The sequence below is a fragment of the Accipiter gentilis genome, chromosome 3, assembly GCF_929443795.1.
Source record: "Accipiter gentilis chromosome 3, bAccGen1.1, whole genome shotgun sequence".
In the NCBI taxonomy this organism is placed as follows: Eukaryota; Metazoa; Chordata; class Aves; order Accipitriformes; family Accipitridae; genus Astur; species Astur gentilis.
The window spans coordinates 7,506,641-7,794,998 of record NC_064882.1 but is presented as its reverse complement, the minus strand read 5'-3'; the positions used below and the strand labels follow the sequence as shown (position 1 = coordinate 7,794,998).

Below are 288,358 nucleotides of genomic sequence, written 5' to 3'. Positions count from 1 at the left end.
ATTAAGCAGTTTACTTTCCAATTAGCATGTATTTATTACTTACATGGGCCAAAATATTTGCAGAAACATGTTGAAACTCTTATTCTTTTTCTAACTTGTCTTAAAATCATATCTCAGCACAATCTTATTCATGGCTTCTTTTTTTAATAGTATTTTTTTCAGTTCATTTAAACCAGAAGCTATTATATCTTTTCTGATGGTGGGAAAGATTTCTATGGTAGAATACAGCTAAAAACAGAAACTGAAACTGTTGAATGTTCACCAAGATGGAACAAATTATTGGTGTCTTTTTCTTTTGTAATTAGAATGTAAATATCGAACCCTGTGAGAGATGAGAGTGTAAGAAAATTAAAAAAGCAGATTTCTTTTGTCTACTTCCTTGTGATCAGGTCAGAAAATGGCGTAAGCTATTCGTTGTTTGGCAGAGTAGGACAAAATCAGTGAATGAACCTGAAAAATTATTGATGATGTCTGAAACATTGTATAGTTAATGCAGGCCTATCATGATGTTGTTCAAGAAGAGGGCAAGCAGTTATCTTATTCAGCACTGCCAAACAGGGCCAAAACCTGTAAACTCTGCCACTTGAAAGCAGATTTTAGTTTTTGACATAACGGAAGCAGTGTTTTGTGACTCTCGTAACTCTTTCTTTATATTGCTGCAAAAACAAAATTTAAAACTACAGAGGAATTAAAATAACCTCTCCATTCTCTCTCCATATCCTGAAGTACTCATATCCCTGGACCTGAAAGGGTGAGCAGCACAGGATTCTGCCTGCACTGTGCAGTGCCCCCAGGTTACAAATATTCAGTAAGAACCACGCCTATTTCATACTTTACTGCTTTCTCAATGAAAAAGATAAAATTCTATGAGCATAACTATAGCAGTGTGATAAGGAGAGTACTATGGCTACCAAGTTCCTACTGTACAATAAACACTCAATATTTCCTGCTAATTTCAGAGTTTCCCTCTTGCTTAGAAATACACACAAGCCTTATCTTGCTCAGCTGTTTGCTGACTGTTTCATTGAACAGGAAAGTGAAACAGTTAAAATATGCCCTTAATGTGGGATTTCATGCTTAGGCCATTATTCCAAAAAGTCACTGGCAAATTTTTCTTCGAAGACCGATCTGCCCCTCAGTGACTGAAACCAAACAAAAGTCAGTCAAAGATCCTGTAGTAAGCTATGTGCATTAATCTTGTTCATAAGCTCATATAAAATATGATTCAGTATGTATGGTCCCATGAAATAGATGATTAATTGTGTGGAAAGCCTTCACCCTGAAATTTGAACACTGCTGTGTGATGCCGGAAAGACCATTTTATCTCACTGTGGGCTAATGATTTATTTAGAGCTTAGTGAAACATCTGTTTGAGGATAGCAGATGACCATGGCTCATATAACCATGGGATATTAGCATTTCTAAGGAGGTAGAAGCAGTTTATATTGCAGAGAAGAATTCAAACATTTTGTGTTTTGTGAGTAAATAACTGGTACCACTTTTAGGTAGATATCCCTCTTTCCTAATGGAGACCCATGGGATAACTTGGGCTTCTGAAAAGGAGGACAAAACAAAAGAAGTGGGGAGGTTGGGAGGGAGAGGTATTTGTGCCTAAACTGGGATTCTGCTTGCTGATAGCAAACTTGAAGACAAAGATCTTACGATACAGGGGATTGAATTACGTGATTGAAAAACACCATAGCAGCTTTACAGCTCAGTACCACAATGTGAGAGAAGTCCCTGGGATATGATCCAAAAATCTTAGGATGGTGTTTTGTTTGTGTTTTTTTTTTTTTTTTTTAATACCCTTGGTTTACCTGCCTTTGTAATACATTGTGTATGTTTGGGATTGCTAATGAATAGTTTATTCTTTACCCAATCCTTTTATGTAAGGTCTCTTCAGAGTGACCCTAGCACAGGCAATTCTGTTCTACTAGATGAGGCAATCAAAAACCCAGGATAGTTGGATAACACTTATAGAAATCTGAGAAAATTCTCCTTGTTATCCAGAAGAGACCCTTTTGTGAAGCTGAACGTACAGGTATGGATATTCATAAATACATCCATGTACGAGACATTTGTGGTAACCAAAAACACCCTTGGCATAAAACAGGCCAATGGGGAGAACAACAAAATGTTTTTCACATCTGATTTGCAAAAACTAAGAAAGATTCTTTTTGTCTGTGTTTGTTTTCAACTTCAGTTTGATACCACAAATGAGAAATACTGCTTCAGCCAGACTATTATTTTTCTAGACTCTTCCCTTACAGCTAATCCATAAGTGTGAGTCCCAGAAGGGACAATTATGATTTATTTCTTCTTGGCTCAGATGTTAGACTGTCATGCAAGCCTCCTAGAGACTGCAGCTGATCACTTCTTTAAGGTTTATAGCACTTCTAGCCTGTATTTATTAAGGTCCGAAGAGAGTAAGGCACTCAGCTGCAAGCTACTTCTATAACATGTACCTCCTCTAGACTACCTTGACAACCTGAATTTCAACTCTATCTTTATAGCCCACCATTATAATTGGGTGCTTCATCTCTCAAAGTGAGATGATGAATATCCCAGTTTTAATGTTATAGCACTTCTGATTGTCCTGCTTATCAGTAGCTTGTTCAATTCCAGCTGAGAGAGGAATAGGGGAAAAAACAACTTTGAACAGCTATGTTTGCAGTCCAGTCCTATCATGTTAAGTAAATCCTGGTTTGAAGATTATTTAATTGTCATCATCACTGGTGACCCTAGAAATGCAAAAAAGTGCTCTGGGAAAGCTGATGAATGAGTCATGATTAGAGAAGTTTATTAGTTTGGGATTTTTTTTCGTTCTGTGTGCCTTACGTTAAACTGATTGTACGTTTTTGTAATTACACAAAATACTTTTTTTGTTTGAATTCTGTGTGAATATCAAGTATTTTTACTACCAGGACATTGTATTAATATCTATATGCAGTCTGAATAACTGGTAAACTGTCAGACTGAATATTCAAAATATGTATTATAAAAGAACAAAGTGGACCTGCATATTGGAATTTTATGCACCTGTATCTCAACCTCTCTCAGTTCGCTGTTCCCATGTAACTATCATTATATATACTCCTCGCAGCATCGCATGGTATGTGCACACTGTATATTTTCTCAGGAAAACATCTAAAAATAATTCTGCAATTGCAAGCTGAGAATGTGCCATCCACCCCCTGCCTTCTCCGTGTGTGCATTACATTTCAGTTTTCCCTTGATTGCCAGAGTCCTCTCTTGTCACTATGAGCAATGCATTGATTTCTCCTTCTAGATCAATTATTGTACCACTCCTACAGTAAAAAGGGGAGGGTATGAGTCTGTGCACCCACTAGGAGTTGGGCCTCCAAGATTTATATCAATATAAGACAGAAGAAGGTATATTTCTGTGAGAGGGCAGAGCAGCAGGAGCTGCTATAACAGTTAAAAAGAAGTAAGTTATGTACTCCTACCAGTGCTAGCTGCAAGAGGCAAGCCAAAAAAAAGCTGAGCCCTGGCTCTGGACACAGAAGACATGCACCTGACACAGGAATTTCTGCCAGCAGCACAATTTGCTTTTCCTATGTAGTCAGGAAGTTCAAGCAGCTGCGTTATGATTACCTTGAGCACACACTCTCTAAGGTAGCAGCTACTGTTGGCTCTTTCTTTCGGGTGTGTCCAAGTAGGAAAAGTCAGTATTTGGGCCTCTGTGTAGCCAAATTGTAGATTTGCCACGACTTACTGTACGTTTTCTGCTTTTAAGATAAATGCTGAACCCCAGTGTACATACTTTGAAAAATACTTGTGTAAATAAGGTTAGTACTCCCTAGAGAATCTTTTGTAGGCCTGTGCAGTAGAGTATTTATTCTTGATTTTCCTTTTTTTCAGATTTGTGGTGGATTGTTTAGTGTTGTTTAGTTTTTACATTCAAGAAATTATCCAGGCTAGTGGTTGCTGCAGCTGCTGGCCCACTCTGCCCTGATAGAGATGAATGCAGAGCTCTTGAACTTTACAGATTCAACTGCATCAAAGGAGTTCTCACTGTGCCAAGTTGTGCAAGACATGGGTTGTTTATGTATAATGTATTTTAAAAAGTATAGTACTAACATTCTTTCTTCTCTCCATTATTAATTTTATCTGGTTTTATCAAGGATTAGCTAAGTATGGACCTGGAAAGTATTGAATACTGGCTACTGTTCAGTTTTGAAAAGATTCCTTCTCAAGAGAATACCTTAGAATTTCTCCACAGCCTATAAAACCCACAGAAAAATCATAAATTTTCTTTGCCAATCTTTTCTTTTATCTGAAGGAAAGTAAAATAAAGATAATTTAAATTTAAAAACAGAAAAGAAAATGGTGGTCTGATGGGGTTTAATGGAGAAAGCAGACTATAAAGCTTGCTTTGGATCAGCTAAAATAGATTTCCTGACTGTTCCTAAACAGTTGTCTACTTGTGTTTTTGAGAAATTTTTGCCTGGTTCCAATTGGATATTGCATATTCATAGGACTATTTTAAAAAGTGGAGCTGATTTAGAAATTCTTGCCTTGAAAAAACAGTCATAATTGATTCCTTTCTCCCTCGGTTACTTACCAGCTTTTTTTTCTTGTTTTAACTCTTAAATGGCTAAACTGCCAAGAGTATGTGCATTACGCATCCTGATTCTGTTTTTTGACAGTTAAATTATACACAACTAATATTTTGGCAAATGTTAGGCTTTGAAAATTCTGCATGTGTTACCCAAGTCTAATTTGTGAGTTAATTGTACAAATGAAGAGAAATGGGAAGCGTGGAGTAAATCTTTTTTTCTTTTCTAACAACATTTCATGTGTAAAAGCAACACACAACTATCCGGACTTGTGACCTAGAAATTAAGCCACATCTTTTTTTTCAGCTTATGCTAGTTTTTTAGTACTTAAGCACATTAGCATTTATACTACATTTTGACTTGTATACCTTCCTAGCTCGCAATTTGCTTCTTCAAGGCATGCTTTGGGCATCAGTTACATTTTGGGCTAAGAATACTCTTTTATTATAAGCATTGCTTTCATAATTATGCTCAGCAATGGAGCTATTAAAAAAAAGACAACACTCATGGTAAACAATTTGAGGTAAACAGATGAGTGTTAAAAACAATGCATGCCCATCTCTTCAGGGTGACCCTAAATGATTCATTAGATTAGGAAGATGACTTTAGAACAGTGTCTAACATATTTTTCTTATCAAAACAGCTCTTCAAGCACAGTACACAACTACAAATTTCAGTAAAAACTTAGTTTAAATGCATGAGGTCAGTGGAAAGAAATGTTTACATTCATTTGTATTGATGCTAAATACACAGACAGCTAAGTTTTGCATCTTCCTTTGTTATTACACCACTACAGAAAGTAGACCTCACGGTATCGGGACAAATAGAAAAAAACTTCTGGTTTTATTTCCTAGGTGGAAGGGAATCAGCGGAAAGAAACTGGGTTTCTGGTAGAAGATGATGTAGCTGTGCTGACCTGTTGCTGGCAAAGAACCAAGGAGCACAGAGGTGGTGGCCATAGTAAATGTTTTTTGCTTTATAAATTGGCTTAAAATGAGGGTTATCTGGGGAGATACTACACCATTAGAAAAGTGAAACCTTTTGCCCGGAGGAGTTCTGACCAGCTGGGTGGTTAAGTTTCTAGGAAACTGGAAAAGGCTTAGAGACCAGCTGTTTTAAGCAACCCAACTAAAAAGCTCCCCTCACTTCTCAGAGGGAAGGAAAATATTTTTATGGTGAGAAATTTTTTAGCTTGAAAGTTTCAGATTCCAGTTTTGTAGAAATATGGAGGTGGCTCAAATTTTGTGTTCGTGTACAAGTGTCCTGATTTTGCTGCAGATATGTTCTTTCTATATAAATGCTTTTGTATAGAATGACAATGTGAGACTCCACAGTTCAATCTCATATGTACAGAATTGCATCAACAGGATTTGGCAAATAGGTGGATACATCCAAGTATATGATCTAGCTATTGATCTATGCTTCCTTTAGTCTGATAACTCTACACTGATAAAAGTGAGACAGTTTTGCTGGTGGTATAGGCAAGTGCTGCACTGAAATCCATAGAGCCATACTGCTGCGGCATTAAATAAGGATCACATCCCATAGGAACAATGTTTGAAATACTAACTTGATAGCTCATCCTTCATCCTCAAGGTACTGGAGCATTATTTTGTAGGCAGTGTAAAGAATTGCTCTGTAAGGTTTTATGGGAATGCAGGATTCTTCTGCCTAAAGTAGCCTGTGGAACCAAGGTCATATACACAAAAAATTATATTAATGCCAGGTCTTTGGGGTGTCAGGCACTCAGTATTAAGAAATGCCAAAATTAAGGCGGGGTAGGGGGGCAGGGAGAGGAACAAGATTTTACAGCTACATTTGTATATAAAAGGATATTGTGTACAGTTACATGAGAACATAGTACTAGAGGGAGTCTTAAAGCCATGCATCTGGTGAAAGAGAGATCACTTTCCTTTGCGTATTCCCATGGCTCTCCTGTTTCCATGTCTCTGAACATAGCATTGTCATTATGCCAGTTTGTATGTTAAAAAAAAAAATTATTTTTCTAACTTGGTAAATCTGTTCTCTACAGTGAGAATCTAGATCTATATGGAACAGGGTATTGAGCCTAGGCTTATCATGTTCCAGGTAGTGTCTTAAGTGCCAGGCTGTATACATTCTTTTTTACCTGTCTCTTTGAGGAGACTCTAGCCAGCTTTGATATGTCTGGGTATGAGGAATATCCCCAGTAAGATGGGCAAAGGAACATCTCACTTGTGAATCTCATCCGAAACTTCAGAGATGCAGCCTGAAGGGGGTTCAGGGTAGCCTGAACTGTGGGGCACTAGCAGTACCTGATCAGGTCCTCTGTGGTTAGATGGCATCTTGGAAGGGTCCTGGTATTTCTGAAGGTCTATGATGCCTGCATGGTAGATCCCCTGAGACAGAAGTAGGTGCCTAGCATCTGCTGAGGACTTGAGTGTTGACATCTATTTGAGAATAGTACTTGCAGCAGGGAAAACTGTATGTGCAGTCTGATACAGATTAAGTGTTAAAATTTATTGAAGGCTTCTGACAGACATGTTAGGATGTATTCATTGTGTACTTCAATTCTATTGGAAAATGTTAATGGCTCTTGTCAAGATGTGCATCTAGTCGGTTCCCTCCCTCTTTGGAAGTTTTGAATTATTCATGTTACTGCAATCTGGATTTCCACTGATGTTGCCTAGTAAGCAAGTAATTCCCAAAAGGTAAACTGCAAGGGTGGATGAATATTGAAAGACTGAATTTATATAAATGTAAACTTTTCAGAAAGTGACTGACACAGGAAAATTCAAGCCTAGCTCTTGACCTGAATTGAGACCTCTTTCTGTTGAAGCTGATGGGGGACTGCTCCCATGTTCTCTGTTGCTAAATTTGAGAAGAATCACCAGCATGAGTGAAAATAAGGGTTTCGAGGATCTTCAGTTAAGATATTGCTATACGTCAGGACACTAGAGTTCAATTAGTATTTATCATATGGGATTTGGTATGTTGGGTTTTGAACTGCTCTGATTAGGTAGTCTGTTTTTCACCAGAAAGACAGTACAGAGAAGTCTGTACATCTTGGTGTGGGTTCCTGGCACAAAAGCTTTGAGGGACTTCCTCAGGTGAGAGGTGCTGCCAGGAGCAGGCTTTGCATTTCTGACCAGTTTTGAAACTGATGGTGGTCAGTACTATAGTGCTGCTTGCTGCATCTGCTGCGCCATCTAGCTTTTCTAATGACTGATGTTGTAGAGCTATCCTCTTAGCCCCTTATCTGTTCCTAGTGCTCTGTTGGCATACAGTTTTCTTTTAAAACTGGTGTTGATCTGCTGGTACTGCACTAAGTCTGTTAGTACTGTAGGAATTATAGGCTGTGCTAAGTCTGTCAGTACTGTTTAAAGTCAGGACTTCAGACTCTGTAGTCTCAAACAGTTCAGTCCTTCCCTTTTTATCTCCATATAGTCCTCTGCTTCTTTTCTGGTGTGTTTTTTAATAAGTGGAGTCCTCACCTTGACTATGTGGGAACTGAACCAGGCGCTGGAGAACATGCACTAAAATCAGTTTTTAGACAGAAACATCATGAAGCGAAAGGATGGTGGAGGCTCTGCACAGTAGAAGAAAGCTGAAGGCACCTTTTACATTCAGCAAACTTAGTAGTGAAGTTGGAGGAAATCCAACAGAATAGTGGAAGAAGCTGGTAGGAGAGGCTGGAAGTCTCCTGAATCAAAAAGAGTTAGTATTAAAAAAAAAAAAAAAAAAAAGGCATGGACTGCAAGTAATAAGGGGGAATTTGTTGTCAGTTTGCCATGTAATTCTGGGCTTATTTGTGTTCTTCACTTGATGAATCTGCTCAGTTCCACTTTATCAAGTTGAAAATCTGGGGGATTTTTCATTTAATTTCCCAGAAAGTGAAATTTTATTGGAGATATCACAACAGTTCTGAAGTTGTTAAAATGGTTTTCAGAATGGAAAACAAGGTAGATTTTGTTTCAAAAAGGAGCATAGGAAAAGAGAGACCCTTTTAAATGGTCTCTGCTACAAGCACTTCATACAGCTGTGAAGAGCTAGATAGACCCTGGCACTGAGAAAGGAAAAGGGCAAGTTTGAAAGGTGGAAGATTCCTGTTCTCCACCTCTCAAGTGGATGGGACACATTTCACAGTTCTTGGAGCCACTGTAATAGGAAGCCTGTTTTTTTAAAGAAGTATGAGATATAGAAGAGTAGGGCATGCAAATTGGCCTCTTGGAAAAGAAATCTCAGCAGTGAAGGGAGAACAATTGACATAAACATTGCACTTTGAAAAAGCCAACAAGCTTGGACTCTGTTGTGTAAAAACTTCCAGGATTATGCTAAAAATGTGTTGCCTTTCACCTGACATCTCACTAAAGGCTAAAAATGTCTAATCCCTGAAGAATGATTGGCAATATCAGCTCATTGTCTCTCCTCTTCTAGCCCTGGGAAGTATATTCCAAAATGCTGTGTATCAACCTCCTAAAGCACCAACTGAAAATGGTGGGAAAGGGAGGGATTACTTTTTGTTTATATGTTCCTAAGGCAATTTTCAGTGAACAAAGATTATTCTTGAAAATACCCTCTATTGTTATAACAGCCTCATGCTTGCTTTGCGAAAAAAACCCCAACAACAAAAAACCCCAAACACGTGCCTAGTGCAAGGAAACTTCCCTGTGGGATGAGGGAGTGGAAAGTACTTAAGCAATATTTCAGGTCCCGTATAACCTTTTAAAGTAAAGCAAAGCACAAAATGTTAGTGATAATGAGAGCTAACAAAATCCTTGCTTTGGATCACAGACCACATTCTGTGTTACTGAATATACTTGCATAGGGCTATCTAAATCATCAACCCATCTTGCTAAGACCCACGTTATTAAGTAGTAGATGCAGTACTAGGAATGAAAGAAAGAGTAATTAAGGTTATGTAAGGAAGAGAAATGCAGGCTCCATGTGTGCAGCAGCTGCTAATTGTTGCAGTCATGTAGGACAGTGGTCTGAGGGATGGCTGTGTAGCCATTTATGCATTAGGTTACCCTTCAGAGAGGATGTTTTGGATGGATTTGAGTGTGCTATAACCTATCTTTGGATTTGCGGCATGACAAGTTCTAAAGGGAAGATGTACTATAGAAGAAGTAATATTTTTTATGTATCTTCATAACGTACTTCTAAGATTCTGATCTTTTATCAGCAAAGATAACCCTGTTAGTGCTCAAGATTATGAGCATGAGCAAGGAAAATTGATTTACCAGACATTTTGAAAACAGGAGAAAATGGTGGTGATGATACATATTGCTGCATCATGCTACAGCGTAAGTTCTCACGGATCCTTCAAAAACCCAACACAGACCATTTCTTTGGTATCCCTAACGTTAAAAGATTTAAAGTAAGATTAAAACTGGTAGGTTGCAGTACTAGTGCATAGTTAGCTCTGAGCATAAGCTACAACTTCCTCAAGCCAATACACAAACCCAGCGTTTTTAATCTCATGCCTTTAGGCCTTGTATCAGAACAGGAGCTGGCTGTTGCACTAGATTTCTGCACTTACACTTAGCGATTCAGTCACACCTGAATTCTGCTTAATGTGGCTCAATCATGGTGACCTAATATTTAGTATTTCTAAGTCACTAAGCACATTGCAGATCTGTAGAGGAACAGTTGTTTAGCAAAAAGAAATATGTAGATAACACAGGTCTAGAAAAGTGTTTTTATCTGTTCTTAATATATGAGTGATCATCAGATAAAAGGCTTTTTAGTCAGAAATGTTACAGATTGTAGTACTTCTATTTAAAAAAAAACAGGAAACAAATAATAGAATAACCTGTTGCTATGCAATATCATGTAAGTAAGTATGTTAAATGTTGGCAAAAATAATTACTACAAAAGATGTGACTAAGCATGTTATGTATGAGGCCTGTCCTGAGCTGCTTTAGCTGACTCTCATAGAACACAAATTTAACTGTGGAATTGATTATTTAGTGCACATTTGTGCAACACTTACAGGATAATTGGTCCGGAAAATTCCTTTTGCTAATGAGCTTTATGTCACTTGGTCTAGTTGTGTCTGTATTTTAGTATCTCACATGCTTTAGGACATCCTGGATGTACCAAAGTAATGCTGACAAATCAGATTATTCAATTGTTAAGTTCTCCTTGTGATCCCTACTTCTCCATTATGGCTTACATTATCACAATACTTCTAATTTAAGCTCTCACATTTGTTTAGAGGGGAATAAGTTTGGAGAAATATTGCTGTCTTTAATTATATAGCCCAGAGGTAAGGAAAATAAGCATGGGATAAAGCAGGATCCAAAGCGCACAACCACTACTGCTAATTGTTTCTATATAAATAGCAGAAGATGGGCATGGGTTAATGGAAACATCACAAGGTAACTGTGAAGATAGCTGCTTAATTGTTGTTAAATGCATTGAAGATTTTTAAGGTAAAGAAAGTTTGAAAATGTTCAACGGTTTGGGGTTTGGGGTTTTTTGTTTGTTTGTTTTCAGGAAAGAGGAGAAAGAAGGATATCATCCAAGTAAAATAGTCCCACCATATGTGAAAAAAAAAAAAAAAAAAAAAAAAGAATGAAAAGGGGATTTTTATAGTTTCCCATTGTAAAGCAGTATTACAGATTAGACTACCAGGTTCTTGTACTGACTGTATAAGTGTTTGGCACAAAACACAGCTAACCAAATAGCTATCAGAACATAATTTCAATGTCTGCTATTAAATGTGAATAAGTATGCTTAGGGTAGCTCAAAACTCATTTTCACTAGTATTACTAAGAGGTCACAGAATATACTAACAGAAACAACGCTAGAAAAAAGGGACATTTTCCTAGGATGAGAAGGGTTATAAGGAGTCAGTGCTGGAAATGCAGTGCTTTCCTCTTCTCCCTTTGTCCCTGTGTTTGGCTGGAGGATTTTGCCAAAACAATTAGGATAGAAACATGATAGTAACCACTATGAGGGTGGTGAGGCACTGGAACAGGCTGCCCAGAGAAGTTGTGGATGCCCCATCCCTGGAAGTGTTCAAGGCCAGGCTGGATGGGGCTTTGAGCAACCTGGTCTAGTGGAAGGTGTCCCTGCCTATGGCAGGGGGGTTGGGACTAGATGATCTTTAAAGCCCCTTCCAACCTGAACCATTCTATGATTCTGTGATTCTATGAAGTTACAGGGAACTTTTTACTAGCCCAGCAAAAAGTTTATCTTATGAGTTTTGCAGTCAGCTAAAGTGGTAATTGAGCTTAGGGTCTCTATCAAGCTCATATTCCTATGATTATTCTGCCTGGTAGCCACATACTGTCTCAGCTTACAAGCTAAACCATTGCAGCCAGTGAAAATGGCTAAAATGTGTAAAAGAAAAAAACCAAAACCAAGACCAACCCTTTTTGTAAAGCCTGACTAAAAATGACTTGCAGTGAAAGTAGCAGAGGATCCCATGCAGGGCCAGCACTAGCTGGTGTATTAGTGCAAGGTTGTACTGGTACATAAGCTAGAGCAACTGGAGAGGCCGATTGCTGATATTGATCCTACCAAACTTCAGGTGAGTTCAGCATTAGTTTCTCTTCCTTTACCATTACTTCTAGCCCCACAGGTGCTCTTTTCACATCATGAAATTACTGAATTCAGAAGGAGAAAGTAAGGCTACTTCTATGTGCCATATAATTACAAGATTTCTATACAGGATAAGAGGTGCAAGAGAGCTTCTTATTTTGGGGACATTTCTGAGTGATAGTGAATGCCTACTGAGAAACAGACTCAGAAAAAAAGGCCACTGCTAAGTGTTTTAGTAAAGCTGAGGGGTGACCTCGTTGCTCTCTACAGCTTCCTGAGGAGGGGATGTGGAGAGGAAGGTGCTGATCTCTTCTCCCTGGTATCCAGTGACAGGACACGTGGGAATGGTTCACAGCTGCACCAGGGGAGGTTTAGACTGGCTGTTAGGAAGCATTTCTTTACCGAGAAGGTGGTCAAACAATGGAACAGGCTTCCTTGAGAGGTGGTCGATGCCCCAAGCCTGTCAGTGTTCAAGAGGCATTTGGGCAATGCCCTCAACAACATGCTGTAACTTGATCAGCCTTGAATTGGTCAGGCAGTTGCACTAGGTGATCGTTGTAGGTCCCTTCCAACTGAAATAGTCTATCTACTCTCTTCTAAACTGAATAAGGAAAAAAGGCTGTGGCTATGCAATGCTGTAGATGACATTGTCACAAGCAGTGACAATCAGGACGAATGGAAGGGTACCTGGCCCAGACAGCCAGGTCAGCAAAAGATCCTCACTAAGTAGCCTAGGCCAACTAGCTTTCCCACCAACAGACTGTTGTTTCTGCATGATGCAGGAAGCAGAATTCCAGAGTCTTAGTGCAGGTTGGATGCAAACTATTGAAAAATTCCAAGGGAACAATTTTGTCAAGACCTTTATCAAGGCAGATATGCAGAGGCTGATATTTTGCAAGCTTTCATTGACCTGACAAACACATTGGATGTGGTAAGTTGCTGTGGTCTTTGCAGCCTCACAGGAAGTCCTTGTCTGTTTAAGACAATTACAGTAGACTTTAGAACTGCTTCATATGAGTACAAAACCAAGTTCAACAGAATGATACTTTCCATAGGACAACTCAAAGAGTACATCTTATACCTAGTATTGTTCATGCTGTTCAGTAAAGAAGTGATGTATATGATCTCTGTGACCTTAAAATGAGTATTTGGATTTTTGAAATTCAGGAGTGTCACTTATTCTCTCTAGATAGTCTAGTGGGTCGAAAAAGGCTAAATGGACCAGATAAGAAGTCTTGATCATAGCTACACATGGGTTATCCACTCCAATTTCTGATTTACAGCTGCTGGGACAGAAATTTATTCTTCTATAGAAAGCTTTTGATTTGGCTGTCACATGAAAAATTAGGACTGCTTGAGGGAACAACAAAAAAGAGTGTCTGTGGCCCGTCTGAACTAAACTGCTTGTTTGAGAGCTGCTTATTTTGGGGATATTTCTGAGTGATAGTGAATGCCTACTGAGAAACGGGCTCAGAAAAAAAGGCTACCGCTGACAGGCACGTTCGAGAAAAGAGTAGTCTGGCATCAGGCTCTCCACCAGGTGTATTAAGGTTTCATGCTGCTTTTGTCATGCAGGGTAAGTCTTTGGGAGCTCGACAGAAGATAGGTCTTTGGACTGGAGGAGTTCTGCTATGGAGACACCAGCTTTCCCTGCTCTGGAGGATGCTGTGTGATGAGCTGATCAGTGGCAATGTTATGACTGTATGTTCACGAAGGTATTACTGACTAAAGTCCAGCTGTGACAGACGAGGGACATTATCCAGTTGAACTAAATACGAGCACCCAGTTCCTGTGCAGTGAGGCAGAATGGGGTTACAGGAAGCACAATTCCTGCCTGAGGGGCTTCTGAGACTGTAAACACCGTCCTGACTGCTTGCAACGTAGTGCTTGACTCTTCAAGATCTCAGCCATCAGTAACACTGCAAGTAGGCCACCATTTTGAGGGAAGACACAGGTCTATCCACACTCTTTGACTGGAAAACATTCAAGTCAAAAGATGCACCTGGCAGCAACAGTGCATTGGCACGCGTATTGAATGGCAGTGTAGATTATTTGCTACCTGTGGGCCTGTGTGCTAACCTACCCTTATTCGCCTATGTCTCGTAATGCTGCCATCCTCAACTTTGAGGAATTTCCTCTAGTGACGTCAAGAATGATGTTAAATATTATATTGCCTCTAATTTTAAACTTAAATCTTACTGCAAATAATAAGCTTCTGACTACCTGAGTCAGAGGTGAACCTACCAAAACCACATTTGCTTACAAACTAAACAGGACTAAAATTTTGTGCTCCCACATGCACCTACAGAAATTTCAGAGATTGAAAAGAAATGTGAAAGTGAGATGAAATTACACAAGATTCTCTGGTGGATGTGGGTGTGGCTGTTTTGAGAGTTTAGTAACCTGAATTTTTTTTCCTCAGATCAGGACAACAGAACAACACACATGCTCATTTTAATATGGTAATTGGCAGCATGAATAATTGAGTTAAACTGACACTGAATGTAAATGTGTGCTAAGTTTATACCATGTAAGGCAGACCTTTGCTGTTCATTTTATGTGGGCTATTGTCTGCAGCAAAGGGGCAGTATGAGGTGAATCAATAGCATCAGTGTTTTGAAGTGTCGCAGCCAAGTCTGCCAAAGCTCGTCTGTCTGAGACATAGGTCTCATAAAAATTACTTTGCCTCCCCTGCTGCATTTCTTTATAGCAGTATAAGTACTGAGAAAGTCCTTTTATACCTTAGACTTTTTTTCCCTCTACTTACAGATAAAAGCAGCTTAAGTTTTGCATAGCACTTTCTAATAGAATGAGATTAAAGTCCTCCTACTAATTCTAATATTAATGGTTTTATGCATACATTAATATCTTGTAATATGAAAGAGAGAAGATGCATGCCATTGTTCAGACAGGAGAAAAAGTTACGGTCGTACCTTCAGGCACTTACAAACTTTGGGCCTCTTCCCTCCTGAACAAAGATGAGTTCTACAGTTGTCTGTAAAAGATGCAGGACTAGATTCTAAATTATCCTGCAAAGCATTAAGGCTCTATTAAAGAAACGTAATTTCACTAAGGAGCTGAAGAAAAAGTTGCCAGTCTAACTTATTCCATATAACCAAGGGGGTGATTAAATGTTCCAAATATGCAGAAGTCAAATGTCCCATTTCTGCTTTAAATCTTTTCCTTTTATAGGCTGTGGGTTATACTCCCTGCTTTGAAAACCTGTGCTGTTTAGGAACAAGAATTTATTTACAGTTTTAAAAACTTGCAACTAATCTTGGATGAATAGTCTAAATTAACCTTTGGCAGAGAAGTTGTAATTTCTAAGCCAACACATAACTGCATTTTGCATTAGTTCAGGAATATTATTGGGTACTTTGAGGGGTTAAGAATGAAATATTTTCCATGATTCATATCTCTTTTAGCTTGAAAAGTCAACAACTCGATTTCAATGTAGCCAAAAGCGGTTTTCAGTCCAAAATGTCTCATTGCTTGCAATTAATTTGGGTTCTTGCAGTTAGGGGTTTGTATCACAATGCATTAATGCATGAAAGCAGCTGCACAATGAGTAGTGCCACATGTTTGAACTAAAAATAACCTGTGTATATTGTTGCTGCACAAACAGTTGTACATTTTGGTCACTGAAGATAAGATAATCTCCGTGTCAGAACAGTGGAGATGCATATGCCAGAATCAGATACATATTGTAGAATTGTGAGGGGATGCTTGTGTGTGCCTGCTTGTGCCACTTAACCACACCCCATCCTTTTCTGTTTTAGCAAGGATGCTGGGATCTATTATTTAAACCTATGAAAAAGTACAACAAAACTTTTAGTGATAAATATACTTAGGCAAATGGAAACAACTTCTGTTTTCCCTGAAATAAGGATTTTGGAACTTAGACAACTGACATGGTGCTTTAAGGAAGGGGAAAAAGGCTATGCTAGTTTAGAATTAATTCTGTCTTGCAGATATATCTATTTGTGGGGGATGGGGGGTGGGGAAACAAACAAAAAAACCAACCAACTGAAAATGGTATGCTTTCCGACTTGCTGAGCTCAATCCTTCTTCCACTTACAGATCAGTGTTTTGTGCCTCCACTGAAGAGTCTGTGCCTTTCAAGAAACTCCAGAAAATTAACTGTGGTCCCCATCCTGCTCAGGTACATAACGTGGCTTGCCAATGGATTACTCCTTCATCCAAACACAGAGTAACCTTTGGGTCTCAAAAGCACTTGCTTCTACTTCCAGCCTTGCACCTTAATCTCTGCTCTCCATTCTGCAGTAAATTGTACAGAAGAAGAGTTAAAGATTATGTCTAAGTTTTTCTTTTTGTTCCTTGTGTGAATCCAGTTCTGTGGCCTGCCTCTCCTACTGTGCACAATAGTAGCTCTCCAGTGCCATACTGCACTACACTAGGGCCTGGGTCTTCGCAGGTGCTGGGAACTGCTGGTGAAGCACAACATAATGGAGGAGATAATACCAATTTCCATTAGAAGATAGCAGAACTGCCAACTATCACAGGTCAATAGGCACTAATGTCTTAGGCAAGTTGTTTATTTTCTAAGCTTCAGTACAGTTCAATGTGCTTAGCTGTCAACAGCCACACCTGACAAGCTTTGATTGCTGCCCCTTGCTGCCTTTCAGTTGGGACCGATGTCTCCAGTCAACCAGTTTGGATTATAAATTACCAGTGGAAATGATGAAGCTCCATTCCTGCAAGGAAGTCTTGATCTCATCTGACAGGATGCAGTTGCAGGTGGTTATTGATTACCAAGTGAAACCTGTACAGTATGTGCCCTGTCTGAACATACTAACAGAATGGTAATACGCTTGAAAAACCATACCCAGTTATAATACTAGCAGATAATTTATACTAAAGCATATTATAATTATGGTTTATAAACTAGGTCCTTATAACCATTTACCTGTCATTAGGTAAATGTCTAATGTTTACAACAGTTCTCTTATGTCTGTTAAGTTATATAGGTTAATGATAATATATTATCAAGCTGATATGTGTACTTGCTGGTTGTCTGTCTTCCAAAATGAAGTAGCAATTGCATACTGACAGTGGAGAAAGAGGGGCTGGGATCCTGCAGCTGAGCATGCAGGAAAGAGTCAGAGAAGTGTTTAGTTCCCCATTAGGAAGAAGCCAAGAAAGCAAGTTTTTAAGTCCAGAGTATTAGCTATAAAGCTACTTTGATATGTGATTAAAGAAACTGACTGCTGTTGCATCTGTTCCTGAGAAAATGGAAAATAAAAAGGGATATATTTTAATTAGAATTACACCTAAACTTGCTTATTAACTACTTCTAAAGGTGAAGAACTCAACTATTGGCTATTTGAGCAAAAAAGAGTGATAGTATTCGAGTACTACTTTTTCTTATTTCAAACATCATCTCTGCTTTTAAGTGTGTGTGCCTTTGTCACTTTTTTTTTTTTTCCTTTTCGTTTTGAGAGCGAGACAATAGTAGTATGCGCCCATGGAAGAACTTGCAATGTACAAGGACTTCCATTCTATATTGGCGGATGAGTAGCTGTAGTTCGGGCATCTCATTTGTGCTCACTAGACCTATACTGACAGTAAACAAACAAAGAAAAGCTGTGTGCTAGCAATTTTTTATTCATACTTTTGCCAAGATGTACTTGTTTATGCACTTTCTCTGTGCCAGGATTTTCAGTAACAATGGCGTTAAAATGTAACCTCTTCTCCCTTCTTTTATAACTAGTAAGCTCATTTATTTTTCTTTAAATTGGATATTTTAGAACTGCTGTTATCAGTTAAAAGAGCTTCTCTTTTCTAGAATAATAGCATAGTTGTGTGTGTAAACCAAAAGTTCAGACTGCAAAAAACTATTGTAATGTGGAGCTAGAGAAAAAGATATGCTAATTTCACATTATATTAAAGATTTCTGTGTTTCTCCCTCTCTTTACCATAGTAAATTGTTTCAACTAGTTTTAATGTGCCTAGAAATTTCAAGGCTCTGAATTCTGGATTTTTTTTTGGCGAGGCTTAAGGACTGCCTATAGCCACCATCCCTGTACCTAAGATTTCATTCTTAAACTTTCTTTTATAGCACAGGAACAAAGGAACTAAAATATTTGTAAATACAGAAAAAGGATTAGGATTCAGATTCTTCAAGAACACCTAGGACTGCATGTTATGTGCCTTCCAACAAAATAAGTGGTATTAATCCATGAAAACTTTGCTATTGATTTAGATAGAAAATTTGATAACTAACCCATGTACACCGTGGGGAGTACTTAGGAGGGTTTGGTGACCAACATGGAACCCAAACATTTAGGTTTCAAAACAGGCACCTAAATGCAGCTGTCATCACTTCTTCCCACCCCCCCATTTAATCCTTCCTTTCTCTTAGGTTTAGGCATCTCTTTTTCACTCAGAATCCACAGTCTAGAACCCTCTCTTTGTAGATTATGGAAAGAATGGAAATCTGTTTTGTATATAAAAGCCTTCTTGACTAGGCTGTCTGTCTGGCAGGTGGGGGAACTTCTTCCTAAGCCTGAAGAATGACTGAACCAGCAGGCCTCAGACTATCTTGGAAAGTGGGCCCTGCCCCTTTTTTTGGAAGCTCCACCAGCCTGCAAGGTGGAAAAAAAATGCATTGTTCAATAAACCCAAGGGTAAGTGCCAGAAGGTATGTGGTGACTTATTAGCTTATTGGTTGTCACCTGTCTGGGATGGAGAATACCCTAACTATGGCAACATTTCATATTAAATAGTAGCTAAAGTAATATGTTTAGTGTTGGGAGCAGGAACTGAAGACTAGTGCTCACACTGTTACCAGTCCTGGATGACAATTTATCACTCTGTTTCCATTGCTTACTGTTCCTCAGGCTGTAGGCATCTAATGCTCACTGTCACAAAGACACTCTATCTCTACAGCAGAAACAGAATATCCACCCCCTACCCTCATTTTTGCACAACACTGTGGTCTGAGCACAGACACCAAATCAAACTTTCAGGGGCTTGGATTCAGGGAAAACTTGTTTGTGAATCCCAAGCCACTTCATATGTGGAATAATTAAGAGGATCTGCACCTCAGTATATCAATGCTTTAGGCTACGCTCAGTTATGGTATATTTCTAGTAATCATTTTAGCTTTGCTAATAAAAAAAATAAAGGTGTATGTTGACTCCTAGTTGCTTAGACATATTAGTTACTGTTTTCACATTGCTACTGTTTTTACTGCCTTGGACTTGACAATGTCTGTATGCTATTGTCTAATTTGCTCTTTTTCTTCTTCTTTTCCCCTATCCTTGGGAAACTCAGCCCCTAGGAAAAATAAGATGCATCTGGAAACATTCAAAAGCCAAGATCCAGAGAAAAACTTTGAAGGGGAGGGCTAAGTACTAAGGCGTTTTGGGTTCCAGGATAAAGCAGAGTAATACAGGGTTTTGAAAAATGACAGGTTTGGATTCAAACACCTAAATACCATTTCACAGTCACATTAAACACCTCAGTCAGTTTTGCTTTTTCCAAACCCCTTATGTGTTTTTTTAAAAGTAGTTTTATATATACTCAAGTTCCTACTATTGCAATTCTCTATAAAACTGAACACATTTAATAATAGTGTAAATAATCTTTTAGGAAATTAAATATCCTGTTTTAGACAAAGCATCAGAATGCAATAACCATGGATAGAGCCCCCCAAAATCATAATATCTATCATTCCTGGTGCATGAGGAAATTGTATCTTCAAAGCTTTGCTCACGTGCTATCTTTGTAGACTTTTAAGGTCCCACAGTGAAGGCTACTGTACAGAAGGAGAAAATAGATCTTCCTCATTAATTTGTGTGTCCAGGACATCAGACTAGTGGCTTCAGTGGTGGGGTTAGAGTACTGCCAATTTTCCTTGCTGAGGTTTTCCTTATAAAATACTGAGCTGACCTCAATTATTTTTTTCATTGGGGCTGGAGAAGAAACAAAACAGAAAAAAAAAAAAAATCACCTTTCCCCATTAAGAAGAATTAAGTGCATTTTCTTCTGAAAGTGAGAATTTAACCCCTGGCTATGTTGGGTGTTTTACCTCCTTAACCTGATGATTTTTGAAGTTCCCATTTTAACCAGCTTGCTGTCTTGGATAAGCATGATCTGAGTCAGGGATGAAGAATTTATTAGGCAGCAGAACATGGAAAATACATGTGCTGCAGTGTGGAACATGGCTCTCTAAATCCTGTTCTCTATTTAACCTCAAATGTTTAGTCCCTGAAAATTGAGGATTACAGGGCACAAGTAATATCTAGTCTGGAGCTTTGGAAATACATAATATATTACATATAAGTTTCTGGGTTTTATTGAAAAGAAAGAAAAAGGTGCTTTTCTTACATAGAGCAAGAAGTGTTTTTTTAATTTTAAATTGGTATTAAATTTGAAAACATGACAGGAAAACATGTTTTCTTATTGGTATGTTAATACTGGACCTATTGAATCCACACATTGTAATGCTCATGATTTTGTGTGAACTTGAGAATTGTTTAGGGATAGTTATCTTGCCCAGTTGAGATAAGGCTGAAATGCATTCCCACACAACTGGATGTGTTGTCCTGTAGATGCGCTCTGTAAAGTAGCATAAGGAGCAAGAATGAAAAAGATGGGAAACATGGGGCAGAAAAAGTTATGAAAAAGGGACTTAGGGCCTTTACCTTCTCTGTTTAAGGTGTCAGAAACAGCATATGCCATTTACTCATCAAGATTAGGTTTGGTTTTTTCAGTTTTACAAATATTGTCTATGGAAGTGCTCCTTGTAAAGACAACCATTCCTTTTATTAGTGCTTGTGAAAAAAAAAATCACTATGACCACTGTGAAATGTGGAAGATAATTAATAGCCTATCAATAAACACAAAACAAACAAAAAACTGGAGCTTTGAACTTCTAGTTCATTTACACTTTCAGAAAGCTGTAGCTTTAAATAAAAATATGCATACTGTTCATACTGATTTGCAGTAAAATGATGTTTATGTAGCCCAGCTGCTGTGTCAGACATTTCTCTCCCATAAGAATATGTAGATACCCTAAATCCAGGACTGAGGCTGTAGCTTGGCTGCTACAGGCTAGCACTTATCCCTCCTCATGAAATGGGGTAATGTGTCTGGGGAAGTATTCACTAATTTAGAGCTTTCTGGAAAAGAAGCTGTCAGAAGAAGCAGAAGTATGAGAAATCACAACACAGCAATGGAAGTCATTGGCCAAAACCCACAAGGAGAGAGGAGACTGAGTGATAGAAGAGGAGCTCCCAGAAAGCTGTGAGTATAGTCCTGCATCCTGTGCTGGTCAGGAACCCCTGGGCAGTGCACTGCAAACTCCTGGTGAATTAGAACAAGTGGTACTGGAACAAGAGAGGCAAATAATACAGATATCAGAGTAATCAATTCTGCCTACTGGAACTATTCAAACCAGTGTGTCAGGGCCAGAACTACCAGCTTGTATCCCACTTCAGGAACCTAGGAGAAAAAAGAATGGAAAGCAGCATATGTAAGGAAAGATTAAAATGCATGGGTTTAAAAGGCATAGAACTATTTAATTATTTTTTTTTACATTGAAAAAGTTAAACAATGGGGCACTATGTGATCAACGTGTGAATAAGAGCCGAAGCTCCTATCTGCATTTAGACGAGGCATGCTAAGAAAAAATGTGGGTATGCTGTGTCTGAACCACCTAGAAATGCTGCTTAGAAGTATGAATTTGACCAAGAAGTAGGAAAACTAGTCTTCTAAAATAGGAACAAGTCTAAAACAGGTGAAGTAGGGCACTAAAGATCAGTATTGATTTCACAATTGCAAGTAACTGTTTAATCAATAGTATGGAAGGCTGTTGATTCTATTTTTTAAAATTTTTTTCTTTGTTCAAGTGAAATAAGTTATTTGCAGGCAGTGCATTTGCAGTAAACAAGTTTGTTTCCATGCACAAACAAGAACATTCTTTGCAGCAGCTCTTCACAGAGGATAGTTTTGGGGGGCTTTTGTTCATTTTTTTTTTAACTAGTAATCCCAAAGGAATCTAAATATAGATAGTGTGGATCTGAATCAAAAATGGTTTCCTCTCAGTTTGTTGAGCTGACAAGCTGCAAATTTAAAAAAAAAAAAAAAAAAGGCAATTTAAATCTAACTGTAAAATGTAAACTATAGTCAATCTAGTGAAACCTGGTTCATGAAAAAGGGATGAAAACAAGCATGGAGTTCCATTAGGAACAGTAACACATATTTATATAGGGAAGAATAGAATACTGTTAAGCTGTTTAGAAAAGTTATGCAAATGCATTATAGTAGTATTAGAGCGTTAATGGGTTGTTTACTTTAAAACTTGCAAAGTTTAGTGTTTTGTACAAAAGCACTAGTGGCTTTCTCTTGAGATACCTTGTTGCCTGAGCATGGTTTCAGTTAGCCTAGATTGTGGCAGCTCTGCAATCCCTTCCTGGGGGCTGGCAGCATGTACTGCTCTCTTTCCCTTCCTCACGTTCTCTACAAATTGCACTTCTGAACTCTAGATCGCTAGGTTCAAATGCTGTGTCACAAAGGGTCTGTTTGTTCCTTTTTTGTATTTGGAAGAGCAGAATGAGGAAAATAGTAGTATTAAAAAGGCAAAAATAAATCACCCTTCCCCAGGCAAAGCAAAGTAATGATATCAAGTTCGAATCAACAACGGGAGCTGGAAAGGAATCTTTTCCCTGTTCAGCCAGCCTTCTCACGTGAGTGCTTTCCGTAAAGAAACATCACTGAATTTCTCCCTTTTTTACATTCCTAGAGAATCTGTTTTAGAGAGAGGGGTCCTACTCACTATGCATTATAATGGCAGGACTCAAGCGCACTTGTAGCTTATGGTTCAGGGTGTTATAGTGCTACAAGATAATGATGGAGAAAACCCTACATAAATCCTATCCAGTACTTGGGAGACTTATTACTAGCTTTCTTGTCAAATCCAGACTCAGTAACAGGCCACACAAGAACAGTAACCTCTGTGATCGTTATGCAGTAGAAGCTAAGCTAGCCCGTTTACAAAAATGAAGCATCATTTTTGAGGCAATCTTTGCTCAGACTTGCTTATGTTTGAGCAAGTAGTAGGTTAAGGCAGCTATATACTATTTCAACTCTATGTTATTTTAGCTTTTTTTTCTTTTTAATCTCTGACCAGAAGAACAAGTGATAACTTATCGTCTGCAGAAAATATCTGGATGTGAACAGTGCCATATAAGCCTACAAAAACCTATTGACCATTCAAACAGTAATAAACAGCAAATATTTCTAAATTTTCCTGGGGGTTGGGTGGGGGCAGGGCAGAAAATAAGGGTTTAGATGCAGTGCTGGGACATCAGCCTTCTAGATTTTAACAATTTTGTTATGAATTGGTATACAGGCTGTTGCCAACACTTGTTCTTCAAGTTTTTCAGTGAACATTTGTTGTTCTTCAGTATTGGGTTTCTTCCCCCAGATTTGTTAACCTCACTTCTGTCTTACCTTTGCTGCTGCTCTTCGCTTACAGTTTCTTTCAGCCATGGACTGAGAAGTGTGATAATATGAGTATTTACTCGTGGCACAAAATATTCAGTGGTGTGCCAGCATTTTTTACTGTACTAGCTCTAGAGATAAGAACAAGGTATATGCTGAGTAAACCCACTTGTTTTTGAAAGGAAGACTTGTACCATCTGAAAAGGAAGAACAAGGAAATCAGATCCTCTGTTCAGTTGGTAGCTGTCCTTAAAGTGAGCACTGCATCACATAGCTAATTCTCAGGGTTAAATACATTTGGCAAGTCACTGTTGGTGGGATTGTTATCTAGGGCTTATCCATACAGCTGCATTACACAGTTGATCATTGATCCTCAAGATCATATTAGCATCAATGGCATGACTATTTTGAATGATAAACGGGCACACAGGAAATGTGGCACAAATTTAGAGGTAACAATTGGGAATGGAGCAGAACTTACCTAGAGAAGAACCTAAGCGTTCTTCCCAGGGAAACTTTTTTGTCCTGCGTTTTTATGACTGTAGGTATAGTAAATAAGCTTATGCCATTTCTGATCCTTCTTCTACCATCTTATTTCTTAACAAGGACTTCTCTTTTGAATCACATTGGAAATGAGCCACAACTTATTATAATATGTTTTAAATTTGAAAAAGTTATGACACATTAGAGAGCCTGGAGTTGTTTTTTCAAACAAAATTATTCTTCTTCCTCTTTTCTATTTCAATAGTATGTAATAAAAAAAGAAAACAAGAAAGTCAAATTTAACCGTGCTGCTATAATTACTACTGACCCAATTTCCTAGAAGACTCATCACATAATGGAAAAAAATCTGGAAAGCCTATTTTGTGTTTAATATGGCTTCTGTCATTCCTGGAGGATAAGTAGTCATCTCTGATAAGAATATTGTACTTACATTTTAAGTAAGTTTATCCCACTTCTGGAGTTCTGTTTCCACTTAGTGTGTTCTGCAAAGCTAAGAAAAAATAAATAGGACCAAATTAACATAAAAAAAAGTTACTTAGCTGACAGAAATGAAGACTTTTGTAGCAGGTCAGGTCACCATTGCTTTAAGCCACTGGCAGGAACTGGTGTTTTCAAAGATGATATAAATTAGTCCTTCTCCATGTTTAGAAATCAGTATAATGTAGGTCAGGTGCAGATTTCTTTTGCCTGTTTCCTCACCAATCTGCAAAAAGTGCAGTGGTTTGAATAAGTCTGTAAAGGCAGTGTTCTGTTGGCCAGAACACCTCATATGATACTATGCCTTCCTTCAGGTAAGTATACCGGACAAATTAGTTAGTTCTGAATGCTAAAGTCAACATCTGTGCTTTTTGGGATATGCAGCTATGGTGAAAATGCTGCTACAAGTTTTTAAATTAATTTCTATTTTGCTTAGGAAAAAGTATATGGCTCAGAAGTGCAGTTTCAGTGTCAAAAAGCTAGGTGAGCACAGAATAATTGTTCTTCATCATAGGTATAGTCTTTCTATGTATTACTGTGTACTAAATTCTTAGTAAAATTAGTGGTAATTAAACGTTTATATTCCAAATGCTAGTTGGCTTACAAGTTTAAGTCTGGCAAACAGATTTGGAAGTGACAAGGCAGCACGCACATAAAAAAGCCTGGACACTGAATTTAGTGGTAGACACTGTTGCATCCCAGGCTTCACTGCAGTACCCTGTGGCATGGTAGGCTTAGCCCTGTACGTACTTTTAATATTCTGATTTGCCATCCACAAAAGTATAAAGAAAAAGTTCTAACATTTTATTCTTAAGTCCTTTTTATAAATATAGCTAATCAATTCTTAGTATTAATGATAGGTACATAAATATACTGTAAATATACATATTATTTCATATTAACTCCATCCTCAATATTGTACTGAACAATGTGGTAACTGTGTAGTAAAAGCCAAGATGAAGGTAGGTCTCCCGCAGGTCATCTTTCAGCAGAAGTATTCTTCAACACCTGGAGCTATTTTACATAGGATTTGAACAGCACTAAACAAAGACAGACTAAAGATGCTCTTCAAGCCTTATCCACAACAGGATCTCAGTTTAGCACCAGTTTTATGATCTGTCTGCCACTGTCTAAGCTTTCAGAACACCAGAAGGGGCAGGATTTTTGGACTGAGAAGCTGGATGACTGCAATGCTTGGAGAGTCTGAATATTTCACGGTCACTGGGAAGTATAATCCTTAATACTTCTAGAAATCCTGTCCCCAAAATCATTTGAATTGAATACAGCTATGAGGTCCCCTGACTTGGAAATAGGGTCTCCTCTTCTTCCCCCTCCAAAGATGCCTGAGCTACCTCCTTCTTGTAAGCTTTGTTCGCAGGGTAACATAAACCACCTGCACACAAGTAATTACAAAAGAGTTTAAGTCACACAGAGCTAAGGTATCCACTAGAAACAGAACAGGACCCACATACTAGTCTCAGGCCCCTGCTGCCACATGGATTTGGCCGGAGAAATACACACCTCTGCTGGTGGGTGGTGGAGGGCAGCTGAGCAGGTTGGTGATGGACACAGGCAGGAACTTTGGCCCTCTGACACTACAAAGTAGCTAAGTATAATTTCAGGCCCTGAACATATGTACCAATACATCTAAATTGCTTTGTGTATATAACTTCATTCTGCAGCCTGCAAACACAGTAAGTTGCACATCAACATCCACTCAAATGATTTCTCAGATTTGTTTGCTTCACTGCAATTGAAATGTCAGCATTCTACTAGTACAATATGAAAATCAAGTCTCATTTTCAAGTTTAAACATTATAAATCCTCTCATGTTTTTCCTAGTCAGAGAAAACTGTTAAATGCATTTCTTACTCAAGCAATATTTTGAGAAACTGCATTCATTCACATGCCCCATTTCATTTTATTAAACATCTGAGCATTATGGCTTAGAACAATTAGCAGTAGAAAAAAGAGAAGTCAGGATAAAGGCATTTACAGTGGTTATTATAACATTTTGTTAATGGAAAGCTCCTGTATGCAGGTGAGAAGCTTAAAACATTTTTAATATAAATAAGCAGTGGAACTGCACAATTAAGTATAAAATTACTTTTAAAAGAAAAATCTAACTGACCCAGTGTTATGAGCCTCTAAGAAGAGAGCCTGCAGAAATATGTACTGTAGCCTTTGCATAATAACCAACTACAACACATCAACTAACGCTGCATGCAGCATTTCCTTCATCATTTAATTACGGTTATTAGTTACATACAGACAACACAACTCTGGGAAATAACAAAAAACACAAATCTGATTTTTTTTTTTTAAATAAAACCCACTTAAGACCACTTAGCCAGCAGAACCTATAAATAGTATTTCACACATTGAAATACAGGCAAATTATGGACTTTGGCTTATGTATGCTTCTCTTCAAAAAGGATGGGACAAACAAGGAAAGAGAGAGGATGAACAACTTTGTGAGTGACATAATCATTCATTTGGGGGAATATTTTATCCAATATCAATTTAACAGGAGGAGCCCAGACTAGCATCCATAATATCTTAATTCCCACTTGCATCTTTCCTGGGGCTATACATTTGTGTGTGTTTACCATTGAATGCTCTGGCCCCATATGCCGTAACATCAACCTGGGGTCTACTCCTTTCTTTGCCTTGCCACTTAAATGAGCTTTGCTCATCCAGTCTCTGAAGTGGGAGAAATGAAAAAGCTCCAGCCTTACTTTATTCAATGAAAGGATAAAACTGAAGCAGTTGGAAGTGTGTAATTATTATAACTAACAATAATTGCTTTTTTTCTTTTAGAAGGAAGTACCAAAAGAAATTATTGCATAAAAATTTGATTTATAAGTCTTGCTACAGACTGATATTTCGGTCCTTTGCGAGTTCCATCCTCTCAAAGGATACTTGTATTGGCACTTCATTGTCCTTTCCCACTCAGCCTCACTAGAGTTGCTGGGAACTGATGTTATTTGGGAGGGTTTATTTCTTAAAATATCTCCCTCTGTAACGAAGCTCGTAACGTAAGGGAAGGCCAAGCCAAGAAAACTAATATAGCTAGAAAAGAAAGCAGAGTAGAGGAAGTTACAGCCAGTAATTGTGTACATACTGGCTGTGGTAAGCAGGACACTTTTCCCTTTGAGATGTTTTGTGGCTTTGAGCAAGTGGAACACCTCTCTGGTATGGGACTATGAAAAAAAATGTAGAAATCCATTCTGGTGCATCTTTCTTGAACACTAGGTGCTCTACAGTCAAAGAGCAAGTATAAACAAGAGTTTTGAGTACACACATTACACAGGCAGGAGAATATTAGGTTAAACAAAAACTTGACCCCATGGAAACCACTAAATAAATGTTTCCTTTGAGGGGAAATGTATTCTACTTCCTGCTTTCAACACTAGATTTTTTTTCCAACTCAAATCTTTTTTCCTTTGCATCCAAAAAAAATGAAAGAATAAATTAATATGGGAAGGTTTCTCCATCAAAACAGTGCCAGTGACGTCATCCTCAACAGAATTATTTTCATTATATTCTTTGCAAGCATGGAGAACAAATTCATGAGAAGACCATCTGTTACTGTGTAGTACTGCACCTGCTTAGCTGTCTTAATTTTTTTATATTGTACAGCAGAAATGTCATAATTGGTATGGCAACTGACACAGTAAACATGGCAGAAAGACTGAAATGAAAGTTTGTACTGAAGCTTTAATCTACACGTAAAATGAAGTTTTTGTCTGGAAACTGATGGGGAATGTTTCCCTCAGCTAAAGACCTCAGACCTTGCTTTAAAGCCTCTGGCCATTCAAGTAACTGTTGCTCTGGTGACCTGTGGCTTCTTTCTTTGTAATGCTACAGAGTAAACGGTCATGATTTCATTTTTGAAGTAATGTGTTATTAAAAACAGCATTTATCTGGAAGAGAAAATGAAACAGTAGTATTATTGAACATCTGCTGTACCACAGCATATTACATAAGGTGTGCAAACTAACTTGCATCACCTGTAGCTTCCCTCCACCCCAAACTTTATTACAAATGGCTGAAAAGAGTCACTGTTCCTTCTAAGTTCAGTCAGAAAGTCACACAATGAGAAAGGGCTGCTCCTTGTCAAGCTAAGAACCTCCTACATTGCATTAGCATGCCCCTTGACAAGTGAAGACCAAGATCATGCACATAGGAAAATAATTAGACTATGGGAAAAGAATTACTTCCCTGAGGGGGTATGCAAATATAGTAAAAGTGTCTATAATCTCTCAGAAATCAACAACATAATAAATGAGGCATATGCTACATTTACAGTTGGTTTTAATTTACCTTTTAGCACCCCCCCCCCCAAAATAATGTTAAGATGCAATGTATAAGAGAACAGAATTTCACCATGGGCATTTGTTTTCTAATATTGAGATATATATAGATAATGCTTCTCATTAGAATACACACACAGAACTCTTTACATGCTAGCAGATAGATAGATTAAAAAAATTGCACCTACTGATATACTTTTTACAAGTGTTACTCATTTCTGTCTCTCACTTTAAAGAGAAACATACCTTCCCTCTATATGAACATGTGTCAGATAGGATTATAAATGTTTCATCATTATTCTCATAGTGAAAGAGTGCATTCAAATACACTAGCTTTTAACAAAAGCAATGTTCTCTTTTCCCTATTCTTCTTTCCTTGGCCATTTCCTATCTCATTTCTGGTTTTGGCTACAAATGCAAACCATGAACTTTACTTCACATGTAATAGGACAGATTCTAGTGATAGAAGCCTGAACACCCAAACTGAAACGACAAACTGCATTTGAAGACTAGTATGAAACTGTTAAGTCCTTGTTGTAGAGCTGGCTAAAGCTACAATGCCCAAGGAAGGGTATCAGTTTAGTATCTTCCTTCCCAGTCCTCCTAACTGTCAGAAAAGGTGGCAAGATTTGCTACCCCACAACCTTAGGGGCTTTCTCTTACACAGCAACCACTGGTCAGGCAGGCATGAGCAGGCAAGTAACAGTGACTTTCAGGGCTGGAAAGAGAGATTGAATTGTGGCACAGAAAGCGTATTCAGTGCCAGACACATCCAGGCAGGGAAGATGGAAACACATCAAACGAAGCCTCATACCTCACCCACACAACCAGCTTCTGCTCAGATCCTTATGATTTTGAATTACTGGATTCTTACTCAGTCTTTGAATTCACAGTTAATTTTCTGAAAGGCTAAATTAGTTCCATGGGAAGTCATACTTTTCCAGGTTGTATGAGCATAGGCTAGAACAGACCAGTTCACTGCTCCCGAGGCACTAAGAATGCACTGGATTAATAGTTACCACACACATACAAATACCAAGTTCCATTTCCCTCATCACTGGAGAAAAAATAAAAAAAAAGAAAAAGAAAAAAAAGGAGATACCGGAAAAAAAAAATCTGAAAAAAGATACTGAAAAAAGCTTAGTCTCTAACAGCAGAAACATTAAGCTGTTTCCCTGATGTGAAAGACCCTGGGAAGAAGAGCATGTGAAGCTGCATCTACCACATCTTACAGAAGGTCTTAAACATTGCCCCTTGGTATAAGCAGAGGAGGAAGAACAAGCATCCCATTCAATACACACAAGATCCATTGCCATCTGCGTTTTCTAAAACCTAGAACGGCAAGTTAGAAAAATCCATTGGCATTTTATTCTGGTGCTTCTGAAAGTCTTCATCAGCTCTCAGTTGAGCTTCTGCACTCATTTGTGGCTCCAGCCAAAAAGAAAACTAAGTCAATCTACTGTGTGTTGATGAGACCCTCACAATAGATTTTTGAACCCTGTTAAACTGTAATTTCAGATCACAATTAAGTAATTCTGGGAAGCCAGTGAAGTGCATCTGATATACTGATACAGTATGAGTGCGCTACAGTCCCTTGCTCCATAGCCATGAAGGGCCTTTACACCATGAATGGAAAACAAAGTCACAGAACCCTTTCGTATCATTCCAATAAAGCCTCACCACATTCAAAGACTCATAAATTCTGTTACTTGAAAAGCAACAGAACATACTCACATTGCTTTCAGTAGAGGAGGTGCTGGAAAGGGCTTTCTTGTTTCAAGAACTTTTGTAGAGGGAGTTACAAAAACAATGGTAAATCTTCCCTTCACCTCCATTAAATATCAGAGTACAAAACACTATTATCTGATTTCTGTCCATGCAACGGCATTGCATTTCCAGCAAAGATGGTGAAAGCAACAAAGTGGCAGAGAAAAAAAAATATTAAAATTCACTCTCTTGAACAGCTCTGAATGCAGAAACAAGCAGGAATTGAGGTTTTATCTCCTAGATTTAGTGAAATAAGAAATCAAAACTGTTGCAGAGATTTGATTCTGAACAAAATACAATATGGAAGGCAAGAGATGGTTGCATTTAACGTGCTGCTCGCATCTCATTCCCCACTTTAGCAGAGAATTTGGTTCTCATTCACTGTACTAGAGTCCTTTTTTCACTTAGTTTTCTGAGACATTGGTATCTCTCTGCTACTACCTGAAAGTCTGTTGTTACCTGTGGATAACGGGAAGCATATTACAATTGTGTTTTCCACTGTCTTTTATATTTACTGGAAAACTGCTACATCTTGTGGGGTCTAGAACACTTGTAAAAGTAGAGACAACTCCCCTAACTAATGATAATAACATTTGAAAAACAACAGTCAACCAACCAAAAATTTTCACAAACCTAGAAGCATTTGAATTTCCTTACATAATTTTACTGGTATATCTTTTGATACAGCCAATGCACAAGGCTACTTCAATGGTACTTATAATAGGTTCTGAATATCAATATTCTTATCATTTATTAGATGCTTTTTTCTAACTGTCATTTTCAGAGGCTTTTATAGCTAGATGCATGATATGAAAAGCAATTCAGAAAATGTCTTTTGCAGCTTTAAATATAAAACACACTATTAGGGAGATAGATTCACCTTCTGAACCAGCCAGCAAAACAAACAGATATGACACAGAACTGAGAGCAGAAGGATCTTCAAGAAGTCATAGACAGAAATTATTATTTTCTCTACATCTTTCACAGCTTGCTTTTCTGAACAGCCAGGCTCCCAGACTTGGGGGATTGCTGGTATACCATCCCTATACTCAAGGCAGATTGAAAGCTTTCATTCAAGAAGAAATTAACACATGGCAACACACATCAACTTCTGCTAATGAACCCTATAAATCAAGGTTCATTTATATTCAGAAATAAATATCTTTCTAACATTAAAGACATTATCTATACCTTAATACATACATGTGCACAAGACAAAATGAAGTCTAGTGCTTTTAGCAATTTTTAGTTTTGAATAAACACCAAGAAGTCTGGTCCCATAATTTATTTTTTAAAACATGTTATAAAACAGTAGCCACTTAAGTATTTTCAGAGGAAAAATGAAACTTTTCTGAGATTTAACTATATATCTACTCAGCTTAAGTTGAGGAAATATTTAATGATTTTTTCATGTGCAGGCAGTCTGCCTTTATACAAAAGTACATAGTAATACATCACACTTACAGCTGAGCACATCACCTACGGCTCAACAGCAGCACCTCCATGATCAGAATATCTATTTACAACCTACTGCTCATTTAATTTATACCACTTGAAATCTAAGACAAGCCTTTAAAAAACACATTTAAAAAAAAAAAAAAAGGAAGTTCAGGATTAAAAAAAGGGGGAAGGGAGCTTAATGCAGCTTTTCTTGCTGTTTGGGATGACTTGACTTGATTGCAATATTCATAAGTGACACAGTAACATTTGTAAGATGGCAAAGACTATATAACACCATTTGAGTTTTCTGAGCCTGACCACTGTTTGGGGCTACAGTGTACCAGAAACACAGACAGAATCCAAAGCTCTACTTCTGACATGGCATTTCACCTGACTGATAGCACCCCAACTGCTAACTTGATGCTTGTCTGAGGTATAAATCACTTTTCAGGCGTGCCCTGCTCTTTGGCTTTGCATATTTTACATGTCCCTATACAGCATATTTTATACAGTGGGCCTTTATGTAGTTTTGTGTAAGGACATGGTTGTATTTTTTTTTCTTTTTAAATTTAGTTTGGTCAGGTTAATCTTTAAAGTTTACTTTGTTCCAAAGAGTCTGAATGGATGAATGTTTGATTACAATGTTTGAAAGCTCTTACCCATTTCCTTATTTGTGCGGGGGGTGGGGTGGGGGGGGAGATTCTTTTAATAAGACATTCCCTGCAATGAGAATATTTTGAAGAGTTGCATACATTGTAATGTAACAGTGGCATAAGTCAAACCATAAACCAAATGTTTCACTATTTGTAGTTTCCTTTGCTAAGCATAAGTATCATCTTTGAGCATAATACCTTATTCTGTTTGGAGTTCAAAACACTTTTCTAATACGTTAAGCCACTTCCCACAAACTTCACTCTCAGGAAGTTTGAACTGGCTGCTTTTCCAAAGAGGTTTGAAGGATGCCAGTGTTCTCAGCTTTGTAAACTCAAAATGAACTTGTATTCATGTTTCAGATCAAATGAAGGGCTCGAGTTTTGTATTTTATTTTTTAATCACTGCGGTAGCACTTTGGAATCCAAATATCCAGTTCTGATTTTTTTACTTTTTAAGCGCTGACTCTCATATTTTTGCCTAGTCCATCTGCCAGAACCATTGGCTTCAGACTTTTCACAGCAGAAATAGGCGAACACAGATATTGCATTTCTAAATCAGAGGCTGGGGGAGAACTCAGAGAGGCTCCATAACAATAAATAAAACAAATATTAATGGTAGCTGAAATAGCTGATAGAGTGGTATTTCCAAACACCTCAACAGATCCACTGAAATAGGTCTCAAATTTGTTTTTCCTTTTAGATGACGTTTATTAAATATACAAGCCTTAAACATTTTGAGTTGAATAGTATACTAAATAGCAGTAATAACAGCACTAGTAGCAGCAATGTACTGTTCTTTCCTCTGTTCCTCTGGAGGAAAACAAACTAAATGAACCAACCAAAGAAAAGAAATAAAACAAACAAAAAAATCCCAACCCACTTGTTATTCCAAGGATTTCTAGAGCAGTATCAGTTCAAAAGTAGATTTTGAAGCACAGCCACTCACAGATATAACAAAACAATTTTTACAAGTACCCTATGCAAACAGTGAGCAAAAAAACCCCTAATAATACAAAAGAAAACACATTTGATTAGTAACTAAAAGTCTTAGGCCCAAATTCTAGTATAGTCCTACAGACCACTGCTTGGGCTGTAGATTTGAGAGAGGATAGTCTCAGGCCCAAGCAAGGAGAGTCTACTATCATCTGCAAGTGGCTTTTTCTGGAGGATAATATTGACATTTGCCTCCAATCTTTAATCTGTGCTCATCACTGTCATATTAGATGCGTATCAGGCTATTTCCAGGAAAAGATCTTTTCAGTAGTCATTCAGAAAACCATAGGAGTCCACTGATATCAAACAAGGGTCACATCCTGTAGATACATAGGCTTGCCAGCCAAGGGGGCCAGCGTCTGCACAGAGATACCATGAAACAGCCATCGTTCCTATTTTTAGCTGTGAACCAACTGAAGACAAGGGTGGCTAACATCTATAACCACTTACTGAATTGCATTACATCAGTTTACTCTTCCACAAGAGCAGAGTCTCCTAAATTTCACCCTCCTTGCAGATGATCTCCTCTCCTACTTATGGCTGTTTTCACCTTCTGAAACAAAAGTCAGTATGACCCAATTGCCAGATATGGATTTAAGAGAATACAGGATTTCCATTCAGTCGCTAGATAAGATTCATTAAAATAGGGGATGGAAAAATGTTCCGAATGAAAAAAGCACACAGAGCCAATGCTGCTGCCTACTGATTGTCAGTCAGCTGGTGTACACAGCCCACTGCGCTGTTGGAGACAGCATAACAAACTCCTCTCAGTGACTGGAAAGATGAGCAGCTAAGCTGAATATATCGCTTTTGCCTTCATACCTCACATGCACCAGACACCACCCTGACATATCCAATATGTTCTGAAACATATTTAGATGTAGCAAATTAGTTACAGCATATAGCAACAAATGTCTATACCTAGAAATCAGATAGAAAGCCTTTCAGAAGCTTGAAGTGTCTCCCAAATTATTACATTATTGAAAGAACTGTAGGGGATAATGTTTTACACATTTTCTGTGTTTATTCATTTGAAGGGTTGGATGTTCGGGTGCTTTAAAAGAAATGCTTTAGAAGAAATGAAAAGGAAACCTTAGCAGTCTTCAAAGAAACACTGCTACTACCAAATATAAAACAGCGCTATAAAACAGTCACAGTCACATCATTTAAAAGTTGTTTTTCACGTAACTGAGCTGCACTACAATAAATATTCTGGACAGTAGATGTCCTAATTGTAATTTGGCAACACCCTTTGGCTGCATCAACCTAGTTAAATAAAGTAAGTGTCAGACAGTTATTGAGTAAAATCTACTTTATAAGGCAAAGAAAATACCTTGAGATAGGCAGTAAGCAACAAATATATGCTATTAGATTTTGCTTTTGAGATTAAACAAACATAATAACAGTGATTCTGCTAAAAGTTCCACAGTTGTTTGTTGTTTTGGTGGTTTTTTTTAAATAAAATTTGTGAGGTTTTGCTTGGCTTAATGACATGGACAGTTAAAACAATCCCTGAACTGTGTTAATGTGATGTTCCCAGTCAGGGAATTCATCAATAAAACTGGTGAATTCATTCACAAGATAAAAATAACAATACAGTTTGGGAGATCAAAGATAACCTCCATCACTGATCAGTGCTTGAAAGGCAAATCCATTATAACACAAACGTCAGGCAAGCTTTTTTTTTTTTTTATACAAACAATAGGCAAAGGTGCTCTAAAAAACTGAGAGCCTATAAATTTGAGACAATATATATAAATGGATTCAGACTGTTTCCATGTACATCCAGTCAGTCAATCCTACCCTCCAGACTCAAGCTTTGCTGGCCAAATAAATGCAACCCATCATTTTATTTACTCTAATGCAAGGGAGAAAAAGGTAAAGTGGGAGCAAATGCTACAATTTAGAGTCCAAACTATAAATAGCTTTAGGTTTATAGAAAATATAAACCAGGGAACTGAGCATTTCTGGACAGCAAACACAAGGACTGGTTTTAGACAAAGGTATGCAGTATGTCTTAAAATAACTGACAGTTTTACTTTGTAGTTTTACTTCACTGTTTTTCCAAGCTATTTTGGAAACTTTTGAAATATGTATTCTCTACAGAGAATAAGTTTCAGTCACTGAAACTTTGAATAAGAAAAAACTTATTCCACCACTGCATAGGTCTTTTCAATAACAAGAGACAAGCTGCAGCATATGCAGAGTATCAGCTTATTGTCTAAAATTATCTAATATAACCAAGAAAATTTAAGTGGGTTAAAAGTGTCATGGAAATAAACAATCACTCAAAGTTTGAGAACTCCTTGCTCCTAGAAAGCGCCAGAGATGCCAAAACAGCTTACACAGGTCAGAAGCAAGAATTCAGTGAATTTATTCTTGATACAGAAACACTACAGCAAAGGAAGAGTCAGATTTCTTGTCTGGCAGATCCTGGAAATACACAGAGCCAAAGGTATTCAAATCAGACCATCAAATTATTTTTTTAAAAAATCAATTAAAATATACGTCAGAGTGGGTACTAGATTTCAGACAAAGATTTGGGGGTCAGGAAAGTAGCGAGAACAAGACATATCTGAACCAACTGTTTGGAACGGATTCACATCTGAGTAGTTGTCTCCAGCTACTAATATAACTTCAGTCTAAAGCTCACACGAAATGTGCAGTAGTCAGCATGTGTTAAATGAAAGTTTCTGCTCTGTACCATCAAAACCGTTTGACTACATCCCTCCACACAAATACCTGTAAGCATTGTTAACTAAAGCAAAACATGGTCTGAAAGAGGAATTACTGTTATTAGATCTGAACCAGGTCACTAGGATGTTTTGTTTTGAATCCAGCCTAAATGAAACCATCCAAGTGGGCCATGTTAAGATGTCTGCTTTGAAACCCTACAGATTCTGGATGTTAATTCAGAAGACAACACATTATAAAAGAAAATAGCAAAACATAGGCTGCAGCTTTTAGACTGCAGATGCTTTGCTTGTCAGGTTATACTCAGTATTTCGGGTCAGTAAACCTTATCAGGTGAGATGAACAGATTCAGAGGGACTTGGGGTGGTGGAAAAGGGAAACACTACTATGAGCTTTTCCCTTACTGTCCCTTCCAGTCACATCCTCGTAGCTAAACAGTTCCCTCTTTCAGTAAGTCACATGACAGATGTTAGCTGTTAACCCAATTTAAGCTATTTTTGTTTCTTTTTCAGTATGATCCGATCAGCAGCATGAACGACAAATAGTGCCCAGCAACTGGCAAGTGGCAGATGCCTGAATACGTTTTTCATCACCTTTCAATATCCTTGACTCATGCATCCTGTCTGAGCTAATGTTAGTTTCCTGATTGCAGCATGTCTGCACCCTTGGACTCTCAACAAGGGCCTGAGCCATTCCAGAAAGCTCACTCCTCCTCTCTGGACTTCAGATTCACTATGCTTTCAGCGACTGTCTCTCAAAGCTACCTTGTTATGCCAGTTCACATCTGGAATCTCTGGATTTACACTGGTATAGCAGTCCACTGCTTTTCCTCTAATTTTAAAATAAATCTAACCCATCACATAAAAATACCATTCAGTTCTGACTTTATTTGACCTCTAAGAAGAAAATGAGCTACCACCACCACCACCAGTTCTGCTCATCATACTACCATTATTACATTATCACATTCTCCTGCTTGAATGAATGCCCCTAAACCAGATCTGAACCAGAATAGACCCATTCCTTGTGAGGTACTTGTGTCTTTATTTCCCTGATACTCTGAAATTCTTCTCTCCAAATTGCTGTCATGTTCTAGATACTGTAGCAGTGATTTCACATTGCTTAAGACCATTTATATTTCTACAAGTACAAAGATGAAGTGCAATGAGGGTTAGTCCAAGGTGCTGAGCTTTGAAAGTAAAAGGATGCCTGTTAGAACAGAAGGAAAAATGAAAAAAAAAAAAAAAAAAAAAAAAAAGAAAAAAAGTAGATTTATTTTTAGCTCTAATTCAGGAATATCAGCCAGGATCAGAAAGAAAAGAACAGGGTTGCCAGGTAGCAAGTTTTCATGAGCAAGTGCCTATCCATGATTAAAAGTGCAAAGAGTTGCAGTTCAGTTGCAAACTCATTAATAGCATCAACTAGGGATGCAAAACAGTTGTCTTTTTCCCTCTTTTTAAGCCACACAATTAATACAAAATTCAAATTAGGGTCATTGCCTTTATTTTTACATGCCACAGCAACAGGCCAAGTAAAAATACATGACAGAGTTCAACAAACATGTTATTAAATTACTGATTTCAAGCTTCAGTTGTGTTCAATTCCATGTTCAGTTACTTACCATAGAGCCCTTTTTCCATACCATTAAAACCACTATTTCCTTACCATCAAAAATATTTCCCCCTCAATCTTGTGACAGGATAATATTCTTACCTCTATTTTACAGAAGAAGGAACTAAGATACGAGGGCCATACAGGAAGTCTGTGGCCCAGCCAAGACTCCAGGTCTCCTGAGACTCAGTCCAACACTTTGACCACAAAGTCAAGCACTTTCGCCTCTGTAGTCTTTTGATGACTAAGCTATGAGGAATCTTTGTCTAAAGAGCAGGCTTTAAGAACAAATACACACTTAAGATTATTTGCAAAAACTAATCAAACAAGCTTTTTAAGCAAGAATTGAGTCTTACCCAATTCCAACTAGGTATTAAAAGCGTGCAAGCTTAGATAGAACTATAGACACCTAATATTGTAAACATGTTCAGAAGTTTTAACAAATATGAACTCGAGGCCAATGAACTGTGCTCAAACAGCCCACAAAGAAACATACCACATAGCTGTCTTTAGTTTTCAAAGGATCAATGCATGTACAATACTTCGGCAATGAGGCAACCCACAAGGTCAGAAGTCTACCGGGTCCCAATTCAAATTTATTTGCTTAAGTAATGGACTATTCATCTAAGCAATAATTACCTCAATAATTCACTGGGGGGAGGACAGTGTCTCACCTTAAACCATGACAGCAGGGGAAGAAATAGTAATGATAGCAGCAGTTGCATGCTCTCAAACTTTGAGTAGGAAATTCACTTAACTTGAGGCAAAGATACAGGTTTGGTTGGTCAGTTGTTGTTTGTTTGGTTTTTTTTTTTAGTCAAGAATAATGCTATTATCCCAAGGTAGTGTCTACCCAAAAGAAACAAGCTTGAAAATGAGGAGCCTGAAGGTAAATGTGAAAGCAGGAAGTAGTGAAGCAGGAAAAGGGATTCAAATATCAAAGATCATGTTTAGTGAGATATAATGCATACCTTACTATATCATAAACTTCCGTCCTTGCTGGGAAAGTTATCACATTTTCCTTCTTCTATGGGCTATTTCTGCTCATTACTCACAGTGTTTATTCTACCTACCAATGGGCTGTGATGGCATTAGCCACTCTACCACCAGGCAGAGTGGTCATACACAGAGCACAGTCCTGCTGCAGAGTTCTGGTTGAACAAGACTTTGTCTTGTGCACCAAAGAAATCCAGTAGTAATGCTACTGTTGAGACATTTGAAACTAGTACTAGCCATCTTCTAGTGACGCTGTGATGACCATGATATGTAGCTCTACTCAGGTCTGTTTTTAAGCACTGGGTGCTCTTCTTATTTGTGAAACAATAAAATCAACTTTCAAATAATACCATTGGTTTCCAATTGCACTCCTTTTATAAAATAATACAAAATTACTGATGAAGCGTTTCAGTTTACTATAATATGGTTCAACACTGAAGAAATGTTGAGCAAAGTAAGGTGATGGGTATCACAACCCTGTTCACGCCAAGAAATTGCATAGGGTGTGCAATGCACAGCTGATTTCTATTGCGATTGTCACACTCTACAGTTGAAGAGTTACAGTGAAAAAAATAAATTGGTGGTTTTTGTTCTGATTTGAAATTGTTCAGAAAAGTCTATACTGGAACCCATGCTGTGCATCTGAATTATTCAGATGGAGTTTAATTGCCCACTTACTTTATGAAAGGAAAGGATAGCTCATAGCTCCTTTGTTAGCTGAAATGAAGCTGTCAAAGATGTAGGAGAAAGAATTCATTATATTCCTCCCAGTATTTTTAAACTTCCCTATTCTTGAACCAAAGCACAGACTGCACTTATCTGTTCAGACCATTTATAATGAATGCGTGCAGATTGAGACAAGAAATCTCTTCTTCCCGGCTGTGCAAGCACTGATCACAATAGCAGTTCCTAAGACCCATAATTTTCAGCTTCATTCCTAAGGTTTTGCAAAGCTGTATTTAACAGATCTAATAGTTATACACAAAAGCTGATCCTCTCTCCTCTGAAGCGAGCACAGGATGAAGGGGGAGAAGTCTTCCCCAAAATAAACCCTTTTAAAAAAATAAATCTGATTTCTTAGCTTAAGTGAGAAGTAACTATAAACTGCTTTAACATAGGTGTGACTACTTATCTTATTGTATAGGTTTAATGTGATAGGTGTGATACCAAACTTGATATGAAATCCATAGAAATGAAATATCTTGCCTATGATTTGTTGGGGTTTGGGTTTTTTTTTTTGCCTCTATTGACTGTAGTCTTTGAAAACCACTGCTACACAATTGATAATTATTAGCCAAATCTTTGCTGAAGGATCTGTTCAAAAAATGCCCTTTGGATGTAGAAGGGTTTTGAATTAAATGTTTTGTGATTAAGAACAATTTTAGTTCTTGGACATATTAAACGTTCAATCACATTGCATCTAATCAAGGGTCAATAGTTTCTCCTTTGAAACTATTCATTGTAGAGTTTTCCAGGAATTGAGTTGTGATGTTGTTATATGGATATTTCTCCATGTAAAATATGGTTAAAATATTCAAACTAGCTAAGAACCCGATTCAAATCTTCTGCTGTTGCAAAAGATCACAGAAAGTGACAGAAGTGTGACATTTTACATCAGCTAAACTCACAACTGAGTATAGATCACATCTGAAATTATTCTGAAACAGTCTGAATATTAGAACTGACTGTAGTTATTGGTATTACCACTAACATTTATAGGTATATTTTCTATTGCACTTAGAGAACACAACCGTACAAAGATGCAGAATGCCCACATTCATCGTGTTCAAAGAGCTTACAGTATCTATTTTTGTGGGTTGTTATGAAATACTTTATTGCTGCACACAGCTGATCTGATTGTTGTTAGCGAGTCATATTGATAAAGTTATTACAGGAAACTGCTGGCAGTAGCTTATATAAGACTGAGAAACTTACTGGTTTACGTATTCACATGATACTGTATGCAACACTTGTTTAATCAGTAAAAGCCAAAACGAATACAAACTGTTGTTTTCAACTTAGTCGCAAGAATGTAAAGAATTTAATTTTTAAGATTTATACATCTTTCTTGTCCACAGGGAGCAGGAGCCCTAGCAGTCTATTGCTCTGAATTCCAAGATTGCTCTTATATCATCTTATTAATAAAACAGTCACTCAAAACACTGATGTTGCATTTTGTTATAGATTTCTTCTTTATTTTTCTATGGCAAGAAGCTCTGAAAGACTTTTAATTCATGACCTACTGTATTAAGAATGAAACAACATCTAAGAAAAAAGTGCTTTTAAAATCAAGTTATATTTTAAAATATTGCAAGGGAAAAAACGCCATGAACTGCTTTGAGGCAGTGAAAGTTACTAGCACATCACAAAGACTAATCTATGGTTGGTATCTGATACACGTTCTCCATTGTTTATCACCAAGTTCAGAGGGTCTTCCTATAAAAACAAAGGTCTACATGTGAATGTCGGTAGAGCCATACCAATAATTATCTTCTGGAAGAACAAAATAAAAAGTATGTTCACCATTCTATAACAAATGGAACTTCCCTGGCTAAGGGAGTCAGGCAAATTAAAAAAAAAAAAAAAAAAAAGGCAGGGGGGATACTATTTGCTATTGTATCTACATTTCAACCTAGACAAGGGAGGACTGCTAATTCAAGTGCCCTAGTCGCATCACATTTTACTGAAGCTATTTCCTGGTTGAGCATGTATGAACACTTTGCAGCAGTACTTAAAAGCCTGAACTGAACATCTCACCACTGTGCCTGGAATTTTATTCACAGCAGCAGAATTTGGATCTTCACTAACTCTCTGCACATTACGCTGCAGGACAATTATGATCTCTTCTGACCTGCTGGACGGTTTTGTAACTCTGGTGGTAAACTCAGTTCAGGCTTATTCTTACCAGCATCATTCAGGGCAGAGTATTTTCTGGTGGAGTCAAGTTAGCTTTCCAGTAGTCTTGTTTTGAGCAGTCTTCCCACTAGTCTTGAGCATCTACTCCAGTAGAGCCCCAATTCTGTACAGATACTTCCTTTTTTATGTTCTGCATAGTCTTACTGAATTTGAAGAAACGTAAATTTCTGCAGTTATTGCCATATCCTTTTACCTCAGGTATTTTACAACTGATTCACCTGTGATTTTATTTCTTTCAAAGCAACAGTCATAAACTTTTAATTAGGCTAAGTAAAATCAATTGGTATAGACAACAGCATAGAAAGCCTAAGATGTTTTCTATGGCAGGAAAAGTATTACAGAAAGCAGTAGTATATATCAATATTTAAGATAGTCCAAGTACCTCAACTAGGCCAAATCAGCAAGGTATCCAAAATTTAATATAGGAACAAATTTATAGGCAAAAATAGATGAACGTTTGTTACACATGTCCTCCCTCTTGCATATAGACTTAAAAAATGCAACAGCAGATTTGAATCTAAATAGGACACCATTTGGTCTACTCTCAATGCTCTGAGCTATCTGGTCTTCCAAGTTCTCTTCTCCCCACAAGATTTACAAATCACTCCATCAGAACCTCCCTTATTTGGGGTATGGGGGTGAGAAATAGGGGAGAGATGTTTAGGAAGTTGTCACTGTGCAAGTTAGCTGTATTTCACACGATTTGACCATGAATGTGGCTTGTGAAACTGAAGACATTCCAGCTACCCCTTCCCCACATAGTAATGACAGCCTACTTTCCTTGGCATGTGTATATATCTAAAGTTTCACAGCTCAAGCCCCAACTGTTCTTTGTACAGAGCCAAGCCAAGGTTCATGATTTCAAGGGTTCAGTGAGATCTACTGAATAGCCCAAAAGGCAGAAGTAAGTGCAGTTATCTTTCAGTTACTGTGAGGAAGAGACAGAAGACTCAATTCACTACAGTCTATGAGTTTTTCAAGACAGCATGATGAAGTTACATAAACAACTTGGGTTATTTTCAGTGGGGATGAATGCAGAACTTCCTTAGAAAGGGGTAGCAAAGTTTTAGGGATTGGGAATTACCTGCTATATTAGCCCTATGCCTACTCTTTAAAGGAGAGAAGCATTAGTTTTGTTTTGTACAGGTGGACAAGGACAAAAACCTAAGCACATTTAGAAGCTTACCCACAATAATCAAAGTAATACTGAGGATCTGAGCTCTGCTTATCTACTGTTTCTGTATGAGAAGAAATAGCATCATTACACAGGATGGGGAAAGGAAATCTACCTCCCTTAGAAACAGTTCTTAAACAAATATGTATGTGAAAATACTCTGTAGATATGATTAGGAAACTTATGTTCTGACTTGTTATTTATCACCGCTGGAATTAAGTCATGCTTTTTCCTTTCAAGCCTCAAAGACACTGTCAACACCAAAATGTTTTTGTTGCTTAAGAAAGAATTAAACCATTTATTCACTAATTCATTACTACTATTCTGAAGAAATTGCATTTTAATTTGAAGCCAAGTGTGGAAGCTTTTTTTTGTTTGTTTGTTTGGGGTTGGGTTTTTTTTCAGTCTAGTGCTGACACAAGCAATTAATCCATTTCTGTTCTTTCTTATTTCCATTCTCATCAAACCTCCCTAGCTCCTGGCTGTAGACTAAGAAGAATTTCTTATTGAAAGACTGTTCCTTGTGCTACATTGTGACTTCCATGAGGAAGCCACATTAACAGTTTTTGGGCAAGAACTGACCCTAAACACAGTGCCTATTCTCATTCTTGAAGTCACTGCACCGGGCTGCATTATCAGAATCTGTCGAAAAACAAAGTCTAAACACACTTTCAAGTGAATAATATAATTATACCAAAAACGTCTACAATTTTTTGTGGACCTAGCTGAATTACAATCCGAGTATGACATTACACAGCTTGCTAAATCTTCCAAATATTATCATATTAGGGATTTGTTTTGTTTTTTTGATTTTTGTTTTTTTGGTTTTTTTTCTGCAACCATACTATTTTTATTTGCAGGTGAAACTGTAAGGTCATTTACATATAAAGTGCAGAATATCAGCAAATAATAGAAACCACATATTTCAATGAAGCAATATCCATTAAAAAGCACCCTGTCCCTGTCCCCTTGCTTCAGTGTACCTACTGTAAATGAACTGAGTGTGACACATTTTAAAGCAATGGAAGTTTTATATGCTATCTTCTCTTACAATGTTGCCAGCTTCAAATATTCCTTACGACAAATATAACAATTCCTATGCCATTCTCAGAAACCTTTGTAAGTTTGACTTTGAGCCATTCTTAGCAAGGTCCTTGCTGTTCTATTTGCTGCACACAACATGCATCTTTAAAGCCTCAAGCCTTCAGTCGCAACACATCAAACCTGGCAAGACTACTGGTGATTCCACACATCTGGAAACCATAGCTTCAGGAAAAAGGAAAAAAAAAAACCCCAAACAAAAAAAACAACAAACCAAACAAACAAACAAAAAAAAAACCAAACCCCAAAACAAACCAACCAAAAAAATCCCCTCAAACAAGAAAACCCACAACAACAACAACAAAAAACAAACACCAAAACAACCAGAAATTCTCACTGCTAATTTTATTTGTTCATAGGTACCATATATGTAAAAGTAGTTTTATATATAAAGATTACACTGCTAACTTTGCAGTTCATTCCTGTTTTTTATATACTATGCAAAATACTGATTCAAAACTGTGTCTTTAAACAGTCTGAAAAAAACCCTGAGTTTTCCATCAGAAAGAGTGTGTTTTCTGCAAGTAATACTGACTTTAAAATTATAATAATTTGGGGTTTTAGTGATTCTTTATGAAATAATTGTTCATAAAAATAGCTGAAATTGAAACCAGTGAAGATCTTTATTTTCATCTAACTTATAAAGGACAGAGAAGAAAAATCCAGACAGTTCCCATATTCTTTTTCAGTACTGTTTCATAATATGTTTTATTTCTAGACCGTAGGATCAGAATGGCAAGAACATTTTAATTTCCACTAGAAAATGCTATCACTGAGGAGGAAGAACACTGATCACCCCATTAAAGATGTGCTTGTACTGCTGTAGCTTTCTGCATCACAGATCCACACGTAACTGGTCAAATGACTGTAGCAGTATGGATTTGATTAAATAAGTTTCTGTGGAATATTTTGATTGCTCCCTCTCACCACAGTGAGAGGGATGCTTGTGAAGGGCCTAACAAGTGCCATGCTGCTCCATAAGCTACCTGACTAACTAAACACCCTAAAACTGAGTTCTGATAGATGCTGTAGCCTAGTCTTTTCAGAAAATACACACAAGCAGATATTTCCATATTCTGCACTAAATAAACTAGCAGTTGATTAGCATCTGACACCCCAATGGCTGGTAGAAATACATGCAGTAGGTGTCTCTGCTACCAAAAGCCATATAAAAGTCCATATATCCAAGACATAAGACAACAGGTGGATGCATATAGATACATTCCCTGCTGGCTGTCATCCAGGTTTATTATGCGGTGCAGGAACAACCTCCACAGTTAGCCAGCTTCCCTTCACTGTTTTTTTTCAGTAACACCAGCCCCGTATTTGAGCTAGGAGCCTTTACTGTGGCAGCAACTGTGTCTTTGTTAAATAAGTCAGGCAAGGTTAATTACCAGTGTGTTGATGTATAAAGATGATCTGCAGTGAGGAAGATAACTCAGAGTACAGTGTGATTAAATGCAGATAAAACACCAGGTTGGTTGTTTAAGCTTTCCGCTGCTGTAGAAGTGATTTTCTATCTCATGAACACAGCTTTTTCTTTTAGTTGAGAAGCCTATTCACTCAATGTTACTTTATTTAATCAAAAATCAGCATCCCTACAGCACATATTTTTCCCTTCATAGGCTATCTATGTTGCTAGGTTGGGCAGTAACTGAATAGCTCTCACATGCAGATGTATTACAGACCTATAAAACATTACCACAATTTACGGAGCCTGGTGAGGATGCTTTTGTTACAGCTTTTATTTTAAATCCAGTACTGTGTCTGCCTCCTAGGGCCATGAAGTAAGTCTCTTTAAAAAGAGCTACAGATTTATTCTCCCACTTTGAATAAGTGAAAATGTGTTTTGTTGAAACCTCCTGAGAGTAAATGGATTTCCTATAGAATCCCCTTTTGTTTATGGGTTTGATGAAAGCATTTGGCACTTAATGGTTCCCAGGCTATCCCCAGTTTCAAAAAGAAGAAATCATGTGTGCTGAGTGTTAAAATGTTTTCCACTAGCCTCAAAGCAAACTTTTATATAAAGACTTACTTCAGGTGTCAAATTAGTATGTAATGCTTACTGTCTTGCCTTTTCAACATTTAGACTCAGTATAATGTCACATTTTGTTCTTAAAACAGAGCTAAGGGGTGAACCCATCCAGGTGGTCACCTGAAATCCGAACCTTTTCCTCTCAGTTTTATCATCTACTACTCCCATTTCAATTTCTTCACAAAATGCTGCAAAAATTATTGAGATTAAAGGCAGGTGCTAACTCCCCACAGCCAGCCCTGTAACAGAAAGAACTGCAGGTTAAAATTTATTTAAACATAATTAATTTCATTAGATTATTAAACTCCTCATAAGAGATTGTTTTATGTTCCACTACCAAAGTTGTTCAATGAACAAAATTTCTAACAGAGCACTACGGACACTATAAATACACAGAGGACACAATAAATTGACACTGCTAAAAGGCTGTATGTAGGGTTGGTTAACAGCAATGACAGCTATTGGCGAGCAAACATTACACCAAGGCAGAGAAATATTAAACAAATCTACATCAACTTTTAGGCTAATACTAATTATTCATAATAAATTACCAGGAATTAGCAAGCTCTTTAACACATAATACATCATCTACAGATCTCAGAACTACTTATTCCCATTTGGAATACTCAGGACTTTTCCTACATAAATATTTTAAATGTAAACCACTTAAACTTTATCAGAAACTACCAGCTATGTGCTATCTCAGACAATCAGTTTCTCTTTAAGGAAAGCTCAGCTATAACTTGCTCATCTTATCCTATTCTCTAGCCAACATATTTCTCCCTTTCAGCATTTGCTCCTTCTTGACAGCCTCTTAGAGTTCCGTTCTTAATATCAGTCAGATTGTTCACATTCATCAAATTCAAAGCATTTAGTTACAGAAACTGCAAGAGATATCCATATCCGTGCAGAGTACAATGTGCAATGCGCTAGTTCTTAATATATTAGTTATTCTCAGTCTATGAGGTCATCTATAGAAAAAAAATCTCTAAGGCCATTCAGCAGTTTATATTCTTTTTACAAAGGTAGATCAAAGTGCCTTCACTTAGGTCCCTTCCCCACAAGAAAGCTGCTTTATATTTTTCCTTTCAGAGGAACAAACTTTGTACTGAAGATGTCTATATAATTCGTTATTTGTATGGATCCTTCAGCAGAAAGACAACAGACACCATATAGCATGACTAGGCATGCAGAATCACTCTGCCAAAGAAGTTATTCTGTCTCTAAAAATATCAGTGGGGAAAAAAAAAAAAGGAATAAGGGTGATCATCACGCTTGAAGGTTCCTTCTACTCTGGATAGCTTTAGTCTATTCCCTGTAATGAATTGTTGACAACAGACTGCTAATAGAAACTGTGAGGAATAAACAGATACGTACTTATATAGTCCTATGATTTCATCACAGCTTTCTGCAGTCACTACACACCTCTAAAATCCAAGCGCTACTGAATATTGAAGTTGCAGCAGATTTGGCTATTCAAACACACTTCTCCAGCCTGGCAAAATGTTCCCCAGGTCTGAAGGCAAAAACTGCTACATTAAACTCCCAAGGTAATCATCCTCTGAAACCTAAAATTTTTGCAATCTTGGCCTTTTTGCTTCTGTTCCACACAAAAAAGGGTGTTTATAATGAGAAACTTTTGAATTACCTCAGGATATTTCTTACATGCAATCCATTAACTGAGAAAGCCAATCATCTTAATTCTAACATTGAACTTTTCTCTTGCTTCACTACATTTATTATTATTGTTCTTTTAAAAAGATATGATGCAGTCATGGCAAATCTATCCTAACTAGCAGACATCCACCTGATGGAATCACCTGTCACTGACCAGTCAAAATAGTCTTGTACAAACTCATCAGTTGTAGAGCCATTTGCAAAAACACCACAGTCCTATGATCTCTTTGTTATCCCCTGCTCTGTGTCTAAAAATAACTTTTACTTTCATGTACTGTCAAACACAGCAGCATAACTGAGGTCAGAATAATTCCAAACTACAAGAAATAAGCAAAATAAGCATCATTTTTGCTCTGTGTAACATCATTTCACCTTTGTAACTGCCTCCTTTGTTACAGTTTAAACCTGCTGCCTAGAGACCACTGACAGTCCCCAACTTCGGGGTAAGAGACATGCAAAAGATGATAATGGCTGCAGCTTTATGTGCATGAGCCATTAGGCTGGCCCAGTTTACAATCAAAAGGTCTTGCTCCTTCCCTTCAGACAGCTTGGGTTCCCATAGCTCCTCTCCGTGAATCACTAAGGCAGATATTGTGTAAAATAACTTCTCTATTTCTTCAGCTTAGTTTCCTATCCTACTAGCAAGTAAAAGCAGCTCACAGTAAGGGTCTATGTCGCAGTCCTGACACAGGCAAGTGACTAGAGTAGCACTTCTTATTTACAGTGGCAATGAAATTAATTCATGGTATAATTCTGTAAAATGCAGTAAGAGAAGAAAAGCAAGTCGGTATCTTAATGGTACAGTAAATAATTCTATGAATACATCAGCCAAGTATAAAACAAGCCTACATTTTCGTTTTGAAGTAGGAGTACAAGGGAAGAACAACAGTTCTGAAGGGACTAGTAGAATCTGTAAGAGATAAAGTGAACAACAAGGATTATCAGAATTTGTTTCCACACAAGAAACAACTAAATCAATTGTTTTCATCCTGGCAAGGATAGGATTGAAGGGTAATGTGAGAGAGGTTCATAAAATCCCCTGTACTGTGAAGAAGTGAGTGGGACAACCATTCACTGGCTTTTTTTAAAATAAGAGTTAGAGACATCAGATGAGGCTACTAGTGTCAGAGTAGTCAGAACTAACCAAATTGGGGCTCTTCATAAAATGCAGTATAGTTAAGCTCAATGCCACCAAACACTGCAACTACTCACATACTCACATGTGTGTTTCTTATTTTGGTTTGTTTGGTTTAGGGTTTTTTTTTTTGTTTGGTGGTTTTGTTTTGTTTACACTCAGTTGGACAAATCTGTGCAAGAAAATGGATTAAATACAAAAACATTCCCTCTGCTTCAGGTAGTTCCTGAGCCATGTTGTTTTCCAAATCTGAGAGAGCATTCAGAGAGAAATACCTCAACCACCACTGTGCTCTGCCCTGATACTTCCCCATAGTGATATTATTAGGGAGAGAATAACAAGCTTAGCACAGCTCTGATTCACTCTGGAAATGTTGCTCTTCTGTAAACTCACTGTCAGCAGACCTATGCAAACAAAAGTGCACTTTCACTGGAGGACATTTCCAAATCTGAAAAATCAACAAGCTGAAAGCTACTGACTGAAGCAAAGCTCTTAAGCTGATGCAAGTAATTAATGTTCCTTAACAACTCAGGGTTTTTTTTCCTCAGATTTTCTTACCATTTGCTCTTAACTGCCAAAAAAAGATGGCTCATGCTACTGACAGTTGGATAATGGGCAACCACCACCCTTTCTCTTCCCCAGTGAAACACCAGAATCCCAGCAATTTTTCTTCTTTCCTGTCAGTTTCTGCATCTCAGTTAACCAAGACACCATCCAAATTACTAAAACAGTTATAAAATTTAGGATAACATACATCTTGGCAAATTGCGTTCCAGGAAACCTTAAATCACAGGAGATTTCCTGAAGCTTTATCATGGCCTGATGGTGTCCACTGAAGCATAAAAGCATCTATGCCACAGAAGATATATTCTCTTGCACTTAAAAATTTATCTGGAATATAATTCCTTGTAAGTAGCTGTCTCAAAATCAGTAACATTTTCCTGTAAATGACACTGTGTTCACCACTATACCTGAATAAGCACAATACTTTGCTGGAACTCCAAATCTGTTCCAGATCCTGAACCTCTGTATGGTTCTCTGGGTTACAAAAGGATTGCATATTTTACATTACGATCATGTTAAATAAGAGAACAAACTCTCTTTTGTTCTGTATGTTAGTCACCATCTGTGGCAACTGGAAAAAGGTCAATAAAGTTTTTTAAAAATAAAAATGCTGCCATTGGTCAACAAGCATTTAACAGATCTCCATGTAATACAGGGAAGGAAAAGGCAAGACACCTTATTGTACGTTACATAACAGAAGTCACTTTCAATTCTCCCCAAAGTAAGGCAGGATATAGGGGATGTCATTATAACAGTTCCCCTTCCTTTTCCCACTACCAGATACGTGCTTCCACAAGATACCTGTGCTGGCTGCAGTACTTACTGAATTCAACGCCAGGAGTTGGTTTAACTCACTAATCTTGTAGAAAAAAAAAAGTCATTTCCAGTAATTATAATCCAGATTATAATTTGTTGCATTTTATGAGCCAATTCAATTCACCAAGGTTACATAAGGAAATACTGCAAACGAACAGTATAGTTCAGAACAGCTAGTACTGAAAACCTGACAACCATACAATATGTGTGTCAACATTTTACTTCACATCTACTTTAGTGCAAGTCTGGTCCCAGGAACTAATTTGCCATCAACATTTCAACATAAATTAATGTGCCCTTCTAGATGGCATTCATTTCTCGCTTCACTTTAATCTGATGGGAACCTATTTTGTGTGCTTGCAGACCCCTCCCATAATACAGTCCAAAGCAAACAGGGACAATCCAGAGAACTGCTTCAAAAGCACATCCCTGACTTAACCTAAAATGCTAATGCAAAAGCAGTCCAATAGGGCCCATCAGCATCAGGGCCATTACAAGACAGGACTGTAAGAAAATAAGGAAAGGGGTTAGAGGGCTCAAAATCGTAGTCTTTAAATAACAGGGAACCAGGTCAGATACCCAAGGAACCACAGCCACCACTATTCCGTTACCTAGTTCTTACATCTTATGTTCAAATTGCCATGAAGCAAAACTAGCAGCAGGCATATTCTGTGGTATACATGAAAATATCTCAGCAAACAAAGGCAAGCATACAAGCACTGCCCTTTTAGAAATACTCTTACCTCTGGCAGCAAAGGAGTGTGAGTAGGTCACTGGCGCTCACTCACTCACTTGTCCCAATGTCACAGAGGAGAAATACAAGCAAAACCAGAAGGTCAACACTTTAGTTCTTCTAGTCTTTCATGTTTTGCATTAAGGCTAATGTTTAAAAAAAATTGGAGGTTTTTTCCCTGCACTTTAAACCAGTACTGAATAGTATTTTAACCTCTGTACCTGCTTAACCATGTTCTGAAAGTATCTGGCAGTATAACTTCAGACAATATTTGACAAACATTACCTTCATGACTCATGTTAGTAGTCAGCATATTTTATCTACTGATGACTAAAATGGGATGTTTCTGAAGAAGGCACAAACTGGATACTTACAGAATAGCATGTTCACAAGAGAAGACTTTCCCTGGGCCCTATTAACATTTCAGCACTTAAAATCTAAATAATTTCTGTTCTATGACCCTTTGCCAAGTACCTCTGGCACTTTCATACCTGAGTATGAGCTAAAGCAAAGCTACTGGCTACCTTCCAGATTAATGAGTTTCCAGTCTCTAATGAAAAGACTGGAGAGAAACTGCAAGAAATTATTGTAAACAACTAGTTTGTTGCACTAGTACAGCATCTACCTGGGAAGCAGCAGCCATCAGACCACATTTTGTCTTTTTTGACATCCCATCTCTCCTGCCTCCTTTTTTGCCATCACTTTTTCCCACCTAAGGGGAGTGCCGATATCTTAAAACTTAACTTAAAAAAATTAACTTCCATAACATCTTCTTGCCCTTCATACTGTTCATGTTTCCCCTTTCTCCATTTGGTTCTGGAGATCAACATGACAACAGCAGCAGCTGCAGCTGCATATGTTATCTGAAAACATTTCAGCTGTAACTGATCTGAGACATCATAACTATACTAATGTTCTTATTGTTAATTTTTAGTGCTGTCATCGGTGCTTCAGAGGCAAAAAGAATTTTTTTCAATTTTACAGAAGAATTCACTCCAATCTTGGTGTAACTTTCCAAGTGGTTTCTGAGAGGTCAGTCTGTACGTTCACTGCGGTAAATCCTAGTACACAGCATTAGTCATAAGGAAAGAACCACCATTGAAGCAAACACAGGAACAAAGGGAACACAAATATCCCATAAAGCAGGAATTCTCCTTTCCAGTACAGTCACAGAAACTGCAAGATAACCACAAGTTTTAACAGTCCCAAGATATAAATTGCTACTTGCAATCATCTTCCTGCTCACTGATAATAAGGCTTTCCAGGCAGTTCTTATTTTTTGACTGTCATCCTGGGCCTACTGCATATGTAAGGCATATTAAAGCAATGTTTTCCTAAAATCACTCCAGTGACTTTAAATTTAATACATTCTCTATTTTGTTACAATTACTAAGTGCAGCTGCTGCTCATCCTGTATTGGTACCTTTCTTCTTAAAACAATATAACCACAGACTGATTACTGGACTATTTCTGGATTGCTCAAGTCTGCTGTCACTACAAACAGTTGTCATGGCAGAACAAGTTCTAGGTATAATACCACAACAGAACATGCCATGAAGGTGAGAAATTCAGAGTGCTATGAAAAAAAGAATTTCTAGGAATGCTAGAAGTTGATCACCAATATGAAAGCATGATCACTTTAGTCTTTAGAGGAGGAAAAACCCCAACAACCCTTTTATACAGCATGCAGGAACTGTTCTTGGAATAAGTGGGAAGACAGAATACAATCCTATATTGTACAGTTCCTAACTCTCCTATGTAATTGCCAAAAACCAGCAGTTACTTCTTCACATGCTTCACAACAGTTCCAGGAGTTCTGGGTACGAGCTCTGCTGACCTGTCAAGCTCGCTCAAAATTTCATAGAGGCAGTGGGGAAAGGGCATTCAGACTATCTCCTTCTACAACTAGCAGCTGCAATAACATAAGCTACCCAAGACTCATTTTACGGGTCTGCGTCAATTCACTGAACAAGACTTGCTGCATTCTCTAGGCATATACATATATGCCAGCAAGCTCATATGCTTGTTTTGAACTGCAGGAAACGGTAAGCTACTTCTCTCTCTTAAATTGATTTAAAAAAGGAAAAAACTCAAGCAGCTTTATTGCCTTTTACTTGTGTGTGCCTGTCTGCAAGTTTCAATGGATCCTAGGGTGGAACATGTATGATTTTTATCACAAAGAATGCGTGATGGTATTCATGTTCACCTCTACTGGCGTACAGAGTCCAGCGAACAGGAATGCCTACAATTTTGAGAAAACATAAGAAGCGAGTAGGAAAGTCTCCCCTCTTGCTCCAGAGGGGCAGCAGAAACCCTATTTTTGCTAGTTTAGAGGACTCCCCTCTCTCCCTCTGCCTGAGTGCGTCAGAATCCTACCTGCACCCAACAGCCGGGCAGCCAGGGAGAGCCCTGTTGATGAAGACATTTACTTCAGCAAAACTGAATCAGTTCCACTGCCAGGGAAAATGGACCGCTTTCACTCTCAGAAAACCTACACCAGTGCCTAGGCCTCCTTGTCCAGACATGAAAGAGAAGTGCCACAGCTGGTTAAATAATTCTGCTCAGAAGATTAAGTATGTAACACAGGCTGTCATGCTTTCCGTTGTCCTGATAGCCGTGCACTTTATGAAAGATGCCAAGTGCTATTGCAAAAACAGTTTGTACTTCCATGACAGTAAGTGCTTCTCTGCTCCTTTTCATTGCCACAGACCAGTGCTTTTGATCCATCAGCAGTGCTCGGCACACATTCCCAAGGGAAATTCTTTGAAATGTACCTTCATCTTGATCACCGACCTCAAGCTGGTCCATACCGTAAGCACTAGTGCAAAGAGCTGCAGTTGCTTTGTGCAGAACTTTATCTGATTACCAGATTTCAAAGCAGCTAAACCCAGGCTAATCCACCACATAAAAGAGTCAAACTATTTTTAAAGCAGGTTCTTTCTTTTAAAACCTAACAAGGGGCCTAAAATTCAGAGCAAAACTTAGCATAGGCTTTTTTCTCTCCCTGAGCCAGCCCGTTACAGTTTATCATGGAAGATTATATTGTATTAAGAGTATAATTCTAGAAATAATAAAGCGTTAGCAATACTTACAACAACTAAACATACATACAGATCCAAGAAAATGTTATGAATACAAACACACACACCCCCAAACACATGCGGAAGATGAAAACGTAACAGCTTGATCTATTCATAAGCAACTAGCAATTATTACTTTATTCTGATACTACTAATATATCCTACAAGGCTATCAATGTTTTATATTTTGCTGAAACTAAAGACTAACAAAGACTGCACATAAAGACTAATTCATTTATCTACTCCATTTGACACAGAAGTCGCTTCATAGTAAGCTGTGTCAATTCTTTTTAAAAACACATAACATCTGCAACACTTAAAGAAATACATACAATAAATGCTTAGGGATTGGGAGCTCCAGCTGCTGAGAGAATGAAGGAATCCTCATGACATCAGAAAGCAGGAATTACATTTCATTCACCCTTTTTGCCATGGTGAAAAAAGTCAACATGATCCAGATGTTTGTTCTGGGTGTTAAAGAGTGACTACTTGGTAATTATTGTCCGAAACACAAGCTTTTGCTTTATAGTGCTGAAATAATTGATTTAATCCAGAAGTAAAGAACTCAGAAATACAGCAGCCTTCTTCCATTACTCTTCAGGGTGGAGGACATTGTTTAACATTTTTTCACATTTTGATACTTAACATAAAGTCATCCAATGGCCAAACAAATCAAATGAACATTATAATCCAATGAGTATGTAAGTATAATAATGATATAAGTAAATAATGAAGTATTAGAATGGCAAGTTATGTTTCCTACCAAGTCACATGAAATTCTGGTTTTTGGTAATACGTGCCATTTAGAAAAGAAGTTACAACAATTTGTTTGTAATTATTTTCTGTTCTATATGAAAATGATTCCGCTTTTCTTTTTAATGGGTGGAAAACCTGAAGTTGAGTGCAAGGCATATTGCAACTACCCATAATAATTTTTTTCTTTTAAACCCTGTGCACTTACTTGCATCAAAACCACTATCTCTGAGCTCATAAAACTCCTGCACTCCGAGAAGTATTTACAAATACAGAGGAGCCAAGCATCCAGGGAGAAGAGAGCTGCCTCACCACACGCCCAGCACAACTCCACTGAAGTGACAAGCTGCACAAGCATCCTGCTCCTCTAGACCAGCTCAGGGTTTTGGAAATACACCAAGCAGAGTCAGAGATTTAAATCAGTCATCAGCATAGACACTTAGGCCGACATTACAACAGAGCATTAACACCACTACTCTCAGAAGCATCAAGTGAAATGACAAGTATTCCTGTGTAACAGAGAAGAGAGGAGCAGTAAATAGCTATAAAAGCTTACACACAACTTCCCATCATTACATTATAGGAGAATGATATAGTATATATTTACATGATATAATATATATTTACAGCACATACCCTTTCTTAATCTGTTTTACAATACCAGCTGGGGGGGGGGGGGGGGGGGGTAGGAATCACATACCAGTTTTTATTGATTTCCCTAACTGACAGTCAGTGCTTCTCTGACACCGACCACCATCATGTTGCACAACCTATGCAAATTCAACAGCAGCATAAAAACAGTTACACTTGCAAAATGATTAGAGCTCTTGAAGCAAGAGAAAATACAGTACTTTTGCAACAGGACTGCTTCCTCTTGAGCGGGCTTAGAATAAAATCGAAATTATTCAGGTGCAGGACCCAGACAGATCCAGTAACAGAAGCACACAGGAAATGCTCTGGCCTTGCTTTTTTTTTGCTTTAGTCTCCTTGCTATTACCTTAACAACACAGGGATCACAAGTATAAATTAAAAGCCTCACTGGTAACAATAACTGCACAATTCTCATCCCTGTAGTGGACAATCCACTGCAATGTCTGTACAGTCTTCTAAACTCCAGCGTGCTGACAATACAGTGCAAATAATTCACAGAACCCATCAGGCTGATGCCAATCTTGCTTGTGACATATGACTTCAAAGACTCCATCAGCTGGAAAAAAATGTCAGCCATACAATGAAGAAATTTACAGCTCCAGTTGACTGAGTCTTTATAGACAAATGGTATACACTCCTTGTGCACCTGCATTATGCACCAAATAGAAATTAGTCAGAAAAACTGGTCTTCAGCTACTGCTTAAGTGAACACACTTGCAATGGGCATTTATTTTACAAAGCATAATTTATTACCAAACGCTGCAGATCCATACATGCTATGACAGTGTTTGCCCACATCCAACTTGCAGTATTGGAATTAATCACATCTTGCTGCAAAGTCTGAAATATATCTGGATTCCTCTGTAAAGAGGTAGAGCACACATGGCACAAAATTTAAAAGCCCCTGGCACAGGTCCTACTGAAACTTCCCTGAGGTGATCAGGAAACCGTGAACTACAGCAAGGATTTAATCTCTATCGCCCACCAGGTTTGTGAATTAGCAATGAGAGGAGCCCTTCTAGGAAGACAGACACTGACTGACCTCTCTATTTTGGTACACAATGGCTGTAACAGCACACTGAAGTTTGACTGGGGGCAGGGAAGGAATGAATCCAAAATACTGGTACCAGGTTTAGGAAGCTGGCTGGAGGTTCACAACCCAGCTATGATACATGACATTTCAGGAAAAGTAGCTAAAGCACAGATGAAACTCAAGTCATAATGTTCATGAAGATGTTGAGACAAAGATGTCCTCTGCAAAAAAGTTAGGATTTCAAGAAAATTCTTGAATAAACTTCCACAAAGAAAAACCAACCAAAACACATTTAAGTGAAATTCTATTTTTAAGTGTTTCAAGAATGTTTTGAACGGTTTTGTTGACCAATGATTTCTTCAGAGCTTTGTAGATGAGGAAAACTTTGGTTAATTCTCTTGTAATTCCCATTTAAAAAAAAAAAAAAAAAAGAAAGAAATTAAAATCCAGTCTGTAACAGCCTGTGCATATGTATAGGATAAAGAATGGAGGGGGGCGGCGGGGAAACCAACCAAAAAAACCCCAAACCAAACAAAACCCAACACCTACCATGATTTAACAAACTACTTAATTGCCCAGATCATTCTAACCATTTCTAACATTTTTATGGAGAGTGGGGTGAGGAAACAACAAAATCACTCCAGTTGGTTAGAATACTGAAGCTTCTAATTAAACTACTTATGTAAGCACCCCACTTGCAGGGGTAGCAGCTAACATGTCAAACCAAACTTTTTTTTAAAATGTGATTGGCTGTGTAAGGAACTTCGATTCACATTACCAATGTTATCCACTACCAATGCTATGGATGAGTAGCATGTTTAGAAATTACTTGAAAATGGAAGTCCCATTTCTTTCAGTAGTCCCTCAATATTTGTAGCTGCATTTGATGACATCTTTAGACACTGAAACACCTTAAAAATCAGCAAAGGTTTTGGTCTTAATCTTTCTGCATCTTCAATCTCCTCTTGCAGCTAAGAGACCATAATGATACTGTTGCTTTGACTATTAGTGTAATGAATTAAAATAGAGCTAGTTTGCAACACGGGGTTGTTTTTTGGTTTTTTTTAATGAAGTGTTGAAGTGGCAGTGAAGGACCCTGCGTGGCTCCAATTATGTCACTAAATGTACCTGTCTAGATTTGAAATAATGTCCCTTCGTAGACAATAGGAAGCAATACTTCTAGCTAATAAATTAATTTTCCCATGAAGAAGGCATCTGAAACAAGTCAGAAGAATTGCACCCTGAAGTTTTCTTTCTCTCCAAAGACTAAAAGGAACTAAGCAGCTAAGGAGCAGGCACCTACATCAGGAAAGTCCCATGCCCAGTTCCTGGCAAAGCCTCTAGGGCTGGTGTCACCTGAACGCTTAGGTGCAAGAATCAAACCATTGTAATTTCAGGATTTTTTTTTTTTTTTTAAATATGCATACAAGCCATTTTAGTGCCACTACAAACACTTCATATCCTGTTTTTCTCCCCAGAAGTGAAAAAAAAAAAAAAGCTCAACAAGAAGTGTGTTCAGAGCACATTGCAACAGAATAAAAACATCTCAAAAAAAAATAGGACTCCCTTCTCTTTTTTCCTTCCCTGTTAACCGATTAGAAGCAACACCCGATTATTATGTCACAGAAGTTACATGGTGGTTTAGAGGACTGTATGTGTTGCAAAATAGAGATTCTGCTTCAACATACAAAATCTCCTCTGGAATGAAAGAGGTTAAAACCTATGCTTATGTTAATGAAATTCCCAAAATGAATATTTACACAAGTGAAGATACATCTTCATACATGTTTAGCTTTGCAACAGCCTGGGGAAAAAGAGAAGCATATTTTGTGCCAAACTAAAGACATTTCATTGTGTTTTTGTGGAAATCATCACCCATATTCCCCATGCTGACTGTTAATATGGGGCCTACATATCTTGGCAGGAAGAAAGATAAGTCAAGGAAAGAAAGTGACATTTAGGCTCAATGAAAACAAGGTGCAGCAAGTTCCCTGTTCACTTAAATGGGCCTGAAATTCATCAGGATCATTATTCTTGTGTCTCACGTTCCTGAAGCTCCCAACAAACTAGCCACGTTTTCCTTATTTAGCCTAATTGCTCAGCACCTCCTATAGACCAGGAGGCACATGAGCCACCAGGGAAACCACATGGTCACACTAAGCTCAAGCCTTGTGAATTCATAACTGTTGTTTTGTTTAACATAGCTGCAAAGGCCACACACCACAACTTCACAGTCCAGAGCTCGGAAACCGCCATCCTAGCCCTTCATATATAAATACATAGTTATCAAATATAGCCAGTGTTGAAGTTCACAATGGACTACAAAATTATACTTGCTGCAAAAGCCAGAGTGCTCCTCCATTTCCACTCACACCTGGTTTTGATCAGTATATTTACATGGAGTTTTGGATACTTGAGTCATGTACTAGAGATGCTACTACATGCAGCACACAGTCCTGGAATCGGGGACCACAGAAGCAGCAGCCCAGAGCACCAGCACTGCACTCCCCACCTACTTTCCCACACTGGTAGCTTTGTGCTGAAGCACAGGAGATTTTTTTCCTCCCCTCATTCACATAGGTAAAGAACAGGCATTCTGTATTTAAAAGTCTAAGGAAAACATGGCCATAGTAACTAGTTAACTATCAAGGACAGGATCATGCATTTTATTATTAAAAAGCAAGCATCCAATAACAAAGGAAATATTGTAGGCAGGGAAGAAATACTAAACAATAAGTGAAATAAGCCAGGGACAAAGAAGTCAACTCACTAAAATCTAATCACATTTGCTGCAAATATATTTCAAAATCACTTCTGCACCTTTATATTACCATGCACAGACAGATTCTTCAGGGAGTTTCATTCAAAAAAGGCACATCTTGGTTCTTACGAAACGTGGACGTAACATACATGGCAGCAGGGGTGGTATGAGAAAAGAAGGAGGAGGAGGAGAAGGAGGAAGGCAAAGCTCCCAGTTGTTTCTAAACAGTCAGAAGATATGTTGCAGTCTTCACTACCAGCATAACTTTGGGGTTTGGCATCAGTTGCCGACACAGGAGAAGCCTGAGACCAAAGTGATAGAAATGTCAAGGTTGCTGCAGTCCTGCAAGCACCTTCTCTTGGCCGTTGAGTATTTCAGGACTTTTAGCCTCTGTCCTACCAGGGCACAGGTTATTTTCCCATCTAACATCCTGGTTGGCCTAGAGCTTTATGAGTGACCTTAGGTCTTGCTGTGACTTGGTCACAAAAGAAATCTTTTTTGTATTTTCAGCCAAATTAATCCACTGTTTCTCTGTTCTTTTGAGTTGCCCTGGCCTTTGGCACTGCCAAATGCTTGCATTCAGAAGAGACCAGCATTAGGCATATCAGTTGACCTCAACGCTATTTTAAAAGTTAGAAGGCTAGTAGTGTTTTTTCTCTTCTCATGCATTTTGATACTTTCTAATTAAAGCAAGGTAAAAATAAATAAAAAGGAATTCAAACTACTTCTGGCGGTTTTCAAATTGCACATTATTCTATTGTTGCAAAAGCATCTAAAGTTAGATTGTAAATAACATACATCACTGAATGGATACACTGTACTTGCACAAGATTTTGTAAAAGGTGGCAATAAATTTCCCTTTTCCATCCTAATAAATATTGTAAGCATCACACAAGATGGCAGAAAACTTTTCATACATGTTATTGTAATGCTGATGTTGGCTCCAAACAATATATAGCCATAAAATTATGATGTACTAGAGCATGGGGGGTGGAGGGCAAATCATACCCCACTTCATCACCCTGCTGTTTCAAGGAGCTAAATAGATGATTTTTTTTTTATCCACCACCCCCCCCCCCCAAAAAAAAAAAAAAAAAAAAAACATCTTTGGTGGGAAGAGCAATAGAAGGCAAATATAAAAGCATATATATAACATAGGAGAGATACTTGCTTAGGAAGCAAATTGAACCAGCACTGTCCTTATATTCTTTTTTAGTAAAATACAGATTTATGCACCTACTTTGCAGCTGATGCTAATACTGAAAAAAAAATTAATTCTATAGCTTTGCACCTATTTTGACCATATTAAAAGGGAATAACATCCCAGGCAATTACAATCATACTAAAGTACAGAGGGGTTGAAATGATTGCAAGAAGATCTAATTCAGCAAAACTAATTTTTCTTTGCATTTACTTGGAAATAGGAATTATCCTAATTATCCACCATTAAAGAAAGCATGCCTTATGAATTTACTTTTAGTAATTTGATTCTAGATTTGAAGTGCTGCCTTTAAATATTTAAAATGAAGTATTTTTCCAGATTTTGGTATTAGAGAATCAAAACATTTTCTTCTTTAGCAAAACAATTTTTGCCAAGTTATTTTGTCTCATTTAAATAGTATTAAAGTAATGCTTGTAAATAGTTTTTCTTGGCATCCTTGTCGTATTGCTATGGTGTTCAAAATATAATGACATTTTGCACATTTAAAAGATGGGGGGTTATTATGCCTAATGTAACATATGAATCTGTAGATAAATCTGAAGACAGGGACTGAAATTACTAAACTTGAACAAGCACCCATTTGCAGTTTCAACTGGTGATTGATTACTTTCTTCAGAAATACTGTCAGACAAATCATTCTGAATACTTGATGCTGTACACAATATGGCACATCAAATCCGTGGAGATAGAAGTACTTTGCTTGTAGAACAGGAGCAGCTTAGAAATAGCCATGCATTTATAGGCTTCAAACCACTACATTTGTTCCTCTGCTTAACCAGTAACTAATAGGAAAAAAATCCCTATTGAGCTGTAAAAGGCTCCTGGCAGTAGTATAGGAGTAAATGTTTGCAGAAACAGCATTTTACTCATCCACATTTATCTATTTGCCTTATTTTAGAAAACCGGAGTTAGCAATGACAGTTTAGAGCTAGCATAAAGGCATTCAGGCAATTTGAACACATTAGCCTGAAAGCTTCATTCTCAGAAATCCTGTTTGGCTCCCACCTACCCTCCGAGTTACCTATATTTCTTGAAGGGGTTAGGCAGGTGGATGAGACTTTTTCTGCACAAAGGGAAAGATTTGCTTCTGGGCTTGCCCATAACTGCCCAAACCTTGGCAGTGTTAAGCAAAGGGCGTAGACCCAAGCCCTACCAGGATCTGCCGAAGAGGTGATCCCCTTCCTTGCCAGGCTTTCTAAGCCTATGAAGTGTTCTATTTTTCTTATCATTCTTATTTGTGTTCTTCAAAAAAACCCACCCATTCCCCACTTTAAATCCCACCTATCTGGGAGAGAAGGGAGGGGTCTCCTCTACCCCAGCAGCACCAGTAGTGGAGCACCTGGCCAAGAAATAAAACACAGCTTTAAATTCCTATCTCTGCTGAAGGTGATAAAACAGGAAAAGTAAACTCTACAGGTTTACAGGGTGCCCTGGCATCTTTATCCATAGAATTAGTACTGCTTGTGTAGAAAAATTACTTCCCAGGTCAGCGAGAGTGAGAAAGAAAGAGATCATTGAGCCATCTTACAGTCAATGTCAGAAAATTGGGTCCAGAGAGTGCAAATGTAACTGCATAACCTAAGAGTCAGAGCATTTATTCAGAATAGGAACAACTGGCCAAACACACTTTGTATTTTACATTAAACATGCCATCATTTAAATGGCTAACTGAACAATTCCACAAGCAAATCTGAAAGAATTTCATCACAGAATACTTTTCCACTCCATGGCTTAAAGCATTCCCACTGGAGATAGTTAAATAGGGTTCAAACTTTTCCATCAGAGAAGGGACTTCAGCCTTAGTTTTCTAAAACCTGAGCAAATAGTCTAACCTCTAACTAGATTTTTATTTTCTTTTTAAGAGATTATTGTTCCAATGTTTTCTTTCTGAGAAGCTTATGAGGGGTACAAGCTACTGATGGGATGGATATACTGCAGCCACATTTTGTGGGAACAATTAGTTTGTTCATTTAAAACAAGCTCCTATGGTTTGTGTCTTGGGAAAAGAGCTGTATTTAAACACAGCTCAGTATCCGATTAAGTATCTGATTAGCTGTACTTGCCAGATTATCACATTCACTGACATTGGATTTATTAAACTTGATGAAACCAAATAAAGGAGATGGGAAAAGGAGTGCCAGAAAACAGTACCTGTCTGTGTCTTACAGTGCTTCTTCCTTAAGGGCAACCGGAGGCTGCTGCAGTTTCAAAATTGCCATTTCAAAACTTTCTGGATCTTGGCCACAGAACATTCTTTTCAAAATTGCCATAGACACAGATCACATAGATATGGGACACACAGAGACAAAACAAAGAGCCAGAGAGATACATAGCTGCACACAAGCAGCTGCTGACTTTTGATACAGGTCACAAGTGGACCATCCATAGGTGTAGCAATAATATTCTTTGTCCCTCAGCCCCCATTAGACATAACAACCACAAAAACATTAAACCATCTCTTAATTTTCTCAGAGGCTACATAAATACCTTAAAACATTTGTAGCCTACTGTGTTTTTTCCTAGCCTTCCACACACTGCAAATTTTCTTACTTTAAAGTATACTCTTACCCTTTCTGACAAAGAAGATCACAGTTCAGCAACTTGCTTCTTTAAAACAAGAACATCTTACTGCCACAGGAATGTCAAAGGAAAAGAGGAATGCGAAGTTCACAACTCTGCATGCACTAGAAGACCTCTGTGCTAGCGCAAGCATGCTAAAAAGCACACCGAGAGCTCAGCTTGCAGAAATTGCGTGAGCAGAAAGCACAACAGGTGTTTGCAATTGTTATCAGCTGAAGAGCAGCAGCAAAATGTAATCAGACCCAGCTGCTGAATAACTACTCCAGAACTCCCACCTGCCTCTGTCTGGCTGCCTTTAGAAGAGCAGGCCTCCGAAAAATATACTCCTGCAAAGAAGTAGGGGAGAGGATAGCATAGGGAGTGGGTATCAATGCCTTTCCTTTCTAGATTAGCACATTAATTACTGTTACAGCAAGTGGGTGCCAGTTCTGGCACCACCTTTGTTTTAAAAAAAAAATCCCCAACCAACAAAAAATGACACACACATCCACCCTGCAGTAATATGAGTAATTTCATAAGAAACTTTGCCTTTTTGAGATTTTCTTAGTACCTGCAGGCACTCCGCATGTGTGTGCAACAGGTCAGCAGGACTGCCAGGAGCTGTATAGCCAATGCCCAGATTCCAGAGAAGCTGAACACGCCAGCTACTCTCATCCCCCAGACAAGGAGAACCCAGCATGGAAAAAGACCTGGAGGGCCCTAAGAAACACCTGGGGGGAGCAGGCAGGTGTTGCAAATTCAAGTTAAGGTGCCACAGAAAGAGGATTTTTTTACTTTTTGATAAATAATTTGAACACCTTAATTCCTTCTAAGGTCTCCTCTGGAGTGGGCTACAGTTACAAAACTTGGTGTTATTTAATTTGTTTACAATTAATATGGGTAAGGGGAAATATGAACAGCAGAAAAGAGATATACAAACATTCTTACCTATCAGAGATGTGATAAGATTGATCCATGACATTTTTTTACTACACAGACAATTAAATTATTTACATAATAGTCACACTTTTTCATATCTTGCAAATACTGAAAATATGTAACAAGCAAGTGTTAAAACAAGAATTGGGGAAAGAGGGTTTATGTTTCATAAATAAATTATTGACAGAAAGACTAATATTTCATATAATGCTGTTACATTGTGTTTTGTAAACTGCTTTAGCAAACAGTATTACTATATCTCCATTTGCAGTTCACTTACATGTTCCTCGTGTCTTTGTGTATGGCTGCTGGGTATGCCTGTTTTAAGAGTTTAAAGCAATCTTGAGCCATTTACATAGTAGAAAATCCCAATACCAACCTGCCAACTTTTCATGAAATTAGTGTATCTATGGCTTAATATTCCAGTACTTAAATAGAGATGAGTTTCAGATCCATTAACATTTGTACCATATATTAACCAGTAATTGTAATGCAAATAGGTGGGTTTTCAGCGTAGAACTGGTGGAATTAATAACTATTAGTTTCATAGGTGCTGAGAAGTGCAGAAGATGCATATTTTTGTGACATTTTTGGCATTGATTAATGGTTCAGTTTTCGGTTTGAAAAATATAGTTGCTGAAATATAGTTAAAATGACATTATTCTGCATCTTCTGACTTTGGTAAATTAACCTGCTTTGTTATTCTGATGAAAGCTGTGCTGTAAGGTCATGCAATTTTTCAGAGTGAAACATTTGATACAGGAAAATTTCTGCTTCATCAGGAGAAAATAGTAAACCAAAACAATAAAGTTGATTTTCAAGAAAAAAAAAATTAGTTTGTATAAACATCAATGGTAATAACTTAAAAAAGAACTGATGCAAGAAACAAAATTAAAAACCAGAACTGTTATTGCATTGTATATGTACATTGTAACTGTACTTCACATTGTTACTATATGTTGACAGAAAGAACAAGCAGATAGTCTGGGTTTTTTTCTTACAATCATTGCTATGATTTTAAGAACATGGGAATCTTTTAACTTTTACTTCAGATTTTCAATCATTTTAAAAATCTTATTCTAGCAATGAATTTCTGCCTAGCACAAATAAGCAGCAGAGTTTCATTTTGATCACAGGGTCTTGACATTTTCTGAAGTCTTAGTCAATGAGCCAAACTGGACATACAGAAAATCATGCGCAGAACACAGTTATGAAACCTTTCTCCTATAACCCAGTGGAATAAAGCCATCCAGGTGAGTACCTATTTTCAAAGATGACAGGAAAAAATCTGGCGTCACTGAGCCAGCGGAAATTGTTTCACCTTTTCAATATGCCAGTAACTAAATCGAAACAGACAATTGAAAGCCTTCTGAAAACAATACAAAATCTTGCAGAACCACATAGAAGATCTGACTAATCTGTAAGACACAGCAATGGCAGTGACAAGCTTTATCAAGAAAAAATGCTGAGATCAACACTTGATCCACAGCTTAGGGAGTGCTATATTTTGGCTTAGGGAGTGCTATTTTGAGGAAAACATTATTTTAAAAATCTCTGTTGTCATCATACCTCTTTGTGAGCCATTGAATTAACAATGAATCTTGCTGGTTGGGGTCAGACTGTAGTATGTGCCATCTCTGAATGGATCAACATGCAACATATGACCACAAGTGGCTTTTTTTGCGTTCCCTGCTGCAAGAACAAGATATTAGTGTTATTTTGAGTGTGTACACCTTGCCAACCAGTATCCTTAGCAAAAAGAACACAAACTTATTTTAAAAGCAATCTTAAAATCATACTACCTCTCAGATGAATAATCACAGTTTGCTAAAAAACAGCGCAAACAAGTCTATTCTTAGCTTTGTAATTTTTCATTTTTAAGTTTGTGTGATGTTCCATTTAATTTTGATCATGCAAACATTAGGAAGTTGGATAAAAAGTTTCATTCCAGTTGCTCTATCTGATAAAGAGTTTGTCTGGGGTTTTTTGAATTGCATTTTGTTTATTCTGGAAGAGAAAACTTACACTTCTAAAACATGCACAGAAAGCTACGCACCATCCTTGAAAGCCATGTGTAAAGCTTAGAGGCCTCTAAAAATGCTTAACTCGTTTCCTGAAGAATTAAAAATATTATTCATTGAAATATTAGTTCACCACGTTTCTTGTAGGAGCCAGAAAAAAAACCATGAAGCAGCATAAAAATATAAACTACAGTTTATGTGTTGATTCAAGAAAAAATGAAAAAGTTAAAAACAGAATGACTATTTACATGTAAAGAGTGGCAGTATCTTACTCCCAGAGATGGCAAGTGGCAATGGATGGTACCTCTCCAGAGAGTAAAACTGCTGGTAAAGCAAATAAAGATCATTTTGAGTGACAGACAGGCAAACAAATCCTGCAGGTCAGGGTAGCAGAGGTAGAAACATGGCCTGCCATGGTGGCAAGGGACGCAGTGTGCCACGTGTACCTTTACCCATTTGCTCTCATCTATCCTCCAGCTCCCTGTTGCAGTCAGTGAGTGATAAGAAAGGGCTAGTAAATTCACTCTTGCTGGCTCCTGTGTCAGCACACACACAACATTGCTTGTGTACAACACGGTTGCAACGGCACAGGCAGCATGTGAGGAGATACCTCTTTCTCTGCAGGGATCACGTAGCCTAAAGCCTGAAGTTCAGTTTCCCTTATCCAGCCACATATTTTCTCTGCTAGATACTTTGTATTAATGAGGACAAAGAAGTAAACAGTGAAATATCCCTCCATGCTACCATGAAAAATTTGAACAAGTTCTCCTAACAAGGACATCTGTTACCTGACATACCTTGCACTGCACCTGATTAAAATCAAGCCATTTGTGGGCAGATTCTTAGTTGCGATATGGCTGCTTTTTGCCATCCTGCACTGCTGCACTTCTGGCCAATTACTGCAGTCAAGGCGAATTTTTAAAAAAGCCTGAACCAGGGCAGTTCTCAAGTTGTTTTATGGCTTGTGGAAGGCAGCCCAGTCTGCAGGGGACCACACAGCTGCAGGAATACAGGAAGTGAAAAAATAGGCAATTGTTAATACTTGGTGATTCTGAGCATGCATGAGAGTAGCTGCAAACTGGCTTAACATGGAACCATCTATCTTCACTTATCCATTTGAAGAATCAAGGAATTTAAGGTATCTTTGGAAGTAAGAAAGAACTTGACTTTTTTCTCCCAGGAGCTTCATAGTGAGTAGCTCTGATGATGGGACTAATATTATTTCAAATGTATGGCGGTGCAAGTAAGAAAGCAATGGAGGCTGGCTTCCTGCCCCTTTTTATTTGCATTCCAGAAACCATTTTTGCACCATCTGTGATCCTGTTGCAATATCTATGTAGGAATAAATATTACCTTCAGACTTTATCATAGATAAGACCACACATGGCAGAAGGCATGAAGAATGAGCTCCCTGGGGCCCTATTCCCAGATGTGGCTGAGTCTCCTCTCACAGGTAACCAGCTGATCAGCTGCTGCAAGGGCAGCTCCCCCAATTCCTGCTTCCCACATAACTGGGGGCCACAGGGATGCAGTCATTCTCCCTACTGAGAGAGGAGCTGAAAGGGAGATTTTTATGGTCAGCTTTCTGTAATACATGAATATCCTTCCACACTCCCAGAAGAGAGATAAACTGGCTGTACAGCCACTTTGCACCAGACCAGAACAACACAATAAATCAGCAATGCTTTGTCAGGGCTGGGGATGTGAACTGTGGTGCCTGGTTCAGGTGTTTCTCAGTAGCTTTTGATATCACGTGTAAAGAAAATGCCTGCCTGAAGATGCATCTACAAAGCCAGCCAGTTCATTGCCCATGGGAAGCAAACACCTCTCATATTACCCTTCTTTGCCTCACATTGCTTTGATTTTAGTAGTGTGCCAAAACATCAGATCTATCTATATTCAGGCACAGCTTTTGCATGGAAATCTTGGTGTAGTGGGCAGTTTTCTGGCATGTTTTTCATCACAAATCTTACAGGAGAGGAGCAGCAGTTTCAAAGACTTTTACAAGGAAGCCTCAGGGCTTGTTTGCCAGACTTCAATGGATACGTTTGGAGCATGGTATATGGAGGTTGAACTGCCTGACTCCCATTAAAATTAATAGAGTCAGGAGGCTAAATGCCTGCAAACCATTCTGATGACATACCCACAGCATCTGGCAAGTAGCATGCTGCCATTTCTAAGTCCTTTTGGATATGATGCTTCCCTCATTTAGGTCAGGGTGGCAAAATAAAACAAAGAGGGACAGCCTAGTTTCCTTCAGCTAAGACATTCTGCAAAGTGCAATAACTGTGGGGGCTTTGCCTCAATTTTAATAAAGAGCTCTCTGCTTGCATATAAACTTCCTTGCATACAAGCCACCTAACAGCATTACAAAAAACTAACTAAAAAAAACTATAGCAAACACAGACAACAAACTTCTAGCAACCTATTGGTTTAATATGAAAGAGGAGGCTAGCAGTTACACAGGATTCATAGTCGCACCAAAATTCTGGGATATTTGGATTATATGTGTTCCTTGAAAATTATAGATAAAGGAGGTACTTTTCTAGGATCAAACATGAGGCTGTTGCACAGCTGAAGCAAATAGCTAATTTAAAATTTAACCTTTATTAAAAAAAAAAATCCTTTATTCTCTGTTTATGAACACCTGCAGTTTATATCACACACATTTTCATTGGAAACAATCTGCTAAATCTGTAAAATTATTATAGTGTAGTCCCATAGTATGTCACACTGTGGCAGTACCTTTGATCTCAGCCCCTGGGAAACATTTTTTCATGTGGGCAGCAGCAGCAGCTGTAAATACAATGTTAATACTATTGGGGTATTAAATTTCCCTTTTATTTTGCTGGTTGAAATCTGAGGGCTTATGCAGTACTATACTTCCCATATAACACACTTTCAAGTTTCTGAAGTTTCAAGATAAACTAGTAAATGGACTGTCTTAGATACTTTTACAGTGGTGTTACAAGTGAAAAAAAGGACCTCTCTGTTCCTTTCAAATCTGGGAAAATATACTTTGGTGATAAATCTTAATCTCTCAACATCTTGATCCTCCCCTCAGTTGCCTCACAATTCACAGCTTTTCTGCTTTAACCTGATTAGAAACAACCTGTTGGCTAAATTACTCTGTTAGAACTTACAGATATCCTGTATGTTTGAGTCTTCCACATGTGTAGTCCTACCTTAATGAAAAAAAGTCTCTTTTTAAAATGTTATCTCTGTCCCTGATGGTTGTCTCATCACGACACTAAAATTCTAGATCATATACTGACTTTGCTGTGCACAAACAGCACAAAAATCTGCCCTTAGCTTGCCACCGTGCTATGTAGCCTATCAACCACCACACACCCATCCCAACTATACCTGAAATCAATGTTATAAAGATTAGATAATGTTCTGAGCAGTGTAAACAATAACTTGAGCTAGCCCTTATTCAGAGAGCTAGATTAATGCTACTCTAATCCTTCCAATTTTATTCTGAGGTAGTTGCTTTGCAGTAATATCTTGTTGAAGTTTTGTGTTGGAAAAGTTAAAAAGATTAGGCACTTCTTTTATCTTCCATGTACTTAGTGTACACCTTTAGTAAAAACATTTATTAAACATTTTAAAAAAACAAACAGCACACACATTCTGTTAAGCAAAAATTCACATTTATACACATACCAGTAATTTAAGTGCCTTTTGCCTTTCAAGAACACTCACATTAAAAACTCTTAAGAAAAGGGATTCTACGAAATGGCATGCAAACACTCTGAAGTGTCCAAATTATCTTGATTTAGCCTCTCCTATTCACTGCTTTGCATTCTGAATGAGACACGCAAGCCACAAGACCTGTTCTTTGCATGCTCTGTACACACTGCTGTCAAATGTGCATAATGACATCCATTTTTGCTCATTTTCAAATACCACTGTAATAGCCAGCTGTGTGCACACAAAGCTTTTTAAATGCATATGCTGGGTTCTGTGCCTTAGGGCAAATCTCATTTTATGCTCTTTGGTATCAGCATAGTTTGGGAATGCAAGGACTGAAGCCTAAATTTGGGGTCTAAATCCAGAAAAAGACATAAAAGATCTGTTAGAGGGAGGGTGGTTGGGAGAAAGAGAGGCAAGTACACTTCCTACCAAGGCAGGTACATCCCTTTTCCTCTTCCACCTGTGAGTGGCATTAGGCATCCAGCTGAGATTTACAACAGCCAGGAGGCTAACGTTCATGAATTTTTTGTTTATCAGTCATCAGGTAAAGCTTTTAAATAACCACTAGCAAGGCCTAGAAGTCTTCGCTCTTCTTTTACCAGGCAAGAGCTCTAACTGCCCCAGGGACACCAAAATAACATGACTATCCTGGCACAAATTCTGTGCACGCTCCTCCCCACCTCCTCCCATTTACTTATGGAAATAAGTACATATTCCTTTAAAATGCAGAGCTGTTTCACAGAGGAAAGCCATATTAGAATAGCTTTTAAGTGGAAGATTGAGGTGAAAAGTGGGCATAAACCCCTTCTTCCAGGCAGAGATTGAGCCCAGGCTGCCCACATTGCCGACTCATACTCCTGTTGGAGGAATGAATGAGGACTCCCATCACCTCCTGCTGCTGCTGTACTTCACGCACAGCCTGCACCATTAGTCATGCTAAGAGCATGCCAGCTGGATAGAGACCCTCAGGTGAAACAGACTGAGGAATGCCTTGCTTGTGAATCCAAATTAGGCTTAAATGTAAATTACAGCTGGGCCACTCCACGCTAAGCTAGTTCTGGGATGCCCAGGAAAAAATAATTTAAAGCCTTCAGGAAATACTGGGGTTTTTACATGTATGGGTGGCTAAAGACAGCTACAGGTTCAGTCTGCTCTCCCTCCAACCCAGCACCACCTAAGTCTGCTCCATTTGATATCAGCTGGACAGCCATACCAGTGTGGCAACATGCTGAGGGTTCAGAAAAATGCACAACAGCTAAAGAATTCAGGTGGCTCCAATGTTACGCAGCCACTTAGGGGAGTTATAAAGAAAGGCTGCAGATAGGGACACAGAGCCCTAAAGCAAGTATTAGGTTCCTTTGCTCTTTCAGATTTGTCCTCTCTTTACTTTCTTCAGATTATTTACATGTTGGAAAATCCTGGTAAAAGATATTAAAAATTTTAGGGAGAAAAACTTCACATGACTTCAAATGACTCAGAGGAAAGAATTACACAATCACACTGCAAAAAGATGGTGGTGCAGAAGAAATCAACCTGTCAAAAGTGAGCAAAGAATAGAAAAGGAGAAACACATGCTTCTGCAATGAAGAGACAGTCTACAGTCTAAACAGACTCTGTCTAACAATTTACAGGAAAAGTCCTGACACACTACAGAAGGCACAGTGAAAGTATTTACATGGAATCCACTGTGAAAATGGTCAGTCCCAACATTTGGAAAGCTTTTTAAGCAAGTAAAATATAAGATTGGTAGTGCTGTTAAGGGAGAATAATGAAGTGATTCTCTACATTAAAAAAGAAACAAACACACACATAAATATTTGTGTGGTATGTAAATGCTATAATGAGATTTTTCTTTTGATACAATTCTTAAGCTTCCAGTGAGACATTTTGCTTAGAGCTTTTCATATAGAGAAAATTTTACCTCAAACTGAGGATTTTTTTAATTGATATACCTATATTTCTTATGTAATTTTGCATTCCTTCATATTGATATAATCTTTGCCAGGTTCAATACACTATGCTCCCCCAGCTGAAGTGTTTGGTTAGAAAAGAAAAGCCATTTCAGGTAGCACCACATATCATGTGAAAAGAAAGAAAAGCTTTAAGAGGGAAACAGTGGTGCAAATGTAGAAAAAAAAGGAGAATAAGAGACAAATTAAAGAAAGCATGGCCAATGTTCAGAAATCCTTCTCCTGGGGATTTCACTGTGGCTTGCTGCAGCCAAATATTTGGGGTGATTGAAATCTGAGACTGCTGAGCTTGGACTTCTGATGAGTAGGCAGCAGCACTTCTAGTGCTTCTCAGTTGTGTTTGGGATGCTGCTGAACCTTCATGACTCTGCTATGCAGGTACCAGCTCTTTTCTGAGGGGGAAGGTGGGAAAGAGAGGATATTTTCCAAGTTTCCAGTCACCTGCTCTGAAACAAGCACATTACACAAGGGGCTCTGTATGAACATATGACAGCCTCCAGTGGCCCAAATCTATTTGTCTGCACTGAGGAAGTTGGCTCTTGGGCCACTCACTGCTCCAGGAGTCTGGGTCTGGGTCACAACGGCAAGTGCCTTTAACTGTGGTGGTGAAGAAAATTGTATAAGGATGGAGATGATCCCTGAAATCTAATAGGAACACACTTCTGTGCATCCTTGACTTCAAATCAGTTAGTGATGCCACCCATCAAGAAGGCAAGGAGGAGAGATGTCTCTTTATAACTTGGAAAATCCATCCTGCCTATTGTATCAAATACTCTAGGGCTCTCGCCTCAAAAACTGCTCAGGTTATCTCCCAGCCCAAAACTCCCATTCCCTAACCTCTTCTGTTCTACACACCTATACAGTTTCGCAGACTATGATAGGAACAAAATAAACAGATTTTAATAGAAATGATTCTTGAAACAGCTATGATCAATGACAAGATGATGCATTTGTTATGGTGGTTTTAAACTATGATAATGACATGTTATTTGAGTACAGTTCTGCTATTTGTCACTCTTGTTGCTATACAAGATAGAAAGAGAAGAAACACTATGCTATTTACTGTATAGAAATCAACAAACTGCATTATATACAATGTGCAAAAAAATGAATAGACTTTTGTCAGAGTAAATATTTATAGATCTGTGACCTTAAAATATTGCAGTATCATTTAGTAAAGAGCTTTTTCTGTAGTACAGAAATATGGATTCTGGTCATAAAAGTATCTAGAAGTACTATTTCCTTTCCCACAGCATCCTGGTATCCAAGTTGGAGCATTATGGGTGGTGGGTCTGGATGGGTGGTCTATTAGACGGGTGAAAACCTGTCTGGGCCCTGAGGCCCAAAGGGTGGGTGGTTAATGGTGCGTGCTCTACCTGGAGGCCAGTTATGAATTTTTCAGGGGTTTACCCTAGGACCTCCCTTGTCTAATATCTTTTTCAGTGACCTAGAGGAGAAGTCAGAGTTCACCTTTACTGAACTTTCAGATGACACCTAATTGGTGCATGCAGCCAATCTGCTTGAAGGCATGGCCACCATCCAGAAGCACCTAGGCAGGCTGGAGGGGTGGGCTCACAGGAACCGTAAGAAACAAAACAAGGACAAATGTAAAGTTGTGCATCTTGAATGGATGAAACTCTTGCATTGGTCCAGGCTGGGGACTGGCTGGCTGTGGACCACCTCTGTATGGAAGACCCTAGTGGACCATAAGCTAAAGATCAACACGCTCTGGCAGTAATGAAGGGTAGCAGTGTTTGGGGCTGTATCATCAGAAACATACACGGTGGCAAGTGAGCTGTCTCTTCCCTTTACTTAGCGCTGTTAGATCATATCTAGGATATGGTGTCCAGTTTTGGGCCTCTTGAACAGGAAAGGAAGACATTGTTAAACTGGAGCAAGTTCAGAGGAGGGCTGCCAAGATGGTTGGGAGCTGGAGCAGCTGTGCAGGTCTCCTGGGAGGAGAGGCTGAGGCTTGTTTGGCTGGGAGAAGGGATGGCTTCAGGGGGACCGAACAGCAGTCCCCCACTGCCTATGGAAACTTTAGCAAGAAAACACAGCTACCACAGTCCATGGCAGGAGGGTGAGAGACAACAGACATAAACTGAAACAGGGGAGGTCCCACTGGAAATAGGAAAATGCTCTTTTACTATGGTGGCAGTCAAGCAGTGGAACAGGCTGCCCAAAGAGGCTGTGCAGCCTCCAGCCTTGGAGGCTTTCAAGACCCAACTGGATCAAGCCCTGAGCAGCCTGGGCTGCCCTCAGGACTGACTCTGCTTTGAGCAGCGGGTTGGACTGGAGATGTCCTGGGCCATTTCCACCCTGAATTAGTCTATGATTCATCATATGTTTTAAGACCTTTCCTGGAGCTTTCTAATCACTACCTTCTTTAACTTTTTTTTGCTTTAGCATGAAAATCTTTTAAACTATTTCTAAAAGTACATCCCTCAAAATAACTATGCTATTCTAGGTGAGCACTTTCATTATGCATATATATTTAAATTCTGAATGGTGCAGCTTATTTTGAAGGCCTCTTCATAAAATAATGAAAGTAAAAGCAAGCCTTTTAAAATGAAATCTAGATGAGCTACGTAGGAATGAATTAATACCTAAGGATATTCTGTCATATTTAAATGTAGGAAAGTATGATTACAAGTGCTACAAGTAGAAAACAGAGGTTCTTAGATAGAGAAATTGAGACTTATTTAAGAAAAATAAAAGGAACTGCAAATGCCTGGGTGACTTAAGTTTCCTTCTTTTGTTACTATGACTACAATAAAGAATTACCAAAGGAGAGAATTGGATTGGTACGGTATTAAAGATTTGGCATGCTAATTCGTATTGTCCTTTTATTACCCTGATAGCCACATAATCCAGGGCCATTTCTTCTACATCATTTAACTTGGAATACTTTTTAGCATTGTTGTGCAAGTAAATGCCAACTCTATTTCTTACATGTTTGTCTGTATTTTAAAAAAAAAAAAAATCTATTTCAATTAACATATTTTTGAAGTCTAGACTTTGCCATTTTTTAAACACTCCAGACAACCATTTATTATCAGCTTTCTAGTGATAGTATTTTTTTTTTGCACAACTATATTATATAGTGTGTTTCCTTTGATATATAACCATTTATGTGGTGCTGCTACACTTTTGGCCACACAAAAATATATGTGTATTTGAACATAAGTTTCCCTATCCAAAAACTAGCCCTTTTAAACTGAAACACATCCAGGTTTTATACCATTTTAATTATGTATTTTTACCGTATTTTTCTAACATTACAAAAATACCTTTAAAGCCAAGCTGTCTATTGTGTACCTGAAAACTGACACACTGCATTCTTCATCTAAACACTTATATTCCTGTCTTATTTTGTAATCTAAGTTTGTAAAATATACATACACAAATAAAAACAAAAGCATGCAAAGTTGTTTACAAATAAAAACAAGAGACAGAAAGAAATAAGATACTTTTCTTGGGCACATTTATATATTCAAGGGTCAAACCAGTTAGTGAAAAAGAACACTAAATGGCAAAATCAAGAGGAGAGTTATTTCTATGTGTTAGGCACTGAGCTTGGACTCAATTTTGATTCATTCTTGGCTCTGTTGCAGACTTGATAAAGGACAAGCTATCTAATCTGCTTTCTGCCTGAGGCAGTAGTTCCTAAAGCTGATCTGCCTGCTGGCTGCCTCAGTTCTGCCATCCTCCCTGTCTCAGCTCTGACCCTGGCTGAGCCATTTCAGTATGAAAAGCTATATGAAAGGGTTTTGTTCTCCCCTCCCTGCTTTTCAGGTTAGTTTTCTATAGCTTTGAGGCACTGAAACTGCCCAGAGCAAGGCTGGACAAACATTAAAGCTAGTGTGAAGAGAGGATTGCTGGTTTGCTAGCAAAGACAAATACGAATGGCAACAGCCCTAAGTGAGACTTCGTTACGCTGCATGGGACAGCAGCTTCAGTTTCTCTGTCTGTAACATTGGCTTAGTGTTGGTTCCCTCTTTCTTTCCTCCTTACTTATCCTGATTTGTTACCTTTACCTTTTATGTTTTTTTAGCAGTGAGCCATCTTAGGTTAGGCCTGAAAATATTTGTGGACACTTATTAGCTGTACATAATGACCAAATGCATAAAAGCACTAAAGGAATGATGTTAGAGACAGCAAAAGGAGGCAACAAATGGATTTCTGCCAATAATGTGTTAAAATTAAAGGCTTCTGGGAATGTGTTTCAGCAGATGTGTAAGAGTATGATAAATATTTGAAAGCACTGGAGGACAGTTATACTCTTGCTCTTCATCATTACTATTAATAGATGTTTTTATAGATGCATTAACAGCACAATCTGCAATAGTGAGACCAACCAAACCACAGGGGCTTCCTTGAAAACCTTACTGACCCGAAGACAGAACTAGAGGTCACCAATGCTTGGCAACATTTTCATCACAAAGTGATTTGTTTGCTGTTATGTCTGGTCTGGAAAGAATAGTCTGCTCCAGAAATGGTAAATTGGACAAGTTTATCCAATCCATTCTGCTTACTATTTGAGCAGACAATTATATTTGGCCGTGCCTAGGTGACATTAACATTTTTTTCCAAAACAAAAGGAACAATTGAGGATTTGACTGGAAGAAGGGCCAAACTATCTTTGAATAAGTTAAGGGTTATGAAACTTCTGTAGGGGAAAGAATTGGAAAAGATTTCTGAATCTGAAAGAAAACCCACTGGTTCCCAAGAAATAATGTGACAGAAGATACTCATATTTTTCCTTCTGAAAACTCTTTGGGGACACCAGGAATGAGGTAGGACAGTGTTACTGATCATGTATGTTAGCAGAATGCTAGTTTTTTTAACACAGGGTGTATAGGTGCAATTGCCTATAAATCCCCCAAACCTGTGGGCATGGAGGTCCATACTATGTGTGACCTGAGGATAGTTCTTAACAATGCTCATCCACCTTGCAGAGCTCACTGAAATATCTGAACAGTGAGGAGGCACACCTCACTTATCTGCATGGGTGGACAAGACAAAGATCTGTGTAAAAGAGCAGACAGATAACACAGAAGTCTGGGTACCTTCCAGTAAGCCACATGAGCCAGATGAGCTACCTCACAGCAGCAGTCCTTCAAAAGACAAATGCCATGTATAAAAACATGTATATTCAGATAATTTTTTAAGTAACCTCCTTCAAAAGCTTATACAAGGCACTTCATGTACATAAGAGATCTCATTGACTATAATAGGACTACTCATGTACATTAAACTGATCCCATCTGTAAGCCTTTGCAGAAGAAAGCTCTTGGCACATAGGTGAAACGTGCCAGTGACGATGAGCTACTGACAGTGAAGTTCTTTAAGAAACTCAGATCAGAACTGAGCATCAGGAGAAATTCACTGGGGAAAGGACTAGTGATCAAATGCCATACTACCCAGCTGCTACTAACAGATGGGTAGCAGTCCTGGCACAGCAAGGAGCTTTTACAATGCTACAGTGAGAACTGTGGGCAGGAAAGGGCACACAGGTAGCAAAAACATGGAAGCAAAGTGGCAGGGGAAGTTGCCATGAATTTTGGCATGAATGACCTCATATGAGAGATTTTTTTTCATTCCTTCACAATTTGCTAGTAACTAACAAACACAGAAAAAGCCAACACTTGGTACAAAAGACAGGTATTTGGCAGCTACTGTTGTAGTGTCAATCACTTGGCACGCAGACTGAAATATCAGACGGACACAGAGTAGACAGCCTTGAAAGCATATTCTTCCATTGATAGTGGCTTTATAGAGCTAACAGAGCTGTAAAAATTCTGCAATATAAAGAGGTTCACCAAAACCCATACATAATCCTTACGAGGAACTTAAAACTGACCTGGGAAGTTTGCTGTCAGTGGCTACTTTGAATCTCCTTCATCTCAGGATAGGCAGCTACAGAATCTTCGAAGAAAACCAATAAATATACTAGTAAAGCACTAGAACTGTGATCCTTAGGGAGACTGTACAACAAATCAAGGTGGATTCGTTGTTGTTAGCACCATTATCAATACCCTTGTGTGCAGGGGACAAAGCAAAGCCTCTGTCAGAGGACAGAAGGCAGATCTAGACCTGACCATCTTTAGAAAACATTGCACAGCCTTTTTAGAAAAAGCCTTGCCAGCATCACTGACACTCATGATTCAAGTACTACATTTGTTACCATCATGTAACAACCCTATCTCCCTGCCCTATGAAAACAAAGCAAACAATAACAAGTAGAGTTCTGGAACTGTCAAAAGTAGTTGAATTATTTTAAGATTTTCCTATTAATTTTGTGTGCAAGACACTCAGGTGTTAGAGGGATGAGCTACAATAAAAAACTCGACAAACAGTCACAGATAAACTTAATTTCAGTGACTTACAAAATAACAATACCACTACCACCCTGACACAAAAATTTCTAATAAATTTCAATGTAGAAAATAGATGTAAAAACACAAGGATTTTATGACTCACCCAATGACACATCACATCTTAAATGGTTGTGAATAACTTACTTCGACAATCAAACGTTCAGTCTTAATTTAGTGCTATTGTTGGGCATGAAATGGCACACAGACACAAACATGATAATTGCTATGTGGCACTAATTACTTATACCACGTATTGATGTTCTCAAGAACAGAAATTCAAGAACCTGCAGTACAGAACCTGTGCTTTCCATCCAATTACCTTAAACCTATGTAAATCTGTAAATAGAGCTGTGGGGGAAGTATTCGCATCTAATGCCTGCTGTTCGTGATTATGAACGAGTCAGATATTCTATTAAGTCTTTGGTGTAGGCGGGATTTTCAATGTCTGGGTTGCATATTGAAATACTGCAGTCAGAAGAAATCAGTTGTCTCTGGTATAATCACTTTGTTAGGAAAAAGGCATTGGCATGGCACTAATGTATCATGTAGGTGCAGCAGAATCTAATTGTAACTCAAAATGGTTAAAACATTTTTCACTCCTGAAGTTAGAAGCTCTTATAATTAAGTTTTTCTCTTCTCTAAATGTATTTCTCCTAAGGAGTGATAAAAATAAGTGCAAGAAGAAAGGAAAAAATCCATCATTAATTCTTATCAAATTCTAATTCCAATCTCTTCACAACATAATTGAATGAGTATTGACTCATTTTAGAAAAAAAATTAAAAAATTTCCTCCATTTCTCTTGACTTGTCCCGTATCTTATTTCTGAGTAACTTTTCCATTTTAAATAGAGATAAACATATTAGATATAGTAATAGGTAAATAAATGTTAAATGTAAATAAATAAAATATAAATACTAAACCCTTTATTTCATTATCACAATTACAACATAAATTATGTGCAAGATTTTCAGTACTGGCCTATTCTGATTCCTTACAAAAGTAATTTCACTTCTTTGGACATAAACTTATGCATGATAAAAATTTCTGCAAACCACATTCACATGCGTGGTTACCTAAATAATCTATTTAGCTATTAACTTAGTGAATGTCTCTTAAAAATTCCTAAGTGTTCATTGATCATATTGATTATTAATATGTAATATACATGCATAAAATTTGTCCTATATTTCACCATCATTTAAGCTTTCTCTCAGTTGCCTTAAAGTATCAATCAATCTTCCCTGTCCCCCTAAACTCATGATTTTTTCTTTTCAAAAAAGACAAACAAGTAAACAGAAAGAAAATCTGACATATGCATTATTCAGTTAGCTTCCTATGTTATTTTTCCCTTTAAGTGGTTCACTGAAATGTGCAGCACAGTGCATATCAAGGTTATAGCACCTAGTCAAAGAAGATATATTTCTTAAGAACTACTGTTTATTTCCTGAACTTTCCACTGAGATCTTTCTTCACCTGAAATAGTCTGCATTTTTAGATTTTATCTTTTTAGTTTGATTACCTATAAATTTCCTAAAATATAATCAGATGAGCAATCAATCTTAAGAAATCTGAATACTCTAACACTCAGACACAACAATGACAAAATACATCAAAGACTGTCTCTGAAGAGACCTGGTCTTTAGTAGCTTGAAGGATACCGTTATGATGTCCTTGTATTTATTAATAAACTGAATGCATTTATTGAAAATACTGTGAGACCTTCAAGCTTTAGCACATGCTAAACCAAGAATCCACATATTTAAGTTCTGTTCCCTGAAATTTCAGGACTATAATATTAGCAGTTGATAAAAAAGGAACATGCAGAAATGTCCATGGAAATACACTTGCTAGATGTTCTGCTGGTTATTATTTCTTTACAGTGCAATCAAGTCATGCATATTACTTACGGTGTACTTTCATTGTTCAGTTAATGTGTCTGTGCACGTAAATGGGCAAGGGATGTGTATTACGGAATGGTGAAAGGAATACTGTATTTGCCAAATAGAACAAATAAGAATGCTATTCAGTGAGCTAAAGATGGCCTGCATGTACAACTCACAAAATGTCAGCTGTCTGTCCCTAATTAAACTCAGCCAACTCTCACAGCTTGGAAATGAAGGCTTGAACAGCTCCAGCATCAGGCCAATCATCTAAACTTCTAGTCTCTCTTCCCTCTTGTCATACCCTAAGTGTAAAAGAACTTTATTTATAGCCCAGTACTCCCTGAGTCATTTCTTGGAATAACTGCTGAACGGAACTCTGGGAATTAAAAGCAGCAGGAAAGGACACTTCACCCATCTCCCCACTTTGTACAAACTTAACCCTCCCACTTGTTTAACAGCCATAAAAAGCAGAATTCCCACTGAAGAGAGAAGCTTGCCATGGACTTCCTTAGGACAACAACTTGCTGCACTGTCACCCAATGTTGTGTTTAGCATCAGTACCTTCCCCTTGTCTTCTGATAGGGTTGTCACCATAGCCACAACATACTTTTAGATCCATTAAAGAGCATCCTCTGTCCTAATATCTTGTCTTGTCCACCTGTTCCAGGTGGATACTTGAATTACTTGAAGGACAACCAATACTTCCAGAAGAAGAGTTAGAGCTAGAGTTTTTGTGAAGTATGCATCTTAAATGCACAGTTTCTTAACATAAATGTCATATATAAATATATACCCATACAAGAACAATAAAACGTGTCCACCTTGATCTTCCTGCTAGTATTTGTGAGATGCCTGAGGGTTTTTTCACATTTTCTTTGAGGATTTAGGCTTTCTATTCCTTACAATATAAATTCTCCTCTAGTCTGCTCAGGTCTGGCAACTGAAAAGAACCTACAGAAAAATATGGGAGAATCAAATTATTCAGTTCAGCCTTTTTCCTGTAATGACAAATAAAAGACATGTTAAGGAATGTCTTCTATGATTTTCTGCAGCTGCTTTCAGGCAAGGTAAGAAAGAGTTACTTCTAGCACGTGACTGATTCAAAACACGACCAGTTAAAGGTGTACACAGGGCTAATACGTGGGAGTTGCTTTTACACATAGTGGAATTCTTTGTGGGTGAAAATGCATATAGCTCCTTCAAGAAAGTGGTACACATGATTTACACAAGAAAGAGGGCTCACAGATTGCACCTATTGGAATCAGAAAATAATAAAATATTAGAAACGTGGTTCGGGTCTCACACATTTGTGAGACAGATGAAAAGGTGCCGTTCAGAGAAGGCTTTTGTACCTTTTTCCCCAAAAAACTAACAATAGTATTATATCAAATTGATTTTCTTTTCCAAAACAAAGACAACTTCAAACAAATCAAGTTATACCGAAGTCCCACCCTGAATTTGACTTAAAGTTAATAGACTTCAGGACATGTCTAAGACTTGATAGTTTCCAGAGACTTACACAACAAATCTGTACAGCACCACACAGATTTACTAGCTGAGGCTTGGATGCAATATAAGCAAGGCCACACCACCTTGTTTCTGAGCCAGCCACTTGAGAGATGGCACTCATTACCTTCCACGTAGCACTATGCAAATACGCTCAAACTACATCTCCCATCAGCTACAGTGTCTTCTCAGAGCTTTCCCTAGCACTTTCATTTCCAGGTTCAAAGTGGCTTGATGGGATCAAAACTTTCTACCCCTGCTGACTCAGGCATGTCCTTAGACTTTGACATACTGAAGGCTCAGGTGTACAAAAGCGTTTGGGTTCCCAAATGCATGGGCTAGGCAGAATTTCAGTACCTAATTACAATAGAACAATCCACACAAAAGAATCTTGCCTCCTACTTGGGCGGGGGAGAGCCTGGAGAACCTGAATTTTCCAGCATCCCCACTGGGTGCAAAGACCCTAGGCTTAGCTTACACAGGAGTCCATGGGACACACAGAGTGCGAGAGCCTCAGGTGTCCCTCTCACACAGGGCACACCAGAGTCACAAACAGGGGCTCTGGCTCCTCTGCTCTTCATGAGGCTCAGCCTAGCAGAGCTGTGAGGTGCACAGCCTGCTTTAAGGCGAGAGTGGTTTCACAAAAGGCTAACAGCAAAGATCCAAATCCAGGACTCCCATCTTCCTAGCTAAGTGTCACCAGCATTGCTCTTGTGTTTAGCTTTGCCCTGTAGCCCATGAGGTTTTTTTCTTTAATTGAATGGCAATATAGATTCAGCTGAAATAGCAGAGTGCCACTTCACCCTGCTTTTGCCATTAGCCTGGGGATTTAGGGCAACATCAGAGAAGCAGGTAGATAAGGAAGCTGAAACCGTTCATGTTTCAGAAGGCGTGGGATTTAGGCTTTTATGATTTGGTTGAATGCCCTGCCTTTAGCCAAAAATAATATAGCCATATCAGCATGGCCCTGTTCCTAGTTAATAAGCCCTACCTCTGGCCATATAAGTTCAGATGTAGTGTCACATTAATGTAGTTACACTGTTTTGAGACCCAAACCAGTGACTGTCCTGACACAGCATGGTCAGTTAGGTGCTAAATCAGACCTAACTGGCCTTTTTCCACCATGCCCCATCACAAAACGGATGGATAACATCAGGTAACTAACACTGGGCACCTGATGCTGAATCCTCTTGTGGATATGGCCTTATACAACTTCTGAAAGTGGTCTGGTTCACTTCAGTCTTTGGAATTTACCTTTCATCAGTTTCCTAGTACAAATGTGAGCCTCATCAGTCAAATAATGGATAAAAAATATATGACTGGTACCATATTAACTTAGCAGACCACTTGAATGTTCTTGAAATTTCTACTTTTCTTGTGACTTAGTGAAATCACCTAGAAAATTTCTTTATATATGTCTCTTTGACAATGAATTCAAAGCAGAACAGGGAAGGAGGGAAAAAAAGAATGTCTCCTGAGAAAAGGAGAAGTCTGGAAACAAAAGTAACACTCTCAAAACATATGCCACTTTTAAGAAGTAATTACTGTGAGGAGTTTGTGTGATAGCCTAGTTATTCTTTACTTCATTTGCTTTCCAGAGACTCCATAGTCTATAAAAGGACTGGAAATTCCTACAATGAATACTATAATGGAATTTATTATGCCAGCAGAATTAAGCTTGTGTCAACACTTCCATTATAAAATCTTGTTTTTAAGAATTCGTAACTTGTCTCTATAAATACTGCATGCCCCACTTTATTTCTGAATAAGTCAAAAAATTGTCTCACAGCATAACATTGTTGCAGTGATATTACTGATTTTAAATGAACAAAGGTCTTGATTAACAAAGATGAAAGAGGGAAAATGACCTTCTTTCTTCATCAGTAAACTTTTTATTTTTGCAACAGTGCGTTTGAATTTTAAAACATATAACACTGGTTTGGTTTTTTTTGGTTTGGGTCGTCCCCCGTGTCCCCCCCGCCCCTTTATAATTTAATGCACCACCATTCAGATTCTTTCTGTGAAGACTAGGTTGGGGTTTTTTTGTTTGTTTTTTTTCTTTCCCAAACCCCTGTCTGTTACAAAATCGTGTTTTGGTCCCAATTTGAAAAATGAGACTCTACAATTAGTGTGGGAGATGAAGGAGAAAACAGTCCTCGTACATCTGCAGAAGCAGTTTAAATGGCATAAATGGTATGAGAGCAGATGCACCATCCATTCTCTGTTCTACCTTACATGCCTTCTATTCACTGCAACAACTGCAAATCTGATGTTGTACAGGAACAAAGCAATGTTCAAAGCTTTTGAGTTAATACTTGCTGGATTTATGGATTTACTTCAGAAATCCTAACTTTGAAAGGAGAGAAGAAACCAGGTGCTGTAAGAGCTATAAAGCCCATGGTAATTAGACTGGGGGAGTAGGGAGCGGCTTTCCTGTTGTCGCTGACTTTAAGTGTAAAATATACAGCACTGAAGGCTTCTATGTTTTAGACATTACTTTCTGTGTAATTTGCACTCTTTACCACTCATTCTTTTGTTAATATTTATATGCTTTTTGTTTTCACGAAACTACCAACATGATAGGAATGACAGCATAGCAAATTAATACAAATATGTATATGACACGCAAGAATATATGGTAGGAATACAGAGCTACTTTCATATAAAAGGTAACAGCTGAAACAGATGCACATGTAAACAGGGATGTTTTTACATTAAATGAACAAAGTTTAGCCTGTGAATGCACAAATAAGGAAATGCACATATACATATAAAGAAGTAGCAATTTTAATTTTGAAACATCAATACTAGACCCCAGAGATTTTCAATAACCCAGTGCCAATCTGGAGACATGCTACTAATTCATGTTATATTTAAACTTGGTGTAGTTTTAGGCCTTTTTCAAATTACACCAATTTAGACAATCAGCCTCAAACTTTGTGTTCTTACTGATAAGTTTTTACAACTGTAGCTGCCAAAAGGACTATAAATTGGGATTTATTGCAATATGAGGAGAGAGAAAGAAGACAAAGATATTCAGAAAAGCTTTTGAACACTATAAGATATTTTAGGCTAGAAAGAAGCATTTGTCATGTCTGTAAAGAAGACTAAGAAGTATAAAATTCTCCCAGATACTTCAGAAACAGTTCTTAAAAACAGAAAAGAATACCATTAGCAAATTTAGCCAAAAATTAAAAAGGCTGTTAGTGAAATATTGAACATGGATTTCTAATATATCAAATACATGGTAAAGTGGAGTAGAAAGACATCTGACATGGCTTCTTTCGGGATTACGAGCAATAACCAGATGAAAAAAACCCCACTCATTTCAATCCCATTAACCCTCACATGTCCAAATAATCCATAGACAGTTAGATGATTTCCTTATTATCCTTCAAGCTATAGGTGGCAAGAAACAACTGCAAGAAAGACACAACCACTGAAAGAACATATTCCTGAAGTCCTGGCTTTTCAGGTAATTCATACTGTAAAACCCAGTCTTTGCTGGGATATATTGTCTCTAAAGCAGTGCAGACAAACAGAAACACAAATTGTGGAATTCAATGCAATCTTTAAATGGCACAACACTAGTCCTGCTGAATTGGGAAAGAAGTTGTACCAATGAAGCAGTGTTAAAAAAACCCAACCCAAACAATAAAGTATTACATTGCTGTTTTAATGCATGCCTGGGTTACTCTGAGAAAGCAGAAGTTTCAATATTATGAATGCTGCATGCATCATCCCAGCACTTTGTGGAATAATTACCTGGGTGAACCACAGTTCCCCCCTTATGTGGGAATGCAACTACATACCCCAAACTTCTGCAATTCCGTTTCTTTTTCATTCTGTATACCCCTGGGTTCATCTACATGGTATTATTCCAAACCGTCTTAAAACAAAAAAAATTGTATTTAAAATTGCATTTTGTGTTCCATATTTAGAATTCAAAGTGCCTTGTAAAAAGAAGGTATCATCACCTACATCCAATGGGGTAAATTAAAAAAGGGAGTGACTTGCTCAGCATTACATCAGGCATCAGTGGCTGTCGGGGGATGCAACAAGTCTACGGAATTCCTGACAGTTCGAGAACAGCGCGACCTTGAGCAGCTTGTAGTATATCCTTGAGAAGTCTGGAAAGATCCGAGAAGACCAGTACGAAAACAAGATAGTGATAAGAAGAACCGTCCTGACAAACTCACCAATCATGAATTGTTAGTTACTAACTAAGCCAATCATATACTAACACATACTCTGAAGAAGGGGATAAAAAGGTGTGTTAGAACAATAAAGTAGCCATTTTGTGTGATCTATTACTTGTCGTGTCCGTCTCTACCGCGACAAATGGTGACCCCGATGCGCCTGAGCGAACAGATCATCTAACGGTGATAAATCCAGCACTAGAGAGAAGTATACCAGCGGCGACGAGAGCTGCGAAAGAGTATACCGGCAGCGAGAAAAGCTGCGGAGACGGAGCCCGGTGAAGCTGAGAGCAGTGGAATCTGCCTGGTCCAGACCTGAGCCTAGACACCTAATAAGGTGAGCCACCGGGGACTAAACTGTTAGAATGGGGCAGAAATTAACAAAAGAAAAGGAGATGATTTTGTCTACCTGGAAAGCCCTGTTAAAAAGAAAAGGGGTTAAAACCCCAGAACAAAGCCTGAAACGGATTTTAATACGGTGTAAGGTGCAAGGCTTTACAGCCACAACAGTTACTGCATTCAGTGTGGATGCATGGCAAAAACATGGAAAATGTTTGATGAGATCTCTAATGGACAGAAAGAGTTCTGTAAGTTGGCGATCGTATGGCGTCTATTACGTGAGACCCTGAAGGAATGGAAAGCAGAATGTGATGCGAAAGATCAGCAAAAGAAAGATGAGAAATCAGAAAATGTTATCAATGAAAAAGTTTCTGCTCAAGTGACAGCTGCGGCCGATGCTGCAATATCAGCAGTTGCGGGCAGAAAACCCCTCACAAGCAAAATCAGATCATACCCTTATTCACCTCCTCCTCCTACACCATTAATTACTTTACCGGGCGATGAGGGGCCCTCCTCACCTACTGGTGCGGCGGCAGAAGGGGTGACTCCATCAGCCCCCCCCGAACAGAAAAATGTGGTGATTAACACTGAGCCGGAAAGCCAGGGCCGTAACGAAAGCCAGGGCCGTACCGAAAGTGAGGGCCGAAAGGATGGTGAGACTCAAACCGAATGTGAGGGCTGCACGGAAAATGAGAGCAAAAATGAAGCTGAGGCAGAAAAATCTCTAATTGACGCTATGCGATCCCTGCAACTCGCAGATAAAACCATACCAAAAGAACCCCTGCCATGGACTCTCCCTCCGTCCACGGTAACTGTGGCCCCGAGATCCCCTGATCAATTTTGGGAGGGAGTTAGAAGATATGCTGCCGACTCCGGCAACTGGGATCTAGTAGAACGCCTCAGCCCGTGCTCTTTAACACCTGCATTTCTAAAGCCTCTAGATAACGCATCAGAGGCTCCTGTTACATTTCCTGTTTTCAAAGCTACTGCAGGCACAAACCGGCATGATGAGCACAATTCCATAGGCTGGAGAGTAGTGCAGGATTTGCAGAATAAAGTACAAAAATTTGGAATCAATTCTCCTGAGGTAATGCAACTTATTCGTATAATTAGCACAGATCTGCTGTGTCCATATGATATTATGCATCTAGCACAAGTGCTGTTTCAGCCCGTACAATTACAAGTATTTCAATCCACCTGGAGGCAGATGGCACGCGCGGCGGCGCTGCATAATTCACGACTGCCACAGGGTGACCCGAGATTAGGCCTTGGAGAGGATGCTTTGCTTGGTGAAGGGCAGTATAGTAACCCTCAGCTACAGGCTACATGGCCTCCGCTGGCTCTCGAACAAGCACGAAATATAGGCCTTATGGCAATAAAGCGAACCATGGATATGGCAGCTCCAAAGCAAAAATACATCACTATCCGCCAAGGCCCCACAGAACCCTTTTTACAATTTGTAGAAAAAATATCTGCTGCCCTGGAAAAACAGGTAGAAGATGAGGTCTTAAGACAAATGCTATGCAAACAGTTGGTAAAAGATAATGCTAATGAGGACTGTCAAAAGATCATACAGGCTCTGCCAGGAGATCCTTCTGTCCCTGACATGGTAGCTGCATGTTCTAAAGTTGGGACGCTGGTACACACAGTGACCACCATAGTGAATGCTATGAGAAATTCTGGAAAGTGCTCTGGGTGTGGCAGCGAAGGGCACATCATGGTAACTTCTCCACACAAAACATCACCAGGTAAACAACCGGTGCACCACTCACCGGAGATTACTTGCAAGAAATGTGGGAAATCAGGACACTTTGCAAAACAGTGTCATTCCAAATTTCATGCTAATGGACAGCCGCTACAGGAAAACCACAAAATGAGTGTGAGAGGGTGCGCAAGGAGAACAAATCCCCTCCCGACAGCCGGCCAATTCCTCTCTGCGAACAATTGTCAGCTGCGACAGCTGGCTTAGCAGGGTTGGATGTATCCACCGCCGACACAGTAACTCTAGCCACGAAAGACATCGTTAAGGTCCCTCTTAATGCAAGGGGTCCTATAGGACGGGGACTGAGTGCATTGCTACCGGGAAGATCAGGTAGCACGTTGAATGGAATAATCGTGCATGTGGGAGTTATTGATGCTGCTTTAACAGGTCAAATTTGTGCGATGATTTCGACCCCCTACCCACCAGTACCAATCCCTAAAGGTACTCGCATTGCTCAACTTGTTCCTTTTTCAAGTTCTATTTCAAAAGCAGAACAGCGACTGCGATGCGCTGGAGGCTTCAGCTCCACGGGACCCCCTCAGGTCTGCTGGTCTCAGACTGTCTCATCATCCTGACCACATATGACGTGCACACTGTCGAATCATGGAAGATCTCCGACTACAGTAAGGCTTGCAGGGCTCCTGGACACCGGAGCTGATGTGACTATTATTGCCGATTATCTGTGGCCGTCTACCTGGCCAACAGAGGAGGCTGGTATGGGAGTAGTGGGGCTGGGAGGATTCACACATGCAAAGATAGCAGCCACTCCAGTTCCGATTGCCAATCCTGAGGGCCAACAAGCAGTTATTAAACCATATGTGATGGCAGCTCCCCTCAATTTATGGGGGAGGGATTGCTTGTCGCAGTGGGGGGTGAGAATTATCACAGATTTTTAACGGGGGCCACTGTGCTGCAGGGTGTTAGACAACCCATGCTTGTTTTAACTTGGTTAACAAATAACCCTGTGTGGGTGGATCAGTGGCCCCTACCACTTGAAAAAATTAAAGGCCCTGCAAGAATTGGTAGCAGAACAACTAGCTGCCGGACACATTGAACCATCTCACAGTCTGTGGAATGCACCAGTGTTTGTGAAAAAAAAAAAAAAAAGAAAAAAAAAAAAAAAAAAAAGAGATCAGGAAAATGGCGATTTTTGCATGACCTGTGGCAAGTCAATGCTGTCATGGCCATGATGGGGGCTCTGCAACCAGGCATGCCTTCACCTGCCATGATCCCTCAAGACTGGGAAATCATTGTCATGGACCTTAAGGGTTGTTTTTTTTTACAATTCCACTAGCTTCCCAAGACAAAAACAAAGCAAAACAAAAAAAAATTAAAAAATTTTTGCATTCTCTGTGCCTTCTATCAATCATGCAGAACCAGCAAAAAGATATCAATGGAGAGTTCTGCCACAGAGCATGAAAAATTCACCAACCACTTGTCAGTTGTTTGTTGCACAAGCTCTGTCACCTGTACGGGAAAAATTCCCTACTAGTTATAGTTATCACTATATGGATGACATTCTGTTAGCGTCAGACAACAAGGAGCAGTTGAATGGCATGAACAATTTGGCCACGAATTTGCTACAACAATATGAGTTAGTTATTGCCCCTGAAAAAGAGCAAAAAATAGCACCCTGGAAATATTTGGGAATGACAATTACAAATAAGCAGGTTGTGCCCCAACCTGTGAAACTTAACCCTGCAGTTAAGACACTCAGTGAAGTACAGAAATTAATGGGATCCTTGAACTGGATCAGGCCCTATCTTGGACTGACCAATTCACAGTTACAACCTCTATTAGACTTATTAAAAAATTCCAATGATCCAACAGAACCCAGAATATTGAATAAGGAAGTGTTAAATGTAATTCACAGGGTGGAACAATGTATACACCAGAAATTTGTTTCTCAAATTGATCTGTCTCAATTGGTACAATTCTTTGTACTAATTGACAAAACTGTGCCATTTGGTGCTTTGGTGCAGTGGAATTCTGAGTGGGATGACCCATTACATATTTTAGAATGGATGTTTTTGTCATTTCTGGCCACAAAAAACTGCTCCTGGCTTGTTTGAACTTATTGCTGATGTAATCATAAAAGCCAGAAAACGATGTGTAGAACTAACATGATGTGATCCAGCTACTATTGTTTTACCTGTTCAAAATTGGTACTTTGAATGGTGTCTGGCACACAATTGCAAGCTGCAAGTGGCTATGGCGGGTTTTCAAGGACAGATCTCGTATCATCTACCGTCGCACCCGCTCCTGAAATTTGCTCGAGAAATACCATTTGGTCAAAAAAGCTTAAGCCAGCCGGAACCTGTGAAAGGCCCTACTGTCTTCACAGATGGTTCTGGAAAAACAGGTAAAGCAGCAGTAGTATGGTATGAAATCAACAACTGGAACAGCAAAGTAGTGTATCAAAATGGTTCTCCACAAATAGTAGAGCTGCGCGCACATGGCACACTGAAGCAGCAGCTTCAAAAACAAAAAGGGGGAATGATTGGGGAACCACCACAGGCATGTTTAGATAACGTGGTTTATGTTCTTAGCTTTCTCTATTATGGGGATAATTCTTCTCTACCTCCTTTTTTCAACACTTCTCTTTTTTCAACACAGAATTTACAAAGAGGCATCAAAGTACACATTAAAGATTTAGTTACTGGTCAGTGGAGTGGACCATGTGAGCTGTTAACCTGGGGGCGAGGTTATGCTTGTGTTTCTACAGATACAGGCCCACAATGGACTCCTGCTTGATTTGTACGACCATCATCATCTGGAACATCCCAGAGGGTGCGGCAATATTAATACCACCTCAACCAAAAACTAAGTGTAGGTCACCTTGACCAATATAACAGGTCAAGATTCTCTGTGCATTGCAACCGCATCACAAAGTCCATGAACCAATAGAGAGGATGACTATGACTCATGCAGCGCGCCTGGCCAGCGAGCGCATGCGTCATAGGTTGCAAATGAGGCGGATTTTTGGCACCCGCTGGCCACGTGTGCTGAAATCCGTTCCTCTAGAAATGTATAAATACCGGGATTTTCCGAAGAGCATCGGACTGGTGTACGGCAAGGCCATCGTTGCCTCCGTGGGGACGCCCACATAAAGCTGGCACCTACCGATTGCTGGGCTGAATTTGCGGAGCAAGACAGCACGAGAATGTACAGATGGTTCATCTACCTCACAGTCCTCGGAAGGACGTAGGCATGGATACCACCGCAAACCAAAGAAAACATCTGGATGACCCTGGCTGACGTGACTGGACAAGATTTCTTATACCTTAGTACAACACCACCAAGCTATCCCTTTTTCACAGGTTTAATAGGGGGTTACACTGACATCGACAAAGTTTAAGAACTTATTGATGGAGACCCCTGTGCAGCAGGTCATGGACTCAATGGATGGGAATGCCTGGTTTTCACGGATCGGGCATTAACCCTCATTGCCACCCCAGGAATCACAAATTCTGGGGTCCCTGAATACAGACTGGTGTAGTATTATCAGATTTACTGCTGGACATTGATAGTGTCAGACATGCTATGCTATAAAATAGAGCTGGAATTGATTTCTTGCTTTTAGCACAAGGACAAAGATATTTGAGGGTTGGGGATTATCTGGATGGTTGATATCTCTGCTCAAGACTGTGGGGGTAGTGATCTTGATTGTGATAACTATGCTTCTAATGTTGCCCTGTCTTTTCAGCCTTCTGCAAAGGGCCCTGCAGAGGGCAGCCAGGATATTTTTAGCACAAATACAAAAAGGGGGAATTGTCGGGGGATGCAACAAGTCTACGGAATTCCTGACAGTTCGAGAACAGCGCGACCTTGAGCAGCTTGTAGTATATCCTTGAGAAGTCTGGAAAGATCCGAGAAGACCAGTACGAAAACAAGATAGTGATAAGAAGAACCGTCCTGACAAACTCACCAATCATGAATTGTTAGTTACTAACTAAGCCAATCATATACTAACACATACTCTGAAGAAGGGGATAAAAAGGTGTGTTAGAACAATAAAGTAGCCATTTTGTGTGATCTATTACTTGTCGTGTCCGTCTCTACCGCGACAAGTGGCAGCACAAGGAATATAATGCTGATTTCCAGTCCGATAGGTTACCAACTTGAAGGAAGGGGAGAAGGAGATGATGTTATTTTGTTAAACCTGGAAGCATACTCTTTGCTTATAATAGCACAGAATCTGTAGTTCAGAACTGCAGACTCAATTTCTCTCTTTTCTTGTAATGCATGAAATCCTTAGTGTTCTGGTCCGAAAAAAGAAGGAGAAGCTCTCCCATGTAAACAGAAAGGGAAATTCATTACTGTGTAATCTATTTATCTGTCGGTTCACTAAAGGTGTTTCTGGAATATGACAAGATACAAAATATGCACACATTTTAGTTTAGAATATGCCTCTATCATCAAAGAAAATTTGATTTTAAAATTACTTGGAGCTGATAATAATCTTACTGCAACCTTGGCAGAGAGTACATTAAGAGGAGATCAGTATTAATTTGGACAATTCTTCCTTTTTCATGCTAGTAAGAAAAGATTACAATTAAAAGGAGCTCTTTCTTTGTAACAAATATTCGTACTGGTCGTCTTCTATCTTTTGTGCACATACATTTGTGAAGGATCTATACAGGTGTGGCATGATGTAAACAGTGTGATCTACTGTACACAATCTGTATGTTTAGGTATTTACATGCATTCCTGCTTCCAAGTGCACTCCTGCTCTAAACACTGTGCAGACACATTCACAGAAGAGCACATGGGAAACTGAGCAGCTGAAAGATTGTTTGATGGGACCCCATCCACTTCTTAAAAATAGAAGAAAATAAGATGATCTTGATATCTGCACATCAGGGAATATGTCAATATAAAGGCACAGCAAAAGCATTAAAAATGGAGATAAGAGGTCTCCAGCCCAGCTCTCCCAGACTGAAGAAGCACATGCTAATAGCACTGAAATTTCACTTTTCTTCAGTGGTGTCATGCACCAGAGGTGAAGAAGTGCATGGGGCAGGCAACGCCACACAACAGACAGCCCTTCCCTCTGTGGTTCCTCAGTGTGCTTTTGTGCCTACCCAGCAGTAAAGAGGATCTGTTTGTGTTTGCTATTGTGTGAATGAATCCATATTCATATGTCTGATACAACTAAACTGACAGTCAACATACTGGGAAATTGTCCTGAGTTGTCTTTTAGTATGTCTTAAAAGGACAAAGGAATTAGGCAAAAAAAAAATCAATGCATATGTCAAAAAGTTTTCTGACTTTAGGTAGAAAGCTGAATATTCCACAATAAATAAAAAAATAATTTTGAAGATCTCTTGCAGAATGAATGCATCACATTTTTTTCCTGTTCTTCCCAGATGAAGCAATTTACCCATGGAAAACTCAGGAAAATGTACTTCATAATATGTACCGCTGGTAAACAACTTTGCTGGAGCTCCAACAACAATAAAAAAGTTTAAAACAGTAGAAAATTAAATATAATGCCTCTGATAGCCAGAAATATTACACCCACAGTAAAAATGAAATCAAGTGCAATAGGCTAAGGGAACACCAAGGAACTTAACACAGCAAACAGAAGACTAAACTTTCAAAGTAAAGATATTCTTGATTGCACAGTGGGAGAAGATTGCTAAGAGATGTGCCCAAGCTAGTTTTTTAAAAAAATTAATTTCCCGCCTGTTAGACTTGAGTCTCAAAGTACACGTCACATAAATGGCAATTGCAGCAGCTCACTGCAGCTGTGGACATGTAGGATTTGCTGAATTAAATAATAAGAGACTGGAGCTGAAGAAGATGTGCTAGGAAATTAGGAAATAGCCGATATATTCAAACATTTTTTTTTGTTTAAAGCTAAATGTTAGCCAGTTGCTCAAGTCACAATCAACTTATATCACAGGCCTGATCCTAAGTTTTTATGCATATTGTATGTTTTAAGCAAATGCTCAGTCTCTTGAAGTCTTCCTCAGTCATATGCAACCACAACCAGCTCTTGTCATTACACTCTTGAATGGCTTTTCAGAAAACAGCAGACAGCCTCTCCAAACCCCTGTTTCACCTTGCAATGTTTTCCTCTATGCTTTGCAAATAATAGGCAAAACACAGCATGAAACACAAACAGTTGGAGTACTTGGTTCATTGAATTTAAACACAATGCATGTCTCCTTTTATTCTATTAAATGCACATTCCACAGTCAGCTTGAATCTGCTACAAAAACTGTTCATTTTTTCCTTGCTGCAGTTCAGGTACCCAGTACAGAGCTTTTCAAGCCAAAGAAACAATATGTTGGCCAGGCCTCCAAGAATTACAGCTTACCCTCTCCAAAATAAATCTGCTCGCACAGGACAAAATGTTTCTGCTCAGAGGCTGTGAAAGCTTTATGCCTATAGACATCATGAACCCTCTCTGCCTCCTCCTCCATAACAGTATCAGTGATAAGACCCCATGGATCAAACAACATTGCTTTAACTATAGAAATGTTCACTTTTTAATTTACTTGGTCAAAAGCCAGGTGCAGCAACCAAAAATCAAACAATAAATTTTGTCTACAATCCCAGAGTCACAAGCTTGCATAACATGGCAAAATTAAGTATTTTCAAGTATCCATGTGGCAGTACCTCCCACTACTGCATTTCGTTAAGATGGAAGCAACCATCCACTGCTTCATGGATGAGGTGGCACTTCCAGACTGTGACCTTCCCCTCCACACTCTTTCTCCACAGTCCAAACTCACTGACTGATGTCTCTGAGCTACAAACTTTGCCATTCAACTCCAAAAGCAGTTGTCTTCCTGACAGGTCTCTGAACATTCCCCCGCTACAAGAAGCACACCACAGCTTAGTCCCACCAAAGCTCCCCTTCATTTCACTGTCTCAAGAGTTCAGTCTCTCCATATCCAAGCTTGCAATTTCCAACAACGGGTAGTGGTTGACAGGCAGTCTCTGCCTTGCCTGCTCTTCCTCCTGCACTCTCTTTACGCTGCCTTTGAAAACAAACAAGTTTTGGCAATTGAGCACATTACCGACGACAAATTAATATCCATCAACTGAGTTATAACGGACCCTGGATGCACCTGCGGCTAGCACCCATGCAAAATGAAATGCACTAGTTCGAGCCACGATTACAGCTGAGGCATACCACTACTAACTGCAGCTCAGACCAATGATGTACTCTTTCTGACAGCAGGATGGCGAAGACAGTAAACCACACAATGAAAAGAAGAAAAGGACAGGAAAATATTCTGACAAAACCTCCTGCTGCTTTTATGACTTGACAAAGTAATGATGACCAGAGAGAATTGTGGGAGCTGAGTTTCGTTGTACAGCCTAAGAGAAACCATACCTCACAACAGATCCAAAAAACAATTGCAGAAGACAGCACTTTTGGTTCCCAGGTGTGAAGGTATGGCAGGTCTTTCACAGTACAGCACATCCTCTGCCAAGATCCCCTCTGCCCTTGAGGGCATACCCTTGCAAAGCCAGTCAGGAGTGCTCCTGCCTTAGGGGGCCTTCGTGAAGACTTTTAGGGGGGTGCAGGTGAGTCCCCTTCAGCCTGCCAGAGGCAAGGTGCCCACTAACCGGCAGGTCTCTGCCACGCTTGGTTTTAGCATCTGACACTGCCAGGCAGACTCAGAGCAGCATAAAGCTGAACGCATCTGCCTGGAGTTGAGAGGCACACCCTAGCCCTTCAGAGCTCCTCAAACAGTGAACGCCATCAGTTCCCAAACATGGCTATCGTGCTTTGTAAATACCACCCTTAGCCTTGTGTTTAGTTTCTTCAGTCTTCCCACACCCGGGTCCTTTTTCAAAGATATGTTCCTGCCCTCCTTTTCCTTTTGCTCAAAGGGGAGATTTCCAAAGGCAGTAATAAAGGCAGACCCTACAGCCTGCTGGCTCCCAAGAGGTGCTAGGTGCTTACCTTAAATTTGTGTCCATAAAGAGTTCCTCTGGCTCTTTCATTTTTTCATCTGTAGAGATCCTGAGCTTTTTTTATTTGCATGGACTAACTGCTCTTCTCTGCTTACTAATTCTATTGCTTAACTACACTGACACTGATCTGAAACATCCAAAAAGACTGAGTGTTTCTACCTTCTGGGGCCCATTAGCACAGCTTGAAGGCAGGGAGAAAATGCATAGGCTCAGGCAGTCTAGATTCACTGCTTGTATTGCAGGAAGACATGTACAAAAAGAATATATGAAAGTGAATAAAGCTAAATATTAGATTATATGATCCTTATTTTAATCTTCTTACATTTTCCTATAAGAAGGAAGGAAATTTAAGTTTTAAGAAACAAAATAATCCTAGCTGAGGAATGGGAGTTCCCTTTCTGCCAATCGGGAATCATTTCTCTAGCCGTTTTCCTGAAACTTAAAAATAAATCTGTGCCTGGCCTCTTCTCTTGCATTTAAATAAGAGTGCTTGCATGACCTCACTGCTTAAAACTGTCCCAGAGGTCACAGAGAAGAAATTTTTCACTGCAGCCATCACTCAGAGTGACCTTCAAGGAGACTACAAGGGCAGCCAAAATTCTAAAATCTGTTAAGACTACTTAAGATAGTTGAAAACTAAGCTACCATATTTAAGGCAACAATTTTACCCCACCACACAAAGTAGTTTGACATGAGTGAGTGTGGTTAGTATAGCAGTGAAATGTTAATGCAGGTACTTTATAGAGTAAATTATTTATATAGAGGATATTGTTCACCACTTTCACACTGGAAGGAATGCTGCCCTTGCTGATTTAAATGCTACCCTGGAACATGTGCAAGGGGAACTGCAGTATTGCTTAAATAAATACTCAATTTGTTGTTTCACGTTCCCATGGGGCATAAGTATCCCAATATAAGTATTGGGATAGTTTAACTAGCTTTTCACTCCTTTTTTTTCCAGGAAGAGACTAGGATGATGTCATTTGCCTTTACATATTCTCTCAAACAGAATAACAAGGACAAGTCAGTCATTGAAGAAGTGGATCCTTTCCACAGGATCCCTGACTCCCAGGGCTACTGGTCCCCAACCCTGCATCCTGTGAGTATTTACATACTGGCCCATCTGTGAGATGGAGGTTATCATCATCCTGTGTGGCACTGTTCCTGGCATTGCTGCCTCTGGACAACATGCCATAAAATTGCTCTGATGTCATTTCCTAAATTACTAGCAATTCCCGATCTCTTTTGGCACTTATGAGGTACCTTTTGTCAGGACAAAGTACTGTTAACTAGTTTGAGAGGAAAATGGCTGTTCTTACGCGCTATGTAAAACAAAACTAAAATGCAGAAGGACTATTAGGTAAGCTATTTGGTAAGAGTTCAAAGGCTATCACTTATACAAGAAACTTGATCTTACCTGAAAAATAAAGGTGTGATTTCACACAGGATATTAGCCTAGATATAGGCCTTTTCCTATCACATAACATACGATTATTTCACATCCTTATCTTCAGTTTTTAACTAACTTGAAAGTAATGATTAACAAAGCAGATATGAACCCTTAGAAGCCTATTCTGGGAGAAAATGAAGTAAAAGAATTTGTCATCTATCAGCTTGTAAACATTATGAGGCAATTTGATCCCTAGGTATATCCTTTGTGGTATAAGGATGTATTTGACTGTGCTTATTAATTCTTAGTTCTATGATGATTTGAATATCTCAGCATTAAGATGTAGATTTAGCGTTGGTGGAAATTGTATATGTGCTACTCACAGATGGCTGAGGTTGGAAGGGACCCATGGAAATTATCTGGTCCAACCCCCCTGCTCAAGCAGGGCCACCTACAGCCAGTTGCCCAGGGCCATGTCCAGACAGCTTTTGAATATCTACAAGGAGGGAGACTCCACAAACTCTGTGGGCAAACTCTGCCAGTCCTCAATCACCCTCACAGTAAGAAAGTATTCCCTGATGTTCAGAGGGAACCTCCTGCATTTCAGTTTGTGCCCATTGCCTTTGGTCCTGTAACTGGGCAACACCAAAAAGAGCTGGGCTCTATCCTCTTTGCACTTTCCCTTCAGATATTTGTCCACATTGATGAGATGCCCCCAAGCCTTATGTTCTCCAGGCTGAACAGTCCTATCTCTCTCAGCCTTTTCTCATACAAGAGATTCTCTAGTCCCTTAATTAACTTCGTGGACTTTTGCTGTACTTGCTCCAGTATGTCCATATCTCTATCGTACGGGAGAGCCCAGAACTGGACACAGTACTCCAGGCGTGGCCTCACCAGTGCTGAGCAGAGAGAAAGGCTCACCTCCCTCAACCTGCTGGCAACGCTCCTCCTAATGCAACCCAGGACACCCTTAGCCTTCTTTGCCACCAGTGCACATTGCTGGCTCATGTTCAACTTGGTGTCTGCCAGGACCCCTTGGTCCTTTTCTTCAAAGCTGCTTTGCAGCTGGGTGGCCCCCAGCATGTACTAGTGCCTGGGGTTGTTCCTCCCCAGATGCAGGACTTTGCACTTCACCTTGTTGAACATCATGAGGTTCCTGTTAGCTCATTTCTCCAGCCTGTCAAGGTTCCTCTGGATGGCGGGGAAATCCTCTGGTGTATCAGCCCCTCCTCCCAGTTTTGTGTCATCTGCAAACTTGCTGAGGGTGTACTCACTCTGCCCCAGCATCCAGATCATTAATGAAGATGTTGAACAGGATCAGACCCACTATCAACCCCTGGGGTACACCACTAATTACTGGTCTCCAACTGGAGTTTTTTCCACTGACCACCACCTTCTGGGCCTGACCGTTCACCCAGTCTTCAATCCACCTCAATGCCTGCTCATCCAGCCCACACTTCATCAGCTTCTCTAATGTAGCTGGCTGGCTTAGTTTTCATGAACTGCATGGAATAAATCTTTATTTTCACAAGTAGAAAAAGAGCTAAATTACTTCGGCATTAATGCGCCACACTACTAAACTACTGGAAATGTAGAATTGCCAAGGTGACTGAAAAGGATTCTTCACAGCCACAGATTTCCATCGTGGCTTAGGCCATAATTTTGTCTCTTTTTTTTGAGGTGTTAACAACTTGTCTCTGTTTAGAGATGGCTATGCTTTAAAGTTTGCCTTTAATAATTCTCGAATTTTTGTTACCAATAGTAAAATCATCAGCTTCAAAAAACTGCTAAAATTTTAATTTATCTGAAACTGATGAAAGAAAAGGAGAGTATACCAAATATATGAGAAAAGACGGTCCAACCTGACCAATGCCTTGGGGATAATGAAATGTACAGAAGGAAAGTATATATAGCTGTCGTGGTTTCAACCCGGCCGGTAACAAAGGACCACGCAGCCGCTCGCTCACTCCTCCGCCCCCCTCCAGTGGGATGGGGAGGAGATGGAGGAGAGAAAAGAAAAAGAAACTGGAACCTCAAGGGTTGAGATAAAGGCAGTTTACTGGACAAACACAAAGAGATTACAACAACAACAACAGCACTAATGAAAAAGTATACAAAAAGAGTGACGCACAGTGCAACTGCTCACCACCCGGGACCCGACGCTCCGCCACTTCCCCCACCAAAAGCCAAGACCACCCCCCCTGGCCCGCTCCCCATTTATATACTGGGCAGGATGTCACATGGTATGGAATAGCTCCTTGGCTAGTTCAGGTCAGCTGCCCCGGCTATGCCCCCACCTCCCAGGTTCCTGTAAAAATTAACTATCCCAGCTGAACCCAGGACAATAGCACATTAACAATGCTTTGTAAAAGAACAATTAGTAACTTATTTTTTATCCTTCCAGCAAGTAAAAAGTCTGTACAACACTACCGCTTTTATTGTATACTTCATAGTGCATGTAAGAAGTGTGTTGCTTTTCCTGTATATATCAGCTGTACTTCATTATCGCCCTGCCTTTTTGGTAGTGAAACAGCTAATCTGCCCCTTCTGAGCACATTAAGCTCAGGTGTGGCAAAGGAAACCAAGTTTATGAAACTTACAACAACCACCTCTCTGTTAGGCAGGGCCTGTGCTGAATTTCAACTCACTCTGATCACATCATACAGAAGACACATTCATTCATTTAAATGGGCTGTGTTTTACAGCCACTGATAAGGATGTTATGGCCTGTAATTCATACTTTGGCTAAAGGAGTCCCAAACTATTGATTTGTGGAATTTGGAAAGTGTAGGGTACTTGTACACTTTCATCAACCATCACCATGAAGAGAGACAAGAACGCTGAACTAGATGAACATCTGATCTAAAGCAACACAGACCTTTCTCTTGTTTTCTAATTCACAGACTCCCAATTCTTCATAATCGATAACCGCTTTTCTAAGTGGAAGCCAGCCTGTGGCCAAGGACCACATGCAGATCGTATCTGTCAGCAACATGTACAGACTGCTCCCCAAAGAGCCAGATGCTGTAACACAGTCAAGAAAGGATGCCCTCTTACCCTACTCCCACAACCAAGAGGTGATTGTTTCTGCCTATATCAGAAATCTGTGCCTAAGCTCTGAGATTTAACTACACAACGTAACACGGAATGAGGCTGTTATGGTTAACTGAATGAATCAGAGCTCTAGTTACTTAAGCCTCTGGATGAAAAAGCTTTCCTATAGCTGAGATATACATTGTCTTTCAACACTTATCTTCAACATGAGACTTGAAAAGTAACTAAGTGGGTCACAGGTAAATAGAGTTATTTTTGAGGCTTTGCATGTGGCACATATCCTTTCTGCAGAACAGTGGCGGAATTTTGTTCATTTGAATTCCATACGCCCTTCAGCAATATCAAGCCTGCTATGACTTCACAATTATGTGAAGCCCCCCAAAAAGCCAATTTCTGCCTAGCACCTCTTCTCTATAAGTATACCAAAAGTCTGCTTAGCCATGCAAGCATAAAGATGCTATATGGTAGACATGTCACCTACTTTTCCTCACTGAAGCGTATGTTAGTCACAGTAAAAGAGATGTCACCCTGAAGGCAGAAAGAATCGAAGAGGGGTTCCAGCTTTTTAACACCTTAGGAGATAGAGAGTTATGTGTTTATTTTACTGTTTTTGAGGAAAATTACTCAATTTATGACAAAAGGATACAGAATAAAAAGCAATTAGTGAGGGTGAAAAGCAGCCCTTCTTCTGAAATTGTGGAAAACTTTGAAAAGAGTGAAATCAAAGCTTAAACATTATTTTATTTTCATCAATCTCTAAATGAAACCTTTTAAACAAAGTGGTACAGTTAATTTTATTATCTTTTGATTCACAAAGTTGCTAATTTTACTGATCACTGTGTGATGCTGTTCTTCAAAAAAGAACCCTAAACATCATGGCCTTCACTGGCCTTCTCTCTTAAATGAGTTTCATGTAGGTGCTCTCTGGGATCCCAAGGCTCACCCCACAAATATGTCTGAAGGAGGACAAAGTGAAACAGATAAACAAGTTTTTTTGCCAACCTTGTTAACTTATCAGGATTCTGCACAGTGAAAGAAAAGCAAGTTTGCTAGCAGAGATGTGGTTTGGCACTCACTCTGAACAGGAGAGACACCAGAACCATGCTGGCTTGGATCTTCAGCGCTGCAGAATCTGAGGAAGGCAACATGGGCTTGAGTCGAACTGGCACTTCTGTCTTCACTAGGCAAAACAAAAGCTTGCCATATCAGCTATATGGAAAACCAATCCAGGCTGCAGATCTTCTTGAGACTCTTCTTTGAGAAAGAGACATTTTGTTCAGAAAACAAGCCTGTAAATGGGGTATTCCCATTGATTAACCTCATGCATCTAACAGAGCTGCCTCAACTGGGAGGGCCAGACTTTGGCTCTATACTCGATGAAGACAGATGAGCTCAATGAAGACATATGAGCTCAATGAAAACTGACACAGAGCATGATTCAGAGCACGAATCTAGCTTATGTGCTCTGAATCACACTTTCAAAAAAGCCGTCATCTTTCTCCCATGACTGAGCTGTAAACTTATTTTTCTTTCAACCATCTAGGGGAGTTCCAGTGAGGCAATAGGCAAACTGTCTTCTCTGAAAAGTTTTGTCCAATTTTTGCTGAAAAAAGTAGCCATATTTTTACTCCATGATTTTGACAGACAAAGAAAAACACTGTCCCTGGGTTTAAAAGGTGCATGAAGGGACTTTGAAAGGCAAGTTGCCTGATGAAGCGTCCCATGCAAAAAACAATATGAAAAGCAAACTTACTCAAACTAAATTAAATACCATACCATATCATATCTCAAGCAGCACCAGAAAAGTAAGTTCATCTACTTAGCTTCAGAGCTTGGTTTGAATGAGAATCTTGCAATCATGATTCTTTTAGCATCTCTGTATGAGGTTTTATGAGAGGGCCTTTAACAGTAGCACTACTATTGTATCTTCAGAAGTCAAACAGAAAGTAAATGTTTCCAATTTTCATTTCCAGAGTTTGGTGCAATCAAAATGAGACCACTTAAGCAGCTAGTATCTTAATTGCAAATTTATAAGAATTTCAACACAGTCCTCCATTAGAAAGGAAATCAGATAACAGCTTACATTAGCTGATGCAGTAGCTACTAAATAAGGTAGCTTTGTACTTCTGTCTTTCCCTTCCACACACTCCGTTGTATCAACCACATCTTTTTTTTCTCTCCTCTTCTGCTGAAAAGGAGCTGTGAGCCTGTGCAACCGGGCAGACAAAGAGCAAGGAAACTTAAAAGAGTTTAAGAGCCAACAGATCTGCAGTTAACGCCCTTGGTGACTAAAGTTTTGGTGTTGCTCCACATCACTCCCATGCCGGCCACGGCTGACAGGAGGGTTCCAGGAATGTGAATATCTACAGAATCCATAAAAACAAGGCTCACCATCAGTCGGCAGCTCCCCACCTATTCCTCTGGGGGGAATAATTACTTTTAGCCAAAGCCATTCATTGGGAATATGATAAAACCTACAAAATGCAGTCTACACTATTTGGATTTTGTCTGTTTACAGGAGCTACTTTATTCCACTCAGCTGTTTCCACTCCTTAGGCCCATTGGAAACAGTCATTTCCCTCTTTATTCCAATACACTGGTGCTTACATTAATGAAGGTCAGCAACTCATGGCTTAAAATAGACAGCAACAATTTAAAAAATCTCCACAAAGATGTAAGATCAAAGCTTGCAAATTCTATTCCACATTGAAAATCACAGGCTTTCTACCGGCTTTTTTCAATCTTTTTTAACACATACGGCATCCTTGGCATTCAGTTGTGATGACCTGTAACTGTGAAAGGCACTGTTTTTTGCTTGTTAGTAATTCATAATTAATATCTTCAGTTAGTTTTTACCACACTTTTTGCTTAGAAACAACAACAACAAAATAATAATAATAATAATAATAATCATAATCATCATCATCATCATCATAATGAAACAAAACCCTCAGAGGAGCATTTCCTGAATGCTGTGTGCAACTGTAGGTATAACAAACCTTGGCTCACCTCGAGGCTGCAAGAAGTTAATGCTCCTCAGCAACACCTGACTGAAAAATTTCATCTTTGGGTAAGAAAATCTTCAGAGGAAGAAATGAAAACCTCTCAGCTGGGGAACTTTAAGCAAATTAGGAGAGGGAGAGTTAGGCAATTGTCTCTGTTAGCGTGGAGTAATCCCTTTATGCTGAAACTGTACCTACCATAATTACTACGTTTATTATGTGCAGTTCTCAAGTTTTATATCAAACATATTTTTCAAAGTTTAGGACAAATACTGGCAATGTTCAAGGCAATCCGATTAACCCCAGAGCTGTGTGCCTCCCCTCGGCTGGCTGTCACCATCCCCGCACTGCGTGCTGAGGAGAGCCTCGCACCTGGGGCTGACAAGACCTCCCAGGGGAGGGAGGTGTCAGGGAGATACAGGCCTCACTGCGGGGGAGCTGTCAGCAAATTAGGAGACCCCGGTCATTAGCACCATTTCTCTCTCTGTCCTTTTCTGCTCTATTTGCCCCCAGCGGCCCCAGCCTGCCCCAGCCCACCTGCGCCCCCTCACCTTTCTTTGCCTTGTCCCACATATTTTACCTCACCTCGCCCTTTCCCGCCAATGGGAGGTCGGTCACTAACGCGATTTATTGTTGTGACAGCAGCTCCCCTGCGCTGTCAGAAGGAAATCTTCAAAACATTTTAAGACTCTTCAGGATGAAAAGACCACAGAAAGCTCAGCAGGATTTCTAGATGAAGGCAGGATGCGGTATGGGTGCATCCCACCAGATCACCAGCAGAAGTTACCCACTGCCGGCGGCCAGCGGCTCTACCCAGCAGGACAGAGGACGTAGGTCAAGGCAGAGGAACTGCACCCTTCATCGCTTTGCTAGGTTGGTATCTTTCCCAAGTCCTGTCCTTTAAAAGAGCTGAGGGTGTTCATACTCTCTAAGCCAGGGAAGAGGTGGAGTGCTAAATGCCCTGAATATCTAAGGGGAGGTGGAAAAACAAAGTCCGGGCAGTGGTAGTGAGAAGACGCAGCTTCAGCAGGGAGCCGAGGAGGAGGGGAAGTGCTTAATGCTCGGCAAGAGGACAGCAAGTGGGAGGGATGGTGATTTTGGATCAGATGAGAGAGAGAGAGCACTGTGAAGGCGTACATAAAGAGCAAAGCGATAAGGAGTTCAGATGCAGGCCTATAGCAAGCAATTGGGAAGGATGCTGGTGCAAGAAATTGGCAAGGAAGAAAAGTCAGCCAAAGCCAGAGGAGGGCAACAGAAGAAACATTTTTGACATTGGGAAAACATTACCCTCCATACCCTGCGTGGTTCCAGAAACTCCCCGTTCCTCTGCTACCTACCCCAAAACAGTGCATTCTTCCACTAGCACCTCTACAGAGAGGATGAGACTTCCTGCATTTCCTACAGCAGAAATTTCTGTAACAGAATTACATTTTTCAATTCTTCTGCTGAATTATGATGCCAGAGGCTATGATTTCTGCTTTTATCTCAACTTGCTTTTCAAAAGCTCTTTTAATGACAAAAAAATGACAATATTAAGTGCAAAAAAATTCCCCAACATCCCCGCAAAACACTCCTTATTCTGGTCAAAGTCTCAAAATTCAAGTAAATCAGGTTTCTTGTGGGACCATAATTCTGCATTCTGATACAGGGTTAATATTCAGACTGCATAATTGTATGCCACATTTACACCAGATATTTTTCTTACTCAGTAGGAGGTTGAGGGTGGGGCAAAACAGACCAGCTAAGACAGAATCAAAAGCCACCTGAGAACTTTCCAGAACTGATATCAGAAAGTCATACCAACTTGCAAAAACCTCCACATTTTCATCAGAACTCATTTTCATGATGGAAACAATAACAGAAGATGCTATTTCAATTTGATGGCTTCACATCCACACAATTTTGAACATTTTGAATGTTTATACAAATAGCATCACATTCCTTCTTTCCCTTTTTCTTCTTGTGGATTTACAGTAAAACAGAGTTAAAGCAAGTGGAAGTCTTGGGGTCGTGGTTTCAGCCCAGCTGGTAACAAAGGACCATGCAGCCGCTCGCTCACTTCTCTGCCCCCCTCCGGTGGGATGGGGAGGAGATGGAGGAGAGAAAAGGAAAAGAAACTGGAACCTCAAGGGTTGAGATAAAGGCAGTTTACTGGACAAACACAAAGAAATTACAACAACAACGGTACTAATGAAAGAGTATACAAAAAGAGTGATGCACAGTGCAACTGCTCACCATCCGGGACCCGATGCTCCACCACTTCCCCCACCAAAAGCCGAGACCACCCCCCCGGCCCGCTCCCCATTTATATACTGAGCATGATGGCACATGGTATGGAATAGCTCCTTGGCTAGTTCAGGTCAGCTGCCCCGGCTATGCCCCCACCTCCCAGGTTCCTGTAAAAATTAACTCTATCCCAGCTGAACCCAGGACATTATCCACCCCTTATTCTATACCATCTACATCTTGCTCAGATCTTACATTTTCCAATCAACCACTACTACTTTCCTCGTCTTATATATAAGTATATGGACTCCCCCCCCCGACCTCACACACACACATACATGGTGTTCCTTTAGCCTATGGGCTATCCCTCTAATGTGTCCATCGATTTTGGGGCTCTATCTGTTGTAACAGTTCTTCAGGATAAGAGAGAGAGATGGTGAGATGTTGGGTCGTTGTATGTCGTCTCTGGAACTTGTGGCTAGTACATTTGGTGCATGCCCTTGGTCTGCAGGTCGAAGATGTTGATCTTGAGGAAATTGCTGGGTGCCAGTTCAAGTTCTATTGCTCTTGTACTTGGCTCAGTTTCAAAAGTCCATTCTGTAGTCATTTGGATAATTCTTACAATAATACCCTTGATATGGCATATAGACACTATAGATACAATGACATGCATTGGCAGGTTATTTAGCAGTTAAATATCATACAGCCCAATTCACTGGCTATTCTCTCCCAAAATCAAATCTCCCTGAGGTACGCATCGAACTTCCCCATCCTTCTGCATCACCCACCAGGTGTACCCAGGTCCCTGAGCAAAAACAACCCCTTGAATGGGTTTGCCTCTGCTTGAGGGAGGACTAACCCAGACTGTCTTTCCTTACATGCTCCTCATGTGCACTACAGGGACTTTATCCCCTTCTACAGTATGTGGAAGTCTTGGTTGGGTGGGGCCAGCCCGATTGGTGGATCCTCTAGTATTAACTAATCAGGTGGCTTTTGTTAAATGTGTATCCCAATGTTTGAAAGTTCCACCCCCCATCGCTCTCAATGTAGTTTTCAGCAGTCCATTGTATCGTTCAATTTTTCCAAAGGCCGGTGCGTGATAAGGGATGTGATATACCCACTCAATGCCATGTTCTTTGGCCCAGGTGTCTACGAAGTTGTTTCGGAAGTGAGTCCCATTGTCCAACTCGATTCTTTCTGGGGTGCCGTGTTGCCATAAAATTTTCTCTTCAAGGCCCAGGATAGTGTTCTGGGCAGTGGCATGGGACACAGGGTATGTTTCCAGCCATCCAGTGGTTGCTTCCACCATGGTACTTGCCTTGGCGTGTTCGTGGGAGTGTGATATAGTCAATCTGCCAGGCCTCCCACTGTTTATATTTCAGCCATCGCGCTCCATGCAACAGGGGTTTTTGCCGCTTGGCTTGCTTAATTGCAGCACATTCATGGATGACCTGTGCGATAGTGTCCATGGTCAAGTCCACCCCTCGATCTTGAGCCCATCTATATGTTGCATCTCTTCCCTGATGGCCTGAGGTATCATGGGCCCACTGAGCTATAAATAGCTCACCCCTACGTTGCCAGTCCAGGTCCACCTGAGGTCCACCTGAGACACTTCAATCTTGGCAGCTTGATCTGCCTGCTGGTTGTTTTGACGTTCTTCAGTGGCTCGACTCTTGGGTACATGAGCATCTACGTGACGTACTTTTACCACTAGCTTCTCTATCCGAACAGCGATATCTTGCCACAGTGCAGCAGCCCAGATGGGTTTACCTCTGCGCTGCCAGTTGCCCTTCTTCCATTGCTGTAGCCACCCCCATAGGGCATTTGCCACCATCCATGAGTCAGTATAGAGATAGAGCACTGGCCACTTTTCTCTTTCAGCAATGTCTAATGCTAGCTGGATGGCTTTCACCTCTGCAAACTGACTCGATTCACCTTCTCCTTCAGCAGTTTCTGCAACTAGTCATGTAGGACTCCATACAGCAGCCTTCCACCTCCGATGTTTTCCCACAATGTGACAGGACCCATCAGTGAACAGGGCATATTGCCTCTCATCTTCTGGCAGATTATTATACAGTGGGGCCTCTTCAGCCCATGTCACCTCCTCCTCTGGCGACATTTCAAAATCTTTGCCTTCTGGCCAGTCCGTGATCACTTCTAACATTCCTGGGCGACTGGGGTTTCCTATGCGAGCCGTTTGTGTGATCAGTGCGATCCACTTACTCCACGTGGTGTCAATCGCATGATGTGTAGAGGAGACCCTCCCTTTGAACATCCAGCCCAGCACTGGCAGTCGAGGTGCTAAGAAGAGCTGTGTTTCAGTACCAACCACTTCTGAGGCAGCTCGAACTCCTTCATATGCTGCCAAGATCTCTTTTTCAGTTGGAGTATAGTGAGCCTCGGATCCTCGATATCCCCGACTCCAAAACCCCAGGGGTCAGCCTCGGGTCTCCCCAGGTGCTTTCTGCCAAAGGCTCCAGGTAGGGCCATTCTCCCCAGCCACAGTGTAGAGCACATTTTTAATATCTTGTCCTGTCCGGACTGGCCCAAGAGCTACTGCATGAACAATCTCCCGCTTAATTTGTTCAAAGGCTTGTCATTGCTCAGGCCCCCATTTAAAATCATTCTTCCGAGTAACTTGGTAGAGAGGACTTACAATTTGACTGTAATTTGGAATATGCATTCTCCAAAAGCCCACAATACCTAAGAAAGCCTGTGTTTCCTTTTTATTAGTCGGTGAGGACATAGCTGCTATTTTGTTGATCACGTCCGCAGGGATCTGACTGACGACGCCCACCTTGCCATTTTACTCCTAAGAACTGGATTTCCTGCGCAGGTCCCTTGACCTTACTTTCTTTTATGGCAAAACCAGCCTTCAAAAGGATTTGGATTATTTTCTTCCCTTTCTCAAAAACTTCTTTTGCCATGTTGCCCCATACGATGATGTCATCAATATATTGCAGGTGCTCTGGAGTTTCACCTTTTTCTAGTGCAGCCTGGATCAGTCCATGGCAAATGGTGGGTCTGTGTTTCCACCCCTGGGGCAATCGATTCCAGGTGTACTGGATGCCCCTCCAAGTGAAAGCAAACTGTGGCCTGCACTCCACTGCCAAAGGAATGGAGAAAAATGCATTAGCAATGTCAACTGTGGCATACCAGTTAGCTGCCTTTGATTCCAGTTCATATTGAAGCTCTAACATATCTAGTACAGCAGCGCTCAGCAGTGGCGTGACTTCATTCAGCCCACGATAACCTACTGTTAGTCTCCATTCCCCATTACATTTCCACACGGGCCATATGGGACTATTAAAGGGTGAGTCTTGCTGATCACTCCTTGGCTCTCCAATTGGCAAATCAGCTTATGGATGGGGATCAGGGAGTCTCGGTTGGTGCGATATTGTCGCCGCTGCACCATTGTGGTAGCAATTGGCACCTGTTGTTCTTCAACGTTCAGCAACCCCACAGTCGAAGGGTCTTGGGAGAGACAGGCAGGGTAGACAGCTGCTCAATCTCCTCCGTCTCCAATGCAGCTATACCAAAGGCCCAACGGTACCCTTTTGGGTCCTTGAAATACCCCCTCCTGAGATAATCTATACCAAGGATGCACGGGGCCTCTGGGCCAGTCGCAATGGGGTGTTTATGCCACTCATTCCCGGTTAGACTCATTTCAGCTTCCAATACGGTTAGCTCTTGGGATCCCCCTGTCATACCAGAGATACAGATGGGTTCTGCCCCTTTATAACTTGATGGCATTAGGGTACATTGTGCACCAGTGTCCACTAGAGCCTTATGTTCCTGTGGGTCTGATGTGCCAGGCCATCAAATCCACACTGTCCAGTAGACTCGGTTGTCCCTCTCCTCCACCTGGCTGAAGGCAGGGCCCCTCTAATCCTGGTTAGAATATCCTTTACTCACTTTCTGCACATGTGAATCAGAAGTCCCTTCAAGAGGATCAGAAATGAGATCAGCCCATCTACTGCATCTGGGGGACTGCTCACGGGAAACTGGAGCAGCAGTTTTCCAAGAAGAATCCTCTTTTCTGCTTGCTTTTTCTCGCAACTCCTGTACCCGTGCATCCAAGACTGAGGTAGGTTTTCCATCCCACTTCCTCATGTCCTCTCCATGGTCACGCAGGTAAAACCACAGGTTAGCCCGTCGTGTGTACTTTCTCTCTCCTCTCTCTTGGGCAGAGGAACGCTTACTCCCAATAACTGCGATGCGGGCCTGTACAGGTGAGGAGGAGGACAGATACACTTTGAATTGCTGGAACTCTCGGGACAATTCCTCTACAGCCGAGACACAGGCCCGTAGGGAGGAAGAGAGACTTCCTTCGTATTGCCGGAGTTGGACAGCCAATTCATCCACCGTTTTTCCATAGCCTTCTCTCCAGGACATTACTGCCAATGAGTTGGCATAGGTTGGTGGTGCACTTTGTAGAAACTTCCGCCACATTGGTTGTGTGCATTGGACTTCATCTGGATCTGTGGGTGACTGCGCATTTTCTGGATCATTATAAATCACCTCCAGCACAGCTGATTCCCTCAGGTACTGGATACCTCTTTCCATGGTGGTCCACTTGCCTTGGTGACATGTAACTTCATCCCTGAAGGGGTATCTTTCCTTCACACCTAACAGAAGTCGCCTCCAGAGGCTGAGGACTTGTGTTCTTCTCCCAATCGCCTTGTCGATGCTCCCTTCCCTAGACAGAGATCCCAACTGCTTGGCTTCCTTACCTTCTAATTCCACACTACTAGCCCCGCTATCCCAGCATCGGAGCAGCCAGGTAACAATGTGCTCACCTGGGTGGTGGCTAAAATCTTTTTGCATGTCATGCAACTCAGGGATAGAGATTGGGTAATTATTTCAGGTTCTGCCTCTTCCTCCTGTTCTCGCGATGACCCTGGTTCATCTTCATCTCTCACTAAGCAAACTGATTTCTTTGTGTGTTTCTTTTTCTGTACAGGGGTGACTGATACTGGCACAGGTTAGTTCTCTGGTTTAGCTGCAGTATCTGTCACCGGGGTAGGGGCAGCCACGGTGCCTGTTGTCAGGGTTGGGATAGCCACGGTGCATGTTGTCCTGTTTTCCATCTTTTCCCCCTTTTCCCCCGGAGGGTACTGCATAATATCAAGCAGTGTTTGGTAGATACTGGCCAGGGCCCAGCACAGTGTAGTGAGTTGTGTGTCTCTGGGATAGCCACAACATTTTTCTTTCAAATATTCTATCACTTCATGAGGGTTCTGTAGTTGTTCGGGAGTGAACTTCCAAGTCACTGGCGGTGAGAAGTTCTCTAGATACCTGCCCACATCCTCCCACATGCCGTGCCACCCATGAATATCCAGCTTTGGGGCAGATCTCTGAGTGGTACTCTTAAAGAGCCTTTTTGTAGCCCTAAACAAGACCTGAAACATAGTCAGGAGGCATAGCACTAACAGCACACTGGCTTGCGCATCCCAAGGATATTCAAAATTCTTGAAAGCTGTTGTAATTAGTCGGAAAGAGAAAAGGGAGGCAAACGGACGGGGGAAGTGTCCCCCCCCTAACTTCCCTATGGATTGGGTGTAATTACCAATAAAATCCAACAGAAGGTGCCCAAAGTATGGAACTGATATCACTGCCTCATACAGATACCTGCTTAACCTCATGACCAGTGATGTAATTATTTCACAAGTCGACATTGCCCAGTACAGCAAAATGATAATCCCAATCACTCTCCCAGAGATGAGATACGCAACTACAGGCAATACATAGAGCATATAAGAGCTTACAGAACGCCACCATGTAAACAAATGAAACAACATTGTGACTAACATCTATTTATCTAGTATAAGAGATGCGTATGACAAATTTGTTTCAACACACTCTGGCCAGATCTGTTGTTATCTCAACCCTTCGTGCCCCATGTTGGGCGCCAAAAAGGACTGTCATGGTTTCAGCCCAGCTGGTAACAAAGGACCACGCAGCCGCTTGCTCACTTCTCCGCCCCCCTCCGGTGGGATAGGGGGGAGACAGAGGAGAGAAAAGAAAAAAAACCTGGAACCTCAAGGGTTGAGATAAAGGCAGTTTACTGGGACAACACAAAGAAATTATAACAATAACAATGGTACTAACGAAAGAGTATACAAAAAGAGTGATGCACAGTGCAACTGCTCACCACCCAGGACCCGACGCTCCGCCACTTCCCCCACCAAAAGCCAAGACCACCCCCCTGGCCCGCTCCCCATTTATATACTGGGCAGGATGTCACATGGTATGGAATAGCTCCTTGGCTAGTTCAGGTCAGCTGCCCCGGCTATGCCCCCCCACCTCCCAGGTTCCTGTAAAAATTAACTCTATCCCAGCTGAAACCAGGACACTTGGTAACAGAAGATTTCTGTTTTCATAACTGACTTTCAAAATGGTACGTAGAAAATCACCCTCTTTAACTTCTCCTGTTATTGTATATTGAACAGATACAAATATGCAACCACACAGAAACATTTATTCTCCCAAAATTAGCATTATTACTTTATTTGGTGATTCATTACAATCTGCAAATCCAATAGTCAAAAAAATAAACTAGGCATAATATTAAAGCATTTTACAAGCAAAATACTTTACTGTTTCCTTTTCAATTTGCATAGGGTGGGATAAGTGTATTGGTTAAAGAATATAACGTACAGAAGAACAAAACCATAGTTCATCATACTGTACTGAAGAGTGTTACGATCCTGTGAGTGAACAGTACTTAAACAGCTATAACCGTCAATGGAAAACCATACACTTCAACATTAACAAGGCTGCCTTCCCGTGACCATGATGCATCATGAAGGCTGCAAGCCACTGGGCTTCTTTTCTTACATTGTAGATCATCCTACTTTAAAGAAATTAAAGAGTTAAACAAGCCAGAATGCATCTATCTACACTCATTTCTCTTCTACCTGAACAGAGGCCAGTATGGAGAGAGGGAATTTTTGAAGTCAGCTTCTGAAACCACTTATCGTAATGTCTGTCTCTCATATTTTCAGTGTCATGGAGCTAGCAAGCTCAGAGTTTCATCCACACATCTCTACATCTCTGTTTATTATTATTGGGCATCCAGGTAAAAACCTGTATTTTTTCACTGTGTAGCAACAAACTGCAAGGAGATCATTCTCCTTTCCCATTGTAACCACATCTCTGTTCCTCCAACTGTATAAATCTGGCTTTAAAGTCTCACAAAACTAAAAAATAGTTGATCTAGGTTGTAATAAAAAAAGTATTAAATACCTTTGGTAAAAATAGATATATTTAACAAGTTTAGAAAAGCAAATAGTTATATTGTCAAAAGGAGAGTATAAAAATGTACACGATAAAAAACAACAAACAAACAAACAAAAAATTGTCAGCCATAGTAGTAAGAATAAAGGCGCTGTTCTTTTCAATGTTTGCTTCCTTAGCTCACGTTATTGTCCAGTCTTCTTTCTAAAAGGCAGGAACTTTACTAGAGCGTATGGAAAGATCCAGTCCTTTCTACCAGCATTAGACAAATTAAGTTTAGTTTGGAAAAAGATAGTCTGTTTTAACCCAAGTTTATACAACAGAGAACACTTCGAGTTAGAGTACATAGGAGTAGTTGAACACAGAAAGAAAGATTTCAGGTGTTTTCAACCAGAGGCCAGATGTACTGGAGCTGTAGAAATGAGACAGCCAGCAGGATCAAGTCTCCATGATGTGAGCCTTCTAACTTTATTTTTACTCCTAAATTATAAATCCATGTATTGTCAAGAAAATTGTGGGGGACAAAAACAATACATATATTTTAAATCCCTCATTGATGCCTTTCTCCCATCCTTTCACTGGGCCTCCAAACAGAGCTGTCACACAACATATAATCCCAGTTTGGCTTCTCCTCTTTTTAGAGCTCACTGTAAATCTTGAAGATGGAAGATCCCCAAAGCAAACAACTGAGATTACAGAAGGAGATAATGCACAAGCCCCATAATAGAATCAGCCATTGATTGAATGTGCTTTGAAAGAAAACAGCACAATTTAATCGTGTTTATCCTTCAGTATTCCCTTTGCACACACAGTCACACTCCTCATGGTGTTCCAAAGGTACATCTGTCAATGATTTATGCAACCCCCGGACGCCAATCCTTGGCTTCAGCTGAAGAACCTGAAGGAGAAGAAGCCAAGCATCAAGAAAACAGCAAGTGCTTCATCAGACACCTAGACTATGAGCTAGATTGCATGAGAAACACACTGGATGACAGTAAGCGTATTAAAAGAAATAGGCTTTCCTCAGCTGAATGTCTTCATTTATTCTACCCACTAATTACTGTTTTTGCTTTTACCTCAAGCCCTTTACAGAACAGATTAAAACATGTTGAACAGCTTGCTTTTATCAAAGAAGAGAGTCTTGCAGTTTCATATTTCTACTTAATTTTATTTAAGGGCTAATAGTATAGTTAACCCAATGGAATTATTAGATAATTCTATAATAAATAATTCTAGCTATAGATTTATAACAATGGAAATGGACAGATATCTGTTCCTTCATGAAGTTCACATCTACCACTAGAGAAAGCTGAACAAGGAGGTGTGGTTGTGATGTGTCTGAACTGCACCAGTAAACAAATACCTCAGGAATGACTTAATAGTTCCACAGAAAAGTATTTCAACAAGGAAGATATTACTTTTTTTATGTAACACCTCAGTAAAATGATAAAAAAATATTTACTACAAGTTCAATACATAACATCTTAAAATATTAATATTGGTGCATTCTTATAGTAAAAAGAAATTCCTTAACTGGCTTTCAGTATTTCCAAACATACAAATGCAAAAAAAGCACGTACCTCATGGTATTTTTTGGTGACTTTTGTTGGTACGCATTGGCACTCATTGCAACTCTGATGACAACAGGCACAGTTTCCACCACAACGTTTAACCAGAAGACACAATGGCCAGAAGATGGTGTCAGTTCGCTTCAGCTCCTCCCTCAGTGACACTGAAAAGTTGCGAGGAGTACAACTATACAGCCGCACCTCCTCCTTTAGGAGGTTGAGATCGACCACTGCAAAAAAAGACAAACAAACTGGTGTTTTTCTGATTAGTAAACCAACTTCATTGGTGGTAAACCAGCTTCAGCAATGCAGAACCCTTGAAGAAAGTTCATTTTTGTGCAGCTGTTACAAGTTCAGCACACAAGTATAATGTTGCAGTTATATGAATACCATGAAATTTAATTGAATGATCGTTGTATAGGAATATTCACCAATTATTTTATAACTCTGGCAGAGTTGGTTCAAATTAAACAAATCAAACTTTGGCTAGTATGTTCTGATAAATGTTTTATCAAATCAACTCTAATGGAGTTGTCTTTGGCCATGGTCATACTCTGAGCTCTAGTGTTGCTATGCTATATCAACTTTGGATTGGAGAAATACACACAGCAATTAAGAATCCAACAAACCTCCAAACACATTTTCAATTCATTTGCATAAAGCATTCAAACTTATTCGCTGCTAAAATTTCAATTATTGCTTCTTTGCATGGGTGATGTAAGTATAAGAAAGAATCAAACCATTTATATCTAAGAGGACCTCACTTCTATGGAGTAAGAAGTTCAAGAAGTTATGTCATCATCAGTGAATACTGTACAGACAACAAATCGGTGCATAAGTATGTGTATCTATGTAACTATTAGTAGGCTCCATTTTTCCCCTTCTCCTTCATAGCAGCATGTATATGAATTTCTGTTGCTTCTCTAGGTTTCATTTTCACTCGATGTATCTTAAATAAAATACAGCTCCTCCTTATAATCACCTAACTTGAAGTGCAAGTTAAAGATATTAATTAGTATTTGGCACCAGTTTCCCTATAAGCTGGTTCCACTGTATCATACTAGAGTCTCACTATGCCAGTGGTTGAACAGCAAGCTCATGAAAAGATCTGAAACAGGGCAAGCTCCTTTAGGTTCACCTTAGCTGCATAGCCAAGAAGTAACAGGCCTTGCAAGTGGCAGTTAAGACTGAAAAAAAATGGGATTGGTTTAGTTGGTTTCATTTGTTTCAGAAAAGCCAGACTACAAAAGCATGATCTGGGATCTTTTGTCTGAACTGTTTCTCTCCAAACCTACCATCATTAAGAAACAGAAGTAATGTCTAATTCATAGGAGTACTCTACCTGGTAAAAAAAGAAAAAAGGCAAAAGAAACCCCTATGATTGTATGGCTACTGAGATGACTGAAATAGAGATCTCGAACAAAGCAGCAAAGAGCTTTAGACCAACTGTTTTTGAGCAAACTCAAGAGGAAATTAGAGGAAAAAAATCCCAGTGCATTGATATTATTTGACAAATACTTTATAGTTATTGCTAGCAGTTTGTAAATAAAAAGATCTAAAATAAAGCTAAAATATGTTTCTGATCTGAATCAACCTCTAGAGAAATAGCTTTTTTCCCCCTCTACTATGTAAAGAGCCTCTAGAGGTCACCAAGGAGAACTTCAGCCTATCAAGGCAAGAAAATATCTCAATTCTATTTAAACATGTAAGAAATAAAGAGAATCTAGAAGCTGCATTTCTCTAGTAGAAATGCTCACTAGTACTGTCTCAGGAGCGGATCTTTGGGCAGCTATTTAATTCCATGTTTCTTCAAACGTTTCTTTTGCAGACCTTATCCACATACTGGCATCTGTAAGTAAGGGTTTATTGTTGTGAAAGGTCAGTTAAACACACTGAAGCCTTTTCTCTGCTTGCACTTACAGTGAATGCCAAGCTGGGGCACTTCATTCCATCACTATCAGGTTAACATAGGCTTCTAAATAAATGATCTGATGTTTAAAAGCAAGGAGTGTGTAATAACTCCAATGAAGTTACTGACAGGATGCCAGCCTGCCTCCCACACTGCCAGAGCAGTCCTTGGAAAAAGCTGAGAAGGGAGCAGAGGAAAAGACAGACAAAACTTCCGGGGGAGAGATTCACTGTGAGAGATTAGAAATTATTTAAGCTCTTCTGATCAGCTAATAGCTCTAGGCCGAGTCATTTAGAGGGTGGACATGTCTACCTCCATTAATCAAGGATGGTGGATAGGGATGGATTACTTTCTCCTGTTATGTTTTCAAATATATAATAAGTGAACTGTCTGAATGAGGATAAAATGCCTAAAGCACAATGAGAGAAATGCTAGTTCTTGCTAATACTTTCTACTGGTAGATTTCTACAGAGACTGACATGGTTGGTACAGTGACTTTCAAGAAGCTAAGCCTAGGCATCCTAACACAATTGCTGTTCAGCCCTTCACCATGGGAAATTGAAAGTGGAAGCTGGGCACTGATGCCTCTTCTAGCAAGCCCACCAACCAGTGGGAGAGAGATGCCTGAATGGTGTTACGCTTCCCAGTTATGTCCTGCCTACCGGCAGCGTCATCCATTTCCCAGTAATAGCTGTACTTGTAACATAGAGAAAAGGGCAATGCACTAAAATGAGCAGCAAGTGTATTACATTTTGTCACAAAATTGGAATGAATTTGAACTGAAACCCTCAGACCTGCAGACCCGAATTTCAAAAAGGTTCTGCGGAAGAACACGCAATCAGCTCTTAGCAGATATCTTTTAGTGTGCCTCACTGTTACAACAGGCTTCAGGAGAGATGAAAAATGTCATGTTTGGTTTCCATGCTTTACAATGTACTAAGGTATATTGCTATTATGCCTCACAATGAACCCTTGCCCTACCTTATGTAATTCAATTTCATTAAAAGGTCTGTGGCAAATTTATCTCACGCTTGTATAATCACTTCTTTGAAGTGTGTGAATGAAGCTGTTATTTTTTTAAAGAGCATCTGTCTGTCCAAAATTTATTTTAACACACTGTGGGCATGAAGCTAGATGAGAGAATGTATATATTCCCTTAAAAGCGTTTACTTAACCACAATAAAAGGTTATGTGGATTTCCCAAGTGCACTGAGTTACAGTACCTGTTATAATGTGAACATTTAAACACTCCTTCAACTTGGCTTCCACTCATGTATCATGTTTGACACAACAGCCAAAGTTCTTTTGTCTAGCACTAGCTCAGGAGGAATGGAAGGGTCTGCAGTAGCACATGAATGGGAAACACTAAAATAAAAATAAGGGGAGAAGGAAAAAAAGGGAGAAAAAAATGTAGATGCAGGTAGGTCTACAGTAAAGTCTGTTTCAAAAGTGTGCCTTCACTGGCACATGCAACTGATGTTCACTCCAGCCTGAAAGTAACTGTTCTGCAATTGGCAATGCAACTGTTTGACATCTTCTGGGATGTGTACTGAATACCATGGGGAGCCCTCTTTCCCAAAACATTCTTCCAGCTGGATGCTGCTCTCAAAGTCAATGAAACAAATTAAATTCTGATTGGGGCACTTGCTTGTGGGCACAAATAGCAGCAGGATGATTTTTATTCCCAAGCACCCTGGTGATGTTCCTGGAAGTGTAAGTTTCTTACTGGCTCCTACAATAGGACAGGACTGTTACAAAACCCCAAATGTTTAAAAAAAAAAAAAAAAAAAAAAAAGTCACATAACTATAGGAGAAAAGCATCTACGGAGAACGATGGTTGAATTGTGACTCTTCTTCTTAAACAGACTTCAGAATATGGTCTAATGATTATGCATAAATTTCTGTGGGAAGCTATGGGATCATATTTTTGCACAGCAAAATATATTTTATTTTTAAGTATGTTTAGTATTATAAAAGAATTTAGTACTATATTTAGACATCAAAGCCTCTGAACTTGGTGTTTCTTCTTTCCTGGCTAGAAGTTTTTGGAAGCATTTTATCCAGAGAAAACATCAGACACAGAAGTTCTGTGGAATTTAGGTTGTCTAAATATAGTCTTTTTCATATGAATTATTAAGTAGGAGGACAATACTCTTCTCTACATAAAGTAACATACACTTTTAATTACATTTTCATTTAATCTAGATATAAACTGATGTTTGTCTATAAAAGCAGGACAGTAATTTAGCTTTTACACTGAACTATTGCAAAAATAAACCCGATCTAATTATAGAATCAAAGAGTTTGAAAAACCCAAACATTTTAGGGCATGCACTTCTCCCAAACATTTCTTAAAAAGGTTTTTAAATACAGCAAACATGCTGCTAGAGGAAATAACATTAAAAAAAGAAAAAAAAAAAGAACAAAAAAAGGTTTTCTTTCCCTATCTATTTAATAGACCTAACAGTTAATTCTATGTCATCGCAACTGGACTTATTTTCCACCTCAGGCTATTAAATTACACACTTGGTAATGCAGTCTGAGGGTGGTCTCTTAAAGATAAATGTGGCAATACCACGATGTGTTTATTCAGTGGAAAAATCTATTTCAGCATCTAATTAGAAGTCTTTAAAAGATTTATTCTGATAGTTTCTTTCTAAGATATGTCTTGCAGGGAGTTGCTTTTGTCTATATAGGTGTTACCCAACACCTGCATTTTTAGTTTATGTAACGTTTCACAAATTATATTCTGTTTTTCTCCCACTTACTGTATGCTTATGGCATACTTTTGGCAAATACTGAGTCTCTTTAATTAAGAAAGTGTTAAATGACTGTCTGAAAGGCATGGTCCATTGCTGAAAGCTTTTAAATAGATTTCCTCCTGTTTGACTCTTGATTTAGTTGCCCTGTGCATAGCTGTAGCAATACAGGTAGGGTAGAAGGGTTGATTTTTAGGCTCTGATCCAAGAATCAGCCATCAAAAACTTAAATTTGAGTTATGAAAAGTTTTACTTCCTCCCTTTTCTTGCTCATCAGATAATAATCTAGTTCATGTTTTTCAACAGAGTATTCAGTTAAACTCGTATGTTTTCATTTTCATGCTGTATGGTGGGCGAGGAAGGAGGTATTGCCTGCTTGCTATCCATCCACATGGAACCCATAAACATGAAATAGAGGGCAGCATCTGTAGGATATGAGGTAGAAAATTCATGAATGGACAAAAACGACTTGCTGAACAAGAAATAGCTCCACAAGTCTTGAAATACATAATCTACTTTAGATCCGATTAAGTTAACAACTGCATGATCAAACTGGACATGGACACAGGGATTTCATGAGGTATCATGAAAGAGAAACATTTAGCTAATTGCTCTCAATTCATATGGTGTAGAGACTGGAACAATTCTAAGGAAATAAACCAATCATTCACATGATACAGTAAGTGTAAGAAATCACCCATGCTAAACAAAAAATAAAGTTTTTGCCCTCCATAAAAAAAAGAAACCCACAAAGTTACATTATGTCACCCAGCCAAGATGCCCTGCTGCATTGTGGAAATAAAAATCTCCCAGGTTCCCTGCAGAAAACTACCCTGTCTGCTTCTACTCCCCCCACCCACCCTTTTGTTACTTTATCCTGCTAAATTCCTTTACGTTTTGAGCTTGGTTATTGTCCTTTTTCAGATAATATAATGGTGAGAATAGCTAACAACAACAATCTCTGCTGTATTTCTAACATATTCCTTTCTCGGAACCAAAACTCAAGGTGAAGAATGCTCTTAATTACCATTTCTTTGTTAAGAAAACATACCCATAGAAAGCTGCAAGGCCAGACAGAAGAGTAATTTACCTCTTGATTTCCTCCCATGAATATATGCCTTTCCAAGAAGTTGCCACGTTGGCCTGTACAAATCTTCCAAATCCAGTTGCCACCGATCTGGTTCAAGGTACCGGATAAGTTCTTCCACAGTACTAAATCCAGCAACGGCATTGTTTAATACGTCTAACGGTAAAGCTGATGGGGGTAGCAATGATGGGCTAGGTGCTTCTGTGTGGTGCTGCAATCAAAGCCAAGAGAAGAGTATCAGTCAGAGGGTTAATGGATGTGCTTTGATGAAGTGCTGTACTTTATGAAGTTACATAGCTGGGAAAGTTTATAAGTGGCTAGCTTGTTTCCAATGTACAGTTTACCCAGCAAGACAAATGACAAGAGTCAAAAAGTACCTAATTATTCTTTAGTGATAATTGTAAACAAACTTCCACTAGACAGTTTTCCCACTTCTTACACTCCTAGCCTTGAAGATAGCATGCCACTATACCTGTTCTTTGAAGAAGTTCACTGAGTGATGGATAAGATTTTAGAAATAGAACAGAGCGATTTGAAAATATGGCCCCATTACAGGCAATTACTGTAACCCCCTAGAAATCCAAGGAAACACACATTTCGCATGCTGCCTTTCCTCTCAAACTTAGCCACAATCTTTGTCTTCTTGTCTTACAATGTCAAATATGAACATATCCTAGTACAAAGATAGCAAATATTCCCACTCTTATTTAGAGATAGAAAAAGCACCAGTTACGTTTCATACAGTACTAAGAATTACGTTTCCAGTTAAACAATAATGAACAGAGTACTAACAACATCTGGCATTAATATAATTACTTCTCCCTTAAGAAGAAAAAAAACACCAAAAACACGTTCCCAAGGATATCAAAAGTATTTAAATGCTGCAACTGAGTATCGCAAAAGCCTATGTACTTTCCCACAGCACAAATCTCACTGACTAACTCACTGGATCAGGGGTACTCGGTCACAGGCAATTCAAGCAAAGTGAGACTTCTGGTTTTGCTCACTCTACTATCTGTTTAAAAATTATGCATTGATTCGTATTTTCAAAAAAGGCAGGAAGGGCAGCCTAAGTAGGAAGCTGCTGCTGCACCTCCATAAGTGTCTTTAGACTTTTATATAGGCAGACATCACTACAGACATTATGTCCACAGTACTGCACTAGAGCAATTTATCTGGACCATATAAAAATTATGAAGAAAGATTTGAACATACTGCTGATTTAGGGGATGGGAAGGACAAGAAATCTCAAACGTAAATGCATAGTGCTACATGCATCACTGCTCTCAATTGTCCATATAAGATTTAGGAAAAATTTATTCACTGTAAGTACAATCAGGCTTTGGAAAAGGTTGCCCAGAGAGGCTGCACAGTATCCATCACTGGAGGCTTTCAATAACTGACTGGATAAAGCCCTGAGCAATGGTCTGACCTCAGAACTGACCTCACCCTGAGCAGGTGGTTAAAATTGAGACCTCCTGAGGTCCCTTGCTGAATTTTCCTACAAAAGTCCTACAACATAATATTACGAATGAAGGACTGAATGCTCCTCCAATAAGTGAACTAACGTGCTTCTTGTCCATTCCCTGTGCAGTGCCTGTTAGTACTGCAAAACACGTACATATGTATATATATTTATCAATATGTTTATCTATATTTTATATATTTAAAAATCCTCATACCACTTAGTGTCAAAATCACACTCCCATTACTCTAATGTGAAGTCTATACATACTGCAGTTTTTTTCCATCTATAACGTCAGATCAATTGTATTCATTTACCTTTTCAAAATGATCAGAGAAATTGATGAGAAATATAACAGTTATGCAGGAAAAAACTATTTAATAAAATAATCCTTGCAACACTACATACTAAACAGCAGTTTTCTAAAACACATATGCCTGTGATAGCTGTATTTCATACCAATAATTATATTTTCCTTTCTTGTGCTCTCAATTTTATTAAATGTGCATTTTTGGTTTCAGCTAATTGTGTGGTTGAAAGGGCAGCAAATGGAAGTAACCACCATGCCCTTCCTATTTTCTGCTTCAAGGGTTTTCTCTCTCCATCTGCAAGAAATGCAGGCACTAGAATGATCTGTGCTGCTTTTCAACCGGGAGTCTTGCAAAGACAATACCAAACATAAATCTACTGTGCTGCTACTATTAACTTCACTATATTTTCATCTTGCTAATCTGGCATCATTTCCAATAGAGTGAGTGAAGTAGTTGCTTCCCATTCTGGATGAATATGGATTTCAAAAAGTAAAATATTTCTTTTCCTCTTCACTGCCCACATTAAAAATAATAACATGTTGATCCATCTATTAGGTTATGATAATAAAGCAACAGATTCTGGTCTATAATTTAAATATTTGCTTTTAGCAAAACATGCTACTCAGCAAGTTTCAGAATAGTGCTGTGACACTATAATTCAGATGGTCAAAAAAAAATATTCCAAAATTTTTCTTCCTGTTTTTCTCCATGATGTTGTATTTGTAACAGCCACATTTCCTGGTTTGAAGGTGTAGGGTTTTGCTAAGGTGAAAAACAAAATAAGGATCAAATGGTAGAATTAGTACCTGAAGGAAAAAAATGTACTTTGTTTGCAGCTGAAGAATTTACTTTGGTGTCTTACTTCTACTAGGACTTTTTGTTCCCAATGAAATAGGTGGATTCCAGATGAAAATCCATTGGTCTAGAATCTATTTCCACATTTACAACTTAGAACATGCACACTTAGCATGTTTTATGTTATTCTGGATTCAGTAGGCATCTGCCTGAGTTAAAACGTTATGAGGATATGGTGAATCACTGTGCTTTAATTGTAACACAATTAAAGTTGTCATCACTTTCTAATCATTCTCACAGCAAACCAAAACAAAGAAAAAGTATTTGAAACAGCAAAACTGCACAACTTTGAAGATGAACGTTTTAGAATAAAGTAATTAAAATCTCAAGATTAAGAATGTTTTTCCCAGTAATCTTTTAATTTAGTCAATTTAAATGACAGTTAAAATGTACCAAAGATTAAATATAATTGATATTATAAGCTATAAATGCTGTAATTTATATTTATAACATAATAACCTTTATGAAATCTCAATTCAATAAATTGTTTAATATAAATGGTAATTCAAGTTATACTCTACATTGCTTTTACTTGCTAATAGGTACTATTTATTTTATAGTTTCAACCTTTTGGATAGAATGTCCACGGCAGCATAAATGGTACTCCTTCCTTTGAGTAAAATTATATCTTGGAATTTTATACAATTTATAATTTCACTTGACTTTCTCAAAGTTTTTTGTGTTCTATAGGCAGTGTTTACACCTGCAGTAAGGTTTTACTCTCAGAGAAGATTAACAGGAGAAATGACTTAATGCAAGAAATTAAAACTCAACTTCACTGATGGGACATTCCTTTTAGAACAAGCAAGCACAAAACTTCAGCATAACTCTGAAATGTAGCATCATAGTTGCAACTTCAAAATGCTGAAATGCTCCTTAAATGGAGCTTTCCCTCATTTTATAGCAAGTCCATCACTTCTATTATAGTTCCTTCTGGTTAATAATCTCAGATAAAAATCCACGTGTCTAGCATTTAATCTACATCTCTCTTGACATTCTTACTCTGACCCTTGCCTCCACCTGCGTGCCTGACAAACTGATGTTGTCAAGTCACTCTCTGTGCAGTGCTACCGACATCAGTACTCAGTAGGTCTCAGAGATGCAATTTCACTGCAGAATGGTGGTGTGAAAGCCTCAGAGAAGGACCACCAATGAGCTCTAGCTGTTTTGCTGCACAATGCTGATGGAAGCAATGAAGATGACCTTACAATGAAGTAGCTATCTGTCAACTGTACATCTATCACCTAACTTACTCCACAGAACTATATCACGTCTCCCCTAACAAGCCAGTTGGCACATAATCAACCTTTGATATAACAGACATCTCTTTATCTGACAGGGGACACATAACCCAAGACAGCTGACACTTACTTAGGTATAGCAGCTATCCAAAATAGCTTCCCTGATAGAGACCACTTACTAGGAAGTGATGTTCTCCAAGCTTTTCTACAATAAATACTAATCAACAGTAAATACTTCTTCTGTCATAGCAGCACATCCTTGATTAATACCAATGTTTTAGACTTGAGACCACCTTTTTCAGTTTTTTGCCTGAGCATGAATAATTTCTGTCAAGACAGATTTGAAAAACACATCAACAAGTTCTGTATTTTAATGTGATTCCTCTAGTAAACAAAACACTCTATGGTTTTTGGTTTTGTGCCCAGGAAAAAATTTCAATTTACTTTAATAAGAATAAACATGTTTAAAACCAAGGTAGAGCCAAACGGTTGCATCTTTACTGTTAGTTAAAATGATTCAGGATGAAAACCAGAGCAGAAAACATAGGGCTTTTGCTGCCCTGTAGAACAGCCAAGAATGACAATTAGTGTTGGATCAAACAGAACTTTCATTAGGTCTGTTTATATTGTATTTCTGTATGTGTACTTCACTCTGTGAAAACAAATACCTTATAGAAATCCCCTTAAGGTGTTTACAAGTGTAAAAGACAGGCAAATAGACCAAATTTAGGCAACAGTTTAAGATAAGGGCTTGGAAAAAAGGAAGGAAATAATATAAAGACTAACATCATGAAACTATCCAGCCCTGAAGATTATACATAACAGCAGCACCCCAGAAGAAATTTAGGAAGTAAAATGCATTTTAGGGTGCTCACAATGTTAGTTGTGCCCTATTAAAGGAATCAAAACTACTCCATCTAGCCTCTTTCTCAAAGGGGAAAGGGTAGGACACTCTCATAAGTAGAATAAGAAGGTGATCATCAGTGAAGCAGTAAATCAGAACAAAATTACCTAATTGAAGCTCAAACCTAAAGGATGATTTAGTATGTAGCCTAACTTGAAGACTTGTGATTCATTACTTGTTCTGGCACGTTTCCTGTGTGATCCTGAGCATATTTAAACCACAGCTTCATGGTGTAAAGCATCTGGCAGTAGCATCTACTTGCTACGCCTGCATGACTGTATATGTGGCTGCATCATAAACAAGAAGTAATCTTTCTGAAAAAGGGTATTTCTTATTTCCTTTTTTCTTTAACTGCAATCTTAGTCACAGCACAGACCTCCAACAGCTAAGCCATCATGACCAAAAGCACAGCGACCACTAACACAAACATTTTTAGATTCACTCTGGAATTTCATAGCATGTAGGTCTCTAACACAGCCTTATCAAATCTGTAGAGTGAGCATAAAGGCAATTCCTTGATCTCACAAATTCTGTGAGAGAATGAATACCATAAACATTTATTAGATGCTCATGATTGGTTTATCTGAAGAATCCAGAATTATTTTAGATAGATAGAGGGTAAAACTTTGGATATGAGACTGTATGTTATAACCTTTCCCATTCTGCCACTATCCATCTGTTCTTTCCTTGCACTGAACCTGCTCCAAGGATAAACAATTCGGAACAAAACAGCACTCACATACAATCTACACAAGATCAGCTCTTAAGCACCATCACGATCTAAGCAAAACTTTCCTTTTGCTCCTGTCTCAGAGGACAGGACTGTCAAGGTACTGACACTACCCTCTTCCAGTTAAAGGAGAGGCAAGAAGCAATTTTGTTAGTTTGCTGCAGCCAGGAGTGAGGAATTTCATGTTTAATAACGCAATCACTGAGTTAAGACTGGAACAACAAAAACAAGTGAGTCAAATACTTGGCATGACAGGACACTTACAAGTAGTGAATAATATGTCTAAAATAATTCCTTCCCCACAAAAGAAATCCCCATTTTTTCATTTCTTGTCTTGAAGAAAACATTGTCAAGCAGTTTCTGGGTGAATAACCATTCATCAGTTAGCACAGTTTAGAGAAACTATTAAACATCAGTATGGTTTAATCAGACTAGAAGAGACTCTTTAATAAAGAAAACCTCAGAGGAACCTCCCCTCCCCTGAAAACCAACTAGGATCAGTACTTTGAAAGAAATAACATATTTTTTCTAATTAAATATCTTTACAGATAATAATAATTATAATAATAATACTTATAATACAGGAACAGTCCGAGTCCTGCTTAGATTTAGAGATATGCTCTTGAAACTAACAGTACATGCACACTCTTGTAACACAATAAAGCGAGCCTGTTTTCTTCCTTTATAATCACAGGTAGCCCTCCTATTAGCATCATTAGAAGCTATGAGGGAGAACAGATATCCAACTCTTTCCAAGTTTGCCCTGAGGGCATAGAAGCTCCTTGGCGTAACAATAGCTCTTTCTTTTCTCCCATAAGTACATGCAGTAATAACTGTGAAAAGCCTCTAGAAATCCTGACCTACCTGAAAGAGTACAAACTTTTACTTGCTCACATGTATGCAGTACAAAAAAGCTAATTTGTTTGTGAAAGTCTGTCACTTGTAAAGACATCATCTCTGTGCAACATTAACCTGCCCCACTGCTATGCACAATTTTAGTCCTGTTCAAGTAGCAATGTAGAAGGAAGTAGAGATGATCTGCAGCTAAGGCCTGTGCGCAATCGCCTAAGCAGAGAAATCAAGTTCCAGGATCCTCTCCTTTTGCCTCCAGCAAAGTCATGAAAAAAGAAGGAGCAAAGGCAGATAATCAATTTAGACTGCCAAAGCTGGGGAATAAGCCAAGGATGTTTACTTGCATGTGACAGAGATGGAAGCCAGGAAGGCCAGCGTAGTTCCCATCCATTGCTGTGCTTCTTACTTCTTTAGCTGAAGTTACTGTCACAGCAGTGAGGATGGTTGCGTGAGACACACAGCAGCTCCAGGGCTGCTAAGTAGGTAGGTCTGGTAAATTAAGCTCCAGTGGCACTGAAGTAAACATGCATCTCATTCAGCTATCCTCACTTCAGGGACGTAACTTCTGCCAATCAAATGACATACAGGTAGGGGTACCAACCCTCCTCAACTTAATCAGCTACTTCACATGAGATCCAGAATGCAGGATGACAGCCCCCTCTTTCCCTACTGGGCCTCCAGCTCTCTGCCTTTCACAAGCTCCCTAAATTTTCTGTTCTTACATTGTGCTACAACCGCTTATCAAAAGCTTGTCTAGCCTCTCTTCACATGAATGCAGGGCTTTCCTTTTATCTCACTGAGGACCTTATTCACTGAGTATCCATGCACTTGCACCAATTTACATCTTAAAGCCAGATAGAGATGGCTTTCCCAACCCTACATCTGTATTTTTATTACAGCATTTTGAGGATTGCTTCCCAAATAGTGCATCGTTTCTACTCTTCTTTCCATAAGGTCACAAGGGAAAGTGAATGTGTTTGTGCCTTTCTGTCTTTGACTGTCACAGGTGTGAATAAAAGAATAAAGACGTGTAAAAGTAGCGTTTCGAGCAGCCAAACTTTCCATCAGGTGAAAGTTTTGAGATAAAATATATTTTCTGAAAAGTTTTAAATATTCCCCCAAAAAGACTTTCTGTGCAGTTCACAGAGAAGGCCTGGAATTCTATCTGTGCTGGAAACAACTGGGAGATGCTCTGAAGGAAATTAGCAGCATAGAAATAAATCCGCTTTCTTCTGGCAAATTGCAGCTTTTTGCCTGAATCCCGTGCACCCTGACACCCTTTGAAATACACAGCACAGATGTGAGAGCCACTCTTGTGAAGACAAAGATGACACATCTCTAGAGCAAGTTCATAAACTCTCAGAGGATGCCATCAGTAGCAATAATCTCTGGAAGCCATTTTCAAAAAACTTTAGTGATTTGGTTAGTTCTCATCATAAATACCTATAATCACTTATGTGTATACATATATATGGATGTTTGTATAAATATACATTTTGCTTTTTCCTGTGATCACATGCATCAGTCATAATCCACACTAATTAATTTTAAAGGCCAAAAGAAGAAAACTAATGCTCACAGTACTGTAGTGTATGGAAGACATTGCTGTCAATACACTTCATTGTGTTAGTTATAGTGTTTTCTATTCCTAGGAAATATATACAGACAGATAACTATCTTTCTTGGATGAAATTGTATGGGATTACTGATTTTTTCAGTGCCTCTGGTAAGTCTCATCAAAGCACCGCACACTACTTCATCAGGATTTCATAAGCACCACAAAATTACCAAATTTCTCTCTCCTGTCTCTCCTCTACTGAAAGTATTTGTTATTCTACAAAATGATCCAGTGATTCTTGTATTCTTTTGGGCAAGAACTTTCATTCTCTGATTTATTCTTTTGGTTAATTAAGAAGAGAAGACATATAAACAATTCTGCCTGAAAGCTGTGTCACCAGCATCTCTGGCAACTGGAGAGGTCTCAAACCATGAAGTGTACAAGACCTGCAACCCCTAGAATCTATAAAGCTTGCAGATTCAGCCTGCTAGTTGCAAAAGAAGTCAAGTTTTGATGTCTTCCTACCTTTGCCATGGGTTTTTACTGTATTTGCTTACATCAGAAGTTTGTGGCCGTAGTACTGAATGATAAGATTCCAGATAGATGACTCAAAGAAATGCAAGAACTCTCATGACTCGGACACATTTCGACTCAGTAGCCAAACACTTAGCCTTATTCTGAAAGCATGTCCTGATGTACTGTGTTGAACAGGGAGCATTTAAAAGCAAACACTTAGTCTGTAATGAATCAGGTCTAATAGTATAGAACAAGTTATGGCATTGACTATCACCCTGACAAAAAGTTTCAAAGTTACATCTGTATGTCGGTTTTCATCTAGAGTCCCTTCCTCAAATAATTTGTCTTTTTTGTTGTTTTCAGATTACTGTAGATATGCAAACTAATTTTAGGTATATAATCCCTGAGTTTTCATTCCTACAAAGTATACTTGTGGCAGAGTATTATCTAAACCATAACTACTTCTGAAACCTTACTTTTTAGTGAGCACTATCTTCTTGTTTATATATCTCTTTCTTCTAAATGAGACTTTAAAGAAAATTTACAGTGAGCTCTCCCCACCCCACACAAGTACATATATGCCATAAGAAAAAGTAAGTCTACCTTTTGTATCTTAGTAACAACTGCAAAATACTTTGATTTCTGAACTTCAGAGAAACTTGCATTATAACATTCTCAAACCAAACATATGCAATACATTTAAAACTAACTAGATGTTTATTTATCTCATGCATGTGCACACAGAAGGACTATAACTGCAACTTAAAAAAGTTAAAACCCAGTAGATAATTTTCTTTCTTGTATTATTTGAATGCTTAATAAAAACATTTAGTCTAATTCAGACCATGGGCAATAGTAGTATCTATATACACATTTTAAAGAGTATAAAGTGTGTGTTTACACAGACAAAGTACCTGCTGAAAATGACTGAAAATAGACCTGTGTATAGGCAAAATGAAGTCCCAAAATAATTTACTGAAATACAGTTTCCCTCACCCTAATCTCATAAAATCTTTGTTTGAAGAAATTCCTGCAGTGTATCTTGTGCTTGCAGTATGGTGCTAAAACAAGCAAAAAAACCCAACATCTAAAAAACCATCATCTGCAAGTCTGATAACTTTTTTTTTTTTACATTCACAGAACTGTCCTAAACAAATTAAAAGCTGCAATGAATCATTTCAATGTGTGGAGCACATCTTTTATAAGTGTTTGCTAAAAGTTTGGTTGAATCACTTGTAGTGGATGTTGGCAGCAGTCTTCTGCCTTGGTGAACTTCTGTTCAGGACAGTTGGTGAACTATTCACATCACATGGGACTGCTTCTGATTCCTGGATGTAAAGTTTTGAAAACACAAAGTATTTTCCTAAATAGTAACTCTGTCCTCCCTATCAACAATTCCTTACTATACAAACTACTCAACATAGTCTTTAAGGACATTTAAAGTTTATCCTCTGCTTATCGCTCTCATTGTTAAAAGGCCATCCACAGTCTCATACCCATTTCCAGGGCAGAACTCTATATTGATTACTTGCTGTATTTTCCAATAAATGTGATGATTTCTCCTCATACGCTCTCACTGAGGAGCTAAAGTAGAACTCTGCAGAGACCCTTCTAAAATTACTTCTTCATTATTTCATTGCTTCATGGCTTTCTGAATACATCCACTATCGCCTTTTTATAACTCAACTGTAAGTTCTTGAGGTAACTTGTTTTTTGTTTTGTGCTTACATTGTGCTTGTGATTAAGAAAGCAAGGTACTTCGTGACTGTTTGTAACAGTAAAAACAACACTTTGCACTAAAATATTCTTTCATGGATGTCCAAAGATACTTGAATGCATGTATGAGTAGACAACTGAATAAGAAGTGATTTTCAAACACTAGTACAAATAAACCCTTTAATTTTGTGATTATATGCTTAAATGCGAAAATGTGTGGGGTCAATAATAGAAATGTATAAATATTATATACCTTATCCAACACTTAATTCTATTGGATGAATCTGATTATTTCTTCTTTATATATAGTACAGTAGCATTGCAATTGATATATATTTGTCCCTTAAATGATATTTTTGAGAACGTCCTATTTTGATGAATGTTCTATTACACCTGCAATTCCTTTCTAGAAGGGAAATTTCATAAAGAATTATGTATCAAATACTGAGAGCAAGAAAGAGAATCTCTCTTCTCAGTACTGATAATGAGATCCTAATAAATTTTTCTATAGTTCAGATCAAAAGTCATCTCTAGGCTACAGAGACCCCTGGCTCCAAGATTTAGCTGAACTTTAGCAGAAAGGGAGAAACAAAAGCATCCCACTGCAGATTAACCTCTTTCCCTGAAACTTTGATACTATGCAAGTCCTGTATATACACCTGTTGTAGGCTGAAATTTGGAATAGCTTTCACTTAATTAGGAGAAGGATTTGCAACAGAATAATCTGAATTATGCTTAAAATGTGAAATTATCATCTAAAAGGAGGAATATCATTGTAATTGAACAAGCAGTAACGTAAGAGCCTCAGTGCACAGATGAGTCAATGCAAAAATCCCACAAACAGACTGCAGTGAGCACGTAGATATAGTCCAATGAATGTTTGCTCAGATCTTATTGCAAATGGGGTTAGGGTGATTATTAATCACTGCATTTATAGAAACACCCAAAATTCATACAGGAAGCACACTTGCATCTGTTACATTTATGATTTACAGAAGGATTTTTTTGTTCTGTACACAAAGCTCTAGTTCTTACTTGACAGACAGTAGTTTGTAAGGAATAAACAGTCAACATAAGTGCAGCTGTTCTGAATAGAAAAAAGTTTTCGTACATTCTTCTATGACAGGGCATGTGGTCAGCCATAATTAAAGGACATAATGTTTACGGACTTTTTTTTAAATTACCCATTTTACTCAAAATACATGAAACTTATAAAAAGCTTAACCAAATGGAACAACAGCAAGTGTTTGGAGTCAGGGAATGAACTGCTCTTTAAGATCCCTCTAGGTATTAGAAATGGGTAGTTGTTAATAAAATGTTTACTTATCCCAGTAGGTTCACAGGAGGTTCATCTCACATTAAAGACTAGGAATCACTGCTTATTACAACTGGAAAGTGTAGTTGGCAAGGATGATGAAAATTACTTCTACAGTGCATGCAATTTTAACTTGATCCTTCAGTATGCATGTTAAATTGCATTCCACAACAGGTTTCTGTTCATTTCATATCACAATAAAAGGAACACACCCAACATTCCTGTACAGCAGACATTGCAAATCAGAGCTTGTCCTGCCTTGAAGGGAGAAAATCCTTGAACAAAACATTACTTTACAGGGAAGGAACCTCAGCTCTGTCCTCATATATCCATTCTTAGTATCATCAAACATGTTACAGATTTATCATATTTTATGGCTTGTGAAGAAAAATATTTTCTATTGTTTACTTGTCATATTTAAATTTGCTTTATATGTAGCATACATGTCACAAGCCAAAAAGCATGTTAGAGACTATGGCTACATTGCCCACATAAAGATTCTCACACTGTTTGAACAAGCCAGATTTATAATTTGTGAGCTAACCTTTATAGCCCTATACTGCTAACCATAATGCTGTCCTGACATACTGTTAACGTTCAGTAGTATCGATTCTACCTGCATATTTTCCACTATCTATATCTCTTAATTCCCATTTCAGGTTACCTCATTATACTTTCATATACATTATGCACATAAATATAGTATATGTGATTACACAACAACTAAAAGAAAAATTAATTGGGAAAGTATGCTTAATAAGAGAAATTTAAGAAAAGCTTTTTAAAACCCCTTGCATTTAGTTGTAAAATATTAAAAGCATAAATGCAAAATCACAAGCACACAAGTCCTGAAGTGGAATAAACAGTGTTACAGGGGACAACAACCTGAATAGGAGAGAATGTGATCCTCTTATGAAAAAGACAAGTCTCACTCAGATATATTCAGAACAGCACCATAAAGCCCGGCTACTGAGCTGGTCTCAGCTGAAATACAGTGTTCAAATTTACCTCCAGCACTTGTAAGATATAGGCAGAAAGAAAGAGAGTATTAAGAGGAAAGAGCGAGAAGAAAAAGAAAACATGAACTATGATAAAAGATTGAGTGATACAAGTTTCTTGAATCTCGACAAGACTAGGCTGACAGATGTGATAACAAACGTGTAAGAGAGCATCAGGTGGTCAGCTGTTCCCTAGTCCATCAATGACATGAAAGACTTATGCTGCATATTAGAAAACAATTTCATACTATGTAAAGCAGTACAACAGATGATTGGGGAAATAACTGAAATCTTTGTCCCTGAACTTCAGGAACAGTACAAACATCTAGCAAGAATGAGCTTGGTCTATCTACTCCTTGCTTTGAGCAGGACAATCGCTCAGAAAAGATCCCACTGAGTTCCCTTCTAACCTTGCATTTTTGTGATTGCATTACACAGCCTCTATCTGGTAACCTTGCTGTTTCTAGAAAATATGTAAAATTATACTGAGAGAAATGTGGAATTCTAGAAACAGACTAATTCTAAATAATTTTAAAATCTGTGCTATTGACTAGCTATGCCCCAAACTCTTCTGTATACATAACTGAAGTCTAATACACCTTTTTCCTCAGTGATTACAGTACATTTTAACCTTTAGATTTATTCTAGTAATGCTGTAATAAAAAAATCAGTAACTGCATGCCTGTATACCTATAGAATACCTGGTAGAAAAATATGTTTTGGGTTTTTTTTGTTGCATGTCAACCCACAAGCCCTTAAACTCACATGAGAATATGAAAATTAATGAAACTACTCCAGTTTTGGGCTTTAATTTAGCTCCTTTCTCTTGAAGAAAAGTGGGGAGTCACGGGTTTTTAATAAAAGTTGGTCCCTTGGGAGAAGAAGTTCCTTTGGCAGTATCATTTACAATTTCTTTGAAGCCTCAAAATAGTATGTAATATAACCCATTTAAAGAAGATCGTTTTAGCATCAGCTATAAAATAAAAGTAGACGCATTTTTATCATGTTCTACTTTTTCAATCTCTATGGCTGCTGTTTAATATGGATCCTTCAAAGATGATTTGAAAGCAGACTACTTCATTCTATTTCTAGTAGGCTCCCATGAAATTTTGTGCTCCTTACAGCATGAAAAAATCTATTAAAATAGAACAGGTTGAATTTTAAGGCACCACTACAAGTAACTGCCTCAGCATGATTCTTGGTGTTATTAAAAAAAAAATAATCTTTGAAACTGTCTAATAACTTTTATTATAATGAAAAAATACATATTTTCCTTTGCACATGCAATTCCTTCTCAGCCCTTTCCTTGACATATGTAAAAAGAAAAAGAAGAAGGAAGGATGAAATCTGCCAAGTAATAAACCCATAGTATTAACAAATCCAGCATGTTGTAGAACAAATCTCATTCTCCTGAAGACTGCTAGTAAATCAACTGACTTCCATTAGGCCTGAAATGGCTTCAGTTATAACACTGACACTGTCCACAGATGTGGCCAAATTATCTCTAACTAATCTGCTCAACTAGATCAAGTCTCTTGATACATATATATATTTTGTTACATAAATTTGGGCTTGCTAATATAATATGAGTAAGGGTGGCACTCTCTGTAACAGAAATGATGGAAAAATCATGGTGACTTATGTTCTCAAGGCCATTAATCTTCCTTGCAATGTTTTAAAGAAGTCAGGCATCAATTATGGCCCCAATCCTGCAACCAGAACTGCTAGCACTATCACACTGACTTAAAGGGACCTCCCTCTGTGTGCACACAGCTGCATCTCCTTTCACATTACTTCTCTGTTCTTGCACATTCACCAGGCTGTAAAGCAACAAAGTCAAAACACTTACCTGCACAAGAGAGGAAGTGCCACACACTAATGCTGCATTAATCTTAACCATTGTCAAACTCTGTTCTACCTTACTATTACATTTAAAGGCGGTGAGGGTTGGGTTTTTTTTCAAATTTCAAAAGCGTGATTTTAAGAGTTGTAAGGTCTTCTGTAGAGGCGTTGCTCACTCTATTTCTCACATGTGCTCTTTTTATAAAAGGCTTTTTAACAACCATTTGAAAATGAATATTTACACATTGGAATATACTTTTCTGCTGGTATTTATACTTAAAAGAATTTCTCCCTCAGTCTCTTATTTTCCTGTTCACTGATTCAGGAATACTGGGTGTTTCTGATGATTTCATGTAGAATATGGAACTAATTACAGAACACAGACATCAAAAACTGTGGTTTTCTAAGCTTTAATTAATTGTGGTTTCACAGGCTGCTATACATTGCAATCTAGGAAGTGGTTAGATGTGGGGTTTATTATCAGTTTAAATAAAGAGCCAAAGTGTGAGGCATTGGTTCCACCTGAATTTTCCAGCCCAGAGAAAATATGATTTTCTGTGAACTGCAGATATTGTTTTCATTCTGTTGAACCCAACATTACACAAAGTTATTTGCTGCATTAGCCTACTAGACTGAAAGATACTGGCTAACCACAAGTTTATTCTTTGATCAAGACAGAAAGTGTGCTTCAAAACCTTATGATTGAAAATGCTAATTTGAATGCCTGACAAAGCACTGTTTCACAAATAAGCCAAATAAGAAGATAAAGTAAGAGGATATTAATAAGGCATTATTTACAAGCATTGATCAGTGAATATATATCTTGGTATGTTTTTTCCTGGGCATGAGGGACAGACATTACAATCTGCTGCAGAAGAGGGGAAAAAAGAAGGCGGGGGGAGAGCAAGGAAACACTGGTCAAGAACACTCACTGAAGAACTCTGCATGGCTACTTCTAGTGGATTTTCTTCCACCTGCCCTGCACAGTAAAGCCTCATGAGATTATCTGTTTGTTTAAATAAGAATAGAAATCCATTCTGAATCATAGAATCACAGAATCATAGAATGGTTTGGGTTGGAAGAGACCTTAAAGATCACCTAGTCCAACCCCCCCCTCCACTAGACCAGGTTGCTCAAAGCCCCATCCAGCCTGGCCTGAAGGTTCTCAATACCAAAAATGAACATAATAGAGATGTACTGCATTAATTACACTTACGAAGCAACGTCAAACAAGTTGGGTAAATGGACTGTGATGACTGCCGTGGTTTGCTGAAGAAAGAGTCAATCTAGCATTTGGAGAAAATCCTTTCTGTTTTTGTAAACAATTATACATTTAAGGTTCCTAATTGCCAAGAAGAAAGTATTCTCATGTTCTTAGCGTACTTCCACTATTTACTATTTAATTTGAAGCTGGTTTGCATCTTTCAGATTATCTGTGCAGTCCCACTGGACAAACATAGGGATTTGAATGAACAAATTAGGATGTGTGAGCACAAACCACTTGTGGAATGGGAGGGGAGACAAAGTGTCATTTCAAGTACATCACTATAAATTTAATATAATTTGACTGAATTTAGATGAGTAAGAATTCCCTTTGTAAGTTTATATTCCAGTTAAAAAGTCAGAAGAGGACATTTTGCTACTTAACAATTAACGTTATGTTCTCTCCTTGAATATGTTAGTATTAGATATGGGTTAACTTAACAACTATTACGTGTTGTAAAAGAGAATTCTGAGAAATTATACTGACACCTCTTTTCTTTTTTTCTCCCAGTATTCCACTTCTCCCACAGAAAATTAAACCATTTTTTTGAGATAAACACTGATTGTGATCTCAGAATGATAACATCAATACTGTTTTTAACACAATTACCATCAAAGTTAAATTCTTCCAGGCAATCTTTACTTCATTGCTGAAACTGGTCCATGGTGTATGATTCACTCAATCAGGAAATTAGAGAAATAAGTAGCAACTGTTAAATTAGATCTCACTGGGCAGAACTTTATTCTCAGTGTAATAAATGCATCCAGAGAAAGAATTACTTGCCAATTAATTAATCAATGTATTTTTTAAAAAACAATAATCTATTTAAACTTAGATAATGTGGCCATTATTTTGATGATGTGGTCATTGTTTTTCAGATGCCAATACCTCATATTTCCTGTTGAAGGCAATGAGAACTGCTTGTTTAAAAATCTGTCTGTCACCAGTCACACTGTCTGTATGACAAAGAAGAATTAGAATCAAAACATCCAAAGATTTCAAGAGCCTATAAATTGGAAAGTATAACATCATCTATTATTGCAATTTCAATAGCATGCTTATCACTATATGAACAGAAATAATGAACATTATAATTGCATGCCATCATAAATCCAAGTTGATGCATTGCTAGAATAACTTTAAAATACAATTATTCTCCTGACAAAACCCACAGGAATACTGTTTTTGAACAGAATGATCCAATCATGAAAATTTGGCACTATAACTATTGCCAGTTATCCCCCCTCAGATAACCTGACTATTATATTCTCTTTCTCCTCTAAACCTCAATACACGGCAGAAAACAGAAAAGAGCTGCCATCTTTTTCCTGCAGCAGAAAATACCAGTGAAAGGTGCAAGGAAGCCATGGCCTATGACAGATTGATGTTGGAGACAGAACACTGTGACAGAGTCAGAGCAGGGTATGAAATATCCATACTGAAAAGTACACATGCTGCGCCCTGTGCAAGATGTGCGTCTTCTTGGTTCTCTTTCAGGATTCTCTCATTGCTTGATTAAGAGAAAACTTTTTATAAGTATTTAATTAAAAAGAGGACAGTGTGGAGTCTTTCATAAGTAAGTATACTGTCATACTTTATGAAGGAATTAGATTTAAAGAAAAATTAAGAATGGAAAGTAAAGTTTTTTTCTTAAAACCATGTTGTTAAAATTATTTTGCTCTGTTTTCAGATTTTTATGATGACATCACCTTAGTATTTTGCCACTCTTCCAAGTATTAACCATGAATTTTAGGCCAGCCCCTACCTATAAATTATCCACTGGCATTTTTGTATAGCACTGGCTTTGTAAATTATACCTTTGTTTGGCTTGCTTAATGATGCTCCTTGGGCTTGCATAATTGTTTTTACAATTATCATTAACTTTTTTTAAACAGCCTGCACAGAAAAGTTGGTTCTGTTCACACTTGGGCAGCTTTTAATTTATTGATTTTCCAGATTCCCCTATAATTTGTAAGCAGTGTCAGGTAATGAAATAACAAGCATTATCATGGAAATTTTATGATTTTTTTTTTCTTCTTTAACAGCTTGGCAACTCTCTTTTCCAATTTAACGAAGTACCTTCCCAATGTAGTTTTTCAAGTATTAGATGCACTAGTAAGAGATACATAGTTCATAGAAAAGGAGGCAATAAATGACAAAATATAAAGGGTGCCTACTTAAAACAACGGACAGCAACCACAGTCTCAGAAAACAATCACAAAAGTCTCTATAAGTGTACCTATTATCTAAATGAAAATCTGCAAAACCCCCTCACTATTTACTAACACTGTTAGATACAAACCTTAGGTGTTATTTTCTCTTCTTCTGTTTAGTCTTAATTGTAAGAAAATGTACAAATAAATCCTTAACTACATAGAGATACGTGCTAGTAGCTCACAAAAGTAACAGCTGATTGTACTTTACTCTTCTTCTGTCATGACATCACCTCAAAGGTGTTCTCAGGCTTTAAAGTAAGGAGGAATATAGCGCTGCTCTGCAGTACGTAACCAGAACAGTTTGGTTTACTACAGCAGAGCAGAAGGCTGCTGTGGGGTTGACAGTTGCCCAAAGACCTGCACTTGTGCTTCACCTCCTTACACAGGGCTTTACACAAGGTTCAGGTTCACCTGTCTCTGACATTTGCAAAATATCGGGTATTCAGTCTGATCACCTCTATTACACCAAAGATGTGCAGGTTTGTTCCTTAAGTTCTAATATTTTTAGATATGTTTTGTAAGCAAAATAGTAAATTATTTCCAAATTTTATATTGTCTTTCATCCATGTAAATACTTTTTTCGTAATGATGATTGAGAACATAACTGAAAAACCCTTCTGACAATTTTTCATTTGTCTTTGAACTGTTGACTTGAGCATCTATCTTTGATTTTTGGTTAAAAGCTGGGCTGTACCCTGAAGTGTTTTATACAAACAAACAGTTTCAAAATACTGTTATGACCCTTAATTCTACATTTATGTTGCATCAAAAGACGTACTGCTGTTTTAGGCACCTAACTGCAAGGCTTTTTTCTACATGAAAGGTGCCTATGACTTTCTTAAGCAGAAAGGCAATTTAAAAAAGTAAATACAGTATTTAAAGTTATATGTATTGACAGAGCACAAACAAGAAGAGATTACTTTGACTAAACGACAAGAATTCCAAGCCAAAAAGGCATTACACAGATGACTCAAGAACGAGAAGTATTTTATTATTAACTTTTGATTACCCAGAACACCTCACATTGAAAAGCCTGAAGACAAATATGCACACACAAGTCAGAAGAGTTCAGAAGATCAGAGTGATTTTCAGAAGATAAGCAAGGGCAACCCTATTAACAGCTTACCTATTAAAAGCCTATATATATGTAGCTAACTGTCCTGCCAGTTACCAAGTTAAAAATGATTTGGCATTTGGCCCTTTCCCCCAAGAAATACAGATGATGACCGAGTGACTTTGATAATTTGGCTCAACTCAGTTATCTTACTCTCCTTGGCTACCTAGTCATTTTGGTCATGTCAGCCAGCAGGGAAGTTCAGGGTCAGTTGCACAGAGTCAGCAAAATTTGTCTACAAAACAATTTTGGATTTTAGATGTTTTGAAGTTTCAAAAATAGTGACCTTTTTACATTCACATGCAGACACAGTAAGTAAAAGAAAAATACTGAAAGTAAAACATTTGAAAATTCAAATTTAAGAAATTGTATTTATGGTGCCAACTATTCACAAAACCACGAGGATACTGATTTCTAACAAAATTACCTTAGCACAGCATCTGTCTTATTAAAGATGGTCATGCTGTTTAGAGGGTATTTGTCACACTGTTAGAAGAATGTTTAGAACAAGAGATGTCTACCGAGAAACTCTTAAGTTAACTAAGTGCTATCAAAAGACACCAGGGCTACATACTGGACAATAAAGCATCAGATTGATTTAATTACCCACACCAATACACTGAAATTCCCCTAACCACCTAACAGACTTATTCAGAGGAGACCTGAGAACTCTTGTGTGTGGTGTCAGGGTAGAGTTATTACAGAGTTCCCCCAAGGAGTCCTCTTGCAGCTGAAAGGGAAGGGATATTAGGAGCCACCAACTTCACACTGTCTGGAGGATCACGTGCAAAATTTCTTCCAAAGGCTGTGCCATCTGCTTTCACACTTCCACTTTTCAAGTGCCTTTGAACCTGGTCTTCCATGCACTAAATCACTCCCTTCAATTTGCAGCCCAGCATTTTCTTTCTCCTCATAAATGATTCTTACTATTTTTCTTCCTACAATTTATTTCCTAGCTCAAGAGCAGAGTGAAATGAATACTCAAGCAGCCTGAGCATTCTGCCTCTGGAAATGTCTTTAGCCAGACAAATTGCTCTCCATTTTGACACGGAAGGTTTTGCTTGTTTCATTTTGGTTTTTAAACAATTACAGTTCTTCAAAAACATACACCATCTGTGAGGAGCATACATGGAAGCAACCTCCCTGAATTCCTTCTCCACCACCCTAGCCAGAGAAAACTGATAGAACAGATGCAACTGCTCTGTGATTATCTAGACGTTCCCATGAAAACAAAACTGAAACCTTTTCAACAAAAATCCTGGCTTCTTCAGTCAAACCTTTCATCATCATCATTAAAAAAGTTTTGAGTACTTATGAGAAGTTAACAAACGACAGCTCATAATCCCCATCTGTAACACCAGAGGCCAGGTATTGCTAAGACAAGACAGGTGCAAAATTTGGTATTCTTGTACTGCTTATTATCCATCCCCTTTCAGAAACAAAAGGATTTCTCTTAACACCACTACCAATACCCCAATTAACCTTTCCACAAGCAAACTCTTACCCTGAAGCTACTATACAGTGTTATTACTGTGTCAAGAATTTTTCTTCTAAATTTAAAGAGGTGCTTCCACCAGTCTGTGGAGTTAGACTGTGCAGTCAGTCATCTACAGAAGCTACTCCACAGCTGATTTGATCTCAAATGTCTAGAGCTGCTCACATAATTCCATTTCTTCCATGCAATTCTGCTGTTCCTAACAGCCTTTCAGATCTGGACCATGTATAAAAAAATAGAGAAGTTGCACTGAGTAACTGTTCTGTCCCAACTTCTTTCCTTTCGTTCCTGTTTTCATTTTTTCCTACCAGAATTACAGTAAGAAAAATTAGCACAGTACACACCACTCTGATTAGTTACTGCCTGTTTTGGTGGGGTGAGGCAATGGATAGGACTGCGGCATGACTAAGATATTAATAATGGATAGGGACATGACACGAATGCAGCTAAAATAGCATAAATGAAAATTATGGTGCTGCCTGAAACCTAGTATCAAATGTACATTTGCTTACCTTTTTTTCCACTAGCAAGCATGTCAGACACAACGTCTCAGTATTTGAATGCACAAAAAATCTAGGACTGTGCCAGTTACACAGGGGATTACTTTGAGAATGGGATAGAGTCACTTTGCTTTGGAATTTGTAGAGAAGCCATCAGCGTGCTTTCTCAAAAAGCTGTGAATAACATGTTGATCCTGGAAATTGGAAAAGGGATAGTCAACTAGACAATTACGTAATACTTAAAACATAAAAAATAAAGATAAAGCTAGCCAAAAAAAACCCTAAACCAGCAGAGCTAAAGGGACCTGGGAGAACAGGAAGGTTGTGTTGGGTTTTTTTGTTTGTTTGTTTGTTTTGGTTCGTTGGTTTTTGGGTAGCGGGGGTGGTTTTGGTTTTTTTTTTTTTTAAAACCAAACATACTAAGTGAAAAGTAGCTTATATAACATTTAGTAAACTATTAAATAATAATAAAAAAAAATCACACATAAATAACTGAGACACTGCACTCTTTAAAATAGATATGATCAATAAGATTGAACAAATAAATTTGAACCATGACTACAGAATAATTTTAAAAGACTAAAAGAACATTTGGACATCATTATGGAACATTTATGACGAGGTAGCATCCAACAGCTCCAATTACATGGGATGAGTGAGTTTACAGTTTAAGTGTGACACGTTTTTATATACATACATACATATCCTTCTCAAGTAAAGCAGTTGTTTTAAGTTTTTATTCTATGAGGTGCCTATACAATCTGATTTTAGCAAAGGATGTTGTGAAGGCATGAAGTTTACTTTGGTTCAAGGGGTACATGGACAATTATTTGCAAGGAATGTCTGCCACAGCTTACTAAATAGACAAAGCACACAGGCTCAGGGAATCCCCCTCTTCTGCAAAAAAATAGCTAGTAAGTGGGGAGTACAGGAGGGGTATCAGAAGATACAGAAGAATCACATCTGCTTGACCTCCTCATAGTGCTCCCTGCCATCCATTTATGACTACCACTGGTTGCGGGCTCCTGGGCTAGACAATCTTGGGTTTGATTTAAGGCAGCCTGATATTTGGGAAACTGAGAAGGCAATTGGAAAGGCTTAGAAACTTGACATTACTGCTAACTCTGTTGAATAAGAAATTTTCAAATTGAAATGCCAATATACATGACACATATTAAATGCTTTAATGTATTACTACTGACTGATAAAGCTGGTTAGTACCAGCTTGATCTGATCCTCATTCATTTGTAAAAAACTGTTTTAGAAGTGAGATTTTGAGAAGGAATAGATAATCTCTTTGAAGATTGGTTAAAGGAAAGTTAGTGCAAATAGAGAATAACATATTTTAGGCTAATATTTATAGTTGATACAGAGTGGCAGTATTATTCTTTTGTTAATTTCTTCTGTGTAATTGCTCTGATTAGACCTCAATCAGTCCTTCTTGAGTGAACTTAATGAAAAAAAAAACCAAACCCCAACCAAAAGACTCAAACACTACTTCAAAAAAAGTTTATCAGTTAGTATAATGGTAGCCATATCATTAAGTAAAAACTTCACAATCTGAAATGTCCTTCAAACTCTGATGTCAAAATGCAATAAAAGACATTTACTTATTTTTAAATCTTGAGCTTCAATATTTAACTGTGTTTTCCTATAAGGATACACTCCCATAATGAGGACTTCCAGAATATATTCAGGACTACAATATTAAAATGTAATGGTTGAAAGTTATTTTCATTAGTAATGTGTTCCCTGCTTATCAGCATGTGTAAACTTCAATGTCTATTAAGTCAAACTGAATGACAAAAAGAACACCAAAGGTAACTGCTGTGGTAATCCACAAGGCTGGTTAATTCACTCCAGTCCATCTTCCCCATGTGCCATGTATTCTCTTCCTTGCATCACTAATGCAGATTGGATTTTCCACATTACTATCTTTCCTGCATTTTTTTTCTCTATTTTCTCATCAGTTGGCAAAATACAGTTCTTTCAGATTGTTCCCAAACAGAAATAATGTTACTTAAGATCCCACATACACCACCCAGAGGATACCCAGAGTCATGAGATTCCAGGAGACTTTTGAAATTGTTCAAGACAAGACAAAACCAGTCTTCTTTCTATCTTTTAACTTCTCTTGTAGACTTTTTGAAAACAACAGAGCACACAACATTAAAACTTACATATGAAATATTTGTTGCAGAACACTACAATAAATGATAGATCATGTAAAAGTAATACTCATTTTCAAATTACATAAATATGCATATATAATGCTACAAGACACATTAATAAAGTTTCCAAATAATAATAAAAAAGAGTCCCTGACAATATAAATATTTATTACTAAATGGAAACCTAATAAAAGCCTTTGGTAACTTACGGGAATTAAAGAAAAGATTTTGTCTCATGTATTTGAAATACTTTTCTGATACGTTTTCTAAACTTTTTCACTTTTTAGGGCATTTAAAGAGGCTAAACATTGTTTGCACTGAATCATTCTACTATATGCTTTCACGTGGGAGGAGAGGGTTAATATGGGATCAAAGACATAATTTGGGGAAAGGAACAAAAAAGGCTGCCTGCTTTTTCTTGACAGTTGCAGTACCCCATCTCTTGCTTATATGGCATTGATTTCTACTGGAAACATGTTGCCAGAGTGATCTAACTTGTACATAATGCTATTGATGACTAAAAGGAGAGCAGTTTTCACAAGCTCTTCTCCACCTCATTTGTTTTGACTTCCCCTCAATACTGTCTTTCAAAAATACAATTTGAAGACTTATGTGAATGCTCCATAACCAGAATCAGTTATGTTACTTGCTGAACACCCCTGAAATTTTCAGGAAGAAACTCTACTGAAGGTGTTGAATAGAAAAAAACAAAGCATGACATTTAAGGTGTGGTAATGTAATTGCATTTAATTTTGAAATTATTGTTACTTATTTAAAAATAAGAAAACCAGCTGATTTTTTATACCTTTTGCCACAGTGAAACTGGGTGGGATATACAATAAACTTCCAAATTCAATGAATTAAATGTTAGTCAAATATACATGAATTTGTAAAAAAAGTCTGTCCAAGAAAACAAAATTACTTTTTCCTGTAAAACTAACATCACAGAAAAATACAAAAGAAATGGTATAGCCTACATATACTACATGAGAAACTACATTCAAATTTTGGCCAGAGGTAAAGGAACTTACTCCTTCAGAGTACAAAACTTGCTATCATGTAAACACATTCATTCCTTTTAAGAATGAAATGACACCCAATTTCATTCAAAATGTCTCTCTTCCTTTTAGCGTCTCAGAAAATCCACACTGACATCTCAGGTTGTACAGGTCAAGAACACATTTCCGTGGACTTTTGGGCAGGCCCACAATTTTGCTACAACAACGTTGCTAAATTTATTTCTAACCCCATCTCTCTGCAAGTCTGCTTCACATACACAGATTTTTCAATCTTTCATGATGTCCTGTGACAGAATGAGATGTGGTCACAGGAAAACAAGATGTTATGATTTGATAACTTTCATAGGTTCTTTCTGCTTCAAAGGGGTTTTTTCCTCTGTCATTGTAGTGCCATGGATAATAGCCATCCTCAGTTTTGTACTTTTTGTACTTTTTTTAATTAACCTGAAGCATATCACTCCTATCTATGTATTTTGGGGTAATCTTTAATGTCTCACTTAAGAAATTTAAAAGGAATTTCTCTTTAGTTCTCAAGCACAAATTTAATGCAAAATAAAATCTCCAAGGAAAGAATTAGTCCAAAAGCCTCTCTGATTTACAATGAATTTTTGCCACACAAAAAATTTTGAATGATTGAATTTGCACGCTGGAGCATCTTTAGGAGTTTGTTGATTTATCTTGGCTTAGGTTTCATTATACCTAATCAGTGGAAGCTCTGAACACAGAGGTTTTGTTTAAGATTCCTTCCCATCATATGAAGGATTTTCAGAGCCCTTTTTCATTTCATGTAGCATTGCAAAGTAATTAAATAACACTTGTATGCTCTCCTGCTGCTTCATACCACCTTGGCTTAAACAACCCTGAAAACGTGTTATTTCCCAAATCTTTTGATTAATCCTTAAGAGAGTGTAGAAAAACCTTTGTTTGGGAGATCAGTAATGTCCTTTATGATGTTTCCGGGTGGATTTTTGGTTATTGCAGCCAAAGTTAAGCCTCTCTTAGGCTTTGGTATTGACATACGAGATACACACCTGGTATCTGTGAAATCTGTGCACTTTTGAAAAGGAGGCAATGCTAGGTGAGAGCTTTCCTTTCTCTGTTCTATTGGTATGCAGTTTTTCTATTAGCATTTAAATTTTATTTGACTTTTTCATTAAACAAGCTTAATTAAAAAGGTTCCACAAACAAAATTAACATGCTCAACCCTAAAAGAGCAAAGCTTAGGCAATTAAGATGCAATAAAAGAACAATTATCAGATAGCCCTAAACAGATTATCTGCACAGTATTAAATTTAATTTTCATTACTGTTAATAGCAAGAGCACTACTAACAGCTTCTCCACGTCAAAAATAAAAAAAAATAATATCTTGGATTGAAATCCAGGTAGCCATACAGGTACTGCACCAAAATCACAAAACACCTGCCAAATCACTTTTAAGCTAGGTCAGTCTTTAAGCAGCTTCTTGGATTTTCCTCTTCATCTTCACTTGCATAGAAGAGGGTTAAGTCTGTTCTTTGCAAAGATCTTTGGCATGATCTTTGATGACAAATGACACGCTACCATATGCCAAAAAAAGAAGGAGAATACAGTCACCCCCAGCTTCAACGTTAACTGGAGCTGCTTTGTTCTGAGTGCCCTGAATAATTAATAACTACTTTGGCAATCAGTCATGCATTCCTTAATGGCACCTCAGGCATCAAGTATCCCATTCACCCGCTCCCCCAAGTAACAATGGACTTTATTACATCAAGTTTTCTCTGCCAAACTTGTAACTGACATAATTTAAACCAAACAAGTCACTAGGAAGACTGAAGCCCAAACATACATTATAAGAGTTTATAAGGTTTCCTTCAATTGCATGTGGCTACTATATGGATTAGAGCTGTAACTGTGGGCAAGTAAGGAGAAGGGGAAAAGAAATGAAACATGGATTGTTTTTGCAATAAAGTTCTAGGAGGCTTTAGGTGGTATAGTGCTGCCAAAAACATGACTTTTAATAAATGCATAGCTGAACAGTCAAAATGCAGAACAACCACTAAGCAGCTCTTAGTGAATAAAGCAGCTCACCAGTAAGCACAGACTAAGTGACAGGGCAGACCATGAAAAGAGTGACTAAGAGTAACAGCTGTGCTGAAAGTAGCATAATAATTTTGAAATAACACAAACTACATTTTCTTAGTAAGAATAAGCTTTTTCAACACTTCCTTCCACTTCATGGTATTCCAGACAAAATTAACTTGCAGCTATAGAACAGCGGAAAGGAAAGTGGAGTTAGACCAGAATTATAGAAAGTTGTAGATGTACCCAGGGTACACAATTTAAAATGGAAGAAATGCAAATTATTAAACTGTAATTAGCTAGAATCTGAAGAAAAGCTTCATGTTTTTCTTGGAGAGCATTCTGCTTGTATACACTAAGTGCACTGCTTTTATGCAGTGCCTTACAATCCCATGGTAAACCTTTCTAGAAAATTATGTTCTATCTATCGACATTGGAACTGCTGTGAGTCCTTTTGAGTGACTAAAGCAATCAGATCAATAGCCATTCTTCCCCTACTTATTCATCATGTGAAACTTTGGTTTGAAATATAATATACAAAGTAAAAGTATATAGATACGATAAATCAAAACAGATTTAAACAAAGCCATTTCTCTTGTTCTTTAAAAGACCTGAAAATGTGTCCAGTGCCCCTCTCTGTGTGTGGCCTCCAAATACAGAAACAAGCTTGCACTGTTTTATTTCAGTTTTGCTTCATTTCTCCCCAAACAATCTCTCATTGCTAGTCTACCAGGCATCTCCCTCTCCCCCTCCCACTCTTGTCAAAAAATGAGGGGAAAAAAATAAATTAACTGTTTAGGACCAATTTGTTGAAGTGAATAACTAAGTGAAACAGTAATGCTTTTGCAAGAATCATTTAAAATTTACACTCATTCCTATAGCTGGCATCTTTTTTGCAGGGAGGTGGGAGGGGAGGGGGGCTGTAAATTTTAGCTTCTCTTGAAATGTTGGATAAGATAGCATTATTGTTTTAAAGAAAAACACTTTTTGGGGGCATCTTTTCAATTGCTCTAGGTACAAGGAGCAGGTCTAATCCTGAAACTCAGCAGTACAGATTTCATTTACAATCTGCAGTCTGAAATGTGAAATTGTGTTTTTCATGGCTTATTAAGACATAATTTTTGATGAAAAAGATCACAGCCCTTTTAAAGAGAGATTTGGAAAAGCAGTTGTTATACTGTGCATTTTGATGCTAGTTCTGAATTCCTATGACGTGATGGGGGCTGCTCTTGCCTGTTACACATATGAGAGATAACATGCTTGGTTTCTAAAACAGTTTGTATGTATACTTCATATGCTATACAAGCTTTGTTAATGAAGAAAAACAGGGAACTAAAAATGTGTCCTATGACGTCAGCTCTGTTTTCGTCTATTGCATAAGTGATGTAAGTATTTTGAAGATTAAAAAATTGTTTTGCAAGTGTTGATAATTTAAATGTTATAACAAGTTTTCCCCATTAAACATCAAGGAAAAAATTCAGTCCATTTGTACAGCACGGCATAAAGATAATTATACATATACTCTGGTATTTTTAGGTGCCTTTGTCTAATCCATTCAACAGAAATTGGATCATACATAAGTCAGATAGATATGTAGCAGGTAGGATGTAATACTAGAGCTGCAACAACAAAATTTGGCATCAGCCCACAAATACATCTATTTAGGGATTTTCTGTTACCATTTTCTAAAAGCAAACATACTTATTACATTCTGCCTTTGGGTGTATGAGAGTTTAAACCTGGCCATATTTCAAGTTGGTTTGGAGACTAATTGACGTTTTATTTAATTTCAGAATTCATCATTATCAAGTCATACTATTCCACTAACAAAATGGTCTAGCTCACAAAAGAGTCAAATATGCAGATCAAATCTTTAATCACTTTAGGAATAGTTCTTAGTTAGGCCTAAATATTTAAAAATACTTATAGGAAAACAACAGAAAATAACATATATATATATATATGTATGTATGTACACAAACACACACACACTACTACACTGACATCATCATCAGTATGCTAAATATATTATGTAGAAGATTATGAATTGTTGAAAAGATATGTGGAATTGTTCTTTGCTTCTTCTCAGTAACTGACGTTTTGCAAATGGGGAGAAGAGGCAAAAATGGCAAAAGCAATAAGCAAGCCAAATGCATTTTGAGTGAAGCGCATTCAGTGGGGTTACAACATGGATTCTTTTGATCAATTTTTTATTGAGCTTGCAGATATTTTCCACCAACCAAATACCACAAAGACCACAAGACTACTTAGGACAGTCACGAAGTGAATTATGAGGAATTTAACAGAAATACTCCTTACTCTCTTTAAATATGGAATACCTATTCTAAATCAAGTCAACCCCTGTTCCGCTCCACTCTAACGTTTCAGAACACTACCTCATCCTTAAAAATCTATAAACATTGTTTTGCTAACACAGATCTTTCATTTGGTGAAAAAAGGTAACAGAAATCTGTTGACAGTGAAAATAGTCACATTTTAGACAATTACTATTGTTTAATATCTGCAATTTACAAGCATTAAGCAACAATTGAGAGAAGTCTAAAGTATAGTTTCCAGGGAAAATGCAGTGGAAAATGAGTATTATGCATTGGCCGCTTTGTCATATCCAGAAGCATAAGAACTTTTCTGGTTTTGAACTGGGTATAATCATTTGGCTTTATATGTCTAATAGCAGCTGACTAATAAAAATGTTAATTTCTTCAGTCATCTTTGTAACTTCCCAATACTCTTTCAATGTCACACAGCTGATTCTTATGCTGATTTTAATTCTTCTCAAAGCTAGAATTTTTTTTTCACAGTACTGTATTAGGAATGCAAACATTTTATTGACGTTTCCACACAAACAACCGAGCCCACAACTTCCCAGTCCAAAGCCATCCAAGAAGAACCACAAGAACACTCAGTTAAAAAACAGAAACAAAATGTACAATTCTGGAAGACAGATTGCTCATTATTAAGAAATAAACAGCAATTAATCCTAAGCTATTAAAAGATTCTTTTGAGCTACCACTTCAAAGATTTTGTTTTCGTGAAATGTTCCAATCTGAAACATGTTACTTACTGGCATAAGAAGTGTATAATGGATGCAGAATCCAGGTTCAGAAGGAAAATATTCATCAGACACAAATCTTATTCTGATCTGGTTTCCTTTGGAGATTTGTCTGCTTGGCACACTACTGGAACCACACCAGCGCCCTAAAACAGTGCCATCACTAGGCTCTTCAACTTCTACAAAGTCATACCTGAACAGAAAAGAAAATCAGATGTTTATTTACTGATAAAATTTCTATAAAAATTCCTGCTTTAATCAATAAACTGACTTTGCAGTTTGCTATATTTTTTTTTTTTTTTTTTTAACACTGAAAGTATGCTACCAAAGCCAGCTATTTTAAACTTGGCTTCCAAGTTGCTACTAGCTTAAATACATAATAAAATCATGCAGTGAGGTTAAAAAAATAAAAGCAGATTTAGCATTTGAAAAGACCCATGAGTATGGTTTTGTTTGCTCCCTTTATGGAAAGCAATTACAACACGTGGGATACGGCAGAATAAAGTCAGAGAAAAAAAGATTGAAATTGCCCAAGTGTGGCACAGTAATTCGTACTGCAATATCACTAACAGTATACTGCATGTCACCAGTGAAACTTCAGGGCCTTTTTGGTATGGAAAACTTGCTCTCTTGTAATACCAGTGGTGAATAAGCTCCTGAAGGTTAAGGTGGCTGAGGGAAACTTGGAAGCACATTTTGAGTTTATTCATACCCCAGTGAGACATTTGTTGACCAAAGACCTAGACGTACTGCATGTCAGAAGAACCTGATATTTTGGTAATATTGACAAAAGAGATATGGGTTGGGAGCTTTGAGCGAATGAAACATATTAGGTTTGATTTAGTTTCATTGGTTTTTAACATGTGGTCTGGGTATCGCTGGGGATCTGTGAACAACTTCAAATAGATCCACGGAAGGTACCTAAGAAACACCAGTCAATTGTCATCAATGAGCTTCAACACACCACATAAAGGTCCTCACTTCCACTGGAAATGTTTAGGGGGGTTCCCAAGTCATAAAAACATTGAAAGCCACTGCTCTAGAAAGTACATCTGGTTTCAGTGCTTTAACCTGTTTCATGTCAGTTCCCCAGCTGCCCACTGACAGAATAAACACTAAGCATTTCAGCTGGATTTCCCCTGCTGCTGCTTGAAACCCTTCAAGCCCCAGCAGCAGCATGGCCCACTGGTTTGGGAAGGCGAGAGAGCATCGGTTAATGCACGGCAAGCATGTGGAAGCTCACAGATGTAGCTTTCCGAGCCATCGTTTTACTTTTAAACCACAACTTGTATTCTAACACACCTCTGAGAAAGTTTCAAGATTTCTGATATTTTTGCGTTCTCTTACGTGTGTAGTCATATACTAAATAAGTCTCAAGTAAATCTAAATTGGTAAATAGCATTGAGTCCTTTTCAAGGGTACAAACAGTCCTACCTCTGATGATAGCAAATACTCATATTTTACAAAACACGCACACACACTCTACCAAATATGCCAAGCCATATTTAATGTGAAAATTATTACCTCATAAACGTTTTCTACTAAAGATTTTTCTGGATTTCTTTTCAGTAAAGCTAATCTTTATAATGATTCCCAGTTCCCTAGTTAGAGAGCAGGCAATAAATTCTTGTGTTGCATGTTTGTGCAAGACTGACTTGCACATTTATTATCTCCATTTAAAGGACCAGTATTTTTTTCCACTTAATTAAAAATGAATGCAATGAATATGCTCATTAACTGTGTTCAAAATCCATTACTGCCATGTACCACAGTTTTAAATCTTTGTTGAACTTGATACTAATTACTTTATCACCATCTTTCCCCCCCGCCAAACAGTAACTAATTCCTTTAACTGATCCACCAGCATTTTTACTTTATGATCAGGTATACAACTTATTACAAAGGCAATGTGTACATTAATTGTACTAAGACTTCAGGGCTCAACACACTTATCAAATTGATTTTGAGCAGTGTATTTTATTTTTTTCTTTTTAAAATCAGTTTATGACGTTTCTAAAGGTCACATTTTTATTTTTTAGTTAAGAATACTAAATACTTATCTACTTTTCTGATTTGTAAAGAGTGAATAAGTTAATCATTACATTTATTGACTTAGGCTTAAGATGTCTGGGGGGTCAGGCAAAGTATAGGTGTTAGTGCTTCTAAATAACTTGCAGAGCACTTTCTGTTGCACCCTTTGGTCTCCTGGTACCCCTGAAGTAAAAGAGAAACTCAAATTCCACAGTTTAAATCTTAGACCCTTAAAATAAATGCTAATTAATTCCATTAGTTGAGAGGTAAAATAGAGGGAAATACGTATTCTGAAAAACCCAAATAAAATTCAGCTTTCTGACATACATGACAGATCCAAATAATTCTGTTTGTCAGTGTTTTTCTTCTATATTCAGTTATTTTCTCCTTGATCTTTGTATGTGGTATTTGTAAACAAGCTCTCATTTGTAATCAAAATAATTATGTTTTTTCTATGTGTTATCAGTGTTCCCTTGATTGAGAGGTTTCTCAGCCACCCTTCTCCCACCCTAATACCATTCTGATCATCAGAAATCCACTTGTTTCCAAGTGATCAATCTGGAAACACTAATCATTATATAGCACTCATTAGTACTGCACTGCAGCATGCACGATTACCAATATCGCTATTTAAGGGATTTACTAAAACCTATTTTATAAGCCAATCAAATGTAACCTTCTCATGGCAACATGGTACAGTACATACAGCAGAATTTACAATGATTACTCCGTTTCTGCAATGTCTCCCTCAGGACCTATAGAGGATTTCTGTTCTTTTATGTTCAACAAAAAAGTCTGGTGCTGTAGACAAAAAAATCTGTTTTCATAAGCAAATACATGAGAAATGAGTATCAGTTTCTTACTGCTGAACACAGATGTAGGTGGAGCTCCCTGCACAATATAGATATTTCATCATCAGCAAGGGGAATCTTTAGAAATTCTGCCTATGTCAACAGAGAAAAGTCCCTCACGTGTTTCCTGAACATAATGACATTTTTAGCCAGTAACTTTATTCCTGTCAGTTATCTAGGCTGAATGTGCTGCAAGAGCCTGTCGAAAAAAATCTTCTGTGCAACTAAAATTCCTTGCGTTGCACATCTGAAGTCTGAACTTGCTGTGAAAAGTAACAAACCAAAGTGTTTCAGATGCTTTAGCATTTACAGGATTGTGCTACATAATTCTGCATCTTCATGTTACAGGGCTAAAGAGCAGCGGGGACAATAGCATAGCCATCCAAAACTATTTCCACATCAAGACAGGCTTGTCCTCGAAATGCAGGAAAACTAGGATAAATAACCAAGAACTGAGAAGCTATTTTCCATCTGCAGTGGAGTAAAAAATGTTAAAATGCATGCTGAACGAAACAAAGAATAGTTCTCTTCTGTGCAGTGTACAAAGGAGAAAACACGACCCTCTGACAATGACTAAAGAAATGCCCTGGTGCTGTATCTACGTTCAATACATTATTCAAATATTACTAAGCAAAATTTATGACAAAGAGGTAGTCCAATCTCGTTTCCTGGGATGAAAGATGCTTTTGCCTTTAGTTGTGATGCCCATAATGCCTTCCATTGTACCTGTTGCAGGACATGTATTCCTCTTCCCTGTAGCCTGGGTGCCTGCGACCGTGGACTGAATTAACAACCTGAACAAAGACAATTTATTGGAAAAGAGCAAGGAAGCAACGTAAGCAACTCTGAACTTCAATGCCTTCCCAACCAGGAAATGTATTTTCCAAGGGAATAGGTTTTCCTCTCCTTTCTATATTTTTTCTGTGGTTTACACTGCATTTGCTAAACATACTCTGACAGGCTGTTTACCTTGGCTTGCAATTTTGTGACCTTTTTGTGGGTTCCCTCTGCCTTTGGAATTCCACAAATATATCAATGAATGTAAGAAGCAGAAACCCATGGGGTAAAACACTTTGTCATATCAGTGACGTTGGGCCTTTCCATCTGTATATAGATGCATGCTAGACAAAAATCTAGCACGCCCATTAGAACAGCTTGCAAAAGGTGAAATATATTTTTCCTTCCCCCTTTGATAAGAACCCATTTCAATTTATATATTTTTTTAAATGAAGAAATAGGAATTTGATAACAATCCCTATCATTTTTTTTTGACAGTGTCCTCTGGGACTCTGTAATATTTCTGTTCCAACTTGTTTTAAAGCACATGGAATTCTAAGGTTTTCCTGGTGCTGGCATAGCACACCAAAATACCTACCTCAGCTGCAGACCAAAAGCATTCAAGGTCCCCTGGCAGTTCACCAGACACACTGTTATTGAATAGAACTTAGATGCTTTATATTTGGACAGCTTCAATTTTGGAAACATTGGAAATTACTAAAAACTGTCATCATGAAAATATACTTTTGATCTTTTTATAAGAAAAATTTTAACTCCATCATTTTAAAGGAATATTTCCTCTCCCCCTTCCACCTCCATTTGAAATAATTTTCATTTTTGCTACTGAAATATTTGAATTTCCTATGGAAAAAAATTTTTGGTTTCCATCATTTGACTTAACTGTGTATTTGTATAGACAATACTGTAAGGGTATTGTTGACAACTTACATAGTCTTCACCTCTTAGATCACTTTTAAATCACATCTGTAAGTAGTCATATTGCTCTTTGTGAAATAAACACTGTATTTACATATAGAAGAAAGTAAAGCCAAACATTTAGCTTGAAGACATTTTATTCAAAGCGTGTCGGCCTTCACTTGCAATAAATCCCGGAAGCCTCCTCCAATCAATCCAGCTCTCCAGTAATGCTCTGATGGGCAGATACGTGTTTATCCAAGTGGAAAACGGAACACTGGAGCATGACAGAGGCACTCAAATCCGTAGTATCTAATGGCAGACCCAATTTGTTCCACCAGCCTTGTTACTCCCCACAGGTCAACATGCTGTACAGTCTCCAGCAAAAATGCATGATGGGACAAGGGGAATGCAAAAAAGAGCAGAGGGAAAATGGGAGGACCCCAAGAAGGAAGAAGGCCAGAGAGAGTGGCATGCTGGACTAGAGAAATAAGTGGATTTTCAGGCAAACTAAAAGCCTACAGATGTAGCAATACAGTTGTAAAAAGAAGAGTGCACTGCATCGTTCATTCAATAGGTGGAGAACTTTCCTCTTTTCTTTTTTTTTTTCTATTACCAATACTGCCCCTCTCACTGAGACTGAAGTACGTTTTCCTCAAAGAGCAAAGAACAGAGACAAAAGACACATCATGTGAGATGAAAATCAAAATTACACAAAAATTAAATAACTGGTAATAATGAAACTGCAGGTACTTGTGCACTAGTTTTCACTTTATGTAAGAGGAAATCTTACTTTTGTTATTATTTTTCTCCCCTCCAATAAGGCCAGCCCAGGTAGTACAACCACCCACCACCCAAGTTTGCAAGCTTCAGAACAGTTGTTTAATTAATTACTTTGCCTTTCAGAAGCATTTATTTACATCATACTGTTTCGTATTTGTTGCCAGACAGCAGTATCTATCATGAACCTCAGACTGGGAAAGATTGGCCCATTCAGCCCAGTAACTACAAGGTTCCTGAAGTCACAAACCACTAGCAGTGCACATCAGTAAAAGTTAGCTATTAATAACTCCATTTGCTAGTCAGGTGGAGGACTAAAATCTTCAAATGGTATAGAAAGCAAATTTCCTGGAGGAACAGAAGGGAGAGGGCACCTTGGCTGACATGGTGACCCTGTGGCAGCACCAGCAAATACTCCATGCAGGGTAAAAGTTAAAAAAAATAAAATTATTCCGCTCAATGTTGTCAGAAATATTTGACTAGGGCTACTTTGAGTGAAAGTATAGTCAGGCTACTGGAAGAAAACTGTTGTTTTAAAAACTACCTGATATAAAATAGTAACTATTTAAAATATTCCCTCTGGATTTTGTCTTTCCAATAGGAATTTCTGAAAAAAGTTACCCAGAGTCATTTGACTCCAGTTCCTGAGGCTCACAGCATGGGCAATTCACCCTTAGCATTCATCCTCTTTAGGAGGATTTGGCAGTGCCTTCCACTATAAGAGGAAACTCCTTTGGATATCATTACTGATTATCCAACAATTGAGAAAGGAGTTACGTTCTACATTTTCTGTCATGCTTTATGTTTTAACTTAAAAACAGAGAAAAGATGATGGAATAGCAATGATTTGACATGAAATAAGTTTCCATAGTAGTACCTGTATCTGCTGATCTTACACACACTGTGTTTTAACAGTCACTGGAAAGAAACAGCATACCCAGATATAATCCAAATAAATATCCGATGAGGTCAGGTTTTTGTACTCAGAAAATGATGTTTAATTATACACAAACATCACTTCCAGCAATAGACATCACTTCCAGCCAATACAGCAAATGAGCATAAAACCCCCAAGTATCCTGCCATGTCTGAATTTTCCATGAAATAAAGATACTCAAGGTATAAACAGAGAACATTTCTAACTGCCATTCACCAAATATGGATTGTAGTTTCTGCGCCAACCTACTTTGAATACATTTATTTTAGAATATGCCGTACTGTACATTAGGAACTACCTTATGGAAACACACATTCATTCACAAATGTTAGATGGTTGCCATGGTTCTCTCTATTTAATCTTTCCTCATACTGATTTGTAATAGCCTGAGGCTTCTAATACAACCGCACAACTCTCTCTGTATTTCTACCTTGTTATTTAGGACACATGGGAAAAAAAAAAAAAAAAGTTTAATCTTTAGATTTCAATTTTCTTCCCCTTCATTCCCAGTAAGCCACTTTGATCATAAATATACATTTACAACACTGCAAGTGAAAGGGAAAAACAAGACAGAGTTCAAACCCCCAAATTCTACTCTTCAAACATTTGAACACTTCTTGTGAAAAGAAAAGGATGCACTGGTGGTTCGATTTGGAGAAATTAACTGTTGCATTATTGCTCTCCAGTCTACCAGAAAACACATTTGCATTTTCTGTGCATCTGCTGAAAAGTTAAGGCACCATGTGAAGCTGAGACATATACATATTGCATAGTAGCTTTTGTCGCTTGGTGAACTAGTGTCAGAGCACTGCATGTAAAAATAAGAAATCCAAAGAAATGCATCTCTTCACCCTCCTCCCCAAAACTCTCCTTTGTATCAAAAGTTTATTTCAGTGCCAATTTATAAACTGAGTATTGCTGAAAACATATCCTTTCCCTGATGACTAGTAAATTGGCACGTAAACACCTCTAGGAAATAAATCATCGTGACTGGTATCAAGGCACACTGGAAGCACTGAGGTATCTCCATCTTAAGCACATGAATATCCTGTAGTCTCTGAAGGTAACTTCTGCCTTGTGAGGAGGAAAGGGCATTAACTTTTCCACAAGAATAAGAAATTGTAAACTAGATACATTGTTACATGTACTTCAGGCTCTAAACTAAAACAATTCTATATTCAGACAGCAACACTGTAATTATTTAAGCATGTGTTAAACTACTGATATGGAAAAAGCATGTAAATAAGTATTTTCAGGAACATAGCAACCACAGAATTCAGTCCTAGATAGCCTGTGCTGCAAACTAATTTATACTGTTATAACTTCTATTGATACATTATTTCGAGCAATTAAATAAGAATCTTATAGAAAGAGACACTATAATCCTGTAGATCAACAGTGGAGGAAAGAAGGAAAGAAGATTGTTTTCCAAACTCCTCCTTTTAAAAGACTGATTGCCAAATTTCTTAGAAGATAACCTGTACTTACCTTCTTTGTATCAAAGAATGGCGAGTATTGCCAATGCCAATCAGGATAAGAAACATGTTTAGCTCTCTTTAAATAAGGGTTAAGTTTGGTCTAAAAATGGCACGTTACGTAGAACAGAGATACAAAACAAAAAAGTGCAGGAAATTTCATACCAACATTACTATTACTATATATCAAAGACAGCAATGAATTTGGGAAAATCGGAAAACTTGGAAAAACATATTGACACATGTGAATTAGCTTGCCAGTGATGGCCCAGTCCATTTACTTACCTTGGCCTTCATCCTAAAATGCAAAGGAAGAAGTTCCATGGGGACTAAGTCTCTATGAGTTTCCATTGCTCAGTGTTACTATGCTATGCTTACCTTTTTCCTATTTGACTACAGATTCTCCTGTAGCCATATAAAATACAGTGAGTAAAAAAGATTTTCCACAAAAATAAGAAGTCATTCGGAAGGGTTATTTTTCAAGGACTAGAAAATGGATAACATCTACATAAAACATTTTCTTGTACTGTTTCACCTCCAATCCATCTGCTTTCTGCTACTGACTGCCTGTGTGGACTACAGATTTCTTTAGTATCCTGTACAAGTTATGAATTGAAATAATAATGCATGTAACAAAAATGGTAATAAGACAGAGTATTCTTATTGTGCTGCACACTAGTACTCCCGTTCTTCATCATCTGCCCCCCCTTAAAGGAATACCTGTACAATTTATTGTTATCATTATTATGTACTTACAGTACAACACCACGTGGAAATGGCCATCAGAATTCAGGATCCTGCTGCACTGGACGCTATATTCTCCAAAGCACATTTCCCTTCATAAAGAGGCAGCCCATTGCTCCCAGACAGTGCACCAGCTCAGTAAGTATCCTACATCATATAGTACTACGCTCTCCAGATTTTGGAGAATTAAACACCTTACCAACATTTTCCCAGTACTTCTCTGTAAAGTCTGCTATATTTTATCCTGGGAATTACAGCAATCATACTAAATCACATGTTCCTACTATAGAGATCAATATTTTGTACAAAACCAAAAACAGTAGTAGAGCTCATGGTTCTCATCAACAGCCAAGGCTGTAAAGCATTCCTTCTAATCCACTACAAAATTTCTACCTCTACTCACACTGTTCACAGTGGTCAATGTATCTGCTCCAGCTTCTGTGAATCTATAATCATGTTTTTACCATTGTTTTTCAAGCAGCATTTTAAATATTTATTCTTGTATCCCAAATGGTAATTTTTTCTTTATGCACATTCCTTATATCCTGGAATGTAGCGATGGCTCCAGTCAACGATGTGAAACTATTGGCTAAGCAATTTCCTAGCAATATTCAAAAGCATATTTTGGAAAACAAACAAACAAAAAATTCCTAAGGGGCATTTTCAGCATGTGAAGATTCATCCAGGGCAGTTCAGGCAGCACCCCTTCCCCTCAAGCACCCTCTGATGATACAGCAGCATTACACACCTGGTTGTTTCCCCTCTTCCTTTTCCCTCCTTCCTGCCTACCTCAATGGAGATTGGGGCTCTATCTATGTTTATTTAAATGAAAACACTTTTATTTCTTTAGTTCAGCAATACAATAACATATGGTCTCTTGGCTGCTACACTAGCACACAGGATTTACCGATCCAGGACAGATCATTTGTCATGAAGTCCAATATCCTGCTTCAGGACAGGCTACTAATTGCTACTTTTACAGAAAGTGAAAAACCCCTATAATGTAACCGACCAGTCGCATAACACCACAGGAGGCAGAAAAAATGTGTTCCCAACCCTAGCTGGAGATCAGTTTTCACCTAAAGAGTGTAAGGAGTTTCCTCTCACTTCAGTTTACCCAGTTATAAGTTAATGGTCATAAAATTATGCAAAACTATTTTTAATCCAGCCACAGTATATGAATCAAAGGCTAGTCTGAAGCAGTACTTAATAATTGCTGGTAGTTTACTGGTCTCCTTCTTCTCATGTTACTGTCAGAAAAGGAAAAGATCTATTTATTTTACCTTATAAAACCCCTCGGACACTCCCACATGACCATCTAACCTTTACTGCAATAAGTAATCTTCCTTTTTGCAGTTTCTCATGCATATGCATCTTCTCAGATATCCTGATGATCAAATGAGAACAGATTAACGTAAATTACATTACGTTTCACTTCTACTTTATCCTAATGGAGCAGCATCAAGTGTAAGACAGGACTGTTACTGATATGTCTGACTGACAACATTTGCTGGTAACGCTGTTTAACTACAATTTCATGTGAGCAACATATTTTATTGAAATGTTGAATGATACACATGAAGAAGCAACCACAGCATCTAGTGAGAGGGAGAGAGGAAAGGAGTGGACAAGGGGAGGAAGAGAAGAGAGAGAAGCTGTGTAATGTGAAGAAACACAACTGTCCACCTAGGAATAGGACAGTTGGTACATCTGCTATTCCTGCTGATTAAACAGGAGAAAGCTGCTTACAAACCTGTTGGCGAGGCTATGGGCTTAACCGTACGTAGACTTTCAGTAACCAGAAAGCATCAGGGATGGAGTGCGTGGTATGGATAATCTGGAATGTTTAGACACTACACTGGGTAACTTTAGATTACTCTGCTGGGCCTGCCTTTGCAGCTTCCATTTCTTTTGATATCAGGACTACAGAGAGTCACACCAGAAACCACAGGTGGCTACAGGGTCTGAGCTCCGGTGGTGATGGCTCACAGCATGTTTTTGTGCCCCCTTATAGTAGACATTTACTTCTATCTTTTATTAAGTGGTGGGGCTGGTGCAGGGGAACTCCATGAATAACAACTATTTCCAGGGTACCCTAGACAGAAACAAGACCCAGCAGTGCCAGACTCATTTTCAGAGAAAATAACTTCAGTCTACACCATTAGAAACGCAGCCAACTATGGTAACATGAAAAAAATTTCAGAAGCAATAAATTAGGATTAGGACCATTTACAAAAATATTTTGGTACTGTGGACATAGTTTACTTTATTCAAACAGCTTGTTTGAGATTGATCGGACCAAGAAGGAATTTTAAGAAGCCTAAAATGTTTTTTAAGTCAATGAGTGTAGTCTCTAGTGTAAAAAAAGGAGTAAGGGATTATGTCAACTGCCCACTCATCAGCAATCACTCTCCTAACACTCATCTGGACTGTGAAAATAGATTTTAAATTACTTGTGAAATAATATCCATTATAATGTCCACCAGCAACAGCAGATACTAAAAATGAATGCTGGATTTACTGTAAAGGAGGGAAAAGCGGGTGGGCAAGAATGCAGTGATAGCCCGTAAGTTTGTGCAGCATGTCCTTCTGATCACATCATGTTGGCTATGGTGTCCTCCTGTTCTGCTCAGAGAAGCATCTTCTTCTGTTTGCCTTTCTTGTGTTGCACTCTGATTTGCTTAGAGAGTACAATTTTGCAGCTATATACCCTTTCTGCAGAACTAAGTTTACTCTTTTTGAAGCTTAAGAAATGTGCGTTACAAAGTAGTCTCCATTATAACCATACTGCATTTTGGTTTTCTAATTTTTTATCTTCTTTTACTGCCTGCAGTATCTGCTTTGTCACATTTACAAAACTGTTATCATGAGAATGGTATTAAGCAACTTTTAATAAGCAGTACAGAACCCAGAGGAATGTGTATACTTCTGGATACAGTAGACACCTCTGCCACAGTCTGAACTATGGACAGCAGCTATACCAGCAGAACAGGAACAGCTGAAAGATGAATTACTGTTTGAAAAATCTGATAATCAAAGAGTCATTTTTTTCTGTTATCATGTCAAATCCAAAAGTAAGAACTTTCTTAAAAAAAATAAAGTAATAATAATAAAAAGAAACTACAAGGAACCACAATTTTGTTTAATGAAATCAGAATAGATAAGAAACAGAGCCAGATACTTCTTTTGACATGAAAAACCACTTATTTTTTCTTCAGAAAATAAGAAAGCAGGATACATGAGTCTGTTGAACTCTTTTGCATTCATTAAATTGAAATAATATTGTTACAATTGAACTCACATGAAAAGAAATAACCTTTGTAGTAATAATCTTTTTTCTTTAGATGTGAAAGAACAATTTTTAGTTAACGAAAGGACTGTGGCCCAAAATGAATCTAGTTTCTTAAAAACTTTGATCCCTATCCCCTGCTCTCATCTTCCATTTAGCATTTAAACCTCTCTTGAACTGGTATCACTATTCAGTTGTCTTGCAAATAGACTGAGCAACTAAAAACCAAAACAAAAAAAAAACCAACCCCACAAACACCAGGAGACATTACTCCACCAGCTGCCTTAACACAAGTTTTATGGCATTTTCTACACACTGCTCCTAAAATGCCACCTTCCTGCCACCAGTAAAACATCAATGTTGCTACTAAGGACTTCAGTTTATATTAGCTATTTCATAATAATTCTCTCCTATCAGTATTTCAATTAATCTAAGGCACTTGAATGCTAGAACTCATCACAGCCATTTAAATTATGAGACCCCCTTTCAGACTTTGAATAAAAATGATTGACAAGAAAATTGTGTTGGGGAAAAAAAAGTAAAAAAAATTGTGTATTGAGGAACAAGAGTTCTTATGCTTTTTATAATTCCATATATTAATGGAATCAATCCTATCCAAATGGATCTGACTCACAGAAGAGAGGTGTAATAAATTTTAACTTTAATATGACTTCACTTTTGCTGAAGAAGTTATAGACAATGATGGAAGAGATATTTAAGTCTCACTGATATGTAGAGTCACCTAAACTGAGCCCAGCCCACCTGTATGTATAGCATCTCATAAAAAACAGGTGGCTAAAACAGAACACACTGAAATTCTAAGGCAAGAGCTGTAAGAAAAGATCTTTAAAGACTGGTCTTCACTATAACATTAATCTCTGCTCTCAGAGTCTGTGGGTTTTGGTGCTGACTGGTTGGTTTTTTTCCAGTTTGAGGCTGACTGTATTTTTTCCAATTTGAAGCCTTAGAAATTCTGGGGGACTCCTCACTGTTTTCTGAATTTTCAAATAAGGGTGGCAGCAGTAACCCCTGCATCTTCAGTTGGGGGAAAAAAGCACAAATCCCAGCAGCTCACCTACTTAGTGACATGAGTTGCCATGATCATCGTCTGCACCAGTTTCTCTTGAAATACGGAGTTCATTTAAAGGTCTTTGTCCAGTTATTCAAAGCCAACTTGAACTTTGTACTTACCCAAGAGATAACTTCACCCTCTGTAATCACAGTCCAAGAGAAGCATTTAAGACTATGTGACAGTAAGGACAGCCCATCAGTTGTCCAGAAAATAATTTTCTTAGGAACTAGACCTTGATAAGGAACTCACTGCCCTCAAAAGCCCCAGAATTAATACTTACTTTATGTGAAGAGTTATATTTTTTTTCCTGAATCTATGCTTGATATTAGTGTGTCCTTCACGCATACATCAATATTACCTCTATAATGCACTCAAGGCAGAACAAAAAAATATTACTCTTTTTTTTTCCCCCGGGGGGCAGGGTGTGGGTTAGAATTTCATCTTTCTAGACAAAAAAGATGCTGACATTAATCTTTCATCCATGCGCTCTGTTGATGCTGTAAGGTGCTTCCATGACAAGGGGCCAAACAGAAGCAAAATAGCTGTCCTCTTTTTTATTGAAGCAGTTAGGAGTTGCAGTTGTGTATCCACGTTTTACTCCACATGCCAGATGTACAGATTTGTACAGAATTTTTTTGTACAAGAAAGGAAGCTCCACGTGGTGTAAGTTGCTCATTGTGTCTTATATTACACAGAAAAGTCTCTTTAGAAAATTACACAACAAAATGTTTAGCCTTTTTATTGCGTTTATCATAATCTATCACTGCATAGTATGCATTTGAAACAATGTCAAAAAAAAAAAAAAAAAGACAGCTAAGCAAATATTTTCCTTCTCCGCAGCTGCCGACTAAAGACAGTGTCAGTATGTTTCCTCTTGATACACTTCTTCCAGTCTTGTCAGACTGAGCCAAATCTTCTAATTTTTTAACCCTTATCAATAATTTCCTAATGATACATTCATTAGGAACACATATGACTGTTGAAGCCGGTTGGATTACGGTTTCTACCACAGAACCTTGATGTTCCCTTAATGAAAGGGAATAGCTTGGGCACAGTTCAGTCACAATGGATGTAAAATGAAGGCAAGTAGCTTACAAAAACATTAGGGAAAAAGGAGGTAGTGAATTTAATGCATGTGGCTTTGTATCATAAAGCATCATCCTAAGAACCCTCAGAGGAAGAGCATTCCCGGTATTAAGAGTGAACTATTTAATTTGATGTGAAGAGGAAAAAAAAACTCACAGAACTACTCACATAGGTTTTACCCCATGTTAGCACTGACAGCTGCCTTCAGCTTAACTAATTTTCTTCAGGCAAAAGTTCTACATACTGCACATATTAACTAGACAAGCTTTGGGAATTCTTTCAAAACGTTATAGGTAAATGCTTCACTTATACAACTACAGGAACAGATTCACATATGCAGCTGCTAAAAGCCGCCCCACCCCCCAAAAAAACAACATCAGACTATAGTTCATACTTTCAATTATTAGACTGAAGAGAGTCAGAAATGAGTATAGCTATCCTAATACGAAGGTGATGGTCAAATGGAATCTAGTATTCAACTATCAGTTGATTCCACATTCTTTTACTCATGTATTTTATCCTTATCATCTTATCTACAGTAATTGCACTTTGGATTTGTGACACATTTCTGTGTTTTATTATATATAATAAAAGTCAAACAGACTGTAATCATCTGATGATTAGAAAGAACAGCTGCAACCACCTCTAAGATGAACAACTAGAGCCATTCTGTGCACAGGGAGAAAGCTACTTTGACACATGCTACTAACCTAAGAAAGATTTTTTTTTTTTCTTTTCCTATTGCAGCCTTGCGTTGTAATGCTCCAATGTACAACCTACTCACAACATCAGACTGCCTTTTAAAGGCAACTACAGCATCCATGTTCTTCCTGGAAGAAAGGTAAATCTGTGTCTTCCTGTCACAGAGGAGATTATCACAAAGCTGTTATCACTGCATGTTCTCAGAGACAGAAAAACAATAAATTTGGACAACAAGAAACAATTGAGCAAAAATCAGTCCCTGCTAGTCAAGAAGAGTTACGGCACCTCCCTGATGATATGAGCTGTAAGGCACAGAAGTCTAATGGCCTCATAATTAAAACAGCATTGAGGGGCTAGCATCATGAAAATAATTCCCTGTCATATCAGCTATCATATGAGCAGAAGAAAGGCTGCTTCTTTTTTTCACCAGACAGGGTGGGCACACAGAATGTAAATCCACTATGCCTCTGTTAGCTACAAATTCCCTTATGTAAGGAAAATTCAGTGCCAGTTCTATCATCTGAACAGTACTGCACAAAACAGCCAGGAGATTGCATCCTTCTCCTTTTTTGTTTGCTTGGTTTACTGGGAGATTGTTTTGCTTGTAAACCTTTTCTTTCACAAGTCACAACTGAAATCAAACAAAGTGTACAAGACTGAAATTACTGCAATATTGCAGAGATTTACATATCCTTATTATCAACCAAATAACGTAAATCTCTTCCGAGATACATGCATGGAAATTGGAGGGTTTTTTCACTTTGCAAAGGACACAGTGTGATTCTTAACATTTTGCCCATAGAAAGGGTGCAGTGCAGATGAAGTAGAACTGTTGTTTAAAAAAACATTAGCTGTATTTTAAGCAATGCAGAGATGAACTGCGTAAATTTCAAGCACATCACAATTGTAAAACCAGGACAAAAGTCACCTGGAGAAATACAGGCAAAAAATGAGAAGTTTATTCTAAAAAACCTATAATTTAAACTTTGTTTCCAAAACATACAGAACACAGCGATCATGCTTAAGACTGGTGAGAATTAGCACAACAATTACGGCTATGCATGCTAATGCTGTTCCAGGTGAGGCTGGGTCAGGATGGCTGGTCATAAACATAGAATTTGCTGTAATGCAAATGCTCTACCTTAGTAAATACTGCAAGTTGAATTGCAAGTGAAAACAGAGTGGGGAAAAAAAAGCCATGCAGGATCACGCTGATTCAGATTCAGGAAATTATTTAAAGTGGAGACTAGACTGGTACCTTTAATGTATCTGTAAAATGTGGTACTTGTTCTAGATTAAAAGACCTCATAGAATAGCTTGAAATGTCAGAACTGTCTTCGGAGAAATCCAGCTGTGGAAGTCAGGTCAGCCAGATACAGGCAAAAACTTGCCATAGCTTCAGGATAGATATAGGACATATCTTATTCACCACTACTATTGTTTTCCTGTTATAGAACTACATTAAGCAAAAAAGTCTTACATAGCTGGATATGTTTTTGTTTTATTTTCTCCCACTAAGTAATATTTGAATTACTATGAGATTTAAAAGCTGCTTATTATCTTAAACTAATATACTGTAGTGTATTCTCTCATAGGCCCAGTGAACTGATGCTACAGGGCGTTACAGCGTACAGCGATGAGGGAGCAAGCTCTGGCATTGCACAGAACATGCAGCTTAAGAAACGAGTAGATGAACTGAAAAGTGTGACGATGACCACTGCAGGTAACTCTTGAGGTTCTCTCATACACTATAGAAGGGAGAGAAAGATATCCTGGTACAAACTGTACACTTCTGCATAGAAAGTCTAACGTTACTGGGCTGGTTTTTACCTAGTTTCAGTCATAGGTCAGAACTAAAGGATCAGGTCACTGTAAGGTATAGAGTTATAATACATTAAATTTCATGTCATATTTTATGCTGTCTTTTGTCATAGCAACCTGCCCTTGGAGAAACTGTCGAGTACTCTACAGCAACAAATCAGTATTGTGTTTCAAGATGACAGAAACACAGTGGAGTAATAAATAGTATGGGATGCAGTCAATAAAAACCCTTAGCTTTTCTACAGAAAGTACTGGAAAAAGATTAAATAATTTTATTAGGAACTACAAGAGATAAGAAACACAAGACATTACATATAAAGAGATATTACTCAGATAACTGGTAACTTACTTGGCCTGTGTAGAATTATTTTACATAGTTAAACTCACTGTGTTTTAGTTATTTCCTCAACTTGTCAATTATTTATACTCCCTTCACATCAAACAAGGTACACATTCTCTTCCTTTACTGAGTTTGTTACTGAATTTAAATTTCATAGGAACCCTAGCTATGTTTTTTCTTTTGGTTAAAGACAACACTATAACTCTCTTTTTCAGAGGGTCGTATCTTCCAAGCCAAAAAGCCCAATGTGCCCTCAAAAGTGCACATATCAGGAATTGCATTCATACAGCTTCCTGGTGTCCCTGCACAAATATGAGCATGATAAGATTATGACCGAGTGAAGATTATGAGTGACTTATTACTGTTTCTTAATTTGACCAGTACTTTTGTATTCAGCACATTGTTTACTTAAAATAAATGTACTCCCATTAAAATAATATTCTAGTTATATTAAAAATATTTTAACTTATCTTACTTTTTTCTTTGCAAGTGGACGAATGAGTCACCCTACCTGGATTTTCTTTCACTTGCCACTTCACTCTGGCATATGCAAAGAAAAGAAAAAGCAAGCTAAGTTTTCATTTAAAGAAGAGAATTACTGTGCAAAGGGAGTGCATTCATCTGAGCAAACATATGTTTATAACACTTAGTATTTTAATTATATTTGACATGGCCTTGACAATTGCTCCCTTCAGAATTATGAAAGACAGATATCTGCCCATCTGTTATGAACCTCAGCTCCTAAATTAAGGATAAGTGAAAAAGTAACCTCTAAGAAATTCAAATTTGTTATCAAAAGTTGATACAAGATATAAAACCAACTCACTAGGAGTTAATTAGAAAAACTGAAAGCAAGAATCAAATCAAATGTGTATACAAGGTATTCAAAAATAAAAACCCAAACAGAAAAACAAACCAAACAAAAAACTACTTTGAAAGAAAAATCTTGTGTGAAGTACCTCTCCAGGAACACATCAAAGGAGGATATGCCATTCAAATGACATGTTTTATCTGTTACTGAATTTACTGAAAAGAGTTCAGACAATGCAGCACTATTCATACGCTGGGGTTTTTTTACAATGTGTTGCTGTGATGTCAGACAGATACAGGATACAAGAGTTTAGGATCTCTCCCCTTTCACACAGCCACAGGAAGCATATATAATGTCAGACCCTACTGCCTCACAAAATATCCAGAACACGATCAATTGGATGGCTTGTTTAAGAACTACATCCATCCTGATGCCTGTTATATCACGGTTATTTCTCTCTCAAGCTACAGAGCCTTTAGCTGCAAATCATAGGAAGGAAATATAGGTTCCACAGATACCTGTGCCAGTGATTGAGCAGGCAGAATAGTTATTGAAGTTGGGAAAAATGCAATACCATTAAAGAATGTCAATTAATGCAATGCTGTAAGGGCTGTTTTTCATAGAAAACTGAGTACTTGACCATTAAAGGCAATTAAAATATTGAGCAGTAGGGTGTCGGAGGGTTTTGTGCAGGGATGTTGTAATTGGTGTCATTACCTGAATTCCACTTCAGGTAACTTGCTTACCCAAATTTTCTCTGTAAAACTTAGACATTCATTGCTCTAACATTCTGTCAAGAATATTTTCCCAGATGTCAACACTTTTATTTGAGAGAGAGATTAAATATTTCACATTTTTCTACCATAATATATCTGTGGCCCAGATACTAAGTGCAGAAGGAAAAATGGGGAGAACCCAAAGCTTTCAAGCATGAAATCCTTCTCTAGCACTGCAAAAGAAAATCATGGACTAATACTTTAAAAGATGCATTTTATAAATATATTGACATGCAGGTATCATATTTTTGCAAAACTTGAGCAACACTTCTGTTTCATCCCCCACACCTCCCTTCCAATTTTTCTAAGTTAAAGGAAAAGTAACTTACTTGCAAATGTCATCTTCTGGGTCTTCAAGCCCAAATCTTTCATCAAAAGTAAGCTGTATCCATACATTTTCGTCTACTGCTACTAATCTCCACACTAGCACAGTATTGCGTGGGTATGTGTGTGGAAACTTGGGGCTGTGAATACTTCCATTAGTAGTCACAGTAACTATCTTCTCATGCTGAGGATCCTGCACGCCTATAGTAAAGACAGAAAACAGATGCATGAATACTCATTTCTTCTCCTTTTCCTAAAGTGTTTGTATAGTATGCACAGGTTTTGTTTTGTTTGCTTTTCTTCATCTTGCAAGGAATTTCTGCTTGGAAAATCTGTATAGTAACAACAACCCAAAAGTGGTAAGTATTACTTTGCTAGCAAAAAGTTACTCAAACCCAAGCCTCAACTGCTGTTCAGAAAGCAGAACAGATGTTCAAGTGGAGCTAAGAGAAATGTGACTGCAAACACCTAAATGCAAGACTGGACTACTCACAGAAACCCAGCAGCCCAAGGGACTACATCATGCACCCTGCTGCTGGTTTCAGTTCTCTATTACTGGAGATTGCACAGAGATCACATGAAGGTACAGGGACAGGTCTGCTCACACCTAGCACAAAAGGGATGGTTTAAATTTGTCTCTTGTTAATGGAGACTGTGTTACATTTATTGAGTTCAGTGATAAGGATTTTGATGGCTGCCTCCTTCCTGAAGGCTGTATCAGAACAAAGTTATCCCAGTACAAGAATGAAACTGGGACATGCTTAGGAAACTTGGGAAAGTCACCAAGTGTAAGAAATTAGGCACTTACTGATAAGCCTCAATCAAGGGCATTCCTCAAAATTCTTCACAGCACTTTTAGACTAAACACATGTAAAATTAAATGAATGTTTTACAGTGCAGCAGGAAATTAATTCAAAAGAAATAAGCCAACTACATTTGATTTTTAAAGCACACAGTAACAGTGAAACTACTGAAAAAGACCTCTTCAGGTCTTCATAACTGCAAGGAGTTACCAAAAGGAAACGACTCCTTCGGTGAGCAGCAGCCGTGCCCAACAATTCTCTTCACAGTCTCACAGAGACCTCATTCTTAAGTGCCCAACATTCACAGCAATTCACATTCAGCAGCTAGAATCAGCTCATATTGAGTATTTAGCTGCAAAAAACAGGCACTGACCTGACCTGAATACATTTTAACGTTGTACATAGGGTGATGAGATCTCTAAACCACAAAATTTAATTCCATAAGCGCATCAAATGAAAAAACCCTCCTTACGCTATAGCACATGACTTTTACTAACTTTGGCTTTTTCTAAAAACCTGTATACAGTCAGGTTTGACATTTCAGTCAGTAAATCATAGGAATTCTCAGAGTTACTTATTAATAACTTTAGTAACAAAATCAGCTTGTAGTTTTGTACTGGAGAGTTATTAATATTATTTTGTTTTCAGCTATTCATTGTCTCTTTCAGTTAGATACTGTATCTTGTTTTTCTGATTGTTTCATAACCAGCATTGAGGAACATTCATTTGAAGCTATGTAAGACATATATGCTTCAGTCTACAAAGAAAAATACACTGCAATTGTACCTTGTTACAGCTACATGTAAAGGCTGGCAGCTAAATGAATGCAGTGCAGGAAAAGGCAGCCACAGAAACAGCACTGCTATTTTAAAAGGCTTAATCTATACTTAAATATAATTTAAAGTCTGATGGACTTTTCCTTTCTATTCTTTTGGACTTCTGCCTTCTACTTGTGATATGAAAATGGTAAATTTTCTTTTAAGTGGAATATAACACTGATGGATTGTGGTCTTGCCAGTATCCATGCACAGTTGCAGAGGACTGACTGTCTTGTGTACAAATAAGAGAGGACAGCATGCAGTAATAAGAAAAAAACACAGAAAAAGGGCACATAAAGCAGATTCCTAATTTAGACACTTCATTGGGTTTTTGTTAGCTGAGTCACAAGCATTTTTCTGTAATGTATAGTATGTCAGCTGAGAGCTGCACGCTAAACACAGGAGCCAACAATAATAAAAATTACTTTCCCAGAGATTAGTACACCAGAGTGGTATTTCCAAAGTATGCAAAGGACCACCATTTCAGACAAACATGTCAAAGTGTGGTGTCTGACGACACTATATTCAGTGGTTTATTTTGTCTTTAAAAGCACACACAGGATTACAAACCATGTTATATTTCACAACATATTAAGAAAGTGTTTTCTTCTGTGTCATCAGGACAATGATAACAACAGCACTGCAAGTAAGGACTGTGAAAAGTCCAGGCATATAAAATGAGAAGTCAATAAAAAGGGGCAAAGGAAACAAAAGGCATGTGGCAATTTAGTGAACAGAAGTTGCAGCATCTCCAGTACCTTCAGCTCCTCCATTTGTAAAGGAAAAATATCTATTTACTTTAGCACACAACAGTGTTCCATGAACATATCAAATTCCCACACACACCACTTGCTCCATTTCAAATATTTGCTCTCACACAGTGGAATTTCTTCTCTTACAAAATAATTATTTTGTATGACTACAAAGGCAAGTAATTGCTGTCACTGGAGAATGAAGTTTGTTATTTGTCTTCAGATAAGCTGCAATATTCCTTTTTATCTATTCTACATAAATTGTACCATTGTACCTCAAAAAGCTAGCCTTTTCCTACTGAGTTCATGCATGTTCTGAAAATTTGAGTAAACTATGTGAAGAGCACACCTACCTGAATGTGGCTAAGATGAGACTACACTCTCTATTCTTTGTGGAATGACTTCCTGGCTTTATTTTAGGGATAAATCAGTCCAAGTTACACTTAAAAGGGAGTAACAAATTCAGTCAGATTTACAGCGGTCAGCTATATACATAAGCTATATACATTCCTAAGCTATATACATTGCTGCCGTGATTAACAACCATCCTCCCCACACTCCCCTCCCCCCAAAAAAAAGAAGAAAAAAGATTATTACTGTACAGATAGCATTGAACAACCCTGAAGAATCAGTTTAGGCAAGGACTGAGGTAGGCAAGGCACTATCTCGGCCAAGGGGTAACAATACCACGCAAGGGAAATTCAGACAGACAAGGACCAAAACAACGTATTTGCATCTTCAGTAACAAGCTTCATCAGAAGATGGGCAACTGAGATCACCTGCAAGAGAAAGTCCTGAAAATAGGGTACACTAGATGGGAAAAATCCCTAAGCTGACCCAGGGATATGACATGGTTATGCTTATTAGGAAAGGACAGCACACACTTAACAGAACGTGAAGTTGAAGAACGAGTCGCCGCAGTCGTCTTTGATGTGGTACAAGATGCTATCACCAGATTTATATATCTATCAATGTAGAAAGTCTGCCCCTGAAAATTACAAGATTCCAGGCATTCTGAAAGCACGGCAATGCCTAACCCTTCCACAGACGTGCTAACGCAGATGAAAAACCACGGTATCACCAAACAGATCAGCAGATGCCACTGTAAACTGAAATTAAACCCACCGACTAGACAAGCTCATTCCTGCCTACTTCAAAGTAGGTCTCTTCCCCCATGGGCACAACACATTTCACAAAGATCAGCGATGACACTTTTTAAATATAGCAAATACCTCTTTCTGACTACATCGTAACCACTACATTTTAGCGAGGGTCATGAGTAAAAGACAAATCACATACAGTTCAGGAGACTGACGAGGAGCTGCAGAAGAGAGGAGCACCATGGTTAGAGTAACGGCCTTGGCACTGATTCACTTAAAAGGCTGATTCACTTAACAGGTCACACAGTACTGGTGAAATTGATTTTTAAAACTTTTTGCTAAACCTACATTCATTTCATAACAGGACAAGATGAGAGTACTGCTGATCACACACTGTTAATATATTATTTGGTTAATTTCATTCAGTAGCCCTTAATTATGAAAACCAACTTTTAGGCCTTCAGAAACAGCATTAGCTCATGTGTGGCTATCACTGCTTTAAAACAAAACGACAAAAAAGAGCCAAATTCAAACATATGAGAAGTTTCAACTCTAAATATTTACCAGTTAATATCAGAGCTATTTCACATATAGTTTATGTTGCAGTATGTGTGAGTCCTCTGCTTTAAAACTCAGAAACAAAAGATGACAGTAACTAGTTGTTCATTACCACAGAACTTCAGAAGGAAGTGGGTTTTTTTAATTAATCGAAAGGATTTCCTGATAACATTCCCATATAATTTTTACAGCACTCCACATATGCACAGAAACCGAGACTTCATAGAAGAAATTCTTTGAAATGTAACTTAACATGCCATTTCTTCCTCTTTCACCAGACTTTCAAAAAGTGGTAAGGCTACTTTCAAAAGTAGTAAATCCAGGCATACAGGGGTACCTTCTTCTGCCCTCGATCTCTGGTTCAGTTGCCTCCAGGCACTTCTAAGCTATTATCTGAATGTAACAGTCAAAGTGAAATTCAACTCATTTGCTGGGTACAAAGGAAAAGCCCAAAAATCATCTGTTATTGGCAGAAAACTGAAGATAAATAACTCTGATATTGTTCATATATAAAATGGATAGCAGGGCAAAGCCACTCAAAATCGTACAAATGCTGCTTTGAAGGGACCTCTGGAGACCTGGAGTCCCAGCTCCTGCTTGGGTTGGAATTCCTGCTCACACCACAGCAGGTCACCCCTTTGAGGGTTGGCATTTTCTAGCCAATACTCAAACCCCCTCACAGATGGAAACTCCACAGTGCCTTGGGATAACCTGTTCCAGTGCTGTACTATCTCTCTAGCTAAGATGTTTTTCCTAATGTTCAATCTGAACCTCGGCAAGCTGCAACTTCTAGCCATGGGTATTTTCAGGGTTTGTTGTGTTTTTACACTCTGCGCCCCCACCAGGAAGAGTTTAACTTGGTCACCCTTGCAACTGCTCTTCAGGCAATTGGGAGCCTGCTATTAGACTGCCCCATAGCCTTCTCTTCCCCAGACTAAATGAGGCCAGCCCCCGCACACTCCAGTCACTGCCTGCCACCAACTAGATGCTGAGCCTTCAAGCCTGGCTATCCAGCCAATTTTCAACGTACCTAATAAGCAGTCTGTTCTTCCCACCCATTGTGCCTCAAGTACCACAAGAAATGCTTTTGAAGTGTGCAGGGTTTGTTTTCATCACCAACTTTTCAAGTAGTGAGAAAAGAAAATTTCTTACAGGCTTGCTGTATCTCCTAAGACAGCTTTCCTAAGTGGTATGGTTTGTGGCTTTTCTGGGTTACGTCTCTGAGACACATCTAGCTTTCTGTGGATTTTCCATTTTGAGTTGCTTCTATGCTTGATATAGCTCTTTGAAATCTTGACATGATTCTTCAGGTATTACTAAGAAATAAGAGAGAAGTGCACACACACATGCACAATATACACGTATGACCTGTCAACTATCGCAGCATGATAAATTCAACTTCTAACTAGAAATCTGCTCATTTACACAGGTACTTGTTACCTAAATTAGCAAATGTAATAAATACAACAAATAAAGTATTATACAGATGTAAAGTAGCAAAGTAGAAATATGTAGGAGAAATATTACATGTTGTTTAGATTACTCCTCCCTCTGACACTTACTTACCTCACACACTTGAAAAGACACATAAAAATATTCCAGTTCACACAACTCAAGATGAATACATAGAGGGTTGTATTTGTTTTTTTAAATCCTACAATTTAACATACTCCTTTTTTCTTCAGTTACTATTTTGAGTTCAAACTTGTACTGTTACCTTAGGCACTGAATATCATACACTAGTTGACTGCTGGCTAAAGGTCTTTCTGCTGAAGCTATGTAAAGAAAATTATGTGAAGGACTGCACACAGATGAAGTGATTAGGGAAGCAAAAGCTTTCTAATCGATCTTCAGGAACCCTCGAGTTTTGGCAGTTTGCCCAAGAGGGAAGGCAAAAGGAAGAAAAAGAAAGGAGGAAAAAAAAAAAGAAAAAAAAGACATTATTGGAGAACAGAGCATGGAACTGTAGTAACAGATTTAATAAAGTTTCCAAACAGCTGCATGACTTAACGTCTTGCAGAAGATAATCATGACTAATCATATGCTAACAAACCTTCTTTGATTCCAAACTGCATCAAGAAACAAAAATGAGTTTATACTTTTACTTTACAAGTTTATACTTTATAACCTTCAAGTATTCTGCCAGTACTTTGCCTAGTACTCTGGCTTCTGCTCAAAGAAGAGGATGGCAATTAAACAGGGGTTTTTGTGCACGGTAAATCTTCCTGCAATAAAAGTAACCTCAATTGAGATCTGTTTTCAGACCAAACTCTTTTGGAAAGCAGTCTTGGTCCTGAACTTCTCAATATCTTTTAAAACTAGATAAATACTACATTGTAGCCAAGATAAAGAATTCATTTTGCTAAATTTTAGATGAGGTAACTTTTTGGTGTTATCACATACTCTAAGATCTAATTATTCTAGAGTGTTTCAATAAGCATTTATTCCAACGTCCACAGGTAAAGTCTTGGCTGCACTGGAATCAATATTAAAGCTCCTGCTAACTTGAATATGAAAGGAATTCTATCTATAGTAAATACATAAAGCTGTTGGAATAATTATTTTATAATGGACTGATAATAATATCATCTGCTTTTTTCAGCCATGGGCCAATAATTATCCTGAAATAAATATGATTATTAGTATGTTGCATATCCATAAAATAAATATACATTCCAGTCATTCAAAAATTAACAAAGAGCCCTGCAATATGACAATTAGCAGTTAAACTTGTTATAGCAATATCCTTTTTTTCTCTTATGGATAAAACAAATATCAAGCTGGTTCTTTTGATAATATTTTTTCCACATTTGTTCTTGCCTCAGTTTTTTTCCTAATAACTATATTATACAGTAAGTAACCTTCACAGAACATACAGACTCTAGTCAAGGACTGCTCCCTGTCTCCATCCTCTTCCATTAAACTGCCAGCTTAAGTGACCTGAGTTATCTCAGACAGAAAAGGCATCACTTAAGGAAAGAAAATTATGGCCTCTTCCCCCAACCAAAACTATTTGGATATTTAATGAATTAATCCAGAATCATGAGTTGTTCCGGAGGTGCAAATGAAGAGGCAAGGACATAACATTTCCTGCAGAGAGTGCTGTGAAGTTTTATAGGCACTATATTATAGTTAATTCCAGTAAGAACAGAACTATGTGTAGGTGCACTGCTATACAGAAATGCAAAAGTATTGATAACTGTAAGAGCATACATATTTAAAAGATTACAGACTGGATATAAAAAAGTCTTCTTGCCAAATACAGAAAAAAACACTGAGAAGCTAATCTGATTCCATATCTGTACTTTGTACGCAAGAAGAAAAACACATGAGGCTATCACCAATGCACAAATTTTTATTTTTTAATGCTATTGTCTGAAGAAATATTCTTCAAGAGAAGAATAATTCTTATCGTCCATTTTTCATTAGTCATATATGGTTTCGATAACAGCTGGGTATTTGACTCTCATCTATATGCCATTACTGTGTTACATGCAGTAGACGAATCATTCGAAGTTCACTAGCAAGGATGAATGAGATAGAATTAAAAATACCTGTTGTATGCATGCAAAAGAACAGCTGTTTATACCCCCATTTTTCTTCACTTTAAATAATTTACAATTCACTGACATATACATTATGGCCTCTAAATGCCTAAGGAGTTACCTGGAACTGCGATGACAAAAAAAAAACCCATAACAAAATGTGTAACCACTCGAACTATTTTTTTTAGTTCCTAAATGGGGAGGGATGGAGTGAGAAAGAGTGGAAAGGAGAGGAGAGAGAGAGAGAGGAGAGGAAAAGGAAAAAACCACCGTTCTGAATGAATCACTCCCCCTGCCTTTTCAAGGCTTGGCAGATAGTAAACAGCTCCATGATCAATAGTAGCAAGGGCAGACAACAGATATAATCAGTCTAAATATCTGACCTTCACCCATCAACAGCGTGAGGTCATCACAACTTCCTCATTTCCTACAAGACCTCTCTTAACATTTTTCTTTTCTGCTATATTCCAGAGCATCAATCTGCTACATAGTATTTTTGATGTTTTCTGTGTCCTATTTTCTCCTCCCCTGCAGAAGACTGAAGTGTTTTACATATTCTGCACTCACAAGTCCTCCTATACAAAATTATGTGAATAGATACTGAAAACTGTCAAAGTTGAAACAAATCCGAACAGTATACAGCAATGAATCCATTTTTCAGGTGTATCTTGTGGAAGACCGTAACAGCAGGAGGTTCAGTCTTATTTAATAATGAACAGGTAAAATGTGTAGTCCTCGATGATACTGAAGCTCAGAAAGGGTCAGGCTTTTGAAAGCTACTTACTCAGGTTTTAACACATGATTAAAACAGTCTGGGATAGGAGGAATTGCAAGTCTCCTTGGAAAAGTACAACTTACTTTACATGAAAAATGTTGTCAATAGAAAAGACATGCTGTTAGATTTAATGCTGAGAGAGACCAGGAAACAAGAAGAAACAGTAAACCAGGAAAACTGTTGCCCAGCTGGAGTTATTTATATCTACTAAGAGATAATAAAGTTATTTGTTTACTTTTTTAAGAAAAAAAATGTATTTTTAAAAGCTTATGTGTTTGGGAGGTTTGGGTGGAAAAAAGTTAGTGAGTATTTTCAAATATGTAACCTTTCCAATTCTTTTGCTACTCAAAATAGTTTGGTTTTTTTTTTTTCCTACAGGAAACTGATTTAGCAAAGCTTTGGAAAAACATAACTAAATTCTTAAATGTAAATAAACATCAACAGAATTTATAACTAAAAATAGTATCTATGGCAACAACAGAAACTCAAGTGAATGTGAAAAACATCATATATAAATGTCCAAACCCAGAAATATCAATTTGTTTTCAATTTTATTATGACAGCACTTACAAGCTACATCCAAAATTAGCTTTGGTAGTACTAGAGACCACACACATGCGGTACGAAGGGACAGGGAAACAGACCAGTATTACCCCGTTTTTCCAGACTGTGCATGGCACAGAGTGGTTACAAGTGCAAGAAGATAACTTCAACAAAACCATGAAATGAACCTGGATCTCCTTTCATCTCAGTTAAAAGCATTAGTTTCATTGCCATCTCTTAAAACTTACTTGTATCTCATTTTCTAACACTAGCTATGGCTCCCTGTATGCTTTTAAATGCACATGATTCATGTCCTTTACAGAAAAATTCTTTAAAATCTGACCCATTTGAAAATTTTACTTCTTGATCTTAAGTCAGACTTTGTTGAAAAGCAAGGCTTAATTTTATTATGCCCCTTTTCTTTATAGTTCTTTCAGTTTATATTGTGCAGCACTTGTTAAGAGCAGATACTAGTAAACATTTGGGAAAAAGATTATCCATGGGCCATGTGGAATTCAGTCTGAATAAATAGACTCTATGGATACGGTATGTGTTAAACAGATACATCTCATTTTGGGTATTCAGAATGAAAAATATAATCCTGTCCTGATCATGTTTCAAGAGAAAAAAAAAAAAAAAAAAAAAAAGATAAAACCACTACCCTAATCTTTGCAAATACCAGTCTTGAAATGCTTTGTTTTGCTTTTTCCATTGTTTGCTATTTGCATAGATTTTATTTTTTTAATTCTTCATACAGTAGAGAGCTAAAATGATAGCAATTCAAACATCTATGAAGATCATCAGTCATATTTCAAGTTCTGAAAAGAAAGTGTTGTTCAAGTAAATTTTGAAAAGCGTTACTGGTTAGCTGTATGAAAATATAACTCTAATATTTTTAGTCAGAAAATTACAGTGATGAAGTTGTTTAAGAGGAGACATAAAAGAAAACCAAAGATTTAAGGGTTTTGTACACTACAGTTGAAGGTGTGAATGCAGCACGTCAGGCTAGTTTTACCTATAGAGCAAGAGTAACTATAACAATGAACTCAATGTGGCATTCAGTTCACTGTCAAAAAATGCAGAGGGTCCTAAGCAAACTAGAAAGTTTGTGCCACACTCTTGGTACAGAAGTAACATTGCCACTTGAAACTTCAAAGCCAGCTTAAAGCTGCCTTAGGCTTGCCTTATGTATAAAGAAAATGAACCTCCAGCATATCCTTATGTTAAAAAGACAAGAGAAACAAAGAAAGTACTATAAAGAAATTATCTGGCATCTGTTTATGTATTTTCTGAACTGGACTATGCTATACTTCCAAATTTAGAGATGAAAAAACATTACAACTTTAATATCCATTAAAGCAAAAAAAGTTTTAGTTGGTGTTAGCCTGCTAAAACAAAGCTTTTGGAAAAATATAATGCCTTCATTTCATTAAAATTTGATTCCTAGAAGATGATTTGGCAGAAAGTGGTCATGCAATATCAATACTGATCTGCAGAGATGAATGCAATGCAATTGTTATTGAACTGGAAGAACTTCAACACAACAGAACTCAGCACAAACCCAAACTTTAAACACTCATTTCTAGTATCTGCATGGAAGATTAAATCATGAGACACTCTAGAAAAGTACTCTTCCAGAAGAGGATTTGCATGTCTAGAAGCAAGCCAGAAAGGAAGCACAAGTCCAGCTACAAAAGACAGTCTGTCTTTCTTCAAGGAGAAAATGAAAAGGTTTTGTATAGCATAAAATTGCCATATGGATGAATAATACCTTTTACAACTCCTTCTGTTAACATGCATCTCTGATCTTGCTGGTTATTGAACTCGTGTACCTGAACATCAAGGAAATCTTTTATAAACAGACCACAATGACAAACAATCAATATTTAGAATAACTGATGAGAATTTTCTTAGGATAGGATAAAATTTCTAGCTTCAGTGAGAGAACTCTTGCCATTCTCTCAACTTTAGATAAGTAAAACATATGTAATTTTCAGTTCATTGCAAGTGGTATGAGCCTACCTGCTCTTTCAGCCTTTATTCACACCAGAGACTTCATCTTTTCACATTTGAACACAATTTATCCTTACTTTACTCTGACCTTTCTATTTTTCCACAGACAGACGGTAAAGGCATACTAGAGCAACTATAAGAGACGTATGTCCCATGGCATGTGCAATACAGTAGCCTATTTTAAGTAAAACTGCTTCCAAAAGACCCTTTTGCTAATACAGTATAGCAGATGTCCCTAAGAAGGGCTAACAGCAGGGCCCTGAGGACCATCACAGTGTCACAACCCAGACTGGACAGACCAGGGAGTCGTGTTTAATTCGAAATTCCCTCGGGCTAAATTAAGGTGAAATGACACCAAACGATCAGTTGAAGATTTTATTCATGACAGAAGCAAATTGAACTGGGGAGGTGTGGTAGTAGGTGTGGTAGTAGGTGGCAGGGTTTCTCACAACAGGAATTGGCATAAGACTACTTCTGTAAACTGTGTAACCATATACATCAATTCAGGGAATAAGGAGATCCCTCCTGCTGAGTCACGAGGTTCAGAGCAGACCCCCTAGCTTTCTAGACTCCTCCTCAGAGAAGGGCCCAGGGGTGGTTGGATCCACTCTTAGTCTCAGACTTGGTCAACGGTTTATATCTTGAAACGGATGAGGTGTAGGGATTGTGGAAGAGGAAAAGGAAAGAGAGAAGAAGACAGAGAGAGAGAGAAAGGAAGAGAGAAAGATTTCACCGGTCCTGGGTCCAGCATTGGTTCAGTCAGCAGAGGGGTCCAGTCAGCTGAGGGGTCCAGTCCCAGCTGGCTTGCATGCCCGGGGCTTCAGTTTGTGTCCTTTTATCATCCTTGCCCTTCCTTCAGACGGGCATCCAAACTCATCAGGTTAATGAGCAGTTTGTGAGCCTTTGGGCTTGAGGGTCCTTTGTGGAGTAACTTCTCCTTCCCTGCAGATGTGGCCATTGTTTGATCTTTGTATCAGAACAGCTTATCAGAACAGGGAGCTGCTGCACCCTCCAGCACGCCCTCCCCCTCCTGTTACTGATGTCTGAGCTGATGGGCTTTTCACCTTGGTTCCTTGCTGTGCAGGGTTTGTCTTCAAGCAGAACTTGCCCCACCACAATGTTTGAGACATTAACTCTTTCAGTCTCTCACACACAGTCACAACTTATGCCACTGAAAAGGCTGTATGCAGTGTTGTAGTCTCCCGAAATCTTTTGGTATACTGACTTACGCTTCATTCCCCCGTGCTGCCATTGTTCACCTTATTTCACATGTTAATTTATTATTTTATTTATTTACATATAATTTGTTACTTATTTCACACATGAAGCTCAAGCTTTTATTACTAGATCTTCTGACTTTTCTTTTTCTGCCTACCTTTAATATCAAAATCTTCTAGAGTTATGTTTAACCCAAGATAAAGAAGCCTTACATGGGATCATCTGAAAAAGCTCTACAGTTGTAAAATGAAAAGTGAGATTTTAAAGTCTTAAGTCACTCCAATAGCCCTAGTTTCAGATATGTTTCCCATTTGTCAACCTTTTTAAAACTACCCAAGGGAACTGTCTGTGGTGTTCCCAAGGGTCTTGACAATCCTGTAGAGATCATAGAATCATTTAGGTTGGAAAAGACCTTTAAGATCATCGAGTTCAACCGTCAACCCAACACCACCATGCCCACTAAACCATGTCCTGAAGTGCCATGTCTACGTGTTTTTTGAACATCTCCAGGGTTGGTGACTCAACCACTTCCCTGGGCAGCCTGTTCCAAGGCCTGACAACCCTTTCAGTAATGAAATTTTTTTCTAATATCCAATCTAAAGCTCCCCGGCCCAACTTGAGGCCATCTCCTCTCATCCTATCACTAGTTACTTGATAGACGAGACCAGCACCCACCTCACTACAACCTCCTTTCAGGTAGTTGTAGAGAGCGATAAGGTCTCCTCTCAGCCTCCTTTTCTCCAGGCTAAACAACCCCAGGTCCTTCAGCCACTCCTCATAAGACTTGTGCTTCAGGCCCCTCACCAACTTGGTTGCCCTTCTCTGGACATGCTCCAGCACCTCAATGACTTTCCTGTAGTGAGGGGCCCAAACCTGAACACAGGACTCGAGGTGCGGCCTCACCAGTGCTGAGTACAGGGGAACAATCACCTCCCTGGTCCTGCTGGCCACACTATTTCTGATACAGGCCAGGATGCCATTGGCCTTCTTGGCCACCTGGGCACACTACTGGCTCATTGAATTCAGCCGGCTGTCGACCAGCACCCCCAGGTCTTTCTCTGCCAGGCAGCTTTCCAGCCACTTTTCCCCAAGCCCGTAGCGCTGCACCAAAGTGCAGGACCTGGCACTTGGCCTTGTTGAACTTCATACAGTTGGCCTCGGCCCATCGATCCAGCCTGTCCAGATCCCTCTGTAGAGCCTTCCTACCCTCAAGCAGATCAACCCTGCCTCCCAACTTGGTGTCATCTGCAAACTTGCTGAGGGTGCACTCGATCCCCTCATCCAAATCATTGATGAAGATATTAAACAGAACTGGCCCCAATACTGAGCTCTGGGGAACACCACTTGGGACCCGCTGCCAACTGGATTTCACCCCATTCACCACAACCATCTGGCCTTGTCCATCCAGCCACTTTTTTACCCAGCAAAGAGTACACTTGCATAAGCCATGAGATGCCAGCTTCTCAAGGAGTATGCCATGAGAGACAGTGTCAAAGGCCTTGCTGAAGTCCAGGCAGACAACACCCACAGCCTTTCCCTCATCCAGTAGGTAGGTCACCTGGTCATAGAAGGCATTCAGGTAGGTCAAGCAGGACCTGCCTTTCATGATACCCATGCTGGCTGGACCTGATCTCCTGGTTGTCCTGAACATGCCATGTGAGAGCAGTCAAGGTGAACCGCTCCATAATCTTCCCTGGTACCGAGGTCAGGCTGACAGGCCCGTAGTTCCCAGGATCCTCCTTCCGACCCTTCTTGTAAATGGGCATCATACCAGCAAGCCTCCAGTCATCTGGGTACCTCCCCTGTTGACCAGGATTGCTGATAAATGATGGAGAGTGGCTTGGCAAGCTCCTCTGCCAGCTCCCTCAGTACTCTCAGGTGGATCCCATCTGGTCCCATAGACTTCTGAGTGTCCAGGTGGGATAGCAGGTCATTAACTACTTCCTCCCTGGATTATACGGGCTATATTCTGCTGTCCATCCCTGTCTTCCAGCTCAGGGGGCTGAGTACCCTGAAGATAACTGGTCTCACTATTAAAGACTGAGGCAAAGAAGGCATTAAGTACCTCAGTCTTATCCTCATCTTTGGTGGCAATGTTCCCCTCTGCATCCAATAAAGGATGGATATTCTCCTTGGTTCTCTTTTTTGTTGTTAACGTATTTGTAAAAACTGTTGTCTCTTATAACAGTGGCCAGATTGAGTTCTAGCTGAGCTTTTGCCTTTCTAATATTCTCTCTGCATGACCTAACAAGATTCCTGTACTCTTCCTGAGTTGCCTGCCCTTTCTTCCAAAGATGGTAAAGTCCTTTTTTCCCCGAGTCCCAGCAAAAGCTCCCTGTTCAGCCAGGCCGGTCGTCTTCCCTAGCGGTTCATCTTGTAGCGCATGGGAATAGCCTGGTCCTGAGCCTTCCATCCTTCCTGGATCCCTTTGCCCTTCAGGACTGTGTCCCAAGGGACTCTCTCAACCAGTGCCCTGAACAGGCCAAAGTTTGCCCTCCAGAAGTCCATAGTAGTGGTTTTACTGACCCCCTTCCTTACCTCATCAAGAATCAAAAAGTCTATCATTTCATGGTCGCTAAGCCTGAGACAGCCTCTGACCACCACATCTCCCACCAGTCCTTCCCTGTTTGTAAACAGTAGGTCTAGCGAGGCTCCTCCCCTGGTAGGCTCACCTACCAGCTGTGTCAGGTAATTATCTTCCACACACTCCAGGAACCTCCTAGACTGTTTGCTCTCTGCTGTGTTGTATTGCCAGCAGACATCCGGAAAGTTGAAGTCCCCCTTGAGAACAAGAGCACACAATTGCGAGACTACTGCCAGCCACTTGTAGAATGTTTCATCTGCCTCTTCAACCTGGTTGGGTGGTCTGTAACAGACTCCCAGCACGATATCTGCCTTGTTGGCCTTCCCCCTCATCCTTACCCATAAGCACTCGACCTTATCATCATAGTTGTGGAGCTCTGTACAATCAAAACACTCTCTAACATAGAGAGCCACCCCACCACCTCTCCTTCCTTGCCTATCCCTTCTGAAGAGCTTATAGCCATCCATTGCAGCACTTCAGTCATGGGAGTCATCCCACCATATTTCTGTGATGGTGACTAAGTCATAGCTATCTTGCTGCACAATGGCTTCTAGCTCCTCCTGTTTATTGCCTGTGTTGCATGCACTGGTGTAGATGCACTTGAGCTGGGCTATCAATTCCATCCCCAACAATGGCATGCCACCCCTAGGCTAATCTCTGGTGAGCCTAGTTTTATCCCCTTCCCCCTTCAAACCTAGTTTAAAGCCCTCTCCATGAGCCCCGCCAACTCATGAGCAAGAATCCTTTTCTCCCTTTGAGATAGCTGGACTCCATCTGTTGCCAGCAGGCCCAGTGCCATGTAAACCTCCCCATGATCAAAAAAACCCAAATTCCCCCAATGACACCAGCCTCTGAGTCATGTGTTAATCAGGTGTGTTTTCCTGTCCTTTTCAGTATATTTCCCTGCCGTTGAAGGGATTGAAGAAAACACTACCTGTGCTCCCGATCCCTTAAACTAGTTTGATCAATCACAGCATCGCATCAAAAGCTACTGTTCAGTTTGAAATCCATCATGCCATGTACGCTGCTTTCCACAGCAGTCTTACTATCCTCAGCATTATTCAGGATCATGTTTAAGTAACAGATCAGTATTCAGCCAGATCTGTCACTACCTTCTTTTTTCTTTAAACTTTAACCCTTGCCAAACCATCCATAACATTTTTCAGCATTCTTCAAATTCTTTGGAAAACACATATAGGCATATGGGAGGGTTAGGGGAAATCAATGGTTAAAATGCATTTTGCATAATTCCCCTGCACTTCTGGAGAACAAGTAAACAGTATGAAACGAAATCAGATCTTTAGTCTTAGCGCAGCTTGATGACTGCCCCTGAGGGGACTGGCTTCAGTTTAGACAACATGGCTTTGGTTTAAGATCCAACGGTAGAACAAATAGTGACACACCTTAGTAGTGCTCTCTTGCCCAATATGGATATTGGAGGCCTATCTGTTCACCAGGAAAGAATAGATGCTTCACTGATAAATTATCCTAAATCAACTGTATGCTAGGTCAGGATATTTGATGAAAACAACTTTCCAGTCTCTTCACACACTTTTCGGAAGGTGTTTTGGATTGCCTGTTAGGGCTGAATCTATATCCTCGCTTGAACTCCTTGAGGTGGAAGGTGGAACTATTAATTTCACAGGCACAGAACTGCATTTATTAACTGTAGTTTGGACAAGTTGAATTCAAAGTTCACATCATATCACATGAGTCTCAAGGTAAGGAAGAAATTAAATCCCCGGACTCTATTTGCTAAAAGAAGTAAGGTAAAAATGATTTTGCCCTAGTTACATTTGGAATCACTATAGAATGAATTGTTAATCCTCATGCTGTAATTCTAACAGAGAATTATACACTTTAAAATAGAAAAAAACTGTAGAAATTTCACTGAATTGAAATTGTACCTTATATTAAGGCACTGCATTTTTCCACAGCATAGCAGCAGGTTACTATACAGAAGAGAACAGCTTTTATAAATAACCACATCTTGATGCACATTTCATTTATACTTTTATGCCTAAGAATTCCAATGTGCTCCCAACACAAGGCATTTATCAACGGTTTCAAGACTAGTAGGTGAAGCAAGTAATTCAGCTGTAAAGCAAACAAGATAGGAACATCAAGCCCTCAAGCTTATGCTCTCATGTAAATTAGAATGAACAAAACAATTAATATATGCATAATCTAACCCAGCACCACAATTAATGGGGCGTTTCAATCACTTGGAGATAAATGGTCTACAATAGCTAAACATGCATATCTCAAGCACACGATGGCTGAAGAAGAAAGTAAATATTTTTCATATCTAATTAGTTCCCCTCTGCAGAATTCCAGTAATATGTGTCTACAGAGTTTGATGGTCCATAAATTCGTTTACTTAGTCCACCATAGCATTGCATGAAAAAGAATTCTATACACATAGAATGTTTAAAACAAATCTGAAATTTGTTAATTCAGTGCTTTTTGAAATTTCTAGCCAAGTTCTTCTTATTTCTGGGCACCTTAGCTAAAGTCTATTTCATGAAAATCTTGCACAATTAAAAAAAAAAAAAAGAAAAAAGAAAGGTCCAAAGTGCTATAGCAGCTATTTGAAACTGAACGATTGAAGTTAAGATTATAACATGCCACAGGTAAAGAAGTATTATCTGCACATCAAAGCCTCACTGCTGCAAAGAAATACGAAGCGCTGGATGCCAAATGTTGACTGCCTCCACTCTGAAGCTGAAAAACCAAGCAAAGATTCCTGAGTGAAAAATCAACTGAGAATATGGGGTTTTGTTTGGCTTGGTTTGGTTGCTGTCAGTTTTTGTTGTTGGGTTTTTTTGGGGCAGGGGTGGTGGGAGGTGTGCATATATCTTGTTGGTTTTATTGTTTTGGGTTTTTTTTAATACAGAGTATTAACATTTTAAAAATATTTCAGGAACTAAGGGCAGTGAATAGTCTTGTTCTCCTGCAAAAGCAGACAAATTAAATTATGTACTTGGTAAACTTGTCTTGATGACTGGCGATTTTACTGTTTGAGACTCCTTCCTCACTGACTGGATTTGAGGGAAGTAATTGATTTGCCTTTTGCTGGTTGCAATTTAAATTAACACAATTTGTTTGTGTAGTGACAGAACGATGAAGTTAGCTTCTGACAACATTATTCTGTCAGAAGATTATTTTAAAACACAGGCATTACATGCAATTTTTCTGAGGATGCTCAAAAAAAATTCAAGCAAGTTTCAGAGTAATTTTTTAAATCAAGAGATGTCTTAAATTCACCTCACTTAGGTGTAGGTCTTCAGCATGCCTTAGGGCATGGAAGGATGAAGAACAGAAAGAGAAAGAGGATTGGTATTTCATGGTATTACCTATTTACACAGAACTAAATGTTACTGAAACGGCTGATTACACTGCAAGTATAATAGTTCCTCTGCAGCCAGAGAAGTTTTCAAAATAACCTTTAAGCTGAGGTTTCACTGTCAAAAGAAGAAAGGCTGGACCACAAGGGATGATAAAACATATTTCACTTGAAAGCAGGACTTCTCTTTCAAAGCTAGTAAATACAGACTTGCTAACAGATATACTTTTCTTCATATGGTACTAACTTTACTCTGGTTTCAAATTCCATTTCCACCAAAACATTATTTGAGAGAGAACTGGCGTTCACTCTATTAAAAGTAATTAGACTAACTCTTTATGGACTATGCTGCAGTAGGATACACATGCTGATACACAACAAAATGATTTTTTTTAATTATTATTATTAGAATCTACAAAGTGGAAAAAATTCCCTGTGTACAGAACTTTCACCTAAACTATTTAAACATTTTTGGACGAAGAACAGGAGGCATTACGAGTTGCATTGCTGCAAAGCCAAACCACGTGCATCCATATACAGGCGTTTATTGAAGAACTGATGAAAAAATTCTTTAAGCTCTTCCATCAATTAAGAATATTTGTTACTTCGCAGTTCAGCAGAAGTAGCTCTGTGGTCTGCAGTCTTTTCAGATTTCACTCTGTGGTTTACAAAAAAAAAAGTTTTCTTGGAATAGGCTCTCATCCTAATCTTTTTAATTTTTACGGTATGTCTAATTACTGGAAGTAAAATCAAATCTACTTGTAAGATCCAAGTAGAGTTCACAGCACAAGTGAAAGTGAGAAAATAATTAAAAAGAACAACAACAAAATAAGTCATCATCTCATTTTGAAATTGGCCAAATCTGATGAAGGCTAAAGTGATCACACACTCTAAGCTCATGGGAATGCAGATTTGCCTCTGGAAGATTCTTGTTTTCCCACATTGGAAGAGGAGAGCAGAAACTGTTTCTGATATCTTTGAAGACCAGCTGCAGACCTAAAACTAATAAAGATGAAAGTCTTGTGCCCACTTCAGAAGAGATGGATGTGAAATATATCAAATATCAGAGGCATACATGGAGTCAACAATGCTAACAGCCGTGTTAAAATGAGTCCATACCATCAGAATTACTACTAGCAGAAAAAACAATTAAGGGTAGAAATTCAAAATGTGGCCAGATTCAAACTGGCACGTTCTCCAGGATTTTTCAAATTACAATCCAAGGATAAGCTCAGATCAGCATTAACCAGTCTAATCATTCCACTGTCTTGGTCTGGAAACATAAAAAACATGCTCCAGTTCAGCAGGGACTTTGAGAGATGTTGACTTTAAGAGTGACAAAAAGAACGGGTAAAGATCTCACCGCCAGGAGCCCAACTGATCCCATGAATTAGGAGCACAAGAAGTGTCCTCCTTGCCTCCCACAAGTTTAATTTCCCACTTGTTCCACTGTTCTACAAGGGTTTACTGAAGCTCTGAGAATCTCAATGGTGGGGCCCTTCCCCAGGGTGAGGGAGGTGAGTCCGCCCCAGCACAGTGCTGCTGATGCTGCTTTCTCATGCCATCGTTACTAGGGTCCAGCCTGGTACCAGTTGCACTAGGGGACTTCTGACTTTAAAGTAGTTCCCACCTCTTTGCGGTACCATATACGCACACCGTCAGAAAGCCACTAATATTCTGGACAGTACCTTCCTTTTCATATGTTGGTAAAAAGCAATTTCTTTAAGTTTGCTGGTTGAAGTGGAATAAAGAGAACACCCCATTTGTGCAGGTATTCATTCTCTCAAGCACACAGTGAATCAGCTATTCTGGATGCAGCTTTCCTCAACCACATCATAACCATCTAATGTAGTAAAAGAATGGTACTTAACTGTGAGAAAACAGACAGAAGAATGAATGTATATTAGGGCATTTCAGACATTTGCTGTACTGATAGGACTTCCTTTGGGAGACTTCCCACAAGGACTGGAAGTTTCCACAAGGGTCTGCATTTGCACTTTGTCCAGTATTGCTTATTATCCTTACTACTTCTAGAGACCGGTCTAGGAAAATGTTAGGCAAAAGCCCAATTGAAACAAAGTAACCTTTGTAAAGTAAAAATAGTATAGATTAATAAAGGGGCTGGAAGCACAGTTTCTTTCTTTATTTTGGCAATTTTTCACATACAACTCCCTCCAACCCCCAACAGTTGGAAAATCGGGTTTCATTCCATTTTCTGGTACATCCTGCAGACGACAGTAAACCTGCTTTATCCATTTGCAAAATTGCTTGCTTTCCTTGTGATTGCTGTTAAAATTCAAGCTGATAACAAAAACACTCCCTTACTCACAGACACATGTGCTGTTCCCCCAGCACACAACTCTCACAAGCTCTAATGCCCGGTGTAGGACAGGATCACTAGGGTTAAGAAGTCAGCAAAAATGTACATCTACTCACGGCTCAGCCCAAAGTTGTTCATTAAGACAATGTTCTTGGACTCACCGAAGGCATTTAGTTATATCCGTTCAAGTTTCCTATTCTAATAATTCCTTTCACAGGACAACATTTTTTTTTTCTTGTTAGGGTTACTGGAAAATAATGCCACATAAATATTGAGCAATAACAATACTTATCAGCAATTCCCAATTAAATAGCTCAGGGACTTATTTAATTTGTCTTCTAAAGCTTTAACTTTTACACTTCCTGCAAGAAGAGAAGAGAAAAAGCCACTTTCTTATTTGTGTTACAAATTTAATTTTAATAATATTTATACAAATTCTGGTTACAAGCCAAAATAATTCTGCCTCAATGTGAAAAGGCAGGAGTTACAATAACAAGTTTAAGGACATTTTGTGTAAATATAAATGAAAAAAACCAACTTATGATAAATACTTGCTGTGTCTATCTATTCATGGAGATAAATCCTGAAAGATGATGAGAACCATCTCCTTTTTTCAACAGAGCATGTAATTATCTTTTCACCAGGCTCATATTACCAACCAGTCTGGGCTAGACGACCAGTCTTAGATTGCTAACATAACAAAATCTTACACCTTGAGTACAATGGAATTTAACTTAAGTCAAAGCAAAAACTTAACCTGAAACATCTAATGACCTCCAAAGCTAAAGAAAACCCATTAAACAGCTTTTTTGAGTGCACTAAACAGTTCACAATTAAAGTCTAGGTTTTACTATTACCTTAAGACCAGAACACCAGAAATTCATTAAATCTTCCTTTATTATTATTATTGTTATTTATTGTTATTATTGGGGAGTGAGAGCAGGTGGTTGGTTGCTTGTGGGGTTTTTGCCCTTTAAATTCAGAGTACTGTACCACTATTAATACCTGAGTGTTTAAATTAGCTGTAGTCATTTGATGACACAATCTACTGGAATCCTTCTCATCTGGTCTTTCCCTCTTTTATTCCATGTACATTACAGCTGGCAACGTGGATGAAATCCAGATGTTATGTAAAACAGCTGCAAATATGTACTTCTATCTAAGCCTCCAGTGCTTTTACTTATACACAGAAAATGCTTATACTGTCAATGTCTGTGAGATCAGTTCACTGAAAAAAAATTGTCAGCTGCCATGCCTCATTAACAAAAGTCAAAAAGAACCCCTAGACAAACTCAGTTCTTGACAAATTTGGATACCAGTTGGTTATCAAGTTATTCATACAATGACAAAATGTACTATTCTGAGTATCAGTTTTGCGGCAATTTTTTCCTATAAAGTCATTGTTCATTGCATTTTACTTTTTCATTTTGATCCACACATACATAACAGCACTATATAAGAGCTGGTTATCTGTGTTCTCTTCCAAGGTTTGTCAAAGCCTTATCTAAATCTGCAGTCCTAGTTCATTAATGAAAATGAAAGCCCTAATTTTTCTCCCATTCCATTGCTTTAACACAGAATCATATTATTTCTATTCATAACACACTTTTTAGGTAAACTAAGTGGAAATATTGATTAATCACAGTAGAAAAAAAAACAAACAAAACAAAAATAAATTAAACTCAAGCACTAATATGTGCATAGAATACCAACATATTAAGCACAGTTTAGAGAAAAGAAAGAAAGAAAGAAAAAAAGACACGGATGGGGTTTAGTCTTATGCAAATACCAGATTTGTGAAATTGAATATGAAGTATCAAATATCAGTGTTTGAACATGTGTTATATAATGAAAAATTATATTTGTCCAATGCTGAATTAGAAGGTAAACTGATGACAAATTATGAAATGATCCTGTTAAACCTGGTATATTAGACAGTCTATATCCAGATAGAAAAAAAACTATTCCAATTTTTTTCTCCACACTCACACACAAAATGATACTGTCATAATTCTACTGCCATCAAAGACGACAGAAGAAAAAGAAACAATGTCCACTTTTGATTAAGCAATTTCATCTTGAAAGGCACTATGGAATCCTCTTTTTAACTACCTAAAAGGCTGTCAAATTTTAATCTTTAGTCATCACACCAGACTTGTTCCCAAGACTGGTATCTTTGCAAGGAAAGGCGGAGAAGCAACCAGGAAACATTTTCTGCCATTTATGATGCAGAACCCAGTAAATTACTTTGACCTCATTAAGATATATTCTCTTTATTTTTATTTATATACTTCCATACACATACACACATACACTTATATATACACACACACACAGAAACCCACCCTGTATGTAAGTCTAAATAATCATGTTTGTGAGCATGCCTGTGGGGATGTACTGTACCCTGGGAAAAAGCACCCAGTTCTGCCTAAATTCTAGCTCAGGAGGGATCACCTACCTGCCTGCAGCACACTTAGCACCCAGGAGAAATTCTGAGCAAGATAGCATGCAGGGACTCTGTAACATGACGATAGCCAGCTGCCCAGCTCTGCATCACCAGTTCCCATTTTTTGCTGTGGGGTGCTCCTGCAGAATTTTAGCATAAATAAGCAGCTAAGCACAGTCTGACACAGCTGAATACTAAAGGTGTGAGCATGAATGCAAGGAGCACTAAACCAGTGGCTCAGTATGAGGCTGCAGCAAAGTTCTGAATACTCAGAATTGGTCTAAGATTACAGGAAGAAAATACTGAAAGCATTTCTACAGATGGAGTACTGCAGTATCCTACTACCATAAGAGTGACTACGATCAGACAGAGCATTAAAGAAAACTTTGATAGGTATAGATCTCCTGATTACTGGGGATGTAACAAAAAAGAAATGCTTCCAATGAATGAAGAAGAAGAATGTGTGTCATAAAGCACAAAAAGAGGCTGACAGTGCAGTACTGAAACAGCCAGGGTAATAACAACCTACGGTTTCTCATTTCCATGGGTCTCCATGCAGTAGGACTGTGCAAGGAACACAGATGTAATTTGTCTCAAGTTATTTCTTTTTTCCTTTGTCAGATCATAATTTTACTGGGTTTGTTTGGGTTTGCAACTACAGTCAATTGCAAAGATTTTCTACTGGGAAAACTATTCCATGGGTATTGAGGATTCTCAATTTTCCCAGCACAGCAGTAAAACTGGGTAGTGCCCTTCGAGGACCCTGCTTAACAAGTACTAACTGACCACTTAACGTAATTGATTATAGACTGGATTATACGGTATACATTACAGTAAAATATAAGTGATGTTATCAAAATGGGCACCAGTTTAGTTTGTAAAGTAATGGTTTACTGATGATTGTATTCCAGAAAAAACAGTAGAAGTGTGAAAATATGACTCAATATTCCTAAAATTCCATATCCATGATTATTCACCAATTTTAACTGTGAAAAATAACTTATCATTTTCATTCCATATTATTCTAGACTTTTTGTTTTTTCATTTTTTAACAACAAAATGCCATTTTACATGACACAATTCAGTATCAAAACCTTTTCATAAGTAATTAATTATTTTTACAAGTTTAAACATTTCTGATTTGTAAGACGACTGCTTTAAAATTTAGGTATAAATCTCATTAAATTTGTTGTTTTCCACTTACATGGACAAATTAAAAGTTTTCTGCAGAAAGCATGGAAAAATCACATATATTCTCATTTAAGACCAGAGGTTAAAGGCCTTTTTTCTCTAACCAAATTTATGCAAACTATCCGACCTTCTGCAGATAAACCCTATTTTCCAAAATAAAACCCCCTCAAGTTGCTTTCCATTCTTTTAGCAGATTCATTTAAGCTACTTTCATCTCTCTAGAAAGATAAAAATCTAGTCAACAGCAGAATATAGATCAAAAAGCATTTGCCTGTTATAAACAACTTCAAATTATGGCTCATAAAACAGTAACACTAGAAAGTTTATTCACTGTGTCTTTGTTTCAGAAAGGTGTTTTTAACATTTTTCCTACAAGTTCACCTTCCTTCTTGCTCTGTGTAACTACCACTATTACTGACAAGTCTAAAAATAGAAACACAAAACTATTTCTAACAATTAGAAAAATTAGCATAGATGTCTTACAGTATCACAATGGAAGATTACTACATACATGTATGTGTACAGGTGTTTAATATTACTTAATCTAATTCTATCCCGGTGCTTCTGCAGCCACCAAGAAGGTGCTGTGAGAGCTTATTGGAGAGATACAAAGATGAAACATTTTGGTACCAGGTGCCTCTTTCCAGAAGGACAGGCTACCATGTGTGTGTAGTTAGGAAACAGGAAAGCTAAACAAACTATTTTTAAAGCTTATTCTTGCAGCTGTCTGCATTGTCTTAGTACAGCTGTGCAAGCTATGAAGGGTCTACATCATAATTAACTATTTTGTTTTCACTTTTCATCTCCTCTATAAAAGACATGTAATCAGTCACTTTTATGCTGAAGCTTGTAATATACGTAATTACTACTATAGTAATTAAACCAAACTTAACAAGTGCTGTTTAGTCAGAATCATAGTGGCGCTTACAGTGTTAACTAATGTCTGCTGCTAATGACAAATTACTCTCAGTAGATACTTCATACAGCAAATGTCATTTCTCTTTTGGCTGCATTACTATCGGATAAAGAGACCACTTGTTGGTTTTTGTTGTTGTTTTTTTTAAAATAGTTCCCAGCAGAAAACCCCCCAAACTTTCAAGATTAATTATAGGATACTTACGTCCTGTTCTGCATTGGTGCTGTTCCTATGCTCTAATGGGGGTAACCTAGTAGGATTCTAACATCCTGCTGTTACATCCTTTTTTTCTGTCAGACTATATGTAAATATTCATTATTTTTGATAGCTGTATTATGTAAATACACTTTTAAAAAAAAGTCTGTATAAAATATGAGAGCTTTTCCAGTCTAAATACTAACCCAGTATTTATTCTCACTACTATTTGTGAGGTCTCTGATTTCTGTAATCACTCTTGCAACTTACAACTCTCACCAAGATCTAAATGACGCACAAAGAGACAGCTTCTGTCATCTCCCTGGTGACACATTATTCATAATGATTAAGTCTAGTGGGATGTGCTCCTCAGGAATATCAGACAGGCTGAATTAGCAGCATCTTCAAAGAAAAAAGTCTTCAGAGTAAAACTATTTTTTCAGACTACATCTGCTCAAAGCCCAGCATAAGTCTAACAAAATAAAATAATTCTGTTTGCATGGCTCACAAATGGTAAAAGTCAACTTTTGTCTCACAGAGTCCAAGTTACAGTCAGGAACGTTATTACGAGCACACTTGCCATCTGTACTCAAACACCAATGGCGCAACTGGATTGACTGTATATGGACAGAAATGGTCTCAGAAAGATTTGGATTACAAAACAGATAAAATATAACAGATGTGCCCATCAGCAGGCAGGCTGGCATTCGCTTCGCAGCAGCTGAAGCTTCCAAAAGTAAGCATACTGGAGTAATTCATCTGTTTTGAGCTTCCAAGTCACAAAAAAAGCACAAGTTCAAAAGTACCCTAAATGTGAGGGGAGGGTGGGGAAAACAAAACAAAACAAAACAAACCCCAAAATATTTCTTTCTTGGACTATAGCTGATAAACAAGCTCCAGCTCTAAACCCTGTAGTATTGTTCTGCGCTGGATCCAGCCTCAGCCAACTCATTCTGCAACTCCCACAGCATGTGCACAGTTTTATGGTAAGCTGGGCAGACCAGCTCCCTGCCCACAGTGACCCCCAGGTACATCAGAAATGGGCTAAAATGAGAGCAAACACTATGATGCAAACCTGCAATGAGCAATCTTGCATTACCCACTTGACTCGCGTAGGTTTAAGCATTGCAATGCCCACTGCCCCCAGTACACCCCCACTAAGCACAAGGCCGTGGAGAAAAGCAGGTTGCTTTGAAGAGGGGTCCTTCCCCATGGGGGAGGGCACTGCCTAAAGCTTGCTAAGGGAGGCACCGAGTGTACCATTATACAGCCAAACTTGGGCTCCTGCTTGAACTAGAGCTAAGCATTACGCACTTTTATCAGCATCAAAGGGCTACCTTCCTCATGGGAAAATGGAGATGTTTGAAAATGCTGGGAAAATCTCTGTGGGCTAGGAATTGATCCGCTTCCTAAATCCCATGCAAGTCTGTTAAGGCAAAGGGAAGGGAACCACCACCATCTCTTCTTGTAATCTTGTTTCTAAGTTACCCAAGCCAGTAACAGATTTACACTACAATTATTTTTCACAGTATGTTCAGCAATAACCATAATTTATTGTGTGTGTCACCATGTTGAAGGGGGAAAAAAAAATTTAAACATCCATCTTTAAATGTTTGCCAAGCTCCTACCAGAGTGGTGGGCACATCTGACAAAGTTTTATCCTACTTTACTAGTTCTGGAAAAAAATGCAACAGATAGAAACTGTTTCTATATTGAAAGACAGAATTTTGGAAGAAGACCAATTTTCTTCCACTCCACAGTTCTGAGAATGACATAATGACCTGATGAAGTCAACTGCCAAATACTTCTGAGGCAGACTTCAGGAGTGCCAGATGGCATTATTCAGAAGTTCTTACAGTTCTGGTCCTACCGGCTGGCTCAACAGCATTAAAAAAAATGTTATTTTCCATATGAAATCCTACTTCTGACCAAAGTAATATTTCCACTACAAAAAGGTTACATGCTTAGAGGTGACACAAAGCAGATGGGGTTTTCTCTAATAAGTCTCCAGTCTTCAAATAAAATTAATATGCAGTTAGGTGGCAGAATAAGTTATAATTAATACTGTATCTATATTAAAATTCTAAACAAATACACAATTGAAAATTGGATCTTGCAGATTATACACATCCCAACCTTGCCTTGCCAGTTCCAACTCTGAAAAACTCAGGTTCTCTGATCATACAAGTTAATGCCAACAGAGCTTCTAGTTTTATATGAGAACACTTTATTCTACCTACTTTATTTGTCTAACTTGTAAGCATAATTTTAAGGAAAGACATCCAATTCTCTACAAAAGATTCTCCAAAGGTTATCAGAAATACTGGCTAGAGATGACCTGAATGTCAGAGTCTCTTGCCAGAATTTAAGCACTGTAAGAATCTGCATTAAAAGCAGCACAGATCTCAGTTTTCAATACATCAGGACATAACTGAATGGACGTTAATACCCTATATAAGGGAGGCACTTTCAAAATTGTTCCTCTCTCTTCTCAATACCAAAGGAAGTAACAGTATAATCCACTTTGTTGGAAGTGGAACTGGGCTGGCAGAATGAATGCCACGTGTAAAAGCTGTAGCACTAGATTTTAGGTTGTTTTCTTGGGAGGTCCGGTCAATTGCTAAAAAAACCAACCAAACAAAAAAAAACCCCACAACAAAAAAACCCCTACCTGCTAATAATTGCGCTGGCTACTACTACCCCATCCTATGGACTGATATTGTGCTGGATATTCTCTCTGAGAATCAGTACATAAACAGAGTACGAATTTGAGTGCACCTGATTTACAAAAGTCAGGCTTATTAAAAAAATAATTGCTAATTACTGCTAGACAAAGAGAGGGCAGCAAAAAGAAAGGTTAATGATGACACTGGCTGTAAAAGATTTCCCCTCCTATTCCTCCTCCTCTTTCCCCTTCAACTTGAGTGAAAAGTTAAGTTTGAACTTACAGCAATTATGCTCTCATTGCTACAAAATGTGCTGATCTTATTTGAACATTCCTAACTCTACTTTGCTCAGATTTCAGGTGGCCATTTAAAAAACAGCTGTATTGGGTTTGTGTGGCAAGGTTTTGGTAGCAGGGGGGTTACAGGGGTGGCTTCTGTGAGAAGCTGCTGGAAGCTTCCCCTGTGTCTGACAGAGCCAACGCCAGCTGGCTCCAAGACGGACCCCTTGCTGGCCAAGGCTGAGCCCATCAGTGATGGCGGTAGTACCTCTGAGATAACGTATTTCAGAAGGGAAAAAAGTTGCTGTGCAACAGAAACCACAGCCAGAGAGAGGAGTGAGAACATGTGAGAGAAACAACCCTGCAGACACCAAGGTCAGTGAAAAAGAAGGGGGAGGAGGTGCTCCAGGCACCAGAGCAGAGGTTCCCCTGCAGCCCGTGGGGAAGACCCTGGTGAGGGAGGCTGTCCCCTGCAGCCCAGGGAGGTCCACGGTGGAGCAGATCTCCACCTGCAGCCTGTGGAGGACCCCACGCCGGAGCAGGTGGGTGCCTGAAGGAGGCTGTGACCCCATGGGAAGTCTGCGCTGGAGCAGGCTCCTGGCAGGACCTGTGGCCCATGGTGAGAGGAGCCCACACTGGAGCAGGTTTTCTGGCAGGACTTGTGACCGTGCAGGGGACCCACACTGGAGCAGTCTGTGCCTGAAGAACTGCAGCCTGTAGTACGGACCCAAGCTGGAGCAGGGGAAGAGTGAGGAGGAAGGAGTGACAGAAACATTGTGTGATGAACTGACCCCAACCCCAACTCCCTGTCCCCCTGCGCCGCTGGAGGGGAGGTAGGTAGAGAAAAATCAGGAGTAGAGTGGAGCCCAGGAAGGAGGGAGGGCTGGGGGTGGGGGGGAGGTGTTTTAAGGTTTATTTCTCATTATCCCACTCTGATTTGATTGGAAATAAATTAAACTAATTTCCCCAAGTTGAGTCTGTTTTGCCCGTGACAGTAATTGGTGAGTGATCTCTCCCTGCCCTTATCTCGACCCACAAGCTTTTTGTTGTTATTTTCTCTCCCCTGTCCAGCTGAGGAGAGGAGTGATAGAGTGGCTTGGTGGGCACCTGGCATCCAGCCAGGGTCAACCCAGCACCACAGCACTGATCAACAGTCTCGATCAGAATTAGCAAGATGGCTCAACAACATGAAAATAGCTTCTAACATACGGTCTCTCCAGGAGGCTGCATGTGAACACAACTGCCATTTCCCAAAATGGCCAGCCATACACGAGGCAGATTGTACTTCCACCAGCAGCCCAACATCAGACTTTGGAGGCAAATCAGGAATGTAACATCTCCAGTATGAGATAACGATTAAGAGGAGACCAAAACATAGACAAAGAATAGTTAGACAAAAAACAAACAAAAAAAATATCAAACATTACTGCAAATGTTTCACTTATTTATATAAAATACCCAATGTCTTTCAAAGGTACTGAAATAAATTAATATTGAAGCATGCAGCAGGTGGGGAAGTCTGGTATTTAGCAAGGGATCCTCATTTGCAGGTCTTATTTCTCTAAAGTCAGCATGAGCAAAAGGCAGTGCAGGTTTCTGTTCTTTGAAGATTATTCTGCACTCTTAATTTTGATTATTCTGAAATAAGAAAACAGTGTTGCAATGGCTTGGCATGTTAATGGTGACTTTAATAAGTTATTTATGTGAACTGTAAATTTACAAAAACCCTCAAAACAAACAAACAAAAAACCACATCAGTAAGACACATTTCTCCCTGTGAACCAGTTTATTATTTACAACCTCAATTTTGAAAACACTTATTCATGTGCTTAATGTTAAAGACTGCAGTTAGTACCACAAAGGTCAATGAAATCATAAGTAAATTTATATCTACACAAAAAGCATGCACATAAATGAGTAAAGTGGTTTTAATGGAAATTTTTGTTTTAATAGAATTTATGTAGAAACCTTTATTTTTTTTTATTTTTAGATGACATTTATAAGAGTGCCTTAGGTCAGAAGTGGTTTCCCCAAAGGTTAATAACTGGTAAAATACAGAAAATGAAGGGCAGGTATGTATTTTCAGGGTGTTCTGTTTTGTTTAGGGGAGGGGGGTTGTCTTTTTTTTTTTTTTTTTTTTTTTAATGAAGAGACAGTCAAGAAACAGTGCTGGGAGTACTGTTGCTGGTGTATTAGTGATTTTAGAAAGTAGCAGAAAAGTGAAACAACAAAGAAGTTAATTAGAACTGTCACCTCTCAAAAGAAGCCAAACATGAGAAGCTGAGATAAGAGTTCACAACAGCAACTGATAAAACTGCATCTGCCACAAGCTCCAAGGCACACTCAGGAAAAAAGCACTGGTATCACTACAGAGACCCTTTGAACCTATCAGGTCAAACTTCAGCTGTGATCAGAAACAGAACTTTAAGATTGTTATGCCAAAAAAATAGGTGAGGAGGAGGATCCAGGGAATGGCAGTCAGTCCCAGTTCAATTTCCAGGCAGCAGACAGAGCAAGTCCTAACAGAAACTATCTCCAGGCACAAGAAGAGCAAGGAGGTGACGTACAGAAGCCACCACTTATTTGCTCTTGAGCAACTCATCCTCTGTGATGAGGTGTCTGGCTCTGTGGATGAGCGGACAGCGGCCCGTTTCATCTACCTGGACTTTAGCAAGGCTTTCAACACTCCCCAACATCAAATACTCCATCACTTCTCCTCTTAGCCAAGCTGAGGAGATACGGGCTGGGTAGGTGGACTACAAGGTGGGTGAAAGACTGGCTGGACCACCAGGCTCAAAAGGTAGCTGCCAATGGTTTGAAGAAGTTCGTATTGGGGCTGATGCTGTCTAATTCTTACCAGTAACCTAGGCAAAAGGAAGAAGCCCGAACTCCGCACGTCTGAAAGCAAGAAGAAAAAGTGGGACGCCGTAGACAGCCTGGAAGGCTGGAGGCTGCAGGAGCGGCCTTTCAGGAGCCTGCAGAGGGTCAGCCCAGGGAAACGGAGCGGCCCGCAGGGACCAGGGCAGGCGGGGGCAGCCCCTGGTAAGGTGGCAGCTCTGCGGGGAAGGTCCTGGGGGTCCTGGTGGGCGGCAAAATGAACGAGTCAGCAGTGCACCCTTGCGGCAAGAATGGCTAAACACACACCCGGCTGCACAAGCCACCAGGTGAGGGAACTGATGCCTCCTGGGGCCGCATCACCAGACCTGTGCCCAGCGTGAGAGACGTGGACGAACCGGAGGCAGGTCAGTGGAGGGCCACCCGAAGCGCTCCAGTGTTTGCAGCAAACGATGCGGGAGGAAAGACTGAAGGACCCGGGTTTGTTCAGCCTGGAGAAGAGAAGCTTAAGGATGGAGCTCATAGCAGTCTTCCACGACCTAAAGGGGGGGGTCATAGAGGAGACCGTCTAACTCGGGGCACAAATAACAGGACAAGAGCCAGAGGCTGCAAGCCAAGCTACAGCAAGACAAGGTCTGACTGAACATAAGGACGATGAGTCTTCACACAGAGCAGTCGGGCACTGGGACAGGCTCCCAGGTGGGCTGCGATCTCCATCCTTAGAGACTTTCAAAATTCAGCTGCGTAAGACCCTGAGCAGCCTCACCTAAGTTAGCCTTGCTGCGAGGCGGCAGCTGGACAAGGTGACCTCCGCAGCTCCCTCCAGACTACGTTACTGTATGACACCAGGAGGACTGCTGTGCAGAGGCTTCGCTACAATTCAGTGAAGCTGGAAAGCCGTCGAATTGCAAGTCCCAAGACCACAAATGGACTTGTCGTACTCATTAATAAAACAGTGATTCCTTTAAACTCCAAATACTCCAAAGAACCTCGAGTGTGGTTGAGCTTTAAGTCTGTTCTTGATCTGCATTCTGCGGCATATTTTACCTTTACCTCCATGCAGATGCAGGCTGACTCGTAACAAACTTGGTGCTCCAGGCACAGGGGCAAAGATCTGCAACATTTGGTGGTTAAGTAAGTGATGGTATGTAAGACCAGACCTTTTCTTGTGTGCTTTTCATGTGTACTCCTTTATGATAACTGCCTGGAGCCCTGAGGGTAATCCAGAATACAAAAAAAACATTCAGAAAATTTACTTTTGCGTGCGTGGAGAGCTACTGAGAAAAATATGAGCTAGATTACCCTCGACATTAATCATGTAAAGTTTAAACTGGTTTCAGCTTCAAATTATATGATTGCTTCACACAAAACAATACAATGAAAAATAAAACTTGTTGATAACTTATGTGTTATCCTAAAACACTAGTATAACTTCACTACAAAAAGAACAAGACACGTTTTCTAATAAGTAAATCTAAATCCCACATACAAGGAATTCAAGTAGTGAATCCCAAAAGTCAAGGTACCAAAAAGACCACATACCATGGGTACTGATTCTTTTACCATTATCAGCAATAATAAATTGTAATTGCTGCATAACCACAGAATATGTATGCCTATGTATTAATGATATGCACTCACGACCATCGAATGCAGTTTCTTTTCAGGAATGCGGTGGAGCTTTCCAACTTCTTACTCTACAGGCAGACTGAGCAAAATGGAAAGCAAAACATTTTCTGATGTATATTACCTACTTAAAAAAAATATTACAAAATCTCACAGCTTTTGGCTGTACTAAAGGCAATCTTCTGGAATTGTTATATGTTCATGAAAGAAATCTAAGTCTTTAAAAGAACTGTACTTATCAAAAAACTTCAATTCCACTTTTCCCAAAATAAAGTCTTTTTTTCCAAAAGAAATTAAAAAAAAAAATTAAGCAAAAAATTTAGGGCCACCTTTTTTAAAAAATTGGAACTAAACTCTCTCTCCCTCTCTATTTTATAACTCTACACAACAAAAAATTTGATTCAGCTTTTGGAAATAAACTAAGGATATGAATGTTGCTTTTGCCTAATATATATATTAGTAAATATACCTGTCCCTCTGATAAGAAAAGCAGGTGTTGCATATGCTGTGGGAATGACAGTGGAATTGTATTTACTGTATTAATAGCATTCTGCTTAATTGTTGGTGTCTGTAATTTTGCACAAACAGTATTTACAATATGACCAAATATTAAGAGAGTTAGAAAAAGATGTGTCACAGAAAGACAACTTTTAAACCTGCAAGTACAAGACAGTCTTTCCCATTTAAGATGATGCTAATCTCATGCAGCAACACGCGTGGATGTCCTGCAACATATTCTGTAAAGTTCTCCTAATTAGTAAAGAAACTGCTAAATTATTGAAATGCAACAGCTTTGAAATCTGCTTCACAAATGGAACTAGGTAAAAAAGCGTTTACACACAGAGAAGAAAAAGAAGAGTAAAAATATGTCCCAATGGAATTTCTCCTTTATAAACTTAAGAATACACTTCTGGAATTTCACACACAGGTTTTGCTATGTACGTTCGATGTAAAAGTAAACAGAAGCCTCATAATAAAGCCTCACAGAATTATTAAGTAAACAACATGCTTTGATTCAGAATTGTGACCAATTCTGCCAACTAACACATTTATCAGGTTATAAAGTTATTCTGAAAGCATGCCAAAAAGACATCAAGAAGAATATGACTGTTTCTCTGGAAATTATAGACTTACTGCAAGTTGCAAGCAATGAAGTGTTCCTTGCACCAGCAATGTCCCAGAGCATGCTTAAAAGTGATAGACACACATTCATAAAAAATTTGCAGCTATGACAAAGAGGACAAGTTCCACATCATATGGAATTGATAAATATAAGTGCTATAGAAATATCTTAATGAAGCAAAAGGACAACGGTATCTGTACCACCAGCCAAAAGACTTCTACTTACATAACTAAAACATTCCCTAAAAGCTGGTTGTATAAATGAGCATTCAGCAAGACTGCAAAAGAAACAAATACACGTAACTTGGCCTTTCCTGCCACCACTCCACCACCACCCAAAAGAACAAATATATTAGTGAATTTATTTTTTTAAATGGGATCTAATTATGCTTTTCTTTATTTTTAAGTTATCGTATTTTTCTGCTCATTCTCTGCATGGCTTTTAACTGGGCCTGAGTACAAAAAGAGATCATTTGGTTGCATCCAAAAGCATGTAAGAGGAGACAAAATAGCTCTATTTCTTTCTGTTGTCTCATTAGGCATGCAGTTTCTTGACCTGAAAGGAAGGGGGGAGATCTTAGTTTGCATAAGCTGTCATCTTTCTATGCTCAAATTTTTGTTGAGAAATTGGAAAGTGACATTACAGGCAGATACTAACTTATTATTTCATATAGCCTCTAGCAGTGACAAAGCATGCAAATCCAGTAGATTCTACATGAAACACCTGTAAAACTCAATGGCTTGATCAGTTTTTTGAACTTACTTCTCTGTCTCATTCCATTTATCTTACTTCCTCCAATCGCCCATATCATATCTAATTTATTGCCGACCACCACAAACATTTACTACCAGAAATTGTTACAAAACTATTCTCACAGGTTAATTTCTACAAGAACGGGTCCTTAGATACCAATGATAAATTGTAAAGTAATTGTACAGTGCCACAAACTTTATGACTCTTTAAGCAATGTTAGGAATAATCAATAAATCAGTAATCATGTGACTTATCAAAGGCACTGAAAATACAGAAAGCAGGCTGAAGAAAAATGAAAGTGGCAATAAAATTATAAAGTAACAAAGATTCTCTTTGCTAATTCAGAGGACTCCGTGGTGATGGTGGCTGGGGAAGTTGTCTACATTCACTGTACTAAATTAACTCCTGTGTACTGCCAACCAGGAATAGTATTGCTCTTTGGACTCCTCTCTTTTCCTATGCTATGCCCAACTAGCTGGCAGTAAAGCAGATTTATAGAATAAAAACAAATCAGTATTATTTCTTCCTGACTCTTGTTTTCTTCTGATTATCTTCTGAGAGCTTTGTAATAGAGCCAAAGGTGATTTATAGCCAAAGTTAAATTAAATGAATAACAGGAAACTGCAAAGTGTAAGATTTCTTTACAGGGTAGCACTCCAAAAGGTAGACAAAACAAACTGGCTTAGGGAGGCAGCTACAGTAAACCACGCTTCATTAAATACATGAAGAGTTTAATTCTGTTCAATAAGCTTTTGTTTTCTGCTTCCTTGAAATCAAATTGGTCATAATAAAGAAAAAGTGAGGTAACTTTAAAGGATTATAGCAGGAAGGCATCTGTCATCCCACAGACATTCAATGCATTCACCCTGTATTAAAGAAAGGGCTGAAAAAAGTGACGGAAACTCCAATTTCGCAGCACTACAAAGTATAGTGATCTTGAAGCTGTCCTTCAGTGGGATAGCCAAATGAGGTTAATGACTAACTTTCAACATGCTTCCCCAAAACCCATGCTGTGATCATTGCTCCTGGGACCAGCACTGCAGGAAAACCTTTTCCACCTTTCCTGCTATGAATGACTGAAGAAACAGATCAGCCATACAGCCATACAACAGTCCACACAAGCCGTATACAAACTCCACTTTTTAATACATGTGTATTGCAAACACAAGAATTTCCCTCTGTAAAATTATCACTACAGTGCTTCAGCCAATACTCACCCAAGGTAAGCAGGAAGCTTTCAAGGACATTTACTCCTACATTCAACTCTTCACAGAACCTCCATTTGCTGTCCCACAAATCAAACCTCTTAAATTAACATATACTTTCACTAACCTCACATTCCTTCCCAACGAGCCTCAAAAAACATTCACCTATATCTGCATGTCCAACCAGACTTACAATTAAGTCTGTAGAAAAAAAAAATATGCTAGGAATGCTTTTTTTTTTTTTTCCCCTCTCAAGAGCCACACTAGGTCAGTCACTTCTAAGTTTAAGCTGGAAGTGACAAAATTTCTGCAGAGCAGGGCCAGACACAGGAACATCACATTGGCAGCTAAGAGGACGGCAGGATTCATGTCCTTCAAGTACACCCGTTTCTAAAGCTGCAGTGGTTTTGGTAGCAGGGGGGTTACAGGGGTGGCTTCTGTGAGAAGCTGCTGGAAGCTTCCCCTGTGTCTGACAGAGCCAACGCCAGCTGGCTCCAAGACGGACCCCTTGCTGGCCAAGGCTGAGCCCATCAGCGATGGCGGTAGTACCTCTGAGATAACGTATTTTAGAAGGGAAAAAAGTTGCTGTGCAACAGAAACCACAGCCAGAGAGAGGAGTGAGAACATGTGAGAGAAACAACCCTGCAGACACCAAGGTCAGTGAAAAAGAAGGGGGAGGAGGTGCTCCAGGCACAGGAGCAGAGATTCCCCTGCAGCCTGTGGTGAAGACCCTTGTGAGGCAGGCTGTCCCCTGCAGCCCAGGGAGGTCCACGGTGGAGCAGATATCCACCTGCAGCCTGTGGAGGACCCCATGCCAGAGCAGGTGGGTGCCCAAAAGAGGCTGTGACCCCGTCGGAAGCCCATGCTGGAGCAGGCTCCTGGCAGGACCTGTGGACCCATGGAAAGAGAAGCCCACGCTGGAGCAGGTTTTCTGGCAGGACTTGTGACCGTGCAGGGGACTTAACGCTGGAGCAGTCTGTGCCTGAAGGACTGCAGCCCATGGAAGGGACCCACGCTGGAGCAGTTTGTGGAGGACTGTCTCCTATGGGACAGACCCCATGCTGGAGCAGAAGAAGAGTGAGGAGTCTTGCTCCTGAGGAGGAAAGAGCGGCAGAGACAACATGTGATGAACTGACCCCAACCCTCATTCCCTGTCCCTCGGTGCTGCTGGGGAGAGGAGGTAGACAGAACCAGGGGTGGAGTTGAACCCAGGAAGGAGGGAGGGCTGGGGGTGGGGGGGAGGTGTTTTAAGGTTTGTTTTTATTTCTCATTATCCCACTCTGATTTGATTGGAAATAAATTAAACTAATTTCCCCAAGTTGAGTCTGTTTTGCCCGTGACAGTAATTGGTGAGTGATCTCTCCCTGCCCTTATCTCGACCCACAAGCTTTTTGTTGTATTTTCTCTCCCCCGTCCAGCTGAGGAGAGGAGTGATAGAGTGGCTTGGTGGGCACCTGGCATCCAGCCAGGGTCAACCCACCACACCAGTACAAGGGCTACATTCAGCCCACATGGCAAGTGTACATGGTGGTTTGTCCTGAAGCTCTAGACCCCCAGCTGGGAGCCAGAGTCCAATATGGCTCCTCTCTTACCAGTGTGCTTCGATGTCACAAAAGCGTTTAGAAAAAGCAAGAAGAATGACAAAGCTAGGGCATAGCTGCTATTTACAGAACAAGTAAATAATCTACAATTCTTCAGCATGGAAACAGCAGGACAAAGGGTTAGTTTCACAGGCCTCTTTCATAACACAGGGTTCACAGAGAAAGGCGGGTGCTGAGAGGTCCAACTGTAAGTACAAGCAGCAGGTAGTGGGCTCAAAACAAAAGAAAGTAATTCTTTACAAAAACACATGGCTAACCTGTAAACGTTTTTACAACAGAGTAGTGTGAATGCTGGAAATATACACAGATTGAAGGGGAAGCTAGGCATGTTACCAGAATAGAAGTCCACCGTGCACAGAAATTGCCTCTGAGTCATGAAGTCTCTGGATAACAGATAACTGCAGCCTGGGGGAGAATTAATGGATAGTATAAGCTTATTCTCTTATATATATTTACTAACCTATTTACCTTTGGCCACTGCTCAGACAGGGAGCACTGGCCTATACAGACTTCTGAATATGCCTATGCTCACGTTTTACAGAAACGGAAGTTATGTCCATTTGCAGGTTTTTCTTTTAATTTCTTCCAATATCCCACATTTCCATCATCAAAAACATTATCCTAAATGACAGACTAACATAATGAATAAGAATGGTATTGATTTTTACATTAATAATTGCTTCGTATCAAGTTGTAATTAAAGACTACCTTGTCCTCATTCAGTATAATTTGGCACAATAACATGGGAAAATTCAGAAAAAGGATAAATATTGAGTTAGTAAATAATGTCTTCTAAATTGCATCACAGTTAGAGACATAACTATCTAGTCGTGTTGCCGTTCCTCCAAGGTACACAAATCAATCTAGTCTTGAATTATCAAAAATATCTGATTTGCCCAATCTGCACACTATGAATTTTTTTAAAAACAATAACTGCAGTGAAGTAATCTAAATATTTAAAACACAACACAATACTATGTTGCTAGCAGTAATAAATCAAGAAATTGCCTTTTGATACTTTGACACAGGCTGCAGTTTAGTCTATGCAACCTGTATCACCAGACATTCTCCAGGACTCCAAAAGAGTATTTTGAAAGAAATACCTTGCAAGCTAAGCTTTCTAACATGAACACAGGATGTTTAAACACAAAACTTAGAAGCCTATAAAGTTTTTAATACAAACTCCCTAAACACTCCCTTCAAAGAGTGTTTTTTTAATCCTTCCTCAGGACCACCTTCCATACTTGCCCACAGCAGAGCTCCTTCTCTGCTCTCCCTCCAGGTGCTGTAATGTTGCATTCTCTATTGCCTGTATCACATTCTTGGGAAGAGGAATGAGGAATGCTCCTATTCCCATTTGTATATGGTCTTGTATCTTCTGGCATGCAAAAACAGCTGAGGAGGGCTGAGAACTACCTCCCTCGTTCTTGGATGAATACTCTGAATAGTAGGCTACCATGGCAAAAAATGAGAGGCAGGACCACCATTTCTTCCAGCCTTCTCCCTTTTGGGAAGAAATAAGGTAACTTGCATACAAGACTGCCTCACATGCCAAAGCAGGCATCCAACCATTGCTAAGTTTTATATAGGATATGATTCTTGGAAGGTCAAGGCACTAAGTTTTTTCCTCTGGTGAGAAAGGAGATCAGGAACAGTAAAGAAATAATTTATTGGTCCTATTTTTACCCAGGCAGGGCAGACACAGTGCCTGTTCTTTTTCAGTTTGATGCAGATAACTAACTACGTACTTCCTACTGCCTATGATAAAAAAAACAACCAACAACAACAACAACAACAAAAAAAAAAAAAAAACAACAAAAAAACCAAACACATTACTTAACCACAAAAATACATCAAGTGTTGACATGAAATTGAGGTACAGTTTACAAACAAAATGCTATACACATTACTTTGGCTTCCTTCACTGACATTTAGCTGCCAGTGTATGAAAAGCCCCTAAAAACTAACTGGAGAGACTGTAGGCTAAGAAACATCTGTTTAAAAAACCACTTTATTTATAGCCTATTAATTTCAGGCAAATGACCCTGGATCAATATTTATAGTATTTTTAACCAACAGCTGTTTAAAAATACATTATTTAATTCAAAACCTATTAAAAATAAATCCCATGGACTTGCAAACTCTGCAGTTTTACTACTGCAGCACTAGGCGATTGGTAGCAATGTGAGGAATGCAGGTGTTGAAGAAGAGTGCAGATGGAAATACAGCCCTTCAGAGAGCTTGCCTCAAATCTGTTCTGAGCTTTGAAGATAAGGGTATTTCAAACCTCCTCCGAATGGGGGAAGGGGGACAACAAACAATCTTAACTCTTCTCTTTCAACAGGTGTTTGACTAATAGGGGTAGTGGTCTCCTATGCAAACTTAATATTTGAGCCTAGGTTCAAAGTGTTCTCAGGAATACATGGGCTCCTTTTATACAGAGCGGACTAGGTCTGCTCTGGTACCTGAGTATACAGAGCCCTGTATTAACTTCTCAGAAGGGCTAACTAGCCCATGCAGAAAATACTGGTCCTGGGACTCCTGGATAACACTGCACAGGGTGGAAATAAAGCCCTTGTAACCCTTCTGAAGCGCTCCATAGATTCACATTGCTTTAAAACAAATCAAAACACCCCAAACACCCCCAAAACCCTTCTGCCACCCAACTACACTGAAGAAACTTAACTCTGCCAACATGCATGGGAAATAGTACTTTCTCATTTTTTCTTGTCTCCTTAAAAGGACATTTTTCCTCTTAAAGAACATTATCTACATGTCTGTAAGAAGTCACAGAAATCAGAGTCTAAAGAAAGCAAAATGTTATTTTGGATGTTAATGTATTATTCTACTTTCTAATTTAAACAGTTATAAGCACTAAGTTCAGATTTGGTATAAACACATCGAATGCCATTTCATGTAAACATCTTCCTTACAGCCAGTAAGGATCAGCATGCTGTTTTCAAGTATATCAAGCTTGTGCACCCTGACCACAAACATCCATTCTTAGCCTAAACTACTGAAGTCCTTCTTTCCACCATAAGCAAAGACAACATTACCACACACTCTTCAAACAGTAAACTTGCCCATCTCAGATACTTCTAATTAAAGGACAAAACTAAGTTTCTGTCTAAATTTAACAGGGAAGGCCAAAGTTGGGGATTGTAATTCTGGTCTCAAGGGCTTTCCAGTCACGTCCACTGCCTTCAGCCAGAGCCCACAACTCTTGCATCCTTCAGCTAAGTCAGTAACACAACTTCAGAAAGCTCTACCTCCTCTGCCTGCAAGGCACCACTCTGCAGAACTGTTCTCATTAGCTCTTCGAAAGACATGCAATAGAAAACCAAGTCACTAGACCACGTATTTGCAATTTTCCTCAAATATCTGTAAATTCCTAAAAGAATCCCTGCAGAAAGAAGTCGAAAGAAGTGTGCCTTGTTCTAGCCACCACATATGCATACGTAATTCAGAAAACGTTGAGTGTCGAGTATTGTGTTTTCCCTCCCTCCCCTTTATACTCAGTTACAGCAAAAAATTGGTGGAACTTGAGAAAGCAAAAAAGAGAAAAAAAGAAAAAAGTTCAGTCACAAAAAATGCAATTAGTGGCAATCACTGCATCTTATTTCAGATGGTTTGTAACCTACTTGAAAGGCAGTTTTCAAATTTCTCAGGAAGAGTTGTTTGTGGGTTATGTTAAAACATGCACTTATTCCCCCAATATAACCCATCAGCATGATTTGTGATATACAACTTTTAATTTTAGAGCTGCGGCCTCACTGCCACTGTATCACTTACCACATATCAGACAAAGAAAGCATTATGTAAAAAAATGAATTTCTATCACAGAAATTTCCAATATATGAAATAAAAAGTGTATCTGCAAAACATTTATGTCTAAAAGGAAAACAAATACACTGAAAAAAGTTTCGGACTGACTGCTTGGGTCAGGCACAGTAGTTGAAACATGGTCGTTAATAGACAAATCAAAGAACAGAAATACAGTATCACTAGAAGGTTGGATTTTGAAATACATACCATCGCATAAAGTCCTTAATACAATGCCTTTTAAACTGCTTGTTTCCACATTTGAGTTCTTGACTGATCTGCTTGTAGCCCAGACTCAATTTGTTATCAGTCACATTGTTTATTCATTTCATCTACATTGGAAGAAATGCTCCTCCTCTAAAGCATACAGTTGCTCAAGGGAAAGGTGTGTTTCACACACCCTCATCCTGGCAATGTGCCTCAAGTTCCCTGAGGCCACCAATCTTTCGGTCCTACTCACTGGTCAAACTGATGCAACTCCCAGTGTTACCTGAAGCACAGTATCTTAAGCAGTATCTGAAGTCTGTTACCTTCTATGCTAGTTTAGCATCTATAAATATATCCAGGCATTAGTTGTAAAACCCACAATAAAATCATTAAGCCCCAAAATTTACAGGAAATATTTTATAAAACCAAATAGTCTTTTGGGAAGCTGAAAACACTTCTTCCCCCACCCCCAAACAACCTGAGACACAGTTTATGTTTTGCCAGTTTATGCCAGTCTCACGCACAGAAAGAAAAATACAGTTGTTCTGCAGATGTATCAATGATGAGGACTACAGCATTACCAGGAGAATTAAGTATCAAGATGACCAAGTGTTTCTGTTTTCACATAAAAGTATCAGCTCATCCCTCTAACACATTTGTATTAAAAAAATATGCAAGACTATAATTTTTTTTCTTAGAATCACAAATATATTTACAGAGAGACTAAAAATATTGTATTTTTAAGTGCCACATTTATGTTTCATAATGTTTTCTCAAATTCCATATGTTCTAAAACGGCAAGAGCCATTCACAACAATCCAGGTTTTACCCAAACTGCACACAACCGTCACACATTTCTAAATGGAAAAGGTAAGAAGCAAGGTAAATTTCTTAAACTCAGCTGCATGATAATTAAACATTGTGAGCAGTCGTGAGAAAAATATAGGAAAGATGGGCTGATCTGTAGTTATTAAACCTTGAAAGGAGCACAAAAGGTTTTTCTTTGAAGTTTGAGGAACACAGATGTCACTTCAGTGTTGACTTCAGTAACTCCTGCTTTGCTATAAGCAGTCATATTTGTCTTAACAAATCAGTCTTAGCGTATCTAAGCATTTTACTGATAAAAGGTAGGGTAACCTGAAATTGTTCAAATTAAATTTGAATGGTCCTCTAAACCCTTAATGATGTCTAATCCCTTCCTTTTTGAGATTGTGGACCTATTTTCCAAAAGGCTGTTGGAAAGACTATCTTCAAATAAGCCTGACAAGCTTCTTAAGTCTCAAAGAGATTCAGAACAAGAGAGTAACCAGACCCAACTTAAAAACAGGAAGAAACTGTAGTGAATAATTCCACTTAAAGTAAGTATAAAACACACAAAAACTGAAGTCTTGAAAATGAAACAGTACTGTTTATACACGTGACATTTGTGTCATGATTTAGATACCTATTTCACAAAACATTCTTTTGCAATAACAACTTTACAATTATTAATTCAGATTCTGTTAATGCTAATATCTGGTAAAAGTATTAAAAAAGCTTTCCGACTGAAAACCTTCTGAATACTTTTGCTGACGGCAATGTCAAAACATTCACCAAACCCTCCTAGTTCTAGTCACAAACTATCTTAGCGTTAATTATTAACCACCTTGTTTAGAAAACTTCACATTTCAAAAATAAAGAGCTATTAATTTGTAGATATACTTGAATACACGTATGTGCTTGCACATGTAGCATAAGCAATAATCTAAATTATACACAGCTTTAAAGGCAAAATTAAATGTATTTTCTCCACCGGTTAACAGCTCATAAGACTGAAAAGCACACAACTAAATTAACCCAACACATGTATTTTACTACTTACTTAATAATATTACTTGATAGCATCCAAGAAACTCTTATTTTAATGTTCTTGGAGAGGCAATTAAAGGCAGCATTGCTCAAAACAGGAAAACACAAATATCTCCTGTGCATATTTTGGTGCTGAAGTAATAAAACAACCACATCAGAATTTATTACAAGTGACTATGAACCCAACTTCTCTTGAAAAAAAGAAAAAAAAAAGTCAATCTAAATATTGACAGTTGCTATAATAGGCATAGGCTTTGCAATGAAGTTTCCTACACAGGGAATCTTCACTAGGATACTGACATAAATTTCTTTATTGAAAGCTTCATCTTACTTAGCAGACAGTAAGAGAATTGTATTATACTACAGATAATGCACACATACCTTAGCTTTTCATGCTAATTATATTACTTAATTCACCTTTTTTTTTTTTTAAGGATTGTGCTTGTAATAGCTGTAGATAATGTCATATATAATAATGCATATATTTATAATTTTAAAGTATTTTTGCAGTAGGAAAAGGGGCTAAGCCCTTCTTAACCAGATTTGAAGTGTGCAGCAATTTATCCTATTACTTTTAAAAAATGTGTTTCTACAAATCACTTCAGCTACTTCTGAGCTTTCACAAAACAAGTATATGAATTGAGATTTCAAACATTCCTGAAATCATCTTACAGGTTAGAAAATGGGATTGTCAGTAGCCAGTTTCTCTAAGGCAAGATTTCTCGTGATGTGAATTTTAGTGTAACTACAATTCAACAAATGGTTCAAATGCACCTTATACTTGGTTCAGGGCACATGGAGAGAGGTTGAACATCACTAAGTTCTCTCTGCTGCTCTTTTCCTACAAAAAAGGCAATGTCCTGCTTGCTCAGATCATGTGTAGTCCCAGTGCTATCAGGTGATGACTACTGAAGATGACCGCTATAATGGCTCAATTTTATATTATTTTTATGAAAAAGTGATGATTTATCATGAAACAAGGATCAATGCTAAGAGCAACAGCACAGTACTTTGCATTTTTCTAATTAACTGTATTTTAACATTAAGAGTGACATAAGCTTAAAGTAAACAGAAAGTTGTAATTTTTTCATAGTGCCCTAGGGACCAAGGCCTCAACAGACATGACTTTTACTGCAAAAGTAAAGCTGTTGGTTCTTCAGATACTATGTCTTGTTGCTACTGATTTTCTTTTTTTTAATATTTGGCCATCTTATATTCTACAGCATCTTTTACCAAATCTCTAAAAGGGATGGGTACGGGCTCAGCTTCCTGTACTGCCTACACTATACGTGCAAATACCATTCTGAACTGTGCTTAATAAACATGGTATATTTTAGATTTTCCCCACTCTAGGAAGATAATGGTTAAAACACCAGTCTTAGAACAGCTGCTGTAAAACAGTATTCAAAGGACTCAGAATAATTGTGTATCGGTTTGCTTCCACAAAGCCTGCCCCACACTCTGTGTTTCTAAAATTTATACCCACGTAGAAAGCTAAGTAATTCCAACTAGTAACGGGAATCTCAAGGGAAGCACATAAACCAGTAACCTCCCAGATGACATACCCTTGGGCTACGAGATCCTTAAATGATTACCAGCAGCTTCACTGAAAGCAACAGTTGATAAAAAGGGAAAGCTAATGTATATTCCACTACTTTACAAGGGGAATAAATTCTCTGTAAGGTCACGTTACAGTCTTCATTTTAAATCACTCTTGAAAAAAAAAAAAAAGGCACTCACCATATGCTTAATATTCTTTAAAATTATTTAAAAAAATATTTAATAGTGCAGGACTTCCTTAACCTCTAAAGAGTATGAGGCAACCCTGAGAAAAATGATCATTTTTCCCCATTTAAAAATATGTTTGTGTAATCTCTTCTGCTTGTTTGCAACTCCCTTAATTATCATTCTCCTATTACAGCTCCCCAGGAACTTTCAATAGGCTAACCTTGCAATGCTAATCAAAAGGGTTAAAACAAGCCTACATTAGAAAACTAAACCAAGAATTGTCTGTTGGTCCACTAGCTGACTCAGGACTAGTTCTGAGCACCACACACAACAGGAGAAAGCAGTGTTGTGGGAACAAACTTGCAAGAAGGGAAGCTTAAAGGTTTCACGGAGCTACTGCACAAGTTAAAACCTCCCATAGTCACCAGTTCAGTTTTTCCCTAAACAGAGAGAACTTTGAAGTGCACTCATGTAAATTAGTTTGAATTTCAATGAACAAAAACTGTTTAGAAATCAATGGGAGTGGCAGGGGAAATCAATGAGGTTTTAAGGTCAGGCGAGGCCACTGAACCCAGATAGCCCAACACATGACATGCATCTTCAATCTCCCACTCACGAATCTCAGTTCTTCCCCGGTGGATTCAGCAGATGAACTGGATAAACTGTCCCTTTTCAAGCTGCTGAACACTGACAGCGTGAACTACATTTGTTTAAGATGTCTTAAGTTTTCTGGGCCTTTTTAAATAGCTATGCATTATTCTGCACACTTAGAAAGTGAAATGCCAAGTATTAAAACATCATTACATTTTGAGATAAAGACAACTGAACTTGTCCCTCTGCAAGTTCAGAAGGCAGAACAACAGAGGAGCCCTCATTTTTTTTTCAGACAAAATGGAAGCAGACAAAAAGTAGAAGATGAAAAGCATGTACAGCTTCAAATTCCCCCAGTAAATAGTATTTCCACTTCAGTCAGAAAACTCCCATATAATTTCATGAATTTTTTCAAATTGCACTTTATTCCTCATAATCAGACTTTTCTCTTTTTTCCTCTTTGGAATGCCTGTCTGTCTAGCTACCATTTCTTCTTACACCCACCTAAATAAATTTTGTTCTTCCTTTAGAACTTAAGCAATTTCAATTGTTTTAAGTTTTATTACATTTGCCTTAGGTATTGCTTACCTAAAATACCCATATTCAGCTCATAATTCCCTATAAATAACTCTGCAACTTTGCTTTGAGCTTTATCCAAGTTATAACAGTATCTAGCTCCAAAAACAAGCTCATTGGGGTCCTATACTTTAGAGGAGGGAAGTTACAACTGCCCAGCGTCTCTGTTTTTCATACAATCAGTTGAAAGAGTCTTTCTTTGCTACCACATGGCCTTACAGGTTTTCGCTTCGCTCCTCACATTCCTCTCTGACACCACTATTTTCACTAGTTCTTCCTTGGATTGAATTTCCATGTTCCAGTGATATCAAAGTAATTTTGTTATCTTCTATCCATATTTCTTGGTTCTTGGCTTTTTTGGTATTAATTTTTTTTTTATCTGCCTATGAACAAATATTCAGATAAATTCTTCACTTTTGATTCTAGTGTAAGTTTTGTTTTCGTGGTCTTTATAATTTGCAGCACACATTTTTCTCTTTTTCTGATAAAGATAGCAGTATCAAGAAACCATAATACAATGTTACCACTGTGCTTCAGCCTTGCCCTTCTCAGATTCAAGTGAACTGAAGTCAGGACTTCTGAATTTGAATTGCCTCCTAAATTCAAATATTGTATGATGTAAACTCAGCTCAGCAGCAAACTTTTACTGTACTTCCTTATGTCCCTACTCACCTCCTCTATACTTTCCATCTCCCTCTAGTCTTCTAATAGGAATTTCAGAGACAAAAAAAACCCAAAACAAACAAAAAACTCTGATGCCTTTAAAGATGGAGCTTGATCTGAGCTGTGAAATAGATTGTGCAGTTTAGAAGGAACGATCTGGGGCATCGAATTCCTTGCTTTTATATAAATAAACTACTTTTTAACAACTAAAATTTACAGCTGTAGAGCACTCAATATTGAGATACAAAATGTCCAACCACAGAAACAGTGAGGAGCTGTCTGATTAGAAATACTTTTTCTACTGTTGTATGCCACAATGAGAATCAAGATCCATTCTGAAAGGCATCATGGGCAATCCCTGCCCTAAACAAGCTATAATTTAAGGTAAAAGCTCTAAGAATACACGTGGAGACTGTACATTTAAAACCCAAGAATCCAGAATACAAAGCAAAATAATTTATTTTTTCCCTTTTGCCCTACTGGTATTCTTCCTATTCCAGTCAACTTACGCAAAATTAAAACTTCTAAGGGGTACAGATTTGTGGGGCTGAGTTGTCCTTCCATTAGAGACCCACTGCAAAATAAAGTGAACATGCAGAGTTCTGTTCTGAATACAAGTTGTACATAGTTGACATCAGGAATCCCCCAGAGAGTACTCAATCCAGCCCCCCCCAAAAAAAACCATCACAGAAACAAACCCCAAACAACTACAACCAAAGATACTTATTCTGACCCCTGGCTTAGCCATATAGATCTTTTGAATCTTTCCACATAGCCATGCGACATACACAGTTTCTAACAAAGAGTTGAGAATTTGACCTAAGAAGGGGCAAACATCCAGAGGATACATCAGATTTCATGCTGTGAAAGCTATTCTTTCTCCCCTTCTCCTGTCAGATGGGTGTATGTTTATTTGTACACACACAACACAGGCATGCACCTCCACTTAACCCTCCAGCCCCCAAGTTTGCTTCTGTTATCTTCAGCAGTGAGAGGGAAAACTGTCACTTTATAGTGGAAAGTTGCACTAGTTCTTACAAAATGGTATAGATTTTTATTTCAGGACCACCATTTTAACATGGCCATGGGACCATACACCACCCTCCTATTTAGATAAGGAATGGTTATAAATATCTCAAATAGGAGGTTACACAAGGAATTACAAAATACCCTGGGTCCTATGAACATGAATCAGGTTGGAATAAAACCTCAAACTATTTAAAAAATATATTTCCATTTAAAAGTACAGATTAACTACCAGTCTCAGATATTAAAAGATAAATTTTAAAAAGAAAGATTATCCTAAAAAAAAAAAAAAAAAAAAGGCATGAATTGATCATTAATAGAGTGCTATACTTCAGTTAAAAAAATACCAGCCTTGCAGATGCATAACCTATCAGTGTTTTGCTCAAAGAAAAAAAGAACTAATTCATGAAAATTTCTAACTATGAAACCTTATCAGTGTTACTGTTCTAAACGGCATCTAATGGGACCAAAGTAGGCCTTTTTTTGCATGAACCTTTGTTGCCACCATCCCAAAATCTAACCCTGCACTCAGGGAATTCAGTCACTGTTTTGAACTTGCTTTTAAGTCAACCAACTTGCTTTTTCAAGAATTAACTAAAAAACGCAGTACACGTGCATTTTTCTTACCGATGGGTATAAATGGGTTAAAAAGAAAAAAGTATCATAAAACATCATTATCTCATTCATATGTCCATAACTATGCAAATATAAATTTATCAGTGGATTTCACATGGGACTGTATGGCATTACGACTAAGCAATACTTCAGTGCTCACAGTTTTAAAACTGTGTATTTAAAATTCTGTTGTGACTGACAAAGTTCCACCAGAAAAGCTGGCAGAAGGCATCACAATTGCCTGTTTTTGCAGGTTATCAAATTTCTTTTCATACATACTGTGGGATCCATAGGAAGAAAAAAAAGACCCCAATATAAATATATAGCAACAACATGACATCCTCAATAGCAACTAGTGCTTTGAAAGAAAATTCATCCTATGGAAACATAACTTTTTAATGAAAATTTTATATGTAAAAATAAATATATATCTCTCTCTTCCAAATCCTTCTCTTGCATATAAATGCTTCAGCCAAAAGTTTTGCCCTAGTACCGATGAATGGTTTACGTTAGTTGAACCTTGGAGCCTTTCAGGACTAAAAAAAAAAAACAAAAAAAAAAAAACCAAAAAAACCCAAAAAACAATGTGAGACCACTCCAATGTAACATTTTGCCATAATCCAAGATTAGGACTCACAACTGGAACATAAAATCTTGAATCCCTCAGAAATTTGCTAAAGCCTTCACATTCTTACTTTACTGTAGTGTTCATTATCCTTGTCCTACAGTAGTTACTTTTGTGATCTCTGGACTGTAGACCTGACCCACAGAAAGAAAAATAATTGTAAACACGGTAGAGAAAAACTAAATCACACAAATCCCTCCCAGTGTAGTCATATTTATAGAGTTTCCAAAAGAAAAAAGAAATTGTTGTTAAAGTAATGCGAGCACTGTACAAGAGCAGCTAACCTCACAAGAAATATCACTGCTATGTTAGCTATGTTTCCCAGTATCCCATGCTCCTGGAGATGCCAAAAAAAAAAAAAAAAAAAATGCAGATTCATTCAAATGTTGCCAAGAAACAACTGCATCTCAAACAGCAGTTTTGAGAGAAAGGAAGGTCAAGTTTACAATGTCACACAACACTACACAAGCACATTTCCTCCACATACCAGGTGTATCTAGCAAAAATATTGATACATTAGAATAGCAGGTGGTCTGCATTAGAGAAAGTTTAACAGACATGTTCCAGTGCCAAAAAAGAAAAATCATCTTCTTACTGCTGATAATAACTGGTTTATATTTGATATTCTGAGGAAATTATAAACCATATTCCATTTTTAAAATCTGTGTATTCAGAAGATTTCTACGTATGTACCACAATACAGACAAAGTTACATATTGATTAAAAATACTGAATAACATAATAATAATAATAATAATAATAATAATAAGTGAAGTACATATCAAACCGCTCATAGTTCTTGGCTGGTCTTTTGTTTCTGCAAAAAGCTCTAAACAAAAAAGAAAAAGCGAGCTTAATGGTATTTGCAGTATGAAGACATTGAAGTATTAAGCAACATATAAAATGCCTTTTTAGCACAGCATGGACTATTTTATCTTCTCAGAATGGACCCTGACAATGGGCTGCTTCACAGTATAGCAGCATACCTGCTTTTTCCAGACTAAATGCTTTGGCTTACACTAACCACAGGCTTAGGCTGGATGACACCAAATTATTTCAATCAGTTGCAGGCTTATCTTAGCCATCCCAGTTTATCTAGTATTTTGCCTTTCTCAAGCAGATGTCTTTATCATCTTCTGCATCTGCTCTTCTGTATCTGCCATTTTTTTCATTTTTCCATTCTTCCACAGGAGAGGAACTGACAAACCTTCCCTTTCCTCTTATTTCCACATCCACTCTGATGAGTTCTTACATTCCTTTCCATCTCCATTTTTTACTTATTCCCTATCTGTCTAAATCCCTCTATATACAAAGGCATAGGAACCATACTCAACCACCACAGTACACTTGCTAATACACTTTTCTCTAGAGATTTTTCCTGCTATGAATGCAGCTTAGGTCTTCATAAGCACTTTGGGATTCAGAACCAAATCTCTAGTAAGCAACCTCACAAAGTTCTTCAAGCAACCACCCTATTGCACACCAAAACTTCCTAATATATTATTTGGGAAAAATAATTTATTTTTTTAAACCTTCATCTAGTGTAACAAAGAGGGAAATATGTCCTTCAAATCCTGTGCTATTGGCTGTTGGAAATGAGTAATGAACAGTAGGAACAAGGATGGATGAGAATATAGTGTTATGAAGAAACAAAACAAATTAAATTATTTAGCAGCTTAACATTGGACCTGTGACCACGCTAAAGAGGAACACCACAAACACACACCTCATGAAGCAGAGCGAGAGAATCCTCTGTTTGCATGAGGAGAGCACAGAGTTGGAGCTTAACACACTCTTTAGCTGAAATGTTTATCTACAGAACTTCAGATTTAAGCAGAGATTAAAACCATTACTTAAGAACACTCAACCACTGCTTCTCCATGGGAGGCCTGTTATTAAGATGTATGTGGTGGGTCTCTGCTGTGGAAACAGCTGATTACAATAGTCAGGTCAAAGAAGTCAACACCAACACACTACCAAGAGGAATTGAGCACCACTACCTATCTAAGGCTAACCAACACATGCAGAGGTTAAATGCCAGCTTCTATCCTTCCAGCTTTGTTCAATAAAAAAGACCCCTTGGGATCTTTAAGGGGAAAATGTTTTCAAACAACCATTTTCTGTGTCTCTGTTTCCCAAGGAATACGCTAGCAGGGACTCCTCGGTCAGAGCCGCGTTCTGAGAAGAAGTCCAAAGTAGTATAAGCAGGACCACTCATTCACTGGGTCAAGGAAAAGATTCCCAGTGACTTCAGAAGGCACCAAGGTGGGTTCCCCATGTCCACAATCATTGTACACACCCGATGGCTTGATCACAGTCTTTTGTTTTCTTTTTTATTTTATCTGTCTGTTTTATAAACTACTTGTCTGAGGTTATTTATAGCTTTGAAAAAAATGTGGTCTTTCAGACATACAGCTAAGGAAGGGAAGAAAAGACACACACAGCCCAGTGAAGTGAAATATGGTTTTGCAGGCCAACTAAGAACACAATCTTGTGTTACCACATCTTCCAAAGAGAGAATTAACTCCAATTTCACATGCAAACTACTGGGTGAGCTACAGCCTAAAATCAAGAGATGTATATGTTTCAATAGTCAGAAGTTTCTCAATAGTCAAGTATACACAATTCAGAGCATTTTATCATTAGCAGGAGATACCGTACAGGCACTGTTACAGTGGGTGACACTGAAATTATCATACCTGTTACTTCCAGAAGGAAGTCAAATCATTAAATTTAAAAAAGAAAACCAAAATACTACAACTTTGTCCTTGTAACAAGAGCGAAATTACACTGAAACACCAGGTTTAACTCTAAAATGACAAAAACCCCTAAGCATCAAACCAAGACGCTCATTCCATGTTTTAGTCTACAAAGGTGACGGCGATGCTGTTTGTTCACTGAGTTACCGAGAAAGCGAGGTTAAGCCAGGTGTCCCTGACACTGCTTCTGGCCTTTGTCATTTAAACCCATCAGGGAAGGGTTGCTTAGGAGCTAGAGCAGGGTACAATATTACCAGCTCAAAAAAGATAAGTGCTCATTATTGTATCTGTCGTGCTTTGTAGATTTTACGTCACACACATTAATTACGAGATCTATACTTTTCAGGGCACCTTGTTAAGCCAGAAACTTAACATAGTCCATCGTGATTATTATCTGATGATGGAGCAGGTGTTCTGAAGTCACTAGGATGATTTTGATGCTATAAAGAGATCCTCACGTAGAATGTGCGTGGAATGCAACCGCAGCCACGAAACAGAGTGAAAGGACTGACGTTTGCAGCCATCAGGGAGAGAATTGGCTTTATGCACACCTGGCACAGACCTGCAACTCTTTTTTGCTTGCCATGGCTCATAAGACTACTTGTGTCAGACCAGACACAGTCATAGAGCTACCAGATTTAGCTAGGTAAATGGTGAAACCACTGCTTTGTGGCCAGAGCAGCAGATGAAGAAAAAACCCTACCCTTTTATTTCCTGGGAAAGAGTTATCTCTACATTTTCCATATCAAATCTTGGATCTAAATCCCAAGTAATGAAGTATGTAGCGCAACAACAGCAATTTACTGAAAGCCGAGATTAATGCAGGCATATAAAAATTTAAAACTAGTGCAGAATATTCGAAGAAACCTTTCACTATTTTGCTGGATTTTGCAGGGTGTTTTTGTTTTCATTTTTTCCCTTTTTAAAAAAAAAAAAAAAAAAAAGAAAGAAAAAAGCAGTAAGGCTTCTCATATTTGCTTTTGGGAAAAGCATTTATGGGATTCAGTGTTTGCAGTCCAGTGTGAAGTTCTGAATAGAGCAATGGTAAATTGATAAATGTGTGACTAATTCACGGATTATTTCAATAGCATGCACAATATTACACAGACACTGCTCAGATTTCTAGTGCTAGAGATTTGTCCATGTTCTTTCAGTAAATTCCTGCTTTTACAGGGATAGAGATTAATAATTTGGAACCAATCTGGAATGTAATGGCTTGCAATGTTTAATTTCAAAAGCATTACTAGTTTTTTGTGTGTTTACATATTTATAGGGCTAAAGATCCAACCATATCCATAAATTTAAATTTATGTGTCCCCAAATTTGCAGTACATTACACATCACCTGTCGCTTCACAACATTTGTTATTTCTGAAAACTTTGCTTGGTTCTAGACATGTTCAAAGGTTTTCCTTCAAAACCATCAGCTAAACCCCAAGTTTTGCTGTTACAGCTTTTTCTATAAAAATATTTTATATACATACATGTATATGCTTTTATGTTTTTTTATGTACACACATATACATATATACACACATACCCCCCTTCTCAAGGACAAAAAATCCTGGCCTTGTTTTATTACCTTTTTGTCCCAAACCAAAATACCACTTCCTAAGAACAAACAAAAAAAATGGATTTTCATTTTTTTCAGAATAGTTATGTATGCTGCCTTATCTTCTGTTTGGTGTCAGCTTCAAAACTAATCTGTATCTCTGAAGCTCCACCACAGTCAGGCAACTGCAACAGTGTCTCTTGATGTACCTACAATCAAGACAAGATGCTATGCATAAAAACAGTGGGGTCTGCTGATGTTACCAGTCTCATGGACTTTCTGTATCTGCAGACTATCCTTGATTTTTCATTCATCCAAGCTATTCTACATTGCAAGACCACTCCATCATCACAGTTTCTTAACTTCCCATTATTTTCGGCATTTATGAAGAACAGTTTTCAGAACACGTCCAATAGCTTCCTCCACAATGAGTCAACCTTTACAAATATAAACTTCACTGACAGTAAAAATGTAGGGACACAAAAATAGATTTTTAACACAAGCTCATGGGCCACAGATTATACACATTATAAGTTAAGTATGTTATTAATTAAAGGAACAGTTTAAAGTTAATATGTGGGACAGAAATTTCTATCTCCACAAGTTTCAAATTTTCCTTTTAAGCCAGCAAAGCTGTTAGGGCTGGAAATGGAACTTCATCAACCACTGGTTACATGATCCTGGGGACTGTTCAACAAGCTTTACCCAAAAAAATAATATGTAAACTATCACCACTATTAAAGGGTAAACAGCAAAGATTGATGAAGCAATTTGCCAGATACCTTAGAAACATATCCCTGACGGGAAAATTTGTGCTACCAACTGATCTTGTATCCCATGTGTATCCCAGAATATTTTACAAGTTGCACATAATTTATTGCTCTCTTGCATACAGCCTATCTGAGGGTTTCTAAAGCAAGATCAGCCCTAAATGTAAAAGCCAGCATTATTAAGGCAGTCTCCTCATATTGCTCAAGCAACCACTTTTATAGCCTGACAGGACCACATGTGTGAGCTTAACTTTTAGTAGTAAAACTAGCATTAAAAAAAAAATACAGGAAAAGAAAGATAGGAAACATGGAGGGGGGACAGGATGGACAGAGGAGGGAAGATGAGTGTCCTACGATTAATTTTGTAGATGCAAAAACATTGTCCAATTTGCAATCAGCTCTAATTATTCAATGGTTTCTCACCAGCAAAGGGTAGAGTTTCAGGACTCCAGTCATACTGCAAAGCCTACTGACTTAGAAAAGGTAATAATAGTGTCAACAAGAAGCACTAAATTTAACATTTCAGTGTATTCACCTTCCTGCAGAGAAAAAGAAACTCATCTCATACATAACACCAGACCTTTTAAGATCTGCAGGCATTCTGAACTGTTTCTTCACTTACTGCCTAAACTTGTAGGGTAGACATGATGTTATAGAGCACAGCACACGAGAGATCTTCTAGATACACAGATAGAGAACATGATCACAATTTACAGTTTAGCAATTAAATGTTAAGACTGATCCTATAAGTCAGACATTTCATCGGGATTGACTCCATAGGCTGTGAACGATCCCACTACTTGTGTAAAGCTGTATGCAAAAGATCAGAGTTTGGTTCTGCCTAAATATGCATGCCCAACAGGGTCTCATTCCTGTTTTATTATAGAGGAGAACAAAGGTTGAATGGAACAGTGCTTGACTACTTCACATGCAGGGGACAACATTCACCCTTCTCTCATGTCAATGCAATATTTTAGTGCTGACAGCACGTCTTTGATGATAAACTAAAAGGCTTTTCAATTTTACATCTCTCTCTTTTTATCTCTCTGGTTTAACAACTCCTCAATTTAAAGCAAGAGAACTCTCCTTTTATGGTATGATACAATGGGTTTATGTAAAGGATGGCTTCAATGAGAACTTGGCTATAATGGCCTTCAAGTTGCTTACACAAGAAAATCTGATTTTCCATATACTTGTCATGCAATTAGAGTTTTGTGGTCACTGAAAAGCTACATGTTTATCCACACTCCATCATACTAACAGTACACTTTTCTACTTACAAAACAGACCAAACAAGACAACAATATCAGTACAGACTTGTATGTGGAAAAAAGGAGAAAAAAAACAGGTAGAAGTATCTTAAAAGTCAGTGATATTTACATCAAGGCAAACTGGACAATTTGAAAGCAACAACTGGAAATTGGAGTTACACATGACCTTTACCAGAAGTTGCAACTCTCTTATTTATATATACACTGAGCATTCAAAATTTCTGGCAACTAATTTCAGCTTTAAATTGGGATAACACTATGACAGACAGTCAACCCCAAGCCTGAGCCCAGCTGAACTGGGTGTGTTTCTAACTTCACATTGACTACAAAATCAACATCTCAAAAGCCCCAATCAGAACTGTCACAGTTTACTTTCTTGCCACTTAGGTAAGGCCAAAAATGCTTTTTTGCAGAATGAAAATAGATCACTAGCAAAGCCATCAAGTCACAGCTTCCAGAACATCCTTTTTATAGGTCTGTCCTCCAGATGGTATGCATATTGAAGTTGATAAGGTATAATGCTGTTTATCCACATTTACATTTGTGAATTTACAAGACTCACACATTATACAATATGTTCATACAACAGAAAAACAGGACTACATTTGCTGCTTTATCTCCACTAGATGTCTAAACAAGAGGAGGGCTTCATTATTGTACATTCAAAATTATAATACCACTTAAAAAGTTGTCATATGCATCCTAATATTAAGTATGGAATTTTCATTTCATACTCATAGTAGCATCCAAACTGTTAGAAATACACTTACTGTACTTCATAGATTTATCTTGCACACGTGTTTCTAGAAACCAAAGCTGTATCAAATTCTCTTGCAAATTTGATGAATTCTTGAGACAAATACTGAGTCTCTGAAGATAGTAAAAAAGCCTTTAAGCATTACGTAGTGTTTCTATTTATTACCTGTTGCACAGGAAAATTTTCTAAGTTTTGTACTTTAGATTTGTTCTTAATAAAGCATAAAGGATCAGCTGTAAAACAGATTTCCAGAAATCTCCCGGTCAATGGGCCTCAGATAACAGTTCACTGTAGGCTTTATTCAAACAAGAGAAAAAAAGGGGGGTTGGGGGGAAGAGAAATAATGGTGAAACGAGGAATTCAAGAAGCTGAATTGCCTGACCATGTCCGACTAGAATACAGCTATTTTCTTAAGTTCCTATTTATCAAGTGGAATAAGATGATCAAAAATGCAGCCCATCTACAGCAATACTTACTATCTATCTATTGATACGAAATGTGAATTATCAAAGTCCAAAATTTTAAATATAATAAACCCTACTGTATATTTTCACAAGCTCCTTGAAAACCAAGATCTTGAAGCCATGTTCCACAGATCTGCACTTTTTGTTTCTTCAGTACAGACTGTTGTTTCAACAGATTAGCATTCACTTACAGAGCAACAGAAATGAAATGTGTAGATTTTACCCAAAATAATGCCAGACAACTGTGTGTTTTGTTTTTTGGGGTTTTTTGATTTTTTTTTTATAAAGAGACAATTATCAATTTTTAGAAGAACGATATAAAAATCAGAATTTCACAGTATGAAAATAGAAAATGGACATTATCAAAAAATAATAATAATAATAATCCCCTGGGTGCTGCAGTACATAAATATTGGGTGCATGGTTTCCAAGAGAATCTGTAAACCTGTATTAGGCTCCTGGAAAGAAAAATGGGATTTAAACAACAACAAAAAACTACACCAACCCAACAGTTCAAATCAGTACGTGTACCATGGAAAGACTTAAAGCAGACTCAAGAAAATAAAACACTATGGCAGAGGAAGATGTGCTTTTTGGGAGGTGGAGGGGGTCGATTTGGAAGAAGTCCTTCTTCTTTCAAAGGCCTCAGTGCCCCCCTCAAAGCTGATCTAGTCAGATCCGTAAGTCAAAGTCTCCTTCTGAAGGTCCTAAGGCACTCATTTCTTTTAAAAACAAACAGAAAGGAAAAGAAACAGGCAATTCTGCTACTCCAATTCTTAAGCAACAGCCTCGTGACTTAACAAACACCAGGACTATTTAAGCCTTGGTTCAATTCCACTCAGAGATGTGTTCAAATTCATCAAACAACACACTCCTGGACGGATCCTTAAATGCCATGCTACAGCTTTTCTCCAGGAATGTCAGACACGAGGTTTGAAACCCCTCAGAGAAAGGAAAAATCTTGCGCCTTTCCCATCCTGAGCTAAGCTTGAGGAAAGAACAGCAGATTTCTTTACTGCAAGCAAGAGGCACTGCCACTCTGCTTTGTGGGGAGCATAGGTATGGAAATGTGCATAAAGTACAGGCTGATTCCCAATTAAAGCCCAGCTGGGAAGTTTAGCAGAAGTATGTCATCTGCATTTGGAGACAGCTCACATGATGACAAAGCACCACCTCAGCTTGCCAGGAAGGGAGTATTTCTGGAGGTACACAAGAGCCAAGCCTTTTAGGTAGTCAGCAACTACTAATAGGAAGAGTATCGAGAGATGTTAGCTATTTCCAAGGTTAGATTGTATCTCAGCAGGCAAACGCAGGACAGTCATTTTATGAGGGCGAAGGTGATACTTGAAAATGACTGTAAGTACCTAGTCCTGAATCACAGGAGAAAAACCCTGGGAAACCTACAGATTGAAGTAGACTTCCAAACCAAGGTCAAAAGCCTCAAATACAACCAAACCTCACCCTTCCTCATGTCCATTCTGTGCACTGTATGCAATTTAAGAAAGACAGACAAAGCAAATGCCTCCATCAATTACTTCAAATTTGAATTATGTTAGTTCAAAAATATTCTTCTGTTTCATTACAATTTTAATAAATTAATAACCTTAGCCCTGAACTTGAGCAGTAACTGAGGATACTATTACAAATATAAAATTGGCAATAAAATCTACTTTAATTGAGTCTAACTTACTAATACCCAAACTCAGTCTCACGTTCCCTGCCTCATCAGTTTAAAAACAGTACTTCAATTTTCCTGTCCAAAAGCTTCAAAATCCTATTTTTATACCGTTTTTCTGTACCCTGTTAAAAAACCCAAGCACACCAGGAAAGCCTACCCACACCACAAAAAAACAAAACTAATCACTATTTGCTGGGAATGCAGGAGAGGTTGACTCTAAACAGACAAAACTGGAAGGAGTTATGAAAGAAAAGGATGCAACAGCTCCACAGTTCTGACCTTTAGAAGGACCCAGCTTTTCAGCAAACATGAATTCTTTTGTATTGGAGGTAAAATGGCAAATATTTCCTGTTATTAAGGAAGGTTTTGTATTACCTTCTCTTCCCTCAAATGTAAGACTTCTGATAACTAACCACAATGACAATAAAAAGATTGTTAAGACTATCCTGAAGCTGTACTAAAAAGCAGATCACATTGCTGCTGTTGGAAGGAACAATAAAATTGCACACATGATCATCACAAAAATTGCATTAAGCTTTTTCGATGGTGCAATTTCAGGGCTCTGACAGCGAAGAATTATTCCTCTCCTAATTTCAGGTAAAAAACCACCACCATGGAACATAAAAACTAATGACCTGCTGCTTTAAAGGTGAAGAGATCTGAAAATAAAGGCTGAACTTTAACCCTTTGGTGCCACCACAACCACAGCTCCCACAAATATCCCAGGCTTACAAATATAGCCTTCCTATCAGCTTAGGTTGGAAAGAGCCACTGGAATTTTTAACAAGGCTTTGAATCACAGCAAGGTTTTGTGTTTGGAGCTTTTCACTGATGATTCCACAACTGCAGAGTTTTGTTCCTTTATTCTCTATATACCGTGTTTTCAGCTTCAGTGGTAATAGAAGATGCCATCTGCTTCATTATCATTCAAAGCAAGAGGTGGCCTTTAAGTAACCAAACACACTTTTGTGTGGTTCAGAGCAATAACTGATGTTACATGCAGACAGACCATAAAAAAGGACAGATAAGATGCAAAACCAACAGGGCTCTCCAGTTTAACAGGCAACCTGATACTCTGCACAGGTATTCAGGTTCAAATGACTATTTTGTAGCCTCAATTTGTGATGTATGTGACCATGCCGGTATAATGCACGTGTTTCTATTTCAAAACACCTTATTGTAACAAACCTTTACATTTTAAACATCACTACTCACTGGGTCAGAAGAAATAGATCTGAACCTACAAGTTTCTCAATGCTTTGACCCTGATCTAGCAAAGCACCTGAGCAGCAGCTGCATTTTTAGCACAGAGTCCCTCTGCAGAGCTTTCTGGTCAGGATCAAAGTGCTCACTGTATCTATTGCAAAAGAATCGCCTCCTATCTAGTAAGTCATGAATGTGATTCTCACCTAAAACATTAACTAGCTCCATGATACTGTGTATGGCTAACTGGGGAGCAAGTTTAATATCCAATCACAGGAAACAGAGATCAATAAGACCTTTGAGAAGTCACCTAGGTCATCCTCCTGCCCTCAACAATAACTACAAAATCACACAGGAGAGAAAATAACTCATATAATGGGCTACCAAAAGCAACTGCAAAAGGTTAGAAATGCAAAACCAGTACAAAAAGTAATTAATCCTATATGAGGAGGCAGGAGAAAGAAAAACTAAAGAAAAAATGGAAAATAGCAAAATGGGTCCTGGTTTGTAGGGTGAGACTTCACAGAAGACATTAACATCAATAAAAAGGCAGCTTTAACTCAAAAATTTGCAGATTAATTATTTGTAACTCCAGATAATTGCACATGGCATGCCCTGAGAATCAAGAGATAATTAAACACATTAAGTGACAACAATTGAGTTCTAAGAATACTCTTGATCCCCTTGAGGCCCAGTTTTCTCTGTTTTAATCCCACCCACTTATTTCCACTTAAGTAATAGCTTTGCTTGCCTCTGGCTGAGCAAAGTTCAGGATTATGCCACTAATTAACTAGTGGCACTGGGATTTCTAGGCCTACACAAAGTAATGAAGAGCTAAGTTGAGAAAGTGCCCTAGAAAGTCTATTATGCCACTGATTTTTACTTCTTTGGAACAGGAATTACTTTCTTGGCTCATCTTAAGGCAAGAGATGATCACATAACTTTTCTCAGTCATAAAACCTTCCTGAGTTCCACACACATAAGTGAGGCAAGAATATGAGTTACCAACTCCTTCATAAACAAGATACAGCAAGTGACCAGTGAAAGTTAACGTGAAAGTAAAGTATCAATAGTATAGATATGGCAAATTCATTCTTACTGTGTGTCATATCATCACTTCTCTGCCCCCCTGCCTTCCCCCCCCCATTCAATAAACCCCTAGTGACATGTTACCCCCCAAAATTAGCAAGGAATAAAAAATTGGCTGTAAAATTAAGAAAAAAACCCTACAGTACCACAAAACTTCAGAGTTTTGCCTGTGCAAGAATAAATACAAGCACTACCTAACTCTTGAGATTTGTTTTACTACATATTTTCAAAGATTAAATAAACACTGGTTAATGCAAGAACATGACCTTGGAGAGAACCTCCCTATATTATGAAAGCATCTGCAAGGTAATCTTAATTCTCGCCTGAATTCCTACTTGTATGGACTAATTCAGAGAACTTAACACGCATCCTCAAAAAAAAATTCTAAGCCAAATCCTTTACGGACATCTCCACTGACTGCAAATTTAGACTTCTGTGATCTAAACTGAAGAATGCACCCATTCCACCTTTGCAGAATGATACGACCAAAAACAGCCTAAGTGAAAGGGAACTAGCTATCACATACAATTCATCTTTTCCAAGCAGAAAAAAAGCAAGCTTCCCAAACACTTAAAGCTTATCTTGAATTGTAACTGAATATGTAAAATGCATAAAAGCGCTGTAATTCAAAAATATAATCTTGTCACTTGTAATGACACATACTGTTATTATAATGTTCAGCTTGCTGTGATTTTATTTTGACCTAATTAAACAGGCCAGAAATTGAAAAACACTTCAATGGCAAGTCTCACACCTTTCATTGCAATGCATCTTTGGGAAACTAAGTGAAAATTTTGAAACCTACCCTTTTCAGTCATCAGCAAGTGATTATTCTTCCTGTAGGCATTCTTCTTTTTCAGCAAGTATTAAAGTTTTTTCCTGCTTAATCTGAAGACAGTAAGAAACTGGTTTAAACAAAAGCTACTTAAAACCTTTTGGTGTAAAAGCCAGAGTGGAGTACTGTGTGCATTATGGCATAAGTACTGAAAACCTTTTTAATAGCTAAAAAAGCTATAGCTCTTGTAGTGTATTTGAAGTGTTTCAAATTGTCCAACTTCAGATTACTTGCAGTCTTCAAAGCTCTGATGATCAGAAGTGATACAGTCAGTGGGAAATTAAACTCCACATGTACATGTATTTTGTACTGCACACTACAGTTTCCCTAAAACAGTTCACCATTTCACATAAAAGAAAGATAACAGATTTATTATGCTCTCTGTAGCTAAATTGCTTCATAACTACTGCATTTGTGCCTTCTATATTACTCAGCACAACAGTACTTTTTAATAAGTGACATTTAAGTATTCTGCATCCATCTTATGGGGTTGGAGATCAGTCAAACAGTCAAATTTACTCAGAAATTGCTTTGATAAATGAAATAACAGACCTATGAGGAGCTACTATTTTTTGAATATTTTCATGTCACCTAGGTGTGGTTTTTTTAAAAAAAAACACAGCACAAAATCATTTATTCCAAGAATATTATTCCCAGAGTATGTTGATGCATTATGATCAACTGACACTGAATAGCCAGAAGGAGTTCTGGATAAGTTCTGGACATCCTAATAAGCCATTATCAACTGAATCTCTCTTGATAGACATTTTGAAAAGAAAAAACATAGTCATGAGAGCTTGACCTAAGTGTTATTTTTAGAAGTAAAGCTGAATGAGGCAATTCAGCTTAGCAAGAACATTGACTTCAAAACCTGTTGTTTATCCTAAAGTATATTTCTACTGGAAAAAAAAGAGGAAAACTACTTTTTTTGTCTTTAATCCCCCAAACTTCTTTATTTAAACTCAAGTTTACAAAGCATTATCTCCGAGTTTCTGAACTGCATACTTGGAAACGTGTAGTTCTCTGGGTAGCTCACAGACAAGAGGGAAACACCCCTTCCTGACCATAAAAGGTCTGAGTACATGTTCTCAAGCGGAAAATGTGTGGGATCTTATTTACAAATGTATAAATACATGCCATTCCTTTGCGCTCACAGGCACAGTTGAAAGCAAGCCAGAAAAGGAAATACTAGCAACTTGGTCTGAGATTTCTACTACGTTTCACCTAGCATGGTACCACTTCAGCCTATATTTTCATAAAAGTCTAATTATTTTAGTGAATAAAGCCACATAATATTCTCCAAATAAAGAAAAATACAAATCTATTTATAAGCATTTTTCAGTTTGTGTACTGAACATCAATTTCTCTTCTTTCCTCTCCCAATACCTTTAGCCCCTCCTAAGACAGAGACAGAAGACTAGGGAAAAAGGCCCAGGTGATCAGTATTGGATCCAGCAGCAATCAAGAAGCACATCTCACAGCAAGCACCCTTTCCCTCTGAAAGAGCTTCCCGCAGACAAGAACTGCTGGCGAGCAGAATGCCAATGACACCATCCTCAGGGACACCAGTCCCTGCTGTTAATGCTGCCCATGAAGAACCAGGCTTGGATCACTACAGGCCTTACTTAACAGGGTCATCAAATACTACTGAAGACAAAGAAAAAAATTTCAGCAGAGCATGCTTTAGGCTCTTCGTGGCTGCAGAATTCATTCCTCCTCCCAACATCCATTAAAGATGGAAAAAAGAAAAACAAGACAACTAATAGTTCAACTGCTAGGCTGTTTTTAAACATACAAGGCAATCTTGAAAATTATTTCTTGTAAGTCATCTCAAACAAAAAATGCTTACCAAATCACTTCCCAGGGTAAATTTAAAGCTGACTTTCAATTCTACAGTTTAAACATAATAGTGCCATGTCATCAACATTAATTCTAGAACTGCAGAATTTAAAAATACTACCAGAAAACAAGTAGCTGCTACTACCTAGTGTTTAACTTGTCACCCCTACCTGATGAGGTTAATGAGGATTACCAACTAAGTAGGTGTTATTTGTTGTGTGCATAATAACTAGAACTTCAGAGGACAGAAGGCATCAGAGGTACACAAGTTCTAACCTTTAATATACTTCACTAAAAAAAAAAAAAAAAAACACCAAAATTATTTTGGCTGCAGTCAAAAAACACATTCCTAAATGCAGAATGGCATGCAAATGCTGACTCAAGAGAAACTAGAAAGATACAGTCAGGTGAAGTATCTGGTACTCTGAAGGATATGTTTTTCTTCATTTAAAAATAATCAAGAAACCTAGAATATATTCTGTTTAAAAAGGAGCAGGGAGGGGAAATCAGTCACTATCATACAAAAGACAGACAAAAATATGGGGTTACCTGTGAAACTCACTAGTAAACTTTCTTACAAATAAAATTCAAGTCAGAAAGAAGGCAAGGAAAGGGATAGGAGACAGGCAACTCCTTTTCAAGATCTAAATATCATTGGCTACACTGAAGAACCTGCTTACTTCTAGGGCAGGTTTCCCTTCAGCAGGGGAGCTAAAATAACAGGCAAGGACAATTCACTGTCATCATGATGCTCAAACATGTACAGATCTAACGCAAAACAAACTTTCCTACTCATACACATCCTTCCCTCGCACGAATGGCACATGGACCACAGTTTTCAGAGCCTCCACACTGCCTCAGAAAGCTGCGATGTGCCAATGACAGTATGGAAAAGGGCCCTTCATATAAATTCCGCATCTAGACCTGTTCCTTTTGCAGCTGGTAAGGTAGAAGAAAAAGTCTCTGCTCCTCTTAGGCAGAGGCCTAATGGAGGAGTAGATTCTGGTCCTGACAGTTTACAAACCAAAAAAAAAAAAAAAAAAAAAAAGAGTCTATGGGTAGAAAACCAAGGCCAAAACAAACAGAACACCACTTGACACCACAACCTAATACTCAGGGAAGAACACTTAAGAAAGTTTACTTCCCATTTTTACAGTCATCACCTGAATGAGAACATCTTTTACCCATATTAACAATGATATACTTGAAGTGGAACATGGTAATGGCTTGCTCCTGTGAAATTTATGGCTTCATCTCACTGCAGTTCTCATCACTCCCAGATCAGAGCACAACACAAAGCAATTTCTCAGTGTCTTTCCCACATGCAGAGCTGCTGTCTGTTCTACTGGGACAGGATTACACTGCTAAGAGAAAAACCTGAATATTAAGAACCTGCGGCAAAAGCACAGAGAACCAGAAAAAACACTATCACTGTGTAAACCCATGGTGTGCTCCTATCTTGAACATTGCTTGCCAATACTTTTTGATACTTGGAATACCAGAAGATATATAGTTTATATGCATTTTTATTCATATCTCCTATATCTACACACATACCTATGTGTATATTTACTATAGACATACATACAAACACTATACAGGAGAACATGGCAGATCCAAAGCGTGGAGCAGCTCTCAGGTGAGGCTTCACAAAAGCAGCTCAAATCTAAAAATCATAGGCAAAACCAAAGAAGAAGATGATATTGAATAAAAAGATCCAATAGGGTGTGTGAAGCAACAAAAAGAAGATATTTGTTACACGGTTAAACTTTCTCACCACTAGAAACTGTAGACAGCAAAAGTTTACAAGGTTTCAAAAACTATTGGGCTACCAAACCCCAAAATTCTGCCTGCACCCTAAAAAAAAATTCTGACTACTGAAATGCGAGAAGGCAGGAGAATAGATCAGGGAATCATCATTATGCTCCTTAATGGGTACTGTCAGGCACAACACATTGAGCTAACTAGACCTCTCCTTTGGCCTGGAATGGCTGCTATTACCTTCTAGATATTTCTCAGGGAGTTGCCTTGGCACATGGGCTACATTACTAGTGCTTTCGTTTAATCTACAGTATTGTAGATCACAGCATTATACTTAACCTTATCTCTTCCTTTTGGCCTCATTACCATTGATGATATTCAAAATGCACATATTATTCCGTATCTTTAATTACCTCTCCTTGCCTACCTTTAATAAAATTGTTTCATCTCAAATACAAAGCATCTTCTTTTTTTGAGTACAATCAAGAATATTTTTCTTGACTTCTCCTCAGCCTCATATTTAATAAACTAATTAACCTTAAGTTTTACATCTTTAAAAATTTCCAGATTTAGAAAGTAATTTGGTAATTCTTAACTGATTTTTTCTTGGTAAATAAGAGTCATGTCTGAGTAAGCTTTGTTATTGTTCTGCCTATAACTCTGTTCTGTTTCCCTTCTCTTTCTTAAAGATTTCAGCTGTGCTTTCAAACCCCAGCACCACAAATGCTACAGCTTCTCTTCCTATGGTTTCCACAAGTTAAAAATTGAATAAAATAAATGGAAATTTAGTCACATCTTTCATGTAAACATCCCAAACAATACTAAAATATATCCAAAGTTGTGTAAGACTGGGCAACAGAATGGAAAGTACATTCTTACAGATCCAAATGGGGGATAAACAACTGAAGAAGTAGTTAATTAGTGGCTGCTCTAAACCAAAGGCATTATTGTACAACAAGAAAATTAAGTGTTTAGGAAGGTATTTATGGGGACCAAGAGCAATCCTCCGATGTGAATTTGGTCAAAGCAGTGTGTTATTCCTGCGGCAAGTGATAGGTGGTCTCGGTCACTATCTCAACCCTCCAGCAGGAGTACAGGGAGGGGAAATAAAAAACAGAACAAAACAAACAGCCAAAAAAACACAAACAATTACAGGAGCTCTATCATATCATATTCAGTACCAATACAGATGGAAGAGTACCACACTGTCTCCAAATACTCTTCATCTAACACTTTATATTTCTTTGTAAGCCTACTCAAGTAGTGGCTAAACCTAATCTCAAGTAAATTACAAGAACAGAATGGGATAAAAGCTAGACCTTGTGCTTTCAATTGCTCATGCTTTATGACTACCTGAATGATGCCATGATATTAAGAAATATAACTTAAGTGTTACTCTGGTAGACTGTCACTAAGTAAAGTCCCTGGCAATGCTTTTGCATCAAGGAAGCAATAAAAAGGTCTTCATGATCCTGGGAGATTTCTGCAGGTACTTCAAGAAAGTTGTTAACACTGTCTAAAGCCTAATATATAGCTACAGCTTGAACAGTTATAAAACAATTTTTGGAGGTGGCATTATCATCATTAGGTAACCCTCTGCAGTTAGATTAAGATGTTAAGATTTTAAAGTGAGGTCTTTAAGTAAATCATGTGTTTATGAGAAAGCTATAGAAAAAAAACCAGAATCATACCAAGCCTGAGACATTAACAACATATAAATATTTTTTCACTGTAAGAAAGATGGTGAGGTATCTGAAGCTATTTAGAGAGTTATTTTCTGGACACAATCTCTTTGAATGTAATATTCTTATTTGAACTGGTATTTGTAAATAGACATTTGAAGTAGTAAGGAAAAAAATGTACCCAGAATCAATATACTGGGTACTCTTTTTACAAAGGAAGAAAATTCAGGAAAGCTGAGTTACATACAGAAGACTTCAGTTCTGGAAGGGAAGGAAATTCCAGAGCAGCAAGAATTTTAAGACAGCAGCACCCATCTTAAAAGCAAAACACAATTTAATAATTGTCAGAGAACAAAAGCAGATTCTTCGAGTTCGATCTTGTTTGCTTAAAGACATTCTTAAATTTTGTACAATATTATTACTTTTGCCTTACTGCTGTCACTTCTATTTCAAGACAGTATGCAGAAGACAGCATCTTAGTAGCATCTCTTCCTACACTGCAGAGAAAGTACCTATTTACGTTACCTAGGGGAAAACCATCAATACCTTTCATGGAAAAGATCTGAAGAAAAATTATTTGCCAAACATGGCAAACATTTGATTGGACTCCTCTTTTTTTTTTTTTTCTTTTTTTTTTTTTTTTAAGACCATGTTCTAGTTTTGATCTGATCTTTGTAATTCTTTTTTAACAAGCTTTCCTATGGAGTTTATCTGCTCTTTGCTACAAAGGGTAGCAGTAACATAGACATTTGAGCAAATGATCCCAATATGTTTACAGTGTGTTCTTTGTAATCAAGTGATCTTAAACAAAAGGACTGATTTGGTTTTGGTTGGTTCATTGGGGTTTGGGTTCGGGTTTTTTTCAGTTTTCAAGAGCTGAATCACAGACCACTCCAGCTACATGCAAGATCATTCCCTCTAGCCCTTCTCTAACTGACAGAAAGCAGATGCTAGCTGAGCACTCAAAGCCTCATGTTGACCTTTATAACTCTTATTTCTGCAAAAGGTGACTCCAGGGTCTCCAGGGCTGTTCACAGACAGAGAAATTACCAAGGCTGCTCTTCCTCCTGCTTTCCCCATCATACATAAATACACATCTAACCATTTCTGACCAAAATTTTTTTGGCAGGTGCAACCTGATGACCTTTCTACTCAAAAATCAACACTGTAACCACTGTCTGGATCACACCCTCTTCCCCTAGGGCTTGGTTTATTTAAAAAAAACCAAAAGCCCCACACGCAAAAAAGCAGAATTCATTAAGGCTAAAGCCACTGTTTTTCCAACAGCCGCAAAATGGTTCCCCTTGAATTTCTTTTACTTCATTTTCCTTCTCCCATCATCCTACCACAGGAATGCACTTGTTTTCTACTATTCCCTCTTTAACCAAACCACCCACTGACTTTTATAGTCATTTGGTACATCACAACCAGTAGATAGCTTTCAATCACAAATTCAGTCAGGCTGAAATTGGCCCTTCTTTTGAGAGAACATAATTTAAAACTTTCTAATAGATACTCTTGTTACTTTTGAAAAAGCCACTTTTAAGATAGAATACAGGGAGATAGACCAACTGGATGCCTATGTATCTAGAAACTCTAATGTACTGTGCCTATCAGGATACCAGTGCAACAGACATTCAATGCTCACTTTGACAAAACAACTACTGTTAAAATTTTCAGTAAATAATTAGTTGGGTTTACCTTCTTATGAGCTTCTCTGTGCCCTACAAATAGCAATTGTTTATTTCAACGAAGACTGCCTCCCCATGGTTTATAAATGTAAGCACTCTTAACTGTAAACACAACTCTTGAAAGAGGGCGTAACATTATGTTCCTCCTATTTTGGATTTTTTTTTAAGTACACACAGAAAAAAATTTACTGCTTAGCAGTATCATGTATAACACAAGCTCTAAGCTGAGCTCCTCAACCCATATGAATAATTAAAATTTAAGAGAAAGACAGACAGACATCTTGGTGGCAACCTTGTTTCTCCTCAGAAACATTTCAGGCATTACGAAAACATTCTTTCCAAAAGTGCCAGCAATAACAACAACAACAAAATAAAAAAAATGGTTGCACTGAATCTATCTTGGCTCTAAGGTGCCACTGTGCAGTTTGCTTTAAGGATTAAGTTCCTAGTGGCAACATAAGCATGTGCCAGAAAAGAAAATACATTGAGAATTTTCAGAGACACATATGATTTTTCCATTGCCATTAAGTTTCACTTTTTAAATACTTTGATCTTGATTTTTAAAAGTATTAGTAATTGCTCTCATTTAAAGTAATGAAAATTATTGTTACAAAGCTGTCGCTTAAAACCACACTTACTAGGCACACAAAAGACAAGCAATTCAAAAGGCTGCATCTGAAATTTTGATTTTGACGTACAAGAAGAAAACAGAGAAAAATAGAGACTGTTTATGTTGAGAATCCAATATGGATAAAAAGCCTAAGAATCTGCTACTTTTATCTGTACTTCATCAGACATATAAATGCTTACATGACATCGAAGAATGTTTTAGCATGAAAAACTATCACAGATGAAAGTGTTGCTTTCTCTGTTCAATCCTTGGATATGAACTCTGATTAATGTGAAGTGAGAGAGAAAATGGCACAGTATTCATGTCTTTCTCTGAAAAAGTAAACCTCCAGTCATATTGATCATTATGGGCTAATATCATAAATGCAAAGCCAATGACTTACAAATATTGCCTTGTAACAAGCCAGCCTCAGGAGATAGTTAATGAAGCATCAGACGCTTGCCTACCAGAAGTTTAGCTGAATGACAATAAAGACCTACCTGTTCGAACAACCACCACCACCGCCACACACATCCTATATTTTGAGGAACAGAACCTCAACAAGAGCTCTCAGTCATGCTGTAGAAGGACAAACCAAGCCAGTATATTGCAGTGTTTATGAAAACTAGATTGCAGACATTGCTGTTTACAGCTTCATGTCCTGATTTTCACCATGAAAAATCTTCCAAGCCCCCATTTTCAATACCTTTACATGATGTAAAAATAAGGTGATATCTATCTAGCAGACTTATAAGATACCCATGCACAACAGTATTAAAAAAATTTAACCACACTTGGTAATCAAAGAAGAGTTTCTGTACTGAAGCCCTTTTATTCAGCCTTCTACTACAGAAAGAAAAAAGATGCACAGAAAGACAGTTTCTATGCAGTGTGGTTCACTGCTAACACCTTTTTTTTTTTTTCTTATAGATGGCTTTCAACAGTGTTTTCCTTTTCATGTTTCTGTCTTTACCTCTCAATGAATACCACATCTCTAAGTTATAATACATCCAACATTGTTCAACTACTCCGTGAACGATGGAAAAGACCATTTCTCCCTTAGCATAAAGGCAGAAGCATTTTTTTTGGTTACAGTTCTTCTCAAATTATTTTAAAATTCTTATCAACAGCACAGATTTCCATATCTGCCCATCAATATTTTACTGTAAACGGGGTGGAAGTCCTACCTACAGCTTGGATGCCTTAGCTTAGGAAAGGCACTGAATGAAAGAGAACTATAAAAGAAAATAATGCTTGAAATATGAAAGTATGATTAGCTTTTATCTTACAAGTACTACTTTCCATAAATAAACTTTATTACACTTGAACCATTATTAACTTCATTTTTTTTCAGATAAGAAAGCAATTCGCATGCAGTAAATGATTTTTTTATCTAGACAGGCACAACCACAACAGCAAACATGAATACAATTGCTAAAATTCATTTCACATTTTATGGACACCATCAAAAGTCTGAAAAAAGAAGTCATCTTGCTACATGTTTCCTTTTTCCAAGCTTTGAATTAATAACAATAGCTTAATCTTGCAAACGTGTATCATGTCATTTTTTTCTTAGTAACTACATCCAATCACTTCTCAACTTCAGTGGAATTCCTGATACACATTGAAAACTTTTGGGGTACCTTAGTGAACAACTCCTCAATATATCTTTGTATCTTTTACACCTATCCAAAGTACTGTTAGTGGGGAAGTTTAAGGACTAGAGCTAGTCAGCTAGTAACACACTATTTATAAGGAAGCATTCATACTTAAGGGAGCAGTAAATACAATAAATCACTAGTACATAGAATAGCATGCATTATAGTAAGCAGCAAGTTTAGAACTGCCTTTATATTAAGGATTTGACTAAAGCAGGAGCAGGAGTTAACTAAATGCAGTCTATTACCACAAATATTAAGTACTTTACAAAATGTCTTTTAGGGAAGACTTCAAGCTTCAAAGCAATTACTATCCCGCAAAACAACGATGGAAAAGAGTGAATATAACTGAAAAAACAGCTACTTGTGACTAAAAACTAACATCATTATATTGTAGCTGCCCTGAAGTCTTAAGCCAGCCAAGGGGATACAGTAGAGGCAACTGAAGAAAAAAAAAAAGGGGGGGGGGGGGGGGTGGTGGTGGTGCTGCAACTCATTTATAAAACTATTCACTTAAAAAAACAAAACCAAAAACATATTCCAGAGTTGTCTTCTAAGATCCTGAAGAAGGGCCGAGGTGACAGGACTCAGAAATCAATAGCTACTCTATTCTGTATTCAGTAGCAACATCTGGGTGCACATGCACATTCCAAAACCAGATGGTGTGAACCAGATGCAGCCACACAGATGAGACATTATCCCTCTGTGGAGCATATCGGCCACATCAAGCTGCATGTTGGACTATGATCCACATGTTCAACAACCCCTGTTGCCTGGAATTAAATGAATGTAAGAACAGCTGACACGTAGAAGAGCAAGGAAAACTCCTTTCTTCCCAAACCCAAGAAAGTGAAAGTGAAATGTAAATTTGTCATGTTACCTAGCATTAGTTGATCTTCATATATACATACAAGATTACTATTTAAACTACACACTGTTTCATTTATTGAACATTTGGAGACCCATTTAACATACTGCTAACCCACTTTTAATTCAGTCAAAATAGTTTTAGTTCCAATATTCACCATTGCTTGCCCAAGCCAACTCTAAACAAGAGATTCTTGCTTTTTCAAAAGCTACAGAGAACATATTCTCATCTGAAATGCAAATACTGAACATAAAGTTTACCAATTACTTCCCGAAAGTGAAAAAATCTGAACAAGTCAATCTAGCCCAAGAATATACCTCAATAAACAGAATTAGAACAAACATACATTAAGCATCCACATACATAAAAATGTCAGAATAAACCACATACAAGTGCACATAACTATAAATTTGAGTAATTAAAGACCATCTATTAAACAACAGCTGCTAGAAATAAATGTTGTGCTGTTAAAACGGTCCATAAGAAAACTAAGCCTCCACTCTATGGTGAAATATTTTAAACTGTTTCAGATGCATCAGAACCATTAACAAGATTTGGGTTTTTTTCAATAATGAGCAAGAGAAATCAGCTTTATGCAAGGGCATTGATCCAACCTCGAAACAATATTCTTCATGGTAACATTGTAGATTCTCAAACTTAATCTCAAAGAGAAGCTACAGATCCTGTAAAACTAACAGACAGTGTTAGAGTTATACTACAGGCACATCATCCGTTTCTTTCCCTAATTCAAAGAACTGACCAGGTCCAGATTTTGGTAATTACATTAAAAGCAGTAACAATACAGAAACATATCACAACTATTTCATTAGGTATTATCACTACAGAGTACCTTCACATGCGTCTTGACTAATGAGGCCAATCAGAGTTTTGCAAGATTCTCAGTGACAAGGCAAGCACGTGCTTTAGAAACGTGTATATGTTTCTACTTGACAACTATACAAAACCATCTTTTCCCCCACAAGCAGTAAGATAATTTTGCAAATCAGGTAGATATTTAAGTAACAGAGCTCTCTACTGGTACACTCACTTTACTGAGCTGTGGCACTCTTGAGGTGTTAGGCAAGATCAAAGACAATCTCTATGGTCTCTCTTGAGATGAAAATTATTGAGCTGAAAAACTCTCTGCAAGTCCTGTTTAGACTCAGCCTAGGACACTCACTTCCACACACACATACTACTTCTTGCAGGTACTGAGAACAGGTATAAAATAGAGATCCCCAATGAAGATACCAAAAAGATGGCTGTTCTCATCATTTTATGCCAATCTTTATAAAGGATCTTAGGAGAATAGGTAAAGATTGCTGAAAGACTCTACTGGAAAAGACCCTTAGCAGTAATGATACTGTTCATCACAAATTCAATCTCCACTTCAGAACAAAGAACTACAAGGCTGCATTAGCACTAGAGGCAAGTACTTTGTGAATTCCTATACCAGCAAGTACTATGAGAAATACAGTGAGTGCTTCGCAGAACTTTTTAGAGTATTTCAAGTTTTAGACTCTAGTCTGACTACAGATATGCAGTATGCCCTGGGGCTGGAGATTTTTGAATGACGCAAAGAAAAGAAAGCAGGCCCAACAAGAATCCTTAGTCATACGTTAAAAAGTAGCATTTAGGTAAGGTCATATACAACAGTTTCATCTCCTTGTCTAGAAATGATGTTTGTTTTGGAGCCATTACTTGTTAGTTCTCAATTAAGAGGCTTTACTTCACTTTCAGGTCCACTATAGTTACACAAGCAACAGAAGTGTTTGCAGGTATGGATCTCCCTGTGTAACAATATGCTAAGTAGTAAGACACCGAAGCCTTGAGATATTAAGATAGACCACTTCCAAAAACTGTATTTTTAAAACGCAAATTGCCAACAATACAAACCTTTTTACGAATCGACACTGTACAGTGCAACATTCATTTGAATTCACTTTCTGAAGAGCTTCTTCAAATACTGTATAGTCACAAAAATACACTTCCCAAGTAACAACTATTATTTTCACAGGCACAGTATGAAGCATCTAAAAGATGAGTCAACAATTCATTATTTAGCCCTGTACCTAAAAATAGGTAGCTTCACCCATGTACAGTTAATTACAACTAACTCCAAACTTGCACTTAGTAAAGTTATTTTCATTCTGAAATGATCTGCAGATTTTAGTGCATGGAGAGTTATGAAAGGTAGGTGAAGTTGCACTGGTAATAGCAGAGCTGAGCAATCGCATCTCATGAGAAGGTAAGCACCCCATAGTAGCTAACACCAATGCTCCTTCCCCAAACTTGAGAAAATTGTCGTTACACAACCTTACATTTACATTGAAGCATATAAATATCCCTGCGGAATGTATTTTAACACACAAAACTATTAGTTATCCTCTTCTCCATTCCACTTATTCTGTACTCTTCGAAAAATGATGAAATGAGAAACAAGGGTCTTGTGAGTTGACGCACCATAGACATAATGTATAATGTTTCAATTAGATCCAACATAAGTTTCTGTGACTAGTACAGTTTAACTTGGATCACAGTCACTGCTGTTCTGTGCAAACCTATTTATACGAACAGAGCAGAGAGCCAAAACAGTTGCTTTGTAATTAGTTCAGGCATGTTTGAATCCAGAAGGGAAACTCTTTTAGTTTATTTTCCCTGGGAACACTACAAAGTTCCACTACAGCTTTACAGTGTAACCATGTGGGGTCAAGAAAGGCCCTCCATTCACCTAGAAAAAGGTGAAATTATACTACTGAATTGTTCTCCTGTTTCTCAGCTTTACTCTGAATGCACCAAAATGTTTGAAAACACTGTTTCTGAGAATTTGTCATCTGTAGCGTCAAAGGCATTCCTGGCAGAAAAATAAAGTCTTCTTGAGGGCAAAATTCAGTCAAGATGACTGTAAAACCTAATCCACACCTTTGAATTTGGACTGAATCTCCATCACTTAAACATCTTGTAAATGACCCAATTTGTTTACACGGCCCTGTAGCTTTTTATGACTTTTCCATAAAGAAGTTATTACATCCATTCCTTTTATTTTGTTTTAGAGCATTTGAATGAGCCCCAGAACCACAAGCAAGTGAAACAGACTCTCTGCAGATGGAAGTGGCCTCCTATAACTCACCACTACCGGTGGAATAGTCAGAACAACACTTTCAGTTTGGAAATGCCATACCTTCACACACAGCAAAAGAATTTCCTGTGCCATATGTCTTTTTTAATGCTTAACTATTGTATAAAATGAGCACTGGTTTCCTGTCAATCCAAGAAGGAACGTGGAGCCCCTAAGACTCGTGCCTCTGATTGTTTTGAACAAAGGTGAAGGTAGTCAGATGGTTAGATGGTGAAATACACTGGGGAAAAAATTATAATAAAAAAAAAATAAATCAAACTTCTTGGATATTCTAGTTGCTATCATGCAATGGCTCATCCAATTAAGCTCCCCAAATAACAGTTTAATAAAAGACTGGACAACTGAATTTTGTGGAGAAGTCTGTAGCTAAAGATAACAATTAAATCAAGTGACATTATGCATTATTTCACAAATTAGCTTCCAACAAAGTCATTTTCCCACTTCACGTGCTTTTAAACAAATGATGCTTAAAAAGTGGCATAGAGAGATTAACAGCTATGGACTGACGTGGAAAGCGTGCTAAGAGCGTCTCCCAAACCATTTTTCTAGTGTAAGCTATTCCTCAAATATGACACTCCCTGGTATTTTACACCTGGCCTTTTCCTTCACAGAAAATTACAACTTTGCTGATATGTGCCAAACTGAGTAATGGTTTAAAGATGTAGAATATTGAAACTACAGAAAAGGCACCACTCCTTTACCTTTTACTGCTTGAACCTAGTTTGAAGCCCATTTATCAGATTACAGGACCAATTCCCTAATTAACTGCAGCATCTAACCTCTTGCCCCCCACCTTCTTACATAATTTATTGCCAATTCATAATAAGAATATTACAGCAGAAGCAATGCAAAAAGGAATTAAATGTACAGGAAACACAAGCAGCATTGTTTCCTTTTCCCAAGATATTCTTTACTTTTTCCGAGACAGACAGACTTAACATTTTGAGAAAAGCTGCATAAGGGCGATAAGGGAGTTTAAATCCAGGTCTCAAAGTTATCACCAGCTACGCCAGACATGTGCTGAAAGCTTAGAAGACCTCCTTTGCTTTCCTTTAGTAGAACTGTAGTATCATAGGGAACATAAAAGAATAGCTACTCAACTAACACCAGTGTTCATCTAGAAAACAGAGTACTAAAAAATTCAAGCCAAAGATTTCTGCTTCCAGCCACAGTGCTGGCAAAGTGCATGACCAGAGGAAAGCCTTCGCCACCCTGCCACCACCAGGTCCTTCACCTGGCTCTATTCAGAACCAGTGCATACCTTGCACTTCATGTAAAGAAATGAGTACAACAGTGATCAAACTAAGCCATCCCTGCATACTATTTTAATACAGCTAATCATCAGTTTTAACAAACTCAAGAAGAAGTTTCAGTGTTTGGGGCTCTCAGGGAATAGAGGAACAGAGGTGCTCTTCACCCTAGAAGAATCTCCTTAAAACATCTGTGTTTATAATGATACCTTGAATGAATTTACCACAAAGCGCAAGACTATTGAATAATTTATGAGGATTAATTCACAAAAAAGGCACGTTGCCACTGAAAAAAGGTGTTATTTGTTACTGCCTTGCAACTTGCCCATTTTTACTACTATAAAACGATGATGCCACTACATGGTAAATAACATTTGAACATTTTCTTATTTAATGTGCAAATGCTGCTTCTGCCTGTATTGTGTTGGACTGCAGTATCTGGGAGGTACATATTCTCCTTCCCCAGCCCCAAACACCTGCATATGAATATGGCAGGAAGAAAAAAAGAAAAAAAAAAAAAAAAAAAAAAAAGGCACAACTAGCACTGTGAACATCTTCACTGCAGAGTTAACCTGCGTATTCTCAAATTAGCCCAGCTTGAATGAGAACAGCCACACAGGGAAATAACAATCCAGCAGCTCAAAGAGACTTAAATAAACAGCTGATGAATTCTTTTAACTTGACTTGCAGCCAGCTCACCTGACAATCTAGTTGGTGAAGGTAAAAGCACATTGACAAGAGGTTGAGGGGTGGCACACAAACTCGCAGGACTTCAGTGGAATCCACAGTGACAAGAAGCCAAGCAGCCTAGGAGCCCAGTGCAAATGTACAGTCATTCCTATGCAAGGTGAATGTCAAAGTCCAAAATTGTGGCCATGCTTAACAAAGATGGAGTATTTGGAATAGAACTAATTAAACTCAGAAGAAAGACAGCCCTTGCTAACCCTAATGCAGAAGGCCTGCAGGAGACCAAGGAATTAGCTGGGCTCTCTCCTTTTGTTTACATTAATTTAATAGGTTTTTTTACTCTCTGTGTGTACGACTCTCTCTGTGAGGGTCTAGAGTCCTGCCTTGTCTCTCTCAGCCAACCAACTTCTGTAGAAAACAATTAGGTTATAAAAACGTGTATAGGTGCTATTGTACACATGCTTTGTAAGATGGAGTATGTTCACCTAAAGGAAAACTGCTTAGTATGCTGTAGGATCATGAAATGAAGCACAAATAACCCAATGTAACACTGGGCATATGTTTACAAAATCTCAGCAGAAGGATATCGAGAAGAGAAGATCAGAAGACAGATGAACTCTAGGGCTAGGATGTCTATGGATGGAGCTATGAATAAATTTTCCTGGCATTGCCACCTTAAAATAACATCCTACAATTTAATGAAGCCTCTAGAAAACATAAATTTACATTTTAGCTTCACAGTAGCACATTAGGAATTTTCTCTCACCTATTTGAATAAAAGCATTTCACATTCAAACACAAGCTGCAAAAGTTTTCCCCAAAAGGGAATAACAGGGCTGAGTAAGTTTTAACATACAATTAATTTCTCAGAAACTCCAAAACAGCTAAGTACTCATACAGATACCCAAGTGCTACTAAAATAAACACATTTCTACATGTCAGCTATATTCATTTTCTATTGTGTAACTTTTTCTAAGTCTCACAGGTTTCTGTGAAAAGACTATTTACATATAGGCCAATTCCTAAGACGCTACACACCAGGAAGTGTACTTTCCATGGCATGCACTTTATGACTAAAAAGCAAAGGCATGGCTCTCTGGCAAAGCCAAGAGCTGTCTATAAAGCAATTGAGGAGGCTCATTTCCAGCTAAAGGAAGTGGGCTTGCACAGCGCATCCTCTTTCTAGTAATCAGAAACTGTCAGACATAGCAAAAACCAAGAACAGCAACTACTCAACAGCAACAAAAAACCCCAAAACCGCTCTGCTATAATGCACAACCACTGCTGTAGGATGCAAACCAGTACTTTGCTATTACATGTTTACTATGTAATAATTAGATTCAAAGGGTTTGGATGAAGTTATAAGATATAAAAGTCATTATGTTTACGTGCAGACAAAGTTCAACATAAGCCCTTTGGTAGTATAACTGTCAGTGTCTCAAGGTATGCCCTGCGCTTCTTCTCTGTTGTAAAACTCTGTATCTGACTGACAGACAAACTAAAAACACCCAAACAACATGACATAAAGCTTTAAAGTCTGACCTGCAAACCTAATAAGAACTAGTTACTGGAAAAATAAGATTTTTACCTGTTTCTCTCTTAAATTCCATTCAAGATATTTAACAAAGATATGGGAAGGCTGGAATGCCTACATATTAGGAACAAGTAGCAAATGGTCTTTGCTTTTAAACCGCTTACTTCTACCTAACAGAAGAAACTGAGAGAAGCAGCAGGACTAAGGATAAGTCTCAAGCAGCACTCTGCTGAACGGCAGACAATATACCAGAAGTCAACTACAAAAGCAGAAACCAGTTTTTAAAACTTTCTTCCACTGCAATTTATTGCAGTGTTGAAGAACTTCTCTAATTTGCCACAATCTTTTGCTTAAAGTCAAAAGAGGATGTGGTGCAATTCTGCACTCTCCAGGAAAAGGGCTTTAAAACATTTCAAAACAAGTCTTGGACTAAACCGAAATAGATTAAACTTGAGAAAAACTGCATCACTCTCACGTTTCCCTATAGATGACACATGCTCAGATTTTATACTTCCTTATCTTCTCAAAACGAAGAAAATTTCTGCTACCCAGCAGTAGTCAACAGACTGTACTGGCACTCAGCAATTCAACAAAAGTCAGCAGAGGTAGCGCTAACTCCCACTGCTTTAAACTATGTTGGTTTATAAGAGATAATTTTGCACTCAAATGACTGCACTTAAGCAAAAGCACTTATATTCCCATCTGCAAGGACTCAATGCACTGCATCATTTGGACATCCACACCTTCTTTCAGGTGTTCAGCCTGAGTTAAATGGACTTAATCAGAAACTCTACACTGTGATGCTGTCTCTGTCCCTGAATAAGCTGGAGGCTCCCTTTGGAGATACATGAACTGGGGAATCCTCTAGGTGAGGAGGTGTATGAGGCCGTGCACACAGAGGTGATGACAGAAGCTCCCTCTGGCACTTCAGCCACTGGCTCAGTTTCAGCTGCATCCACCAACTTTTTCCAAGGATGGCCTGAGATATGCCAGTCTCAAACTCCAGTTCAAGGGCTCCTGTTTGTTTTAAGCGACATAAGCCTTGCCTGTTTCAGAAGAAATATATTATGAAGTGATCAATTAGTGAAATTTATTATTAAGAGTTTCTATTCATGTGGGGGAAGAAAAAAAAAAAAACACGACAACCTTAAAGAAATCCAGATCTATCAAAAGATAGATAATCACGGGTACATTACCTGTGGTGCAGGATCAATGAAAATCAGATAAGTACTTTGGTTTTCTAAGATTTACTTCAGCAACTCTATTTAGTGCTGTTCATTCACACTTGAAACTGACTGCAGAAAAATTAGTATTTCTAACTAGTTGGCCCTGGTGAGTTGCTAACTGAGCTCAGTTTCTTGGCCTTCTGAAGTCATCACTACTACATTTTAAATATAGATGCCATGTAAGCTATACACTTCATTGCTTATGGCACCCAGTAGTAGTTTTTACATTATTTTCCATAAAAACATCCTCATATTTGTCATAGAAAACATAACAGCTGATAGCTTAGCAAAATTACTTTAAATATTTATCACATCTTGTCCTAAGACAGCCAAGAAAACAGAACTTAGATTCTCCTGCCATCTCATGTTGTAATCAAATCTAGATCAAACTAATAATATAACACAAGCAAGGGCACTCAGACCACCAGAGTTAAGTCATTAGAATTAAGTCATTCACATTACTCAATCCACCAATAGATTCCTCAAACATTGCTGAAACTACAGAAACAGGATGAAGATACTACATAAAAACAGCAGTCAAAAGTAGATGGAAAAGTAGCAAGAACTATAATAGAAGGAAGAAATAAGTAAACCACCCATGTAATCAAATTCAATATGCAAGAGATTCAGTTTTGTTCCTCAAAAGAAACTGAGTGATCAATTTTTCTTGACATTCTACTTCAAGGTGGAAAAATGATAATAAATACACCAGACAGCCATAAGAGAACTGATAAAGCCACCTGAGTATGAAAAACCCCTCAAAGCATAATCTGGTTTTCAACATGACAAAGAATTGTGGAAATTAAATCCATCCAGATAAACGGGAGCCATCACTACATGCACCATTTACTACTACTTCAGTTTCCAGAAAATTGCTGCATAAACTTCTTTGATCCTCCAGATGAGTATTTACTCAGTTGAATAAAATAAACCCATTAAAGATAAATATAAATTTTTCAAGGAAATCACATAAAGCCCCTGACTGTCAAGCAGAGTTACAAATACAACCTGTTCTCAAAGAAAATCTGACTATAACAGAGGGCCAATAAAAACAAGAAGGTAGTTTTAAGTGGTTTCAAGCGGAGCCACACTGGCCCCACAACAACCATCACACTGAATTCCTAGGAATTAGCAGCAAAATACTGTGTTCTAAGAATATCTAATTTACAATTACAAAGAAATTTTTACACTAGCAAGTTGCCACCTAAAATGACCCTCACTATGCAGCAGAAACAAGAGAACTCCTTATGTCTACATTTAGTAAATAAATCGAGTCCAATTGTAATTTTGAAGTTAATAATCATTTCGCTAATAAATAAATACCAATTATGAAAAAAAAAATCCTTAAGCACATGCTTACCCTTTGTAACAAAAGTAGTCCCACTGATTTAATAACTGGTCATAGACATCTTCAGTATCACCTTGAAGCAATAGCTACAGCACCCACGTGTGCAGCCGAGTAACACTGTAATCCATTCTACTGCAAAACTTCTTGGCTATTTAGCAGTTTTACAAGTAGAGGACAGAATTTTTATTTGTAGAGTGCGTGAGTGAAAAATCTCCCTCTCTCCTGACCAAAGATTACTTGGCATGCGAACAGCAATATCTCATTCTCATACTCCAGGGAGTTTTAACCTGCCTCTAGCTAAAAGCTATACAATCTTTAGATTGCAGCAGAGTGTAAAAATCACTCTAATTAAATCAAGTAAGAACTGGTTTGACCAGTGTTACTGATCCCCCAAATAATTAAAATCAGTCAAGAAAAGTCAGGGGTTGGTACTTAGTTGTACCTCAATTCATGCTAAATTTTAAAATAAGTTTTGCAACTGAACAAGTGAAAAGGAAACTTCAAGTAAGCTACAAGAAGAACCTGGACTGTGGTGAGTGCAAACTCCTACAGAATACTGTTTCAGGGCACTTTTAGGAAAAAAAAAATAAAATTCTCCTGGCTTTGCATTTGTTCTAAGATGTAGTGACTGTATTTTAGAGCATGCCAAATTGCATCGCAAACCAGTTGAAGCCTGACCTGAGGCAGCTGCATTTCTGATATATTTGAACAGAATCTAGTTTGTGTTGTCATGTATACATATACTTATTTACATCAGTTTTGCTTCTATGCCATATGATCTACCTTTTACACTATTGTGCTCCCATTGTTGGACCCTGGTGGCCCTTCAGGGCCCAGCTGCATTATGCTGTAACAAACCTCTTAGGGAAGACTGATAGCATAGCAGGTTTCTTTCCAGTCCCGACAAAGTTAAAGCAAAGCAATGGTAATTCTCTGCGTGTCGATGCGCTTCACACGCACACCATGCAAATTTGACAGAAGGCAGCATAACAGCATGAGATTTCAGTATATTAGTGCCAAGTCCATTTTGTCACAAACTGGTGCCCTAAAGCCTCTAAATGTCAGGTAAGCTGGGAAGGGGTAGAAAGTGATTTCTTCTCTCACACAGAGCAGATAATTTCCTGTACTGTGCACAAAGTCTGATTGGTTTCCTGTCAGAATAGCCGGGTCTCCGAGTCTTTTGATCACTTTCCTCTGGCCCTTCACAGTTGCTCTGATTAGAGATTGATCCCCATGCTGCTCTTTGATCAGCAGCTCCGGCAGTCCACAGGTGCCATATATCATCACATTAGCAGGCCACAGCAGTATTAATCTCCCCCTGCTAAACTCGCTGGTGCACTGCATGTTCTACCCATTCACAGAGTGCTTGCAAGAGCTCTCTGAAACTTTGCTTTCTATTAAAAGATATGACGTAGAATACTTTTATCTGGGGAGTCCCAAGTTCAAAGTTGAGAGAATTGAATTAGCCTCGAATCTGCGTTTCTGCTTTATTTCATTACAGTTCAGAGAGTTTTGAGAGCTCCCGGCTTGGCCTTTTGTGCTGGTTTGTGCCCAGGGAGAAAGCTTGTTCTAGCTGACATGCAAAGTACTAAATTTTTCAAACCCACCCCCACCCCCCTCCACCCCCCCCGTACATTAAGCATCAGGTTTTCCACGAATGTATGCTAACAGCCTTAAATTTAGATATTCTACACTAAGTGTGGTTTCATGCAGTATATAACGTTTCAGTTTGTAAAATATTCTTTAAAATGACTTCATAATAGCAGATCAAGAGGAAAGGCGCTTAAAAATCTGAATAATGTAAATCATATGGAGTTCAGAGGCTAAGCAAATTACACACCCCGAAGCTGCCCTTGCTGTATGAAAGGAGTCTTTCTCCAGCTCTGCGCAGCCCCAGCCCAAGGGAACTTGCATTTGAGAGTTTTCTAAACATTTCAGGTACACTTGAAAGTTGAAAGTAATTCTCATTTCCTATGCAGGATTAGCTCGTTTCCAGCCCGTACAAAATACTACTCATTCACGCACAGACACAAAAACCCACCCCCCTACCCCGAGAGCTAAGCATTTAGGTTGCAAAGGTGCGCGGGTCGTTGCTTTTTTTTTTTTTTTTTTTTTTTTTTGGTGGGGGGTGGTGGTGAGGGGGGGAACACTTTGCACCTCCGACCGCAGAGGAGGGAGCCTCCGAGCCGGCGCTGGGGTCCCTCCCGGCCGCCTAACCGCTGCCCTTTTACCCACCGCGCTCCCCTGAAGGCGGCGGGCGAACACCCGGCTGCCGAGCCCCGCTCAGCCCGGACCGGCCGCGAAGCTTCCCCCCAACCCCACCCCCCCCCCCCCGCCCCCAACTCCCTCCACCCGCCACCCCTCCGCGGCGCCGGGCAGCCCCGCAGGCGAGAGAGCCCCGCTCCGCTCCGCGCCCGCCGGGCGGGCGCCCGCCCCCGCCTTGCCCCTGCCCCGGGCGGCGGCGGCGGCGGCGACGGCGGGAGCTGCCTCTCCTTACCGTTCTGCTCCTTGGCGCCGGAGAAGGCGAACTTGCTGCTGAGGTCGGACTCGGCGGCGGCCCCCTGCCTCCGGCCGGCCAGGGCAGATGTCAGCAGGAGCAGCCCGAGGAGGAGCATTGGGCCGGCGGGGCGAGGGGCTGCGGCACAGCAGGCACTGGCGGCGCGGCACCGAGGCCCGGGCGTCTCTCAGCAGCGCCCGGCGCGGGCTGCGCCGCTGGGGAGAAGGCAGCACTGAGCCTGCTCTGGCAGCAGAGAATTGCAGGGTAGTTTCCACATAATCCCATCCAAAACTTTTTCCTAGAGCCCTTTTCTGTGTCTCCAGGTTTTGTTTTTCTTTGGCTTTTTTTTTTTTTCTCTCCCCCTCTCTTAAAAAAAAAAAAAAAAAAAAAAAAAACCAAGAAAAAATAAAGGATCAAAGCAAAGTCTGGACCCAGACCAGCTTCCCAAGGACTAAACAATCCGGGGTCGTGCCGGGCGGGGGCCGGAGGAGCCGGGGCTGGTGAGGGCGCGGGGCACGCAGAGGGGCCGGGAGAGGCGGGGGCGAGCGGGGCCGCTACTGCTGCCGCGGAGGAGCGCGCACCTGTCAGCCGGCAGCCAGCGGCGGGGGAGGGCGGAGGGGGGGGCTGGTGTGAGGGGCGGGGCGGGCAGGAGGCAGGCGGGTAGGCCGGCCGCGCTCCCACAGAAATAGCTTCCTCGCCCTCAGCTCAGCGGCCGCGCTGCCAAAGTCGGGCTGCGTCTCTCGGTTCCCGCCCCCCCACCCCGCGCCCCGCCAACCGCTCGGCGTCCCCTCAGGGCGAGGGCGGCACCTGGCGCGGCCGTTTATGCCCCGGGAAGTTGTCGGGTGGGGAAGGAGGAGGCGAGCGGGGCCGCCTGCGCCGCTTTCCCCCTCTCCGACGGCCAAATGGCGGCGCAACAGGTGCTGGGGCGGGGGTACGCGGGCTGCTTCTGCCCCACGCGGGGAGGTTCAGAGGCAGCCCGCGTACCCCAGCCCCCGGCTTGCCTGACGAAGAGGGACACCACCCCTCCACACACCCCACCCCCCCCCCCGGTGAGGAACCGAGGTCACCGTGGTACGGGGCCGATTTCAGGGTTTGGTAATGAGGGTGAGACGCTGTGCTGACTGCACCGGTGTTTGTTTACCGGGTTGTTATTGTGTTAATGGGGTTCGTGCTTGAAAATTTGATGCCGAGTTAAACGTTTCGTCTGAAGCGTGCCCTTGATACCGGGAACTAAAACAGGGAGGGAGAGGAGGTTTTAAAAAGGCTCTGGGCGCAGATTATTTTTCTTGCGAGAGAGAACTTGCTGTTTTGGGTACCCTGAAATGAGACCTCTGGCATTTACATAAAACAGATGGAAACAGAGATTCAACTTTTTGTAACTGTCCCTCTCTTGCTGAAATGCCGTGAGGTACTCGGTGCGTAAAGCGGGCAGTGTTGGATTTCCTTTTGCTGCTTCACCAGAAATCAGAACTGCATCTATGGCAAGGAGTTATCCCCCCGTTAACCCTGGTGAGGACTAAAAGGGCTGGTGACGTTCGGCGCCAGTCAAAACGGTGCTGCGTTCGAACTTCTCTGGTAGAGCTGGCACTTCTGGTGCAGGTGGAAGAGGGTTTGAACCGCGACTGCTTGATGGGCAACCAGACCCAACGCTGACTAGATACCGGGCGGGCAAAAGAAGCAGTAGGGAGGACAAGTCTTTTTCTCTCTAATGAGAAGTTTGGAGAGAGGTGTTGGTTTTTTAATGGTGGCTTCAGCCCCCATAGCTCTGAGGTGGTTTTGGGGATGGGTGGGAAGACCTGTATAGCCGTGGTCTCACTCTCTGTCTGTGCGAGGTACACAGGAGAGAAACGGAGCCTGCGCTGCTGGAGTCCTGAGCACACGCTGTATAAATTTCTTATCCTTTGACCCAGCTCTTTCCATTATATAACTGAGCTGTTTCTTCGCCTCAGCCAAAGTAACCCTTGAGACAGTGATAAACATCCCCTCTGTTCCTAACAAGTGACATATTTCTAGTAGCAACTGAAAGCTGTCCAGCCAAGCTGGGCTGTCTTCTGAAAGGCAGACTTGGAGCATACTGTAAATAGCAAGCCTTCCCTTACAGAGCATGAAGAAAGAAATGTACTGCACAAAGCAGACCAGGTAGTTACTTTTACTATTGTTACCATTATTAATCATTATTTTGGGGGTTCACTGTTGTTATTTTTAAACGGAAATAAAAATAACATGTACTGCTTTCCAGGTCTTCTACCTTGATGATTACAAGCAGTGGGGGTTTTTTAGTCGAATAAATGAAGTATTGCACTGTAACTGAGCCTTCATTGTTTTTGTGGATTTTGTGGGTTTCTTTGTATTTTGGGGAACTGATGGCAAGCTCCCTCTGAAAAACACGGACCTAATGTCTCGCACTGTGTACATGAAAAGTAAAGCATCCTACGTCTCCCATAGCTTTGAAAATCTAGGCTGCACCAGACCAGTGTTTCATCTGGCATCCTGGCTCTGACTTTTCAAAGGAAAATGCAAGAACCCACATAGTGGATGAATATGGAATAACACTGCCTGGGGAGGAAGCTTTCATTCTAAACCTCTTGTAATTAAAGGTCAGGGTATATTTTCGATCATTAAGGCTCCACTTCTTTTCAAAAGTGCTTTTGTTGTTAATCCCATCCAAAATATTGTGTGTGGTAATCCCTATCCTTATAAACGTCCAATCTTCTCTGAAATTCAGGCTAAGCATTTATCACCAGCTATGTTTACTTCTAATGTTATTGCTCTCCAGTTTCATCAGGTATATATGTGTGTTTGAATTATGTAAATATATATGATTTAACTTCTCTACCCTGTTCATTTTCTGTGTTATAGCCTTATCACACCCTTTCCCAGCTAGGCATTTTTACTACATTTATCATCTGCATATCTCTATGTCTCTAAGCTTTACAAAGTCCAACCTATTTTTGTTATGTTTTATTTGGGGTGGGACAAACGGAACATGACGTTCCAAGTGAAGGCCTAATCTTAACGTATATAGTGAAATAGAACGTTTTATTTTATATATTATTTCTTATGCATGCTTTTATCTTGTTATTGCATCTACTCATGCAATGATCCACAGAAGTACTGACATTAAAAAATATTCTGATGGTTAGATAATTATGACAAACTAATGTATGTGTAGTTCAGATCATTCCTGCCAGGGCACATTGCATTGCCAATACTGAATTTCACTTGGGACCACAATGTCGATGAATCTAAGAGTTCTGGTGACTCTAGTGCCCAGTACTGATTTCTCTGAATATCATTAAGACTCATCTGTATTTTGCTACCACATTGTTCACATTCTTTTCTGCATCCATAATAAATATTTTAAACTACAGAAAGCTTTGTATTCCTAACTTTTCTCCATGCTGAGAATTGCACTTCAGTCTTTGTCTTTTGTATCAGTCACCATGACATAGCTCATCTCACAACTACTTAATTTACACTATGTAGTCTTTCTGAAGGTGTATCAAAGGCTTTTTTTTTTCCAAAGGTTTTGTAACATAGTGTATAAAATTGTGTATCAAGTATTTTTTAATTTAAATATTGCAAAAGACATTTCTCCATTAATTGCCACCTTCAAATAATTTGAGACACAGACTTTGGTCTGTAGAATAGCCACACTGATTTGATTTGACACATTTTCAGTTTGTTTTGTGACTCTGTTTTTTTCATCATCCTCATTTAGAACTTTTTGAAGCAGTTTTTCTTGTACTTGAATAAAATTTGAATTATCTGAATTATCCCACAGGAATTTATTGTTATTGAGACCTAGCCACCAGAGAAGGGAATGGAAATTTGGCCTGGTGGGACTCCAGAGACTTACTGTGGTGGTGGAGAGCCTTTGTACTCCTAAACTATAAATACCCTTGAAATGAAAAGACTTTCTCTGTGACTATTATTAACTTAAAGAGTTACCATTAAAATATACAATCTTCACACAATCTTCACAAACAACAAAAAGAATTCCCCTCACCAAAGTCAAAATAACATCATCCCAGCACCGACAGAGGTGGATGGTTTGCACATGCTCACCCGTTGTCCCTTCACCACTTGACAACAACAAAGATTCCCTACAGTTACTTGTGGAAGTGGGCTGGAATCGGCAAGGTACATAGGTGTTCACAGACTGCCCTTCATGATTTGAACTGATACCAAAAGATCTCGACTGACTTCAGGGGGCTGTAGATATCCCAAGCGAGTTCTGCAAGGAAGCATGCTATTTCCTTTTCCTACATTCTGTCTTCAGAGAGACTCCCGAAGCCCCCAAGATATGCAATGAGATAAGCATTTCTCTCAGGAGTTAGAGCTAGGCATTTACTTAACTTTGCAAGATTGGGACCCACTGTTAGGAAAAGAAGATTGATTCCCTTCTCTCCCCACAGCTTGTTTCAATTCCTTCACTGAATGGGGAAAAAAAAAAAGAATTAATACATGTGTACTTTTATATTCCCATGTATTCTGAGTGTACCTGTATAATCCTTGTGAGATCATGCTTAGCATGTAATTTAAAACTAATAAATATCTGCTCATCCAGGCTCGCAGACAAATGGGCAAACGTCTGCTTTTGTGCAAGGTACTCTTGCACATTGCAGTGTAGTTGTACGTAACTGCAAGTTACATGCACTTGGTCTTGCAGTGTAGTTACATAGGCATTAGTTGCTGGCATAACCGGATTGAGGTTTAAATGCTTACGTTCACATTCTGGAGTTATTTTTAACTCTGCAAACAAGTCTTAAACAGTTATTGAATATTAAGTTTGTACAAAATCTTTTCTGGATGAGTGATAAATATGAAAACAGAAATTGCAATAGAAACACTAATTGTCTTTTAGAAAAGCAACAGTATGATATTCTGCTCTCATGATCACTGAGCAATAGAAAAAGAGACATTTGTACAAATAAACATGATTCTTGTAATCTTACTAATGTGAGGTGAAGAGACTGCATATAGACTTGGACAGAAAATCATTCCTGCATTAGAAAGTACTCCTGTAAATGAGGTAGCGCTAAATTTTAGTATTTCAGCCTTTTTGTCCATTCCTACTGAATTTGTAAACAAGTTGAAGATTTGTGGTCCCTCTTCTATGTTACATTCAAAAATATAACAAAGAAAAAGAGTGAAGTCCAAAGAGGCTTCAGTTATGTTGATGCTTATACAGCGTGGACTGCTCAGAGACAACCAGACAAGAAGGAGCTCCAAACGTACTTTGGTTGCTTGAGTCACAGCTCTAAATAAAAGTGCCATTTCTATTTTGCAAATCCTAAAATGAGGCTTGGGACTTATAAAGACACCTAAAAATAAGCATATGAACGCTGACTTCTAAGCATATCCATGTTATTCTGCTCAACATTGCATAGCTTAAACAATTGTTTTTCAAATGGACTCAAACATTTGAGAACCAAAATCCTTATTGTACTTTTGTGTGATTTGCACTTACAAGCATTGCTTTAGAGTGGTCACATTTAATAGCCCCAGTGATTTTATCAACTATGTACACGTACATAGCCCAAGCTACATGCCAACGCAACTTTGCTCTGGGTAGGCTGTAGGAGCTAGAAGAGCAGACAAGGAAGAAGGCCCACTAGAGGTCTCCCAAACTATTTAAAAGAATGCTACCCACTTCTGGCACCTGGGAGATCATTTGGGTCTGGATGGGCTTCCGAAGTCAAGGTGTAAAAAGTGGAACGTAGCTAAGTCACTTAGGCCTTGTAACGTGTTTGCTGAACTTAAGCATGCACTACACCGAGGCCTGAAATGGTGGCAGTCGCCAGCCTTGAAGTCGGCGTTTTCCTGTGGGGTACATAGGAGTGTTCTGGGTATGAGTGTATTCTCTCAAGACATTCACTTTCGTCTGTAGGCTTTCAGAGCAGAATGCTCCTATGATCTCTAGGGCTTACACCCCAGTTCAGATGCCCCTCAGTATTCAAACGCCATATGCTCTTAAGAATATATTTGAGTAGGCACATGAAGGACTGTGCCCTGATGACAGGCTTGCTCAGGTGTACATGAATGTTTGCTTATTTATGACTCTGCGTGTGATGACTTTGCTTATGTCAGAAGCCAGATAAGCTTTCTGGCTGCTTTTTAATCAGATTACATAAATTATTGATCAATAATGTCTTAGGTTCTATCAGCATGCATGAAATCCTGTCATGATCACAACTGAAGATGGCATGTCTCTATGTCAGCTTCAATAACTATTGAATTCTGAAGAACTATTGAATTTGGTCCTCCTGCCTGTCTCCCTTTCACTGAGCAGTGCAAGATACAGGTTTGCAATCAGAACACAAATTTTGATTAGTATTTCCAAGCATTACTAACCACTGCTATTACAAAAAATAGTATGGATCACATAGTTATAAAGTTGGATAGTTGTATCCAGATTCAGCAAAATTAAGGGTAAACTGGAGTATTCAAAACACATATAAACAGATTATTTCATACACTGATAAAAACCACTTGTAGCATTACAAGATTTTTTTTCCTTCATTTTCATACTGAAATATTTCTAAGCTATTTATATATGAATATTCTATGGATTTGAAAGTGCTCTTCAGAGAAATGAAGCTCAGCTGAAGGTATTTATGGGCCAGCAGCATAATTTCAGTACCAATATTTGCAACATACCTAGCAGTTAACAGTCTGAATGCAGACTGTCTATCAAATAGAGGTGCTAAGATCAGTCACATTAGCTATTCAAGTGGAATATTTACATATATTGAGTTTGGAGTAGAAAAATAACATTTCTTGATTTACTTTGATGTCATAGGTATTTTATGTTTACTAAATAATAATATTGATGCTAAGAACTTTGGTTCATGAGTATGTTTAATCAAACTAGATTTTTTTATATACCTGTGGCACTTCAGCTTTAGTGTTATGGCACTCCACTCCACACAGAGCAGAAGTAATGCTGAGACAATTACATAGCTATGAGCCCTAGTTTAGGTTCAAATTCAGCAGAAAAGAACAGGAATCACATTGACAGCACTAGCCTCCAAAGAGCACTGTCTTCAGGCTAAACTGAGATTACAGTTTAATTGGTTAATGAAATACATCTAAGAAGATATTGCAAGCAAGTCCATAGATGAGTGGAACGTCAAAAATGTAACAGGAATAGAGGAGCAATTGGGAACTGAAGAGCAGACACAACCACCCAGGAATGATGAGGCACTGGAGCAAATGTGCTGCTGTTAGGTATGGAGTATCTGTCCTCCCTAACCCTGACGCACCACATTACATTTCCCCTCATTTGTTCTTGTCCTGTCTCTTTCCTAGTCTTCCTCTCTTTCACCTCTTCCCTTTCACCCTTCTCAATTAACTAGTTACCACTCCTACTGCAGTAATTACTTATTTAAAGTCTTGGCCTTCTAATCTTTTCTCTCCACACTTAAGTACTAACTTTCCTAATCTACCTCCTTGCCTTCATAACTGGTCCTCCAATACTCCCTAGCAGTCAGATTTGTCTCCTCTTTGTACTTTGCCTTGTCTTATTTCCTGTCAGTCTCCAGTCCAGATTTCCTTACTGTGGCAAAACTTTTTTTCCCATTATCGTCTCACAGAATGAGACTTTCCCACAACTTTACTCAGGCTTTCATTGCACTGATTTGTTCGGCATAGGCTAGAGGAGTGAATCAGTTCGTGCTACAGTCCCAACATCCACACTATGGATATGTTGGAGGAGACCTTTCAGCATACTTCCATAAGAAGCTTTGAATTCTGGAAGACAGCTATGAGATGATAATCAATAGTGAGAGATGTGCTTCAAAAGGCGTCTTTCTTATCCAAACTAAAACACTAATGTAACCATACCCAGTATCTTGTCTGCCCCATCAGTTATGCCATTTTTCCCAGATCTCTCATTTTAATCTACAGAACGTACGTGTCCTTATTGTCAAAATCTCTCTACCTCTTAAGGAGGCAGCTTCCCTGTTCCACATTGCATGGAGTCAACTGGAGAGAACGTGTGCTAATGATTCGGCCCAATCTAGGATTGGCATCATCTACAGAAGCACACCAAAGTTTTATTCAGGCCATCTGGAGCTTTCCCAGAGAAGAGAAGAAGACCTGCCAAGGAACTGATCTGTAAAATTTAAGACTCTACAGATCACGTGCAAATTGTAATTTTCCAAGTTTCTTAAATTTGAGTAATTTATGTAAAAAAAAAAAAGCAGGAGGCACATGTTCGACAAAATAGTTAATATCGCTTTCTAAAACCGAGACTCAGTAGAAATTTGAGAAAAAGCTTTTGCATGGGGGGCATAGAAAATCATAAACACTGAGTTTCTCATCAGTTGCCTCATTCACAGAACTATCTGAATTATTTTGGCAGAAATAAGGTTCAAGATGGAACATGGAAGCTTTCATCCCATGCATTTTTCCAAACTCAGAAATAGGAAAAGTCTTTTAAAATATCATGTCACCTTAGCAGGTGGCAACATTTCTAATAATTTTAGAATTCTTAAACAGATCTCATTTAATCCCTTCATTCATTAATGTTTTAAAAGCAGGTATAGATTCTACAGGAATATTTTTCATGAGAAAAAATGTTATTGCCAAGAGCTTAGGAGCTTAATTCTACCAAATTCTTTCTGCCCCTTCCTACATAAATATAGGTAGAATTTCTGCAGATTATAAAAATATTAGAATAATCTGTGATACTGAAGAATATTTAGATTTTCACTTAGATACACTGCAGAAGAGCACAGACAAAAGCCTACTTTAGTATTAATTTTTCAAATCATACATTAGTTTTTATATCTGGAAATCCAGGTAATGCTGCAGCAAACTTAAAACTTAAGGGAATCAAGGACTGCCAGTTGGACAAGAGTATAAAGAATGTACGAATGATACATTATTCATACCAGTAAATTCTCATTGTTATTTCCTTGCCAATCCACTGAATGGAAATATACTACAAAGGAAAATAATTTTAAAGCTTTTTCCAGTAATTTTTCAAAGCTATCCCACTATTAATCACTGGAGTTCACGTCATCCAGTTAAGAATGCACAATATTCCAAAGTATTGCCAACATTTTTCTTTATTGATCAAACACTGGCATTGAATCACAGTATCTCATTCCCACAGCACTGTGAAAAAATAAGAACTTCAGCTTCACTACCATCTGGATCACAGATCATCCCATAAAATGCGTTCAGGTTGACAGCAGGCCTTTGAAGTACTTATTTCATATTATGTTTCTGATACAGTTATATGGTGTGCCCTGTCACAACCCATTTTGAAAAGAATACCACTCCATCAGTGTTCAAATTTATAACAAATACTGTTTTCTCCTTAGATAATAATCTATGTCTAGTTAGGTATTTAGAGTGGATTTGTAGACATAAACAGTGATATTGTCATTCCCTAGCGCTCCCTCAGCACACTAGTTACTGTCAATAGCCTGTAATTTAACCAGGAGCCGAAGGTGCTGAAGATGCAGAGGTTGTCAGCATCTTTTTGGGTGGAGCCCAGTACCTCACAGGATAAGACCCCCATTCAGAAAGCACGTCAGCAATGCCCAGAATGAATTGTGTGAATAGAGGTGGACCTGAAGAAGCCCTTAATCAATGCAAAATATGAATGCCTTTACAAGGACATATTTTGAAAGTGTAAACCAGTTTTGAGATGATAGTTCTTAATCTACACAAAGGGTGCTAATCTAAATGGATTCGTAAAATCAGATTCCTAATCCTGCCCACAACACTATTGGACAAGAGCCTAAAAACTTCTGCACGAGGAGTCCTATCACACACATAGAATGAGTAAGCCTGTTCATGCCTAAATAAAGCAAATATGACTTGATCCTCTGTAGCTCAGCACATTTCTGCTCCATCCTGTGAACCACTGAACTGAGTAATGTTCATTCCATTATATTCATTAAAAAATAAAGAAAAAAACCCAAAACAAAGCTAAGAAAGAGTGCTCAGTCCTTCATGTAATTGGAAATTAATGAGAAAGATAGTTCAACAGTGGGTTCTCTGCACTCAGTTCAACTGTCCTGTTTACAGCCTAATGAATGGATTTTGATCTTTTTTGATGAAGGAAATAATGAAAGCTCTATTTTCAGTGCCATACCTGGTCATGACCAACTAAGTCATCCTAAAGCAGAATGACCATTCTGAGAGCTGGGTAAAGCTATGGAAGCTGAGTTATTGCCTTTTTTTCCTGTCCAGTTTGTATGTCTCTCCTCAGTGCTCAGGACTTACACATTTCTGTTCTTTTTCACCCATCTTCTTATTAACTGCATGCTTGTGTACTTGTTACTCCCTACAAAAACATTTTGTCATATAAACTTATTTGTTATGTTTTGTATATTTTGAGAAGAAAAGTCTTATGTGCGGTAAGTTTTAACAAGTGATTATAGTAATAGCTCTTCCATGAGTGCCATATCTTATGAAAGCAGTAGGAATATTACTTTGGTAAAGACAGCAGAGGACAGCCAGTAGACTATCCTTTTTATCCCAGTGTAAGTGCTGTAGTGCAGCAGAATTCTGCTGGTGGAAAGAGAAATCAGTACTAGTTTTGTAGTGGAGACTATTATTTTAAGGTCATTAGCAATCTCTTCAACCCATTTTATAGACATGGACCATATTTATTCTTCCAACACTACTAGATCCTCATATTTGTGGGAGAGCTGTTTGTGAGGGCAATTCAATCAAATTAAGACTACTCTAGACACTGAAAGGAGATCATTCAGTCACCATGCTCTTTATTCCAGCAAACTATGGGCAGTCAAATGTCCTTGTACTACAAATACCCGGTTATTGTAAATGTACTTTTAACATCTGCAATTTTAGTTGAGACTAATATATGGCTTCAAGTAACTTAGAGAGATTAATGCTAATTGAATAGATGAGAAGAATATTATTCATTGCACAGACTAATTCAAAACTGCTAATGCTGTTATCAGACTGAAGTCAGATTTGTTCTATCAGTTAATTCTTATGTGAATATTATGGTATTAAGAATAGCTGCTTCATGTTGAAACTGTGGAAAATTCTAAATGCTTTTTGCAAACCTGTTCCACTTCTTTTTCCAAGGTTGGTAGCTTTGATTTGTATTTTTTTATCTAATACTGAGTGAAATTTTTTTTGCAGGACAAAGTGCATTGATAGCTTAGGGCAGTATTATGAGTTATTTTAGGTAAATCTGCTCATAGAACAATGTTTACAGCTGCTAAATAATACCATTTTGGTTTTCAAGGTTATTAAATCAGGTTGTAACTTGTAATGACACCATACAAAGAAAATAAGCAATATAATAAACTATATGATATTTTGGAAATTAATAAGCTTGAGAATCTGTCAAGTATTCTGTGTGTAAAAGAAACATTCATGCCTCACTTTGCAGATGTGAACTTGTTCATTTTAATATATAGCAGGTTGCAACATCCAGAAGGAAAAAAAAGGAAAAGAAAAAACAAAACCTTCCAGCAACTCATTCCCTTTTCTGTAGTCACTCATCACTCATCCCTGGTATATCAGGGACAGAAAGTGAAGTGAGTGAAGTATAAGAACTACCAAGTGACACCTGACATATATTTACTAAGAACTCCTGAAACAGCTGCAAAAATGAAAGCAGAATGGAAAATTTCACTCCAGAGAAATCACTATGGGGTTTAATGAAGGGCTAACCGATTCGCATGCAAAGTTGTGCTAGCATGGCTGTTCTACTTTTAGGAAGTCAGCTTGGATAGCTTTGCAGTGCTGCATTCTGCCTTCAGGAGGTATCAGTCCTCTCAGCTAGAGTTTTTTCATTTGGTCCAGCTCAACTTAAATCCAGCCTAATCACATGCCTCCCCACAACGGGTTCCTCTGGATCCTCGGTTTGAAGATTACAATGATAGCGCCATCGCGGGGCAGTCCACAGTCCCACACGGTGCATGGCAGCACCGTGTGGGAAGGTAAAAACTTATTTACAGCAAACTTCATCAACATGGGATTTTGAAGCATTATGCTAAAATATTATCTAAAATTCTGGGAACAATAGAATTGGGTCAACCCAGCACTTTGCTTAAGGGGGAAACCATTCATCCACTGAGATGGTTCACTAGGAAAGTGTTGTGCTCTTAGGGCTGTACCTGTTAGTCTGCATAGCTGAGTTGTTTGGCTCTAGTTCAGGCTTTCCTACACGGAGCTCTGTTAACAGGATTTTAGAATCATGTATTTTGTCCATTCAATGTAAGTTTAGTTTACTGTCATCTAAATTATACTGCAAAATGCTTATATTCCAGCCTACTAAATACTCCTGATATTCACATTAGCTGAAAAATAAATGCTTCTGCAGTTATGGAAAAGCCTGTGCTAATATAGCATCTCCTATGGAGATTACATACTTGCTATTCCAAAAGTAACCAAGGAGGCTGGTAAGCAGCAGTTGCTAAAAACAACCACCTAAGGAAGCGGGTCTTACTGACTTGCACCCAGCCCAAGAAACTTGTCTCAAGGGAATTTCAATATTTGTCTTAATAGTTGGTAAAGCTTGGACTAATAGAGGAGTTTTGTAAAACTGGGAAAAGAGAGTAATTATAGCTCCACCTTAATGGGAGTGGGATATAACACGGTCATTGCTGCATTGTGTCCTGTAGCAAATTAAATCTGAAGTTCTTATCAGTAAATCCCCAGTTACTTAAAAAGGGGGGTTCGAACAATCCAAGTCAGAAGAGATCTGTTAGCTTGAATTTGATAAATTAATAGCGAATTAAGGGTGATTATATTTCTATTAATTGAAATCATTCAGCAGTCTTCATGGCAGATAGAATTTGACTTTTTTTTTTTATATGAGATTACTCAGTTAGTTGCTAAAAGTAATAGTGTTGATGTAAAATGCCTTATAGAAATTTGAGTGTATGATGTGGTACAACATAGCATGTTGATTAAAAGACTGAAATGTAAAGTCAACAAGGAACGGAAGGTAGAGCTTTTTGGAGCCTTAGAGGCTGAGGGCAAGAACAGTATCTTAGAACAAGTGCTCAGCTTCATGATTCAGCAGATGTGTGAGAACTCAGAAGAGCAATACTACGGGATGCCATTTAAAATCTGACCCTTGAAAGAGTGGGTGAGGAACCTTGCTTTCACTGACACTACTAAAAAGCTAGAATTGATTTATTTACAGCTGTGAAATGAGGACAGGATGTGTCCCAGCGCACATTAACAAACAGAATATAGTATGAATGTGCGCTGAGGAGGGCTCATATCCAACCAGCTGGCAAATCTTAATTAATTGGAATGACATTAGCTCTCCAAATTAGGATAATATTAAAATGCATTGGTTCTCTGCGAATCAAAATTGAGTGAGGCTTCCTACTAAATGTCTGCTCATCAAAAGAGTGCCCAAAGGGACAGCTGCCTCACCAGCAAATAGAAGGTTTATTATGACGAACCACCTCTGTTATCCTACACTCTCAGTGAAATCCTTCAGACCTGACTTTGGCTGTACGACTGACTGTGGTGCTGTGAGTCTTGCTGGTTTGCACTCAAAGAGTGAGTGGAATACTAAAAAAAATGGTGTCCTGGTGCCCTCTTTCTCACTAGAAAGCCCTTTAGTCCAGAACCCACCTCTCAAGAGCACCTTCATGAGAAAAAATACTCCTTTGCCAAAAAAGCTTTGCCTAGTATTTAAAACTCCATGGAGGTGGAGGCATAGAGCAAAACTCAGTAAGGCTGAGAAACGTGGTGAACCTGGGTCTGTGTGCAGTGTATGGTGGCAGTAACCACTGAGTTATTGAGCAGAAAGTAGAAGTGACTGCTCTGCCATCTATCATATAAATGTATGCACAGTTAAACAAAGAGATTCTGGGCCCTAAGAAGACTTCCTTTTTATGAAAATAGTTTCAGCTGTAAACACACCTATCTGGCATGCTATATGCAGACAGCGAGGAAATCTTATGTGACTCTGTGGATTTACCTCCTAGCTATTGATAGCAATTTATTTCTCAGAATATGCACTGTTGAGAATCCAAATTTTATGTAGCAGTTCTAATGTATCATACAGGGGAGCCTTTGCACTTAACTCAGGGCTGTAAAGACCACCAGATGACAGAACATTTAGATAAGGTGCTGCAATACTCAATTCCATTATGAATCTTCTCCTAAAAATAATACTTCGTTTGATTAGCAGGTCATTTTAAGTTACATCACAATGTGACCACGGAGATCAGGCATCATGTACTTATTAAAGCTGACATTTGAAGGTTTTTCTAAAAATAAGCTCCCACTTTGCAGAGAGGATTTCTCAATCACCTTAATCTTTTGTGGTATTTGGGGATAAAAAGACGCTCCAAAGACTGGAAAACTTCCAAAAGGGCATCTGGAAAATTGCTAAAAAAGTCGTATGATTCATGAATTGCCCATTCATTCAGGAGATTATCCTATCACACTTTCTAGCTGGGGGCTGAAGGAAATAGGCACTGCCGTCATTCAACTTTCAGGCTCTTTGTCTCCATGTATTAGATCCCTCCCTGGTACATCAGGAGGAGTCCTCCTACCCTGTGAATCACCCATAAAGGATGTGCCTGCCCTGCCTGCCCCGCAGGGAGCCCCCGCCACGGCTGGCTCAGTGGTTGGAGTACTTTGTAAACAGAAAATCTGGGTTTAATTATCGTCTCAAGCTGATGGTGGCCTAATCACATCTCGTCCTCTGAGAGGCTATGAGGAAGAGACATTCTCTACATGACCTATTAAAGTGATATTAGTGTTTAGTAGCAAATCCCAGTTTCACTGGATGACAGGAAGAAAGCATTGGCTCCCTCAGCCTAGTTAACATTGCTTAGTGCGGGCAAGGGAATACTAAAACCCTACTTGCGTATTTCTCGCTAGAGTTTAGTGGAAACTATGAACATCAAACTAGGATTTCCCTACTCTGTTTTCTCTCTTCAGTGCTTTAACAAGATAGTAGAATCATGTTCCTGTTTCTTTTCTCTCATGTAATCTTGCATCCTTTGCCCAGTGACACATATTCAACAGGAAAGGCTTTGGATATTTCTGTAGTTTCTGTAGTTTCATATTGGAAAGGACTCATATTGTAGGTGTAGACTGGGAATTCCCTGAAACCATCCTGTGTACTGGGCTCCTTCCAGTTTTTCTGGAGAAACACTTAGTCTCCTGACTGTTCTCCTGGGAACCCGGCAATCTGCCCAGTCCGGAGTGTTTCTGGACAGATGCAGCGCCCTGGGCATCTGAAGCACTTCAAGGGCTCATAAAAGGAGACAATAATAAGTTTAGGTGCTGCCAGTGCCTAGATTAAGGTTAGAGGGTTTTGTTTTCTTGCCTTGTAGTATCAGGCAGAGTCATGAGTCATGATATTGGACAGAGGCAGAGCAAGGTGTGCTTAATTCATCATTCAGACTGATGAGTATTTAATTAGCTTAATTATGTTTACAAAACTGGGAAAATAACTTTGTTGTTTCTCAGATGGGGAAACTCACACATGAGGAAAATAAGGAGCTATTTTAATAGCAGTGTTCCCTGCTCCCTAGCTCAAGTCAGAAGGCCAAATGTATTTTTCCCTGCTTTTCTGGACAGGCTTTTAGTGAAGATTAAATAATGAAATTATACAGTGAAGTTTGCCAGGAGGCATAGAAATGCTTACCTTGAAGACTTCCTGCATCATAGAGACCTCCCTTACCTGAAGGCTGTATTTTGGAATTACTTTTCTGGAACATTGCCCACAGTATTCCAGATGAGATTTTCGCTTGCTTTATACTTCTCCATCACAGCTTGAAATATTAAATCTAGTTGGAAACCTTATAAACTGCTAGTCCTCAATGCCACTAATGTATTCAGATCTCTTCTGTGCTGCATATCCTAATAGGCCTAATCCTAATAGGCTCATAGCAGAAATTCTTATTAATATCTTTTTCTCTGAGTTTAAATTTCCCACTATTTTCCATTTCACTATTATTTTTCTAAGCCTTACCAACATTCTTCATATATAATAAGCTATTCTCTCCTTTCTTCGTAATTCCCCCCAGCTCCACCATCAGAAAATTTTGCTAGCTCATAGCCGAAGTCATTAAGGAAATAGAGATCACTTAAGGGAAATATGAATTAAAAATCTTATTGAAGCGCATCTCCAAAGATAGTTTAAGACAGCATAGGGTAAATAATTATCTCTTTAACTTCTTGCCACTCACCAGATTATGTTTCACTTGTGGGATGGATTTAATCAGGATGGTTTCAACCATATCTTGTAATCTTGAAATAAGCTACACATAATTAATATTCCAGGAGCTCCATTCTGCTGTTCAGGAGGGTATATTTGGATGCTTCTTGTATGGAAATTCCCCTCCCCCCCCCCCCCCCCCCCAATACAACAGTATATACCAGATTATTATTATGTTAAAAAACACCTATAACCACAAATACAGAAGAAGAAAAAATTGTTGGTCTTAAAATGCTCACAATTTAATAAGAAGCAAAATTGGGTTAGATGAAAGTCTGGAAAAGTAGTGTCATAACTACTGCATGATACAGCCATTCTTAAAAAAACAAGCCAATAATGAACTCATCTGCCTATCAACTCACTGAAAAGGTGTTTCAGGGAGAACTGAAAGAAGCTGAGGGAATGCTTCTGAGAGACCAAATTTTCTTTTATGTGGTATTTTGAAGAGAGGTGCAAACTTGATTTAGATTCTTAACTTCCCTTTAAGATGGATTGAATCTTTCTCACCAAAACTAAGCAATTTTCCTAACTTCTTCTTGATGAAACTATATACACTTTACTGAACTTCCATCAAGTAGGTAGAGTTAATTGAGTTCCTACAGGGCTTGCCAGGCAGGCAGATTGGCAATAGCAATACATATCCCCGATGTTTTTGCTGAGGGTTTGGGTTTCCACGGCCCAGAGGTCTGAAGCAGATCTGGCCAGGCTGTGTTGAAGTGCAGCAGAGCCATAAAACCTGACCACGGCTGTTAATAGCTTCAAAGAGGGAATCAGAAAGCTGTGTCTCGCCAGTGCAGGCAGGTTACATTGCAAACTGGTGCCGGTTTGGGGTCATCTTCAGTTGTAATCTGCAGCAGGTCAGAAGTAGCTCTTCATTAAGGTTCAGCCTCTCTGCTTGTTGTGGAAATGAGGGGTAGGGGGACACATGAGGAGAAAGAGACTCTGTCACCTCTGCCTGTGAGCAACCATTCTGAAAGCCCAAACCCACAGGTGGGCTCCGTCAGGGAACAAAAAATTGAGGGAGTGCAGCTGGCTCGCCACGCATGGCGTTCTCAAACACCACAAACACAGTTTCCAATAGGGAACTTTCCTGGAATTTGCAGGTTGCAGGTCACTGGAATGAAATTAAAGTTACAAAATATTGGAATTTCCCAGTTTTACTCACACTATGAGTCAAAAGCAGAACCCTGAAGTAATTTGCAGTTAGAAAGAAACCTCTTTTGTAGTATTTGTTAGCAAAATATGACTTCCCCTCCCCCGCCCCAGAATGTCAATAAATAAAAATGCTACAGATGGACCTGGAGCAGGCGTTAGGGCCTCCCATTAGCATCTACGTCGTGTCTTTTGACCAAGCTCAGCCTGGAAATGGCATTGCCTCATGGCCAGACATTAGATTACTGGTAGACCACCTACTCCTCAGCAGTCCTGGCTTTTTTATTCTCTAGTTCTGTAGTCACATAATATCTGTCTTGCTGCCATTTTCTCACACCTTTGGGTTTTTTTAAGGTGTTCAATCTAATAAGATCAACCTTCAGATTCAGTCACCCTTATATAAAATCAATCTCCACTCTTTCTTTCTTCTTGATGTTTTCAATGTTTCTTATTTCTCTAAACCAAAAGTGCGTTGGGGTTTTCTGTTATTAGCATAATGTGAAAAACATCTCATAACATGAAAGAATATGTAATTTAATGTTAATATTTAGAAAAAATATAAAAGCAAAATAACCTAGGTTGTTTGACAATGTTGTAAGGAAACCTGTTTGAGGATATTACCATGTTATGTGTGTGCCAGCCTGAATACCATTCAAAACAGGGAGAATGGGTTGAGTGGCCATATGGCAGGATTCAGCACTAAGCCTCTTGCGGCTGTAAAAGTGGACAACTCTTGGATACATTTACAGAGGATTTTCTTTTTGGTTCATTTCCCTTCACACGGGCCAAAAAGACAGGTAGGAGCTCAAGAACCTGTCTATTGTGTAATATGATTTAAAAATAAATCAGGATAAATTTTTCTTTATTTTTTCATTTTTATGTAAAACAACTTTGCAAGCATTTTCTGGTATTTTTCTAATACCTTCTCACCCCTTTGAGAATCCTCAAGATTAAGAATTGTGAGATGATCTACTCTGTATAAAATGCATCCTGCAGTGAACCTCTCTAGTGAGGAAGGCTGGTTGTGGGAACGCTGGCACTGAAGACTTCCGCAAATAACCTTGTTATGCCTATAGGTCATCAGGAGTCTTCTGACAGAGTAGCTTTTGCTTAAAAGCCAAAATTCTCTAAAACTGAGCTGTCTTGTGCAAATACTAACAATTTTCTCTTTCTGACACAGTACAGGTTTCTTTGCCTGGTTAATGTCTGTCTATGATTATTACTCAAGCATCCACGAGAGGAACCCTAGGTATACAAATGGAAAACAGAAGGTGACCTGTTGGACTTGTCCTTCTTGGTGTGTCTGGTTTTATTTGTCTTTGTTCTTGTTTCACAAATCTGTGAGTCTCCTGTCCTAAGCCTGGGCTTTCCAGAGACTGTTTTTTGAAACACCAGATGCTGCAGGATTGTGTAACCTAAGGATCTGGACACTTCCTTGTGATCTCAGAGACATGGGTACAGGTCCTCTGCTGCAGCCCCACAGACCTGAAACCTGAACTTGTATGCCTGCCTTCCCAGCAGAGTGGCCTGGACATGGAGTTTCCCTTGACAAAAATGCGTGTTCTCTTCCCAGATTTCCTTCTTCATAAATCTTGCTAAAACTGGTGCTCTCCTGATAAAGTTTGATGACAGAATGTGCTAAACTGCTCTACCTGTGATCACTGATTTGAGATGAAGGTGTGATGACTTCTACAGTTTGGGAGAAGCACTGACATTGTTCCTGTTTCATTTTGAAAAGTAAATATGAGTCATGTAGGAAGTCTCTGGCTTGCAATTCAGTGACCCTAAGACGAAAACTAGTAAGAAAATACCTGAGTGATAAGTCCTTCTTAACTGACAAAGCACAGACGATGGCACCACTGAACAGTGGATCGTGTGTGGCCAGCTGGTTACATACACAGGTAAAACATCTAATCGCTTGAGCCGTGGCTGTGGGTAGCTTATGTGAACTAACTTGCATACTTGCATTTAGTTCATATTGCATCTCCTCATCACAAAATCTAAGTTCAAATTATAGAATCATAAATTATTTTCCCTGGCACAGAACGTTTTACCAAAGCACCTTCAGATGTTTAACAAACATCAGTCAGAGGGGTCTACTTATGCGGTAAATTTTCCTTCATTTGCTCTTCCTACAGTTTCTGTACACAGCATATTTCTTTGAATTTATTTTTCTAGTGACCTTTTCTCTGGGTCATGTATGAAATGGCTCCTGCAAATAGTCTGTGTTTAAAATGTGCCTATTTTTTTTGACTGAACAAGCACCTCAATCTTGATGTTTTTCCCTGCTGTGATTTGAACCTGGCTTTCCATACCCATTTTAAAAACCTGCATTTCTACACCTGTTCTTGCTGCACAACTTCACTCTCATTTTAGAAAGAATAAAAGAGATATATGTATGGCCAAAACTAATCCCTGTTCTTAACAGCTTTTTTTTTTGTTTTTTTTTCTTGGTAAACATAACTATGTTCCATTGCCTTTTGGACAGAGATGCAAGTCGGTACCAGAGCTGCAAACAGAATGCAGAAAACCTATATGTTGTTTCCCTGGTGTTGTAGCCAGGAAAAAAAAAAAAAAAAGTCAGTAATTGCCTTAACAGTCATAACATATAGTGCATTTATGTTGGTAGTCACATCACTTAAAGTCTGAACTCTAAACAGTAAGGATATGTGCATAAACTTTAAATTTAAAACTTTAAAAATATGTTTTCTGCATCTCTCTCTCTCTCATTGAGACCTTTTCTATGTTCTTAAAAGATTTCAGACAAGAGACGGTAATTGGATTTCCAGACCTGTCTTTATTACTTGAGCTAGAAAGAGACATCCAGAGTGAAATGGTCTAACTTCTTGCCAGAATGGATTCATAACTAATATGAACTGGCGCTGCTTTTTGCTCCCCTAGGGAAAAGGGCCCTCTCACATTTATGCATTTAAAAGGAGTCTGATACTCAGTCTTTAGAGATGTAACAAGAAAAGTATTAGCATTAATTGCATCCTGATCCGTAGCAATTATGTACATGCCTATTCAGAATTAAAAAAAAAAAAAAAAAAAAAGAGGAGCAAGATTGAGAGTAAAAAGAGTATTAATGGCTTTTAAAAATGTGTAAATTTTTTTGTTGTTGTCTTTAACATGACCTCATTTCTAAGCTAGAAATGTCCTTTCCAAAAGCATACTCAGTTTGACATTCTGGTACTTTATTTTTTAGCAAACCTGCTGCTGTCTCAAAGCAGCAGAAATCTGTCTCCTTCTTTTTCCATCAGAGGTTTCCTAAGAATTTCCTAAGAACTAGGAATTCATTTTGGACAGAAAAGATGCCAACAACTCCATTACAAAAAAAAAAAAAAAATTAAAAATCTTGTTTTAGATGCATCTTTCTTTATGTTCTGAAACTGAAAACACCTGGGAAATTTTAAATGCATGCATAAACATTCTTTTCTATGTATACAAAATAAATTATTTCCTTAGAATTACTGTAGACTGGACTGATACATATAGGAAATATAAGTGATTCTTTATAATGCACTGTTGAATGTCTATAGGCTCCTTCCTATACTTAGAACAAAGCATCATTTCAGACTGAGCTCAAATTGCTAGCTCAGGTTGTTTCTAGTACATCCACTATAGGGCAATACTCTCAAGGGGAATGGCTCTGACATTTTGGGGATTCTGTAGAACTGGACAACTGAATGGATCCCAAAATATGTCAGTGAAGTGCTATGTCAGTGGCTTCATGTTCAAACTGCTAATACGGGAATTTCCCTATTCAACTTCTCATCAAATCCTATAAGGACTGAAGTTGAGTGGTATTTTTGGTTCAGACGTCATCATTAGAGCATGAAACAGAAATATCTCCAAGTTTAAAATGTTGGTAAGCATGACTATACTGTTAAACTAATTCTGTGGATGGAATAGATGTCAGAGAAAAATCTAATTTACCCTCTCATATTGGTCTGTTATACTAATCAGATTAACATACAGACACAAAAGTAAATGTATGTTTTGATTCTGGTTACACCTGGGGATACATCTTTATACTAGATGGTGCCAATTTTATATGACTGTAAATGCCCTTTGAGATTATGGATGGGCATAATCTGGGTTCCAAATCTATTTTTCTTAACATATTCTCTGTACCTTGTTTCATTTCCATGCTTAGATTAAGAATATAACTTTGTACCCTGCAAAACCTTAAGACAGACACGCTGTAATTGCAGCAGAGAAATGTGGCATAAAAGCTGGAGAGATAATGAAAGGTTGTTCCCACAGGTTTCTAGCCCACATCAGTTTGTACGACCTTTGACTAATTCAAGTAAACTTCAAGTAAGCCTACTTCTTCAAATTAAATGTAAACTTTGAACCTCCTTAGAATTGCCTAGAAAAAAATATCCTGGAAACTAATACTACATGATCCTCTATTTGAGGGTATTAATTGCACTGACCAATATCCAGGGAAATTACTTTTAATCTGCTCTGCTCCAAGTCAAACATAACTACAGCGAGAGTATTGCACTCACAACAACTTGAAGTTAGCATGATACATTAAAAATATCTTCAGACTTCCTTCCTTTCCACCCACAGCTATGGACCTGATTATAGCGTCCTTAAATCCTGCCTGAATCTCTGCTAATTTTGCCAAAAGAACTGATTATGAAGCAATATTGAGTCACGCTGTATATCTAGGGAAGCTGTAATATATAATTGCAATTATGTGCTGACCCCTTGGTGAAAGAATGAGGTCATATAGAACATGTAAATGGTATCAAAACTTAAAACCAAAGCACTAACAGAAACAGAGGTGGCAGTCAGATATTCCGCCCCCCCCCCCCCCCCCCCCCTTTCTTGGATCAAGATGTTCAAATGACTAGAAAATGCATTTGCTCCTCTTTGGGACATGCCTGAAATGTGCCTGAAAACCAGTTGTACTGGGAATGAGAAATTTTGCTGGGATGTGACAAACTTCATCTAGTTTACCTAATTTGGGCATAAATTTATAAGCAATCTCCATGACGCCTTTCATGCTGTTTCAATCTGGTTGTATTTGTAATCTGTTTCCTATTTTCTAACTTTGCCTCGTAAAAAGTCACTTTGCATTATAGAATAATTTAACCTACGCAGAATGAATGCTGCTGGGGACATTCTGCAGTCAGGTGGCACATATGGAGACAAACTGCCTGCTGACCCGAAGGGGTTTGGTATCAGATCTCAGCTTCAGTGCCTTGTTTCTGGTTGCCCAAAAGGAAATTCCATTCCAAAAGCCTAGTAAAGGAAAAAGAAGGATGCTCGTGACTCAGCAGATAATAACGTATGTTGTAGGAATTTCTGGCTGAGGAAACCGAACCTGTGCAGTCTTTGTGTTGCCCTTGAACTGGAAGAAAAAAGAGGGATGTGTATCAGTATGAAGCCTTGCATTTCTAACACTGGGCCTATGAGCTGAAATTCTCTCGGCAGGAACAGGTTTGGTGAGAGAAGGATTATGACTCCTCAGCTTCCATACCAGCATTTGCTCTTCTGTATTTGAAGTTAATTTATTCTAGTTGCAGTGTTTTATTGTACTCTGCCAGTTTTTGTAATTCAGATCCTCAAAGGTTCTTGGGTCTGCAATGGAGAATTGTAAGACTACAGAAAGCGAATTTCCTGTCTAATTAAAAGTTTTGCAGGGAATGTTTTACCTGGTTGCAGAACAAGGCTTGCCATTCAATCCATCACTGTTAAAAGGAAGTCCTGGTCCTCCCCTTATTCATGGATTGCAACTTAAAACAGGACTGTACTTCTTGGGATGGAGTGAACTTTTTGTCCTCTTTCTTCTTGTGTATTCAGAAATCATCCTTGAACAAATCTTCCTGAGGAAGAGGCCCGTGTGATAGCAACCTGAAACTGAACCCTGGAATAAAAAGACATTTAAAATTAAATTACATATTTGTTTATAGAAATGTTGACTGATTAAATGCCTCAGGACTGCCAAGGTTCCCCTGTATTGCTAAAATAATTTTAGAAAAATTGTGGTTATGTAACATCTGCTTGCTCCTGTTTGTTTGTGTCCAGCCTGGACTGCCAGGAGGGCCCTCCCCGACCTCCTGCAGCCAGTGCTGCCCCTCTGACTTTTTCTTTTCATTTATTTGTTGAGGAGCCCCCTCTTCCAAATAAAAGCGCAAGGCGGTTAGCATGGCGGAGGAAGGAGCGTGACTGCTGGTGACAGACGTGGCACCAGAGGAATCTGTGTTGTTCTTGGCTGCAGCCACTTCCAGGCAGGAAAACAATAGCTTGTTTTCTTCCTTCATCTCCCAACCCCTGGCTTTCAGGGCAGGAATTTCATTATACTTTGGATTGGTGGAAAAGCTATAATCAAATGCCTGTGGCAGGTAGACAGGAAGTTTGCAATAGGCTATCAAAGCAGAAGCAGCAAGAAAAAGACCTTCAAGTTTCAAGAAAAACAAAACTTTTTCAAAGTGTGTTTTAAGGAGCAGCACCTATTGTAGCTCAATCAGCACTCTTGGGGTTGATGGCTCTGCAGCCATCCCTGCTGTCAGGAGAGGAATGAGAAGTCAGAAAGAGAGATTAGCTATGTCTGTCATGTGAACTACAAGAAAGAAATTGCTTTGTGTTCTCAAACCACAATGTCAAGTATTTGTTAAAATGAAAGTCCTAGAAAAAATGAGTACAGGACTGCACTCTCTTAAGTGATCTACTTTGAAGTCTTCTAAGCATACCTAACAGCTTGTAACTGTTAAACTCAGCATGAGTCAGAATAGGACATGCACTCTTAATAGAAATGCACAGATTTAACTTCAGTTCTGTTTGAAAGTTGCTGGTAGGGTCTTGCCTTATGTTTATTTTAATTACTGTTTTCTTTCCTTAGAAACATCCTAACTTTTCCCTCAAGCAAAATAAGAGGTAGTAAACTCCAGTACTGAAAAGAAAAAAAGGGGGGGGGGGGGGGGGGGGGAGCAATTGGGAGCACTTGGTTGAAAGTGAATATTTCTGCATGTGCTCATATCTAACTTTGAGCAGGGAGCCAAGGCCTGGCTTGATGCTGTTTTTCACTAGAATCCTCACAGATAACCCTCTAGAAGAGAACAAAGTTCTGCATCATCTGCTCTCTCAGCTCTTCATGAAGCACACTAGTGAGTTACTGGCTCTTCTGCGATCCTTCCGAAAGCCTACTAAAATAGGAAAAGACCAAGAAAGAAACCTAGTCTTCATTAGACTTCAAGTACCTTATGATGGTGCATCTTCTATCGCATGCCTACGCAGCACGGTGGAGGCCTCTTCCATGACTAAAGGTCTGTAAGCCTCTGCTGAAAGAAAACAATGCTCTCATAGACATTTTGGGTTACAAGCCCTCTAAGGGCAAATTTTATGTGATAAACTTTTTTTTTTTAAAAGTCAAATTTCAGTTGTTTGAGTTTACAGTTTTGAAACCTGGAAAGAAGAACCTGTGAGTTATTTATTTATGCCAGTTTTCATTAAAGAATGGGAAAACTTCTAAAAGTAACTTAAACATTTTAAACAGAAGGTAACTCCTGTGTCTTGTTCCATATGGACCTTTTCATGGTACCCCATAAGGCTAATCTCATAAAACCTAGGTCTGAAATTATGGATGTGATTTGTATTGGGTGCTTTAAAGCTCTAAAATAGATTGCAGTGGGGCCAGCTGTCCAAGCTTCTATGTAAACAAAAATATAACAGCATCCTTACTTAGACAAGAGCCAAACTTTCTCATCTAATCCTTAACAATCCTCTGGACACTTCTTTGTTAATTTCTGTCTCTCCTTGAAATATTAATCACTAACTATAACTAGGAGTGAGATGGGGCTCTGTTTGTTACAGACACATAGTCCAGTAGTGCTAATATTGACATGTGTGTCTGGACTTGTTCATGTAAGTAATCCCACCAAGGTCAGGAATATGCTAACAGCACTAAATGCAGAGCCAATGTATTCTCACAAAATATCTTCTCTCCCTGATCTGAATACTCTTTTAAAAAATATACTTTATGCTTTTACATTGAGAATCACTTTTACGAGTTTAATTATTCACAATTGTAAATACAGTATTCAGTTAGAAAAGGAATAACCATGACCCAAACATTCATGAAGAATTAACCCTTTCAGCCTGAAATCTTTCAGCTACTTTATACCCGTGAGTGTATCTGAAACCTTTACTTAAAAGAAAAAATACTTTTTAAAAAAAGCATTGCAATACCTTTTCCTACAATACAGAAAAACATATTCAGTAGATATCTGAATATTCCTTCAAGTTGGTAGTCTAAAGAGGTTGTTTCCAACAAGCTTTCCTGTCTGCTTCTTTGCCTTTATTGCTCTACAGGGATAAACTGGTTTACTTTTAGTAACTTTTACAATTGTTTAGTCTGAGTTCTTGTGAAGTGATTCAGTCTTGAGGAAACTGATTAAAACCAATGTTTTTTTCTTTCTTTTTTTTTTTTTCTTTTTTTTTTTTTTTTTTCCACAAAGCTTCCGAAAAGTCTTGTTGACCAGGAAATTTCTGAAAGGTTGAGTAAGGTTATGAAGTCAATAGCCTAAAGAGGAAACTGCTGCTGGCAGTTCTGGGTATATTGAGCAATTGCATTTTCGAGTAATCCTTGTTTGTTTTTAGCTTTTATGGTAACCTTTCATGAGGCTTCATGTGGCCGGTGTTTCTTGTGTAGTGGCAAAACATGGCTGAGAGATTTATTTTTGGTTTTAAAATAATTTCTTCTTTTGGGACTGGAAAGTAAATCATAATTACTTGTGTAAGCACAATGATGCAGGAGTTCAATACTAAAAGTAGGGAAGTGCAGAGTACTCGTGTGCATGGATATGAGGAATATATGCAATTTTAGTCAGTACTGATGGGAATTTGGCAAACACTTTTCATTTTTCTTACATCCTTTTCCTCTCATGATGTTCCTTTGGGACCTGCTCATAAAGAACTCCAGGCAAAACTTCCCTGAAGTCCTTTACAACATTTCAGTTCAGATTAAAGGTTATGCTTGGCACCAAGTCCAAGACCAATAATGAATACTAGGATGGACTGCTCAATACACACTGCTATTTATCAAGGTTACAAAGTTAGCCAGCCTCCATTATAACATAGATCTGAGATTATATTTTTATCTACCGGTTTCAAATAATTTAAATTCAAAGATTTATGCCAATGAGGATCTCTAAAATGCATGTGTGATAAAAATGACCTTGGTTTTTTTTGTTTAAAAAGAACTAATTCTAATAGAATTTAAGCACTGAATAATTATTTTATTATTTGTGGATGTGATTTCAACTAAAGATAATCAGGAAGATATAGACAAAAAGATGCTTTAAATTCCCATATCAGTAGAAGCTGCTCTTCAGAATTGGTAAGCTTTTGAATAAAGAAAACCAAGTCATGTTAAATGAAAAATTAGACTTCATAAGGAATATGTTCATCACTGTGATCTTTCAAAAACTCTTTTAGCTTATGAAACACAGAAAATGTGTGGCTAAATTGTCCGTGTGGCTTTGAAAATGTTACCTCGTAGCTTAGAAAGCACTGGAATGAGATAGTATTTCCATGTGGAAAAGTTCTGTCACTGGTGGGGCCTTCCATCATTCATCACTTTCTTTTTTTCTGTGGAAAATGAAAAGAGGTGAGGAGGGTTGATTGGTCTGAATAGGAGGAAAGGATAAGTGTGACGGCCCAAATAAGAAAGAGGTGGGACATATTCTGATGTAGTATGTACTGTCTATTTAATATGTACTGTCCATTAAATATGTGCAGCCAAACTCAGTCCTAGCAGCAAGCAAAATGTTTTTAATGTTAAGGAAAAGAAATAGGTTAGAAATCAAGGAGAAACAGTCAGCAACTCAAAAGAAAATATAACACCATTAAAAAGTGAATTATCACTGGAAGAATTAAACCAGCTGATGAAACACAGCTCTTGCAAGTGAGAAAATCCATCAGCCAGGATGACAGCCCAAACTATAATGCTTTCTGCCTGTGTAGGACTTATCTCTAATTGGGGTCTAGTTTCTCTTGAATTCCATTCAAGACAGAAGTCAGAAATTTGGTAACTTGAACTGCTAAACTCCCATTTTGGAGGCCAATGACATATCTTATCACCATCATGACAACTGCCTGAAAATGTCTTTCTCAGCCTGCAGTCCTGTAGGTATGTATTCTGAAAAGTATTTCTAAACTGTGCATCTGTCAAAACTTTTTCACATCCTCTTCCTGGGAAATACATGTATTCATTATTCCTCAGGGTTTATCTAATTAGTGATTAATACCCAGGGGGTGGTGGGGCGGTGGGGTGGGTGGGAAACAATCCCACAACTGGTATTTCATGCTAATGTTTCTGTCACTTATTTTATTATTAAAATCCTGTGAAACACACAAAAAAATATTTCCAGGAGCCTTGTCAAACATGCTCTGACCCCTGTAAGTCTCTAGTAAGCATTGCAGCAAAGCCTTTTGCACAGCCCTGTTTTCAAAATTATTAAAATGTAGCTGTGTTTGTCTCAAAACCATCGTAACTGGATCTTCTGGAGCCTGGAAGGTTTGAAGCGAACCTGTCCAGAGAACAGGGGCTGTGCACCAGCCACACGGCAGTACCAAGCATTGTCGGTGGAGTGAGGGGAATGGTGTTGTAAGCAGGCATGGCTTTCTTTAACGAAATCCATTCTTGTTGTCCACACAAAAGGACTCGTGAGGCCGTGAAAGGTGATGAAGAAAAGGTCATCTCCTCTGTGTATACTCTTTCTGGTTGCTCTACCGATGCTTACAACTCCCATGGAAACCAACAGGAGTTGTCCCTTCGCTCACAAGCAGGGAACAGAGCACTGAGGGAAGAGTTAGGGGCTTATTTTTATCTTATTTCATTTATTGCTGCTTGAAAATAGGCCCTTATCACATTGTGTTTTGAGAACACTTTAACAGATAAATGCAGAACAATATGGGGAGAATCTGTCAGTGGAGATACGTTCTTAAGGATGGAAGAAAGTATTTGCTTGTGCCTCTTTGCCGAGTGAAAGGATTACAGGATTAATCAGTGCCTGCCCACCTCGGAAGCCTGCTCATCTGCCACGCCAGTTTCCATTTTACATGTGATTTCTATCATATCCTCTTTCCTGTAAGTGGTCATTTATTTAAAGTCTTTGCCATTCCTCATCATATAAGCTGCACGTTATGCAAGAGCTAGTCAAAACTGATCTCTGTATCTTCATACATGGGAGAGACTTACAATACAAAGTACATAAGTGCCATTATTCTCCTGTGAGACATCAGATTTTTTTATAGCAATCATTTTTCAAAGAGGAACTCAGAGAATGAAGGAGAGGGAATGAAACTACACTTCATGAGTCTGCTGCTAATGATTTAATCTCATAAAGTTTATAAAGTGGAGAAACTTATTATCAAGCTCTCTAGATGCAAAACATGAGAACTAAACATTTCCTAAAGATGAGAAGCAATTTTGTCAGAGAATAGAGGAGAAAGGAAATTTTACCAGGCACCGGACTGTCTTTTCCCGTTTTTTGAGGTGGATGCAGTGAGGTCATTGGCAATGCGCACCATGTACTCAACCACAGGGTTTTTTCTGTCATTTTTATTTGTGAGGAATTGTGTAGAAAACTGCCATTATTTGAAAACTAAACAGATTGTCATTCTTGCTTTTAAAGCTGTCTGCCGTGTAAGCCATTGTCATAATCCACCTGTATGTCAAATTCAGGGATTGCGTTATAATATCTTTAGATACATGGAGATGCCAGGAACTGTGCAAAAATCTCTTTACTTTTCCAAAGCAAATAAATTAAAGGAAATCCCTGAGGGTAAGGGGTGAATGGAACAGATGTGATAGCTTTACTTCACATTTGCTCTGCCTCATACATAGGTGCCACATAAGAGGTATAGTTTGAGTGTTGTTATACTTAGCCAATAGTCAGCAATAGAAAAGTCTCTCTTAGTATGTGGGCAGCTGAATTTAAGTCATATCAACCCTAAGGCTGCTGCAAATTATTCAAGATGCTGAAGTCAAGATAATTTACAAATCTCCTTTTGAGTTAAGGCATACCGATCAAATGTAACATCACTTGAAAACAGAATTGCAGTTTCATCCTTGTAATCTTGCTCTTCTACCCTTTCCACCCTAATAAAGTGGGGTTTTTTTCTGCTGCAAAACATAAAAGAGAAGGAAAGAAAAAAGAAGTTGCCAACTGGCTGATTTCCAATTTACATGTATAACTGAATACAGAATCAGCCCAGTATCTGGCTTTATTTAGAAACACAGGCCCTTGTCCAGATCCCATTAAGACTGATGAAAAATGCACTTCATTGACTTCACTGACAGTGGATTGAGCCCATTAAGAAAAATGAGTTTGGTGTCAGGGTAGTGACAGTTTCTGTGTAAACTGGAAAGGATGTAATCATTAACATATTTCACAACTTTAATATGAATTCCAAACAAACAAATTTGTTGAAAATTAATTCAAAATGAAGCTAGTGCCTGTGCACAGTCATGTTTTTCTTACTGAGCAACACTGCTGGAGGAGTATAATATGTCTCTTGGTTACCCATAAAGATGAAAAGTATTCACAAAAACTGGAATTATATTCTGAACATATTGGTCACTGTGGCTGCACCAGCTTTAAACAGAAAACCGTTAGCTGTGGTAGACTTCTAATAAATTACTCCTGTCCCACAGTCTAGGGAGAAACAGATAAAGAACTGATATTTTCTTTTACTGACACCAAATGGCTAATGTGAAGTTAACTCAAAATGACTGTTTTGCTCTGGGGGGAAGAATAGCTGCACATTTGTGATTTAGAGTACCAGAGGGGTTGAATTTGCCTTGCACTTACAGTTGGAGTCTTGCAGGATGTGCCAGAGCGTGCGTGTGACGGCCGTGCTGGGAAATGGTTTCCCTCCTGGTGGAACCAAGGCTGAAGCCACTCATCGGAGTGCCCCTGACTTCCCTCACTTGCAACATTACCTCCGTGCATGTGTGGTGTGTGCCTACAGTCAGATATTTGCACAAATATAATTTTTGGTAAAGACGATGTGCATATACAGTCCTAGGACCATACAGAATTGCAGCACATCAAACCCTTGTTCCTTCTGTTTTGCTCTGCGCCACTTAGTAGTGTCAGTGCAACCCTAGTGCCCCTTAAAATAGGATTGTCTCTTCAGCCACCAGAGAGGAACAACATGTCCAGAGAAGGTCTCCAATCTGCATCAGCCTGACAGGGAAGCCCAACTCTCAGCCTAGTCCATGCCTATGAATGGAGAACTATACTTTGTCAGATTTAAGGAAATGCCTCAGTTCCTTAAAGAGAGCAAGAGTCTATGGGCAGATATATTACAGGAAAGGTGAGATTTTAACTTCCCCCCCCCAGCAACACAATATTCTTATGACACAGTTTAATAGCTTTTGAAAAATTTTTGCTCACTGAAGCAGTGGAAGCAAGGTGAGTCCCATGGAAGAGCTGGGGAGATTCTAGTAGAAAAATGCTAATGGTAACTTCACTGCTAGCTGATTTCAGAAAAAAAAACAACAGGCTTGGAAGGGGCCCAAACCTCTCTCCCCATTGATGTGGATAGCCACAGCTGTCAAGTCAAGGGGAAAAGGGGCAAGTACAGGGGCTCCATTTATATCCCAATGTCCTTTCTGGGAAGACTGGGGGGTTTTTCCCCTTTTACTTTTCTTTCTCTTTTTTCCTTTATTTTCCCTTTTTCTCCTTTTTAATTTTTTTTTTTTAAAAAACATCCTCTTCTCCCCCCCCCCCCCCCCCCCAAGTTTCTTTTTTGTTGGGTTTCTTTTTCCTTTTTTTCTTCACTGTCTAAATCAGATCCCAGCCAGGGTTCAAGTTCATTCAGGAGATGACAAAACCTGACCTCACTTCTGAGCTGAATTCACTGCTGGGATATATGAGCGTTGCAACTCTGTCCCAAGGCAAAGTCAAACAGCTTAGCTTTGTGTGGCTTTCCCCTGGGACAGAGGAAAGAAGGAGTGATTTCAGAGCTAGGAGTAATCTCTTGCTAAAAATCAGCGGCCAGCAGCACTGTCTCCCAGCAGATCTGGATTGGAGATGCCTGGATGGAAAGAACTGGATGGCTTTGGATGGCTGGATCTCCTTCCACAGGATTGCTATGTGGTCAGAGCAGGCCAAGGTGTGGGCCAGGTTTGGGTGTTTTGTCAATCAAAGTTCAAATGCAGCTCATATCTGGACTGAATCATCAGTAAACATCAGTGGCTAGTTTTATGGAAAAAATGCATTTTTAAAATAAAGATCTTTTATGTTGCCTATTTTCTGGTTAGTCTAGTAAAAGGTTTTGGCTACACTTCTTTACACTTCTATGTTTGCATTTGTTTATTTTCCAGCACTTTAATAACAAAACTGCTGCTCTGAACTTGTGTTGTAAATAGCTGTCTGGCAGCAAAGTTGTTTTGAAACTGAAGAAAACCAACAATAAAAAATCCTTTAATCTACACTGCCAATGATATTCCATAACTAGAGCTCAAAATCCTGGTTTACATGAACTAAAAGGGAATTTTTTAATTAACTGTGACTGAACAAGGACTGTCCATGCTTTTGAACCAGTCAACAGGTCTCTTTTTTTGTTTGGTTTGTTATGAAAGTTCACTGGAGCATTTCAGGGATAATGGTAATATTGCATAGAGAAATTTCAGTTACATGTGGCTTTTTCATTCTTAGTAAATCACAATGAGCATCTCAAGATATCTGTTTTGCTGTGATCTGCATCTCTGTAAAGCTCCAAGCCAAGGTACTTATTAAAGGGAAATGTTTGGTTAATTTTAATGTCTTTAATAAAATAAAGAGCAGAGTTAAGCATCGTTACAGTGGTCTTAAATCCATGTTATGCAAAAGGCCCAGTACCTGAAGTAGATTTAAGAAGACTGTAAAGAAAAGGAACTCACTCCATTTTTGGACTGACCAATCTATCTACTGATACGAAAATTCAGAGAATCTCCTGATTATAAGTATTTGTGGAAGTTAACCACGAATTTAGAGACAGGAAAGGAGAGGCCTAAATACAATGCTGGAACTGTGAACCTGATGCTGGTTCAATTTTATTAAACTATCATGAAAAGAGAGGAAAGGAGGAATGTGAAATTCTAGAAAGAGAAAGGGCATAACATATTTGTTTCATCAAATTGTATACACCTAAAAGATGAGGTGCTAAGAAGCATACAATATGGGCTTGTCAAAACACACCAAGTCAACCATTCTTTGACAGAGCAGCTAGGCTGCTCTGTAAGTGAATAAAGTAGGTGTGAAATAATTTGACTTTAGTAAGGCTGGGCTTTCTTATCTATCTCAGCATAAGCAAACATGGAAATGTGGTCTAGTTTGAACCTTATTAGTGCTAATTTGACCTCCTTATCATCAGCTCTTAGCTCAACATACCACCACAATTTGTTCCTCTCCCTTAGGCAGCATTCCTGATGCCCAGTGCACTTCAGTCACCATTCAACTGGGAAGGTCTCTAGCTTGTGACTGCCAGCCTAAACATCTAACCTAAGCGGTGTTACTCATCTCCTTTATGCCAGTTGTCTAAAACTGTTTTATCTAGAGGTCCTTAACTCCAACTGGGGCTTCAGTGATGAGCCCACCCAGGCAGTTTGGAACCAAGTCCCCTGCGCTGGCAATGGGTGAGAGAGCTCTGATGTCTCCCACATGCTCTGCGCTAGTGTCCAGGCCCTCGTGCAAGAATCGGAGAGTGGGATTGGACTGGCTGACAGTAGTCAAGATTAGATTAGAGTGGGTGCCAAGAGGCTGGACTGGGAAACTCCGTAATAGGAATTGAGTGAGGAATATATTGAGACCGTAGTGACTGAAGCAGAGACTAAAGTAAGGTCAGTTTATGTAGCAGACAAGGTCCAGGCAATCTGGGGTCAGACAGACCGGGGTTTAGCTAGGGATGTGTGCCTGAGATGTGGAGATGCACAGGCTGGAAAAAGCTCTGGACAGCAGCTGCTGTGTTTGCGTCACACCATACTGCAGCATGCCGCTGCAGTGAAGAACCATGGCAAAACATTCGAGAGGAGGCTGAATGGCAGCACAATGTCTCCTGAGATCTGTCTTCCTGAGTTGCATGGCTGACAGATAAATTGAGGAGTGTAACTGCAACACTGATAGTATGTATTCCTTGTGTGATTTTGAGACCGGTTGTCTCCTATGCATTTTATTTACGCTATCACTCTTCCAGCAGGAAACATCACCCTCAGCATCTAGGCCATTAAGTGGCCAGCAAATGGTGTCAGCAATTCAGAGCCTCCAGATTCTCACTGACTGTAAGGAGCTAGACCAGATGAGCTGTCGGGGGATGCAACAAGTCTACGGAATTCCTGACAGTTCGAGAACAGTGCGACCTTGAGCAGCTTGTAGTATATCCTTGAGAAGTCTGGAAAGATCCGAGAAGACCAGTACGAAAACAAGATAGTGATAAGAAGAACCGTCCTGACAAACTCACCAATCATGAATTGTTAGTTACTAACTAAGCCAATCATATACTAACACATACTCTGAAGAAGGGGATAAAAAGGTGTGTTAGAACAATAAAGTAGCCATTTTGCGTGATCTATTACTTGTCGTGTCCGTCTCTACCGCGACAATGAGCCACCAGAAAAGAGGCCTCCCTGGATATTAGGGAAAGTTGATGGGACTTATAAATGCTGTAAAGCCCATTAGAGAAACACTTCTGCCACCATTACTGCCAGCAGATATACAGACAGACCAATGTGGCTGTCCCTAATGTCACTGTACAGTTTGCTGACATCTTTACCCAGTTCATTATCTTGTTACGTGATACCATGACTTGCTCGCAGCTTCTGGCTTGCATGCCAGCCACAAAGAGATTGGCCGGGTCCTTTGTTGGTGTAGCCTCAGCAGTCTCTGCAGCCTTTCGCTGGTCAGCTGCACTACCAGCAGCAAGGGACTTGAATGACAAAGAAAACAGCTTCTGAAGGCTGGTCTCTGAGAGGTACTCAGGGCAGCTTCACAGACGCATTCTCCCAGACATTGGACTGGGAACCAGAAATAGGCACCGTCTGATCTGTGTTCAGATGGATCTTCACTGGAAGATCCAGACACGAGTATGCTAACCTAAGACCTTCCTTCACAAACTGTTATTGGGCAGACCAGAGGTGAAGCGGGGAAGGATTAGGATAAGGATTGGAAAACCGCTTCTACTTGCAAGCCTGAATCATTTTTTATTTTAGGAAAGAAGGAAAATGGGGAAAAACTGTGTTTCTGTGCACACTGGGGCAAATATTTATTGCACGTATGCTGCTAGCGAAAGGAAAACAATGACATAAAGAGCCTGGGGTTTCTGGCTCTTATTTACCCAACTCTTCTGCCCTACAGCAGCAGGAGTTTGGTCCTTGGAACTGAGCCATCATGCTAGACTTGACAGCTGCGACAGCCAGTCTCAGACTATTTCTCTGCAGTGTGACCGTTCCTCTGTGCACCCAGGCTGCCCCATATACTTCTTTTCCTAATCTTGGGAGGGCAGGGCAGCAGTGCCCTTGATATGTGCCTTTTTCTAATATACTAAGGTCTATGTACTTTCACAACGATACTAAGAAATCCTCTGAGTTGAAAATGGTTAGAGTTTGGAAAGGTATTTGGGTAAAGCATAACATTTGCTGATCCTGTTCATACTCTTCCGTAGACATCTGCCTGTGGCCACTGTTGCAGATAGAAGGTTGTGCTATGGGGTCCGGTGGTCTGAAGTAGCATGGCTGCTTTTATGCAGTCATTTGACAATCTTCATCAATTATTTAATGACTGCATGGTCTTCATACAAACAGTACTGCGGTTATAGTGCATACAGAATAACAGAACGGTACTTTGACACCATATATCTGTCTGGGCAGGCAAACCCCAGTCCTAGTCCTTTAGATGTTCAGAATGGAATATTTTCATTGAGTTCTTCATTCAGAGTGACTGCAGGATCTATGATTTTAACTACTACATTCAAGATAAGCACTAACATAAAATACAGATAGATCCTTAATCAAACAAAGCATTTCAAATCACACTTAAGGACATGAATAGTTTTACTAAAGGCAATGGCTCTGCTGACTGGCCTAAGTTGATATCATAGTTAACCTATGTAAAGGCAAAAATATAACAGTAATCATATATAACCTGAAACAGAGAATGTATTTTTTCAACAACCAGGTTGTTTCCAGCATAAAAACAATTCTCTCTAGCAGCACTGACAACAGATCCATTAGCACGTATGAGTCTCTCCTAGTTCAAGACAGGAAAGGTAATGTCTTAGAGGATAGAAGATTATGCTAGGGATGCAGTAAAAGGTCAGTACATTCTTTAATACCGAATGACCACAATTGCTAAAACCTCTGGCATCTCTGTTACAGTTAGACATAAAAAAAAGAATTAGGAGCACAAGAGCTTTCACCACAGCTTCTTGAACTTTCAGAGCTAGATTTATTTTTAATGTTGATGTAAGGTACGTGATTTACACTGTACATTTCAGGCATAATGTGTAAAATACTTGTTTCCTTAACAAGCTGTCATTGTAGGATGAGTGGGATTTCTACAGGGAATTCTGGGTAACATATTTTTGGATGTTTCTATTTTGGAAATTATTAATTGTTATTATAATTTCTGAGAAACCATGTAGTGTAATAACTAGGCACCAAGTGTATAACTATGATTACTCTGAAGTGTGTTTTTCAAACTAGGAGGACACGGCCTTTCTTGCATGCTTAATTGTATTCAAACCTCTCAGAAGTATGTTCAGTCAAGATGGTTCATAGACCAGTGATTGTTCCAACCCCTAGTTTTCTCCAACATTCCCTGTTGAAAAATATCTCCTTAAATAGTGTGTCACATACCTGTGTTTGTGCCTCAGGCACCGATTCCTCTTGCTGAGTGTGTTCCTTCTCCAGGACTTCCTCTACTGTATAGATAATGGTTCTTCTACAATTTACAGTCTTCATTTCACTCCTTACCCAAAGAATCAGCAGTCAGACATCACCAGTTCTTTCTGAAAGAAAAGTAGCAGAACTTTAATTTCAGGGTAAATTTAGTAGTGCCTTTTAGGATCTTCTACGGCAGATCCTTCAACCTGCATGGATCCTTCACACTGGTGTTAAGTGTGAAAACCCAGACACTCTCCTGGAAACTGCATTTATTAAGATGGTGTCCCTTTTCTGAATTGCTAAATCTGGATGAGCAAACAGATCCTAAATTTATGACTTATTATAGCACAAATGTAAAGAATACAATTTTTTTAGACTAAGAACCAAATTAAGCCCTTATATTGAGATTCTGCTGAAATAGCTGTCTGAAAAGCAAAAAGGATCTGTTTTCTTTAGGTAGCAAGCACATGATGAATTTCGGGGCTCATGTCCAGTTTCAAGTTGGAGCCTGGGACAGGCACAATTCCTTATAACAACATGACAGTGTGCTAGAAGTGTTCCAAAGACTGCGACTGAGCATCTTGTGGGTTGTAAGAAATTTGCCCTGCGGGCCTTTGGCACCATATGTCTAGCAGGTAGCTGACAGCTGTTCAGACTGAGGGCAAATCAAGAAGAATTTAAGTAAAGACCAGCTACTACAGTAAAGCACATCAGCAGTGTGATTTAGGCAGAATGCATACACTATGGTGGGCAAAAAGGAAATTTGAATGTGACATTGCAGGCTGTCCTCACTTCTGTCTGTTCTAAGGAATATCTAGGTATCTATCCAACATAGTCAGCTAGGAGGAATCCCAAGTCATACGTAAAATTCTTATTAGCTGGAATTGCCTTGACTTGCACAACAAGGAATCCATGTCCTCTTTTTATTGTGTAAGTAGAGGCAGGTACTTAATCCTGTGTAGCACTTTGCATGCAGTAAGTGCCTTTAGAAAGT

General features: G+C 38.6%; 1 protein-coding gene across 1 annotated transcript; it reads right to left on the bottom strand.

Moving 5' to 3' along the window:
- Window positions 1–112,049: 112,049 nt before the first annotated feature.
- Window positions 112,050–251,734, bottom strand: PDGFC (platelet derived growth factor C). Its single transcript, XM_049833980.1, has 6 exons — window positions 251,129–251,734; window positions 168,056–168,251; window positions 149,332–149,512; window positions 120,112–120,319; window positions 114,366–114,583; window positions 112,050–113,683 (listed from the first exon to the last, which is right to left on the bottom strand). The coding sequence occupies exons 1-6, from the start codon at window positions 251,244–251,246 to the stop codon at window positions 113,567–113,569; spliced, it is 1,038 nt and encodes a 345-aa protein (XP_049689937.1). The 5' UTR covers window positions 251,247–251,734; the 3' UTR covers window positions 112,050–113,566.
- Between the last annotated feature and the right edge of the window lie 36,624 nt (window positions 251,735–288,358).

Coding starts and splice junctions, on each gene's coding strand:
- PDGFC (XM_049833980.1), bottom strand. CDS start 251,246: ATGCTCCTCCTCGGGCTGCTCCTGCTGACATCTGCCCTGGCCGGCCGG. Junction 168,252..251,128: donor CGGCGCCAAGGAGCAGAACG/GTAAGGAGAGGC, acceptor TCTTTACTATAG/GCGTGCAGGATCCTCAGCAT. Junction 113,684..114,365: donor TCACCAAAAAATACCATGAG/GTACGTGCTTTT, acceptor CTTCTCCTTCAG/GTTCTTCAGCTGAAGCCAAG.